The following is a 269,700-nucleotide window of genomic DNA, read 5'->3' as shown; positions in this document are numbered from 1 at the left end:
TGGCTCTGCTCGCTCCGGCCACCACTCGGTTGGGCTTTTTGTTCACTTCAGCTCAGCTCGCTTCTTTCGCTCTCTGTCGCTTGTTGCAGTCTCGTCTCTGCCACTTCCGGCTTGGTTGTGTATGTGGGATACCGAGGAATCGAACCCGGGTCTTTGTGCATGCTAGGCAAGCACTTTAACCACTAGGCCAAACTCCCGGGCCCGGACCTGAGACTCTTATCTCCAATTAAAATGGGAAGTCGGGCTTGACTCAAGGGTAGCCTAGAGCTGAAGGGCTCTGGGACAGTGCCCAGGCTGAGTACAAGCCCCATGACCCACAAAAAGAAAAAAAAAAAAAAAACACTCCCACTCTAGAGATGGGAGCCAGTGGCTGGGCACATGGTGACCTTGAAAACACACAGGGTTGACCTCTCCCCTGCCAGTCTTAGCTCTCCTCTCCCACGTTCTTTAGGGCAGTGCCAGCCCACATGCTGTCCTCCAGGATTGCTTAGGGCATTCACACCTGGGAGCACATTAGATCTCAACTGACCATGCTTACCCAGTGTCCAGCCCTCTCACCCCATAGCCTTATTGGCTGTGGTCAGCCCCCGCGTCGGCAGGGAATGGAGGAGTCTCATTTTCTTTTGGACAACATGGGGATGCCAGTGATGGAGAAAGATTAGACAGTGAGACTTTCGGGGAAAGGAATAAGTAAAAGCCTCTCGTTTTGCTTTCTGCGCCTCTACGCACTGTGAGGTGCGTGGTCTTGGAGTGCTCAAGGCCTGTGCAGAGATCTGTGTGGGGAACTGAAAGCAAGTGGAGTTAATAGCCAACACCAGCAGAACCTGGGAGGCAAGGCTGCCCTGATCCCTGAAGCCCCAGGCCTCTAGATCTGAGGCACCAGATATTCTGAAAGTACAATTCAAGAAGGGCAATGGGGAGTTCTCAGAGGACAGAATCAAGTCATGAGTGACCAGAAGTTCTTTTTGTTTTGTTTCTTTGTGCCAGTCCTGGGGTTTGGGTTCGGGGCCAGGGTGATATCCCTGAGCTTTTTCACTCAGGGCCACAGCTCTATTTCCAGCTTTCTGGCACTTAATTGGAGATCAGAGTCTCATGGACTTTCCTGTCCAAGCTAGCTTTGAACCATAATCCTTAGATCTCAGCCTCCTGAGTAGCTAGGATTATAGGTGTGAGCCTCAGGCATCTGGCAAGAAAAAGGTTTTTTGTTTTGTTTTGTTTTGTTTTTGCTAGTCCTAGGGCTTGAACTCAGGGCCTGAGCACTGTCCTTGAGCTTTGTGAAGGCTAGAGCTTTTCCACTTGAACAGTCACAGCACCATTTCTGGATTTTTCTGTTTATATGGTACCGAGGATTCGAATCCAGATCTTCATGCATGCTAGGCAAGCACTCTATCACTAGGCCACGCTCCCAGCCTCAGAAAGAGCATGTTTTTTTTTTTTTTTTTTTTGGCCAGTCCTGGGCTTGAGTGCAGGATCTGAGCACTGTCCTTGGACTTTCTCAAGGCTAGAGCTCTACCACTTGAGCCTCAACACCACTTCCAGCTTTTTTCTATGTATGTGGTACCAAGGAGTTGAACCCGGGTCTTCATGCATGCTAGGCATGCACTCTACCATTAGACCAAACTCCCGGCCAGAAAGAGCATTTTTGAAAGGAAAAAGGTAGAAGAGGTGAGCTCTGGGTGGTCTGGGAGGTGACATATTCTGCTGCTAAGGACATAAAAGTGACCTGTGGGGAGGAAGGAGGAAGAATGCCTAGGGCTTGGTGACTCTCTGAGCAGGGAGTGGGGTATATAACAAGTGAGACAGCCCATGTTTGAGTAAACAGGACAGCTGCATCGTCCTAAGTAACCAAGGTGACTGGCAGCCGCTGTGTGGCACACCCAGAGACAGGGTCTACCCTGTGAGAACCTATGAGTCAACTATGCATATGTGTCTGTGTGTGTGTCTGTGTGTGTCTCTCTGCCTGAGATTATGATGTTGTCACAAAGAAAGTAAGGACATGTGGAGGTAGAGACCAGGAAGGTTTTTTGGTTTGGTTTGGTTTTGCCTGTCCTGGGGCATGAACTCAGGGCCTAAGAACTGTTCTTGGGCTTTCCTAAAGACTATTGCTCTACTACTTGAGCCACAGTACCACATCTGGCTTTTTCTAAGTATGTGTTACCAAGGAATCGAGTCCAGATCTTCATGCATGCTAGGCAAGCACTCTACCAGTAGGCCAAACTCCAGGCCTGTTTGGTTTGTTTGTTTTTTTATTTTTTTAATGTTATTTAGTGTGTGTGTGTGTGTGTGTGTGTGTGTGTGTGTGTGTGTGTGTGTGTATGTAGGCCCTGAGACTTGAACTCAGGGCCTGGGCACTATCCTTGAACTCTTTTGCTCAAGTCAACACTATACCACTTGAAGAATAACAGCTCCACTGCTGGCTTTTTGCTGGTTAATTGCAGATAAGAGTCTCACAGGGGCTGGGAATGTGGCTTAGTGTTAGAGTACTTACCTAGCATGCATGAAACTCTGGGTTTGATTCCTCAGTACCACATAAACAGAAAAAGCTGGAAATGGCACTGTGGCTCATGTGGTAGCATGCTGGCCTTGGGGAAAAAAGAAGCTCAGGAACAAGGCTCAGGCCTGAATTCAAGCCCCAGAACTGGCAGGGAAAAAAAAGAAAAGAAAAGAAAAAGAAAGAAGAAGAAAGAAAGAAAAGAGAAAAAGAAAAAAAAAGTCTCACAGACTTTCCTGCCTAGGTTGGCTCAAACTGCAATCCTCAGATCTCAGCCTCCTGAGTAGCCAGGATTACAGGTGGGACCCGCCAGCACCCAGCTTCAGGAAAGTTTATTAGTAGGTCCAAACAAGGGAAATTACATTAGTCACACAGGGGAGAGTTTCACTGTTACATTTCCACACCAGCCACCCATCTATTTTCTATGACATGCATTTTACTTATTTTGAAAGTTTCATATAAATAGAATTTTTTTTAAATATAACATTTTCTATCTGGCTTCTTTCATTTAGAATAACATACTGTTTCTTTTTAAAACTTTCTCATTCCCTGTCTTTCCAATTAGACAGTGTGGACTCCAGGCCTCAGACAGGGCCTGGTAGAAATCATGAACTGTAGGTTGTCATGTGCTATGTGCCATGGGCTCAGAAAGTTCCTTTCCAGAAACTCAGCTCTGTCTGCAGCTCCCTAGGGAAGCTTTGGCTCTCCTCTAGCTTTTCCTCCCTGCAGGTGGTGTGCAAGAGTGGAGTGGAGTGAGGAGGGAGAAGAGTGGTTTATGCTGGAAATGTCTTCTCTTTTTACTTTTTTCTTTTGGTTGGTCCTGGGACTTGAACTGAGGGCCTGGGCAGGTTCATTGGAAATAAGAGGTTCAGGGACTTTCCTGCCCTGGCTGGCTTCAAAACGTGATTGTCAGATCTCAGCCTCCTGAGTAGCTAGGATTTATAGGAGTGAGTGTCTCTTAATCCAATAGTCAAGCTCCTCACCCCAGAAAAAGCCTCTCCCAGTACAGAGCCTTGACCAGAATGCCTGGATGCATTACCTGAATCTTATACACTCACCAGGCAGTTTTCTTACTCTTATTTCACAGAGGTGGAACAGAAGCCCAGAGACACCAAGTGAGTTGCCTGAGATCACACAGCGATCCTGGCTTTGATCTAGGGTTGGTCTGACTCCAGGTTCGTACAGTTGTAGGCTTCATCTGGGCTGTTTTTAAGCACTGATAGTCTGAGAAGTCGGTCTTATTAACTCCAGTGTGTGGGAGGGAGGCTGTGCAGATTTCCCGTGGGATGGCTAGGTGAGGGCAGATGGGCAGTGAGTGAATGAATGAATAAGTGAGTGAGAAATGAATGAATGAATGAATGAGTGAGTGAGTGAATGGTGGCCTGTTTAGAACTGTTGTCCCCAGTGCTTTTTTCCACCAAAAGCCACATTTCAGTCTGAATCTACGTCACAGGCCTGGGCGGATGAGTTCTTGCAAAGGTCAGGGACAGGAAGATGACACAGTCTCCTTATCACTGTAGGACCAAAGGAGGAGGCCTTGCACATGAAAGGGTAGGGGAAGGAGCCAGCCCTGAGCCTCACAGGAACAGTCTAGAAAGGGGAAGGGCTTGGCTTAGGAGAGAGAGGAAGCTGCCGGGTGGGCCCTGCCACGGCTGCCCTGGGGAATTTCCACTTGCCTCCCACTCTGCTGAGGCCAATGGTCCCCTCCCCAGCATAGGCCCTGCTTTTCACTGAAACGGAGGTTGGAAAAGTACAGTGAAGCCCGACACACAGCTGGAATCCTAACTACTCAGGAGCCTGAGATCTGAAGATCAGGATTCAAAGCCACACTGGGCAAGTAAGAATCTTATCTCCAGAGGCTGGGACAGTGGCTCAGTGGTAGAGTGCTTGCCTCATATGCTTGAAGCCCTGGGTTTCATTCATTAGAAGCACATATACAGAAAAAGTCAGAAGTAGCACTGTGGCTCAAAGAGTACTTGCCTTGAGCACAGAGAGGCTTCAGGACAGCACAGCTAGGATTCAAGTTCAAGTCCCAGGATTGCAAGTCCTGGGCTTGAGCTCAGGGCCTGAGCACTGTCCTTGGGCTTTCCTCAAGGCTAGTGTTCTACCCTGAGCCACCATACCACTTCTGGCTTTTTCTATGTATGTGGTACCGAGGAATCCAACCTGGGTCTTCGTGCATGCTAGGCAAGCACTCTACCACTAGGCCAAATTCCCGCTCCACGCCCCCTCCCAAAAAAAATCTTATCTCCAGTTAATTAGCAAAAAAGCCAGAAGTAGAGCTGTGACTTCAATGGTAGAACATTAGCCTGAACACAAAATCTCAGAGACAGCACCTAGGCCCTGGGTTCAGGCCTCAAGACTGGCACTAAAATAAAATAAAATTATAGTTAACAGGGACACTCACACACACACACACACACACACACACACACACACGTTTGGAGGGATAGGATCCCAGGCTAAACCTCACGATCCTTCTGCCTCAGTCTCCCAAGTAGCTGGGATTACAAGCAAATGTCACCATGCTCAGCTTGAGTGTGTGTGTGTGTGTGTGTGTGTGTGTGTGTGTGCTGGTACTTAGGCTTGAACTCAAAACCTCAGACTCTCAGCTTTTTCACTCAAGGCTAGCCCTCTATGATTTATGCCGGCTTTTTGCTGGTTAACTGAAAATAAGAGTGTCTTGGATTTGTCTTTCCAGGCTGACCTCAAATTGTGATCCTCGGATCTGAGCCTCCTGAATAGCTAGGATTGGGCATGAAACACATGTACCAGGCAAAGTTCACACTCTTGCCCAACATGCATGCCTTATCAATATTGAGCACACCAAAAAGATTAAGTTTTTGTGCCTCAGCCAGTTGAGCAAAGTGGGTTATTATTTGGCTACTTCCCTTCTTGAACCTCATGAAGGAAGGGACAGGGACAAAAGGCTGCTATAGTAAAATCAGCAAGCTTGTAGCAAAGACTTGTCACAGAATAGTGTTCTATGATGCTCTTAGATAAGTTCAAAACAGGCTAAATGACGGTGTTGGAATCCGAGGAACGGGTATCTGGAGGGTGACAGAGACAGGCAGGAAGCTTGGGGTGGGGTCTTGGTGACTTCACATGAGGGCCGCCTTTGTTGAAGGGCATGGTTCCAGCACCTCTGTGTGCACTTTTGAGGATGCTGTTACACTCCAGTAAAAGCATTTTCTCCTTAGTGTCACGCACTCTGTCACTAAGCCACCTTCCCAGCCCATTTTAAATATTTTGCATGTTCATTTATCCTTCCTTCTTCCCTTCCTTCCTTCCTTCCTTCTTTCCTTGCTCTTTCTTCTCTCTCTCTCTCTTTCTCTTTCTTTCTCCCTCTCCTTTCCCCCCCCCCTGGCTGTGGCCAGGGCCGAGGGGCCAGGCAGGGCGTCCTCCCTCCCCAGTGGCCCCAGTGTCTGCGCCTGCTCCAGTATTGGCGTCAGTGGCCCCTCCAGACACTCAGCTGTGCCCACACGGCAGCTGCTGTTGCCAGTAATGTGGCCTGAGGGCCACATCTGAGTCCAGCCTGGGGCAGCCAGGGGTGTGGGAGGGACTCACAGTAGGAGAATCGCAGTTAGTGACCTTGAGCTGTTATTAACCTTGAGTAGTCAGTCACCTCAGACCAGCCTGTGACTGAACACCCAAAGGAGAACATTCTATGAAATAACTGGGACTTGAACTCAAAGCCTGAGCACTGTTCCTGAGCTTCTTTTGCTCAAGGCCAGCATTCATTCTACCACTTGAGCCCCAGAGCCACTTCTGGCTTTTTCTGTGGATCTGGTACTGAGGAATCAAACCCAGGGCTTCATGCATGCTAGGCAAGCACTCTATCGCTAAGCCCCATCCCCAGCCTGTTCTGAATTCTTCAGAAATTCCAATGTCATAACAGGCAAAGTAGACAGGTGCAGTGGCTTGTGCCTGTAATCCCAGCATGAAGAAGGTAGAAGCAGGAAGATTCTGAGTTTGAGGCCAGCCTGGGCTACATTTAAGACCCATCACTCCCCAAATGAAACAAAACAAAAAAGAAAAGCCAAAGAATCATCCTAGATGAAAGAAAACCAAAGAGACACAAAAATGGTTCTCAAAGTGTGGTCCTAAGCCGAATACTGTCCCAAACGGAAAAATGGTGATGGTCTCTGGTCCACACACAGCAGTAGAATATAGTGGGTTAAAGTATGTGTGCAGCAACCCCGGAGAGGCTGTGTGTGTGGTCCCCAAGAGTCCATCTTCACCAAACGATGGAACCACCTGGTACACATTCCTCAGGGTTACACCCTAACCCCACAGTACAACTATGTATTATGGACATAACCTCCCCAAATTTGGTACCAGTGCTGTGCTCACAGAAAATTAACTCCTAAGGAAATGATGCTGAAATAGAAGGATAAATGGGTGTGATTTTTGCAAGTAGTACTGATTACCGGTGAAGAAAGGAAGGATAAAGCTGAGCAGCACGGGCTCATACCTATCATCCCAGCTCCTCAGGGGACTGGGATCTGAGAAGCATGGTTCTAAGCCAGCCTAACACATTACCCAGAAAGCTGGAAGTAGAGTTGTGGCTCAAGTCGTATTGCACTAGCCTTGAACAAAAGAAGCTCAGAAACAGCACCCAAGCCCTGAGTTCAAGTGTTAGGACTGGCACACACAAAATGAAAGAAAGAGGGGGGAGAGGAAGAAAGAGAGAGAGAGAGAGAGAGAGAGAGAGAGAGAGAGAGAGAGAGAGAGAGAGAAAGGGGAAGGAAGGAAGAATAGATGAACATGCAAAATCTTTAAAATGGACTGGGAATGTGGCTTAGTGACAGAGTGCGTGTCTAGCTTACATGAAGCCCTGGGTTTGATTCCTCAGCACCACAGAAATAGAAAAGGTGGGAAGTGGCATTGTGGCTCAAGTGGTAGAGTGTTAGCCTTGAGTAAAAGAAGCTCAGGGATAGTTCTTAGGCCCTGAGTTCAAGTCCCAGGACTGGCAACAAAAAAATTTTTTTTTTTTTGCCAGTCCTGGGCTTGAGCTCAGGGCCTGAGCACTGTCCTTGGACTTTCTCAAGGCTAGAGCTCTACCACTTGAGCCTCAGCACCACTTCCGGCTTTTTTCTATGTATGTGGTACCGAGGAATCAAACCCGGGTCTTCATGCATGCTAGGCAAGCACTTTAACCACTAGGCCAAACTCCCAGCCCCCCAAATTTTTTTTTAATGAGTGGCTCTGGGGCAAGGGTGCTCTGGAATTCTCTGAACTATTCTTGCAACATTTCTATACATTGAAATGATTTCCTAACCCATACTGGTTTCCTACCTGTGGTCAGGGAGGGGAAGTAGGTAGAGTAAGGAACAAGAGAATGGCTCAGCTCAAGCGAGGAAGGGAGTCTCCTTGTCATCTTCAGTCTTTTTCTTCCTCTTTTTTTTTATTTTTGTCAGTGGGGCTTGAACTCAGGGTCTCAGTGCTGTGTCTGAAGATTCTTTGTTCAACGCTAGTATTCTACCACTTTGAGCCACAGCTCCACTTCCAGTTTTCTGGTGGTTAATTGGAAATAAGGGTCTCACAGACATTCCTGCCCCAGCTGGCTCTGACCCATGATCTTCAGCTCTCAGCCTCCTGAGTAGCTAGGATTGCAGGCGTGAACCACCAGTGCAAGGCCTGACCGGATTCTTTTTATTCTGGTCATTCTGTGCCTTGTGTGCAGGAGGCATCGAGGTGTAGAGATTGGAGATCAGAGGGGATTCCCAGGGAGTGGCTTGGCCCGCCTCACATGTAAAACTCAGCTGGACAGGATCTTAGACTTGAAGGAGGGGAGGTTTCAAGAAGTCGTCTCCATTGTTGAAAGAACAAAACAAGACAAAACAAAACATTTGGCTGTGGGTTTTGGGTGTGGGTACCAGTGGGTAATGGAAGGCAAAACTGGGTTTAGACTAGAATCTGCCCTGCAACCGATACTTAATTTGTTTATTGAATCTCAAGAGGACATAAAGGTGACTGACCCTCACTGGGTGGCAGTGTTCTGGGGTGTGGGAGGGGTGGGGTGGGGAGTTTCAGCATTACACTTCTGGTAAATTGTGGCAGTGATCTCAGAGCACCTGGCCTTTGCAAGTATGTGAAAACTTGAACATAATCATGTTTCTTCTTCTTTTTTTTTGCCAGTCCTGGGCTTGGGCTCAGGGCTTGAGCACTGTCCTTGGACTTTCTCAAGGCTAGAGCTCTACCACTTGAGCCTCAGCACCACTTCCAGCTTTTTGCTATGTATGGGGTACTGAGGAATTGAACCCAGGTCTTCCTGCATGCTAGGCAAGCACTCTACCACTAGGCCAAACTCTCGGCCTCTTCTTCTTCCTCTTCTGCTTCTTCTTCTTCTTCTTCTTCTTCTTCTTCTTCTTCTTCTTCTTCTTCTTCTTCTTCTTCTTTTTGCCAGTCCTGGGCCTTGAACTCAGGGCCTGAGCACTGTCCTTGGGCTTCCTCAAGGATAGAGCTCTACCACTTGAGCCACAGCACCACTTCTGGCTTGTTTCTATGTATGTGGTACTGAGAATTGAACCCCAGTCTTCATGCATGCTAGGCAAGCACTCTACCACTAGGCCAAACTCCCAGCCTGACAATCACATTTCTTCGTCAATACATTTTTTTTTTTTTTTTGCTAGTCCTGGATTTTTTTCTATGAATGTGGGACCAAGGAATCAAACCAGGGCCTTCGTGCATGCTAGGCAAGCACTCTAGTAGTAGGCCGAACTCCGAGCCCCTCAATACATTCTTTCTTATGCGTCTCTCCCATATGGATGGTTTTCTAAAATATATGAATGTCACTACCCATAAGCCAGCAGGGCCTCCTCAGCCCAGCCAGGCTTGCTGTGGGGATTCCTTGACTAAAAGGATTTTGAGGGAGCTGAACTGGGATGACACAGAGGCTTATACAGCGAGGGGGAAAGCAGAGGTGCTGTGGGCAGTCCTTGCCCCATCATTCAGGGAGTCTCGGGACCTCTTTCTTTCTGTCTTTCTTTCTTTCTTTCTTCCCCCCGCCCTTTGTCATGGGGCTTGAATGCTGAGCTGGGCGCTGTCCCTGGAAGTTCAGATCACAGCTATTGCTCTACCACTTGAGCCACAGCACCACTTCCGGTTTTCTGGCTGTTTAATTGGAGATAAAAGTCTCACAGACTTTCGTACTCAGGCTACTCAGGCTGGCTTTGAACCAAATCCTCAGATCTTAGCTTCCTGGGTAGTAGGATTACAGGCATGAGCTAGCAGCAATTGGCCTAAGACCATTTTCTAACCCCGCCCCCACGACCCCCATCCCTGTATGAGTCTTGTCCAAAAGAGACAGAGTAGATGTTGTTAGATCGTCTGTTGAATCCATTAAAATGTGGCTCCTCTATACTAACTACCTGGCCAGGATAGGAGGCACTAATGGCTCATGCCTGTAGTCCCAGCTGTTCAGGAGGCTGAGAGCTGAGGATTATGGCCTGAAGACAGTCTGGACAGAAAAATCCATGAGACTGTTATCTCTAACTACCAAAAAGCCCAAAGTAGAGATGTGGCTCAAGTGGTAGTGTTCCAGCCTTGAGCACAAAAGTTGAGACCCTGAGTTCAAGCCCGAGTCCAGGCACGTGCACACACAGAAAACCAAATCCTGGCCAGACAATTGTCATGAGGGGCCCGTGGTTTCCAAGTTAGCCCTCCGCCTTGGGGAAATGTGGGAGATTCTGGATCAATCCTTGGGGATCAGGTGGCTTTCCAGGACCACAGCGGGACCCAAGGGTGACATCATCTGTGGACAAGTGAAGGCCACATTGGCTGACACAGAATCAGGGCCAAGCTTGAAGGACAGTGGAGAACCAACCCGCGGTGGAGTCTCGGGAGGAGGCTGGTGGAGTCGGCCCTTTGGACCCCGCCATCCTCCCGCTTTCCACACTAAGACAAGTCCTTGGCCCGAAGCATCCTTCCTGGGCCCTTTCATCTGGCAGAGCTCAGCTGACCTCTGAGCTTTCAACTTAAAGGTCAACTCTCCCAAGAGGCTTTCCGCCCCAGAGATGGAGAACAGGATCTCAATTTTCCTTTGGAGTTCAGGTATGTGCCAATAGGAAGAGTCCATTTCCTGGGCTTGATAATTGGTTCCTGGTTGGGGTGGGACTTGAGCTGCACCTATGGGCTGACTTGCCTGGCACTTGTGTGGAAGATGAGCTCTCTTTCAGTTGAAGTTGCCAGCCTACAGTTACTGCTTGGCCATTTTCATTATTTGACTGAAAGTAAATACAAAACAAAAGAAAGCTGAGAGAGAAAAGTGATGAAGACATTGTTGTTGTTGATGGTGGTGGTTTGTTTTTTACATGTATAGAGTCCTGGATCCAGCTGTGCCTGAAGCTGTGGGCTTACTTCATGATTTCTCAGGAGACTGAGATCAAGAGGATTGTAACTGAAAAGTCTGTAAGAGTCCATCTCCAAATAACCAGAAAAAAGCCAGACTGGAGGTGGGGCTCAAATGATAGAGCATTAGCTTGGTAGGAAAGCCAAGCAAGATTGGGAAACTGGAGTTTAAGTCCCAGCACTGATACAAAACAAGCAACAACAACCAAAAGATAACAGCAACTTATAAATCCTTCACTTCTGGAATTTTCTAGTTAACCACAGGCAACGATAGCTAGAGAGAGTAAACCCACAAATGAGGAAGAAAACTGCAGTTAAAAGTAAGGGTTACCTTGGTCCCCTAATAAATATTTGTTAGATGAATGGGTAAATGTCACACCTATAAATAGTTGATGAATGAATGGCTGAATAAGAAAACAGTTTGGTACAGACTTAGCTGAAGGTGACCCCCCTCCCTCCAGGAGGCCAGCTGCTTTCCCTGAAAGTCTGGGCCTTGGGCCAAGGTTTTATTTCTCTTTGGGATGGGCCATTTATCTGGAAGTCCTTTACCCACAAACCTTGCATGGTGACACACCCGGCTTTTCATGGGCAGAGTCCCTAATGAGCATGCCCCTCCTGCTCCTCAGGAGTGTGTTCAGGCTACTCCAAGGGTGACTGCCTGAGGCCTGGGGCTCTGTGTGGCCAGGCGTGCCCCGGGAAACAGTCTCTAAGCAGGCAGCCAGTCTCAAGAGTAGCAGGTGAGGGGCCGGAAGTTTGGCCTAGAGGTAGAGTGCTTGCCTAGCATGCATGAAGACCCGGGTTCGATTCCTTGGTACCACATATATAGAAAAAAGCCGGAAGTGGTGCTGTGGCTCAAGTGGTAAAGTTCTATCCTTGAGAAAGCTCAAGGAGAGTGCTCAGGCCCTGAGCTCGAGCTCAGGACTGGCAAAAAAAAAAAAAAAAAAAAAAAAAGAGTAGCAGGTGATATGAAGAGATTGCTAGCCTTGAGTGTGACTTCAAGTCTAATGCTGCCGGTGAACTTGCTGAGGGTATCCTGACTGTGACATGAAGTCCATGGAAGACACTGGGCGGGGCTACCTACTGCGCTGGGGGCTGCCAATGAAGAACCATCCTGCTCTTTTTTATTTCAGAACCCGCCAGGGAGGGCAGGCTTGGCCTGCCCTGTATCTAGTATGAGGCTGGGCTTCTCACTATCCCGTTTGTGAGCCCAAGTAGAACTACACACACACACACACACACACACTCCTATTTATTCCAAGTTGTCAATGACCACTTACCAGTTATCTGTGAAAAGGGCAGGCACGTTTGCACTTTCTTGCTTTCTCTTGTTTTATTTTTGTTTGTCTTTTTTGTTGTTGTTGTTTTGTTTTCTTTAAGAATTTGGAAGGCTTTCTTACTTGAAATTATTTTATTATATTAATTATTTTGCTTTTTGCCAGTCCTGGGGCTTGAAATCAGGGCCTAGGTGCCATTCCTGAAGTTTTCAGCTCAAGGCTATTGCTCTACCACTTGAGTGAAGGTGCCACTTCTGGCTTTTTCTGTTTATGCGTTACTGAGCAATCAAACCCAGGGCTTCATGCATGCTAGGCAAACCCTCTATCACTACGCCACATTCCCAGCCCTATTTGTCCAATACACCTGGACAAGTTATCCAACTTCTTTAAGCCTCAGTTTCTCTCTGGGTAAAATGGAGTTAAGATGGAGTTAACGTTGAAGCCGGGCACCAGTGTTATCCTAGCTACTTAAGAGGCTGAGATCTCAGGATCATGGTTCAAAGCCATCCCACACAGAAAAGTCTGTGAGACTCCAATAAGTGACTTAAAAAAGCTTGAAACAGAGCTATGGCTCACGTGGAAGAGTGCCAGCCTTGAGCAAAATAAGCTCAGGAGCAGAACTTAAGCCCTGAGTTCAAGCCCCAGGGCTGGCATAAAAAGAAAAAAAAAAAGCAGACAGATGGCCATCTTTGGAGATGTATGATAAAGCAGCTGAATGGAACATGGGGGAGGAGTGGTTTGCTCTCAGGAGACGTTTGACAATCCCTGGAGACATTGGCTTTCACAACTAGGGGATGTTGCTGTTGGCACCCAGTGGGTGGAAGTCCCTGTATTGCTAAACCCTACAGTATGCAAGGGGGCCTCTGCTTCAAAGGCCTTTATGGCTCCAGAGTTCAGCAATGCCAGGGCTGGCAATTTCTGGGTTCTATGAGTCAATCTCCCATGCTCAGCTCTTGTTGAGGCTAGGGAGCATTCTCCACAGACTTGGCACAAAGTCATCCACAACATAAAAGCTTTGTCCTGATTGGGGTGGGGGGCACGGTGTATATATGAAGGAGGAGGGGTATAGAGCTAACCTCAGAATGGGCCCAGGGACAGTGGGAGGGGAGAGTGCTGCCAGTCTCTCTGGGACACACTAGCAGAAGGCAGCTGGCTGGCAGAACTGCAGGGCCTTATTTCCATGGGATACTTGGGCAGGGAACTTGAGGTATCACACAGATGGCCAGTGTGTTTCCCCAAGTGGCTTCTTATTACAGGTTATAGAATAGAGAGAGAATCAGCTCTCTCTTAGTGGTCCCAGGGTGATAGGGGCCTCCAGGGGCACACATGGAAATGTCTGGAGACTCGGTCACAAAGGGTAAATCAGCCTCCTGGCATCTAATGGGCAGGGTGACGCACTCCCACTCCTGCTTTCTTGGTTTATCTCCCTAATAGGCCCTGGTTACAGGGTCTTCTTCTAGGGACCCCAAGCCAAAGGGTGAACCTGTCACATTGTCCAATCTCAGTTTCTAAGGCCCAAATGGGACTGAAGCCCACCCACCACTATTGACAAGGCCCCAAACAGAATTCAGCTTCATCTTCTCCGTTTCCCAGCTTTCTCCTGCCAGCCACGGTGCAGGTGCAGTTATACCATCCCAGCTGGCTAATGCCAGCTCTTCTGAGATTGCCTCTAGACAATTGAGGCCGAAGATGGTTCTCTGCCATTGGTTTGGGGGGCCATCAGGTTCCTGAGATCAGAGGATGGTCAAGCTGTCATGAGAAAGCTGCATTAGGCCTGGGGTGTAGTCACTGCATAAGTAAACGTGTGCCTTCCTTTCTGAGGTGGGGACCCGAGTTCTGCTCTCCACCACCAGGACTGCTTCCCCATGACTCCAGCCCAGACCCCAAGCCACAGGGTTTGAGTTTGGCTGAGAAGCAGTTCTTGTCAGAGTTTTCAGTTGTTTTAGCTATCCTGAGCAACCACAAGCATTCTGGAAAGAGTGGTGGCCAACATACCCTGAAGGAGAAATCACCTGCCCCGAACTTACTCAACTCCAGGTCACGAGAAGAATGTGAAATATTTCCCTTCACTAGCCTAGGAGGCTTAGGGTCAGAAAAGTCTGTTTCTCTTACACCCACCACCCCCACCCCAGGCACAGACCTTCCCCTAGGCCCAAGTCAGGGCTTCTTGAACTCCTAGGTAGGCCCCTATGGGAGCACAAATTTCAGGGATGAATACCAGAATTCGTCTCTCCCTCCCTCTCATCTTCCTCCTCCTTTCCTCAGGCTTCCCTCTCCCCTCTTCCCGCTCCCCCACCCAGTTGTGGGGCTTGATCTCAGGGCCTGGGTGCTGTCCTTGTACTTTTGTGTTCAAGGCTAGCACTCTACCGCTTTGAGCCACAGCTCCACTTCGGGTTTTCTGGTGAGAGAAGAGTCTTAAGGACTGGCTTCAGAACTTGAGCCTCAGATCTTCGCCTCCTGAGTAGCTATGCTTACAGGCATGAACTGCCAGTTTCCACTCCTCTTCTTTTTGACTGTTTCCCTGACTGGCCTGGAACTTGGGTCCTCCTGCCTCCACCTCTGAGTACTGAGATCTCAGGGGTTCAGGGGTGTTCCACCATACCTGGCTTGAGAATTTGCCCTTCAAATGCTGTTCCAAAGTTGAAAGGATTCTTGTATTTACCAATGATAGGAAACTGGGCTGGAAATTTGTTTGTACAAAGAGGCATTGGTTGGCTGAAGTCACTGAGCAGGACTGGCTCCAGGCCTGACTGTTCTGGAAGTTACCCACACAGTCGGTCTCTTCCCATGGCTGTCAGTCCCCACCTGCTAGCTCTGGCCACTGTAGTGCAAGGCTGCACCTCGCCAGGCCTTTCTGGGAAAGAGGGTCACGTCCTCAAAGCTCCCTGGCCATCTGAGCATGGGGATGGGATGGAGTGTGATATCAGGCATGTGTATCTATGAAGCAAGCACAGTTCCTCAAGAGGGTAGTGCTCAGATGGCAGGTCAAGTACAGGGCCAGCCTGACCTGGACTGCAGGGAGGCCAGAAGGGGAAACGCCCTCAAAGCAATAGGGATATAGAGGCAGACACGGGGGTGGGGGCGTAGACTAGGACAATAGGAGTTCAGCATGCATTGCTGGTCTAGATCATATGTCCCCCCATCAGGTGCTAGGTTTCTGAGCACCCCTAAGAGCCCAAGTTACTCTTGGTCCAGATCACAAAAGACTCAAGATGCCCATTCTGGACACCCTGAAAGAATTTCCTGGGTGTTCTAGTCCCTTACTCACTTCGTGGGGAGTGAGGAGTGTTGTTAGGAAAGATCAAGTAAACAAAAGGAAAGAAAGGGGACAGAGACCTCAACAGATCAGGTCAGGATCTAATCATCACTGGAGAGAGGCGCTGAGAACCACCCAGCAGAGCTGGAGATACAAAGAGCGTGGAAAGTGGGAGTCCAGGGCTTAAGTTTAGTTGAGCAGGGAAGTCAGGTCAAGCAATCGAGGTAAAAGGCCCCTGTTGGACAATGTGCATTTTTGCACAAGTGATGTTTCCAAGAATCACTCCAAGGCAGGGACTCCCAGGAATTGGGGGGGGGAGGGAGGAGGAGGGAGTCAAGCTTCAGGGGCATCCTGTCTGTTCTTTTCTGGTTACTTTCTGCAGACATGGGATCACTGTGGGGTGGGTGAGGAAAGAAAAAGGCAGGCGGTTTGGTGGATCTCCGGTTTCCGATGGGGAGGGGAATGTTCCAAACTCCTGATCTCACGCCATGAAATGTTCACCACCTGGTGACATTGCTAAGCAGGGGGAGCAATTCTGCCACTTCTGTTGGTATTGAGAGGACCCTCTCCTTTGAAGGAACGTTGTCTTAACCTGGTTGCAAGATGCTTGGGAGAAATGACAATTATCCAATCAGCCAGGAATCTCTGAGTGAGATCAATCAAACCTGGAAGGAAAGATGGCATTAGGAGGATGCTGACCACAGGGGTGAGGATGGTAGGATTGGGGCTGGCCGGATCCAGTTATCCCTTTGTTGAATGTGCTTTTATTTTTGAGGCTAAAGAAACAGCAGTGTAATAGGGCAAATATACCTCCATTAGACAGCCTTAGCATTTCTTTGTTTTTGTTTTGTTTTTTGGCCAGTCGTGGGGCTTGAGCTCAGGGCCTGAGCACTGTCCTTGGACTTTCTCAAGGCTAGAGCTCTACCACTTGAGCCTCAGCACCACTTCCAGCTTTCTTCTATGTATGTGGTACCCAGGAATCAAACCTTGGTCTTCATACATGGGGGCAAGCCCTCTACCACTAGGCCAAACTCCCAGCCTGTAGCATTTCTTATTTTTCCTTTTTTTTTTGTCCAGTCCTAGGGTTTGAACTCAGGGCCTGGGCACTGTCTTTGGACTTTCTCAAGGCTAATGCTCTACCATTTCAGCCTTTTTTGTGTATGTTGTACCAAGGAATTGAACCCAGGTAGGCAAGCACTCTACCACTAGGCCAAACTCCCATCCCCGTAGCATTTATTTAGAGCTACTATAAATACAAATAGCAGGTGACAGGCAAGGGTGTAAGTTTCTGCCCAGTGACAAGGTAAACAAACAGGTATGGGCATTAGATAGGCATGCTTATAAATTATTTTCTCTTGACCTCCCAGCTTTAGTTACTTCTGAAAGGGAAAGCATAAGTGAGTCTGTTGCTACTTTCCAGCAACATGGGAACGGGGAGGGACACCCAGGGCCAGCCTGGAGTCCCCCAGAGCCGAGTGAGATGGTAAGTATCGATGACCCAGCCCTCCCTCAATTACCGGGGAAGAAAAAACCAAACTGAGTCAGGAGCTGTGTCAACCATGAAAGCACATCAGACCTCTCTGCTGATCTCTGCTGCTCTGATCTGATCTTTCTTTATTGCGTCAGGCAATTAGTTATATACTGTTGGGGTAGAAGAAGGTGGGAACTGGGAAGCTAGCCAATAGGAAGAGGGCCACCGTGCTATCACTAAGTGTCTGGGTGGGACTTTCAGGTACTGGGCGAGACCTGTGCTGCTGTGAGAACCACGAAGCTGCGGGGGGGGGGGGGGGGGGGCGGGGGGCGGGGGGAGGGGCCTCAGTCGAGTCACATACACAAAGATGCCTTAAGAGAGGTATGCAAGGAGCAAATGCCTGGCCAAAGCCCTTCAATGGCTGCTGAGCCAGAATCAGGCCTCAGAGATGGAGGTCAGGCCCCAACATGAGTCCATGCAGGATCTGACACCATGACCTCTTATCTGAGCAGTTCTAGTCCGACTAACTCTGAGTGGTCCCATGTCACCAAGATGACATAAACTTTTTCCCAGGAGCTCTGGGAGAGCCTGCCTGGGCTAATGTCCCAGCTGGTGCTTGTGCTTGTCACTGGGATGAGTTGCTCCAGTTGGTAGAATCCCACACTGGAGGGGGTGACTGACAGGTCAGGTGAGAGTCTGTGCCAATAGACCCTTTTATTTCCAATTTAAACAAGAAGGAGATCACTAGAAATAGTTTTGAGCAGGGTTTCCCTGGAACTTATGAAGAATAGCACTTATATTCGACCAATAAATTTATCCTTCTGTGGGTCTGAGTGGAGGATCAAATCTGTGATAACAAAAGACTTAACAATGTCATTGTCAATGTTTTTACTGTGATATGTCTAGAAGTGTTTCTTCTTGGGTCCATTTTACTGGAGGTTCTATATATTTCTGTTAAGCAGGTAAAATTTTCTCTCTTAAGAGTGGAGAAGTTCTCAGTTATTATTTTACTGATTTTTTTTACTTGTTTTTGAATTATTATTTTACTGGTTTCTGATGCCTTGACTATTAAGTTCTTCCCCCTTAACGATCCCAATTATGCATAGATTTGATTTCCTAGCTGAATCTGAACTTCTCTTTGGTCGGTTCTGAGTGTTTTTCCATACTTTTGGCTTTTTACTCTAGATCCTCCTTTCCTCCTTTTTTTTTTTGGTCTTGTGTGCTTGACTCTGGGCCTGGGCATTGGCTCTACCACTTAAGCCACGGTGCCATTTCCAGTTTTCTGGTGGTTAATTGGAGATAAGAGTCTCACAGACTTTTGTTCCTGGGCTGGCTTTGAACTGAAATTCTCAGATCTTAGCCTCCTGCATAGCTAGGATTACAGGCATGAGCCACAGTGCCTGGCCTAGCCTCTGTCTTTGTCTTTCTCTTTCAAGAAGCATCATGACAAGAAACAAAAATACTTTACCACTAGGCCACACTCCTGGCCCCTGTCTCTTAACTTTTCAAGGCTAGTGCTCTACCATTTAAACCGCAGCTCTATTTCTGGCTTTCTGGTGATTACCTGGAGATGAGATTCCTACATACTTCCTTCCCCAGCCTGGCTTCAAACCATGATCCTGAATTCTTAGCCTCTTGAGTAGCTAGGACTATAGGCATGAGTCACCAGTTCCTGGAAACAACTTTTTTTAAATTATTGTATTTTATTGTCAGGTAGTGGGTATATTACTTCTTGAACACTGATACCCCTTGGAAACAACTTTTGACCGATAGAAGCCAGGACCTTGTCTTATACCCTGAGGTGTCAGAGAGCTGCTGGAGTTTGGGAAGAATTTTTCTCCATGTGAAAATGGACTTGCGGTGGCCCGGATAGAATGAAGGAATTCACTTGTCACCCAGAGAGCTTTGAAAAGTCTGGAAAAGATGTTCATGGAATCTCTGTTATAGCCATTGAAAGGCAGAAGCCATCTTTCCAATGCTCATTGCTTCAGCAAAAATCCCAGGTCAGGTGCTCATTGGCTAGGGCCAGGTCACATGCCATTCCCTGAACCAATCACGGAGGATAGGGTGGGAGAATCCAGTAGACAAGATTCAGGGTACTATACCCACTCCCAGAGATGGGCGCTGGTGGTTACCCTTGAACTGTGCGTCCATCGAGTTACCATGAGTGGGAAGAGCAGTGAAATAAGGTTCAGAGGACTTGGAAGACCAGAGGAGTAACCAACCAAATTGGAAAACCATGCACATCATCAGGCTGAAGAAAAAAATAATAATAACACCACAGCAGGGGTTCACAGTGACGTCCACGGAAACAGGTGCCTCAGAGTCTGCGGCCAAGCATCTATCTGGCCGTGGGCCTCAGCCAGCTCCTAGGAAAAGAGCTGCAAGCAGCACAACATAGAAACAGATGCAATCTACCAGGCACAAGCCAGGTGCCAGTGGCTCACACCACTAGCTACTACTCAGGAGGCTGAGATCTTGTTTATTCATGTATCTGTCTTTGGGAAGGTAAGGGGGAGGCACAGAAATAGGCAAAGAGTGAACAAATGTAGCAGCGGTACTCACAGAACACTATATTGAAAATATACTATATAATTTGCGGGTGGGGGTGGGAGGGAAAATCTGGGAGAGAATGAGGGTAGGGCTGTCATTGTGCAAAAACAGATGCACTCTGCCTGACTTATCTAAAGGTAACCCCTCTGCACATCACCTTTATAATAGCAGTTTTAGAAATGACTGTAGGTTTAGGTATCAGTTCTTACGACAATCCTGGAGGGAAGCAGGCACCGTAAGACCTCATATTATAGGGGGAACTGAGGGCCAGTCCTTACATATTTGTCCAAGGCCATGGAGCTAGGAGACCAAGTGTTTGAACCTAGTGTGATGACTGAAGAGCTTGTGTTTGGAGGAAGTCGTTTTGAAGTGGTTCTGGGAGCGCCTACATGTCTCTGATCTGCAGTAATCAGGAAAGCTGCTGGAGGGGGGCTGGAGGAGCAGAGACCCTTAGGGACTGCTCAGTGCCAACAATGAAAACCAGAGAGACTGCTTGGGCAGGACAGCCTGGAGGAATGGCAGACCCTGGGAACCCTGGCAGCATGAAGGAGCTGCACCCAGGAGACAGGAGTATCCTGTGACTCTACCCGTGCCACCACCTGACCAAGTATGACACTGGAAGATAGCCCCTCCTCCCAGAACCTCAGCTTCCTGCCTAGTAAAACAAACAAAACCATTGAGGTCTGATCGCTACTGTTTTGTGAAGACAAGAAGTACAGGCACATTTGAAGTAGATGTTCAAAAGTTCAAAGAGAGCCGGGTGCCTGGGGGTTGTAATCCTAGCTACTCAGGGGATGTAGACCTGAGGACTATTGTTCAAAACTAGCTCAGGCAGGCAAGTCTGTGAGATTCTCATCTCCAATTAACCAGCAAAAAGCCAGAGGTGGAGGAATGGCTCAGTGGGAAGAGCACTAGCTTTGAGCAAAAATGCCAAGGGACAATGCCAAGCTCTGAATTCAAACCTCAGTATCAGCACAAAAACAAAACAAGAAAAGAAAGGAAGAAGGAGGAAGAAAGAAAAGATGGGGAGAGGGCAGGAAGGAGAGAGAGAAGTGAGGGGAGTGGGAGAAAGGAAATCTGGGAGTAGAACTCAGGGGTCCTGGCTTTGTCTCAAGGCTAGGCTGGGCCGCTCTCACTGTATCTGCCTGAGACCTGCCTGGGAATGTTCCAGCCTGTGGCCTGCCTGTCGCCCTGATCCATGGAACTCATCTCACAGCCAGGAATACTACATGGTTCAAGTAAGATGGTGCCAGGTGCACCCTGTGCCAGGCTCTCTTTTTCCCAGAAGTGCATCCTGGCTGTCACAGGCTCTCTGTTGGGGAGACTGTGAGCAGCAGGATTTTCCATTCAGCAATGGTGGGGTCCCCTAGTGACATTCAATAGCTCCTTAGGAGAAGAGGCCTTCCTTTGGTTTCCAAGAAGCTCTGCCTGGCTCCAGTGTGCTTGCAATCATCCAGTCATCCCGCCTCATTCCCCACCTGGCTCCATAAGAGTAGCTCTGGCTCTCTCTTGCTCCATCTGTCTCTCAGGGCTCTGAGTGGGACTTTTAAGAAGGCTGTGATAGGATGGGCCAACCTCAAAGAAGAGTTTCCTGGAATGTGTGTCTCTTCCACTGAAGGACCTGGGGCTCAGCCCTGAAAAGAGGCCCTGGAGTACCCGCCCAGCCCTCCATGATTAGGGGCCCTGTCTATGAGGCCCCAGCAGCGGTCCCTCTGCTGGCTGGCTTGGCAGAAGCTAGGGAGTCGGGAATGGACAAGCACACTCTGGAAGCTAATGTCTGGGTTCCAAGCCTGGCACTGTCATTAGGAAGACAATTTGGGACAAATGTCTGCATTGGTTCCTATGAGACAATCTTAAGACTCCTCTTATTCAATTATCATAAGACTTAAATTGCTTGCCAAGATCTGGTGTTTGAAGGGTTACATAGTGAACCCTGTCTCAAAAACCAGGTGCTGAGGCTCATCCCTATAACCCTAGACTCTTAATCGCCAGTAAATTACCAAAAAGCCAGAAATGGAGCTGTGGCTCATGTGATAGGGCACCAGTCTTGAGCATAAAAGCTCGGGCATAGCATCGAGGTCCTGAGTTCAAGCCCTAGGACACACGGGAACACACACACGAGCGCGTGTGCACGCACACGCACACACACGCACACACGCACACACACACACACACACACACACACGAGGTAAGGAGTTGGAAAGTGGAGAGTATAAATAACTAAGGGCTGGAAGTCTAGGAGACATGGCCTCTCTGCTGTCTCCCAAAGGAGACCGCTAGGACACTGGGGTCCTGCTCTGTGGACCCCACCTGACACTCGCCGTCTCCCCCCTTCTCCCTCCTGCCAACCCCAGTGCTGAGTCCTGGAAGAACATTCCCCAAGTAAAAAGGAGAGTTCTCAATGGGAGCTCTGGCCTGCCTGTCACTGTGCCCTGGAGTCACCATCAGACAGCCTGCCCACAGCTACCTGCCCTCCATTTCTCTTTTTCCTCTCCTCCATTTGGGCCTTCCAGTAGCCACTGCTCTTACCAGCTGTGTGATGGGTGAATTTGTACCTGTTTCTTTTTCTGCATGATGAGGATACAAAATATAAGTAGGGTTGTTAAGAGATTTAACTAAGATAATGTGGTGAGTTTGACACAGGATTCATTCTCAATAAATATTATCTGCCATTATTGTTGTTCTCTCCCCCGCCTCCCCTGCCTCTCTGTCTGAGATGGGAACTAAAACACAGTATCTGACACTTTCTCTCATGGCTAATGTTACGAAAATGGAGGAGTAAGGAGGTGAGGATTGTTGGAGGGATTGGAGGTTTGCACCCAAGCTGGGATAAGACCTGAGATTTTATGGAGTCTGAGCAAGGAGGCAGAAGTTAATGCAGAAGCCATTAGGTCAAGGAAAGTGGGGGGGGGGGGCTTTCCAGTTGGGTCTACAATGGGATGTTTACAGCCAGGCTTAGGTAGATAGCACTGCTGGAGTCAGGCAGTCTGAACTTTGGTGGCTTGCTTGGCACCTGTATTTACAGGGAAACAGGGTAGGAGTCAATCCTTCTTATTCCATCTTTGGATAGATACAACAAATGGGCCTAGAGGGGAAAGGACACATAAAAAAAAAAATTGGCTGAGCTGGGTGAGGTGGCTCACGCCTGTAATCCTAGCTACTCAGGAGGCTGAGATCTGAGGATCGCTGTTCAAAGCCAGCCCCGGCACAAAACACTCTGAGACACTATCGCCAATTAATCACTAGAAAACTGGAAGTGGTGCTGTGCCTCAAGGGATAGGACAGTGTCCAGGCCCAGAGTTCAAGCCCCATGACTGACAAAAAAAATGTGAGGGGGGGCTGAGAGGAGAGCAACATGGAGTTATGAGAACAAAGCAGAGTCCCATCAACCATGACTCCAGCCCCCCTCTATTTGTGCCAGTACTGGGGCTTGAACTCAGGGCACTGAACTCTTGCTTGGCTTTTTTGGTCAAAGCTGATACTTTACCACTTGAGCAGTTCCACTTCTCTTCCTCTTCCTCATCTCTTTCTCCATTTTCCTCTTCTCAAACCCACACAGCCTTATACTGTGTTGTGTAATCCATGCTGAGTTACACCCCCGCTCTGTCACTTCTGAAATTTCTTTTCTGGTGTGTGTGTGTGTGTGTGTGTGTGTGTGTGTGTGTGTGTGTGTGTGTGTGTGTGTGTGTGTGTGTGTGTGTGTGTGTGTCTGTCTGTCTGTCTGTCTGTCTAGTCTTGAACTCTGGGCCTGGGCCCTATTCTTGAGTTTTTGTTCTCAAGGCTAGTACTCTACCTCTTGAGTGACAGCTCCACTTTCGGCTTTTTGGGGGTAGTTAATTAGAAAGAAGGGTCTCATGGAGTTTTCTTCTGGGGCTGGCTTCAAACTATGATCCTCAAATCTTAGCCTCTTGAGTAGCTAGGATTATAGGTGTGAGCCACCAGCATATGATCCTGTTGTTTTTTAAATAAATCTGAGGGCCTGGTCTCTGCTGGCAAAAATCTCTCCCACCCTTTGAAGTACAGAAGAGTAGTTCAAACAAGCTCCCACCAGGGTAACTTTCCGTTCCTTCTAAACCACGCTAGTAGCTCAAAAGGGCTAAGACTGAAAGTGGGCTCTAAGGGATTGAGGGAAGATTTCTGCGAAAACAATGATTTCAAAATGCACAAGCAACTTTGGTGATGGGTGGAGGCTGGAAGAGTTTAGAGATCCATGATATGAAAAGCTACATTGTCAAGAGCAAAACATGCAGAAAGAATATGGTGGGAGCCAGAGAGAAGAAAGGAGGAGAGCTGGGAATGGCATTCTCAAAGAACACCTGCGGGATTACTAGAGCAGCGGGGGACACATGATCAGTTGGTGTTTGCCTTGAAGCATTCAGGACTGGAAAGGAAGAAAGGCCATCCTTGCCATAAAGTGGCAATAACCCACACTGACTTATGTTCATGTACTCACATATGGCAGGAGGAAGAATGATGAGCAATACAACAAAATATTGACCTGAAGTCATTTCTGAGCAGTGTTGAAGGTGTGGTTTGTTCTCTCTGTGTGCTGTAGTAAAATTGGAGAAGAGAAATGACTAAAGTAGATAATGACTGCCAGGTGATGGTGGCTCACACCTAGAATTCCAGTTACTCAGGAGACAGAGCTGAGGATCATGGTTGAAAGTCAGCTTGGGTAAGACGTCCGTGAGACTCTGATCCTGGGGCTTGAACTCTTGGCCTAGGCACTGTCCCTGAGCCTGTTTTACTCAAGGTTACTGCCGTACCACTTTAACCATAGTGTCACTTCTGGCTTTTTATTTAGTTTTATTTATCTAGTTTATTGGAGATAAGAGTCTCAGACTTTCCTATCCAGGTTGGCTTTGAATCGTGATCCTCAGATCTAAGCCTCCTGAGTTGGATTAGATGCATGAGAGCCATTGGTGCCAGCCCCATGAAACTCTTCATCTCTAATTAAGAAAAACCAGAAGTAAAGCTATGGCTCAAGGGGTAGAGTACCAGCCTTGAGTGGAAAAAGCTAAAGATGAGCACAAAGCTTAGAGTTCAAAGCCCAAGACTGGGACAAATAGCAAGGAGTAAGAGGAGGAGGAGGATTCTCGGCTGATCCCAGCAAAGCCTGGTAGAAGGACAGGCTCACAGCTGGAGAGCAATCTCCCTGTGTGTGAGTCATGGCTCCGGCTCCCTCCCTCACGTCTGGTGTAGCACTTTGGACTTCGACTTGGATGTTACAGTACGAGTTAAGCCTTCTGTGGTTGTTGGGGTGTCAGGAAGGCATTGTATATGAGAAGTAGACATGAATTTTTTGGGAGGGGGACAGGGAAAGAATGACCTTATCAGGGTGTTTTTGTGTCTCCAAAATGCCTATGTTGAAACTGTGGAAGAAAAGGGAAATTCTCTCCAATCTCTGACATTTTCTCGGAAGAACTGACCACACACAGATTAAGTAGGAGAAATTAGCACACACAAAGTCTGGGTCTCTTCCAACAGACAGATGGTGGGGCTTAAATGACCTTCTGAGCTATTCCTTGGCACACAGTATTGAAAAGGGAGATGCTGGAGGGGGGTGGGGGGTGTGTGTGGTAGGTCCCATAGGCAGTGATGTTGAGCTATGGGAAGGGGCATCTTGGATCAAATCTTTCTGCCAGCCGGTCACGCCCATAATCCTAGCTACTCAGGAGGCTACAATCTGAGGATTATAGTTCAAAGCCAGCCCAGGCACAAAAGTCAGTGAGATTCTTATCTCCAATTAACCACCAAAAAACAGGAAGTGGTGCTCTGGCTCAAAGGGGTAGACACTTGAGCTGAAGAGCTCAGATACAGCACCTAGGCCCAGTGTTCAAGCCCAAAGACCGACCAAAAAAAAAAAAATCTTAGCCGGACACGGTGGCTCACGCCTGTAATCCTAGCTATTTAGGAGGCTGAGATCTGAGGATCATGGTTCAAAGTCAGTCTGGGAACTAAAGGGAACTAAACACCATAAGGCTCTTATTTCCAATTAATTACTAGAAAGTTGGAAGTGGGGTTATGGCGTAATGGGTAGGGTGGTAGCCTTAAGTTTTTTAACGAACTGATTTTGGTGCTAGTTCTAAAGGCTTGAACTCAGGGCTTGCGTACTGTCTCTTAGCTTTGTCTACTCAGGGCTGGTACTTTACCACTTGAACCATTGCTCCACTTCCAGCTTTTTGCCATTCCTGGAGATTGAACTCATGGCCTGGGCACTGTCTCAGAGCTTCTTTTGCTCCAGGCTAGCACTCTACCATTTGAGCCGTAGCACCACTTCCAGCTTTTTCTGAGGACTTGAACACAGGGCTTCATGCATGTTAGGCAAGCACATTCCGGGCCCTAAAGGAAGTTTTTATTAGTTCTTTGTAAGAAACTTCACAGAACAATCCCTCTTTACCCACCCTGTTTTCCTGTAACTTACTTCTTCCACTCCCATCCTACTCCTGAATCCCCTAGCCCATTTTCCTTCAGTGAGCCTCCAGTGTTAGGCCACAGGGGAAAGAAGAGGCAGCCTAAACCACTCCCTTATACAAGAATACCACCTCCTTAACCTTGGGCCCACTGATCCAGAGCTGCCTCATGCAAGAATTTCTACAAATTAATAATTCTGCTTTTACTCCAACCATAAAAGCCTTGCTGAAACCGGTCCCGGGGCAACTTCTCTGGGTTTTCCCTGGGGGTTCGCCCGGGAACATACCCCAATAAACTTTCCTCTACTTGCCTCATTTCTCCCAGTGTGCTCTTTTCTTGCCTAAAACCTTACACTTGGCAGTGTTTCAACTCAGGTTCTACTCACCTATTGGATGACTCATGACTGGGCGCTGTCCTGTGCGTGGTTCCCATGACATAGGAGATGTGACATGTTCCGGACTTCTGCTGGTTCTCTATTCAGTGGTCATTGGTCTAAGAAAGGACAGGAAAGGCCCTTCCCTTTTCCCTAGAGATCTTCTAAGGCAGTAATTACATTCATTTGTTGTCCTGTGGGCTTGATTGCTTTTTGCTGGGTTGTAGGCTATCAAGACCCTGAATTCAGATTTTTCTCTCCCTTCCTTTGGTTAACTATCACTGACCCTGGGATTCAGTTGAGGCTAAGGCTCAAAGCTCTCTCCCTAAACTTCTGGGATTCTGGGAGAAGAGAGGAAGAGAAGCTGAAACAGCTGTTCTTGCTTCCGGAGCCCAAGACAATATCACAGTGATTTCACACCTGCCTCCACAGGATATGCTTACTAATTTGCTCCCATAGTTGCCAGCATGCATACCCTTTCCTTTAATCAGTGGATGACAGTGGAGATACCCACAGCCCCTTGGCAGGGTTTGAATTTAGGACCTTGTACTTGCTCACCTTGCTTGCTAGGCTGGTGTTTCACTACTTGAGCCATGCCTCCAGCCCAGCCTTTTGCTGGTTAATTGGAGATGGAGTCTTGTGGACTTTTCTGCTTAGGCTGAGTTTGAACTTTAATCCTGAGCTCTCAGGCACTTGAGTAGCTAGGAAGATAGGTGTGAGACACTGGTACTCAACTCCAGCTCATCTTTTGAGACTCAGGGTATTTTCTGCCCCTCAGTGACTAAACTAAGCTTGGCTTGGAACATCAGTGCCTGGTTCTATAGCTGGGCAGGAGCTGGATCAGGAAGTGACTTGGGATTGGGTTCTATGGGGACTCCTAGCAGCTTCTTCCTCAGCCATTTTAGATCTCTTTGTCCTCTATTGTGATATTTAAGGCCCTTTCATGTTCTGTGACGCATAAAACCATCCCTGATCTTCCTCCTCTACATATAAATAGATGTGATCATATTTAAATTCAGAGACAAATGCCTAGTTGGTCTAGCACTACATTATTTAATTTAAAATTTTTTTAACGTAGCTTCACTCAGGGCCTCATGCTCTTGCTTAGCTATTTTTGCTCAAGGCTAGTGCTCTACCACCTGAGACACCTCCTCCCGGTTGAGATTGAGGGTAAGAATCTTAGGGATTTGTCTCCCCACGCTGCTGTCAAACGTTAATGCTCAGATCTCAGCCTCCTGAGTAGCTAGAATGACAGGTGTGAACTACTGGCACCTGGCTGACATTGCTGGATTTCAACCCTGCAGCTGACTTTTCTATTCTGGAGTCCACGCTGATTCAGGTCTCAGGTATCTTTACATGTGCTTGAAATAGGTGCAGACTCCAATTCTGACCGCCAGCTTTCCTTCAGCAGACAAAATTTGTCAGGGTTGGGTCTGCTATAGCCCACAGAACTCCTAATCCCTGACCAAGCCTCTTCCTGTGTGTGCATTCCCAGACTGCTTCTAGACCTTTCTGCTTGGTCAGCACAGTGGACATCAAGAGAGATCCTTCCTCCTCTTGGAAGAATCAAGGAGTATGCCTGCTGGATCCCTTCCTTGGGTAAAATATTTGCTTGTGTTCTGAATTCTCTTGTACCTATCCCCCCACTGCCCAAGCTAGCAGCCTGAGAATACAGTGGGTTTCTCTTGCTCATGGATTTGGAAACACACTTAGGGTGGCAGGGAAGGTGCCTGGAGATGGAGGTCTAGCAGTATTTTCTCATTGGTGCCATAGTGGATGTTGAATGGCATCTGGGACCTCAGCAAGGGCCACTGACAGTATCATCTACCCATGGCTCTCCACGTGGCCTGAGCTTCCTCAGCACAGTGGTTCAAAGTCCCAAAGGTGAGTACCCCAAACAACAGATCACAGGCTAAGTCCTTAGAAGATAAGCCAGGTCATCTCTTCTTGCTTGTATTGATTACCAGGGATTTAGAATTCCACCTAGATTCAGGGGCCTAGAGTTTGGCCTAGTGGTAGAGTGCTTGCCTAACATGCATGAAGACCTGGGTTTGAATTCACAGTATCACATACATAGAAAAAAAGCCAGAAATGGGTGCTGTAGCTCAAGTGGTAGAGCTCTAGCCTTGAGAAAGCCCAAGGACAGCGCTCAGGCCCTGAGTTCAGTCCCCAGTCCCCACAACTGGAAAAAAAAAATCCACCTAGATTCAGAGGCAGGGAAACTTCTGGAACATCAGGGGATTGGGAAATATTGTTCTCAGGAAATACATTCTCTGAGCCATTAGGTGTCGGTGGCTCATGCCTTCACCCTTCTCAGGAAGCTGAAAACTGACGATCACAGTTTAAAAGTAGACAAATCTGACAGACTCATCTCCAATTAACCAGTAAAAGCCAAAAGATGGCTGGGAATGTGGCTTAGTGGTAGAGCACAAGCCTAGCATCCATGAAACCCTGGGTTTGGCTCCTCACTGCCACATACACAGAAAAGGCTAAAAGCAGTGCTGTGGCTCAAGTGGCAGAGTGCCAGCCTTGAACAAAAGCTGAGGGACAGTACCTAGGCCCCAAGTTCAAGCTTCAGGTCTGGCAAAAAAAAAAAGTAGGGACATTGTTCAAGTCGTAGATCACCAGCCTTGAGAGGAAAAAGCCACATGAGACTGCAAGTCCCAGTTCCAGTACACACACACACACACACACACGTTCATTGTGGTAATGCTTGTCCTTTTGTCCCTGAAAGGAGCTAGGTAACCCACCACAGCATTGCTCTGGGAGTCTCAGCTTGCCAAAGTTCAGCCTCTAGGAACTTCTGGCTCTGGAGACACTTGAAGGCCTCTGAATTGGGAGTGGTTCTGAGCTTGCCTCTGCCCTTTACTTGACTGTATGATCTGGGCAATGACATTCATCATTTGTGATACTATCTTACTTCTTTCTGTTTGTAGTTTGTGTAATTGTGCAATGGCTCCCCAGCCAGGAGAGGTTTCTGGAACCTTTTGTTGTTCTTTTTTTTTTTGGCCAGTCCTGGGGCTTGGACTCAGGGCCTTGGAACTGTCCTTGGGCTTTTTCCTCAAGGTTAGCGCTTTACCACCTGAGTCACAGCAGCACTTCAGCTTTTTTTTTTCTTTCTTTGTATGTGGTACTGAGCAATCGAACCCGGGTCTTCATGCAGGCTAGGCAAGCACTCTACCACCAGGCCAAACTCCTGGCCCCTGGAACCTTCTTTAGATGCTTCTTAGGGAGTGAGCAGAGTACCATGTTGCTTTACTATTTTCCTTTAGGCTGTGGATCTTTATGAGTCTGACTTAGCCTCTTGTAGTTGAGTGTTGTCGAGAAGAAAGGCCCTAATTGTGCTTTAAGCTATTCCTTCTCTGCTCTAAAATTATCAAGGGTTCCCTATGGCTTGCAGAAAAAAGTATAAGAACACTAACCAGCGGTGAATAGCCACTATAACTATGGCTCCTTTCTAGAGGCCCTGTCCCCATCATGGTATTGTACCAGAACTTGGTCACGAGAGAAAACAGAGAAGCCACATTTTGAGAGGTCAAATTGGGAGTCTTTATTAGAGATGTGGCATCTGTGGTGGACTTCTGTTTCAAAGACCTACAGCTCAAAATAAACTTGAACAAAGCTTTTCAAAACAAAACCCACGTTTGGGGTGAGGATGAAGCCTTCTGAAAGCAGAATTTTCTATTGAAGGAAGCAGTTCAGTGGTCAGCTTAAACTTTCCATATAGGGGAATTTGACTCAAATTCTCCATACTGGGGTGGGGGTGATACTCAAACTGTTTAGGGAAGATTAAGGCAGAATCAGAGCATTCTCTGTAGCAAAGCTTTCCTGGGGCAGTTTGATGAATGGCCTCTCTCACTTCTGGGCTTTTCAGAGCTAGGTGGAAAGCCTTCTCCACCCAGCAAGGCACCGGCATGGCTGTGAGGACCAAAAACATAATTGTTTAGACCCTGACTCCTTTCTTCAGTGGCAACTGGGGTGGGGGTGGGGAGAGTTCTGTGAGCCCCTTTGTACCTTTCCAGATCTGTTTGACTCCAGAGCTCTACTGAATCACAGGAATGGGCTTGTCCTGTCTGTCTTTTTTTGTTTCCTTTGTGCTGGTACTAGGGCTTGAACTCAGGGACTCATGCTCTCACTTTTTTTTTTCCTATTCATGGCTGGTGCTCTACCACTTGAGCCACACCTCTATTTCTGACCTTTTTTTTTGCTGCTTAATTGGAGATAATAGTCTTACAGTCTGGTCCAGCTGGCTCTGAATCGTGATCCTCAGATCTCAGGGTAGGGTTAGAAGTTAGGATAACATGTGTGAGCCACCTTGCTTTTCCTTGCACAGTTTAGCTATTTACCTGGGTTGGCCAACTACTGCTCCAACAGACCTGGGTCTTCAATGCCCACTAGCATTGTGCAGCCATCCTGAGTCCCATTCTGTCACACTGTCCCCAGTTCCTTACCCAGTAGCCTCTGCCCCTGTTTCCACCAGCATGCTCAGTGTACCAGCTGCCTTTACCGCAGGCCTTCAAAGGTGACTAAGCACCTGCTGGCCCTGGACATGAACATCAGAAAAGGGAACCTATTTCTGCCCTAGTGGAGGTAACAAGCTGACCTGGGGACAAAAAAAATGAACAGTTCACCACATGCAGATAGTATGGAATGTCAGAGCTGCTAGAATAACACAGTGGGGGCAGGATGTGGGGAAGAGGAGGAAAAGGAAGCAGCTTCAGAGAAAAGGGTTTAGGAGAAGAAAAGCCTTGAGTCAGGTCATGATGCAGTGAGTTTGATTCACTGTGTTTGAAGGAGTGAATGGCCCAGTAAATGAGTGAATAAATGCTGGGGTAAGGAATCTAATTAGAGAATGAAAAAAGGAGGGAGGAGCTAGGCACTGGTGGCTGATGCCTATAATCCTAACTATTCAGGTGGCCGAGACTTGTGGTTCAAAGCCAGCTTGGGCAGGAAGGTCTGTGAGACTCTCCAATGAACCACCAAAAAGTAAGAAGTAGGGATCAGGAGTGTGGCCTAGTGGTAGAGTGCTTGCCCAGCGTACACGGAGCCCTGGGTTCGACAGCTTGGTACCACATACACAGGAAACGTCAGAAGTGGCTGGGCACAGGCTCCCGCCTGTAATCCTAGCTACTACTCAGGAGGCTGAGATCTGAGAATTTCGGCTCAAAGCCAGCCCAGGCACAAACGTCTGTGAGACTCTTATCTCCAATTAACCACCAGAAAATGGGAAGTGGGGCTGCGGCCCAAGGAGTAGGGTGGTAGCCTTGAGCTGCAGCGCTCAGGGACAGTGCCCAGGCCCAGAGTTCAAATCCCATGCCCTTCCTCCCCCTCCACAAAGTCAGAAGTAGTGCTGTGGCTCAAGAGGCAGAGTACTACTAGCCTTGCGCAAAATGTATCCAAGGACAGTGCCCAGGGCCCTGAGTTCAAGCCTGAGTGTTGGACAGTGCCCAGGGCCCTGAGTTCAAGCCCTAAACAGATCAAAAGAAGAAGGATTAATGTTATGAGCCACAGCTGCCCTGCCTGCTTGCCTTCTTTCCTGCCTCCCTTTCGTTATTCTGTCCCTCCTTCCATGTCTTCTTTCCTCTTTCTCCATTCTTCACTCCTCTCCCCACGCTCTCTCTTTCTTTTCCCAATGCTGGGGATAGAATCTAAGCACTTGTGCATGCAAGTTAGCCCCGGGTCCCAGTCTGATTAGCTTCCAGTGGAAGATACCCCGGGACACGGCGGGGAGCGGGCTGCGCGGCCCCTGGTGTGCCCAGGGCCTGCGTCGGGGTGCTGGGAGGCGGAGGGGAGGGCTCGGCCCGCCGGTCGTCCCTTCGCAGGCCTCATGCGAGTCCCCGCAGCCCCGTCGCGGTTCCGCGCTCTGCTCGGCGCGGCCCGGCTCCCTGGATCTTCTCCGCCCTGGCCGGGGACCCACCTCGGGACACAGGCCAGACCTTTGCCCGGCTCCGCGCCTCCACCCCGCCCCGGCAGTCCCGGCCGGCCTTCGCACCCTCCCGCGTGTCCGCCGTCACCTGGGTGTCACGGCCCCGTCCGCGGGGCGCGGTGGTCATTTTCCCCTCCGCGGGGTGTCATTCCAGGAGGGCGGCCGGCCGGCACCCCGAGCGGGCTCGGGAGGGCGGAGGCAGGGATGAATGAACGACTGCAGGAACCCACGAGCCTTCCAGACCCGGGGGACGCGCGGGCGGACGGCCCCTCGGCCCAGACCGCGGGGACGCCGGCCGCGCCCCCCGCACGCCTGGGCGGCGGCCGCGCCCGCCTAGGGGCCGTCGCCGTGGGACGGCCGTGCCCGAGGGCCGCCGCGCGCCGCCGCGGGGTGGGGGGGCCTAGCGGTCCGCGCGCGCGCGCGCGGGTCTTTGGCGACGGTGCCCGGGGCGCAGGCCCCGCCCCGCGCCCCGCCCGCCCCGCCCCTTCGCTGCGCCGCGCGGCCGCCGGCCCCCGCCCGCCTCATGTGGCCCGGCCGGCGGCTGGGAGCGGAGGGGCGGCGGCGTGCGGCGGCGTGCGGCGGGGCCCGGGCGGCGGCGGCGGCGGCGGCGGCGGCGGGGCGCGGGGCCCGGGCGGCGGCGGCGGCGGCCGAGTCCCAGGCGGGCGGGCTCGAGCGGCGGAGCGGCGGGAGCAGGCCCGGCCCGGCCCTCGGGGCGGCCGCCCGGCCGTAGCATGCGCGCCCGCCGGGGGCTGCGGCGGCTGCCGCGCCGCTCGCTGCTGGCCGCGCTCTTCTTCTTCTCGCTGTCGTCGTCGCTGCTCTACTTCGTCTATGTGGCGCCCGGCATAGGTAGGTCTCGGCGGGCGGCCGCGCGGGCCCGGCGGGGGGCGGCGCGCTTCCCGCCCGCGGGCCTGGAGCCCCCTCCGGGCGCCCACTCCCCGCCCGTGCTCCCTCGCTGCCCGCGCCCGGGGTCCCGCATCCTCCTCTCCCCGGCTGTCCTTTCGCTCATCCCTCCTTCTCCACCTCCATCCCTCCCGCCCGCCCCGCCGTTTCCTGCCCCGCGGGCCCCCGGGCGCGCACCCCCGTCGCCCCGACCCCGGCCCTCCCGGGCCCGGCTCCTGCCAGGGTCGGGCGCCTGGCCCGCGCAGCCCGCGCCTCCGCGCCTCCGGCCCCCGGGGCCTCCCCTGGGTCCCAGGCCACCTGCCCTGGGGACGCGGGGAAGTCCGCCGGGCCCGGGGAGGGGCCGGGCCAGGGGCCTTTGGGAAATGATGCCGGGCTTTTGGGGGGGAGGGGAGGAGGGGAAGGTGGAGGTGCGGGAAAGATGGACCTGCATAGCGTGTCTCCGGGGCCTGTCCTTTAAAGGAAAGGCGGTCTGGCATAGTGACTCTTCCCCTCACACGGCTAGTCTGGTCGCTGGAGGAAGACGGGGGCGGGGGGGGGGTCAGGGGCAGAGGTCATTGAGGTCAGTCTTGGGTTCCAATCCTTGTCCGGTATGACCTTGGGTAGGTTGCTAAGCCTCAGCTTCTCTCCTCTGTAAAATGGGGGTGGGGAGGAGTACCAATCTCCATGCTTAGGGTTTTAAAGAATGCAAGTAAGTATATGCACATGGAAGCTCATTGCTTTGGTTGATGCAGCTTCATAAATAAATACATAAATAGCATTAGCTGTTCTGTGTAACTCCCAGGAAAGGGGATGGCGGAGCATTTAAGGAATACGCATTCTTGAGTTGGTATGACTACAGATCTCTCAAAGGAAAAAAGGAAAAAAAAAAAAACTTAGTTAAGGATGAATAATGGACCTAACCATGCTGTGGGGGTAGGGGAGGATGGTCGGGACTCCACTGTAAAGTCTAGAGTATTTGGGTGTATGCAAAAGGATGTGTGAGCTATAGGGAAATGGCCTCTTGTAGAAGCCTGGTAACCAGTGCCAGTCTGTTAACCTGGCAGGATAGATGGAGTCATTTCCAGTAGCAGAGGAGACTGTGTTGATTGTTTGCCTAGTTTCACTTGATGGTTAATGTTGCTATTTGGTCTGGCAAGTTGGAGCTGAGAAGATGAAACAGGAAACTATAGATTACCCCAACTGTCTTAGGGACCCCTCCCTCTAGGTAGGTACAGAATGTGGTTCTCTGGATTTCATTCCTAGAGCAAAGAAGGATAAAAGGCTAGGAATTCTGGCAGTACAAGAATAGGTAGCTAATTACTGAAGTTAATTGAGAAAAGAACTCATTAGTGTCTTGGATATTAAAGTCTCATAAAAAGTGAGTGTCAAGTGATGGGTTTGAACTGAGAAGCATCTTTAGAGCTGTAACCCCTTTTCTTACCATTTGGAAAAGTGACAGGTTTTTCTGGTCTGTCATAAATCAGCTATATCTAAATGGAAAACCATATCACTGTTATGATAATTACCCTTTTTAGTAGAAGTCACATTGGCCAACAGAATGAAATTTGCCAGCTTAATTATGGTTCCTCAATGGTAGATCAGTGAAACCCACGTACAAAATGCTGGGGTATACCATGTTTTGAAGGTTAGAATTATCCTGGTCACTGAAAGATGTAAAGATTGTAGGTTTTATGGCTTTTTATTTTTTTCATGCTGCCACTGGGACTAAGAGCCTCCTTCTTTCCCTTGGCTTTTTTTTTTTTTTTTTTTTTCTAGTTCTGGGGTTTGAACTCAGGGCCTGGGCACTGTCCTTGGGCTTTCCCCAAGACCAGCAATCTACCATTTGAGCCACAGCACCACTTCTGGCTTTTCTATGTATGAGGTACGCGCTAGGCAAGCACTCTACCACTGGGCAAGCACTCTACCAAATTTCTAGCCCTCCCTTGGCTTTTTCACTCAGGGCTTGTACTCTACCACTTAAGCCCCACCACCACTTCTTGTTTTTTTACTTGTTAATTCAAGGTAAGTGTCTCATGGAGTTTTTGGTCTGGCTAATTTTGAACCGGGATCCTCAAATCTCAGCCTTCTGAGTAGCTAGGATTACAGGCTGAGCCACCAGTCGCCATCAGCCTTCAGTTTTCATGTTTGAAAGATCATGTCTGGAGAGGACTCAAATTGTGGCTTAGAGTTAGAGTGTTTGCCTGTAGTGTGCAAGGTTCTGGGGTTTTTGCTCTAGTGCTGCCAAAAAAAAAAGGAATGATGAAAAATGTGGTAAAGTCTTAGGGTTCACAGAACATAACCATTTAGCCATTTGGCATTTTGCTTGCTTGCTTGCTTGCTTGCTTTCTTTCTTTCTTTCTTTCTTTCTTTCTTTCTTTCTTTCTTTCTTTCTTTCTTTCTTTTTGCTATTGGTTATGGGGCTTGAACTCTGGGCCTGGGCACTGTCCCTGAGCTCTTCATCTTCAGGTCAGTGCTCTGCCACTTTGAGTCACAGTGCCACTTCCAGTTTTCTGGTGGTTAATTGGAGATGAGTCTTACAGACTTTCTTGCACAGTCTGCCTTTGAACCATGATCCTCAGATTTCAAGCCCCTTGAGTAGCTAGGATTACAGGCATGAGCCACCAGCACTCAGCTGGCATCTTGCTTTTCTGGTTAATGAACTTAATTTCTCAAATATTTAGCTTTTGGATGGTGGGGTGGCAAATCTTTTCCAAAAGTTAAGGCAGCTCAAAGAATAACAGATTTTATGTGTCTTCGACCAAGAAGATCTTGAGACAGCTACTTAGATGATGAGCTTAGAAAATAACATTAGGTCTAACCATATGAAATTCATTTTTGTAGGTCAAAAACAGTCGTGTATCAACAGTAGCTCAGTCTCCTCTTCAAGTCTGTTTTCTGGCAAATAGGAAGTGGCAGACTTTATTCCCAGATTTAACTTTTTTTTGTTTTTGCTTTTGAATTGCTTTGTAACTACATACTCAAGAGACCATCAGAGCCAAATGTATATCACAGCTCTGTTCAGAAATGAGTGGACTTAAATTTGAAACAAGGATATTCTCACATTCCTTTTAATGTGACCTAGACACATTACCTGATGATTACCTTATTATTTTTTTAATTTTTAAGTTAATTTAATTTTTCTAGTCCTGGGCTTGAACTAAGGGCCTGAGCACTGTCCTTGGACTTTCTCAAGGCTAGAGCTCTAGCTCTTGAGCCTCAGCATCACTTCCGGCTTTTTTCTATGTATGTGGTACCAAGGAATGGAATCAGTGTCTTGGTGCTAGGCAAGCACTCTACCACTAGGCCAAACTCCTGGCACCTACCTCATTATTTTTGAGACTTACTGATAGGTGGCTTTTTTTCCCCCTAATCCTGAGGCTTGAACTCAGGGCCTGAGTGCTGTCCGTGAACTTTTGTGCTTAAAGCTAGCACTCTATTAATTGAACCATAGCTCCACTCCAGCTTTTTTTTGGTGTGTGATTAATTAGAGTTAAGAGTTTCACAGACTTTCTGCCTGGGCTGGCTTCAAACTGCAATCCTCAGACCTCAGCTTCCTATGTAGCTAGAATTATGCCTGGTGGTGGCGGCGACAACAGCAGCTACTGCTGCTGCTGCTACTTCTTTGTAAACTAATGTTGTACTCTGGGCCTCTTACTTACACAGCTTGCGTATTACTCAGCTGGCACACTACTGCTTGAGGCATGCCTCCAGCCTGGGTTTTTGCTGATTATTTTGAAGGTGAGACTTGTCTTATTCATCTTTCCTTCCTTTCTTCCTCCCTCTCCCTCCCTTTCTCCCTTCCCCTTCTTTCCTCCTTCCCTCTCCCTCCCTTCCCCCTCTCCTCCTCCCCTCTCCCTCTCTTCCTCCTCCCTCCTCCTCCCCTCCTTCCTTCCCTCCCCCTCTCCCTTCACCCTTTTTCCTTCCCTTCCTTCTTCCCTCCCCTTTCCTCTCTCCCTCCTTCCTTCTATGCTCCCCTCCCCCTCTCCCTTCTTTTCCTCCTCCCCCCTCCTTCCCTCCCTCCCTCCTTTCCTTTTTTCCTTCCCCTCCTTCTTCCCTCCCCTTTTCCTCTCTCCCTCTTTCCTTCTGTCCTCCCCTCCCCCTCCCTTCTTTTCCCCCTCCCTCCCTTCCTCCCTCCCTCCCTCCCTCCCTCCCTTCCTCCCTTCCTTCCTTCTTGTTGGTCATGGGTTTTTTCTCAGTTAATTGGAGATAAGAGTCTCACAGACTTTTCTGTCTGGATTGGCTTTGACTCTCAGTCCTCAGATCTCAGCCTCCTGAGTAGTTAGGATTACAAATGTGAGCGCCTGGCTTCTGGTCTTTTCTTCCCAGACTGGTTTCAAACCACAATTCTCTGGAATGTTGCCTCCTGAGTAGCTAGGATTTCAGTCACAAATTACCGATGCCCAGCTTTGCTGCTCTTTCTTAATACTGGTGATTTATAGTCTTAAGCGCAAAGGACCATTTTCTTGGATTTGAAGGTCATTTGTGAAAGGAGAACTAAAAATTACACTGTAGGAAATATTTCTAAACATGACTGTGTGTCTACAAAGTCCTCTTAGCTACTGTTACATTTTCTCCCCAATCCAGTTATTATTTTTAAAAATATGGCTACATTGGATATCGTGTTTTGTTACTAATCCAGAAATGGCATTTTATATCAGTCACTTCAAGATAAGAGAGCAGAAGACAGGGTGGGCAGTTGGCGAGAGGGATGTGTTGTAAAAGGCTGAACAAAGCAGTAAGGTGTGGCATGAGTTCCTTTCTTGTCTTCTGCAGCCTAGGCTCATCCTCATTCTCCTGAAACTTCTTCCTTTCAGGGCTCGGAGGGAAACTTTGAACTTATTTATAAACTTTAACTCAAGAAATCTAAGAGCCAAAGGGCTTCCAATATTCCAGTCTAACTAGGTCTTTTAAAAGATAACAAGTGAACTCTTTAGCAAACCATATCTGATTGCTGATTGTGAACATACCTTGGTTAAGTCCCGTAGTGGTCAAGGTTGTACTGAGGAGACTAACTGAACTGAGATTGTTAAAATGAACCAGTTTTGGAGTGGTGCTGAGATACAGTGGAAGATAAATTTTTACTGTTTAAATTTCTGTCTGCTTAAAGGACATTTTCTCCTTTTGATTGCAGAGGAAAGGAATGGGGAATGATTTTTTTTTTCCGTTTTGTCTTGCTCAGTTCTAGGAAAAGTTTGATTTAGGGCTAGCTTTGGCAGGCAGGACACAGTTCTTTTGTGATGGTATTCTTTCTTCTCTCTCTCTCTCTCTCTCTCTCTCTCTCTCTCTCTCTCTCTCTCTCTTCTCCAGAAATGAGGACCAAACTCAGGGCCTTGCACTTGCCAGGCAAGGGCTCTTCTGCTGAGTTAAATCACACCACCCCCCCCCCCCATGTTGTTTCTTGTAAGGCCGGCTGGCTATGAACCCAGATCCCCTAAACACAGCCTTGAGAGTGCTGACTGGGAACCTGTCATTCCAATCTCGCCTGACTTTGTGAAAGTCACATGATTTTCCTCAACTTGATACTTAAAAAACAAAACAGCAAATCCTCAAAGCTGCTTTCAAAACAAGCAAGTGTCTTAAAAAGCCATACCACAAGCCTGGCACGGGTGGCTCACCCCTGTAATCCTGGCTACTCAGGAGGCTGAGATCTGAGGGTCGCTCTTCTCAAGCCAGCTGGGGCAGAAAAGTCCCAGTGAGATTCTTATCTCTAACCACTGAAAAACCAGAAGTGACAGTGTGACTCAAGTGGTAGAATGCTAGCCTTGAGCAGAAAGAATCAGGGACAGCATCCAAGCCCCGAGTTCAAGCCCTGTCACTGACAAAAACAAAACAAACTGTACCTAAATAACAGGAATGAAATGTTTTAGAAGGCTGGTAGTAAGTTATATTATATAGAATTATCAGACTTAGTTGGGCACTGGTGACTCACACCTGTAGTCCTAGCTACTCCGGAGGCTGAGATCTGAAGATTGAGGTTCAAAGCCAACTTGGGCATGGAAGTCATCGAGACTCTTATCTCTAGTTAACCACCAGAAAACAGGAAGTAGCACTGTGGCTCAAGTAGTAGAGCGCTAGCTTTGAGCTAAAGAGCTCAGGGATAGTACCCAGGCCCAGAGTTCAAGCCCCATGTCTGACGGGGGGAGGGGGGTGGAGAAGAAATATCAGACCTAACATCCTAAAGAAGATTCATGTTTTACCTGATCAGATACAGAAAGTTTCAGACTTCTCTCAGTCAAGTACAGTGTCTTTTGTTGTTACGCCTGCATCCGGACTCTTCTAGATTGAAGTATATGTGGGAAATGTAGACTATTCACCTGGCGATATTAAAAATTCTCAGCTTAGTGTATGGCTCCCAAGCGAAAGCCCTTGAGTTCATCTCTAGTGCTGTTACAGAAAAGGAAAACTCTCAGCTAGTGCTGGTGGCTCATGCCTGAATCCTAGCTTCTTAGGAGGCTGAGATCTGAGAATCCCATTCAGCCAGCAGGGCAGAAATGTCTGTTAGCCTCTTTATTTCCAATTAGCAAAAGGCTGGAAGTGGAAATGTGACTCAAGTGGTAGAGCACCAGCTTTGAGTGGGAAAAATGCAAGCAAGAACACAAGGCCCTGAGTTCAAGCCCCAGTACTGTGATGTCTTGTGAATAATACCTTTTTTTCCTGTCACCCTCACACTTCGGCTCAGATATGTATATATGTATAGTTTCTTTTTTTTTTTTTTTTAGATATGTATTGTTTCTTTTCCCTCCCTCCCTCCCTCTCTTCCTTCCTTCCTTTCTTCCTTCCTTCCTTCCTTGTTGTTCTGCCTGGTCTGGCTTTGAACCGCCATCCTTAGATCTCAGACTCATGAGTAGCTAGGATTAAAGGTGTGAACTACCAGTGCCCAGCCTATGTACTGTTTTGTTTTTTTTTTTCTTCTTCTTTTTGCCAGTCCTGGGGCTTGTCATTGTCCCTGAACTTCTTTTATTCAAGGACTACCATTTAAGCCAAGCACCACTTCTGGCATTTTCTGTTTATGTAGTACTGAGTAATCAAACCCAGTGCATGCTAGACAAGCACTCTACCACTAAGCTATATTCCCAGTTTTATGTAGTGTTTCTTAGAAATCATCTTTATTTGGAGAACCGGTTGAAGTGATAAAACTGAACAGCACCACAGTTGAACAGGACTTTGGGGATGTTTTGTGACCTCTGTTGTTCTTCCTGTCTTAGAGCTGAGGTCTTGGGTTTGGAGTTTGTTTGCTCTACTTGGGTTTGTGCTCAGAGCTGGGTTTTTTCCTAGACACTCTCCAGCCCTTTTTGCTTAAGTTAGTGTTGTGGGCGGGGGGAGGGTCTGGTCCTGGGATTTAACTTCAGGGCTCAGGTACTGTCCCTGAGCTTTTTTGCTCAAGACTTAATGATCTACCACTTGAGCCACAGCTCTATTTTTGGATTTTTGGTAATTAACTGAAGATAAAAGTCTTTTGGGGGGCCGGGAATTTGGCCTAGTGGTAGAGTGCTTGCCTAGCATGCATGAAGACCTGGGTTTGATTCCTTGGTACCACATACATAGAAAAAAGCTAGAAGTGGTTCTGTGGCTCAAGTGGTAGAGCTCTAGCCTTGAGAAAAGTCCAAGGACAGTGCTCAGACCCTGAGCTCAAGCCCCATGACTGGCAAAAAAAAAAAAAAAAAGTCTTGGGTTAGTTTGTCCAGGCTAGTTTTGAAACATGATTCTCACATTTTAGCCTCCTGAGTAGCTAGTATTATAGGCATGAATCACTGGAGGTTAGCTCTTAAGATATATTTGAGATAGGGTTTTGTTATTTGCCCAGGCCATCCTGGACCACTTTTTGTGTATGCTTCCCACTGTAGCTGGGATGTAAGGTAGGAAGGGTTTTTTTTGTTGTTGTATGTTTGTTTTATTGTGGGTCATGGGGCTTGAACTCTGGACCTGGGCACTGTCCCTGAGCAATTCAGCTCAAGGCTACCACCCTACTCCTTGAGCCACAGCCCCCCTTGCCCTTTTCTAGTGATTAATTAGGAATAAGAGTCTCAGTCTTTAGTGCCTGGCTGGCTTTGAACTGCGATCCTCAGATCTCAGCCTCCTGAGTAGCTAGGATTAACAGGCATGAGCCACCACGTCCCGCTCATTTTTAAATGTGCTCATAGTCAAATTTCTGTTTTCTCTGTTTTTCATACTCCCTCTTGGGAGTAGAATGCAAAGTAGGGTGAGCCTAGCTTCCCTCAGTATTGTTGGGCACACCCAGCCACACCAAGCAGAAGAGCTGTATTGGGAGGAGCTGAGGTCTGTGGAGGGAAGTGGAGCTCACTGTCAGGAAGATAAGGCTAATCTGAAGTCAGCAGATTAGGTGGTCCTGGAGGTCTAGGGGAGGAGGAAGGAAGAGGAGAAAGAAGGGGAGAGAGAAGAGGAGGTACTCCTGGGATGTCAGTTTTTCTTCCTGTTCTAGCACTTGCCATCTGTCTACATCATTGTAAAGGAATGAATATCTGTGGGTCAATAATCTGACATTTGAGAGTCTGTCATGTTTTAGCTATTGGAGAGCAAGTAAATCCAGGTTGAGTCATTAACTAGTTCTCTGTTAAGAATTAGTAAGATGTGTGTAAGTTACGGGCTGGAGTTGAAAACACAAGACCTGTTGCATGAGACAGAGATGACAGCCTTGTGGCCCTCAGTGGGATGGGGGTTCAGACTCAAGCTAGAGGCTGTAGAGAGGTACTTGTTTTGACACTTCATCTTGATTGAAAGTCTTTGGATGTAGGCACAGGGGTGCTGTAATCTAGAAGTCAGTAAGCATAGCCTTTCTGCTAGCCTGGCACTCATTCTGGTGGAAGGTTTTGTGTTGTTTTGTCTTTTGTTCTGGTGGTAAGACTGTAGAGGAGGTACTTATAGATGGCCTGGGAATACTGGGAGCCTTTTTGAGGAAGTTGTTGTAGGTCCAAACACCTGTGTATTTAAAGGCCCTTAGGCTGGGATGAGCTTGGGTGTTGGTTGGCTGGATTGCTGTGGGTGGGTGGGGGCCTGCAGTAGGAGCGTGTACTGAAAGGAAGAAGACCCTTCCAGCCTACAGTCAAGGTGGTAGCATCCAAGGAACATTAGATGAGAAATCAGGCAGACCTAGACTTGTCAACTCTGACTGGGGTGCAGATAGAGGAGACTGCCCTGCTCCGGGTGGTTGAGAATGGCGTAGAATGTGCATCTAAAAGGACTTAATGATAGATCATTAGTCCCTGCCTTGAGCCATGTTCTCTGGCTCTGATGCTGTGAGACTGAGTCAGGATCAGTCTGCAGGTGGACTTTGCAATAACAAGATAAAAATTCTTCTTCAGCTCTCTGTGCACGGAGACTGTAGCACACATTCTTGTCCCTTTTAGGTCTTAGTTACAGGGTCGGGAGCAGTGGGAACAGATTGGAGTGGTGACTTTTATTGTCAGGGTGATGTGTAGAGGGATTGCAATTATATTTGTAAGGATTGGTGACTTCTGTAGACCATCTGCACCCAAGTCTGACTCTGGTGGAGTCGAGTGACGGAGAGGGAAAGAAATGTGTGATCCGATCCTGCAGGCCTTAGGAGGTGCCCGGCTTTCCTTCCCTTCTCTTCAGGGCTGTTTGTGCTCATGGTAATCCTTTTAGTTTTAATCTGCAGACTTAGTCCTGTCTTCTAGTTTCACTTTTTTTTTTTTTTTTTGCCGGTCCTGGGCTTGAGCTCAGGGACTGAGCACTGTCCTTGGATCTTTCTCAAGGCTAGAGCTCTACCACTTGAGCCTCAGCACCACTTCCAGTTTTTTTCTATGTACGTGGTACTGAGGAATCGAGCCCGGGTCTTTGTGCATGCTAGGCAAGCACTCTACCATGAGGCCAAACTCCCTGCCTCTCACTTGAGCTTTTAAGTAGCAAATAGGAAGAACCCTGTCCTCTGGTAGTTGGGTGCTGAGTGCAAATGCAGATTGAATTTTGACCCAGCAGTTCTTTTCTATAGTGCCTTTGTCCGGAGGAGCATTCGGAGTCCACCCATCTGTCTAGTCAGTGTTTTCCCAAGCTTGGGCACCACACTAAATAATTCAGGGCGTCTTCTCTTCTCCAATTCTCTGCCCCCCCCCCTTCTCCTGTTCTTTGAATAAGCAGTTATTCTCCCCTAGTATTGTTCCTACTTTCCAGGTGACAGGGGTGTGTGATCATCACCAGAAGACCCTAGTCAGTGCAGGAGGGTGTGGCAGGGGTGTGGGTTGCTTAGTTGTATAAAGGGATTTCCAATCAACAAATCAGTTTGTAAGTACAGTGCATCTTGGTCAGTGTTACTCTGCACAGCTCATTTGTACACTTGTTTGAAGAAATGTCTGTTTAGGTCCTTTGACTTTTTTTTTTTTTTGGCCAGTCCCTGGGGCTTGAACTTTGGGCCCCATGTGCTGCCGTCCTTAGCTTCTTTTTGCTCAAGGTGAGTGCTCTACCATATGAGCCACAGGGCCACTTGCAGCTTTTTTGGGTAGTTTATTGGAGACAGGAGTTTCACGGAGTTTCCAGGCTGGCTTCGAACCATGATCCTCAGCTCTGTCTTGTCAGTAGCTAGGCTTATAGGAGTGAGCCACTAGCACCTGGCTTTTGGCATTTTTTGGGGGGGGGGGCAGTCCTGGGGCTTGAACTCGGCCTGAGCACTGTCCTTGGGCTTCTTCCTCAAGGCTAGGACTCTGCCACTTGAGCCATGCACCACTTCTGGCTTTTCTTTTCTTTCTTTTTTCTTTTTTTTTGGTCAGTCATGGGGCTTGAACCCTGGGCGCTGTCCTGAGCTCTTTAGCTCAAGGCTACTGTCCTACCCCTGGGCCTGGTTGTTGTCCCTGAGCTATTCCGCTCAAGGCTACAGCCCTGCTCCTTGAGCCACAGTCCCATTTCCCATTTTCTAGAGATTAATTGGAGATAAGTCTTTACAGTTTTTAGTGCCTGGGCTGGTTTTGAACCGTGATTCTCAGATCCTCAGCCTCCTGAGGATCGTAAGTGTGAGCGACCCTGCCTGGCCTGATGCTGATTCTTTGGGGGGGGGGCATTTGTGGGACTTGAACACAGGGCACTGTCCTTGGACTATTTTTCTCAAGGCTCTACCACTGGAGCCACAGCACCACTTCCATCTTGTTTCTATGTATGTGGTACCAAGGAATCAAAGCTGGGTCTTCATGCATGCTAGGCAAGCACTCTACTACCACTAGGTCAAACTCCCGGCCCCCTGATGCTGATTCTTGATTTCAGATTCTTCCTCTTTAAAGGGATTACTCTGCCAAGCTTGAAATGTTCTATAGATACATGAAGGAGTCCCAGTATTTGAAGAGTCTCCTATCTTCCTTCCCTCTCTTTTCTTCCTTTCTTTGTGAGATAATGTCTCACTCTGTAGCCCAGGCTGTCCTTAAATTCATTGTCATCCTTCCTCTCAGTCTCCCAAGTAGATTCTGTGTCTGAGTGCCGTTCCTGAGCTTTTGTGCTCAAGGCTAGGCTCTATCACTTGAGCCACAGCTCCAGTTCTGGTGTTTGGGTGGCTAATTAGAGGTAAGAGTCTCACAGACTTTTCCTGCTTGGGCTGGCTTTTAACTTGGATCGTCAAATCTCAACCTCCTGAGTAGGTAGAATTATAGAGATGAACCATCAGTGCCTGGCTATAGATAGTATTTTTTTTTTTTTTTGACAGTCCTGGGTCTTGAACCCAAGGCCTGGACACTGTCCCTGAACTTCTTTTGCATAAGACTAACACTCTACCACTTGAGCCACAGCACCACTTCGGGCTTTTCCTGTGTATGTGGTACTGAGGAATTGAGCTCAGGGCTTCATGCATGCTAGGCAAGCACTGTACCACTAACCACATTCAGGGGGCTGCTGGAATCCTATACTGCATGGCCTGTGCTGGGGGTACAAATGTAGGAGGGGAGGAAGTTGGGTGTTTGCTTTTGGTTTTGGGTTAGTTTTATTTCATTGTTAACTTGGTATGTCTGGCTTCTTTCCACTCTGGTTTAAAGCATTAGGGATCTTAAAACTTGGATTTATTTGAATTTCATTTGTTACTGCTAGTGGAAATTAACTCATGAGTAAAAAGCTTTTTTGAATTAGCTTTTGTTAAAGGGGGTTATTTCCCCCTTAATAACAATAATTTTATTACAGAATATATCAAGCATACAGAAAATTGAATGGGATAATGGACACCTATAAACAGAGAAGTAGGTTGTCAGGGAGTTTAGCCTAGCAGTGGAGTGCTTGCCTAGCATGCATGAAGATCTGGGCTTGATTCCTTGGGTAGCACATACCTAGAGAAAGCCAAAAGTGGTGCTGTGGCCCTAGTGGTAGAGTGCTAGCCTTGAGAAAGCCCAAGGACAGTGCCCAGGTGCTAAGTTCAGGCCCCAGGACTGGCAAAAAAAAAAAAAAAAAGGTTGCCCCCTGTACCTCCCATCCTGGGGCTTGAATTCAGGCCTACGTGCAGTCCCAGAGCCTCTTTGTATTCAAGGCTAGCTCTCTACCATTTGAGCCACAGCACCACTTTAGCTTTTTCTGAGTAGTTTACCATGAGGTGAGTCTCATGGACTTTTCTTCCTGAGCTGGCTCCAAACCACAATTCCTAGATTCTGGGGAGCTAGAATTATAGATACGAGCCCTGGGCAACCTGCTAGAAGTAGATGTTTGGTTGATCAGGGAGGGATTTGTCATGAAATGTAAAAGGACCAGTGGAAGAGAACAAGTAGGCCAAGTACCAGCTGGATTTTCTCCTTCCTGGGGTGGTTTGGACCTTGCTGAGCTAGGCCCTATCTGTAGGAAGATTGACAGGCAGCAGGTAAGCAAGCTCACAGGAGTACTGTGAAATCACTGTTTGCAGGGCTTAGGACCAGTTAATCAGTGCTCAACGGACAGGTGTCCCATACCTCCCAGCCACAGTGCTTAGGGACAGGACTGTAGGTACCGAGGAGGTTGCTGTCCTATTAGCACTCCAGAGAAAGCACATAGAAGACGCCTCGAAACTGCTGGTCACAGGTGAAGTTTCCAGAGCATTCCCCCCCACCCCCTTACCCTCTCCTTGGTTGGCAGTTCTCAGCAGCAAGTGAGCACAGTTGTAGGGGATGCGCCCTCCTGGTGCTGGCCTCACTGGGAAAGCGTTGCATAGCATAGAGGAAGGAGTGAGCAGGTCCCTGGGCTGCTGCTGCTGCTGCTGCTGGGGGTCCCTAGGTGCCACAGGAGCCCTCGGGGAGCACCGCTTGCTTGTCAGGACCTGTGTCCTTTGGCGCCCTGGCCTTTCGTTCCGAGAATATGTTGCTCATTTCTCCTGCTGTTTATGTCAGTTTTGATCAAAGCTGATTGGGAGCTTTCAGGGCATCTGGGCAGGAGAGCTTTGGGTAGAGGTTGTGGTTTGTGTTTAGCATCATTCTCTGGTAGCCACAAATTAAACGCTAGAGGCTTAAAATATTTAGAATTGTAGTTCTACTAATTTACTAGCTGCATAATTAAGGTAGGGAGACAATCTGCATGGATTGGAACTGTAGCTTGAGGTGGTGTTGTAAGCACGGAGAACAGAACCTTCTTGTGAGTCTGGACTTATGTAGCAGGAGATGTGTCAGCAGACATTACAGTCATATGCTGTTAGGATGTGCAGTCTCCCCAGCCTTGGTCTGGAACTTTAAGAGTGATAAAGGGAAGTGACTCTAATGTACTCATAATCACGTTTTCATTAAACTGTTCTTTTTTTTTTTTTTTCCAGGGCGGGGTCGGGGGGTTGCTTTTGGGGCTTGAACTCTGGACCTGGATGCTATCCTTGAGCTTTTTTTGCTCAAGGATAGTACTCTACCACTTGAGCCAGAGCACCACTTCCAGCCTTTTTTTTTTTTTTTTTTTTTTTTTTGGTGGATCATGGGCTTGAACTTGGCCTGGGCGCTGTCCCTGAGCTCTTCAGCTCAAGGCTACCGCCCTACCCCTGGGCCTGGGTGTTGTCCTTGAGCTCTTCAGCTCCAGGCTATCCTACTCTTGAGCCAGGCCTCACTTCTGTTTTCTAGGGGTTAATTTGAGATAAGAGTCTCAGGTTCTTTTGTGCTTGGGCTGGCTCTGAACTTTGATCCTCAGATCTCAGCCTCCTGAGTAGCTAGGCTTTTTTTTTTTTTTTTTTTTTTTTGCCAGTCCTGGGCTTAAGCTCAGGGCCTGAGCACTGTCCTTGGATTTTCTCAAGGCTAGAGCTCTACCACTTGAGCCTTAGCAACACTTTCGGCTTTTTTTCTTTGTATGTGGTACCGAGGAATCGAACCCGGGTTCTTGTGCATGCTAGGCGGCAAACACTTTACCACTAGGCCATACTCCCGGCTCTCACTTCCAGCTTTTTTTGGGTAACTTATTGGAGATAGGAGTCTCACAGACTTTCCTGCTTGGGTTGGCTTTGAACCATGATCCTCAGATCTCAGCCTTCTGAGTAGCTAGAATTACAAGTATGAGCCACCAGTGCGCAGCTCTTTTTTTCTTTTTCTTTTTCTTTTTTTTTTTTTTTTTGCCAGTCCTGGATTTGAGCTCAGGGCCTGAGCACTGTCCTTGGACTTTCTCAAGGCTGGAGCTCTACCACTTGAGCCTCAGCACCACTTCCGGCTTTTTTCTATGTATGTGGTACCGAGGAATCGAACCCGGGTCTTCATGTATGCTAGGCAAGCACTTTAACCACTAGGCCAAATTCCCGGCCCCTTTTTTTCTTTTTCTTATTTGCCAGTCCCAAGGCTTGAACTTGGGGTCTGGGTGTTGTCCCTGAGCCTTTTTTGTGTGTTCACAGATAGGATTCCACTACTTACTTGAGCCAAAGCTCCACTTCTGGGTACTTAGGGGATAATTATTTTATTTTATTTATTTATTTTTTGGTCTGTCCTGGGGCTTGAACTCTGGGCCTGGGCATTGTCCCTGAGCTCTTCAGCCTAAGGATATGGCTTTACCATGTTAAGCCACAGTGCCACTTCTGGATTTCTGTTAATTGGAAATAATATTCTTATGGTCTTCAGTGCCTGGGCTGGCTTTGAACCTCGATCCTCAGATCTCAGCCTCCTGAGTAGCTAGTATTATAGGCATGAGCCATCAGTTTCCGGCTTTAGGGCACTATTTGAAATAGTTTCATGGACTTTCCCTCTGGGCTAGCTTCAAACCACAGTCCTCAGCTCTCAGCCTCGTGAGTAGCTAGTATTAGAGGCATGAGTCACCAGTGCGTGGCTTTAAATTTTTTTTTTCCTTAATGCCAATTCTGAGGCTTGAAGTCAGAGCTTCACTTAACTTTTTCTGCCTCAAGGCTGGTGCTGTATCACCCGAGCCATATCTTCATTCATTTCTTTATGTACACACAGACACCTGAAGAGTTTGTACTTAACAATTCTAGGTTAAGACAGAATGTTAGGGTGCCATTGTCCAAAAAGAAATGTACTCATGCTGGGTGCTGGTGGCTCATGTCTGCAATCCTAGCTACTCAGGAGGCTGAGATCTGAAGATCAAGGTTCAAAGCCAGCCTAGGCAGGAAAGTCCCTGTGAGATTCTTTCTCTCCAATTGACCATCAGAAAACCGGAAGTGGTGCTGTGGCTCAAAGTGGTAGAGTGCTAGCTTTGAGAAAAAGAGCTCAGGAACAGTGTTCAGGCTGTGTTTCAGCACAGTGACCAACCGAGAGGGAGATTATATATATATATCCTACTAATGAACTGTAACCCCTCTGTATGTCACCTTTATAATAACAATTTAAAAAGCGGGGGAGGGGGGAGCAATGGTAGCAATTGAGAAAACACTGGGTTTGTGATTAGAGCAGCTGTTTTCTGGGATAATCTGTCTCTTTATTCTAAGAAGAATGTGAATTTCCCCATTATAACTAAATGTATTTTGCTGAATGTAAGATTATTTCTAGCAAGGAATTCTTTCTTTTCTACTTAAGTTTCATTCATTGATTGCGATGGTAGTGGAATTGTACTCAGGGCCTTGCTCTTGGTAGGCAGGTGTTGTACTATTGAACTATGCTTCCTGCCCTGGGGTAAGAGATTCTTGATAGGAGAGTTGTATAGAAAGCATACTTGCTGCCTGCATTGTTAAGTGTTAAACTTGAGGGGAGGTTGTTACCCCTTTGGTGATGCCTCTGTTTAGTATAAAAGTACAGTACTTGGTCTCTTCCTTTGGTTGGATTCCCCAAGATGGAGAATCTTTATGAGGACCTGTTTGGACTTGGGTCTTCCTCTGGCTTTGTCGGGAGCAAGTGAACTTGGAATGGCTGAAAAGCTGTTCAAAGATGAGCCAAATGTTCTCTGAGTTTCTGTTCCATTGGAGCAGAGGCTTGGGCTGCCTGGTCACATTGCATGCACTCTTTCCTGCTGCTGTTTCCTGTTTTCTTCATGTGCAGCCCTGTGCCCAGCTTGTCCTTGAGATCTGTAGTCAGGGCAGTTAACCTGCAGTGAGCGTTGATTCGGGCAGCCACTGGGTTGTGACCCGGGATTTCCTGGCCCTTTAGGAGATCCCACTTCAGGCTATTTCTTTGTTTCTGAGGTGTTTAAGTTGAATATCCTTTTTTTCCTCTCTCTGATTTCAGTCCTTGGGCTTGAACTCTGGGCCTGGGCACTGTTTTGCCCAGTTTTGAGTTTGCTCATCACTTGGGCCACAACTCCACTTCCAGCTCTTTGATAGTTAATTGGAGATAAGAGTCTCACAGTGTTTGCTTAGATCTCAGCCTCCTGAATAGGTAGGAATGCAGGCATCAGCCACTGGTGCCCAGCTTCTATAAACATAGTTTTGCTGTAGCACCATATAAGTATTCCTAAAAACCACTGCATAGTGGGGGAAAAGTGGGTTAGTGGAGTGGAAGCATGGTTCAGCAGTATAGCACCTGCCTAGCAAGCATGAAGCCTGGAGTTTAAACCACCAGAACTGTCCACAAGTAGAGTTAGGTATATGCTACTTGCAAACTTCATTTGTGACACATTGAGGGGAAAAAAAGAGGACCCGAACAAGAAAAGTAGCACAAATTTATATGTTGTCTTCAAAAATGCCCTAAATATAGCTATTTTGACAGAGTTCTGATTTTTGCTGCAGACGTTCATGGGAAGGGCTGTGAAGTGATGGCCAAAGGTCTGACCTGGGCGCTGTCCTTGAGCTCTTCAGCTCAAGGTTACCACCCTTCCGCTGGAGCCACAGCCCCACTTCCCGTTATCTAGCGATTAATTGGAGATAAGAGTCTCACCTACTTTAGTGCCTGGGCTGGCTTTGAACCATGATCCTCAGATCTCGGCCTCCTGAGTAGCTAGGATTACAGGCATGAACCTGGCTCAGAGGTCTTTTGATCACTGAGAGCTGCCTATTGGGTGCGTGTCTGCTTGGTGCTGAGGAGCTTCTGGGTTGTAATCCTAGCTAACAAGAGGCTGAGGATCAGGGTTCAGAGCCAGCCCAGGCAGGAGATTTGTGAGACTCTTACCTCCAATAAACAGCTGACACCTGGGAGTGGAGCAGAGGCTCAGGTGGTTGAGTGCCAGACTTGAGTGCCAAAGCTAGCCAGAGCCACAGCCCTTGAGTTGAGACTCTGGTACACACACACACACACACACACACAGGTTTGGATAGGAAACTTGTTTCTTGATGATGCATATTGACATCTATCCTCAGAATTCCTGGATTCTTGAAATGTAGAAAGCACGTCACTGTGGTCTGCCTGTGAAGGATGGAGCACTTTGCCAGCCCTGCCTGGGCTGCATACCCTCTCCAACTCAGGAGTCCATGGCCTTCCATGCAACTCTCCCAACTCTGAGCTGGCTGGCTTTGTGACTTGGGTGACCTTGTGTTCTTTCTCCCTCAGTTTCCTCAGGGGAGGGGTGAATTTTTACCTCCAGGAAGGGCATGGCCCAGTCCCTGTGATGGTACCCATTCCTGACAAATGACAGGTGTCCTGCTGCAGTACTGGGACGCTGGTCCCTGTTGCTGCCTCACAGATGCTGGTGCTAGATATGGCTTAAGATGCTGGCAGCTAGAAGTAGGTATAGCAGGGTTTGAAGTGAAGAGTACATTTAAGATTCCTGGACCCCTCTCTGTGTTTAATAGATGGGGCGGTGGATCTCCATGCTGTCACTCGCTGAACTTAGCCTTCCATGCAACACTGGACTGGACCTGGCTCCCATCTAGCTGCTAGATGAAGGAGTCTCACCAAGGACAGACATCAAGGCTTCTCAGAGAGTTGGCATTGGATGAAAGCCATGATGGTGATATGCTAAACTAGCAGTTTTGTTTGAGGGTAGGGAGCAGTGCACACAGTGTGCCTGTTCTGAAAGTACAGGTCTTACAGTGTGTCCAAGGAAGCCTGTCAGGAGACTGCACTGAAAGGAAAGTGAGAAAGTAATTGTAGCAGACATGGTTTTAAAATACATGAATGACGCCTAGCTGTGGGCTGCTGCTGTTGTTGCTACTGCTACTACTACTCTCTCTCTCTCTCTCTCTCTCTCTCGTGCGCTCACGCGCGTGCTCACACACACACACACCAGCACCAGCACCAGCAGGTGAATAATTGGTGCTGTCTTGTTTGTTGCTGGGCAACCAGTTTCTGGAGCAGTGGTGGGGATTCGTCCAGTACAAAAGGTGTTACAGCACCATAATCAGAGTGTGAAAAAAACCACTCATTACCGTAATAGTGTATAAGTTTGAGAAACAGCAAAACATAAAGAAAATAAAAAGACTGCCTGTTGGCATTTTGGTGTTTTATTCTGGTGTTTTATTTGTGCAGATGTGTATAGTTTTTCTAAGAACAGAATTGAACCTGTATGCGCAGTTTTATGAATTGTCAAAGTCATGGTCAGAGTTTCAGTCTTCAGAGGAAAGGTGACTGCCCAGTCTTCATGGAACCTGCTTTGCAGGCTGCTTTGAAAGGATCCGTGTCAAGCAGGCTGCCTGTCCTGCAGTTGACACTGTGGTGGTACAGACATAGTTCTGGGGTGTGATGTGTGTGGCACTTCAGTACATGATCACAATGTACAGATGGACATACTTGGCTTGCTGTGAGTTCAGTTGGAAGTCTTGTGTTTAACACTAAAATCATCTATGGTTTGAACTGTTCTGGTTAATTGCTGTTGGCGCCATTACTGTGCTGTGCTATGCTGTAGAACGTAGATAGAAAGTTGTGTTTCTAACTAGTGTTCCCCTGTGCCAGTTAAAACATCCTCTGCCCCTTTCCACCCTTCCTAGGCCTGCTAACCATTGCTCTGAACTCTGAACATCACAGTCCAGCTACAGCGCACACCTGCGTGGGACAGCATGTGATATTTGTCTTTCTGAGTGTGCCTTGTTCTTATCAGAAGGACTCATGGCAACACTGTAGCTTGTCTCAAATGAAAACCATCATAAATTGCTCACTAACCTTGCTCTCATGAACTTTTTGCTATGCAGATCTTATCTTCTGTCTGTTAAATCCTGTTCTCTGCTAATTTATATTCAGCTAGCAAAGGCCAGGTAATTCTCCACTGCCAAGACAATGTTTCCTTCTCTCTAAGCAGTCCATATGTGAAGAGAAAGGCATGCACTCAAGGACATACAGCAGTGGATACAGTGACATCAGGGGTGGTACTATGTGCCTCTGAGAAGGCCTAAAAACAGCACTGCGGGACTAAGGACAGGTGTTAAATAAAGGCAGTTCTGTTGCCCATTCCTGGCAGTGTGCCTTCGGGATGAATACTGTGTTAGTCTATTAATAGACACAAGAAATTAGCCATTAGACAGATAATTAAGTTGCTTGTAGGAATGTAAGGACATAACTTTTTGCTTCTTTACATGCCTAGGAACCAAATTTAGTTTTGAAATAAATGCACTTGAATTTAAAGTTATCTCTTAATGTTACTTTTCTAAGATTGATTCCACACCAGAGACTGGGCTTGTGGGACCTTGCAGGGATGATCCTGTTAGGGATTGGGGTACACAAGTGTGTGTGCATCTGTCCACACCCAGCACATGTGCTCTTGTTCTTTGTATAGCATACCGTTTTACACCAATGGGGACCAGGGAAGCGCTGATCCCTAATCAGCCTTACAAATACTTGGGTGGTGGTCAGCTTTGTAGTTTGCCTGGGAGTGAATCAGGAAGTAAGACAAGTTGATGGCTGGAATGGTGTGTGTATTTGTGATAATCTAATGGTTGGCTCAAGATGCTGATTATGGGGAGTTTATTGTAAAAGTTTCCAACTGTGGGCTAGGAGCATGGCCTAGGTAGAGTGCTTGCCTAGCATGCAGGAAGCCCTGAATTTGATTCCTCTGTACCACATACACACAAAAAGCTGGGAGTAGTGCTGTGGCTCAAGTGGCAGAGTACTAGCCTTGAGAAAGCCCAAGGATTGTGCTCAAGCCCTGAGTTCAAGCCTCAGGACTGGCAGAAGAATTTTTTTTTCCACTCTTACTGAATATTTGAAGGTTTTCATAATGAAATATTGGTCAGACATGTCACCAGTTTTGTCTGAGGTTCTTGCTACTGCAGGGTAGAACTGACCGTTGCTGTGACAGTGAGGAGTGGTGGAGAGGAAGCTCAGAGCTGTCGGCTTCTTGAAGGATCTGCCAGAGTTTTGCTCATTAAGTATCAGTTATTCTTCTGATAATGATTATACTGTCCTGGGCATGATCTTTCTTTTCTTTTTTTTTTTTCTGTTCTTTTTGAGACATGGTCTCAGTATGTAGCCCAGGCTTTCCTCAAACTGATACTTTTTCTGCTTCAGCTTGCTAGGTACTGGAATTATAGTCATGTGATGCTCACCCATTGTTTTCACCGTTAGGTTGCCTCTGAACCAGTGTGATCCTCTTGTTCATTTGTCTAGGACGATGAAGGCAGTCATCTGGTTTCTAGGTGATGGTTAGGGTTACAGCCGGTAGTGCTGGTTACAGTGGGTGGCATTTCCATAGCTTCTGCAGAGCGCATTGTGTTGCTATCATCCTGTGGCTAGCCAAACCAGCACACAGAACGTGGACCGTCATCGGGAATTCAAGGTAGGAAGGGTAGGAAGGGTCAGAATGAGGGCTAGAACTAGAAGTTGAAAAGGAAAAAAAAATGTTTTTGTACCAGTCTTGGCAAACTAATGAGAACCTGCCTCAGAAAAAGGCAGAGGGAGAGGAAGGAGAGAGAGGAAGAGGAAGGAAGAGGAAAGAAGTGAAGTTTAGAAGAAACAGGACAGTGGAGATTTCTGAATCTAAGACAAAAGGCACACGTGTGTGTGTGTGTGCGTGCGTGTGTGTGTGCGCGCGCGCATGTTTGCACGCTAGCTCTGGTGCCAGATGCTTTTGTCTTACTCTGCAGACATTTGTGCCAAAAGGTCTTCCTGGGCCTTGGAAGCCTTGGCGAGCCTTCACATGTGGAGCCGGAAGCTGCAGACAGATTCTCTGCAGCAGGGACACGGAGGGCTCTCCAGCTCTGCAGGGCCCATGTGCCATGTTTTATGTACATGTGTCTCATAACAAATTTTTTACTTTAAATAGTTTAAAACTTTGATTAGGGGGATGCTTGTTTCTTACTCCTAAAGAAGACTTTTAAAAACTATCCCAAGCAGGTGCCGGTGGCTCACGCCTATCTCAGAAGGCTGAGATCTGAGGGTTGAGGTTCAAAGCCAGCCCGGAATAAAAGTCTGTGAGACTGTTATCTCCAGTTAACCACCAGAAAAACAGAAGTGGGCCTGTGGCTCAAGTGGGCTAGCCTTGAGCTGAAGAGCTCAAGGACAGTGTCCAGGCTCAGAGTTAAAGCCCCACAGCCATGGCGGGGTGGGGAGCCGGGGAAACTATCCCAAAATATTTGTGATGACACAGGATCTGAGAGCTGTCTATGTCTGAGGGTTAGGGTGAGTTAACATTTGGCTTTTTGGTTGTGAGCTGTTGTTTTCCTATATTTTTAGCTGTATCTGATTATGTCTTCCAAGTCCTTAATTTCTGTTTTGAAAAATTAAAGAGTATTTTCATACTGCCTTTGAGATAGACAATGTAGAAGACAAAGCAGTGGGAGGTGGCAGAATGGGTTAAGGTGTGGAGTCCTAGGATCCAGGCCTAGCTGCTATGCCCTCTCTCCCTCTCCCTCCCTCTCTCTCTCTCCCTCCCTCCCTCCCAACCTGCAGGGCCCACAGCATTCTGCATGTCTCCCTAAGCTCAGCTTCTCCATGTTGCCTGCCCGTGTGGGTTTGGGATGGTGGTAGTAGCATCTGAGAGGGCATCTCTTGCCCCTGCAGAAGCTCTTGGCAAAGAAGGTGATAAGTAGAAAGAGTGATGGTCTCTGAAAACCTCCAGCTTCTTATGCACCTGCTTCTGTGGCTGCTGGGTTTGAGCACCTCTGACCAGGGCTTCATAGAGGCAGAAGTTATTAGGAAAATGAGGAGAATGGAAAAGAAATGGACAGGACTCAATTCTCAATAGGCTAGGGCTGTGATATGGGTCTTAACAAGGAAGCAGAAAATAAAAAATGGGCTGTGGTCTCTTAAGGGGCAAGGGCAGTGTCCTTGGTCTAGACAAGTGGAATGCTCCACCTGGGGTGAGGGGGTTTTCAGACCTGCCTGCAGACAATCTCGTGAGCCCCTGCTGTTGTGCAATAAGGCGGGAGTCCACCCTTCCGGAGTCACTGTTGTGGTATTAGCAGTTGACTCTTTCTCAGAAAGAGTACACACAACTTGGGTCCTCACAACTTCTCTGGAAGTCTAAATTTACTCTAAAGGAAAAGGCTTCCTGCTGGTGACTAACTGTGCCGTCACAATCTTCATTTATGAGTTAAAGGCTATCCGGGGAGGCAAGGACCTCTGGCCTCTGGCCCTGCTGAATAACAGCACTCCTATCCAATGTCACTGCTCCTCCCTGAGGAGTTGGAGTGGATCCACAGAAGTCAGGGCTCTTCTGTGTGTCTTGTAGCTCCATTTCTTCCACTTACAGAAGCACCCAAAACATTTGCCGTCCTGGTGGGTGGCCTCTCTCAGCCCAGAGGGAAGCCTCTCCCTTTTCTCAGGGCTAATGTGAGCACTAACACATCCAAGGCCTATGCTGAGAGCTCTGCTGCCACTGCAGTAGGTGTCACTTTTCTCTTATGGACAAGAAGAAACCTCACGCCTGGTTTAGGGGACTGACAAGCCTACCCACTGAGTTTGAGGAAAGCCAGACCTCTGTGTCGTCTAGATGGGTTCCTGGACACTTACCCATGAGTCTGTGCTCTCTTATTCATGCCTTTGGAGGCCCAGGTTTCCCCAGTAGACCCCAGACATCAGAGGAATCAGTTCAAAAGTTAGTAGATATAAAAGCAGCTGCTGTAGGAGAGAGACAGTGCTACCTGATGGAACAGAGTACCTGCTTTTTCCCTCTGAGGTTGGAGGGCTCAGGTCTGGAAGGCCCAGACAGCCCAGGGAGGACTCAGGGGCATCAGAAGATTAGCTGTGCTCTGCTGAGGACCCCCACATCAGAGCAGCTATCACAGATTTTTACCTTAGATTCAACAAATTTCTCACATATACTCCTTCACCTGTGCTACCCCTTGATCCACAGCGCCACTTCTCGTTTTCTAGAGATTAATTGGAGATAAGAGTCTCAGGTCCTTTTGTGCCCGGGCTAGCTTTGAACCTTGATCCTCATATCTCAGCCTCCTGAGTCGCTAGGATCACCGGCGTGAGCAACCACGCCTAGCTTCCCTCATCTCTTGAATGGAGTCATGCTGCCAGTTCCATGCCTGGCTTACTTATTTCATGTGTACTTCCAAGTGTGGCAGCATATGTCCATGGTTTTCTTGTGTTTTTAGTATGTCTTTGAATAACCTTTTACATGGTGTAATTTTTTTTTTTTTTTTTTTTTTTTTGCCAGTCCTGGGCTTGAGCTCAGGGCCTGAGCACTGTCCTTGGACTTTCTCAAGGCTAGAGCTCTACCACTTGAGCCTCAGCACCATTTCTGGCTCTTTTCTACGTATGTGGTACCGAGGAATCGTACCTTGGACTTTCTCAAGGCTAGAGCTCTACCACTTGAGCCTCAGCACCACTTCCAGCTTTTTTCTATGTATGTGGTACCAAGGAATCGAACCCAGGTCTTCATGCATGCTAGGCAAGCACTTTAACCACTAGGCCAAACTCCCGGCCCCATGCATGGAGTAATTTTTAAGGGGAATTTGTGACTATAGAGAGGCCTCTGTAACTCAGACTCCTGTTTCAAACACTCTGTGGTCAGCATGGTAGCACTTACAGCCTGTACTGCTTGTACTACTGGTAAAATAGCAGCAGTTGTGTTAAGTAGCTGGAGGATTTGCTCTCAGGCTAACATGATCAGATGATCTTCAGTATATTACGCAGATGACTTTTAAAATCAAGTGATAAATGAGTTTCATTTGAAATAGAAAACAGGAGAGAAAAGAGGTCAAGCTCAATGTAGGAAACAAGTGCTTTCTTGTAGAACTTTCAGACTATTTCCCTACGATCTACTTGCCTTTTGGAGAGTATGATTTTATAGTTTGCTCACTTGACAGGCTACTGAGCCTGGGAGGCAGTCCTGGAAAGCTTCCCTGTGGCTTTCAGGCAGGTGTGTATAGTCAGAAACAAGTTATGAGTTATTTGCTGTATCTCTTAAATTGCCCCTGCCCTCTGTCCCACAGTAGCAGTGGTGTGCCCAGGGAAACCTGGTTCTTTGGGGCTTCAGTCAGGTAGGTGAAGGAAAGCTTTGCTAACTGACCAAGAACAAGGTGTCTTTTGTTTAGCCAGTGTTCAGCCTGTAGGTGAGGCTCAGTGCTACCTTCATTGCTGGCATGAGAGAATGAGTGAGGCTAGAATGAAAATTAAATTGTAGCTTTACTTCAGATCTGGCAGTTGGAAAAACAAAACAAAAACCCTTTTCATTAAAGAGCATGTTGTTGAAACAATTAGAGGCCAGAGTTTATTTTGAAGATGGAGCTGGTGTCCAGAGACTTTTCAGATCATTTCCCACAATCCACTGCACTGTCCACACTTGTGAAAATGGGCAGCTGCAGTACAAGTAGACAGGAAATGAATGTCACACATCCCTCCCATGCCTTGTGCTAATCATCTAGTGATAATCCTGGACTTTGCTTTGGGCTCCAAAAGCCATGAAAGCTTTGCTTTCATTTTGCCACTAGTGGGAGTGACACTGGTGGGGCTTATATTGGAGTAGGTACAGAGACTACGGACCTTTCCAAGGGCTTGGTGTCTCTTTAGGGATGAATCTTTAGTCAAAACAGTGATCTCTCAGCTTCTCTGATAAAATGGGAATAATAATACCTGCCTCAACAACACTACTTAGCTCTCAGTTTTCTTCTTGATTCAGGGAGGATGGAGAAGAGAAGTCCTTGTTAAGGCCTATCACTTGTCCTCTGAGAGCCCCTGTGCTTGCTCCTAAATGTATCTGGAGACTCAGTGATCAGGCTTTACTGGACATGGATTAGCAACCACTTTCTAGATCTCTTGGCCAGCTGATTACCAGCATGTCGTTGAGACACAACTCCAGCATCTGTGGATATATCTGTTTTTGGACTTGTGTCTAGTGCCTGCCTGTGGCTACAAGAAGAACAGCATCTAGAATCTTGGGATACTTGGGAAGTAAATACAGGAAACCCCTATGATCTCTTCCACTCACACTATTTGTACGGCCTGGGTACTGTCCCTGTGCTTTTGTGCTCTACTGCTTCAGTGACAGCTCTACTTGGGGCCTTTTCGTGCTTAGTTAAAGATAAGTATCTCATGGACCCTACTGCCTGAGCTGGCTTTGAACCTAGATCCTCAGTTCTCAGCTTCCTTAGTAGATGGGATTACTGGCTAGGGGTGTGTGTGCACATGTGTGCGCGCATGTGTGTGAGTGTGCATGTGTTAGCACTTGATCTTAGGACTTCTGCTCAGCTTTATGCACGAAGCTGGCACTCTACCACTGGAGCCATAAGTACCTCTAGTCTGACATTTTGCTGGTTTATTAAAGATAAGTCTTTAATCTCCAGCTAAGGAACTTAATTGGTGCTAAGTCTCTTAGACTTTTCTGCCTGGACTGGCTTTAAGCCATGGTCATCAGACTCAACCTCCAGAGTAGCTAGGATTATAGGTATGAGTCAGTTAGGCACTGTCAAAACGTAGGTCTAGCCAAAGACCTAAGTTTCTTTTTTGGTGAGTTTGCCAATACTGGAGCTTGAACCAAGGGCCTCACATGCACTGGCTTTCTTGTTTGTGGCTGGCACTCTACCACTTGGGCCATGCCTTCATTCATCTGTTTAGTTTGAATACCAGGTTTGATTTTACTTGGCTCTTCACTTCTCTTGACCTGTGTCTGGGAATGTAGTAACTAAGTTGACTTCCATTTTTCTTTTGTTTTTTTTTTTTTCTTTTCTCTTCTCTTCTCTTTTCTCCTCCCCCTCTCTATTTCTTGCTTTCTCTTTCTTTTTTTTCCTATCTATCTATCTATCTATCTAGGAATCAACGCCAGCTTTCTGCATGCCAAGCCAGCATGCCACCACTGAGAGACCTTCATCTGCTAGCTTAGATCAGAACCTCGATGCTCTGACTGCTGGATGTAGTAGGATGGGGATGTGGTGACATCTGGGTCTTTTCTAGTGTTCTGTGAGTCTGCCTTACCACTGCTCTGAAGTGGGAAGGTTTGTTTACTCTGGATCCTAGGGTAGTAAATACCTTAATGCACTGGGTAAAGTATGATTTAAAAGATATTTTATGTAATTGTAGAGGGCACGACCCTTATGTTATATTGTTTTTAGTTGCATATAATTTTTTTCTTACCTGTCAGTTTCATAAGGAAAGAAAGCATTGTCTGCTCTCTCCAATTTGCTGATAATTCAGAAATACATGGAGCAGATTTGATAGTTTCATTTATTCACCTTTTAAAAAAAAGTGCTACTATTATTTTTTTTTTTTTAGTTTTTTTCCATGTTATAAAAATTAGCATCCGTAGCGGGGCACAGTGGCTCACACCGTAATCCTAGCTATTCAGGAGGCTGAGATCTGAGGGTTGAGTCAGCGCAGGCAGTGAAGTACCTGTGAGACTCTTATCTCCATTAATCACTAGAAAACAGGAATGGTGCTGTGGCTCAAGATGTAGGGCTGTAACCTTGAGCTGTAGAGCTCAGGAACAGCACCCAGGCCCAGAGTTCAAGCCCCATGACACATACACACGCACGCACGCATGCACGCACGGGCACGCGGGCGCACACACACACACACACACTAACATCCATTAGTTTTGCCACTTTTTTGGGGGGTGGGATCAGTAGTGGGTCTTGAACTTGGCCCGGGCACCATTCCTGAGCTCTTCAGCTCAAGGCTAGCGCTCTATCACTTTGAGCCACAGCTCAACATCTGGTTTCATGCCTGGGCTGACTTTGAACTGTGATCCTCAGATCTTAGCCTCCTGAGCAGCTAGGATTTTAGGCATGAGACACCAGCACCTGGCTTTGCCACTTACTCCTTTTTTTTTTTTTTTTTTTTTTTTTTTTTTTTTTTGCCAGTCCTGGGGCCTGAACTCAGGACCTGAGCAGTGTCTTTGGGCTTTCCTCAAGGCCAGCACTCTACTACTACTTGAGCCTCAGCACCATTTCTGGCATTTCTGGTACCAATGATTTGAACCTGGGTCTTAATGCATGCTAGGCAAGCACTCTACAACTAGGCCAAACTCACTGTCCCTGAGCTCTTCAGCTCAAGGCTATTGCCCTATCCTTGAGTCACATCCCCATTTCCTGTTCTTTTCTTTTTTCATTTTTTTGGTGGGTCATAGGACTTGAACTCTGGGCCCTGTCCCTGAGCTCTTCAGCTCAAGGCTACCACGCTACCCTTCAGCCTCAGCCTCACTTCCTATTTTCTAGTGATTGACAGGAGATAAGAGTCTCTCTTGGCTTTGTAATGCCTGCCTGGCTTTGAACCACGATCCTCAGATCTCAGCCTCCTGAGTAACTAGGATTATAGGCGTGAGCCACCCCATCTGGCTCCACTTCCCATTTTCTTTTTTTTTTTCTTTGCCAGTCCTGGGCTTGGGCTCAAGGCTTGAGCACTGTCCTTGGATTTTCTCAAGGCTAGCACTTTACCACTTGAGCCTCAGCACCACTTCCGGCTTTTTGCTATGTATGTGGAACCGAGGAATCGAACCCGGGTCTTCATGCATGCTAGGCAAGCACTCTACCACTAGGCCAAACTCCCAGCCCTCCCCATTTTCTTTTTTTTTTTTTCAGCTTATGATTTGTTTCTCTACTCTTTTTTTTTATTGTAATTAGTAAAAGGGTTACATGATATTTGCCAGATAGAAGGTGCATTAATTCACATACATTGATACCCTTTCACATGTCTTCATACCCGTTTCCCTCCCCCCCCACATCCCCTTCCCATTTTCTTATAGTTAATTGGAAATGAGTCTCAAACTTTTTCTAGGTCCCAGGCTGGCTTTAAACAGTGATTCTCAGATGTCAGCCTCCTTAGTAGCTAGGATTACAGACGAGTTCCACCAAGACCGGCTATCACCACTTATTCTTAAACCCTACTTTCAAGTCATTTCTATCAAATGTTTACATCTAACAATTGCACTCAGAGGTTGGTGTGTTGGCCATCTAGACTGTGTGAAAGGGCCTCAAAAATAAAGGGTCATTTTCTCAAATGTTAAAGAATAGTGCAGTCATGAAATGAGCTGCTCAGCAGATGCCATTGCAGACTAAGTGTTAGTGGGACATGCCTGTAGTCCCAGCACTTGGGAGTTTGAGTCAGGCTAGCCTGGGATGTATAGTGGTAAGAGCTTGCCTGTAAAGAAAAGAAAAAAGGGGTTGGAAGTATGTCCTAGTGGTAGAGTGCTTGCCTAGCATGCACAAAGCCCTGCGTTTGATTCCTTGGTAACACATACACAGAAAAAAGCTGGAAGAAGTGCTGTGGCTCCAGTGGTAGAGTGCTAACCTTGAGAAAGCCCAAGGACAGTGCCTAAGCCCTGAGTTCCAGCTCTCGGACTGACCAAAAAAAAAAAAGTTGTAGTACTCCTGAATATTCTAGATTCTTCTCTCCTCCCTGTACCCTCTCCCCCTCACTGAAATAGCAATCATGTGACTATGTTTAAAAGAGAGCACAGGGAAGGCCTGGCGGCCCTGGGCAGAGCTGACTTGGGGGAGCTGGTATGGGGAGGAAATCTTAGAAGTGGTTCTCCATGATTCAGGCTGACTTCTTTGTTACTCATCAGAAAACTGTAAGTCACCTTTGTTGCCCAGGCTGAGTGCCACTGAAGCCTGGCCTTTTGGAAAAGCTCTTGTCCTAGGGTTGTCCTTCCCACCAGATGTGCCTCCCTCTGCAGCCAGCCTTGCCATGTCTATGCCCTGTCCTGGGCAGTCCCTGCAGAGGCTCTGTGAGCAGGGAGAGAGGTCTGCTGTCAGGATCCTCTACAGCTGGGTCTCTTAGACCTTTTTGTCCTTTTAGGGGGGATGTTGGTCAATGGCTTCACTTCAGGAGCTTTTATCATTATCATTTTATCTCAGGGCCAGGCTGTTGAGACAGAGTAGATACAGTCTTCCATCCTGCTTTCTTAGAGTGCACTGCTGTAACTGCAAATTAGCAAGACCTTCTAGAAAGTCAGCCTGACTTTTAGGGATGCCTTGCAGAGGGGACTTGGGTAGTTGGTTCTGTTATTTTGTTTTGGCTTTTTTTTTAATTTGTAGGATCCTCTTCTGCCTTTTAAGTGCTGAGATTACGGGCTTGCTTCTAGGTTTTTTTGTTCGTTTTTGAGTGAATTTTTCTTTGAACCATGTAGTTAATAGCTTTTATTTTCTTTCACTTTTTTTTTTTTTTTTGTCAATCCTAGGCCTTGAACTCAGGGCCTGAGCACTGTCCTTGGATTTTTCAAGGCTAGAGCTCTACCACCTGAGCCATAGGACCACTTCCGGCTTTTTCTATGGATGTGGTACAGAGGAATCAAACTCTGGTCTTCATGCATGCTAGGCAAGCACTCTACCATTAGGCCAAACTCCCGGACCAACAGCTTTTCTATAACCATACATATAATTTTAATTCAAGTTTTCATCTGGTAATATTTCAGTGTCTTAAAATTTAACCCATCAGGGTGTGGGCAGTGACCCAGAAACCACAGAGCTTGGTATGTGGGGCTGGGTTGGTATGGGATGAGGGAGAGGATGCAGCCTCTGGGATGCCTTAATTTGGCAAGGGTGTCTGAGGGCAGTCTTAAGTGCAGCCAGTGGCTTAAAGATACAGTCACCCACCTCTTTGGAGATCAACCAGATTGCAGAAGTAACACCTAGGGCTGAAAAATTTACTTTGTGCTGACAGAGATGGAGCTGTGAAATGCACAGAGGACTGAGAGTTAAGCTTGTGCTGATTTAAAAAATAACTACAAACAGAGCAAAACAAGGTAAGAGGAGAGACTATGGATCAAAATAGCCATTCTCCTTTAATAGTGCAGGTAGTGCCCCATCCCTTGATCCCCACAGGCTCTGGGATCAAGGCCTGCGCAAGAAGCGGATTCACTGGGGCCTGGGCAAGGTAAGCACTGGAGAGGCTGCTGGCAGGCTCCTGGGGAATGCTAATTGGTCTCTGAGTGAAGGAGAGGTCCTGTAGGCTTCTTATCCCTTGATAAACCTGCTCCCTCTGGCAGGCTTGTTAATATTTAAAAATAAACCCCTGAATCTATTATGGAACACTGTAATTTAATTTTTGTTGCATCTCAGAGCTACATGGTTGCCAGCCCAGAATCCAGGTCCTCCGATCTTTGGGCTGAGTTTTAACAGATAAACACTTGAGCGTGATTATGGGGTGGGCAGGGGTGGGATTGGCTTTTTTGTCTAGGTAGCAGGAGCCTTGAGTGGGGATGGGTTGTCTGTTGTTGAGTGTATGGATGTAGCTGGGGAGAGAGCCTTAGGGGCAGGCCCCTGCAGGTCCTACGAGGGCACCAACACAGGGTTTGGTCTCCTCAGAAATCTTTCCCTCTCCTCCCTGCCACCCACCCCAAGCTCCTGCTTTGTGGTGACAGGGACATTTTTCTCTTCACCTTGGCTGTGTTTCAGGTAGCAGGAGCTGTGTTGCCTGGGGCTTGATTTGGGAGTGGCAAGAACTGAATGGCAGAGTCTGGGGGCAGGTTTCTTGGCTCTTCTAGTCCTGTCTCCTCTAAGCAGGAGATGTTTGAACTTGGCCTTGAGAGAGCAGGCAGTGGGAAGCCATCTAGAGGCTTGTGCGGAAGGAACAGTGTGGGGAGAGGGGGTTATAGATTTTTGAGCTCATCTGTGAAATTTTAGGTAAAGAACAAAGACAGTTTGGGGGTTTGAACCTTGGATTATCTAGATCTTGCCTCTATCTCCCAAGTAGCTAGGGCTGGGATTATAGTATGCGCCACCATGTCTGACCAATAAATGCAATTTTGGGGGGGCAGGGGCAGTCTTGGGGCTTGGATCAGGACCTAGGAACTGGGCTTTTTTTTTTTTTTGGTAGATCTTGAGGCTTGTACTCTGCCTAGACCTGTTCCTGAGCTCTTCAGCTCAAGGCTACCACTCTACCCTTGAGCCAAGCCCCACTTCCTGTTTTCTAGAGGCTTTTTTTGTTATTAACTGGGCACAAGAGTCTTACAAACTTTCTTACCCAGGCTAGTTTGGAACTGCAGTTCTCCAGATTTCAGTCTCCTGAATAGCTAGGATTACAGGTATGAGCCACCAGTGTCCTGGTTTCATTGGTTGTTTTTGAGATGGGCGTCTTGTTGTCCCAGCCAGCACTTAGGCTTGATCTTTCCATTTCATGCATCTACCTACAGTGGAAGCTAGATGTCAGGTGTGTGTCACCAGGCCCAGCTTCCCTTCTCTTCTTTCTGCCAGCAGTTATTCGCACAGAGTGGGTAACCCCATTAGCCTGCCACCGTCTTCTCTGCTAATATAATGTGATTACTGTGTATTATCCTCACAGGACACAGAGAGTAATCCCCTTTCCAAAAGAGGATGGGGAGCAAGACCCAAGCGGTCTGCAGAGATACATATGTTAAGGCCTCAGGCCAGGCTTAGAGGATGGTGTGGAAGCTGGAAGCAGTGGACTTTTGGGCTAGTGAGAGGTCAGGGCCTGGGCACTGGCCTTGACACTTTTTGCTCAAGGGTAGCACTCTGCCACTTGAGCCACAGCACCACTTCCAGCTTTTTCTGTGTATTTGGTTCCGGGGAATCGAACCCAGGGCTTCATGCATGCTAGGTGAGCATATTACCACTAGGCCATGCTCCTGGCGCTCGGCCATGATTCTTTGTGTGGTTCTTTCTCTAGGATGAACGCCTTGGGTTGGAGTCTGAGTGTTTTACTCTATTACTTGTCCTCTAGAGGCAGTTTCCCATTTCTGTTTCCACACAGGTTTGAGACACTGCAGCATATCCTTAGCAGTGCTTATTATAACTCAGCTTTTGTGTCACTTAGACAAGCAGCTTCTAGCTTCATCCATGTGCAAAGAAGAAACCGTTGTTGGTCGATGGTGTTCAGAGTTGAAGCACTTGAGCTCCTTTCTGTGGACTTCTGTGTTCAAGTCAGCTCTGAGCCTGGGGAAACTTAGCCAGAAATGCTCTTGGGGATTGCTTCTGGCCCAAGGTAGATCCAGAGGGCACTGACGACACAGGAAGGGTGTAAGCACCTCAAGATGTTCTGGGGACCTGAACAGCTCCAGGCTACCCATAGGTGACTGAGGCTAAAGAGGAGAACAGAACCTTGGCCAGTCACCTGCTGGTGCCTTTAGCAGCAAGGTGTCTCCCCTCACTGTCACCCCAATCCCCAGGCAGGGGGCGTAGACAGTCGTGGATGCAGGCGGGTCCTTGGGGTGGGCAGCTGAAAACAGTGCAGGTCTGCACCAGGGCTGGTTCACCTGCGGTGGTGGAAGTTTGGGCCTCTGTTGGCTGAGCCCTGTTTTGGGAGGGTGGGGCTGCCTGGAGTGAGTACTTCTGGAGATTGGTCTTTGACCCCTTGGGAATTTTTAGTTTTTAGTTGTAATTAGAGTTTATATTCCTATATTTTAAGGTTGCCAGTGGAAGCATCTGTCAGTTCCATGGTTTAATCTCATACCTAGTATACTAATGAGTCTGTACAAATGTTTACGAGGTAGTTTGTACCCTACCCCTTGAACCACAGCACCACTTCCGGTTTTCTGGTGGCTAATTAGAGGTAACAGACTCACAGACTTTAGTGCCCGGTCTGGCTTTGAACTGAGATCCTCAGATCTCAGCCTCCTGAGTAGCTAGGATTACAGGTGTGAGCCACCACGCCTGGCTTCATTTTTTTTTTTAACACTTAAAAAAAGAAAAATACGGGAATGATAGAGTAGACAGCATAACCTGTGATTGACCTTGTAGGTTTTTCTACTCAAATCAGAAGGACTAGGGAAGCAAAGGAGATACCTCAGGTCCAGTTTCCCCCACAAAATAAATATTGAGATTCTTTATTCTGTTACTGTGTGTGTTACTGGTTTTCCTTTCTCTCTCTCCCTTTTTTTGGGGGGTAAGGGTGAGGGATGCCAGTCATGTGGCTTGAACTTGGGGCCTGTGTGCTATCCTTGAGCTTTTTCACCCAAGGCCAGCACTCTGCCACCTTGAGCCACAATTCCACTTCAGTTTTCTAGTGGTTAATGAAAGTTAAGAGTCTTAACTGCTCTGGCTGTCTTTGAACTGCAGCCCCTAGATCTTAGCCTCCTGAGTAGCTAGGATTACAGGTGTGAGCCACTAGTGCCTGACTCCATGTTTTTTGTTCGTTTTGTTTTTGTTTTTGCCAATCTTGGGGCTTAAACTTGGCCTGGGTGCCGTCCTTGAGCTTCTTTTGCTCAAGACTAGCACTCTATGACTTGAGCCACACTGTCACTTCTGGTCCTTTCTGTTTATGTGGTACCCAGGAATTGTATCAGGGCTTCATGCATGCTAGGCAAGCACTAAGCCACATCCCCAGTCCTGTGGCTTGCTTGAGACACTTTTTGTGTGTGTGTGAAAATTCTCACATAGTCAATCTAAAACATTTAAATAGATGTGAGAGTGGATCCAAATTTGTTGCTAAGAAATTCTTTATATTTTAAAAACATGCAAACTTTTTTTTGTTCTTAAATATGTATTACTGTATATGTACAGTGGAGGTGTGCTGTGATCGCCTAACCTTTTTTTTTTTTTGCCAGTCCTGGGCTTGAGCTCAGGGCCTGAGCACTTTCTCAAGGCTAGAGCTCTACCACTTGAGCCTCAGCACCACTTCTGGCTTTTTTTTTTTTTCTACATATGTGGTACCGAGGAATCGAACCCGGGTCTTCATGCATGCTAGGCAAGCACTTTAACCACTAGGCCAAATTCCCGGCCCTTCGCCTAACCTTTTAAGTAGGACTGCCATGCAGAGAGATGGCGATGGCTGGCAGTAGAGCTTCGAGCATACACCGTTCCAGTTAGATGGTGTTGAGGTACATCCATCTGTGTTCTGATTCCACTCCTGATGTGTGGAGTATTGAAAGCCAGGAGTCAGGTACAGAGGGTAAGGGCTGCAGTTGCAGGAAGCAATAGGCAGAGGTCAGCATAGTGGCCGTGGGTTCTGGCCCGACTCCTGAGACATCCAGCATGTCTGGTGAAAACTCGGGCTCTAGAATGAAAGCCCTATGGGCTCTGCAGAGTCGACTACTTCTGCAGACTTGGTTTCCTCAGACATCACTCACTGTGGTCAGTGACTGTGACGTCAGTGAACCAAGAGGACACAGGTGTTTGGAAGCATAAAGAAATAAACCACAAGTGCATTCTGTTGTAGGACTCCACCTCTTTATAAGCAGAGCAAATGAACTCAGTTTGTATGTGTGCCTTCGCCTGTTCTGGGGTTTGAACTCAGGTCCTAGACACTGTCCCTGAGCTTGTGATCAAGGCTACCATTCTACTTGAATCACATCTTCACTTCTGGCTTTTTTTAGTGGTTAATTGGAGATAAGAGTCACAGACTTCACTGCCTGGGCGGGCTGAATAGCTGTGCTTACAGAATGAGCTACTGGTGCCTGGCATGAATACATTCTTTATGAAATACCAGGGCAGAGAGAAAAGCAACATTGATAATCTCTATTATTTGCATGTAGAGTTAGTTACTTTTGGGGTTCTAGGTTTTTATAGAAAATAATAGTCATGTTGGGCGCTGTGGATCAAGCCTGTAATCCTAGCTATTCAGGAGGCTGAGATCTGAGGATTACAGTTCAAAACCAGCCCAGGCACTAAAGTCAAGAAACTTTTTAGAAAACCGGAAGTGGGGCTGTGGGTCCAGGGCTAAGGTGGTAGGTAGCCTTGAGCTGAAGAGCTCAGGAACAGTACCCAGTTCAAGCCCCACAATTGACCACCCCCCCAAAAAAAATTATAAACACACACGTCATAAAAGACTATGTAGGCTGGGAGTTTGGCCTAGTGGTAGAGTGCTTGCTTAGCACGCACAAAGACCCAGGTTCAATTCCTTGATATCATTTACATAGAAAAGCCAGGAGTGGTGCTCTGGCTCAAGTGGCAGAGCGCTAGCCTTGAGGAAAAAGACCAAGGACAGTGCTCGAGCCCTGAGTTCAAGCCCCAGGACTGGCAGAAACAAAAACAAAAACGCATGCAGTATTTGTTTATTTGTTTTTTAATATAGTAAAAAAAATCAGGCGCTCTCATCGTTGTAGCATGTTTTATTCTTGGTTCTCCCTTATTCTGGTTATATCTGGTACGAGCATGTGAGAGCCAGTGACCTGTTTCCTTCTGTTCCACTTATGTTATCTTCCTATTCCCTTCCTCCTCCTTGTCCTTTATTTTGAAAGCATGGATTTATAGATGAGCTTGAGATTGCCACTGGTGTTCTTCTAGAATTCCCTTGTCCTTTGAAGGAAAGTTACGCCTGTGTGTGATCGGCATGTGGTATTGAGGCACTGGCTGTGTTGGGGTATCCTGATCTACACCAGCCTTCTCACCTGGGGTTCAGTATCTGTCTGTGCCCATGAGTGACTGTGACCAAGAGTAACCCAAAGGCCACAAACTTACCAACCAGACTCTCCAGTCCTCCCTTGTTTCCACCTTGCCTGGGCCTGCCTCCCTCCCTCTTCCTTTCCTCTCTCCCTCTCCCCTAATGTGTTCAAAGTTGAGTCTTAAGTTATTTTCTGTATGTTGTACTTCCAGTCTGATACAATTAGAATTGTTTCCGTTTGTATTTACTTGCAGAGCTTTCTGCCTGTTATCTCTGGTGTGCACTTTGTATTTTGGTAGTGCTGGGGACTAAGTCCAGGCCCTCGTATTTGCTAGGCATGTTGTGCTCTACCACCGAGTTACATCCACACCCCCCTCAATGTTTGTTAAACTGGAAATTAGTCCAGTGAGGTACCCTCGGATTTCGGTCCTTTTCCCCCTGCCTCCTCCTATCCCTGGACATAATAATTGTCACTCGTTGCTATGCTGTAGAAACACAGAAGCACATACTAGCTCTCTCCCCATCTCCTAGGCAGTCAGTACTAATCACCCCTCAGTGGGTGCTGTTTTCCCTCTAGTGAGGACTGATCATAGATCATAGTTAATGGTAGCATAGTAGACATTGAAATGTGTGTGTGAGTAAGTGACAGCTTAGTGAATTTCTATGCACTGAATTCCTAGGGTAAGGAGGTAAAGGGATAAGACAGCAGAAAGCAGAAATTTCTCCCCCCACCCCCGCCATTCCCACCCCCCCATGCCTATTCTCCCCCCCAATTCTCTGCACCCGCCTGTGGACTGGTATCCACGGCGCCCTGCTACACAAACCCTTTGTGTCTGGCTTTTCTGCACCACGTGACAAAGGGGGTCACACAGTGCAGTTTGTTATGTTGCTGTGCAGTGGCTCAGGGCCATCCATGCTTGCTGGAATGATCCTTGCCCTTCTGTGGCTCCCCTAGGCTGGACCAAAGCCTACCCAGTTCCTTTGAGTGGACATTTAGTTACAATTAATGTCATATGAACCCTTTAATAAGGCTTTGTGAGGTATGGGATTAACAGAAAATTTTGTTGGGTGCCAATGTCTCCTGCCTATAATAACCCTAACTGCTCAAGCTGAGGAGTAAAGTCCCTGAGATTCTTATCTCCACTTAACCTCCCAAAAAAGCTGGAAGTGGAGCATGGCTCAAGTAATAGAGAACTAGCCTTAAGCAAACGAGCTAAAAAGATAACACCCAGGCCCTAAGTTCAAGCATCAGGACTAGCACACACATAAAAATATGTGAGTTTAAATGTTACAAAGATAAATGAGGCTGAAGTGAGAAGCCAGAGGGTGAGCATCCACGCAGGGTGGACTGGACCCTAGCAAGGTGCTTGGCAGGGCCTGGCTGCCTGCCGTCTGCCCCATGCTTACAGACAAATAAGGATGCAAATGTTTACAATAAAAAAATCCTGTTTTTGTTTTGGTTGTTGTTAGTCCTGCGGCTGGCGGTTAATTGGAAATGAGAGTCTCATGGACTTTCCCGCCCGGGCTGGCTTTAAACTTTGATCCTCAAATCTCAGCCTCCTGCGTAGCTAGGATTTTAGGCTTGAGCCACAGCTGCCTAGCCCTAGATTCTCCATTGAGAAGACTCTTGGTTCTTTCTTAGGTTCATTGTGCCAAATTATTTTATTTGTAATTTGGAAAGTGAAATTTACTTATAGGGGGCACATTCTGTCATAATAATAGTGATTATTGGGCCGGCAGTTTGGCCTAGTGGTAGAGTGCTTGCTAGCATGCATGAAGACCCGGGTTCAATTCTGAGGTACCACATACATTGAAAAAGCTGGAAGTGGTACTGTGGCTCAAGTGGCAGAGTGCTAGCCTTGAGAAAAGTGCAAGGACAGTGCTTAGGCCCTGAGTTCAAATCCCACAACTAGCAAAATAATAATAACAATAGTGATTATTAGTGTATGTTCAGGTGAACAATTGTACTATATGGTTGAAGGCGTAGAGGCCAGCTGGAGAGTCCTGGAGAAGCCAGAGAGGAGGTCCTCTGTTAGAATTGAGGACCAAAGGAAGAAAGGACCTACCTATCTTATAGTCAGGAAGTAAGCGCAGGGCAGGAGGCAGCATCTGGATAGAGGTTCCTGCTTGTGAACCTAACTGGGCTTATTTTCCTCAGCTGCATTACCGTTATAATCCAGCTCTCAGTGTGGACACCGAGGCTATATAATAACCACAGTGCCTGGGAACACAAAGAAGATCATCAGTAAGCCTGAACTGGTGTTGAGCAATGCGCTAGCAGTTCTCTCCTGAGTTACATGGTCTTATTTTGTTTTGTCTTTTTGTTGCTTTCTTTTGTTCCAGTACTGGGGTCTGAACTCAAGGCTTCATACTCTCCCTTAGCTTTTTCTACACAAAGCTGGTGCTCTGACATTTCTGGGGTTTTGCTGGTTACTTGATGATGAAGTCTCATGGATTTTTCTGTCCAGGCTGGCTTTGAATTGAACCTTGATTCCCAGTTCTCAGTCTCATGAGCAGCCAGGATTTACAGGCCTGAGCCACTGCATTCTGTCTCACCACTCCTAGTATATTTCACACAGTCGGCTCTTAGCTCCAATTTGTTGAAACCATGGAAGATATAGCAACTGTTTATCACTTTCAAATGTATTACATTTCTTCCACCATTGGTCTGGATCCTGTTGGAACACACTAAAACAGACTGGTATGTTTATAAGTGACTTGCTGCTTCCCTGACCTCCCTGTGCTGGGGGGTGCTGGGACATTGGGGATCTTCAGAAGAGGCTAGAGTTGACAGTTACTGCTAACAGGTAGAGAGAGGGCGGCCAGTGGTTTCACTTGATCTGAGCTTGTGTAGTTGTATCTGCGCACTCAGTCAGCACAGGCAACATGCTTTATCCAGTACAGATAGCTGAGCCGGTTTACATAGACTATAATCTGCATGGGTCAGGGGCCTGTGGAAGTGGGGTCCTCGGGTGAGTGTAGAATGTTGCATGAAAAACAGTGGATAGGGGGGCCGGGAGTTTGTCCTAGTGGTAGAGTGCTTGCCTAGCATGCATGAAGACCCGGGTTCGATTCCTCGGAACCACATACATAGAAAAAAGCTGGAAGTGGTGCTGAGGCTCAAGTGGTACAGCTCTAGCCTTGAGAAAGTCCAAGGACAGCGCTCAGGCCCTGAGCTCAAGCCCAGGACTGGCAAAAAAAAACCAAAACAGTGGATAGGAAACAGGAGCAGGAAACTTTGGCCCAACCCAAAGTACTATTTTCTTTCTTGCTTGTCTGTCTCCCTTTCCTCCCTCGTACCTTTTCATTTAATAAAAGTGATAGGAAAGTTTATTAGGAAGGAAGTATGGCAGGAAAGAAGTATGGCATAGACCTGCCTACCACACAGAGATTTAAGTTTAACTTGAGCCCATCTTCCTCCTGAAATAGCGTCTTCTTAGCACATGGCAGCGAGTCCTGCAGATTGTGATCTGTGTTCGTGGAACTTGTTTCTGGGCAGTGTGGAAGCACTGGATCCCATCCAGCCTCGTCTGTGGATTTGTCATGATTTCCTCTGTTTGGCAATATTTACTTTCTCTTCCAGCATTTTAGAAACAGCATTCATGGTATGTGATCAGGTGAGTTTCTTAGCTTATACCAACTATGCCCATTGGTTGTCTGTTAGACAACACTGTCAGCAGATAGACAAAAAAACCTAAAACAGAAGCGGACTTAGCAATGACATACTGCAGGAAGGGGAAGGTGTGTGTGATTTCCTCTGAGCTGTGTGGGCTTGGATTCCAAGGACTCAGTTTGCCTGGCACAAAGGGTACAGACCACTGCTGGCCAGTGGCAGCTGGGGATAAAGACAGGAAAGGCAAAAGTGAGAGCATGCAGTCCTACGGAACCCCTCAGGGAAATATCCAGGCCTGGGAGGAAGCCCTGCCTTTGCTGTGAGGCACCGTTCATCTGTAACTATGCCTGGGGATGGCCACTCAGTACACCTGCGGATATATGATTGGTGTGGTGGTGTGTGGAGATGAAAGGGGGGGTTTCTGGGCAGGGAGAGCTTTACAACCCCCAACCATAGCTCAGCCACAGGAACAGGTGAGAAATTCTATGGGAAGTTTGAGGCTTGAGTTTAACAGATGTGTATGGGCTGTGGCCTGTCATGACTCGGCACTGTGCCATTATCTGGAAATGGAAAAGGTGATGGTCTCGTTGTTTCACGAGTACTGAGAGATTCCATCTTGTTAGGGTTGTAATCGACTCTTCTCCTACCCTCTCTAGACTAAGGTATGTCAACTCTGTTCTGTGGAGTGGGGGAAGGTGATGTGTAGGTGAGTCGTGCTTGAAAGCACTGAGGGCTCCGAGAAGAGAATTGGGACCACCTCCCTTTCCACTGCCAACCACCTGGGTCTTCAGCACTAAGAGTAGAGCCAGTTGGTTTATCCCTAAGTCCACACTCATCATCACTGCAGTACTTGACTGAAGCTGACTTCAGTACTCCACCCACCATCCACACATCTATCCAGCATCCATCTATACAGACATCCATCCATCTATCCATCATCTACCACCCCACATACGTACGTACACACGTACATACATATATACATATATATACATACACACACCCAACCATCTGTCCACTCATCCATCATCTATCCATCTATACAAATACCCATCCATCATCCACCAGCCATCCAGCCATCCATCTACCCATCCATCCATGCATCTCCCACCCCCATACACCAGCCAACCACCTGGCCCTCATTTACTGCTCATTTTGTCCAGGACTCTATTATCATAATGACTTATATCAACATGACTCATCTTGTTAAAGAGCCAGAATTGACCATCCCAGGCTGTGTGTGGAGGCGTGGCCAGGACATTGTCCCACATACCAGAAGCCAGGTTGGAGGGCAGCCAGGTGTTCACAGGAACACACACTCACTTATACTTACTCAGAGTTGTAAATGAGCCAGCCATGTAAGGCATCCTCTTGCACTTGGTGAGGGGAAATGAGTCAGTCTATGGCTTTACAATTTCTAGGAACGTTGCCGCCGCCGCCGCCGCCGCCGCCGCCGCCGCCGCCGCCGCCTCCTCCTCCTCCTCCTCCTCCTCCTCCTCCTCCTCCTCCTCCTCCTCCTCCTCCTCCTCCTCCTTCCCCTCCTTCTTCTTCTTCTTTTTGTCTGTCTGTTTGTTTTGCCATTCCTGGAGCTAGAACTCAGGGCCTGGGCACTGTCCTTGGACACATTTTGCTCAAGGCCAGCACTCTGCCACTTGAGCCACAGCACCACTTCCAGCTTTTTCTATGTATGTGGTACTGAGGAATTGAACCTAGGGCTTTGTGCATGCGAGGTGAGCACTCCACCAGCCCGTTGTCTTTTGTTTTAAGTTAGCATATACCAGTTGCAGAGGGTTTCACTGTGATGCTGCAGTATATGCACATGAGACTGTGATGGAGCTCCCAGGGGTAAATGGCAGGAGTGCTTTCTCATGTGGGGTAGTTTCTGGGGAGTGGCTGCCCGTGCGCTCCTTGTTAGTCTCTTGAACTGTGGGGCTGGTTGGGTGGGTGTGAAGACTGGCCTGCCTCCTCTCCTCTCCTTTTCTCTGAAAACTCCCAAAGGAAGTATAGGGAGCATCCTTTGCTCTGCAGAGGTCACGTCAGTGTCTTCTGTGTCTTCTCTGTGTGTACACTGAATGCAGAGAAGGTGGATTTATTTCTATAATGTTTCAGTTCACTCATAATACAGGTCTTTTTAAAATTCAATATTGGGGTTTGAAGTCAGGGCCTGGTTACTATCCCTGAACTTTTTTGTTCAAGGCTAGCACTCTTACCGCTTTGAGCCATAGTGCCACTTCCAGTTTCCTAGTACTTAATCGGAGTTAAGACTCTCATAGACTTTCCTTCCTAGGCTGGCTTTGAACCATGGTCCTCAGATCTCAGCCTCCTGAGTGGCTAGGATTTCAGGCACGAGCCACTGGTGCCCAGCTGTCAAAGATCTTCTTTTTTGGAGGGTCATGGGGCTTGAACTTGGCCTGGGTGCTGTCCCTTGGCTCTTCAGCTCAAGGCTGCCATTCTACCCCTGGGCTGGGCGTTGTTCCTTAGCTCTTCAGCCCAAGGACACCACCCTATCCCAGAGCCAAGCCCGACTTCCCATTTTCTAGAGGTTAATTGGAGATAAGAGTCTCCTTTTGTGCCCAGGCTGGCTTTGAACCTTGATCCTCAGATCTCAGCCTCCTGAGTAGCTAGGATGACAGGAGTGAGCCACTGCGCCCAGCTTCAAAGATCTTTGATCAGCCCAGTACTAGAGTCAGGTTGGGTATTTGAAGACCAGAAGGAATAAAAGTTTGAAAGTTTACCGCTTTTGTGAATGTTAGTGTCCCAGAAACAGGTTCTGAAAAGACCAGCCAGAAAAGCCCCCAAATTGTGTGCAGGTTGTTTGTGTGCTTGCATCTGAACTTGCCCTTTCACGCTCTCTGCAGTGAACACCTACCTCTTCATGGTGCAGGCCCAAGGCATTCTGCTGCGGGACAACGTGAGGACCATCGGCGCGCAGGTGTACGAGCAGGTGGTGCGCAGCGCCTACGCCAAGAGGAACAGCAGCCTCAACGACTCCGGTAGGTGGGAAGGAGGCTGTCTGCTTAGGACGTGATGGCTTAGGCCACTTTCAGAGGAGAAAAGAGACTGCAGAAGAGGAGGGAGTCCACCTCCTGGAGAGTGGCCTTGCCCTGAGTCCACACTGACTGGCTGCATCCTCAGGTCTCATTCCTGGGTCTCTGCAGGAGGCATGGAGTGTCCTCATTCCTCCTGGCAGAAGGTGTTGCAGAGGTCTCTGCACACAGTGTCCCCTGACTGGTCTGGCTCTGGCAGATAGGCAGAGTTTTCCTTCTTTTTCAGGGGTTCTGCCAGTGGAGAAAGAAGAGAGCACTACCCCAGCCCCCATGTCTTTCACAGTCACACCCCAACTTTTGTGTACATCCTTTGTCAGGGAGGGTAGATTGGTGTGGTTATGTGACTTCTGCCCCTGTTCTGTGTAGCCTTCATGCCCTTTTTCAGTTCAGGTGTTTCTATTGCTTCTCCAGGGTCAGCTGAGGCTGGTGGTCACCTGGGCATATGGCAAGATTGTCACTCTTCCAGAAGTTAGAGGCTCAAGAGCAGGAGCCCAGCCCCGCCCCACCGGGCTGTCCACAAAGGTCTCATCCTTGCTGAGAGCTTGTGTCAGCTCACTGTGAGACCTAGTTGTTAGGAAAATGGAGGAGAATGGAAAAGGAATGGACTGAACTCGATTGTCCACAAGTGAGGACTGTTCATTAAGGAATAGCCAGGGCCCAGACCTTCCCTCGGGATTGGAGTTTGTACCCAGGACTGGATTTTAGGCTAAGTTTTTATAAGGCTTAACAAGGAAGCAGAAAGTAGAAAATGGGTGATGATCTCTGGGGGCCATGGGTGATGTCCTTAGCCAGGCCCACAGTGGAATGCTCCACCTGGTTTAAGGGGCCGTTGTCCTCTGGGGACTAAGGGCTGTGTCCTTGACCTAGACCAGATTGGAACCTGCCTGCTGGCAGGCATGTGGTCAAGCCTGTTTGTGTGTGCCTGGTTTCTTGCTTGGCCTGAGGGAGTAAGGCAGGAATCAATCCTTCACCAGTGACTCCATATTCTCATTCTCAAATTATCGTACACCACAGGAATTGGCCCTAGTTTGTATAATTATTTAATTTTTTAACAATTGGTTTTGTTTTAGTTTGAACTCTGGGTCAGCTAACTGGTGCTATAGCTTGAGCCACCCCTATCCCTGTGTTTTGCTGTTGGTTGAAGGTGGGGACCCACAGAGTTTTCTACCTGGATTGATTTTCAGCTATGATTCCCTCCCCCACCCCTCTCTCTCATCGGGATTAGCTGACTGCCCTTCCATTCCCATCTTGGTACATATGAGGGAAGCATTTAGCAAATTGAATGAGTGAGTAGACTTAATAGGAAGACACGGAAGTGTGACGAGCTGGCTCATCTCCGGTGTCGCTCCACATGCGTGTTCCATGTTCCCCTCAAGGCGCTTCTCTGCCTGGCCTACTCAGATAAGACGTTGAGGACCAAGGTCTGCAGCTAGCCAAATGCCTGTGCACATTCAGAGCCATGCCCTGAGCCCCACGCCCAGAGCAACCAAGGGGAACAGAGAACTTTGGTGTGGCCTGAAGTTGTGTTTTGTTTTGGTTGGTCGTGGGACTTCAACTCTGGGCCTGGGTGCTGGCCCGGAGCTCTTCAGCTCAAGGCTACCACCCTACCCCTACCCCATGACCCACAGTGCCACTTCCGGTTTTCTACTGGTTAATTGGAGATACGAATCTTGGTGGGGTGGGGGAGGGGTGAGACTTTTTTTTTTTTGTGCCTGGGGTGACTTTGAACCACAATCCTCAGATTTCTCCTTCCTGAGTAGCTAGGATTACAGGCGTGAGCCACCACACCTAGCTAAGGCCTGTGTAATTTGAGCTTAAAAGTCCAAGTGGCAATTGTCTTCTAAGAATGTACTTTTGGAGCCAGGCAGATGGTGGCTCATGCCTGTAATCCTAGGTACTCAGGAGGCTGGGACCTGAGGATCAAGGTTCAAAGCCAGCCACACCAGGACCTGAGACTTATCTCCAGTTAACCTCTAGAAAACAGAAAGTGGGGCTTGGCTCAAGGGTAGAGTGGTAACCTTGAGCTGAAGAGCTGAGGGACAACACCCAGGCTGAGTTCAAGCCCCATGACCCTCCCCCGCCCCCCCAAGAAAAGAGAGAGGGGGGCAATGTACTCTTGGGAATCAGAACTGGGAGGCTGGAAATAAACCTGATTAGGTGACCTGGACAGACCCTGCAGTCACTGGGAGCTGCTGATGTAGGCATCATAGATCACACACAATTTGCCATTGGTGTGTGTATGGGAGGGGGGGGTCCCAAAAAACTGCTGGCATTGGAAGAGAGTTTCCTGACTTTGTCCTGTGCAGCCCAGCTTGGAGGTGAGGGGTGAGGCTGACTGGTCTGCCCTTCTCAGCAAGTCCAGGTACCCTTTACTGCCAATTTCCAACCCCCTCACACCCCTCCCCTGCTCACTACACACTAGAATACTCTGCTTCCAAGTGCATCTCCTGCCGTGACAGGTAGAGAGTGAGCGCCGGGGAATAAGTCCTTCTGCCTCACGTGCCAAGTCTGGTGTTTATGGCATGGTCATCTAAAAAGTGAAGGTGGCCCAGGCACAGGAGAGTAGAGGGTGGTGAGGATAGGGGACATGGAGCAGGCAGGGCAGGAGAGCTGCCTGCCCATGCGCACAGAAGACTGCATAGCAGTGTGGGAGCAGCTACACAGGCCTTGGGGAGGCCACAGAATCATGCTGGGGCAGCCAGCCCGAGGAGGCTGGTGTTTGGTCGGAGAAGAGTTTGCCTTCCAGTTGCAGTGCATACATAGAAGCACATGGTAAGCCAGGCGCAGTGGATCACGCTTGTAATCCTAACTACTCAGGAGGCTGGGATCTGAGGATCGAGGTTCAAGGCCAGCCCAGGCACTAAAAGTCCATGAGACTCTTGTCTCTAATTAATCACCAGAGGGGGGGGGGAAACCCAGAAGTGGCACTGTGGCTCAAGTGGCTAGCCTTGAGGTGAAGAGCTCAGGAACAGAGCCCAGGCCCAACCAAAAAAAGTACATGGTGCCAGGAGAATGGACCCGACCCCTGCCCACAGTGCCACCCTTGTCTTCTGCTCCATGGGTTCATGGCGACCCAGAGCCCGCCAGCTGGACACGGGAGGGAAGTGCTTCAGTGGGCTGGTGGGAACCAGTGGCGCCCACCCATCTGAGTTACCTGTCCTTACTTCATAGATTACCCTCTTGACTTGAACCACAGTGAGATCTCCCCACCAACCACAACCTTCCTTCCTGAGGACTTCACCTACTTTGCAAACCACCCCTGCCCCGAGAGGCTCCCTTCCATGAGTGAGTACCAGCGCAGCCCTTCGGCTCTGGAATAGGCCTGTCTGATGAAAAGAAAGGGGCCTTCTTGGAGGGTGGAAATGATTCTCTGACACTAGACACAGAGTCTGGGGAAGTCCTGCCTGCTGTTTTATACCTTCTCACTCCATCCTTTAACATGCCCCTCCTTTGTAACTTGAGCTTTGTTTCTACAAACCAACACTGATGAAAACTGCTTTGATAGGACAGAGGTTCATGTTTTTTTTAACAAAATATTTGTTTAAAAGAACAATCTTGGGGCCGGGAGTTTGACCTAGTGGTAGAGTGCTTGCCTAGCATGCATGAAGACCCAGGGTTCAATTCCTCAATACCACATACATAGAAAAAAGCCAGAAATGGTGCTGAGGCTCAAGTGATAGAGCTCAAGCCTTGAGAAAATCCAGGGCAGTGCTCAGGCCCTGAGCTCAAGCCCAGGACTGGCAAAAAAAGAAAAAAAAAAAAGAACCATCTCAACCTGGTGGCTTACGCTTGTAATCCTGGCTACTCAGGAGTCTGAGATCTGAGGGACGCAGTTCAAAGCCAGCCTGGGCACCAAAAAAAAGTCCATGAGACTCTTAACTCCCATTAACCTATAGAAAACCAGAAGTGGCAATATGGGTCAAGGGGTTGGGGGGTGGCCTTGCCCTGAAGCCTAACCAAAAAAAACAATCTCTAGATCTTCACTTTTATTTTCTGTGTTTCGAATCCCATGTGTGACCTAAAACATGATAGCAAACAGATGCTGTTTCTGTACTTCGGCCCCTCCCCTCCCCTCTCCCCTCCCCTCCCCTCCCCTCCCCTTCACTCCAATCTATGTACAGGTCCTGGGACTTGAACTCAGGGCCTGGGTGCTGGCCATTGGCCTGGGCATTCTCTCTGAGTATCTTTTGCTCAAGGCATACTTTCTGCCACTTGAGCCACAGCACCACTTCAGGATTTTTCTGGTTCTGTGGTAGTGAAGAATCAGATCCAGGGCTTCATGCATTGTAGAGCAAGCACTGCACCACTGGGCCACGTTCCCAGTCCTTGGCCCTAAGCTTTTTTTCTTGGCTAGTGGCCTCCCACTTGCCATAGTACAGCCATTTAATTGGAGATGAGAGTCTCATGGACTTTCTTTCCTGGGCTGGTTTCAGATTAAAATTCTCAAATTTTCAGCCACCTGAGTAGCTAGGATTACAGTCATGAGCCACTGACACCCAGCTTAGTTGTGCTTCTTCTTTGTTTTTTATTTTTATTGGTACTGGGGTCTGAACTGAGGGCTTTGCACTCTTGCTTTTTTTCCACTTGTAGCTGGTCCACTACCACTTGGGAGCCAGGCTAAATGGAGTCTTGAAGACTTTTCTGCCTGGGCTGGTCATGATCCTCCAGATCTAAACCTCCTGTAGCTAGTTTTATAGGCTCGATCCACTGGTGCTTGCTTACTTTTTTCCCTCCTCCTCCTCTCCCCCCCCCTTTCTTTCTTTTTCCCTCTTTTTTATTTTTTATTTTTGCCCTTACTGGGGCTTGAATTCAGGACCTGAATGCTGTCCCTGAGCCTCTTTGTGCTTAAGGCAAGAGCCCTACCATTTGAGCCACAGCACCACTTCTGTTTTGTTTTGTGTTGTTTTTATTTTTTTCTGAATAGTTAATTGGAGCTAAGAGTCTCAGGGATTTTCCTGCCCAAGTGGGTTCAAACTGTAATCCTCAGATCTCAGCCACCTGAGTAGCCAGGATTGCAGGCATGAGCCATCAGCACCCAGCTAGTTATTTCCTTTTTTGACTTTTTGGCCACAGTACATGGTATTTATTATCTGAGCGTGTGCCTGCCCCTCATGAATACCTGGAGACCAGCAGGTGCTGCTCGAAGCTTGCTGTTTCATCCCATCTCCCTGCATATGTCTGTCATCTTCCTGGAAGCCTCAGTTTTAGTTTGTTAACACTAAGGCTAGTGTTACCAAATCATTGTTCACTGTTGTGGTTCTACTTCTCGGCCTACGGCACAGACTGGCATCCTGCCATTAGACCTGGCCAAGCACAGGTGTGTGAGCCGCAGTCACGTGTCTGGCCTGACATCACGAGAAGCTAGCTGTTCAGAAGCCCAGCACATGGCCACGGTCTTAGGCCCTCCCTGTGCTTTTTTTTTTTTTTTTTTGCCAGTTTTGGGGCTTAAACTCAGGGCCTAAGCACTGTCCTTGGACTTTTCTCAAAGCTAGTGCTCTACCACTTGAGTCACAGCACCACTTCCAGCTTCTTTCTAAATATGTGGTACCGAGGAATTGGGTCTTTGTGCATGCTAGTTGACCACTCTACCACTAGGCCAAACTCCCAGCCCCCTCCCTATGCTTCTTCACCTGATGGTAATGGTACCCCAAAACCACACCCACGAAGTGGGGTGTGGCTCCAGCCCCTGGTAAAGCACCAGTGAAGAGACTCCTTAGGGACTAAGGGGGACCGAGGGAGACCTGGTCTTGTGCACCCTTTTGACCTTTTCCCCTGTGTGTTCAGAGGGCCCCATAGATGTAAACATGAGTGAAATCGGAATGGACAGCATTCATGAGCTCTTCTCCAGGGACCCCACCATCAAGCTGGGAGGCCACTGGAGGCCTTCTGACTGCGTGCCCCGGTGGAAGGTAGGTGTTGGGCCTGGCTCCTGATCAGGGCTCTTCCCTAGCCACAGAAATTTGCATTGTTTGGTGATGGGGCAGGAGTGTGAGTTTGGAGGTGTGGGTAAGGGGCAGGATGAGAGCTCTAGTGGCAGCCACACGTGTGAGCTCCATGGCCGTTTCTCCACGCCCTCTCCTTGGGTTCCTGTAAGACCCATGCAGGATCAGTGGAGGCAGTGTGTGGCTCAAGTGGTAGAGTGACTGTCTAGCTAGTACAAGGCCCTGGGTTCAAACCCTCAAACTGCAAGTACACAGGATAGGATACAGAATAGAATAGAACAGAATAGAATACAGCTTAGCCCCAGGTTGTTCAAAGCTGTTTTACTTGCCTGCAGTCAGGAAAGACCTCACAGTGTGGACTAGTTTATGTAGCCGAGCATTTACGGCCGTGTGCCAGCCTGTGTGCTGTGTGTATGCACACTGGGTGGAACAGTGTAGGTTGGCAGTGTGAAGCATACCGTGTATACTGTGCAGCAGGTACATGGGGGCGCGCTCTGTACAGCGAGGTGAGGACTTGCTGGTATAGGCCTGCAGCATGGATGTGGAAGGTGTGGCAGCCAGCCTCCCCGACTTCCCAGGGGATTCCTACCCCTTCTGCAGGGGTACCCAGCTCTCTGGGACTGGCTCAAGGGAACTGACCTGGTGGCTTCATCTTGTGATCTGCTACAGGTAGCCATCCTTATCCCCTTCCGGAACCGCCATGAGCACCTGCCGGTCCTGCTCAGACACCTGCTGCCCATGCTTCAGCGGCAGCGCCTACAGTTCGCGTTCTACGTGGTAGAACAGGTGCGCCATTGGCCCTTGCCTCTCCTGCTTTTCTAGGGAGCAGTGGGGACTGCCACAGGCTAATCTGTCCTTGATGTCGGGAGCCACCAGGCAGAAATCACAGTACCAAGCTGCTCTGACTGGAAAGGGGATTGGCAGGTTTGGCCCTTGGTGTGCAGTGTTGCCCAGCTTGGTAGATCCAACTCCAGGGTGCATCTGTCTCCTCCTGTGCCCTCCTGCCTGTGCCAGGGCTGTTTACAGGCTTCCAGCCCAGGATGTGCCTGAAGTCCACAAAAGAGGCTGCATCCAAGTCCGGAACATGGAATGGCCGTGGGGCAGACACTACCTGATGTTACGGAGCCATGAGCCTGGAGCCTTTGCAGACTCTACGTGCCTCAGGATGTAACTTTCCTTTAACATTAAGCATAGCTCCCTTCCACCACACTGTGAATTGAGAGAGGGAGAGCGACTGAGAGTGGGGTGAGGCCCCCCAAAGCTCTGTGGAAACTCCTGCTTCCCTGGGCTTGAGCTCTGTGGACCTGCCATCACTGTGCTTGTGCCTGTTTTAGGCATAACAAATGGCAGCGTCCAGATTGGCTCGGCTGTGCCTGGTGCCTGGGCTCCAGAGCTGCTGAGGTCTTGGTCTCTGTGTCTGAGCCCTGGCGAGCTCAGTGCTGTCTGTTCTCCCTCAGGGCTAAATCCCTTTTCACACCAGATTTACATTACGACGTGGAACTTATAGCTGGTCAGTGGCTGAAGGAAGTGGCTAGCAGGTGTTTCTGGGTGGCAAGACTGGAAGAAGCCACAGTGTTCATGCTCCTCCTGCTGTCCCCTTCACTTCCAGTTACCTGAGGGTTACCAGCCATGGAGAAGAGAGCTTGGGTGTGCTCCACTTTTGTATCTGAGGACATATTCGGTCAGAGTGCAGGTGACCCTGTTGGCTCCATCCCCGAAGAGGGCCTGGGTCCCTACACTGCTGCTCAGACCTTTTCCAGTTGGTCCTAATTTGGCATGGTGAGGAACAAAGGTTTTATTTAAGAATCACCTAAAGAGAGAATTTTGCCTCTTGTAGGTTGGCACCCAACCCTTTAATCGAGCCATGCTTTTCAACGTCGGTTTTCAAGAAGCAATGAAGGATTTGGAGTGGGACTGTCTGATTTTTCATGACGTGGACCACATACCAGAAAGTGATCGCAACTATTACGGGTGTGGGCAGATGCCCAGGCACTTTGCACCTAAACTGGACAAGTACATGTATCTGTGAGTATTGCGCCCTCCCTGTCAGCCAGGCACAGTAGCAGAGATAAGATGTGTGTGCGGAAAAGATGCGGGGTTCTCTTAGCCAAGAAAGGCGCGGTGTGGCACGCTGCAGTGGGTGAGCCTTGGAGACACCGCTAAGAGAAAAGCCAGCACAGAGCCATGGGCCGTGCGGCTCTGTGTGTTGGGTGGAAGCATCAAAACAGGCACATGGACAGGTGAAGACAAAGTGATTTTTTTGAGGTTCAGCTTGAGGATGGGGGTGTGGTTGAGGGGGAGAGGATCCTAATGATGATGATGACATTATACAACACCGTGAAGGAGAAACATTGAGTTATTTCCTTCCTTCCTTCCTTCCTTCCTTCCTTCCTTCCTTCCTTCCTTCCTTCCTTTCGTTTTGGTTGACTGTGGGGGCTTCAACTCTGGGCCTGGGTGCTATTCCCTGAGCCCTTCAGCTCAAGGATATCATCCTACCCTTTGAGCCACAGCACCACTTCTGCTTTTATAGTGGTTAATTGGAGGTAAGAGTCTCACAGACTTTTTAGTGCCTGGGCTGGCTTTGAACCATGATCTTTGATCTCAGCCTCCTGAGTAGCTGGGATTACAGGAGTGAACCACTGTGCCTGGCTAAGTTATATACTATCAACGAGTGTTGGTATGAAATTGCTATTATCTCAATTAACTTGTTAAAAATCACCTAGGGCTGGGTGCTGGTGGCTGATGCCTATAATCCTAGCTATTTAGAAGGCTGAGGTCTGAGGATTGCAGGGTTCAAAGACAGCCCAGGGAGAAAAGTCATTGAGACTCTTACTTCTAACTGGTTGTGTTGGTGGGAAACTCAAGTGGTAGAGCACTAACTTTGAGCAAAAGTAGCTCAGGGACAGTGTTCAGGACTAGTGAATGTGCGTTCACACACACCCCACCCCATCCCACCCCACTCACGCACACATGAAAATTATCTAGGGCCCAGAGGCCAGTGGTTCACAGCTATAATCCTAGCTGAGATCCAGAGCATGTTCTTTTTTTTTTTTTTTTTTTTTTTTTGCCAGTCCTGGGCTTGAGCTCAGGGCCTGAGCACTGTCCTTGGACTTTCTCAAGGCTAGAGCTCTACCACTTGAGCCTCAGCACCACTTCCAGCTTTTTTCTATGTATGTGGTACCGAGGAATCGAACCTGGGTCTTCATGCATGCTAGGCAAGCACTTTAACCACTTGGCCAAACTCCCGGCCCCCAGAGCATGTTCTGAGGACAGCACAGGTAATCAAAAGTCCATGAGACTCCCATCTCCAAAATAACTAGCAGAAATCCAGCTGAAGCTAAGCAAATATGAGTTCTTGAGTTCAAACCCTGGCAATCGAGCCCAAGGGTGTATCTGAACACCGAGAGTGCCTGCTTGGTACATCTAGGCCCTAAATTCCAGCCCCAGTACACTTCCCTCCAGAAAGTCAGCAGCTGAGGTGCAGCTCACTGGTGGGGCACTTACCTAGTAGGTGTGAGGCACGGGTTCCATCATTCATTTCCTGGGCAGGGCTGCCGGTTGTGATGGGGGTGTCTGGTGTGTGGTAAGGGGCATTTATGGGAGATCCACCCCTTAGCATGGAGGACCTCGCTGTCTGTCTGTCCTTCCACGGGACCTCACTGTCTTTCCTCCCAGGCTGCCTTACACGGAGTTCTTTGGTGGAGTGAGTGGTCTCACCGTGGAGCAGTTCCGGAAGATCAACGGCTTTCCCAATGCATTCTGGGGCTGGGGCGGAGAGGATGACGACCTCTGGAACAGGTTCGGCCCCCGTAGCCTATACTGGGGTGAATGCTGACCTTCCTGCAGCTTGTGTGCAGAGACGAGCCAGAACAGTGAAGCTGGGGTGTCCTCTCGGTGTCATTAACCAAAGGAAGGAGTTGGGTTTAATAATCTGACCAATAAGCTGGGCACCGTGGCTCACATCTGTAACTAACTGCTCGGGAGTCTGAGATCTGAGGATCATGGTTCAAACCCAGCCCAGGAGGAAAAACCCACCAGACTTCCCCCCTCTCCCCACCCCCTCCACACACACACACACACACACACACACCAGGTAGTGGGGCTTGAACTCTGGGCCTGAGCAGTCACTGAGCTCTTCAGCTCAAGGCTACCGCCCTACCCCTGGAGCCACAGCACCACTTCTAGTTTTCTACTGGTTAATTGGAGATAAGAGTCTCACAGACTTTCGTGCCATGGCTGGCTTTCAACTGCTATCTTCAGATGTCAGCCTCCTGAGTAGCTAGGGTTACAGGCGTCAGCCACTGAGCCCGGCTCCATGAGACTCCTTTTTTTTTTTTTTTGCCAGTCCTGGCCTTAAACTCAGGGCCTGAACACTGTCTTTGCCTGTTCTAGTCTTTCTCAAGACTAGATCTCTACTATTTGAGCCTCAGCACCACTTGTGGCTTTTTTCTGTGTACGTTGTACTGAGAAATCGAACCTGGGTCTTCGTGCATGCTAGGCAAGCACTCTACCACTAAGCCAAACTCCCGGCCCTCCATGAGACTTTTTCATCTCCAGTTAACTACCAAAAAGCCAGAGGAGGCAAATGGTTTAAAAAAAAAGAAAAAACTCAGAGAACGGGCCCAGGCCCTGAGTTCAAGTCCCAGGACTGGCATGCATGTGTATCCACAGGCACACACACGTGTGTGTTTTAACGGTGTGTCTCGGTTTCAGTGGGTGGTGCTGAACCAGTTCACATGAGACATGTCTGAGACATGATTTATATGATTTATGTATTTTAAATTGTACAACTGTAGAGCAGCCACATGTGTATTCTCCTTTGACATGCAGAAATAAAGTTAAGTAATCTGTAATCCTAGCTACTTAGGAGGCTGAGAATTGGGTTTGAAGCCAGTGGAGACAGAAAAATTTTATCTATAAAAGAACCAAAAGCAAGGCTGGGTTCCCCACCCCCCACCCCCGCCAATAGATAGCCCCCAAGGAGATGTTAACTGAGTGAAGAGTACGGGCGCTAGCGGGGCTTCTGCTGTGTAACTTTAAGTGTCTCCTAAGGGTTTCTGGTCTGTGTGTCTCACTTGTGGACAGGGTGCAGAATGCTGGCTACTCTGTGAGCCGGCCCGAAGGGGACACAGGAAAGTACAGGTCCATCCCACACCACCACCGAGGGGAAGTCCAGTTTCTTGGAAGGTTGGTACGCCCTGTTTTCCTCCCCCGTGTGCCCTGGTATGTGCCACCTTTCCAGTTGGCACAGCACTGTGGGCTCAGCTGAGTAGCTCAGCTTACCTGGGGTGGGTGCTGGGTAGATGCAGGCCGCTAGTGAGATTGGGGAAATCCCTCGATGAGCATTCCTTGAGTGTGGAGTTGGGGTCTGCACTGACCCCAGGGGCCTGGCCCACTCGCAGCCCCGTATTGGGCCTGTACCAGTGCAGGGTGGTGTCCAGAGCTCTAGTTCCTGTAGCACAGCCAAGGCCCAGAGATGGTGGACACTCCTGCCACCGCCTGCCTCTCCTGTGGCCCTGGGGAGAGGGCTGCGATCTCTAGACACCAGTCCAGTGACTCAGCTTGGCCTCCCTCCACAGGCGCCTGGGCCTTGGTGGGCGGGTTGGCTTTGGGAGTCCCTCCCCTCTGGCGTGGGCAAGTCATGCCTTTGCAACAGCCGTGGGAGGCGGGGACGGTGGCAGGAGCAGCCGCCGCAGCTGTGTGTCCTCTCCAGGTACGCACTGCTGAGGAAGTCCAAGGAGCGGCAGGGGCTGGACGGTCTCAACAACCTCAACTACTTTGCAAACGTCACGTACGACGCCTTGTATAAGAACATAACTGTCAACCTGACCCCCGAGCTGGCCCAGGTGGGTGACTACTGACACAGCCACTGGGGACGCTGCCCGAGGAGCGAGCGCCCTGATCCGTGCAGGACGAGGAATGAAGGACCAGCCGCAGCATTCCAGGAAAACTGTGACGGGCACACACATGCCTCCCTTGAGGCCTGGGGCACCCAGGCCGGCGGGGACACCCTCTGGAGCCCGCCCAGCCCGCAGACCCCGCAGAGGGCGCCTGGAGCCCAGGGGCGCCCTGTTGGGCAGCCGTTTCTTCTGTACCTCTGGCGTGCTCTGTGGTTCTCATTTTTCATTTTTAAAAAATGTCCTGCTTTGGGTGGGAACCGGGGCAGGGGAGGGCTTGGGGACACAAGTAGACACAACGATCGCTTCTTGAAGAAGTCTCAAGTGTAAATAAGCGTGTAAAATGCCTTTGTAAAATTTAACGTTATAGCTGGCTCCAACTCAAAGTGAGGATTTATACATCAGATCACTAATTTGGTTAGCAAACAGGACAGTGTTACAGTGAGTCTACAGGATGCCCGCTTTGTTCTCACTTGGAAAGAGTCTTACAGGTGAAAGACCTCCCACCCCTCCTCAGCAGCTCTGCCTCTTGCCTTCCCCATGGCTTCCTTGTTCCTGCAGCCATACCTCTCCTCCTCCTCCTCCTCCTAAAGAGGAGGCAGCTGCCGGGGATGTGGCCTAGTGGTGGAGTCCTTGCCTAGCATGCACGCAAACCCGGGGTCCATTCCTTGGTACCACGTACAGAAAAAGTCAGAAGTGGTGCTGCGGCTCAGTGGCAGTGGTTTAGTCTTGAGCAAGAAGTGTCTAAGGACAGTGCCCAGGCCCTGAGTTCGAGCCCCAGGACTGGCAAAATAATAATAATAAAAGAGGAGGCAGCTACTGAGGAGCACTGCAGTGTGCTCAGAGCAGGTCCCCAGAAGCCCCAGCACTCAGAGGCTGAGCTGGGAAGGTGGGGAACTTGAGGCCAGCCTGGGGTACGCAGACCATGTCTCAAAATCAAAACAGAACCTTTGCCATTCTCTGTGCAGACCCTGGGTCCTGGACCTCCCGCTTGTCGGGAAGAGCAGGGGTGTTTGGGGTGAATCCTCTGACCACCGCCTCAGCCATCCCTGTGTCCCCTTCAGACTTCTGGAAAAATTCATCCTCTACTCTGTCCCCCATAGACTAGCAAGCAGCTGAGGCTCAGGTGACATTGCCGAGTCAGCGGGTCCCAGTGGGACCAGGTCCCAGCCCTCCGCTTCTGAAGTCAGGTTCTGCACTGCGTTCGAACTTGTGCCTCTTCCCCCAAGCCAAAGCCCTCGGTTCCCGTCCGCCCACTTCCCGGGAGCCCAGAACATGCCCGATCCCCTCGGTAAGGTGTGTTTCTAGAGTGTGACTTGGAGTGCTTTCTGGACAGTGCTTCGCATTTTGTTTTACTTGCCTTGTTTGCCTTCGACCTCGTTGACTTTCATGGCTCACATGGGTGTGTGCAGACGTGGACGTGTGTCGTCGGGGCTTCTGGTGCGTGTGCTGTTCTATGGACGTATGACCCCCACAGAGCGGGAGGGAGCGGCCAGGCCTTGCGCCCCGCAGGAAAGCGGCCCAGCTGCAATGAGAGGGCAGCACCGCCCTTGAGGATGCTGGGAGCCTTTCATGCTTTCAGACACCTTCTGCCAGGGCCCCCCACACGCTCACTTCTTTTCCTTTGTCTTAGGGTGCACATAGCAATAAAAGTCCCCCCTCTTCACACACACCCCTGCCTGTGCCCCCGGCTCTGAGTGCCTGCAGAGCTGCGGCGTGATGGTGCCAGGAAGGCCGGGTCTGCGGCAGGGATGATGGGCTGTGGTTCAGAGCGCCGTGCCCCAGTGGACACAGCCTTTGCCCACTTCCCCCGTTCTGTGCGGGGCAAAGGCCTGGCTTTAAAAAGTGAGCACAGGAGAGGTCTCCCTGCTGCCCAGAGCCCCAAGTTCAGAGCTGTGCAGAGGCACCACAGCAGAGCACTCAGGCTGCTCGTGGAGAACGTCAGGCAGTTAAGAAAGAGTAACAAAAGCTCAAGTCCACAATTTGGGCAGTGGCTGGATGAGCCTGGGCCACCCCGTGTCCCTTTACACAGCTTCTTTTTGGGGGTGTTTACAAAATCCTCGTTTTGATAGGAGGCCTCTGCAGAGCCCTCCTCCCGGACGGGCGCCGGCAGCCCTCGCTGCGCGGCCAGCGCGTCTCCATCTCTAGTTTTTGAGCTTGCCTTTATGTTGAAAGAGGTGCCAGGGGTACATTTTTGCACTGAAATCTACCGATGTTTTAAACACTTTTCACAAGAGTAGTCCTTTGTCATTGCATTATTTACTCATGTGTTTGTACATTTTTGTATGTTAATTTATGAATGATTTTTTTCAGTAAAAACACATTCAAGAACCAAGCTTTGAAGTTGTCTCTTTGTGGGGCCTCGCCCAGGATGGGAGTGGGGGGCAGTGAGGCGGGATTAGAGGGAATTCAAGAGAGGGGGCCCTGGGCACCACCCCTTAGCTTTGCCCTCAAGGCTGGCGCTCAACACACAGCTCCACTTCCTCCTCCTCTCTGGTTAATGGAGATTGGACACTGCACTGCTCAGGCTGGCTTGGAGCCATGGTCCTTTGAGCTGCCGGGATGACAGGCATGAGCTACCAGCACCCAGCTCTGTCGTTGCTTTTGACACTTCACTTTAGATGTTTGACAGTCCAGGATGGTGGCCGTGGAGTGAAAAGCCTGTCCTCCTCGAGCTGTTTCCACAGCGGCCACCCACGGTGGAAACCAAGACACTGAGACTTGTACCCGCGCCCAGCCTCCGCCTGTGTCGACTCCTGCAAGTGCAGCTGTCAATCCGGCCCTTGGCTTATCCTCCCGTCTCCTCCTCTTCCCTCCAAAGCTGTGGCTGAGAAGGACCCTGTTTGGGGATGGAGGTGAAAATGCTGGCACATGGAGGTGGCTGGTGGTCCTCTTCCCAGGGCCCAGGACGCATCCCTCGTTTCTCTTCTCGTGGTGCAGTGCGTACCTTATTCGGAGCTAGCTCTGAAAATGCTGGAGGTTCAAAGAATTTGATTTCTGTAGTGTAGGCTGTCCAGGTAGCTTCTCGAGGAGAATAGCTGTAGCTGAAGTATATTGATGTCCATCCCCCACTAAATTATTGAGCATCTACTCTGTACCAGGTACTGAGCTGTCCTGGCTCCTGTCAGCAGTGGTGAACAGAACGGGTGTGTCTCCCCCTTCACAGACCCAGCATCCTGGGATAGGGGTAGGAGGACAGGACACTGGTCAGTAAGAGCTCCAGACTGTTGAGAATTAGGAATGAAAGAAAGCCAGGAGTGTGGCTTCCAGTCAGTGGTCAGGCCAAGAGACGGTGACTTGCTACAGACATCAAAAACAGCAAGTGCAAAGGCCCTGAGGTTTGAGCAAACTCCCTGGGTTAGAAAAAGGACAGGGAAGGAATACTGGACAGGACGGGCTGGCCAAGGTAAGAACTTGGACAGGGCAGCCAGAGGCCACTCCGGTATTGTTAGTTTGAGTTTGGGGGCTTTTTGTTTTGTTTTTAGTGGGCTCCTTACTAGACCCAAAGTGAGGCCATGCCAGTCGGTTGCAATACAAGAGTTTATCTTGGGTTGGGCTCTGGGCCTCTGCCCCACCCACAGGAACCCAGGCCCCTAGCTTATCTCTTATGTCCTGTCCTCTGGGTTGAACCCCATATCAGCAGGTAGCCCCGACCTCATGCAGCACCCAGTGAGGTGCACTGCAGACTGGAGGGCAGGGGCTTGCCTGAGGCCACACAGCAAAGGGAAGAAGGCAGCTAGGGTGGCCATTTGTCACTTGGCTCCTGTGAGACATTGACCCAGGGCAGTCAGTGAAAGGCACGGACACAGCTGGATGCGCTCAGCTGCTGGTCGCAGTATCAAGGACAGACAGACCCTGGACTGGTCGTGGATCCAGCTTCCCAGAGATACCCCTCTGCAGAGGGCCTGAAGTCCCGGTGTCCCCTGGAGGTTTCAGGTTATTTTTGTTTATTTTTTGGTCAATTCTGGAGCCTGCAGTCTGGAACTGGGCTCCGCCCCTGAATGACAGGTGCTCTACCCCTTGATCCACACCTCCCCTCCTGGCTGGAATCTCACACTTGTCTGCCCACATGAGCTTGGAACTGTGATCATATCTCAGCATCTCCAGTCACTAAGATTCTGGACGTTGACACTTGCACCATCACATGCTCATGGCTGCACTTGATTCACTATAGCCAAGTCCCCTTCGCTGAACAAATGGATCCAGAAAACGGTGGTGTACACACGGTGGAATTTTACACACCCATTAGGAAGAGTACTAGGACATCATTAGCAAAGCATTGAATGGGCCTGGGAAACAGTTTAAGACCCCGCCACTGGGCACCGGTGCCCCCTTGTGGCCACGAGAGACATTGCAGCCATCAGTAGCCTAGCTTCGCTCCCACCCCACCATGTAGTCTTCTCAGAGTCATATCCCAGGTGGCCCTCACGGTCTTCCGTGTCAGAGGGAGGGACCCTGTTGGAGTCAGCTGGTGGGGAGGGCTCCCTACTCACCCACAGCACAGCCAGACTCCAGAGAACCCTGGGGTGGGGCTCTGCCATGTAAAACCTGAGTAAAACCCTGTTGCATTCTCTCCACACACACAAAGAATCAGCATGTGGCTCATGCCTGTAATTCTAGCTACTCAGGAGGCTGAGATCATTGAATCTAGGTTCTAAGCCGGCCTGGGCAGGGAAGTCTGTGTGACTCCCCACATGGCATCTCACCTGCTGGTTCATCTGGGTGCAAGGAGCTCCCAAGGACAGTGCCCAGGCCCTGAGTTCACGCCCCAGGACTGGCGAAAACAAAAAGTTTCCACCTTGCATTCTGACAATGGATTGTGGTAAGCCCAGGCACAAGCAGGCAGGGGGCGTTCAGTAAGTGCATGTAACTGAACAGCCCCCAGGGAGGTGATCCCAGCTGCTCTGGAGACACACAGGTGCTCAATGGAGACAGTATCTTCTACCATCCTTCTCTTCCACCTTGGAAGGGCAGGGCTTGTGTCTCAGTCGGCTGCATGGTGGGAGGCACCCTGGGGAGACCAGAGGCCCAGGAGAATGAACACTGGTTCCTGGGGTTGATTGGTGTGGTGCTGTCATTCCACAGTGTGACCACAAGGGGGACAGCAAGAGCTGCTAGCTCCAGCTCCCGGGACAGGAGGCAGAGGACAGCCCAGAGCAAGGCTCTCCTGACACCCTGTGTCCAAGCACCTTTCTCGTCCTAACCTTGTGCCCAGTATCTTCCCCCACACATTGTGGGACAGGACAGCTGCCAGCCAGGGGCAGTGCTGGCTGCCAGTGCATGGCCGGGTGAGGGGCCTCAGGTGTATCTCAGCCTTTGTCACTGCTATAGGGTTTGACCTGTGGGAGGCAGGAGGAAAGGAAGGGACATTTGTCAGTGAGAGGGTACAGCAAGGTGTTTCAGTGACGTCACATTCACGACCTCTCTATTAAAGAAATGCGACTCAGAGATTTGGGGAGCTGGAGAGCCCGGAAAGGCTGTGTTAGACCTGGCCTTGGGTGTGTTGTGCCCTGGGGAAAGAAGAGGTCACTGTGGCTGGAAGCAGGGAACCAAGTATCATGCAAGCTTTCTGGGGTGGCTAAAGGAGCCTGAGGAGTGGAGGCATGGCTCATGTGGTAGAGCTCCCGCCAAGGAAAGCATAAGGCCCTGAGTTCAAGCCCCAGTGCTGGCCCAAAAGAAAAGAAAAATGTGCTGGGTACTGTGGCTCACACCTGTAATCTTAGTTACTCAGGAGGTAGAGATCTGAGGATCATGGTTCAAAGCCATCCCAGGCAGGACAGTCTGTATAACAGGTATGGCGAGCGTGCGTGTGTGTGTGTGTGTGTGTGTAAGGGGGGGCAGGCAGATACCAAGCAGCTCCAGCGTAGAGGGGCACTAAGATTCTAGAAGCAAGCTGATTTTCTCTCTGGAGTTGTCCCTATGGACACTTGGTGCTTATGTGGTCACCCCAGTCCTCGGGTGACCGTAGCTGTGGGTCCTCCATCCCAGATGGACCTTCTCGGGCCTCTGGATGCCCAGACCCGTGTCCAGGCCCAGGTGGGGTGCGGGACCCTGGGATCAAACCCCAGCTCTCCTCCCCACCCCGTGCTTCCCTCGAGGAAGGGTATCCAGCTGGCACTCGGCCAGGCTGCAGAGCCCCAGTGTCTGCGGGACGAGTTTTTTTTTAGTTCAGTTTGTTTGTAATAGCAAGATGTTCCCTCGCCATCAACTCTTTCCCTGGCAGGGTTTGGAAACCATTTCCAGATGGGAAATAATTTTAGGGAAGAGAAATGGTTGGAATTACAGGCTACTGTGCTGCCAGCTTCCCCACCCCACCCCCTGCCCGGGCCAGACAGCGTGGCCTGGAACTTTCCTGAAGCTGAGTGGGGGAGGCTGGAGGTCCCCACCGACTATGTTTGGACAGCCTTGCTTTGGTGGCTGCATTAGAAGTTATCCCCTAGGGCTGGAAGGCCCCTCACACACTTTATCTGTCTGTCTGTGTGTCTGTCTGTCTGGAGATGGAACCCAGGGTTTGGCACTCCCTAAGCTAAACCAGCTACTTTGATCAAGTCTCAGCCCACCCACAGAGGACAGTGACAGCCGTGGCTGCCCACAGGAGGGAGAGGCCGGAAGACCCCAGGAGCAGCGAGGTGGGTGGACAGGCGGGCACTGAGGAGTAGAGGCTGGAGGCTGGGTCAGGTTGGGGGTTTCAAGGTTGATGAGATTTGAACTTTGGGTAGGGAAAGGACCCAGGGGGTGAGGTGGGTGGGGAGGCTCTGGGAGGTCCCAGTCCTGGGCTTGAGCTCAGGGCCTGAGCACTGTCCTTGGGTTTTCTCAAGGCTAGAGCTCTACCACTTGAGCCACAGCACCACTTCCAGCTTTTTCTATGTATGTGGTACCGAGGAATTGAACCCGGGTCTTTGTGCACACTAGGCAAGCACGCTACCACTAGGCCAAACTCCCAGTGTGTGGCTGGATCTAGAGACAGGACTGGGGGCGCTGAGCTGGGAACCCCTGCCTTCTTGTGGGTGCCCCCATGTGCTCACCACTGTTGGAATGTGCATGTGCGTCCGTGGTACTGGGGCTTGAACTCGGGGCCTTTTGCTTTTGCTTAGATTTTTTTTCACTCATTACATTAGTAGAGTTGCTAGGCTGGTAACTCAGAGAAAGAAGACAAGGGACAGCCATGAGAGTGGCCACAGAGCTGCCACCAGTGGCCCTCTCCAGGGCATGGCCATGGCATGGACACAGCTGGCACTGCCAGCAGCAGTCAAATAATGGTGGCAGCAGAGGTGACAATAGCATGACAAAAGCAAATTTGGCCGGGTACACAGCCTTGAGCTGCGCAGTAGGCTGGAGTAAGGAGAGGAGAGCAGAGCCACGGCTGAGGGGAGTCAGGGGCTGTGGAGAGCCAGACAGGGAACACGGCGGTGGGCAGGAGCCCTGTCCAGGGTGACAAGGGCCCTGCAAGGTCCCCTGGGGTTAGGGCAGAAGGTCCATCCCCCATGCTTGCCCCAGCTTAGCGGGCACCTTGCGTCGTGAGCTTTGGGGCTCTGTCTTTGCCACGTGGAAGCAGGCGCCTCACGACAGAGCCACCTGCTCTTTTGAAGCTAAGCAGAAAGCACAGCACCTTGATGGATGGCGCATTGATCCTGTAGCCACAGCAACTGCGTGTCACCAGCCATTTCCTCCATTCGGGCAGGCCGTGTGCTCGGGCCTTGGGGCGAGACATTCTTCAGCCGTGAGGAAACCTGGGCTGGAGCCCGTCTTCAGGAGGCTCGGGTGGGAGAGGCCACCGGTGACTAATCCCCTTCCCCTGGCCACTGCCTGGGCCCCCACAGATCAGCCTGGCCCGCCGGCGCGGGGTCAGGGGATGGAGGTACACTCAGGGCCAAGCACCCCCGCAAGACCCCATGCCTCTGCTGACTGCGGCCCCACAGCTCAGGGCCTGAGGAAGCTTTGTCCACCCAGGGACAGGGGAGGGAAGGGGCCAGCAGGAGAGTGCCCATGCCAGCGTGGATGGAGGCCAAGGGCCAAGTCTTGGCTTCTGGCTCCTGGCATAGCAGCTCTCTCTGAGTCACTGTCAGACGAGAGGATGCTGGCACATCTGAGTCACTTACCTGCCACTCTCTCCTCCAGCCGCCACGCTCGTCCTCGACATGCTGTCACCAAGTGTCTACAGAGCAGCCACAGAGCCACCCACCACGCCTGGCACCGGACCTAAAACAATAAAACGCATGCCCACCCGAGCCGGTGGGAGAGGGGAGCGGGGTGTGTCCCTGCCTGCACGTGCGTGTGCGTGTTTCCCTGCGTGCATTTACACGTGTGCACGCACGGGATATGCACTGTACGTGCCTGTTTGGTATGCACACAGGCCTGTGTGCGGCTGTTTGTAGGCAGTGCACTCGTGTGGGCTGTGTGTGCATGGTGTATATGCGTATGTTTGTTCAGTAGAGTGAGGCCCCTTCCCTAGAGTGCAGTGATCCGGAGCGGGGGGCTGGGGGGCTGGGGGGCTGGGGAAGGCACGGAGCCTCCACAGAGGCTCTTGATTTCAGCCTAGAGCAACCCACGGACTTCTGGCCTGTAGAATTATGAGATAATACATTTGTGTTGCTCCCAGCTGCCAAGTGTGTGGCCATTTTTTATTACAGCAGCAGCAGGAAACATGGATCCAGGGAGGGTCTCACTGAAAAGGTGAAATTTAAGTGGAAGCCTGCAAGTGGTGAGGCCAGGAGCCATAGGCTATGTAGAAGATAGGGAAACAAGGCAGGAGGCAGCAGCAAGTGCAAAGGTCCTGGGGTGGGGATATGGCTGGCATGTTCCAGGCATGCAGGGCAGTATCATGCTGGCCAGAGTGAGTCACAGGAAATGGAGAGAGAGAGAGAGAGAGGGAGAGAGTGTGTGTGTGTGTGTCCCTGCATGAGGGTCCAGGGGGGCAGGGGCAGGAAGCTGTGGCACACAAGGTAGAGACAGTGTGTCCTCTTTCTCACCCTGCCAGGCCCTGTGGTGTCCTGAGCTTGGACATTACCTCCTCGTCCCTCCACTGGTTTGTGACTGGGGCTGGATGCTCACCCTCTCTGGGCCTCCCCCGTGTAAACTGGTTAAACAAGGGTCTTAACCAGCCAGCCTAAAACCACATCCTGCCACGATGTGTTTAAATGGTTTCACTTAGTTGTCAACACTTAAAAATAGAGAAACTTCTTGTAAATTTGAGATTTCAGGCTTGTCTTGAGAAATCAGGTCTGACAGCTTGGGGTGACCCGCTGAACCCCCGCCCAGCCACGTGGTCATTTGTGCTCTCCGCCTGGCCTTGGGGCTTGGTTTGCCACCCTGAGATCCACGCGCCGTTGACAGCTGATGTTTGGTTCAAAGTTAGTGTGTGCTGACTGTGAACTGTGTGTGTGTGTGTGTGTGTGTGTGTGGACTGTGTGTGTGTGTGTGGACTGTGTGTGTGTGTGTGTATGTGGACTGTGTGTGTGTGTGTGGACTGTGTGTGGACTGTGTGTGTGTGTGTGTGTGGACTGTGTGTGGACTGTGTGTGTGTGTGTGTGTGTGGACTGTGTGTGGACTGTGTGTGTGTGTGTGTGTGTGTGTGTGGACTGTGTGTGGACTGTGTGTGTGTGTGTGTGTGTGTGTGTGTGTGTGTGTGGACTGTGTGTGGACTGTGTGTGTGTGTGTGTGTGTGTGTGGACTGTGTGTGTGTGTGTGGACTGTGTGTGGACTGTGTGTGTGTGTGTGTGTGTGTGTGTGTGGACTGTGTGTGGACTGTGTGTGTGTGTGTGTGTGTGTGTGTGGACTGTGTGTGGACTGTGTGTGGACTGTGTGTGTGTGTGTGTGTGTGGACTGTGTGTGGACTGTGTGTGTGTGTGTGTGTGTGGACTGTGTGTGGACTGTGTGTGTGTGTGTGTGTGTGTGTGTGTGTGTGTGTGGACTGTGTGTGGCTCAGTGCCTAACCAGCTGTGAGGGTCCCGGAGTTCTCAGGAACCTGGCCTGCTCACAGGTGATCTGAAAGCATGGTGAGGAAGCCAACCTTGGGCTACAGTCCCAGTCCCCAGTCCCCTCCAAGAGGCCTGTACGCGGCCTCTGTGCGTGGCCTCTGGGGGGCTGGCTGTGGCCCCCACTCCCTGGCCCTGTTTTCCACTCACCTGGAAGTGACATGGGTCTGGGCCACTCTGCCCACCTTCTCTGCCTGCTGGCCGGCCTGCAGGACCCTCCCACTGCAGGGAGATCCTGGCCGGCTCAGGGCAGACAGGAGGTGCTCTGCCCCCTGGCTGACCCAGCCAGCCTGGGAGAGGGAGGAGGGGTAGAGACGGTGGTGCCTGGAGCCGCAGGGTCCGCCCTGCCCTCCCTGTGTGTGGGGCCAACGCCTGCGCGCAGCTCATCTGCACCTCACAGGGATACCGGGTCCCCGTATCCAGGATGCACCAGCCCTGGCAGAGCCTCTGGAGGAAGTGCAGCTGCCAGCCCCTCTCCAGGGCCAGGAGTCCAGCCCTAGCCCCGGGCGCTGGCCTCTCCCAGGAGGGGAAACTGGCCAGAGGGGCAGGGCCTGCGAGAGATGTCACTCAAGTTCTCCCTGCCCAGGCTGGCTGGGAGCCCCCAGGAGAAGAGGGTCTCCCAGCTGGGGGCAGAAAGCTGGAGGGAAGGAGGGAGGGGCTGGAGGGGCCTATCCTGTCCCCATCTGGCCTCAGCCACATGGAGCAGGCACGTTGTAGGGCTGCAATAATGTTTGTGGGGCGAGGGGAAATAACAGAGGGTGACTACATTGGTGGAGGAGGGTAGGCAAATGGGTGGACGACCAGATAGGAGAACAGACGAATGGAAGAGTGAGTAAATAGATGGCTAGATGAGAAAATGGATGGATGGATGGATGGATGGATGGATGGATGGATGGATGGATGGTGGATGGTGGATGATGGATGAGTAGATAGATAGATGGATGGATAGTGGCTGGTGGGTAGAGGAATGAGAAGATGGCTGGGTGGATGGCTAATGGATGATGGATGGATGATGGCTGGGTGGGTAGAAAATAGATGATGGATGGATGGATGCTGATGAATGGATGGAAGATGGATGGATGGATGGGCAGACGGGTGGATGGACAGACGGAGGGGAGGATGAGCACAAGTGGATGGAGTGGAGGAGCGGTGAAGTTGAAGGCTGAGCCTCCTGGCCGGGGCGGGGATGTGACCTCAGCCCTGTCTGGCAAGGAGCTTTTGGTCCGGGAAGGCGCTGGAGAAGTGTCCCAGCTCAGGGCTGACACCAGCAGGAAGGGCGGGGCTTGGCTCCCCTGCTCTTCTTGCGGTTTATGGAGGGCTGCAGCTCAGGGTGCCAGGCTCTCCCTAGGGTCAGGGGCGAGTCCGGGGTGGTGACCCTGGCCCTGCAGGACCCTGTGACTGGGAGGTCAGGACACTCAGTCACGCGTTCATGCTGTGCTGTCCACATGCGCACAGTCCTCTGACTCCCTCCCCTTCTCCCCAGCACCAGCAGCTGCCTTCCTCTCCCAATGCAGCTGACCTCCGTGGCACTGCAGACCACCCAGCCACACCCCAGCTGCCGCCACGACCCTGGAGTCCCATTCCTTCTCCTCCCTGGCCTCCCTGCCTCTGCTCACATCTCCCCTGCCTGTTTGGGGGGCTTGGATCTATATTGACAGCCTTTCTCCTCCTCCTCCTCCTCCTCCTCCTCCTCCTCCTCCTCCTCCTCCTCCTCCTCCTCCTCTTCTCCTTCTTCTTCTCCTCCTCCTCCTCCTCCTCCTCCTCCTTCCATTTTTGGTGCTGGTACTAAGACTCGAACTCAAGGCCTGGGTGCTAATCTTAACTTTTTCACTCAAGCTGGTGCTCTACTATTTGAATCACAGCTCCACCACTTCTGGCTTTTTGGTGATTAACTGGGAATAAGCATGTTCTAGACTTTCTAGCTTGGGTTGGCTTTGAACTGTGATCCTCAGATCTCAGTCTCCTGAGTAGCTGGGATTACAGGTGTAGGACAACAGTGGCCGGTCTGTTGTTCTTCTAAAACCCATCATCAGTTCTGTTTCCCTAGAAAGTGCACCCATGGCCCTTCTCCTTCCCTGTGGTTTCTAAGTGTGTCTGTTGTCTCTGCCCCTGGGCATTTGCACATGCCATACTCCCTTGCCTGGACCCCAGCAAGCCCTCCTTCTCCCTTTGCCAGGTTCTTCTTGCAGGGCTGGGTAGGGCCCCAGGTCTAGATGCAGGAGTGTGGCCTCACAGAGTTGACTTGTACCTTTGCTGTCTTAGGGCTTCTGTTTCTCCAGTCGCCACCAACCAAGCCATCTGTCTGGATGCTGGCTCTGCGCACAGGACTGTGGGGTCCGGGCCCGTTTCCTGTGCAGGGCTGCCTTCCTCTGTCCTGTGTGTGCAGCCTGTGTTCTTGGCAGGTGCTGGCCAGGCCCTAACTCATCCCGCTGCCAAGCTCTGGGGAGTAGAGCCAGGCGCCGTGGCTGACGTTTCTTGGGCCAGATCTGCATCTCCCCACCTTATCACAAACCAGCCCACTCATAATATTTAGACGCTTGGCCTCAAGCTGAGAACCGGTGACTCAGAGAACAGCTGCCGGGCTCAGAGCACAGAGCCTCCACCCTGCGCCCTTCCAGCACAGCTTTCCTTGCCGGCCCAGAGACGAGACGGCATTGCCCAAAGCCACACAGCAGCACCGCCTGTGTGCACCAAGGGAAGGCACAGGGACAACAGGAAGGAACTGAGCCCCTGGGGTTTCAGTGGTGGCCAAGACTCTGAATCGTGTTCTGCGCTGCCAAGAACAGCATGGTGGAGCTCCTAGGTTTCAGGTTGAATCCTGGCACCTCACATGGAGACCCAGGCAGGACTTGTGTCCACAGCAGGGGAGGCAGGCCACCAGGAGAGCTGGGGGAGGTGGCCCTTCAGGATCTCCCCAGGGAGTCTGCCTGCTGACAGCTTGACCCGGGCCTGGCCCAGGCAAGCTGCTGCTGACCAGAAGACTTTGCCTCTTTCAGTTGCATTTACCCTCCCGGCTGGGGAGGTAGGTTTAAAGGCAGGAGCAGAGTGACCTCATCAGCTCTGGACCAATGATGTCTGCATTGTACACCAGAGGTAAAAGTCACCTGTGAGTGTGGCAGTAATGGAGTTTGAACTCAGAGCTTAGGCACTGTCCCTTCTTCCACTTTGCCACTTGAGCCACAGCCCCACTTCTGGCTTCTTGCTGGTTATTTGGTGATTAGAAGTTCATGGACTTTCCTTCCCTGACCCTCAGATCTCAGCCTCTTGAGTGGCTAACAGGTGTGAGCCACCAGTGCCTGACTTAGAAAATCTCCCAGCCAGGCAGCCTGGTGGCTCACGCCTGTCATCCTAGCTATCAAGAGGCTGAGATCTGAGGATCAGGGTTCAAAGCCAGCCCAGGTACAAAAGGACCTGAGCCTCTTATTTCCAGTTAACCTCTAGAAAATGGGAAGTGGGGCTTGGCTCAAGGGTAGGGCCGTAGCCTTGAGCTGAAGAGCTCAGGGACAGTGCTCAGGTTAGTTCAAGCCCCATGACCCACAAAACAATGACCCATCCGCCCCCCCTCCCCCCCAAGCCAGAGCAGAGGACCAAACTCAGGGTCCTTGCCAGGCAAGTGCCCTTTCACTGAGCTAAATCCCCCAACCCCCAAAATATTGTTAAAACTTGCATTTTAGATTCGTGGTTATCTTTGTTACTGGGATGCATTTCTTGTAGGCAGAGTAAAAAAAAAAGTCTGGTCTTGTTTTTTCTAATCCACTCTGCCAGATGTGTGTGTCTTTTGATTATAGAACTGAGACGGCTCGGGACTATCAATGAAAGCTGCGTGATCATTCCTGTTTTGTCATCTTGTAGGGTGCTTGATTCCTTTCTGCTCCTTCTCTGCTTATCTCCTCGTTTAGTGAGGTTTATTCTTTCACATATTTTCATGGCGTGTTTATCTTTCTTCTCTGTGTGTGAGACCCTTTTTAGTGTCTTCTGCGGTGCTATCTTAATGATCAAGGATTATTTCAATTTTTGTTTATGATGGAAGTTTGCCATTTCTCCTTTAATTATGAAGGATAGCTGTGCTGTGTTGACAGCTGTTTTCTTTCACAGCTTAAACATGGTTCCAAATCCTTCTTGCTTTTAAGATTTCTCTTGAGAAAATCTGCCGTTTTTCTGACAGATTTTTGACTCGGAGTCCCCGCTCCACGCCACCTCTCTCTCTCTCTCTCTCTCTGTTTTTTTATGTTGCTTTGCTTTCTTCTTTTGTACACTTTATGTTTCTATGGTGATGTGTTCTGGTCTTGTCTGGTTGATGTTCTAAACACCTCTGGTACCTGGATGTCCTTCTCTTTCTCAAGACTTCAGGAACTTTCTACTATTTTATTAGCTATGTTTCCAACGCCTTTGGCTTGCACCTCTGTGCCCATGATTCTTAAGTTTGGTCTTTCAAGGATGTCCAGAGCTCTTGATCTTCCTTCTGTCTCTGTGATCAGCAAATGCATATTTTAACACATTCTGTATTCCTCAGCATCCAGGCTTGGGTCAGCCCTTCAAATACATCAGAACCCCCAGACACAGGAGGTGATCAGCTCCCCCAGCTGTGACCCCTTACCTGGGGCTATAAAAGGAGGAGCATCCCAAGATGGAGTCGTGGCAGACATACGGAACCCGTCACTAACCGCTCATCACGAGCCTCATCTAGGAAAACTACTAAAGCAAAGGACCCACGCCTCTGTCTCCAGACTCCAGCTCGGAGAGCATGCAGCTTGTGGCATGCTGTCCCTGCATCTAGGATAGCTCTCGGGGTGTAACTTACACACAGCTCTCTGCACTCTGCAGACTCCTTAGCCATTCTGTCACCTAGACGTCACCGCTGTGTGACTTGATGTCGTCTGAGACTTCACGCTGGCAACTGAAGAATCTGTGCCGCCTGTGCCTCTCAGCTAGCAAGGAAACTCAAGAGTACTCAGCAAGGGAATACTACTGACCCTATTTAGCTTGTGCCTTTCAATAAATTCCTGCCCCCAACTCCATTATCTTTCCTTAATTTTAACAGCCATTTAATTCAACATTCCAACTTTCCACCTATTTTGCAAGCATATGGCACCTAAACCACAGGCTCTGCATTCAGCCTGACATGAGCACAGCCATCTTGAATCAGAACTCCAGGCCTGCCCCAGAGTAACCTTGTTGTTTTTCCTGAATATTTCCCCAACAATCTATAAACAAACATAACCATTGAGTGGAGTATGGAGCTTACCAGGCTCTGGTGCCTGGAATGGCCTGACTCTGGGATAAGATAAACCAGGAGAGGCCAGGAGTTTGGCCTAGTGGTAGAGTGCTTGTCTAGCATGCACAAAGACCCAGGTTCAATTCCTCAGTACCACATATATAGAAAAGCTGGAAGTGGTGCTGTGGCTCAAACGGTAGAGCTCTAGCCTTGAGGAAAGCCCAAAGACAGTGCTCAGGCCCTGAGTTCAGTTCCCAGGACTGAGAAGAAAAAAAAAAGATAAACCAAGAGAATTCCAGCAAAGATAAAGTCACATTTATCCTGACCAATTTTCCCCTCACTTCTGACTTAAATTATGGGCCTTGCTTTTACCATCTACAGATTGGATAATGGTTGTATCTATTTAATAGGGTTCCTATGGGGATTTAATAACTAAGTCATTACAAAATGTTGCCAGCTCTTTTTTTTTGTTGTTGTTACCAGCTAAGATCAGAGGGAAGACTACAAAAATATGGAGAAGGCTGGGGCTAGAAGGGGAAGACTCAGTTTCTGAGTCAGTTTCTTCACTGTCATTAGGATGCAGACTTGGACCAGCCCAGGACTCCAGAAGAGAGAGAGGAGGGTGCAGGGTACAGAGCCTCTGTTCTGAGGGGGCCTGGGAAAGCAGGACCCTGGGAGAGCAGTAGCTAAGCAGGTGGACACTTGTCCAGCTGTCTGACTTCTGCTGCACAGTAGACATCTGGGCAAACCATTTCCTCCAGCCCTTATCACTGAAGGAATTTTCCTCAGAGTCCACAGGACCAGAGTGCTTCACACCCCAGGCAGGAGCTTAGACGCTGGGACTCCACCCGCAGGGCCCTGGCCCCATCCCAGGCCTGCTAGGAGTGAGAGGGCAGGGATTGAACTTGGCCCCAGGTCCTGTGCTACACCCCTTCCCCCAGGCCAGAAGGGTCAGCTCCGGGGCAGCTCTGGCTCCCTTCACACCCTGGCCCCGCCCTCCTCAGCCTCCTTCCAGGCCTCAGGACAGAGAGCTTGGATGGTTTCCTGCTCTTTCCCAAAGCCTGAAGTGTCTGCAAGATATCACAGCCCGCTGACCCTCACGCTCACCCTGGCAAACCTGCTCATGTATGCTCCCTGCCCCGCTTCCCTTCCCCTTCCTCTCCTGCTCCCCCTGCACCCTCACTCTCCCTGCTCCCCATCTTCCCTGCCCTGCTCCTGGAGAGGTGCCCTTCCTGCTGGGTGGAACTGAAGACCTGACCACGACATCTCCACACAGACAGCAGGGCATCTCCATGGTCAGGTGACTGGGTGGGGTGGCATTCCAGGGGTGCCATCTACAGCCCTGACTTCAGATACTGCCTTCCCCGCCCCCACCCATCCTCACACAGGGCCCCAAAGAAGAGCCAGCGGAAAAGGGAGGGAAGAAGCTTCTAGCAGCTCTAATGGATGTCCACCCAAAGCACTGGCCAAGAGAGACGTCCAGGCCGGCTCACAGTAGCAGGGGCTACTTCCCCCGGGTAGGCCAGGGCAGCTCCCCAGTACTGCCCCCTCCGGCTCCTCCGGGTGGCAGGGAGCCAGAGGGCCCTAGCATCATCTCTATGTGTGCAGAGCCGAGGGGTCCCTTCCCAAGATGGCTTTGAACCCAGGCTGAGGTGGGAAGAGGCATCTGGGAGTGAGTCAGCAGAGGCCACTAGGGATTATGGTTCGAAGCCAAGCTGGGCAGAAAGCCTGTAACACACACACACACACACACACACACACACACACACACACACACACACCTGAAACTCTCCATTGTCCAAAACTCCAGTCACGTCTACGCCAGCTTAGTTTCACAGATAGGTGACCCCATGTGAGAACCATCCCCCTAAACAGATTGTGAGAACCAGACTGTTCACTCTACTGAGGAGCCCTGAGGTGATGACCAGATGATACCCTGACCAAGCTAGGCCCAGGAGCATGGTTCACACGGTAAAGCACCTGCTTATGGAACACAAGGCCCTGCAAACCCTGGCACTCCAAAAATGAAAGCTCATGCCAGCGCCTGGAAGATGAACTTGGGGCCACTGGACCCCTTTACCTGTTGAATCTTTTCCTCTCTGCGTGTGTTCTTTCATAGGTGTCCTGGGAGGGGTGTGGCCTGGACTGAGTGTGGCCTTTGGGCCCCGGGGCTGGACAACACTTGGTTACAAGCCTTGCAAGGGTTGTACCTGGGCTGTGTGAGGAGGGGTCCCGGGGGGGGGTCCTAAGCAGGTGGGGAGATTGGGAGATGAGGCTGGAAGCCAGGAGGCCAGGGAGGGGCCAGGGCCCCTCCAGAGCACAGCTAGGGAGATGACGCTGGTGACGGGGGTGGGGAAGGGCGATACCAGGCAAAGGCCAGACCCTGGGGCCAGCCCTGACTCTGGCTGACTGAGGAGGCTGCACTTCACACCGGAGATGTAGCACCACTCAGCAACCTGAATTCTTGCTTCCAGCATGAGAAGAATCAGGCAAGCCGCAGAATGGAGTGCAAGCGACCTGGGATTGAATGGTGAAGACGGATGGCAGGAAAGGGAGATTCCGGGCGATGCTCCAGGAAGACCATGCCTCCTGGGCTGTCTTTTCCAGTACAGATGTGGCCTTAGCTTCAGGAGGGAGAATTGGAGTCGGGGAATGGAACCATAAGCCTAGTTAAAAGTCTCACGCCTGCGCAGGTGCAGAGGTGGCAGGTGGTGGGGCAGGCTTGGTCAGGCAGCAGTTACAAGACCTTTGACCCCAGGCCAAGGGTGGGGCCCCTTCTGGATGCCAAGATGGCCATACAGTGGAGGAGGGGCATCTGGTTCCCCTTCACCAGCCCACAGGGTATCACTTTGTCCCCCAGTCCCGGATGCTCACTGAATTTCACTGCACTCTCCAGGGGATGGATATAATGGCCTCTGTGGGTCCGTTTTAGAACTATTTTTGACCCACCTCAAGCTGGGATGAAGTCTAATCCTTAGGCGGGCAGAGTGCTCAAAATAAACCAACAAACACATCTCGTGACATTTGTGACCTTGGTGGGTGCAAGGCTGGGCATCTGTAAATTGGAAAGTCTGATTACAGCTTGTTCTTTTTATTTTATTTTATTGTTGGCTTACAGTTTGTTCTTATCTTCTGGTATAGGCACCCCTGACATCTCCCATGCCCACGACTAATAACTGCCTATCACAAAAAGCAGAGGTAAAGCTGGTATTCCCAGGCCTCCCTGGGTGGCAGGGGGAAGAGGCCTGCAGGGGCTGCTAAAGCCCAGGTTCTCTGCAGAGCCTGCAGCCAGAGGGCCGGGTTCAGGGAAGCCCTGAGTGGCTGCCATGTCTCCTGCACCCTGCTTCCTATGTGACCCACTTGCCACAGTGATCCAACTCCACAACTCACACAGTCTGCAAGGCTGAGGGGATGTCACTCAAGTCTCCTCCGGGGGTCCAGGCTGGACTAGAGTGCAAAGGGTGGTGGGAAAGCCCTCCGGTCCCCCCATCCCACTCCATAAGAGGCAATTGAAGAGATGTCCTGGCAGAGCCTGTGTATTCACTAAAAGTGGGGAACCTCACCCCACCCACCTGTGATCTGGACCCAAATCATCCTCTCCTGAACTCACTTTGCAGCCACCTTGGGCTCCAGGACAGACAAGATCGGCCAGTGAGCACCGTGACAGAAGGCAAAGTGTCTCTTACACAGGTGAAGACTTCTTTTTTAGCCGACGCACGCCTGTAATCCTAGCTACTCAGGAGGCTGAGATCTGAGGATCAAGGTTCAAAGCCAGCCCGGGCACAAAAGTCCTTGAGACTCTTATCTCTAACTAACCACCAGAAAACCAGAAGTGGGGCTGTGGCTCAAGGAGTAGGGAGGCAGCCTTGAAATGAAGAGCTCAGGGACAGCATCCAGGCCCAGGGGTAGGGTGGTAGCCTTGAGCTGAAGAGTTCAGGGACAGTGCCCAGGTGGAGATCAAGCCCCATGGCCCACCAAAAAAAAATTCTATTTAAAAGATTTTTAATGGTTATTATAAAGGCAATGCACAAAAGGGTGACAGTTACATAAGCAAGGACTTCTTACAGCATCTTGAAAAGATGAAGGAAAGCTGCAGAACTCCTACCAGGCTCCCAGACGCAGGGCCTGAGCTCATGACCAACCAAGCCACACCTGCGGCTTGGATGCTTTTACCATGGGAACCTAGCTTACCTGTAACCTCCAGTGCTCCCCATTTAAGGCCAATGTGGATACCTTAGAAGACAGCTAGAGATGGCTGAGGGTACCCAGTAATACGTCTCCTCTCTCTGCCCTGCACTGTCTCTTTTGACGTCCGGGGTGAGTGGCCAGACATGACATGATGTCAGAAGCAGTCTGAAGGATGCTTTTGCTGGACCCTGTGCATTAAGCAAAGGTCCCCGGCTGTGTCTGGGCCCCTTGACCAAAGCTGTTCCCTACTGTAGTCTCTTGGCAGTCGCCTTGGGCTCCAGGAAAGAGAAGACTCAAAGATGAGCAGCTTGTGTGGAAGGTCGACTGTCCCCTAAACAGGCAATGCTTTCTTCTCATCATTTTAAAGAAAGCAAGATTGGAGGAAGCAATAGGGACCCCGCCTGGCTCTCTCCCACGAGAAAGCAACGGAAAACCTCAGGGGATGCCCTGCCAGGCACCTTGTTCCTGGGCCACTCCGGTGATGTAAAATAATAACAGTTTTTCAAGGAACTCCTCCGAGGATAAAGTCTGAAATAATGGCCACACACCGGCCCTCTCACCTCTGGCCTGGGAGTGATCTGAACTGTGCTTACCCTTCTCACCCCCTCCAATTCTGCCTAGTTAACCTGAAGCCAATATCTGCACCCCTGAAAACGCTGCCCTCCTAGCTGCCATGTAACCAATCTCATCCTCTGCTCTTCACCACATCACTTTTCTCCGGCAGATTGGGAGCAGCAGTCTTATGCCGGGGTCTAAAAGCCCCGCCTCCCCTCTCCCTCCTCCACACTGCCCCCCTCCTAACCGCCTTCTTCCACGACGCCTGAGTTTCCCGCTTCCCAGGGCTCCCTCCCCTGTACTTGCCCTCCTCCCGCTCCTCCCCTGCAGTCTTCCAGCAGCCCCGCGTGGGGAGGGGGTCTCGGGTCAGCCTGAGCAGGGTGCGGTGGGCGGGGCCCGCTGGGCGGGGCCAAATTAAACGGAGACGGAGATTGCGTGGGGAGGGGGCTTGAGGTGATGGAGATGCCTGAGTGGGCGTGGCGAGCCCCGCGCGGGGGCGTGGCCAGGCAGGCGGGGTCTCCCATTGGTGAGTGGGTCCGGGGTGGGCGTGGCGCGGAGTGCGAACCTAGGTAAGACCCTGCGCGGCGCGCCCCGCGCCCGGAGCCCCCTTCGCCGCTGCCATGTCCTGGGCCGCGCTGCTCGGCCTCCTGGCCGCTCTGCTGCTGCTGCTGCTGCTGCTGGCCCGCCGGCGAACCCGGTGAGTGTCCCCGCCTGGCCGCACGGGGGGCGACCGCGTGCTGCGGGGCGCAGAGCCCGCGCCGGGCCCTTCGCCGGGGTCCGGTGCCCGGAGTCCGCCTCCCCCTCGCACCGCCGCCAGCGCGCCACACCGGGGTTCCGGGGCGGGGGGGGGGGGGTCGAGGCCCGGCCCGCCGGCCTGGAAGGCTGGAGGTGGAAAGGGCGGCGGGAAAGGTTGGGGCGGCGGGCTGGGTCCCCTGGACTCAACGTCACCGGGGTCGCCTGACCGACAGCCACCCACTCGGTGTCCACCCTGCCTGCCCTGGGCACCTGGGCAGCCCCAAGCCCAGCCCCGGCAGGCCGAGTCCGGTGGGAGGTGCCCCCATCCCGGCACTGCCTCCTGCAGGGCTCCCAGTCCTGGCGGAGAGGTGCTGGGGATGAGCTGTGGCCCGGTGGTGACGGGGTCCCCTCCCCGAGGCCCAGCCTGGACGCGGACGGCGGAGCCTCCCCCGCCTGCCTGCCGGGCCGGAGTCTTCGCTGTAGGCAGAAGTGGTTCCACCCCGGCCCGCAGGCCCCCGGTCCACGTCTGGGCCAGTCCGGGGCATGGCCCGTCCATCCGACGGAGAAAGGACCTCAGCAGCAGCCCCTTCCCGGGCCCTCCTGCTGCTCAGTCTCCCTAGAAGTTGCCAAAGTCTTTTTTTTTTTAAGTACATTTATTTTAAAATTCCAAGTAGTTGAGAAAAAAAGTCATAAAGATAATACAGAGTTCCCAAGCCTTCCGCCGCTGGTGGTGATTCTCAGTTATCATGGACATTTTTCACGACTGAAACCAGCACTAGTCCAGGACGGTAATCCTTAGTCCACGTTTTTCTGTCTTTCCATGACATCCGAAGTGGCTGTCTCCGTGCTTCCCAGCACCTCAGCAATTGTTCTTACATAGATATGGGTTGGTAATTCTATGGGGCAGAATGTGTGTTTACATTACAGTGTCTGAAAATTCCAGAAATGCTGTGGATTTGTTAAACAATTTGTTAGTTGAATTTTCAAACAATAGGCTCACTGTCCTCTCAATCTTGGACCACAGGTGGATTTAAAACTGTCTAACCATTTGTCTTGGGGGGGGGGAGAGAAAGAGAGAGAAAATGAATCATTTTGTCCTCTGAAGGACTGGATTGTTTCTCTAAGCCCTGGGCTTCTCTGACACTTCACAAAAGTGTTAAGATTGTACATTTGCTTGTCTCTCTCCAGATGTTAGGTTTGACGTCTGTTCACATTCCTTCGTGATCTGATTGGTTCTGATCTTCCGTAAGAATATCCCACAATTTGAATGTTTCAGATTTCTTCTTTTGCCAGTGTCAGAGTTTGAACTTAGGGCCTTCCGCTTGCAAAGCAAACATTGTACCGTGTGAGTCCCCCTACCAGTCTCCCGTTTTGTTTTTGACGCAGAGCCATCTTTGAGCTTGTGATCCTCCTATCTCTTCCACCTCCTGTGGCTGAGTTACATGTTTCTTTTTCCTTTTTTTTATGTCCCTCCAGTGGATGTTTCTGGTTGTTTCCAGTGCTTTAGATGTTCTAGTCAATGGGCCATGGTCTTCCTTCAGGGCCTAGGGGAATGGGGGTGGGGTGGGGGCCAGGAAGGGCAGCCAGAAAGTCCACAGATTCTGGAAAACATTGCATTTGGAGTTCCCAGCCTCTGGAAATATGGGTCAAGTGACTGTAGCCTGCCTCAGTTTCCTAGTTTTTACAGTGGGGATGAGGATACTGAGAGCAGGTCAGAAGGAACACCCCTTGAGCCTTATTTGGGCTAATTTTGCTAAGGTCAGTCAGAGAACCTGCTTTTCTGGGAGTGAGCCTTGGCTTTTTATCCCCGTGGTCACCTAGGAGGGCCAGCAAGGGGTGCTGAGGGAGAGAAGTGGAATGGGAGGCCCTGGCAGCCCTGGGGAGTGTTCCCAGTTTAGGCCCCAGCTTATCCGGGGAGGAAACCGGCTCTAGGAGCCAAGTCGCTTGCTCCAGATCAGCCTTAATTCCCTGTCCCCTTCCTTTCCATTGGTGATCTGAGCATGGAGGTCATAGAAGCACATGGCCCTCGGATGGCAAGGCTGTGGTACTTCTGTTTCTAGAAGGGCCAGTGTTCCAGTGTTGGGAAGCGGTGATGACCTCATGCTGTGTCGCATTTGAGTGGATGTAGGCAAGGCTCTCCCTCCCCACTGCATTCCTTTCTCCTGACCAAGACCTGGGGCCATGTTCCTTTCCCCTGCCACTCAGCTGAAGCTTGAAGATGAGAAGTGACCTTTCCAAGATCCCATAGGAAGCCGAGTCCACATGTTTAATCTCAGCATTTGCGAAGCCTTGGCTGCTAAGTGAGACCCTATCTCCAATAGAAAACAAAATCTTCCACAGCCAGCCAGCGTCAGAATCTATGCAGGTCTCAGTAAAAACCAACCAACCAACCAAAAAAAAAAAGAAAAGAAAAGACACCCCTTCAGTTGGTCAGCAAATGTGTTTTGCCTCCAGCATTAAAATAAAAAGAAGAAGAAGTTTTCAGGCCCTGGTGGCTCACACCTGTAATCTTAGCTACTCAGAAGGCTGAGATCTGAGGATCATGGTTCAAAGCCAACCTGGGCAAGGAAATTTTTGAGATCTTTATCTTCAATAAGCTACTCACTGTGGCTCAAAAATGGTAGAGTACTAGCTTTGAGCAACTGAAGCTCAGAGATAGAGCCCAGGCCCAGAGTTCAAGCCCAGGATCTGTCAGCTACTCAAGTTTGAGATCTGAGGATCACAGTTGGAAGCCAGCCCAGGCAGAAAAGTGCATAGAAATTTCCACAACACTCATCTCCAAAATAGCCTGCAAAAAGCTGGTCTCAAGTAGTGATACAAAGCCCTGAGTTCGAACCTGGCGCTATCACCCCCAATCTTTACAATTTTAGTTATGAATATTTTCAACTGTGCAAACAAATGAAAATGTAAGAACTCTCATGTGCCCTTTCCATGGTTTCAGAACTGCTAACATGGTTAAGAATGTGATGTTAAAAGATGTGGTATTTGTTCTCTGAATTATTTCAAAACTTGTATTAAAACAAAACAAAAAAAACCCTAGTGACAATTTCAGTCTCATTACCCTGCCTGATTGGGGGAAAAAAGATTCTTAATGTTAGCTTCCAGTCAAACTCAATTTTTTCTTTCTTTTTTTAAAAATTTACGCTAAAGTAGTTGTACAAAGTGGTTACAATTCCATGAGTCAGGCTGAGTACAGTGCTTCCTGGTCAATGTCACCCCAACATCATTCTCAATTTTTTTTTTTTTGGTCAGTCCTAGAGCTTGAACTCAGGGCCTTGGCACTGTCCCTTAGCTTCTTTCGCTCAAGGCTAGCACCCTGCCACTTGAACCATAGTGCTACTTTTGGCTTTTTCTGTGTATATGTTGAGGAATTGAAGCTAGGGCTTCATGCCTGCTAGGCAAGCACTCTGCCACTCTACCACTAAGCTACATTCCCAGCCTCCTTCCCACTCCTTTTTTTTTTGAGACAGGGTCTTACTGGGTAGTCTAGTCTCGTGCCTGCACCTCTTAAGTATGGAGATTATAGGTATATATCACCATATCCACCTCCTCTCTTAAACAAAAAGTCTTCATTACTTTATTTTTATTTACTTATCAATATTTTGGGGGGGCGAGGGGTTGTGGGCCTGGGTGTTGTCCTTGAGCCACAGCACCATTTCCATTTTTCTGGTGGTTAATTGGCGATAAGAGACTAACGGACTTTAGTGAGACAGGCTGGCTTTGAACTGTGATCCTTAGATCTCAGTCTCCTGATTAGCTAGGATTACAGGCTTGAGCCACCATGCCCGGCTTGATGATGTATTTATGCTGTGACTCAAACCCATGGCATTAAGCATACAAAGCAAGAGCTCTAGCATTGAGCTGCCCCCACAGCCCCTAACTTCCAATTTCTGGAGTCACAGCAGGATGTTGAAGCCCATTCAGCAGCTGTGTGTGCTTGGGCGAGCGTGGTGGGGAAATGGAGAGTCCAGAGGCTGTGGGCTGAGGCAGGAGCCTGCATTCTCGGTCCAGTGAGGCTCGTGGTTTGTTCTACGGGTACCGCCACATTCGGTTTGCTTTTCTGGCCTCAGTTCCCCAAGCGTACTCTGAAAATAGTGGTGGCAGTAGTCTTTGGATGCTGGCCATACCGAGTGCCTCCTTTTTGGGCTTGTGTGGGGCGGCAGTCTCCTGGGTAGGGACAGAGATGACAGTGACATTGAGTGAGGGTCCCCGTGTCCAGGATGGGCCCTGCTCCTGCTAGATGCAGACTGTCTAGGTCTCATTGCAACACACAGTACCTGGAAGGCACTGGCTGGTAGGAGGCAACCGGATTTAGCTACTAGGCTACACAATGCCACAGGGGTGGGGAAGGCGTGGGGGACATGGGAGGTTCCAGAGGCACCTTTGCAGCTTCCGGTGGAAAGTGGGAGCTGAGCCACGCGGGCCACACTATTGTGGGATCGGGATCTGCTCTGTGCCCCTGTCCACCCCACTCCCCACTGCCTGTTCAGCCTGCGGCTGCTCTGCCTACTCCAAGGCTCCCTCGGCTGGGTTTCCTCCTCTGGATAAGAAATTATCTCACCCTGCATCTATTTCAAAAGCAGGAAAACAAAACCAGAGTTGGAAGGCCTTGTGCTTTCCCTGAGGGTTGAGGGGTAGAAGAGCCCCTGCCCAGGGGGATCGCAACCCACTGAGAGTCTTAGGCAACTGAGACAACAGTGCAGTGCCAAGCAGAAACCAGCCACTGTGGGAGCCCCAGAGCCTGTGTGGTGCAGCTACAGAGCAGAGAGGCCACAGCACAGCGGCCTGAGCTGCTCCGCTCTCCTCTCTCCGCTCTCTGCTCCCTTGGCCTTCCAGCACCCACCATGTACACAATCCATCCTTACACGTGCACACACACGTGCACACACACATCCTTTACACATCCACTGTGTGGCCTGCACAGATCTGAGGGTTCAGAGCAAATACCAAGTCCCCTCCCTGAGGACTGTCCCTGCAGCAACAGCCGGTGTTCAGGCCCCAGGTGGCTGCCTCCGCTTCCTCCTGGGTCCTCCAGGATGAGGTGAGCCACAGGGCCGCTGGGGTCTGGGTGAGCCCCCCCCCAGGAGGAGCGGGGGAAGCTTGGGGTCTGAGCTGGCTGGAGCCTGGGTAGGAGTGGGAGGTAGGAGAGTTCAGCTTGCCACCCCCCTCTCCATTTCCTCCCCCCACCACGTCCTGGCACAGTCTCAAACAGTGAAAGTGCTGGGACCAGAGACCGCAGCCCCAAATAGAGCCTCCCTCGCCCTCTGCCTGCAGGCTGAGTCACCCTGGAATGTGTGTCCTGGCTGGCCGGGGTTGGCTTAGGGTCTGGACTGGGGGAGTCGCCAGTCACATCAAGGGTCAGGCGCCTGGGCTCCCAGCTTCCTGCCTTTGTCTGAGCCGCCTTGGCCTGTTTGAGGAGAGGAGCTGGCGGTTGCCAGAAATAACACCTGCTGGCTAGGCCCAGCGGGCAGGGAGGGGCTGTGGCATGGCCAGGGGGAAAAGGACCGACAGAGGAAGTCCCTCTGGCCCTGCTGCAGGTCCTGCTTGTGGACAGCGTCTGAAACCGCTCTGCACCTCAGTTTCCCCATCTACCTGACCTGGGACCAAGCAGTACCAAGAACTTGGGCTTTACAGAGAGCGTGCCTGCCTGGAAACCCAGCCAAGTACCTCAGCCTTCTGGGCCTGGCATCTAGCAGGCTAGATGACTCTAGCACAAAAAAAGGTGAAGGTTGTGGCTCAGTTGCAGAGCACTCGCCTGGCAAGTGTGAGGCTCTTGAGTTTAAACCCCAGGATTGCCAAATACATACATACATACATACATACATACATACATACATACATACATACATAAAAAGAAATATCAATAGGCATCGTGGTCTGGCTTCCAGGTGCTTTTTCTCAGGGCTCCACAGCCTCTTCGTCCTTGTCACAGCCTGGCAAAGGCTAAAGTGGTGTCACCCCCATTTTATAGCTCAGGCCACGGAGGCAGAGAGAAGAGGGCTCACATCCAGCAAGAGCATGGTGGGGATGGAAGCTAGACCGCGTGGCTCCATCGTACCTGTGCACGTGGATCTGGGGCCTTGGCTACTTGGACCTGGGCCTGGTCCAGCCAGAGCTGCCATGCACCCACCAGCCCAGCCCAGGACAGAAAAGTCTTCTTACCTGGGCCTGCCAAACAGACAGGGAAAGCTGAGTTATTGGTGGTTGTGACCTGTAATCCCAGCCAATCCGGAGGCTGAGATCTGAGGATCATAGTTTGAAATCAACACATACAGGAAAGTCTGTGAGATGCTTATTTCTAGTTAACCGCCAAAAAGCTGAAAATGGAGCTGTGGCTCAAGTGGTAAAAGCACCAGCCTTGAGCAAAGAGCTTAAGAGTAGTGTCCAGGCCCTGAGTTCAAGTCCCAAGATAAACACATACACACACACACACACACACACACACACACACGACACAGGGGAAAGGAGGGACCCCTGGAAACATGGCACTATAGCTTTGCCAGTCTCTGGCTGCAAATGATGGATCAGAGGTGGGGGTAAAGGGGACCTTACTTCTGTATCCCCCTTTATCTCTGGGTCTACTTCCTTCTTTCCCCAGCCCTGTCCCTCAAAACCTGGCCATTCTCTCCTTTCTCTGCTGCCCAACTTTGAGATGATGTTTGGGACTGCAGGGGAGAAGTTTCTGGGCATGAATGGAACCCCTGCTCTGGAAGTGGGGACCAGAGGCGTGGCCTGTTCCCCTGGTGGCCATGGCTGGAAGTTCCCCCGACCTCTCCCTCCTCCCCTCCCTGCCTTTAAAGGCAGCCCGGCCACCTCCCAAGCCCCCTGAAGGCACCACCAGATCCCCACCAAATTCCACAGAGTAGACAGATGCTCCCCTTGGCCCTCAGACCCCTACAGCCTTCAAGGTCCTGTGCATTTGAAAGTCGTGTCCAGTGTCCCTGCCTACATCTCTCACCTACACTCTCTGCTCTTGAAACCAACTCCCACCCTAGGGCCTTTGCACATGCGGCCGCAAACTCTCCTCCCCCATCCCTCCCCACAAAATGAAACTCTGTGCCCCTTCATGGGCAGTGGGTCTTCCCCCTCTGTCTCCTGGCCACCTGCCATCTGGACTCCACCACCTGTCCCTGTGGCTCTTTCACTGTGGACACGCCGCATGGATGGACTCGGATTTTGTGTGGCCTTTCTTGCCTGGCTTCCTTCCGTTCTCGTGTCTCGTAGATTCATCACGCTATTCCTTTTCCTGGCTAAGTAGTGCTCCCTGCCTGGATATGCTGCTGTCAGAGTCAGCGGTTTATCTCCATTAGTCATGTGTAGGAGATTTGCACACACACAGATGTTTTCAATTCCCCCGGCCAAGTCACGCAGGAACTGCATTTAACCCCTTGAGGGTCTGCTGCACTGGTTTTTGAAGCAGCTGCACCCTGGGTCATGTCACATCTCCCCATCCTGAGGACACAGAGCTTCGTGGGGGGTGCCTCTCACAGTGTTGCCCCGCTGATTAGCTGTGGACCCAGTCTTTCCGTGCGCCCTCTGGATGCCTGTTTCTTCTTGGGAGAACTGCTTGTTGAACCCTTTGTTCACTTTTCTGATTTATTTGCACTACTGGAGAAGAACCAGGGCCTCGTGCCTGCTGGACTGCACTCTTCATCTCTTCGTTTTCATCTTTTTTTTTTTTTTATGTTTATGTCAGTCCTAGGGCTTGAACTCAGGGTCTGGACACTGCCTCAGCTTTTTCCTTCAAGGCTAGCACTCTACCACGTTGGTTACCCACCTCTGCTTCTGGTTTTCTACATAACTGGAGATAAGAGACTCATGGACTTTCCTGCTCAGGCTAGCTTTGAACCATGATCCTCAGCTCTTGGCTTCCTGAGGAGCTAGGATTACAGGTGTGAGCCCGTTGTTGGCAGCCTCTCCATTCTTTGTTACCTGTCTCCATCTCATGGATTTCCTGGTCGTGTGGGAGCCGTGAGGCCAGGCGCCACCTGCTCCGTCCTGCGTCCTGTCCTGTCCTCCTGCCCTGCCCTCCCCCAGGCCATCCCCCACCCGTCCTCTGCTCAGCCTCCTCACAGCAGGCGACAATGCTGAAGCGCATAGACGGAGGGAGACCATCCCACACGGGGTGCTCTGATGCCTGGGATGTGGCAGGGTCCCAGGCTGGCTTTAGGGACCCTGAGCCCCTCCAGGGAGCACCAGCCCCCCACACACGTGAGGCTGGTTATAGGACCCTGCCTGTGACAGCCTTAGTTCCTCCCTTCCCTGGGGCACGGGACTGATGTGGGGCTGGCGAAGGCAGACCCAGGGTCCGCGCACATGGACTGTGTCTTTGCCAGGCAGATCCCTGGCACCTTTGAGCCCTGTCCCCAGTTTAGGTGAGGCCCAAAGGAGAAAGCCTGTGCCCGATGGACGTGCCCCACCCTCTCCACGGATGACACCGTGCCAGTGATGTGGGGTGGGCTTGGAGTTGGGCTCCCACTGTCAGCGGACATCTGTTCTCACACATGGTCCCCATCTGGAATGTCCCTTGCGGAGCCCCCCAGAGCTGGGCCTCCTGTCATCAAGGGGCCTCCGGTCCAGAGCTGTCAATCGGCAGACATCTTCTTCTGCCACCCAGCAGCTTTCTCATGTCCCAGAGGCCAGGACCGGGAGCATGTGACAACCAAAACCTGGGTGTGGACCGGCTCAGAGACCCATGTCCACCTTACCCCTGCAGGGACATGACCTATGGGGCCACCCGTGTGATTCTTGACTGCTTCTTTCTTGCAGCCTGTGCTCCTTATTGTGTTTAAAACACACATGGTCTGGCCGGGAGTTTGGCCTAATGGTAGAGTGCTTGCCTAGCATGCATGAAGACCTGGGTTCGATTCCTCAGTACCACATACATAGAAAAAAGCCAGAAGTGGTGCTGAGGTTCAAGTGGTAGAGCCCTAGCCTTGAAAAAGCCCAAGGACAGTGCTCAGGCCCTGAGTTCAAGCCCCAGGACAGGCAAACAAACAAACAAACAAACAAACAAACAAACCCAACCTACCCACGGTCTAAGCTCAGGGCATTCACATGTTGTGCTCTCTGCTAGGAAACTCCCGTCATCGCCCCTCCCTCCCTCCCTTCTTCCCTCCCTCCCTGCTCCGTGTCTTCTCACTGGAGTGTCCCCCCACATCCCCCACACCCCAGGCCTGCGCTGTACCCCCTCCTTTGCTTTTTCAAGTGGTGCTAAGTGTGGGGTCTTCTGCAGGCGACCCGGCGAGCCTCCCCTCGACCTGGGCAGCATCCCCTGGCTGGGCCATGCCTTGGAGTTTGGAAAAGATGCCGCCAGCTTCCTGAGCAGGATGAAGGAAAAGCATGGTGACATATTTACCGTAAGTTTTTGTCCTACCCCGGGGAGGGTGAGGAAGATCTGGGAGGTCCCCATTTCCTTCCACATCTGGCCATGTCCTGACTGCTGCCTGCCATCTGTCCTGGACTGCCAACGTCCTGTCCACCTGTGGGTCTAACCACACATTCAGTATCACTCTGACATCTAGCCTTCCAGTGACTGTGGACCTCTTCCATGGAGCTGTGTTCTTCTTCAGTGTCCATCCATCCATCCATCCATCCATCCATCATCCATCCACTGATGTATACATTTTCCCATCCATCCATTTGTCCATGCATCCATCATCATCTATCCACTCACTTACCATTCATCCATCATCCATCTACTCACCAATCATCCATCCATCCATCCATCATCCATCCATCCATCTACTCACCCACCATCCATCCACCCATCCATCATCCATCCATCCACTCACCCACCATCCATCCACCCATCCATCATCCATCCATCCACTCACCCACCATCCATCCATCCACCCATCCATCATCCATTCATCCACTCACCCACCATCCATCCACCCATCCATCCATCATCCATCTATTTACCCACCATCCATCCACCCATCCATCCATCATCCATCCATCCATCCACCCATCCATCCATCATCCATCCATCCACTCACCCACCATCCATCATCCATCCATCCACTCACCCACCATCCATCCACTCACCCACCATCCATCCACCCATTCATCATCCATCCATTATCCATCTACTCACCCACCATCCACCTATCCATCCACCCATCCATCATCCATCCATCCACTCACCCACCATCCATCCATCATCCATCCATCCACTCACCCACCATTCATCCACCCATCCATCATCCATCCATCCACTCACCCAGCATCCATCCACCCATCCATCCATCATCCATCCATCCACTCACCCACCATCCATCCACTCACCCACCATCCATCCACCCATCCATCATCCATCCATTATCCATCTACTCACTCACCATCCACCTATCCATCCACCCAACCATCATCCATCCACTCACCCACTACTCATCCATCCACTCACCCACCATCCATCCATTCACTGCTCTGTCCATCTGCCTATCCATCCACCCAGCCATCCATCCATCTACCCACTGATCTCCTCATCTTCCCAGAAGCTCACCTACCCTCCGCGATACCCATATCATGCACCTGCTGCACTGGGCAAACTCTCTTGTCTTATGGGATGCTAGAGACGTAGTGTCAACTAAGCAGAGCCATGCTCTGTGTTTGGGAGTGGGGTGCTAAAGAACACAGCCTGAGACTTAGTTCCAGCAGACCTGGCTATGCCCCCTCTCAGTGGGGGGCTTGGGCACACGGCACCCCTTCTCCAGGCCTCACTGGAGCGGCTCCCTTCCTCATGGGTGGCCATGACACTGTCGGCCTGGTGCCAGGTAGGGTGGTGCTCATGCCGTTGTCTGACCGAGGACATCGCGGCTGCTCACTGGTGGCTGCTCCCGCAGGTGCTGGTGGGCGGCAGGTACGTCACTGTGCTGCTGGACCCCCACTCCTATGACACGGTGGTGTGGGAGTCTCGCACCAGGCTGGACTTCCACGCCTACGCCGTCTTCCTCATGGAGAGGATTTTTGATGTGCAGCTTCCTCATTATAACCCCAGTGACGAGAAGGCCAAGATGAAACCGTGAGTGGCTGAGAGGGGACTGCAGGTGGGGTGGGGTGGGAGGGTGCCTCCTTCTGCCAGGAATCAAGCTCTAGGCTGCTTGTGCCTGGCTCCACAGCAGGTTTTCTCACAGGGACAATTAGGTTTAGGAAAATCAGAGCACCTACCCTGTCCATGCCTGTGGTTCTCGGTGTGACCACCGGGGGTCGCTGTGGATTGAGGGCCATGCACAGCCCTGTGGACTGGGTCACTTGCTGCCTCTGGGGACTAGATCCCTGCACAGGAGGCGAATCTCCCCGGTTGTTTGGCTATGCCCACATCCTCCAGCCCTGCTCAGGTTCTCCTGCTGGATGCATCCTCCAGCCCTGCTCAGGTTCTCCTGCTGGATGCATCCTCCAGCCCTGCTCAGGGTTCTCCTGTTGGATGCAGGCACAGTCTGGAGGGGCTTCTTGCTGCTGCCACACATTCTCCCAGAGTCTACCTTGCCTCTGGTTCTTGGGTCACCAGCCTAGACGCCTTTTCTTATGTCACCTTCCACTGGTCCTGTTTTGTTTGCAGCCCTTAGCTATCCAAAGGGTGTCCGTAACTTGGAGCTCAGGGGCAGTCAGAGCTGGCTGCCTAGCTCCTCCCCTCCTCACAGCTATGGACCCCGAGCCAGCACATGTGCTCTAGCCAGGAGAGGATGCCTTGGTCCAGAGCTCAGACTGAGGAGGGGGCCGGCTGGGCTTCCCTTGCTCCCCTCTCCCCCGCCATCCGCTGGTACTTGTGTCAGGCACTTCCTGTAATTCTCCAGTTTTCCCATCTGGGAGTGTATCCAAAGTACAGCAGTCTCTGAGTTTCTCTTGTTCAAGGCTAAAGCTCTACCACTTGAGCCACAGCTCCACTTCTGGCTTCTTAAAATGTGTGTTTAGTTAGATAAGAGTCTCATGGATGTTTCTGCCCAGGCTCCCTTCAAATGGGATCTTCAGCCCTCAGCCTCTTGAATCACTAGGATTACAGGTGTGAGCCACCATTGGCTGGCCAGAAGGAACTTTTAGTCCTGGGAAATGACATCTTTCTGCTTAGCATGTGTGCTGATGCCCGTGGCTTGTATGAGGACTTAAATTAATACCTGCTTTCTTTTCTTCCTTTCCTCTCTCTCTCTCTTTCTCTCTCTCTCCTTTTTCTTTCTCTCTCTCTCTCTCTCTCTCTCTCTCTCTCTCTCTCTCTCTCTCTCTCTCTCTCTGTCTCTCTCTCTCTCTCTGTCTCTCTCTCTCTCTCTTTCTCTCTCTCTCTCTTTCTTTTCCAGTCCTGGGACTTGAACTCAGAGCCTGGGCATTGTCCTTGGACACTTTTTGCTGAAAGCTAGCACTCTGCCACTTGAGCCACAGCAGCACTTCCAGCTTTTCTTGTATATGTGACATGGAGGAATCAAAGGCAGGGCTTCATGCATTCTAGGCTATGCTCCTGGCTCTAAAGCCATCTTCTTCTTTTTCGTTTTTCTTTTTTCTTTTTTTGGTTGGCTGCAGGGCTTGAACTCTGGGCCTGGGCACTGTCCCTGAGCTCTTTAGATTAAGGCTACCATCCTACCCCCGGAGCCACAGCGACACTTCCCATTTTCTACTGGTTAATTGGAGATAAGAGTCTCACAGGCATTAGTGCCTGGGCTGGCTTTGCACCTCAGTCTTCTGATCTCAACCTCCTGAATAGCTAAGATTACAGGCATGAGCCACTGCACCCTGGCTTAATGCTATCTTCCTGAACCCAGTCTTCATCTCAGGCCGTGTTCCCAGCGGGGAACCTGAGCTCTGGGCCCCTGAAGGTTGGTGGAGGGAAGTATTTGTGGGTGCACATTTCTCCAGGGGGCTGACCTCTGCTCTTTGTGGCTGGCCTCAGGACACTCCTCCACAGAGACCTGCAGGCCCTCACGGAAGCCATGGACACCAATCTTCGCACTGTCCTGCTGGGCGACCCTGAGGAAGCAGGCGGTGGCTGGCGGGAGACTGGCCTTCTGGATCTCTCCTACAGCTGCCTGCTCAGGTGAGCCCTGAGGTTCTGTCCCCAGGCAGGCTCAGCATTCTGCTCCTGTGCCATCCACAGGCGGTGGCCAGGGAACCCTGAGGGCTCTGAGGTGGGGACACAGATGGAGATACTGGAAGCAAAGCATGCAAGGACATTGTGTGGCTGGGTCGCTGGTCACCCGACACAGCTGAAGCAAAAGGCAGCTTCCATCTGGAAAAGGGAACTGTGGGTCACCAGAGAAAGAGAGGATCCGAAGGTGACCTTGAGAGCACCCCACCCTGGTCTCCCCGACACGGCAAGACCAACCCAGGGCCTGTGATCAGACCCTGAAAACCTGTCAAAGCAGCCTCAGCTTTCTGCAGCTGCACTGGCCCCTCTTTGGGGCCCCGGGGATGCTGAGAACAAGATGGGCGGGGCCCTTGTCTGAGAGCCATGAGTGTGATCTGTGGGAGAGACGGTGACATTCACTGGGGTGGAGCTTGCTGAGAGCCTCTCACCCCACCTAAGGGTGGTGTGCCCACCAGGCCAAGATCCTGGCTGAGGAAAAGGAAAGGCAAAGGCCCCAGGGTAGGGAAAGGCTTGGTGAGCGGGCGATGTGGCTGGAACGTGGTGTGCCACGGAACGTGGTGTGCCACGGGGCGTGTGGAGGTCTGGCACCCTCCGAGTCTCACTGAGCCTCCAGTGAGATGGGGTGACTTAGGGGCTCACACTCATGAGCCTGAAAGGCCCTCCAGGCTGTGATGGGCTGTGGTGGCCCAGACCCGGGGAGGTGTGGCCTGAGGGGAGGCTGGGGAGGTGGAGGCCCGTGGGAGCCTGGGTGAGGCCCTGCAGGAAGGGTGGGCATCCTCACCCCCTCTTAGTGGCACCCTGAGATGAGCAGTGCACACACGGAACCCTGTCTCCCCAGAGCAGAGCAACCTCTCTAGGCATCAAGGGCCACTGACGTACCGGGTGAGCACGGCACGTGTGAGGCCTGCGTGAACTGCCTCGTGTCCACAGCAGCTCCGTGAGGTGTCACCACTGGAACCTTCCAACCTGCCTCACTCAGGGCCACATTTCCTCTGTCCCCACCTTGCCATCTCCCACCCCAGCCCAGCCACACTCCCACTTGAACCTTCCCGGTGCCTGTTTCCTTGCCCAGGAATGCCATTCCCACAGGCCAGCATGCCTCCTCCTCCCTTGCCCAGTCTCTGTGGCTGCCCCCAGCACAGACATCTGTCTAGCCTGAGGCTTTCCCCTTGCCTGCTCCGTCCAGCGCTGTGGCGCCTAGCGCCACCTAGGGGCCATGTGTGTGATATCCACCTGTCCTCAGCATCGGGGACAGCAGGGCAACCACACACAGAGAGCCAGGGGTGTGTGTGTGTGTGTCCTAGGACTTGAACTCAGGGACTCAGGACCTGGACACTGTCCCTGAGGGTTTTTTTTCTCAATTCTAGCCCTCTACCACTGAGCTTTTATTGGTAATTAATTGAGCCTTCCTGCCCTGACTGGTTTTGAACCAAGACCCTAAGATCTCAACCTCTTGAGCAGCTAGATTTACAGGTGTGAGCCATCAATGCCTGACTCCACAGAGTGAATTTGGCATTTAAAAAAAATAGACATACAGGGAGACATCTCTCTGAGGAAAAATAAACAACAGCGCTGGTGGGATGGAATTGGGATGGTTAGCGTTGATCTGCAGTGTCCCTACGAGCCCAGGGCTGGAGGGCGCCCCTGGGAACCCATCTGAATGGGGGCAGCCATGGCCCAGCTCCTGCTAGGGTGGCCTGCAGGGCTGGAGCCCATGGCGTCAACTTTCTTTTCTGCCCATACATACATACATAGGTGCATCCACCCACATATCCCTCAACACGCGTTACTGCAGCCCTACAACGTGCCTGCTCCATGTGGCTGAGGCCAGATGGGGACTAGACAGGCTCCTCCAGCCCCTTCCTCCTTCCCTCCAGCTTTCTGCCCCCAGCTGGGAGATCCTTTCCTGGGGACCCCTGCGGAGGAGTGGGGGCTCCCAGTGGGCTGGGCAGGTGCTGTGGCTCCAGGCACTGCTGTCTCCTCCCCTCTTCCCTCTTCCAGCTCTCTCCTCTGTACCACCCAGGCTGCCTGGGTCAGCCAGAGGACCCCCTGTCTGTCCAGAGTGGGCCAGGGTCTCCCCTGTAGCGGGAGAGTTGTGCAGGCTGGCCAGCCCAGGGTCACAGCCCGATCAGCAGGATCGTGTCACACTGCACACACTGCGGCCTGGCCCTGCATCCCCAGAAACCTGGCAGCCCAAGCCTCATCCCTAGTGAGGCCTTTCCAACCCAGTCTGCCAGGACACCGCGGCAGGGAAGGCCCTGGTGGAGCCATGTGACAGATATGGAAACTGAGGAAGTCCCTTGTCCATGCATCCACAGAGGGTGGGCAGTGGTCAGCCTGGCCCTGACCCCATGTCACCACTGTGGGACCGGGACAGGTTCTTGTCGCGTTCATTTCCAGCTGCTAGTGGCAGAGCAGTCCCTGGCACGCAGTAGTTGCTGCAGCTGCTCCTCTGGTGATGGACAGCTGCTGTGGAGGGTTGCTGTGTCCTGACTTGTTGCTGTCACCCCCAGAGCCGGCTACCTGACTCTCTACGGAGTGGAGGCCATGCCACAAACCCAGCAGAGCCAGGCCCAGGACCGTGTCCACTCAGCCGACGTCTTCCACACCTTCCGCCAGCTCGACCTGATGCTCCCCAAACTGGCTCGTGGCTCCCTGTCTGTGGGTAAGCGCGCACACAGGAATCTCTCTGAGGGGTGCTCTATCTCTCCAGAGAGACACTCCTTACCTCGAGGAAGACATGCATTGGTCCTCCTCCTGCTGCTGCTGCAGTAACACCACCCAGAACTTGCAGCTGAGTGCACTTCCTTAAACACTGGCTTAGGACACACGACTGTACCTGCTCTTTGTTATCTCGATTTCTTTTTCTTTTTTTTTTTGCCAGTCCTAGGCTTGAACTCAGGGCCTGAGCACTGTCCTTGGGCTTTCTCAAGGCTAGAGCTCTACCACTTGAGCCTCAGCACCACTTGCAGCTTTTCCTATGTATGTGGTACTGAGGAATTGAACCTGGGTCTTCGTGCATGCTAGGCAAGCACTCTACCACTAGGCCAAACTCTCGGCCCTGGATTTCTTTTAGATCTAACACTTGCTGTGCCTTCTCCCCAGTTAGCGCAAGCATCTTTTAGAGACGTGAGCCTATGCAGTTAGACAAGAGAAATCAATTACAGTTGTGAGGGTGGGTAGACAAGAGAAATCAATTGCAAATGGCTTTGCAGGCAAACTAGGAAGAGCTCATCTGGCAGCATAAATAACACAAATTAATGTAGAAATGAAGTGTCTTTCTAGCCCTGGCATGGCTGGGCCAAATCTAGCCAGCCATTTCCCTCTGGTGAATATTTATATTGCTTCTGGTTTCTCTGATGGAACACTCCATTGAGCCTATCTTTTCTCTCTGACAGTTTCCTAGAAGTAGGTTTGCTAGGACATATACATTAAATTTTTTTTCAATGTTAAGGATGGAACCCAGGGCCTTGTATGTGCCCTTGTATGTGTGCTAGGCAAGCACTGTACCACTGAGCAAAATCTGTGTGTGTGTGTGTGTGTGTGTGTGTGTGTGTGTGTGTGTGTGTGCGCGCTGGTCTTAGGGCTTGAACTCAGGGTCTAGGTGATGTCCCTGAGCTTTCCTTCAAGGCCGGCACTCTACCACTTGAGCCAAACCTGCACTGTGGCTCTTTGCTGGTTAACTGGAATGAAAAGTCTCATGGACCTACCTGTGAGGCTGGCTCCCACCGTGCTCCTCAGATCTCAGCCTCGTGATAGCTGGGATTGCAGGTGTGAGACCCCAGCGCTTGGCAGCCTTTGTCTTTAGATTTTGTGTAGCTCTGGCTGGTGTGAAACCTACAAACATCTTTCCTCTGCCCTTTGAGTGTCAAGATTGCAGGAGTGAACTGCTGTACTCAGCCATGTTAAGACTTTTTTTTTTTTTGCCCGTCACACCCTTTCTAAAGTCCCAAAGCTCTTCATATGCTCATCTCCAGCGAAGGGGCCTGGCACCCCAGGCAGATCATATTTGTGATCTGGCAGGCTGAGTCTGGTAATTTCCCTTGCCCTCATTAGCAACCCTTAAACCCTCCCCACTTCTGTGGGCAGAACAGGACGTCTGGGTTTCTACCCACCTGCTAACCACTGCGATAAAATGCGCTTTGCCTCTCTTCTCTGTGAATGTCTCTCTGGGTCTCCTTTCTTTCTAGGGACAGTTAGAATTCTGCCATCATCGCTGGCAGGCTGGCATCACAGTGCTCACTTTGCAGATTAGGAAACTGAGGCTCAGAGCTGAGGCTGCTTCTTAAAGGCACAGCCTTAGTGACCAGAAACATGGGAACTTGGATTGATTGGAAAAGCCTGTGTGTTGTGCATTTTCAGCATCCCAGCGCCAGCTGCTTCCTTGGGAAAGATTAAGCTTCCCCACTGCCTTCCTCCAGTGTCTGGGCAGATGAAGAGAGCCCTGCTTTTATCCCAGGGCCAGGTGTTGTAGGGAGACTGCACTTCCCAGTTGGGGACAGCAGGTGGCAGTATCAGAGGACAGTTTCCCCATGTTGAAGGCAGAGATGGGGGCAAATCCTAGACTTTGATGTGGGTATGGGCAGCTGAAAAACCAAGTGGGCACAACCTACCACAAAAACCTGAGGTTCACTATGTGCTTGAGCTCCAACTCCGAGCAGAAATGCCTGCTTCCAGGTTGCAGAGGCACGAAGCTGGCAACAGCGTAAACATCCACCGTGGGGACTAATCAATAAACCATGCATCCTCTGAGAGCAGGCCACAGCTGCAAAGCACCCTTTGGCAGCGTGGGAGGAAGTGGGAGGGCAGAGCCTTCCAGATGTCGGTGCATCTAGACTCACCGGCCAGGGGTTGAGATGGGTGGAGGCAAAATGGCAGATGACAAAATGGCATTTGAGCTTATTTTTATCAAAGAATCATACTCTACTATGTTTTACAGAGAAATGATAAGACTTTAAAGGCTTAGAATCTGCAGTGGGGGCGTCTCTGCCTTGTGTTCCTGGATCTCCAGGGCCCAGATGGGTTTGCAAAGACAAGTTGTGAGGAGGGGCTGGGGGATGTACATGCCTGAGTGCTGATTCTGTGTCTTGCACCTCCACAGTGACACCCTGAAGAGTGGTGGCCTCACAGGAGGCCTGGGTGGAGCTGCCCCAGGTGGGGGTGCATGCATAACCCCTCCTCCTGTGCCCTGACCCTGCAGGGGATAAGGACCGAGTGTGCAGCGCCAAGGGCCGTCTGTGGAAGCTGCTGTCCCCAGCCCAGCTGGCCCTCCGTGCCCACAGGAGCAGCTGGCTGGAAGGCTATCTCAAGCACCTGGAGGAGATGGGAGCGTCGGAGGAGATGAAAGCGCGGGCACTGGTGCTGCAGCTCTGGGCCACACAGGTGAGCAAGGAGCATGGGGGCGCATGCTGCCTGTGTGGGGGCGTGTGTGGCATTCCTGGGCATGGGGGCAGGTAGACTGGTGGGTGAGCTTGCTTGTATGCGTCTGTGACCTGTGCTCGGGGGCCTGGGTGTGGCCTGTGCACGAAGCCCACTATCCGCCCTGCCCAGACCTCACAGGACAGGTCAGCCATTCAACTGGTACTCAAATGAATAGCCAAGTTTTATAGATAGTTGTTTTATTTGTTTGTGGGTCATGGGGCTTGAACTTGGCCTGGATGTTGCCCCCTGAGCTCTTCAGCTCAAGACTACCACCCTACCCTTGAGCCACAGCGCCACTTCCCGTTTTCTAGTGGTTAATTGGAGATAAGAGTCTCAGGTTCTTTTGTGCCTGGGCTGGCTTTGAACCTTGATCCTCAGGCTAGGATTATAGGCATGAGCCACTGCACCCAGCTTAAATAGTTTTTTGCTGCTGTTGTTGTTGTTGGTGGTGGTGGTGGTGATGGTTGTGGGGCTTGAACTCAGGGCCTAGATGCTATCCCTGAGCCTCAAGGCTAGCACTCTACCTCTTTGACACACAGCTTCACTTCTCCACTTCTGGTTTTCTGGTAGTTCATTGGTGATTAGAGTCTCATGAGGACTATTCTGCTTGGGCTGGTTTTGAACCATAATCCTCAAATCTCGGCCTTCTAGGATTACAGCTATGAGCCACCGGCGCCTGGAGTAAATAGCTCAAGGAAGTCCTGTGTATGCATTGCCTTGGTTCTCCAATTCCCAACATTATATCACATTTTCCTTTCTCCTGCTGGTGTGTATGTGTGTGTTTGCGCATGCACACGCACACACATGCTAGGGCCTTGAACTCTGGCCCTCATGCTCTCACTTGGCTTTTTTAAGAAAATCATTCTCATGCTCCTATTCTAAAACTTTCTCCCTGAACAAATTCAAGTGCTGCTGTTGCTGGCCTCCTGAGACCTGCAGCTCCCACGGGTCCTGCGGGTTCTATGGATACACACAGAACTTGGGGCCAGTGCCCTGCAGTTACTGTGCCCTGGGATTAACATCCCGGCATGCACGCAATTATGTCTGTGAGGAAATTGCTGGGTAAATGCGGCGTTTAATGAAGATTTACTATTCCATCATTATCACCGAAGGGGCTAGTCACTTATGGGAGACGGAAACCTTCCCCCAAATCGAGGCTGGCCCTTGCCTGGCTGTGCAGGCGGGCTGAGGGTGGAATGTTTATTACAAGCTTGGGGCTACTGAGGAGGCAGAGATTGAGGCTGCCAGCTCAAAGCCAGCCCGGGCGGGAATGTCTGTGGGACTCTTATTTCCAGTTAACCACCAAAAAGCCAGAAGCACTGCTGTGACTCAAGCGGTGGAATGCCAGCCTTGAACAAAAAAAAAAAAGCTCAGGGACAGTGCTCAGGCCCTGAGTTCAAGCCCCAGCTCCAGCACACACACACACACACGCACACGCGTGTCCAGTCTAAAGCCTGGGAGCAAGACATTCCATAACTGTCCTAATTGTCTATTGAGAAGTTTGAAATAACTTTGTTTTGTGTGTGTGTGGATCATGGGGCTTGAACTCCGGCCTGGCGCTGTCCCCGATCTCTTCAGCTCAAGGCTACCGCCCTATCCTTGAGCCAAGCCCCACTTCCCGTTTTCTAGAGGTTAATTGGAGATAAAAATCTTGTCTTTTTGTGCCTGGGCTGGCTTTGAACCTTGATCCTCAGATCTCAGCCTCCTAAATAGCTGGGGTACAGGCGTGAGCCACCGTGCCCGGCTTGAAATAACTTTTGTGTAAAGGACAAACAGCTGTCACTGGTGGCCGCTGTTCTGCTGGGCCTTCCTCCAGTCACTCCTGGAACGACTGATAGAGCCATGAGGAACTGTGGGCTCCCACCCTGCACTGGGGCAGCACATCAGTTCACTACTGCTGAGTAACACGCACCCAGGAAGCCAGTGGTGTTAGCTCCCAGGGCTGTGGGTACGGCTGGTCTACATGAAGCCCCACTGGGGCAGCTCAGCTCTGTCCCTGGCATCTCTTCCCTGTGGGCCCAAGGGTTTGCCAGAGGAGTGGACCAGCCTAGGCCTGCTGTCTCTTCCACTACTGCTGTGTTCATTCTATCCGAGTCTGTGGCCATTGTGTGTCCTGACAGGGCCCCCCTGGAAGGGCTGTGGGGACACTTGGCCTCCCCGGTGGGGCTGCCACCACATGACAAGGGCTGCGATCGAGAACAAGGGACAGTCATCCCCAGACTTAACTGTAGCCTGTTTGAAAAGCTCACTTTGCTGTCTCCAACAAAGCTCCAGGCAGATTGTGCCTTGGCCTGAGGTGCTTAGACAGCGGGTGGCTGCCTGGCAGGTGGAAACCCTGGGCCTCAGTGGGCTGCGACCTTGTCAGATCAGCCCGTGGGGCCCTCTGGGTGATGCAGCAGGGGCGCCTTCTCATTGCAGGGGAACATGGGTCCCGCTGCCTTCTGGCTTCTGCTGTACCTTCTCAAGAACCCCGAGGCCCTGGCCGCCGTGCGCACTGAGCTGGAGCGTGTGCTCTCGAGAGCAGAGCAGCCCGCTGGGCAGACGGCCGCCCTCCCTCAGAAGGTCTTAGACAGCATGCCTGTGCTCGGTAAGATGGCCAGACCCCCATGGCACCCCCTAATCTGTGTCCCCCCAAGCCCTCTCCTATGCTGACTTCAAACCTCATCCCTGAGATTCCTGACTTCTGAAACGTGGCACATCGCAGCTCCAACCTCGGCCTCCCTAAGTCACAGCTTAGTTCCATATGACAGAAAATCTAAACTGGTCAGTCACCAGTGGCTCACACCTCTACTCCTAGCTACTCCAGAGGCTGAGATCTGAGGATCGCAGCTCAAAGCCAGCCCAGGCAGGAGAGTCCGTGAGACTCTCATCTCCGACGAATCTCCAGAAACCCACACGTGGGGGGTTGGCTCAAAATGATCCAGTGCTAGCCTTGAGCACAAGAGCTCAGGGACAACATCTGGTCCCTGAGTCCAAGTCCCATAGCAAAGAAAAAAGAAAATATCTAAACTGGCAGAAAGGGGAAAGGCACCTGACTTGGGCCATACAACTAAAAAGTCCAGCGGTATCTATCTTTAGGCACAGGTGGATCCAGGTATTAGAATAATGGTGTCAGGACTCAGTCTCTATGTGTCAGTCCTACCTTTGGCTGGGTTGTCTCCAGCCTCCAGCTGGCAGGACAGCTGTCAGCAGTTCAAGGCAGATGCCCCGTCTGAGGGGGGGGGGCCTGTCTTTCGGCATTTCTAGTTAAAAAGTGTGCCAAGAGTGTGGCTAATGGGCCACCCAGAAACATCAGGGTCCCCAAGGGTGCTCTGATTGGCCAATCAAGGCCTACTTCCAGCAGTTAAGCACAGAATCCATAGCCTAACCCTTGAAAGTGTGGCAGCTGTGGTCCCCAGGGTAAAACCAAGGCACTGTTTCCAGGAAGAGGAGGTCTGCCGGGCAGGAGAAACGGACAGGGATGCACCTGCTCTGTCTGCATCCTGACACCTCACCGGCTCCCACCCTTCCTTGCTGCTTTCAGACCTGGATTCTTTCACTTGAAAGGGTCGCTGGAGGACCCCAGAGATCCAACCTCATCACCTGGCCTTTTCTGCCTTGTTTTGTGGCCGTGGGCGAGGCACGCACCCTCTCTGAGCTTCCCCATCCTGGTGTTAGTCCCTCCTGCGCTCACTCTTGCAGACAGCGCGATGAGCGAGAGCCTCAGGCTCACCGCCGCGCCCTTCATCACCCGGGAGGTCCTGGTGGACATGGCCCTGCCCCTGGCAGACGGACGGGAATTCTCTCTGCGCCGTGGTGACCGCCTCCTCCTCTTCCCTTTCCTGAGTCCCCAGAAGGACCCAGAAATCTACACAGACCCTGAGGTAAAGGCAGGGGGCCTGGGTTAAGGGGCAGGGAGTGCTAACAGTACCGGTCTCGGAGGGCCTGCTGGGGAGGTTACCTGAGACCAGGCAAGGAAACGGCTTCGCAGCACACCTGCAGTGCTTCCCCGGGCATAGCTGGGAGATTTTTACCTGAGTTACATCATTTTCCCAGCACTCTCCCCTCTTCCTAGATTTTGAGATGGAGCCAATGTTCACAACAGATTTGATATCACATACGAAACCTACTAAACATCCTAAATCTACTGATCCCGTGCTACACGCGTACTAACCCATTTGCTTACCTCTCCACCATCCATCTGCACGAGCACACACACGCATCCATCTATCCAACACCCACCTGTCCATCCATCCTCCTGCCCACATATCCACCCCCCCACCCATATACCCACCGGTCTGTCTAACTACCCACCATCCACCCACATATCCAACACCCACCTACCCTGTCTGTCAGTCTAACTGCTGGTCACCTCACTTGTCCTTTTGCCTAGCTTCCACTCACCTCTTCCTCTGCACCAACCCCACACTCACAGTCCTTGCCCTGTCACCATCCATTGTAACCAAAGGAAACTGGTATTGGCCTAAAAGGCAGTACAGACTTATATGATAGGAAAATAGGAATATATAAAGAAAAAAGATACTATATCCTTTCCTCTCCAGTTCTATAGTCCCCTGTCTTGTTTTCATGTCTTCCCTGTGCATGTGCCACACTCACATGCTCACACTCACACTCACACACTCACTCACACACACACTCACTCACACTCACTCACACTCAACACACTCACACACATACACACACTCACTCACACACACTCACTCACACTCACTCACACTCAACACACTCACACACATACACACACTCACATACACACACTCACACACTCACACTCACACATACACACTCACACACACGCACACACACTCTCACACACACTCTCACACTCACTCACACTCACACACCCACTCACACATACACACACTCTCACACACACTCACACATACACACACTCATACACACACATACTGACACACACTCACACATACACTCACACACTCACACACACTCACACACATACACACACACACACACACACACACACACGGTGTATAGCCTCATACAGTATGTGCTGCTTTCAGATTTTAGCTGAGCCTCTCCGGTGACCATGGGCGTGGCTGTATTGTCCATCCTCAGGTGGTTTCCTCGGGGCATGCTTGTGTGGGAGTGTGGTCAGAAATGGGCCTCGTTCCCATTTCAGGTGTTTAAATACAACCGATTCCTGAACCCGGATGGATCAGAGAAGAAAGACTTTTACAAGGATGGGAAACGGCTGAAGAATTACAACATGCCATGGGGAGCAGGGCACAATCAGTGCCTGGGGAAGAGCTATGCCATCTACAGCATCAAACAGTGAGCAGGGCCTGTGGGCGTGGCCGCGTGTGGGTGTGGCCAGGGAGTCAGGTGTGGTTATTGCATGGGTGGAGCCTGTGGGCGTGCAGCATGTGGGTGTGGCCCAGGGGCGGGGCAGCTTGCTCATCTGCTGGGCTTCTCTCTGGATGCTGAGGCCCTTGGGTAAATATTTTATTTTATTTATTTTATTTTTTGCCAGTCCTGGGCTTGAGCTCAGGGCCTGAGCCCTGTCCTTGGACTTTTTCAAGGCTAGAGCTCTACCACTTGAGCCTCAGCACCACTTCCAGCTTTTTTTCTATGCATGTGGTATGGAGGAATCGAACCCGGGTCTTCATGCATGCTAGGCAAGCACTCTACCACTAGGCCAAACTCCCGGTCCCCCTTGGGCAAATATTTTATACCATAGCTACCAAACTGGCAGATAGCTTTCTCCTAGCCACAAATCTATGTAATTTTAAAACCTGTGGTACTTGTAAAAATGAGAAGAGCTCATGTGATGAGCCAGACCAATGCTTTTTTTTTTCTTTTTGCCAGTCCTGGGGCCTGGGCACTGTCCTTGGACACATTTTTGCTCAAGGCTAGCACTGCCACTTGAGCCACAGCACCACTTACGGCTTTTTCGGTGCATGTAATACCAGGGAATCAAACCCAGGGCTTCCAGCTTGCTAGGCAGGCACTCTACCACTCTTGGCCCTTCTGTTTTCTTTTGACATAATCAGATCTGGCAGAAGATTCTTCCCTGCAGAAGTGGCGTAGAATACAAGCCCTAGACATCTGTCTACCTGGCCACAGCTCTGTACACATGGCTGCTAGCTAGCTGGTGGTCTGGCTTATTCTGGGCTGTTTTGACTCCAGGGCTGGGCTCCTCATTAATTCTGTTTCAAGAATCATAGCACCAGCTGGGCACGGTGGCTCACGCCTATAATCCTAGCTACTCAAGAGGCTGAGATCTGAGAGGTTCAAAGCCAGCCAGGGCACTAGAAAACCATGAGACTCTTATCTCCAATTAGTCATTAGAAAATGGAAAGTGTGGCTATGACTCAAGGGTAGGGTGGTAGTCTTGAGCTGGAGAGCTCAGGGACAACACCCGGCCTGGAAGGATGGTAGCCTTGAGCTGGAGAGCTCAGGGACAGTGCCCAGCTGCAGAGTTCAAGCCCCATGACCCACACACAAAAAAATAATAGCCCCAGGCTGACAGCCACACTTACCCAGGGTTAGGACACCTGCGCCAGTGCTCTGTGTGTCCCTAGGTCATGGGAAGCTGGGCGCCCCGAGCCTCTGTTTTCTCCATTGTGAGGTGATGGGGTTGATTGTAACCACACTCGAGGGGTGTCAGGATAAACAAATTGAGGCCCAGGCCGGGGACAGGTTAGACAGTGTTCTGATCGTAAAGGGAAAGTCGCGGTGCACTCAGTCCTGTGCTGAGGGTCATACATGTACCTAAAAATCATCTGGCCATGGCTGGGAGTGTGGCCGAGTAGTAATGTGCTCCACTAGGATGCACCAAGCCCTGGGTTCGATTCCCTGGTACCCCATACACAGAAAAAGCCAGAAGTGGTGCTGTGGCTTAAGTGTCAATGCTAACCTTGAGCAAAATGTGTCCAAGGACGGGGACCAGACCCTGAGTTCAAGCCCCAGGACTGGCCAAAAAAAAAATCATCTTGCAGGGGGAAACTGTGAGATGGACATCTCAGTGGGGACAAGACAGCCTTATGGAAATGATGGGTGCAGGTGCTCGTTCACTCAGTGGGGTGTTGGCACATTAGCTAGTTGGTTGTATCCGGCAGCCCCTGCCAGCCCGCCAGGTGGATGTCAGCGAGTCAGAACCAGTCTAGATGGGTTAGATCCCTTGCCAGGGTCATCATACACTCTGCTCATGGAGGCATTGGGATTCAAAACCAGGCCCACACAGGCAGAGTTGGGAGCTAGAGAGGAGCAATCTCCCTCTCCCAGATAGGGATCTGACAGGGAGAGGGAGCAAACCCCAGTGCGGGTCATGTGACAGCCACTCCAGCGTGCCCAGCTGCTGCCCTCCCTGTTTATTGAAAGAGGGAAGAGACCAAGACTGCTCTGTGCTTGTCCTGCCCCTGGCCCATGGGGGAGGGGAAGGGGGAAGGTGTTAATAATGTGACACTGAAGTAAAAGGCCCTTGGGAGCTCTGGCAGTGAGGAGTAATAAGGGGGGAGGGGAGGCAGGAGCTGTTACAGCTTGCTTGGGGACACCGATGACGTCATCTCCAGCGGTGGCAGCGCCTCTTTCTGGGATGTGTTTCCAGAAGGTGGCAGTAGAGAGCGCTAGTCTGGAGACGTAAACTGTGCAGATGGGTTTTGCTACATGAGGCTGTAAAATGCCTGTAGGAAGCCAGCGGTTCTCATCTCACAGACACTGAAGGGTGGACTGCAGCCCTGGCACAGGGACTTAGAGAAGGGGAGGAGGAGGCAGAAGAGGAGGAGGGTGGCCACTGCTCTAAGGAGTTGTAGGGCTGAGATACATGCAGGGGTGGGGGCACAGGGCTCACTCACTCTGGAGTTCCACCACCCATCCCCCAGGGAGCTGCACAGCTGTCAGGCAGACACACAAGCTGGGGGTGACACCCCTAAATGACATTTCCCCTGCTGCTCACTGACCATGAGGCTATCTGGACCTTGCTTTGCCAGGGGCTGGCAACCCAGAGATGGCATCAATGCCCTCTCTCTGCAGATTCGTGGTCCTCCTGCTGACACACTTCGATCTGGAGCTGGTCAGTGAGGACACGGAGATCCCTGAGTTTGACCTTGGCCGGTTCGGCTTTGGCCTGCTGCAGCCTGAGCAGGATGTGACCATCCGGTACCGCACCCGGCCGTGACCTGCAGGGCAGTTGCCTCACACTTGCCTCCAGCCAGCTTCTCCAGCGTCTGACGACACCAGCAACACCTCCTCCCTGCCATCCCCCAGAGCTTGGTGTCCAGATGAGGCGACAGAGGGGAGGCTGAGCATAAAAGCCATCGGAGAAGAAAAGCCTCCAGAAGCCACAACTGGGCCCTGTGAGGCTGTTTGTGCTCTGAGTCCATCTTTCTCCTCCTGCCTGGATCCAGACAGGGGAGGCCTGGAGTGCAGCCCCCCAGAGCATCATCTGCAGGGCCAGACCCCAGCCCATCCCAGCAGAGGCCCACCCCTACCTGTCCTCTGAGTACTTAGTTAAAGCTGGCCAGTGGCACATGCCTGTAATCCTAGCTCTTTCGAGACCAGCCTGGGCAGAAAAAAAAAAAAAAAAGATATGCTAGCGAGGTGGGGCGGTGTCTCATGCCTGTAATCCTAGCTACTCAGGAGATGTGAGGATCATGGTTCAAAGCCCGACGGGGGCACTAAAGTCTGTGAGACTCTTATGTCCAATTAACTACTAGAAAAGCAGAAGTGTCTGTGGCTCCAGGGATAGGCAGTAACCTTGAGCTGAAGAGCTCAGAGATAGGGCCTAGGCCTAGAGTTCAAGCCCCACAACCGACCAAAAAAAAAAGAAAAAGACAATATGCTACCCCATCTCAATAAAGAGCTGAATGTGGTGATGTACACCTGTCATCTTTGCCATCAGGAAGCCTGTCACAGGTAGATTCCCCCCCTACACACACACACACACACACACACACACACACACACACACACACACCAGGAACACACCCAGGCAGGAAGCAAAACCCTATCTCAAAAATAACCAGCGGTAATTAGGGCTAGAAGTGCAGCTCCATGGTACCAGTGCCTGCCTAGCAAGTACAACCCTGTATTGCCAAAAAATTCAGAAAGTCCAAGGATCCCTTGGGATAACATCTCTGACCCCCACCTCCTAGCGTCACTGGCAGCAGGCCCTGCGTAGCTCCCAGCGCTGAGCTCTCAGGACTACGGGCCTCCCATCAGCATCTCTGCTTGTATGTTAGTGACCCACAGATGCATAACAAGATGCCTCTCACGTTCGCTGGAGGACAGGAGCGGTCCGAAGGCATCGGATTGTTCTAGAAGCTCCTTTCTTGGAATAAATGACACTGGTGCTGGGCGGGGTGGGGGGTGGAGGGACAGGATTCCCAGACAGCAGTGATTGGCAGGAGCCTGGATATCCCCAGGGAAACCCATCTTCACGCCTGGGTGACCCTGCTGCTGCCTGCTTCTTATCTCTGCAGGAAATCAGAGCTGGCAGCCTCCTGTGGGAGGCTGGCCAGTTTCCATGGCAACACTCAGCCGCCTCCCTGTGGCTGGAAGAGAGGGCAGCCAGCCAGCAGAAATAGCTGCATGAGGTCTCTGCACAGCTCGATTGCAGGCTTTGGGCTGCAGCCCTGGTGTGCTGGGGAAGCCCTTGACTTCCCCGGTGGAGCCCAGGGGAGCAGGGGCCCTGTTCACCTGCCTTGTGGGGTGAGGGGGGCACCCCAGTTAGAGGCACCCTCCTCCTGGAGTCTGGATCATGAGGTAATTACTCATGGAATACATGGTTTCTTTCCCCTTCCAGGCAGCTCTGGCTGAGACAGGACAATGATTCAATGCAAGCCTGCCCTCTTTTTAATCTTGATGGTATCTCTTTGTTCTCTTTTTCTATTTTAATAAGCTCAGGAGGCTGAGATCTGAAGATTGTGGTTGGAAGCCTGCTCAGGCAGGAGAATCTCAGACTCTTGATCTCCAATTAAACACCAAAAAGCTAGAAATGAAGCTGTAGCTCACGTGGTAGCGTAGCAGGCTTGAGCATAAAAGCTCAGGGACAGGGCCCAAGCCCTGAGTTCAAGTCTCAAGACGGACAGACAGGGACACAGATGAACACACAGAGGCACACAGGCACACATGCTCCAGGGAAGAGAGCAGAGCTGAGTGGGCTCACCAGCTGCGAGGGAAGGTCAGGGATGCAGAGACTGGCTGCTTCCTCCTGCCCAGCCTTGAGGGATGCCAGGTGCTGGAACTTCTCAGGTTGAGATCATCAAGTGTGTGCTTGGTATTGATATCCTGTTTAAGATTCCTCCTCCTCTTCCTCCTCCTCCTCCTCCTCCTCCTCCTCCTCCTCCTCCTCCTCTTCTTTTTACTTGGTCATGGGGCTTGAACTCTGGGCCTGGGCGTTATCCCTAAGCCCTTCAGCTCAAGGCTACTGCCCTATCCCTGGAGCCACAGGGACACTTCCGCTTTTTAATTGGAAATAAGAATCTCGAGGACTTTAGTGCCCGGGCTGGCTTTGAACCATGATCCTTACATCTCAGCCTCCTGAGTACTAGGTAACAGGTGTGAGCCACCTCGCCCAGCTCTTCTATATTTTAACTGTTGCTTAAATAGCCTCCTTTAAGTAGATCCACTTTTTAAACTCCTTCATTTTTCAATTGCTGCTGTGATTGACAGCATGTTTAAGTCCAGACCTTTGAACCGTAAGCCATCTGGGCTTGGATGGTGCTGTCCGGGTGGGGATGGAAGTGGGGGTGAGGGTGGGGGAGCCTCTCCTCTCCCCTTCCCCATGAACCCAGCAAATGCTGAGCTGCCTCAGGCCTCCCAGCTTCTCCCCTCTATGTTCTCATTGGAGGATCAGCAGAGATCCAGGGTCCCTCGGAAGGGAGGAGTGAGGGGGCTCAGGCCCCTCCCCCAGGCTACTGGTGGCTACTCTGCTGTCTAGACCGGGAACTGCGAGGGTCTGGCCCAGTGCTTGATCTAGGTGTGACTGTTGTTTTTAATAAACCGTGTTTCGGGAGTAGCAGCATGATGGTACTTTGCTAGTTTCATGAGGAGTTCTATTTTCATGTAGCATTGATGGAAGCAACTGCAGTCTATTAAGACACTATTGCTGTGCAACTGCGTCTCCTCTGCTGGTGGCTCTGCTGCAGCAGGCTGAGCTGCTGGGCCTGGACAGCCAGGCTGGCATTGACAGGAGTGCTCTCCACCTCATCTGGGAAGCACTTCTTTTACCTTGGGCTGCGAGGGGTGTGGAGAGCTCTAATGCGAGAGCAGCAGGTGGGGTGGGGGGTCCCAGAGAAGGGGGTGAGGTCAGGAAGGGGTGGTAGAAAGGAGACGGTGACCTCAGGCCCCAGAGGGCCAGGGAGCTGGCCTTTGAAACATTCCCAGAGAATGTGTTCATTAGCCTTGTTTCCCTCCCTTTGCTGACTCAACTTTTATCCCTGGATCCTCAATGGCTCTGTTGGAAGGGAGGACTTCCCCTGTCCCTGCATCCTTCAGGATTTGGCCACACACACCTGCCAGTCAGTGGCTTTGATTCCTAGAAGATAGAGCTGGCTCCTGCCTCTGTGGGGACCCTCCAGTGACACCTCCACTTCCCCCGGGGAGGGCTCCCAGGAGACCCAACCAGGGCTCAGCACAACAGGGCTAGCTGGGGGGTGCAGGCAGGTAAGGATGGGTGGGCATGTGTGTGTGTGAGCACGGGGTGGGGAGATGTGTGAATATTTGGGGTGGGTGGGTGGATGGGTGAGGAGGTGGGTAATGGGGGCGTTTGAATGGGCAGATGGACGGGTGGACGCAGACAGATGGCATATGGGTAGATGTGTGAGTAGGTCAGTAGAAAGGTGGGTAGTTTGTGGAAGCTGAAGGAAGATGGATGAGTGGGTAGGCAGGGGCATGGGCACAGCCTGGGTAGATGGGTGGGCGGGTAGGTAGGCGAAGGTCTGGCACAGCCGGTGGAGAGGGGACAGGCTGAGCAATAGATGGAGAATGGGTGAAGCGCCCTCTTAGCACGTCTGATTATGAAGCAAAGCTCATCATACCACTGCTGAGACTGAGTAAAGGAGCAGACAACAAGGCTCATTCCTTTACCGTGAACAGAGGCCAAGAAATGAGGGGTGGGTAGAGACTGGGTAGCAGAGAAAAGAGCAGGCATGGGGCAGGTTCCACACTGTCGTGGTTGTCATTGGTGGAGGTGGTTTGGGTTCTGCACTGCTGTAGTCGTCATTGGTGGGGGTGGTTTGTGTCTATCCTTCTTTCAACAAGTGTTGCTAGCATCAGGAAACAGATGAAGCACCTCCCCTACTCCTACTTATGTGTGTGTGTGTGTGTGTGTGTGTATGACTGTGTGCACACACATGGGTGCCAGTCCTGGAGCTTGAACTCCAGCTTAGGCTCTGTCCCTGAGCTTTTATTTTTGCTCAAGGCTAGGGCCTTGAGCACAACTCCACTTCCTGCTTTTGGGTGGTCGGTTGGAGGGCATCTCATAGGCTTTCCTGCCTAGGCTGGCTCTGAGCTCTGAGCCTCAGATCCCGGCCTCCCTGGCAGGTAGGAAAGTAGGCAGGAGCTACCAGCACTAAGGGCGCCTGGACTAGAGAAACCCAGATGTGTGTTGCAGGGTATTTAGCCCCATCCCTGGTTTCCATGTGCTAGATGCCAGGACAGTGTGCCCATCCCTCAGCGGTGTGACAGCCAAATATGTCTGCAAACATGGTCACCTCGTTACCCATCCTCTGGGCAAACAAGGAGCTACTGGCAACTACCTGACTCTCTGTTTCATGAGGAGGAGCAATGGCTTTCAAACTGATCCTAGTTTCTTACCTAGGGGGCCTCTGTGGCCCTCAAGGTTTTTATTAGGTGGAGGGCAGAGGGACAGGAGTTGGTGACGGGATGGGGGCCAGAATCTGGAGATGAGAGGGAGGAGAGGGTAGCGTCCCCTTGATAAATAGACTAAAAGCATCATGGGGATCAGGAAAAACGCACAGGTAGCTGTGTTGGCCATAAAGCAAAAGACAAAGCTAGAACAGATCTCCCACATACCAAGCACGCCACAGAACCCTAGTCCCATGACAGGGTCCCGGAACACACAGGCCTGGGGGCAGCGGCAGCTGCGGAGAAGGGGGGCGGAGGCTTAGTACTGCCCTCCAAACTACGTATGTGTGTGTGTTATGTATGTACATACAGTTAACTAAGGACCTCGGTGAGAGGAAGAATAGAAAACTAACCATTAAAAGCCAGATGCCAGTGGCTCACACATGTAATCCAGCTACTCTAGAGGCTGAGATCTGAGGACCATATTTTGAAGCCAGGGAAGAAAAGTCCTTGTGAGACTCTTACCTCCAACTAAGCACCAGAAAACCAGAAGTGGAGCTATGGCTCTAAGTAGTAGAGAGCTAGCCTTGAGCAAAAAGAGCTCAGGGATAGAACCTAGGTCCTGAGTTCAAGCCCCATAAAAACTCACCAGTATCCGGTGCTAAAACAATTTTTTTGGGGGGGGACTTGAGCTCAGGACATGAGCACTGTCCTTGGGCTTTCGCAGGGCTAGAGCTCTACCACTTGAGCCACAGCACCATTTCTGGCTTTTTGCTTATGTATGTGGTAACAAGGAATTGAACCCGGGTCTTCGTGCATGCAAGGCAAGCACTCTACCACTAGGCCAAACTCCCAGCCTAAAATAATTTTCTTAAACAAAATACACCATAGCAAAGTCAAAAGGAGACAGGATAGAAGAAGATATATGCAATTTCTAGTGGATTAGAGAAGAAAAAGAACAATCTCACAAAACAAACAACAAGGTATTCCAGTGGCAAAACAAGCCTGTGCATGATGCTAAGCGCGGTGTCTCATGCCTGTAATCCTCGCTACTCAGGAGGCTGAGATTTGAAGATCAAGGTTCAAAGCCAGCCCAGGCAATCCATGAGATTCTCATCTCCAATTAACTACCAGAAAACCAAAAGTGGAACTGTGGCTCAAAGTGGTAGAGCACTAGCCTTGAGCTGAGGAGCTCAGGGACAGCGTCTATGCAGAGTTCAAGCCCCACAACCTACAAAAATTTTAAAAAGTGCACGTTTGTGTATACTGGGGTGTTGCTTTGTGTGCTTTACTATGGGAAAATATAGATTTCTGGGCAATCTATGAATGGCTGGGGGGCCTCAGCACGGTTGTGGGGTTGGCAGCAGGCATAGCCCTCCAGGGAAGCTCTAGGTCCATGGGTGGAAAAAGTCAGCCCATGGTCTGAGGAGCTGAGGGTCACTTCCTGTGGAGGGCTGGAGGGCATCTGAATGGCCTTGTGAAGGCATCCTAGGAAGAGAGCCATGCGTGCTCACCATGCAGTGAGCAGAGGACCCATGTAGCGCTGACGTCCGGAAGGGACAGATGTGGCCTGAGGGCCACGGTACACACATGCGTGGAAGGCGAAATCCTCCCTGAGAGAGCTCACAGAGACTACCCAGGCCCCACAGGACCTGACAAAAGCGGGGAAGGGGAAGGTGGAGACAAAGGACAAAAGGAATAAGATGTCAGAGAAGGAAAACAAGTCTCAGGGGCTCTTCCTCCTCCTGCCCTTGGCCACATGAGGGCAGGGTCCCTCCAGGGACACAGTGGATCTTAGGAAGTGCCAGGACTGCGGGGATCCATCTGTGAGTGGGCTGATGGGTGGACTGCAGGAGCTACCCTGGTGTCTCTGTGGTTGGTCAGGGGCCTTTCTACCCTGTGGTGCCCAGCCATCTCAGTTGTTCCTACCTCCACAGGACAGTGGTCTCCCGGTGCTCACCACCAGTGTTTTCCTCCCAAGAACAGTCCCATGGCTGTCTCCCGTTGTGTTCTGCGGGAGTTTACTTCCCAGCTGCCCCTAATAAAGAGGGTCAAACCTCCGTCCCCTTCCCTTTTACTCAGAGTTTGGGACCCTGTTTCCAGGTAGAAGAGTTTTCCTGGAGGGCCAAACCGTTTAGCCCTGTCAAGTTTCACCAGCAGAGGGCGAGCTCTCCAGATGCTGCCCCGCTCCCCACTTCAGCCTTCTCTTCACTGATATTCCCACCAACGTTGGTCCCTCTCTGGTTAAATCATCACTGGCTTCCATCTCCCGCCCTCAGGGTGAAAGCCAACATCTGTGGAGCCCACGCAATCGCCATGGTGGTCCTTCCTGTGTCCTCTGTTTGTAGCCACTTTCCCTTCCTCAGGTCCTGTGCACTTGCTTTTCCTCAGCTCTCTCACTCTTTTTTTTTTTTTTTGCCAGTCCTGGGCTTGAGCTCAGGGCCTGAGCACTGTCCTTGGACTTTCTCAAGGCTAGAGCTCTACCACTTGAGCCTCAGCACCACTTCCGGCTTTTTTCTATGTATGTGGTACCGAGGAATCGAACCTGGGTCTTCATGCATGCTAGGCAAACACTTTAACCACTAGGCCAAACTCCCGGCCCCTCAGCCTTTCCTTCTCAAAGTGCATCTCCTCTGAAAGCCCCTTCCTGACCACTATGGGGAATACCTGGCCTGATTTCTACCTCAGCTTGTTACTTTTATAACATTCACCACTCTAATTTTCACATGGTTGGTTTTAGTTGTCTGTCTTCCTCCACTGATGCACAGACTGAGGGGGAGGGCAGAGGTCAGGCATAAGGTCAGAGTAAGGGTTTAGTGTGAAGCAGGGGATGGAGTGTGTGTGTGTGTGGGGGGTCTGGGAAGTGGGCTTGCAGGCCCAGAGATACATGATTCATTTATGAAATGATCCTTCTGACAGACCTAGTGGGCTCTCACAGGGGAGGCACAGGTAGGCAGGAGACTGGATCACCTGACAGAAGGGACAGGTAAATGCTGTAACATTAGCAGGGCAGTGGTGGCTCACATGCACCTGTAATCTGAAGCTACTAAGGAGGCTGAGACCTGAGGATCAGTCCCAAGGAAAATGAATTGGAGACTCTTTTTTTTTTTTTGCCAGTCCTGGGCTTGAGCTCAGGGCCTGAGCACTGTCCTTGGACTTTCTCAAGGCTAGAGCTCTACCACTTGAGCCTCAGCACCACTTCTGGCTTTTTTCTATGTATGTGGTACCGAGGAATCGAACCTGGGTCTTCATGCATGCTAGGCAAGCACTTTGACCACTAGGCCAAACTCCCGGCCGAATTGGAGACTCTTATCTCCAATTAACCATCAAAAAAGCCAGAAGTGAAACCTGGAGCAGAAAAGCTAAAGGATAGCACTCAAACCCTGAGTTCAAGCCCCAGGACTAGCAAAAATAAAATAAAATAAACATGAAAGAGCTAACGTAGGGTGCCTGCCAACCGTGGCCTTGGCAGGCCTGGCACACTTCTCCAGATGTCCTTCCCAGGCACTTTTCTGAGCTAACTTGCCACGCCCCCGTAGAGCCCCGCCCACGGCACGAGCCCCGCCCACGACCACGCCCGAGCCCCGCCCTCCCCGGGCCCCGCCCACGGCCCGCCCCCAGCCCCGCCCCCAGAGCCCCGCCCTCGGGGAGCGCTGGGCAGCCCCGGCCCCTTTCTCCAGACCCAGGCTGAATAAGCTCCCGTCACCCGGCTTCTGGCTTCCCGTTGTGTATTTATCGGTGGGTGTGTTTACCGGCCACCTCCCCTACCAGAACCTAGAGTTCTGGAATGGAGGCTCGGGACAGCCAGAGCTGTTCACCCCTGCCCTCGGCCCTCCCTTCCCGCGGCTCTCCCGGCCGCGAGGGCCGGCGGGGGCGCACAGCGGAGTCCCGGGCGCCCGGACGGAGGAGGGGGCCCCGGCGGGAGGGGGGCGTCCCGCGCGCGGCCGGGCCCCGCGCCCCCGCGCCCCTCGCCGGGCCGCCCCGCCCCGCCGCGGCCGGGCCCGGGCGCGGAGGAGTTAAGCGGCGCGCGCGCTTCCGACCCGCAGGTGGCGCCGTCCCGCCTCGGAGCCGGCTCCCGGCGCGGCGAAGTGCGGGACAGAATCGCGGCGAGCGCGGAGCCGAAGCTCAGCTCGACTTGTTGATCTCGCGCAGGCCGCCGTCGCCGCCGCCGCCGCCGCGCAGGAGGAGGAGGCGGACGAGGAGGAGGCGGCGGAGGCGGAGGCGCCGCCCGACCGCCGTCCGGACCCCGCGCCCCGGCGTCTCCGGCGCCCGTCCGCCCGCGACCCCACCTCGGCGAGCGTGCGGGGCCCGCGGCGCCTGCAGCCCCGGCGCGTCGCCCGCCCGGCCGGGGTAGGCCGGGCCCAGCCCGGCCCCGGGGCCGCCGCTGCCCGCGGGCGGGGCACCCGGGCAGCCGGGGCGATGCGCGGGCCCCGGCCCCGGGAGGCGGCCGCCCTGCGGGTGAGTGTCCGGCTGACGCCCGCCGCGGAGCTCGGGGGAACGCGGGCTGGGGGTGCCTGCCGCGGCTCGGCCTGTTGGTCGGCCCGAGCTGCGGGGCTCCGAGCTGGGGCCCGGGGAAGCGCGGGACCCCCGCTGTGCGGAGGGGCCGAGGGCATGCGCCCCACGTCCCGGGGGCTCCACGGAACCCCCTCCCCCGAAAGCCCCCGTGCGCGGCGGAGGGAGGGCACGATTTGAAAGGCCAGAAAATTCGGCTGGCTTCCCCGCCTCCCACCTCCCCCACCCCTTCCCTCCTGAGCCCGGGGAAAGGCGCAGAACCCGAGTTATAAAAAGCTGCCGTGGAGAGGAGCGAGGAGGAAGGAGGGGAGGAGGAGGAGGAGGAGGGAGGGGAGGAGGAAGAGGAGGAAGGGAGGAGGGTGAGGAGGAGGAGGAAGAGGAGGGCGGAGGGGAGGAGGGAAGGGGGAGGAGAGGGAGGGGGAGGAGGAGGGGACGGGAGGAGGGGACGGGAGGATAGGATGGAGCAGGCAGGTGGGACCCCGTAGGGTAGGGGCGCGGGGGGCGGACCCGGGGCGCAGCGGGTCCGCGCGTCCTCAGGGCTCGCCCCTGCCTCGCCGCCGCAGGAGGCGCTTCCGCGGTCTTGGGGTCCCTGGGGACGTGAGCACCGCGTGCGTGGTGACCCCTGACAGGTGGGCGTCCGGAAGCCCCCCAGAATGCCCGCCCTAGTCCTTTGCGGGCGCGAGCGGGGCCTGCGCTGCCTCCCCGTCCTGGCCGTCCTGGGCTGGGCTGGGAAGAAGCGGATGTCATAAAGTTTTCCTGCCGCTCCCCGGTGCCCCGGTGTCGGGGCCGGGGCTCGGGCCGGGAGTTTCAGCACTGAAGGCGCGGACAGCGCCCCGGTCCGGGTGGGGTTTTCCCGGGCTCTCGGGGCGCCCAGAGGCGGGCGGCCCCTCCCCTGGCCCGGGTTGGGCGGACTTCAGCACCGGCGGGAGGGACAGCGAGCCCTGAGCGCCCGCGGAGCGGCTCCGGCGCGGGAAGGTCGGGGCGGAGGGGCGGCGGGGCGGGGCGCGGAGGCGGGGCGCGGGGGGGGGCCCGGGGGCCGCGGCGGGCGGGGAGGGCGGCCGGGAGGGCCGGGCGCAGCCCCGGGCGGCGCGCGCTAACCCGCGTCCGCTTTCGCTTTCTGCCCTGCAGCGGTCGGGATGGAGGTGAGACGGCGGCGGTGACGCCCGGCCGCCCGCCGCCCGCCCCGCGCCCGCGCCCCGCGCCCCCCGCAGCCCCGCGGCCCGGGCGCTCCCCGCCCCCCTCCCCCGCAGCGGCGGGCCTGGCCGTCGCCCCCGAGGCCGTCGAGCGACGGCGGCCTGGGGGGGCCGGGGGGCGGGGCGGCCGGACCAGCGATGCCGGCGGGCATGACGAAGCATGGCTCGCGCTCCACCAGCTCGCTGCCGCCGCAGCCCGTGGAGATCGTGCGCAGCAAGGCCTGCTCGCGCCGCGTGCGCCTCAACGTCGGGGGCCTGGCGCACGAGGTGCTGTGGCGCACGCTGGACCGCCTGCCCCGCACGCGGCTGGGCCGGCTCCGCGACTGCAACACGCACGACTCGCTGCTCGAGGTGTGCGACGACTACAGCCTGGACGACAACGAGTACTTCTTCGACCGCCACCCGGGCGCCTTCACGTCCATCCTCAACTTCTACCGCACGGGGCGGCTGCACATGATGGAGGAGATGTGCGCGCTCAGCTTCAGCCAGGAGCTCGACTACTGGGGCATCGACGAGATCTACCTGGAGTCCTGCTGCCAGGCGCGCTACCACCAGAAGAAGGAGCAGATGAACGAGGAGCTGAAGCGGGAGGCCGAGACCCTGCGCGAGCGCGAGGGCGAGGAGTTCGACAACACCTGCTGCGCCGAGAAGCGCAAGAAGCTCTGGGACCTGCTGGAGAAGCCCAATTCCTCAGTGGCTGCCAAGGTGAGCGTGGCCGCGGCCGCCCCGCGTGGGGCCCCGCTCGGGGTGAGCCCAGCGCGAGGCCAAGACGGTTCTGGGACCGGTGCTCTGACGGGGGTCCCTAGGGGTAAGACTTTCCTGTGTGCCCGCGCCCATCGTGGGTCCCCCCCTCCACTGGCTTTTCAATACTGCCACCCCCCACTTCGTCGGGGCAAGATATACACATAGGAACTTATGCAAAACTACAGGAAGGGCCTGGAAGCGCGAGTGAGTGGGAGGAATAGCTTTTTGCTGGCTTGGGGTGGGGAGTGATTCTCTTTTTCCCTGGAAGACCCAGGCCTGGGCTTCAGTGGGCGCCCTGCGATCTTAACACCCACCCTGTGTTCCCTGCCCTCATGACCCCACTCTCCACCAGGAAGAGAGGAGGTGCAGCCTGCGGCCCCACTTGCACAAATCCAAACCCACCCAAGTGAAAACAAATGGGGCTGAGGGACTGGGAGCACTGGAGAGGGCAGGGGCGCAGCAGGCACTTGGCTATGGATTCTCATGGATGAGAGGTCACCCTGTCTCTTATTAGATTTATCTATCTGTTGAATTTTTTTTCCCTCCCCAAGAGTGGTTTGGTGCTGCTTGTAAAGATGGGTTGCCACTGGATGTGGTAACAGGAGAAGCAAATGGGGTGATATGTGGAGCTCAGAGGAGGCAGGAGTGGGTTTGCTCACACCAGAGAAGTGGGTGCCACTAGGGCTGGGGGAGGCTTGGAATGAAGGCCGAAAGCAGAGGGAGCCAGTGCACATCTCCTCTGAGTCAGGCTTGTGAGGGGTCTGGCCTCACATGTCCTGTGCTCTAGGCCTGTAGGACAGGCCTGGCCCTTAACCGGCTTAGGATCAGCAGACTTACTTTGCTATTTCCAGGTCTGACATAGGTTCCCGCCCCACCCCACCCCCAGCTGAGTGAGGCCCTGCCATCCCCTCCCTCCTTCCTGTCCTGTCCCAGGGACACAAGAGGCAAGAAGTGAGGGGAAGTCTCCCCATGAAGCCCTAGCAGAGGGCTGTGTTTGGGTTGGCATCTGGCAGGGAGGCACAGGCTCTAGGGCTTCCAGGAGGCACTGTTTGGGAATAAACAGCTCTCCTCTCCCTTGGGTTAATCCGATTGCCCAGATGAGCTCCATGACCTCTCAGTGATCCCAGGCTGGGCTGTCAGCTCACATTCCTGCAGATGGACCAGTAGGATTTTCTGGAGCTGGAACTGGATGGGGAGGGAAGCAGGCTCATTGGCCCTCGGAGCAGAAACCCAGACACCCCCACCCCAGCACATCCTCCCCAAATAGACTCAGAGAGGGGACGCCATTTGCCCTGAGGACACAAAGTAGGCAAAGAGGAGTAGCCAGAAATGGAACCTAGTGTGACTTTGAATCCCCTGTTCTTTCCACAGCCTCCTCCCCCCTCTCTGCTTCCACTCTCGCTGCCCTCTGCCATTCACACCCCCCCATACACAGAGCCGACATGCTCTTTTCAAAATGTAAATTGGATCATGTTATTCATCTATTTGAAGTCCTCCTGGGGTTTCTCATCACACTTGGAATAAAACCTAGACTTCATCACTTTTGAGAGGCCTTATAAAACCTGACCCTCAAACCCACTCTGAAACATCTCTTCCATTCTCCCTTGGTTCAAGTAGCCCTCCCGCCCCCGTTCCCAAATAGCCCAGGCTTTATCCTACCTCAGGACCTTTGCACTTGGCTTTCCTATGGCCTGTCATGCTCTACCAGATTGGCACCTGGCTAGCCCCTTCTTCTCAGTCCCTATTTGAACAGGCACAGAATTGGCAGAGGTGTCCCTCTATGGAGAGACCTTCCTTGACTCCCACTGGGAAAGGTGCACACACTCTCACACTGTCACAGTGTGCAGTATCCCCTCTGTCCAGGCCTTGGGTGCTGTTCAAAATCATCTGCTCTTTGATGTGTCTCTGTGTTGCACCCCTAAGAATGTGAGTGCCCTGGGGCAGGCACATGGTCTCAACAGCCATGGGGGTGCTTGGCCCTAGAACCTCCCAGAAACCACTCTTGAGATGAGTAGATGGGGGGAGGGAAAGGCGAATGGTGAATCATTGTTTCAGTGAGTCCTCTCTTCCCACCCATGACTCTTCCCCTGGGCCTCTGGCCTTCTTTCGTCACCTGAACCAGGCCTTCCTCATGCTCCCAGCTGGGACACCCTGCCTGTCGGCATCCTGAAGCCTGTGAAAATGTCTCAGCCGCAGGCTGAGAAGACCAAGTGAAGGGTCATTTCTGGGTGACCACCCTTAGCAAAACCAGCATTATCTCGTTGGTTCAGGCACAGAGACAGACCAAAGTTCTAGGCTCAGTTCTGCTACTGCCATGGCCTCTGGTCTTCTGGCCACCTCTCCAAGGTCAGTCTCCCACCTGTGAAAGAGAGATCAAGGTCATCACTCCCTATGGGCAGGATACAGCATCTGTGAAAACTTAGCTCAGGGCCCAGTACCTAACAGATGGTGATAAGTAGCTGAGTCCTGTTTCTCAGCTGGGTGGGCAGAGTTGCTTCAAAACTCTTTCCTCCTGAAAGCAGCACCAGGGAGGCTGAGCTGAGGTCATTAATAATTGATGGAATGCTCTGGAAACGTAGAGACAAACCCAAGCCCAGGCCCTAGACTCCTCCATTGAAACCCATTAAGCCAATGGCAGAGTGATTGATTGCTATTGGGAAGCTGGGGTCAGTCCCCCGGGACTGGCATGAGATGGTACCGGGGCCTCTACTGGCCTTTTTTTGTTGTTTTGTTTTCTTCAAGGATGTGACAGGCATGTCTCCGTGGGAGTGTGGGAGCTGATTTGTCAGGCCTTGAGAGTCTACCCTCCCTACCATCTCAGGGTTAAAGGACTTATTTCCAAAGTAGCTGTTCTTCCATGTGTCGGCCCTTTGTATTTGCTTTGTACCCACCCAGGCAGTGCCCCTGTTAGGACTGCTGTGGGTATAAGTAAAGGAAAGAGGACTGGGCAGCTTCTGTGTCCCTCTAACCTATCAGGACAGTCCTAGGTAGTGGGATACGGTGAGGCCGGGGCTCTGGGATGGGATTCTAAATACTTTCTCCTTCTTCAGTCCCTGTGGGTGACCTGGACTCAAGCTTGAAGTTTCACCCCAGAGATGGCTGCCCAGTGACAGCTCTCCGGTGTGCTACAGCCATGTCCAGCCACAGAGACAAGAACTACTTTTTTGTTTTTAATTAGAATATTTTATTAACACTGATTTTTTTACATCATATTTCAAATGTCAAGTTTAACAAACACGTATTCAAGAATGGAATCTCTATATGCATTCACTGGCACATAAATTTAAGAACAAAATTAAAATTAAGCTGAGACTTTGTATGTCAGAGATGATAGAATATATAGCGCATCATAGCTTTCTGTGTCTACATAGTTATATTTATATCTCCAAGTTCATGTCAGTGACCTTGAGTACCGAGTATTGAGTCATTGCTCTTGTATTGTTTGGATCTAATATCCACATATCAAGAAGACCATGCGCCTTTTGTTCCTTTAGTCTTGGTTTATCTCACTCAGCATGATTTTCTCTAGTTCCATCCACTTCCCAGAGAATGCCATTATTTTATCTTGTCTGGTGGCTATGTAGATTCCATTGTATATGGGTATCACATTTTTTGTATCCATTCATCTGTGGGGCGTCTGGGTTGTTGCATCGCTTGGCTCTTGTGAATAGGGTAGCGCTGAACTTGGCTGTTCAGGTGTCCTTATCATATCCTGGGTTAGGATGCTCAGGGTAGATGCCCAGGAGTGATACGGCAGGATTGTAGGGAAGGTCAATTTTTAGTTTTTTGAGAAACCTCCAAACTGCCTTCCAGAGTAGAATCACTTTTTTTTTTTTGGCCAGTCCTGGGGCTTGAACTCAGGGCCTGAGCATTGTCTGTGGACTTCCTCAAGGCTAGAGCTCTACCACTTGAACCACAGCACCACTTCCAGCTTTTTTCTATGTCTGGGGTGCTGAGGAATCGAACCCAGGTCTTTGTGCATGCTAAGAAAGCACTCTACCACTTGGCCAAACTCCCTGCCCCTAGAACCACGTTTTTTTGGTTGTTTTTTTTTTTTTTTTTGACAATCCTATTGGTCAGAACAGATCCCATTGGCCAAGGCATGTGTGTCCCATGATTGTGCTTTTTTTTTGAGGATATCAGTCCTGTGGCTTAATTGGAGATGAAAGCCTCACAGACTTTCCTGACCTGGCTGGCTTTGAATCGCAATCCTCAGATCTCAGCCTCTGAGTAGCCAGGATTACAGGTGTGAGCCACCACACCAGCAGGACCATGCTCTTTTGACATTCCCATTGGTCAAGATAGGTCATGTGGTCATGAAGTGTCTGTGGTTCTTTAGACGGGCTCTTTTACAGAAGAAGTGGAGGCTCCTGAAGGCAAGGTCATTGCATCTCTGCTCCCACAGCTGAGCCATCAGTAGATAACATTTAGTTGGGGGGTGGAGAGTGGGAGAGCCAAGGTTTGGACTCTGTTCGTCTGGGTTTTGGTGGCATTCTGAATCCTGGATTGAGCTTCTGGAAGTTTGCTGTGATGGGGTGATACCAGGAGCTACTCCTGGGGTTTGTCTGTGAGATTTTAGGTGCAAATGCAGTTTGCAACTAGAATGTATAAGTATGAATTCTGATTATTATCACAGTATCCAGAAATGGGTGCAGTGTTGGTTATTGAGGAGGACGGGGCGCTGGCATGGAGTAGATGTGGTGAGCCTCGCTTTCCTCCCTAGGAAATAGGGATTGGATTGGGGGAGGGAGGCCAGGAGCACCCAGTCCAGCAGCTGGCATCCCTCAGAACTCCACCTTGACTGCCAGGGTCACTTGTAACCTGCTGGCAGGTCCCCCTACCCCCCCCCCCCATCTTTCAGGGCTCTGGCAGAATAAGGTTTCATCTTCCTTACAAGATCAGGGATTGTATATCATCATCATCAAGAAAAAATAGGGAACTACTCAAAGTCCAGGGTTCCTCAGTTTCTGTTGAGACTGGGGCAGACTCCGGGTCAGAAATCATCTGAGATGCCTGCTTTTTTTTTTTTTTTTTTTTGCTAGTCCTGGGAGTTGAACTCAGGGCCTGAGCACGGTCCTTTGGTTTTCTCAAGGCAAGAGCTCTGCCACATGAGCTGCAGCACCACGTCTGGCTTTTTCTGTGTATGTGGTACCAAGGAATTAAACCTGGGTCTTCGTACATGCTAGGCAAGCACTCTACCTCTAGTCCAAACTCCTGGCCCAGATGCCTGCTTTTATTGCTTGGGACAGAATCCTGGCCCTGGGGCCAGCCAGCCCTTTCCTCCTGTCCCTGCTCCTTACTGGTGACATCAGCGAGGGGTGGAAGCCCCACCCACCGGCACCACAAGCTTGGAAGCCTTGCTGGCTAAAGCAGTGTTTTCCCTTGACTCAGGGCCCAGGGCACCACTGTAGGATGTCACTCGGGGCCACCTGTAGGTCTCTGAGACCCACTGCCACCATAGAGGCTTCAGGATTTCCCCCTTTCTGACCGCCACTTGACCAGGGTCAGATATTGGCAGCTGGCCTCAAGGTTTTGAAGAGATCGTTGGGCTGGAGAATGCAAAATCACTTAGGAAGGAAGAATGCTAGCCAAGTGGGGAGTTTGGCCAGAGCTTAATTAACTGGAAGAGAACAAGCATGCATTAGGCACCAAGTCCATACCTGGCACTTTGTGTACCTCCATACTCGGTAGCTGCGTGGATGGGAGCTGGAGTCCAGAGCTGGATCATCCAGGCGCAGCGCGCCTGCCCTCCTCAGTGGTCATGAGACTTAGAGCACGCTCTTGCAGCGCTCAGGGCATGGATTCCCCAGTGGCAACAGTAGAGGAGCACAGTAGGGGGCTGTAGGGGGTCAGCAGGTGGCGTGGCCTGTGCAACTCATGTAAACATGCAAAGCCCTTAGAACTGGGCCTGCTATATGGAAGCCCTTTTGATTTGGGGAGTGGGGGCTCAGTCATGGGGCTTGAATTCAGGGCCTGGGCACTGACCCTGAGCTCTTCAGCTCAAGGCTCACTTGAGCCTCAGCACCACTTCTGGTTTTCTGATGATTAATTGGAGATAAGAGTCTCACGGATTTCCTTGCCTGCGCTGGCTTTGAACCGCAGTTCTCAGATCTCAGCCTCCTGAGTAGCTAGGATTATAGCCAGGAGCCACCAGCACCTCGCCCCGCGCCCCTCTTGATTTTTTTTTTTTGCCAGTTATGGGGCTTAAGCTCAGGGCCTGAGCACTGTCCTTGAGCTTTTTCAAGGCTAGAGCTCTGCCACTTGATCCACAGCACCACTTCCGGCCTTTTCTACATATGTGATACCAAGGAATCGAACCCTGGTCTTCGTACATGCTAGGCAAGCACTCTACCGCTAGGCCAAACTCCTGGCCCCTTGATTTTTTAAAAGAAAGTTTTATTTTTTGGTGCTGGCTCTGAAACTTGAACCCAGGGCCTGGCAGTGCGTTCCTTTGCCTTTCCATTTCAAGGCCTGTGCTCTATACTTGAACTACAACTTCACGTCTGGCCTCATGCACTTTCCTGCCCTGGCTGACTCGGAACTGCAATCTGAAATCCCAGCCTCTAGTAGTTAGGATTCCAGGTGTACCCACTGGTGCCTGGCCGAGCGTCCTCTTATGTTTAATCGTCACCTCACGTGAGCCTCCTGACAATTCTGCAAAATCAACAGAGTGCTTTTTCAAAAACGTCTCAATCTGAAAAAAATGTCACCAGCACATTGCAAGCCTCCAGGCATTCTCTGGCCTTAGAAGTCAGGGAAAGGGGTCTCGTTGTGCGAGAAGTAATGCACCCACCACCTGACGAATGTAACTGTAACCCCTCTGTACATTACTCTTCCAGATGACCCGAGCCAAAAGCCCTGGGCCGGATAGGCACAGTCACCTGGCCTCCGTCTCTTGGATGAAATCAGAACTGTAGCGATGGCAGCCATAGACGTATTCTGGGCACAGTGTGCCGGCACTCTTGGAAGGCATGGAATGCCCCATGCAATGCCATCAGATCTAACAGTTGCCACGTTGGGGAAAGGCCACTGTCCCCTTCCAGCCAGAAGACTGAGACTGGGCGAGGTGATGTGGCTGGCCCAGGACTGCACAGCACAGGGCACCCATGTCTTTGACCTTCAGGCTGTAGGAATGACCTTTAGAAACTGAGAACTGCGTCTCTGCTGTGTCTCTTCATATTAGGAAGTTCTAATCTTGGAGCCCTCTTCCCCTCATGTCCTGTCTCTTACCTCCAGTGGCCAGTTTGGATATGGTGGCATTGAGACCTTCCCAGGATGAACGTTTCCTGGGTGGAGGCCCCTCCTTCCCCTTCCCTGCAGCTGGCACCCTCTGCCCACAGGGTGGGTTTGCAACCTGGTTCCTGTGTCCCTACCGCTGCAGGGCTGAAGCAGGGCAGAAATGAGAGGCGAATCCTCTCATGGAACACACTTGTGTGTTTGTGTGTGTGCGCACGCGCCTGTGTGCCAGAAATGTCAGCCCTCGTTTATCATGACCGCCACTCCTACCATTTGTCTCCAGAGCCTGCGAGAGTCTCTGGGAGAGGATTGGAGGTTGCACCCTGTGGAGACCCGTCCCTAACCTCAGGGACCTCTGCAGAGGTGGACACCGAGGTCACGGCTGTGTGTGCAGGGTTGGTGTGGGCCACTTGAGGTCAGGACTCCAGAGATCAAGGTCAGAACCCCGAGAACTGTGACTGGACCAGAGGAGCTAGCGGCAGAGCGTTGTTCATAGCGGGCTGCAGCAGGCGGGGTCAGAGTGGGAAATCTCATGTCTCTGGACATGAAGAACGCTGCCAGGCACATGCTGGCATTGGGCTGGAGTCCTGCTTCCTGTGTGTCATGTGATGATGCTTGTCTCCTCTGTGATATTGAGGTATCCTCTACACGACCCCCTCTATGCTGTCCTGCTTTCCTGGTTTGTTTATCTCTTTATAGGCAGAGCCTGTCTCCAGTTCAGCTGAGTGTCCACGTGCTTGGACGGGGTGAGGGCCAGTCAGTGCAGACCCATTGCTCCTCACACTGTTGCTCCCAGGAGCAACATCTAAGGCCCCTTAAGAACCCCCACACTACGGGCCGGGAGTTTGGCCTAGTGGTTAAGGTGTTTGCCTAGCATGCATGAAGACCCAGGTTCAATTCCTCAGTACCACATTACATAGAAAAAAAGCTGGAAGTGGTGCTGAGGCTCAAGTGGTAGAGTTCTAGCCTTGAGGAAGTCCAAGGCCAGTGGTCAGGCCCTGAGCTCAAAAAAAAAACGAACCTCCACACTACCTTTATTTACACACCTAGCAATGTAGTGTTCCTTTTTGTCCTGTCATCCTGGGTGTCTTTATCAGTACCTCAGGACCTTTGCACATACTGTCTCTGGCTAGAACATCTGGACTCCCCGGTCTCTCGTCCTTTAAAACTCTGCCTAAATAGCCCTCTCTCACTGCCCTAACTTGTCCACCCTCCATGGTGGGCCATGGTATTTCTCCCAGTCATTCATTACTCGATTCTTTTGGTCGCTACTTTGGGGGTTCCTGAGTAATCTTCCCTGAAACAGAGTCTCCTTACAAGGAGGTAGCCTTGGTATAATTCAAAGTCTCCAAGTTCTAAACAACTTCAGTTGCCTGGCTATTTTCTTTTTGTTTTTGTCAGTTGTGGGGTTTGAACTCAGGGCCTGGGCACTGTCCCTGAACTTTTTTGCCCAAGGTTAGCATTCTACTTTGAGCCACAGTGTCACTTCCAGTTTTCTGGTGGCTAATTGAAGGTCAGAGTCTCATAGGGACTTTCCTGCCCAGGCTGGCCTTGAACTGGAACCCTCAGATCTCAGCTTCCTGAGTAGCTAGGATCACTGGCGTGACTTGGTTTTGCTTTTTTTTTTTTTTTTTTGTGCCAGTCCTGGGCTCAGCTCAGGGCCTGAGCACTGTCCTTGGGTTTTCTCAAGGCTAGAGCTCTACCACTGGAGCCACAGCACCACTTCTGACTTTTTTCTGTGTATGTGGTACAAAGGAACCAAACCTAGGTCTTTGTGCATGCTAGGCAAGCACTCTACAACTAGGCCAAACCCCCAGCCCATTAGTTTTGCATTTTTAAAGTTAGAAAAAAAAAATCACAGTCTGTAAAAGGAGAGAGAGTAAAGGGTTAGAGCTTTGCACATGCCATGCCCTCTGCCGGAGTGCTTTTCCGCTCCTCTTCACACAGTTATTAGCTGAATCTCACCCTTTGAATGTCGCCTCCTCTGGGAGGCCTGCCCTGAGCTCAGGATTGGTCACACTGCCCACTGTGGGTTTTCCATTCTGTGCTGCTCCAGAGCGGCCTTCGCTTCCCTTGGGATGTGGTGTTCCCTTCAGCTGTCACCTGATCTCTGTTCTCCTCCGGATAGCAGGACTCCCTGGGCCGAGAGCTGTGTGTCCCTGAGTGTGGGTGGAGGAGTGACTTGGGAGGTCTGTGGTAGTTTCTAGGAGTGGCTGGTAGGTGAGAATCTCAAGGGTCCCGCCCAGCTCCATACCCTTTTCCTCTAAAACGAACGGGTATCAACATTTTTCAGTCAATCAAGGGGGTCTTCCCAGAGGCGCGGCTTCAGTACTATGTCTCAGTACAGTGCCAGATTTGGAACCCAGGGCCTCCTGGCAAGCTAGAGCTGCATCCTGAGTCATCCCCAGCCCCTCTGTGAACCCCACCCACCCACTTGGATTCTGGTGACACCATCCTGTCACATTCTCCCTAAGCAAAGCCCACCTACAAGGACCAACCACAGGACAGTGAACCCAGAAGCAGGTGTTAGGTGTGGGGATCCCTGTGAATTCACAACAGTGGGGTGTGGTTGGCTCCTTTCCATGCAACACACCCTCAGGTCCACACTTGTGGTTGCTTTCCAGCCCGAAGAGCAGTGGCTGTTCAGGTCTGGAGGAGGAATGCCGGAGACAGAACTTGCTTCAGGGTCTCCTTCACTTCCTTTCTTTGGGTAACACCAAGCTGTTTTAAAAGGGAGACTGGAGCCGGGCACAGTGGCTCATGCCTGTAATTTTAGTTACTCAGGAGGCTGAGATCTGAGGATCGTGGTTCAAAGCCATCTTGGGCACTAAATTATGTGAGTCTCTTATCTCCAGTTCATTCACTAAAAAAAAAAAAAAAAAAAAAAAAAAAAAGGAAAGGGGCTGTAGCTCAAGGGGTAGGGCAGTGGCCTTGAGCTGAAGAGCTCAGGGACAATGCCCAGGCCCAGAGTTCAAGCCCTTGACCCACAAAAAAATAAAATAAAATAAAATAAAATAAATAAATAAATACAAGGGAGATTAGCTGGGAGCCAGCGCTCATACTTGTAATCCTATCTACTCAGGATCATGGTTCAAAGCCAGCGGGGCAGGAAAGTCTGGGACTCTTATTTCCAGTGAACCACCAGAAGAGGAGCTGTGGCTCAAAGTGGTAGAGCAGCTGGTCTATGATCAAAAACAAGCTCGGGGGCAGCACCTAGACCCTAAGTTCAAGCCCCAGGACTGACAAAAAAGGAGGTTGCCATCCTGAAGAATTGGCGTCATTTGTCCCGAGAGCCCCTGGGGGGACTCGGCTTCCACTGGGCTTTTCCTGAAAGAACCGGGAAGTGGCTCTGGTGGTGCTACCCTGGGCGGCTCAGCTGGTTCTCAGCTCCCTAGAGACTCTGGGGACTCTTGGGAAACCCCAGCACCAGACCGTGGAGTCTGAGCCTTTGAGGACTTTGAGGGCTCTAAGGGTTGGAGTTTCTCAAAGCTGGGGCTCAGCTGGGGCTCGGAGATGATGGAAGGGACTCTCTGGGGCTGGACTGGGCAAGGCACAGTTCTGGGCTGATCGTCTAAGTGAACACCCCCTACCCATCCCCAGTCTGGAGGGGACACTCATGACTCAGTGTGGTTATACCCCTCCATCAGTGCCCCCGCCCAGCCCTGCTGGGTGACTTGGCTTTTCTGGCCTTCACTTTCTCTCTCGCACCCTGGGATGCTTTGCTAGCTGGTAAAAGGTCGCTCCATTCTGGGGACTCAGGGACCCTGAGCAGGATGGCAGCTATCTCGATGGCAGCTATCTCTTTACCCTGGCACCTGCTTTCCTCCCCAGCCTCAGGGTCAGGTCCATAGCCATGGCCCCAGGTCTGGTTTCTTAACTAGGGCCTCAGTCTGTGCTACTGGGGGTCCCCAGAACACTCAGGGTGTGCAGTGTGTGCCTGAGGCTCCCCACCCAAGCTCCTCACACAGAAATCCAGCCACTTGGCCTCCCTCCTCCATAGCTGCTGCCTTTCCTGGGTCAGAGACAGAGATGCAGAGAGGCCCTGTCCCTTACCCAGCATGCCCCAGAGGCCCCATCCCTTACCCAGCATGCACAGGAGGCTTTGTCCTTTACCCACAATGCCCCGGAGGCCCTGTCCCTTACCCAGCATGCACAGGAGGCTTTGTCCTTTACCCACAATGCCCCGGAGGCCCTGTCCCTTACCCAGTATGCTCTGGAGGTCCCCTCCCTTACCCAGCATGCACAGGGAATCCACAGTATCAGCCTAGATCTGAGGCTGAGCTCCCAACTCTAAAGCTGGTGAACACCAATGGCACATCTCCAACTCACTGCACCCCAAACCATGCTTGGGGCTCCCCCCACACACACCTGCTCCCACCCTATCTCTGCATCGCCTGCCAAGCAGGCACAGAGGCCAAAACCTGGGAAGGTATGCACACTCATCACCTTTTCACCACTCCATTAACACTCTCTGAGCACCAGCTTTGTCTTCAAGGCCCAGGTGGTAAACAATTTAGGTTTATGGGCCAAAGTGCAAAATCTGAGCTTCACACCTCCCACCCAAAGCCTTGGGGTGGCTTCCACATCTCTTGGCATCCAAGCAAAATCCACATGAGCCCCCAGGTTCTGCCGTGCTGGTCTCTCCATGTGCCTCTGTGAATCTACAGCAGGGCCTTGGCATAAGGCTGATGTGGCTACCATCTGCATGACCTGCTTCCTGTCCTCTCAGGAGGCTGAGATCTGAGGAGCAAAAAACATCTCCAGTTAACCAGCAAAAAGCAAGAAGTGGAGGTGTGACTCCAGTGGTTAGAGTGCTAGTCTTGCACCAGAAAACGTCAAGTGAGAGTGTGAGATCCTGACTTCAAGCCTCCTTCCTCCCCCGAAAGGAACTTACGCTGCATGAGCCAAGCCTTCATCTCCTGCAGACAGCCACTCCCTGGAATCTAGCCAATGTGTGAGACGCACTTGGTGCTTTTCTAGGAAGTGGGTGCAGGGTCCCCCCCACCCCATGCCCGCTCTTGACCGCTGAGGACCAAACCCTAGGCTGAGACTGGATCTCAGAGTGGCCTGACGTGGCCAATCTCTTGTTCCCTCCGCTGCGTGGCTCGCCTTGGCCACCTCCCGCCCTGAGCAGAAAGAGAGAGCTGGGAGGCTCGAGGTTCTTGAAGCCATGCTGAGGAGGCTGGCTGCCAGCCTTCGCCAGCTTCATTAAGCCACCCAGGGTCAGCAGGAAAGGCTGCCAAGCAAAACCTCACAAACAAGCCTCCAGCAGCCAGGGCGGGTGGAAGAGGCTGGCCAGACGTGAATGAGAGCAGGCCTTGGCCGTCAGCCTCTGGGCCCGTGTCCCCACCCAGTCAGCAGAAGTGGCAAGGCCTCTCTGCTCAGCAGGGACAGGAGCCGCCCTGAAGACCAGGCTGGGGTGGCACCGAACACAAGGCCCCTTTCTCTCTGGGACTGTGTCAGGATGGCGGAGAGGCAGATCTTTGTGCAGAGGGGCGGAGGCCTGCCGGATGCTAGAGCCACCACTGTGTTGGAGAAGCAGGCATGGCTGTGACTGCTGACAGTGGGTGTAGCCAGTCAGGCCCCACCAGCACCCACCCTGTGAACTTGGAAGGAGGGGTGCCTGGTCTGAACTGGCCTCAGCCTGGGCCACCACCCTGGGTATGGCCTCAGGGCCGGGGACTGGGGTGCATGCTCCACCTGGCTGAGGGCCTGTGGACCCAGAGATGGGTCCCCAGAGAATGGGTGACAGCACAGGGGACTGGCACAGGGAGAGGGGACTTGGGAGGAGAGGGCCTGGCCTCCCTCAGCCTACCCATGCCACTCCAGTGCCGAAAGAATGAGACTCCCGGCCCTGATCAGGACCAGGGCAGTATTACCAGAACAAGCTGTAGGCGCAAGCTCATGTGTGCGTGCATGCAGGTGCGCACGCACACGTGCACACACACACACACACACACACAGAACAGTGTGGCACAGGGAGCACTGTGGTAAATACCACTACTAAATACCACTACTGTGGTATTTTCAGGTAGGTGGGGGGAGACCTTGGTTCTATACCTAGGACACAGAGGCTCTGTTAATTTAGCACCTACTGTGTCAGGACTCTTCAGTAAACAGCCCACATTTCCCTGCTTCATGGAGCAGAGACCCGGGTGTGGCAGGTACAGAGGGAGAGGAGGCAGGGTCTGCCCCATAGTCTGGCAGGGAGAGGAGTCCCTGTCTCAAACGGTGATGGCATCAGTGGCTCAGGCCTGTAATCCTAGCTGATTAGGAAGCTAAGATCTGAGGGTCCAGGCTCTAAGCCAGCCCGAACAGGGATGGCTGTGACTCTTATCTCCAGTTAACCACCAAGAGGCTAAAAGTGGATAAAGCAGATCTGTGACTCAAGTGACAGAGTGCCCGTTCAATGAAAATGCTAGGGATTAGCACAGCACCCAGGCCCTGAGTTCAAGCCCTCATACCAACACATAACAAAACAGGAACTTTTAAGATCTTAATTTATTTTGAAAAGCTTCATGGAGCAGAGTCCGGGGTAGAGTGCTGTGAACTGGCCTGCGTGATTAATTGGAGGTAATTAGCCGTTTACCATCTCCTGGTGGGGAAGAACATCCAGGGTCGTCCTTCCTGACAGTTTGCATTATGTAACACGCCGTTGCTGACCACTGACGCCCCTGGGACCCTTTCCTTATTGCTCTTCCCCAACCTCCCGGTTTCGGTGACCACGGCTCCACTCTTTCCTTCTTTGAGAACCGCTTCCTTAGTCTCCACACAGGTGAGGTTACTCAGTCTCTCTGTGCCTGTGTGGTTGCAAATGAGAGGCTTCTGTCCTTTTTATGGCTGCATAGTATTCCCCTGTGTGCACACAGCACATCTGCTTCCTTTACTGTGGATGGACACGGAGGTGGATTCCGTGTGCTGGCTGGTGGTGACCAGAGCTGCAGTGATCTGATTTGATCGCCTTTGGATTTACACCAGGGGGAACTTCTTGGGCCCTGTGCTCTTCAGTTTGAGGTTTTTCATTGAACTTCATGCAGTTTTCCCTGATGACTGCATTTGTGTGCAGTCCCCACAGTACAGCAATGGCTGTCTTTTTCTCTATACCCTAGCCACTGCTTCTTTCCTTTTGTCTTTTTTTCTTGGCAGTGCTGAAATTTGAACTCAGAGCCTTGTCCTTACTTGGCAGGTATTGTACCATGTAAGCCACACACCCAGTCCTTGTCACATTCGTTATTTTTCAGATAGGGTTTTGTGCTTTTTGCCTGGCTGGTCGTGGAATTCTATCCCTCTACGATGCCCCCCTCATGGCATGGTAGGATGATGGGCGTGGGCGCTATGCCCACCCATCTCCTTTGTCTTGCTGGTCACAGGCATTTTTTTTCTTTTCTTGGTCATGGGACTTGAATTCTGGGCCTGGGTGTTGTCTCTGAGCACGTTAGCTCAAGGCTCCTATCCCTTGAGCCACAATGCCACTTCGGTTTTCTGGTAGTTAACTGGAGATAAGAGCCTCATGGACTTTAGTGCCCGGGATGGTGTTTTGCAGTCCTCAGATCTCAGCCTCCTGAGTAGCTAGGATTACAGGCGTGAGCCACTGTGCCTAGCTTAGGTCACTGGCTTTTTTTTTTTGCCAGTCCTGGGCTTGAGCTCAGGGCCTGAGCACTGTCCTTGGACTTTCTCAAGGCTAGAGCTCTACCACTTGATCCTCAGCACCACTTCCAGCTTTTTTCTATGTATGTGGTATCAAGGAATTGAACCTCGGTCTTTGTGCATGCTAGGCAAGCACTCTACCACTAGGCCAGACTCCCGTGCCCAGTCACTGGCTTTTTAACCAGCAAGCCTCCTCTGGCTTGCTTCTAACATTTGTCAGGCACTTCTTGTTCATATTACATGTTTGTTATTACATATTACATCATTGTTATGTATTATTTTTCTTAACTCATGGACTCCCCTAGAGCTCAGACCCGAGCGCTGCTGCTTCCCAACCATGTGTCCCAGGACAGGCTGCTGGACTTGTCAGTTCCCCCTTCCCCTCCCCAGGGGGGTGATGGCCTCCCTGGCTGTGGGGCCGGGCAAGCCCTGTAGGGCTCCAGAACGTCGAGTACCTGGGCCCCCGTGAGCATTCCTTGCAGAGGAATCAGGAGAAAGTTGTTCACAGGTCCTCCCATCTTACAGAGGCGAGCTGAAGAAGGCCTGGAGGAGTCTCCTCGTGGTTCAGACCCAGGGCCAGGAGCCACCCCCGCCTCCTTCATTTGGCCATCCTGGAGAAGCCCAGTTGGGCTGTTCTGAGACCCAGGATGGCAGCTGGGTGTGGGGTGGGCATGGTGCACAGGTACCCAGGTATGCATGGCAGCTCTGCTTTGGACCCACACCAGAAGACAGGCTTCACCACCATCATCAGAAAGCACAGGCCATAAGATGTCTCCTCTGGTTGTGGCAAGGCAGAATGTCTATGCTGAGGAAAGTGAGTGCCAGCTGTTGGTCAGGGGAATGTTGCTTGGTGGCCGGGGGCTCCCTGAACCTTCATGGGGTGGGGGCCACACAGGTACCCCCATTTGCCAAAAAGCACTGCATCAAACACTGCAAACTCGAGCAGGAGCCAGGCACCAGTGGCTCGTCGCAGCTTTCCTAATGTTTTTCCTTTAACTCTCTCCTTTGCCATGTGTGCTGTCATCTTCTTGTATGTTTTCCTGCCATGACTCACGTTTTCTTCTCTCTCTCCCCCCCCCTCTCTCTCTCTCTTTCTCTCTCTCTCTCTCTCTCTCTCTCTCTCTCTCTCTCTCTCTCTCTCTCTCTCTCTCTCTCTCTCTCTCTCTCTCTCTGCTCATTCTTGGGGCCTGGGCACTGTCCTTGGACACTTTTTGGACACTCTTTGCTGCCACTTGAGCCACAGCATCACTTCGGCTATTTCTGTGTATGTGGTTGCAGAGAATCAAACCCAGGGCTTCGTGCATGCTAGGCAAGCACTAGGTCATGGTCCTGGCCCACGGCTCTCTTTTTCTTAAGGATGAAAGTTATGCTCTGATGCTTGGAAGAATCTTGATAGCCAGCTGCCCTGCCCTTTTGTCTGACACATGTTCCCAAATGGATCTTTCCATTTAAACTCAGGGTGATCCTGGTCACCCAAAACTGCAATAAATACCAGGTAAACAAACAAAATGGCCACGGTGACTCTCAGGATCGTCTCTGAGCCCCAAGCTGTTCTCTGTCTAGACTAAGCAAAGATCTGAGCTTGGAGTATCAATCTCCGGGTTCACTGATTGGCCCAAAGTGAGCCAATCCATGGGGCCAGAGGAGTGCTTAGTTCTGATTGGCCAGGCCTGGAGGTGGAGCTAGCCTTATCTCTGCCACCTGGACTGAGCACAAGACTGGGGTAGCTTCCCAAAACTATGAAAGGGTTTGTGATCAGGAGGGAAAACCCTGTAGGGCAGGCAGGCAGGCAGGCACAGGATCATGGGAGACATTTCCAGCTTCAAATCCTGGTGCTGACATTTTTCTGGCCTTGTGGTTCTGGACAAACTACCTCTCTTCTTGAGCCTGAGATTGCTTATTTCTCAAACAGGAAGAATGATGGTTACAAGGGTTACTGCGACAATGAAAATGGGCAAGATGCCTGCTTGTGGAGCACGTCTACGGGGTGTATGGGATGATAAACAGAGGCCAGAACAAACCACGCTGTTATGGATAGAGTAACTGAGCAGTCCCAGCTGATCTGGTCCTGACATGGTCACGGAGGTCCTGTGTCCCCCAAACCACCAGTGGCTTTTGCTGTAGGGCTGTCTTTCCTCCGGGGCCCCTGAAGGCCGGCCAGCTTCTCAGCATTATCAGGACAAGGCATCCTGGAGAAGCCTCAGGGGTTGGGTTTGTCAGTGGCCCCAGTCTGACTGCGTGAGCCCCGGGTTTGTCACTGGCTCACTTCCTCAGTGCTGGAGGATCCCCACAGAGCCAGAAGAGGCCACCAGTGTCACCAGACGCTTAGTGCTGGCACTCTGGTTCCCAATCACCATTTCACATCAGGGACTCCGCGGCTGAGGAGAAGGACTGAGTCCAGATGGGGTCATATAGAAGCGGGCCCTGAGACCCACCGTTCAGTCATTTGAAGACCCCAAATGGTGCTTTGCGAAGGAGGAGAAGGACTAAGATGAACGCACTACACACCTGTGACACGTGAGTGTGAGGTCACAGAGCTTGCCAGGCCCACCCCCTAGAAAGTAGTACCCGGGCCCATCAGGGGCCTGCACCGTGGCACCTTCTGTGTCCTGAGTGTTTCCTGGCTTGGACTCCTCCGTGGTCTGTGGATCGGCCTGTGGGTTGTTGGGGGAGCGTTCTTGGCCCTCAGATGGGGTCTATTATCCAAGTCCTCTCTGCCAGGTCTCTGTAATTCTTCTGCCATGTGGTCCTGTAACCTGCCTTCCCACTGCCCCACCCCCAGCTGGCCAGCCGCTCCACGCTCGGTCCCTAGAATCTGGCCCTGAGGTTTTGCCGCAGATCCCTTCCCAGCCCTGGGCTTGTGCCAGTGTTTGGGCTGCTGCAACCCTGGCCAGGCTCGAAAAAGGAATTATTTCTGTCTCCAGCATAGTTCTCAGCCCAATTCCCAAAATGGGAAAGTGGCCTGGGAGGCCTCCCTGCCCCCACCCCAGAGGGGGAGGAAGGAAGGAAGGACTGGCAGAGACAGGGCCCACACAAGGGCCTGGCCATCCCCAGACACACGCTCATACGCGCATGTACACACAGACACACACACACTCACGGCCCCATCTCTGGCCTGAGGCGCATACAGCTCGGGGATCAGGAGCCAGGCAGGGAGATGGGGTGGCTCCTGGAAGGGGGTCCTGGACTAAGGAGGTGGGGCAAAGGTGTGGGTTTCACCCCCTCTCCCGGCTACAGAAGGCTGGGTAGACAAGGGTGACAGCCACCCACATCCTCCAGAAGCTTCTCTGATGGCCTAGGGTGATAGGGCTCTAGGAGGTGGTAGCCCTGGGTTGAGACCCCAGGTTTCTGTGTGCTCAGGAGGATCTGCCCTCTCCTTCACATCCCTCCCAGTCCCAGCACCCCTGAACTGTGCGAATGTCCACTGAGATAGCAGGCGGGGCCTCGCTGGCGCAGGCTAGCTATGGGATGTCCCCTCCAAGGCTGAGTGTCTGACTGACTAGAGGCTTGGTGGTGTCTGACTGGATGCCGACCTCTGACATGGACACATAATTGGCTGACTCACTCTGTCCCTGTCTCGGCTCTGATCTTCCAAGGGAGGACTGTCTGTGCCTGGCTGCTGCAGCTGACCACACGCATGCACGCACACCTTCTGTCCATCCCCAGTCCAGCCCTACTCAACATCTGACCAGCTGATTGCCTGGGTGTCTGACCACGTGGATAAGCTTTGGCCAGCTGGCCTCCTGTCTGTCTGACTCGCCCACAGGTGACTGGCCTGGCTGTCTCCAGGTGTTTAGCTAGAGTTAGGTGAGTGGCTCTGCCTGTCTGCCCCTCTCGTCTGGCTGACTTGCTGTCTTCACAGTGGAGAAGATGGCTAGCATTCATTCGTCCCGGCTGTCTATCCTGGAGGAAGGTTTGTCTATCCTCCTCCTTTGCCTGACAAACCAACCACTCGTCTGCCTGCTGGTCTCTGTGTCTGACCAGCTCTAGGTAAGTGCTGGTGACCGGATGGTCAGTCAGCTGCGTGTCACCCACAGGTGACCTGACTACCTGGGCTGGTGCTGGGCTCCCATCCAGATCCGGGGCCTGAGTGAGACCCCTTCGGCCCAGCCTCGGCAGCTCCAAATCTTTGCCTTCCGTGAGGCACAGCTGTGTTTCTCCATCTGCCTTGGGAGTCCTGGGGGTTCCTGTCGCTCTCAAGGAGGGCACAGGATGCTACCTGGGTCCAGTCCAGCCTCGGGAGTCCTTTGGGCCCACACTCTTCTTTGTGATTGTAGGGCCAGTCACCAGGAAAGGCTGGGCAACCTGAGGGGGCAGCCAGCAGGCCGGTCCTGCCCAGCATGTGCCCCTGGTGACAGAAATGTGCTCAGCTGCCTGGCCTCCCTTGATTACATGGAGGTGTGGGTGTGCAGGGGCAGCGGACATGAGAGGGTGCCTTGTCTTTCCCAGGGTGTTCTATCTTCCCCCCACTGGCCTAGGTGGCAGGCTGGCAGAATGACTGACCTGGGCCCCGGGGGAGAGGACAAGAGGCATGCTGGGAGTTCTCCAGAGCTGGGTCAGTGGACAGCAGTGTGAGGAGGTGGCCAGGGCAGAGGCTGGCATGTGTCTGGGACTGGGGTCTGCATGGGACATGCACTAGAGTCAGGCTCTGGTCAGTTCTGTGGTCAGGGTAGGTAAACTGTCAGGGTCTGGTTGAGTAAGTGCCCAGGATCAGGGCTCAGGGAGCCCTGGAACAAGGGAGGATGGGGGCCAGGAGGGGACACGAGGGCAAGGGACCCCCGGCAACAGAAGAGGAGGGAAGGAAAGGTCCCAGGGGTGGGGAGTGAGGATGGCCACTTAATACCTGTGTGGCAATTCTCCAAGCTTCTTGTCCCTCTCTCTGGGTGTCTCTGTGACACTACCTAATGACTCTCCCCCCACACCATGCTTGGCTCTTCCCAGCTCCCTGGCACCAGCTTATTCCCTGTCCCTGCAGCACTCAGAACAGAATTAGTATCCAGCCTTGGAATCTTTGCCTCAAGAACCCGGATGTCCAAGAGCTGGAAAGCCGGGCAGGACTGCCCCTCCCTGGGGAGCATGGCCTCTGTCCACAAATAGAAAAGCACAGCCCCAGCTCCCGCACAGCTGCTCGGGTGTGGAGGGACACAGAGGGTTGTTCCCATGTTGGGGTCTGAAAAGTGGCTCCCAGGAGGCTTCGGGGGAAGCTAAGCCTTAGGAAGTCTTAAAGACCGGCAGCAGCAAGGCCTGCGTTTAACTAATAGGGAAACTGAGACCCCGAGAGGGGTCAGGGCAGGATGTGCCTCCCCAGCAAGGCGATGGCAGAGCTGAGTTTGGATCCAGCCCAGGGCCAGGAGGGGCCCTCGAGGCTCCACCCACTGGCTTTTCTCAGGCCCCAGCTAGCGCCTGGGTCTTGTCACCTGGGTCTTGTCACTTTCCCTCCTTGTGGAGGTCTGAGGGAATCCATGTCCTGGAGGGTACACACAAGCACAGATTTGGTGTCACACCAACTCAGGTTCAAACCCCACCTCTACCAGTTGCCCGCAGTGACCCCTGCTTGTCTTGGTGGTGGCGTTAGGAGAGCTCGGGCTGGGAGGTGTGCCCAGAGCAACTTGTTGAAGATTGAGTGGGACAGCATCGCACCCTGTGATGGAGGCCGGAAGAGCTGGAGGCCGTTCTGTGGGTGCTGATTCGTCTCAGGCCCCAAGCCATATCTATCATTAAACGCAGAGATGCAATCCAAAGGGTGGGCGCGGGGAGCACTGGCACTTCTGCAGGAAAGGAAGACACACACACACGTTTAGTCACATCCATCTGGTCAGAAGGTGTGCTGCCTCAGGGATCAGAGAAGCTGACCGAAGGCCTGCGCGAACACCAGGCCGGGGCCAGGGCCAGAGCCAGACAGCCCCGACGCTCTAGGATCTGAGAGGCTTCCTTCTTCCTGCTGCTCCATTCTGGGTCAGCAGCTTTGATTCTCATGGCCTCAAGTTGGCCACCCTACTTCCGGGTGTCTAGTCCATATTTCATGGAGAAGGGAAGAGGCCTTTGGGAGGATTAGAAAGGCATGCAAGGCATTCTGGGAAGATGAATCTTTATGGGGTTGTAGTGTCTTTGCCCATCCTGGGCTTGAGCTCAGGGCCTGAGCACTGTCCTTGGACTTTCTCAAGGCCAGAGCTCTACCACTTGAGCCTCAGCACCACTTCTGGCTTTTTTCTATGTATATGGTACCGAGGAATTGAACCCGGGTCTTCGTGCATGCTAGGCAAGCGCTCTACCACTAGGCCAAACTCCCGGTCCCGTTTTCTTTGGTTTTGAACTCTGGACCTTGTGCTTGCTCGTCAGGGATTCTGCCACTGAGCCATGCCCCTCCACCCCACTTTTCTCTGGCTGCTTTTGAGGTAGTCTTGCTTCCTGCCCAAACTACCCTTGGATCGTGATCTGCCTGTTTCAGACCACCACCTCTGTTCCCCACTGCCCCCTGCTCCTCTACCCCCATCTTAAGATGGAGACTTGGACATTTTTTCTGCTCGGGCTGACCTAGAATGTTGGTTTGTTTTCTGTGTCAGTTCTGGGACTTGAACTCTGAGCCAGGGTACCGCCCCTGAGCCTTTGTGCTCAAGGCGAGATCTCTGTCACTTGAGCCACAGCTCCACTTTTAGCTTTTTTGGTAGTTTAATAGAAATAAGAGTCTCACAGACTTTCGGGGCTGGCTTTGAACCTCTGTCCTTAGATCTTACCTTCCTGAGTAGCTAGGATTCTAGGCACCCAGTTGAGGAGCCTCTTAACCTTTCCTTTTTCGCTTTTTGAACAGTATGTTCGTGTTACCCTTCAGAGTGTACCACAGTCTGTGTAAAATGCAGTTTTTAGAGGCATTGCATACAAAGAGCCTGGCGCACAGCAGGACCGGGTCTCACGTTGCTTCCCGCTTCCAGTCATGTGTGGGCTAAACAGTGCCAGGCATACCCAAGGCCAGTGACCTTGGGCAGCTCTCTCTTCCTGGGAGGGTGGGGGGCCGTGGTGAGATGGAGGTAGAGGCCGTGCGGCTTGGCGGCTGGAAGAATTCCTTCCAAGCACATGGTGTTGTTGAGCACACAGGTCTCCAGGCCTCTTGAAATGGCACAGCGTGGGGTGTGGGGTAGGGGTCGAGGGTGACGCCATCCCCAAACGGAGTCCCCTCTGCAGCTTCTTAACCTCATCCCGGCTGGGCCATGGTCCGGCCGAGAGCTTCCATCCCGCCAGCAGCAGCTCCATGTGGTAAATAAAGAGGCCAGGATACTTGGATGTAAGAGACAGATGCAAAGTGGTGCCTCATACCTGTAATCCTCCCTGCTCAAGAAAACTGAGAGCTGAGGATCCTAGTTCAAAGCCAGCCTGGGCCAGAAAGCTCAGAAGACTTATCTCCAATTAGCTACTAAAAACCAGGAAGCAGAGATGTGGCTCAAGTGGTAGGGCACCACCCTTGAGAGAAAAAGTGAAGAGGCAGTGCCCAGGCCCTGAGTTCCAGCCCTAGAACAGCATTTAAACAGCAACAGAAAGAGACAGAGGAAGAGGAAGCCAGGTCTGCGCATCTGGGGCCACCAGGGGCATTTGGGGGCGGGGACCCTATGCATTGCAGGGATTCAAAGACTATTTGTCGGGTGGGCAGCCCCTGACTCCAGCTTACCTCTGCCAACCACAGGGCTGCTGTCCACCTCCTGGCTGACCACGGTCCACATCCCGTCCGCCGTGTCTACATACAGCTCACGGGGGAGCAGGGGCATCCTGGTCTCCTCCAGTGGCCTCCAGGCCTTCGGAAGACCAGAGGGAGGGGTCTGCCGTGCTGGCCACAGTCTAGCTCAGGCTCAGGACCCCAGTGCTGTAGGGCTGCTCACCCTCCCCCCTTATCACTCCAGCCTCTCCCAGGAGACAGATGACCTCCAGGCAGGGCCTCCAGAGTGGGTGGCCTCCTGCCAGGAGCTGAGCCAGGCACCATGACCTAGACATACATCGTCTCCTGGTCTGGCCCAGCACCAGCCTCAGACACCCCCAACTCTGTCCACTTCCTGATGGTATGACCTTGGACAAGGACTTTCCTGTACTGTGACTCAGTTTCCTCATCTGTCCAGTGTAAAAGATGCTGACTTGTCTTAGGATATGATGGAAATTAAAAATGGGCTGTGGTGGGTGCTTTCAACAACACCCAGGAAGTATTTGATGTATCTGGGAAAACTGGACAAGGAGGGGGGGGGAGAGGGAGAGAGAGGGGTACTGGGGTACAGCCCCTGGGAGTGATGTCTACCCTTTCAGCTGTGAGCTGACAGAGACATGAGTGTGAAAGTGTAGCCCAAGCCATGGAACCTGGCTGAACACGGGTTTATTGTCACTGTATTAAAATTCATAGCGGCTTGACCTTGGGACCCCACAGTGTATGAAGTACACTGAATTCTGCATTGATATGTCTGTCCTGTCAGACAAAGAGTAGAGAGCCCTCCCTCCCCCCCACTTTTTTTTTATTTTTTTGCTAGTCCTGGGGCTTGAACTCAGGGTCTGAGCGCTGTCTTTGGGCTTTCTCAAGGCTAACACTCTACCACTTGAGCCACAGCACCACTTCCAGCCTTTTCTGTATATGTGGTACTGAGGACTCGAACCTGGGTCTTCATGAATGGTAGGCAAGCACTCTACCACTAGGCCAAACTCCCGATCCCAGAGCCCCCCTTCTTTTGGGGGCTTGTGGCCTTGGTGGCTTCTTAAAGTTGGGATTTGTAGGCACGATTGCCCTTCCCCAAGTCCTGCTGGTTCAGGAGCCACAGGCAACAGAGAGGGCTGGGGCTCTGTGCCTAGGCATCGGGGCCTCATATCCAAATGCAGTGGGCAAAGCCATTGCACATACCTGTAATCCCAGACCTCGGGAGACAGATCTTGCCTCAAAAACCAAAGTAATAAATATAGTCTTTTTTCTTGTCAAGAATTCAGAGCCTGATGGGCCGGGAGTTTGGCCTAGTGGTAGAGTGCTTGCCTAGCATGTGCAAAGACCCAGGTTTGATTCCTTGGTTCCACATACTTAGAAAAATCCAGAAGTGGTGCTGAGGCTCAAGTGGTAGAGCTCTAGCCTTGAGAAAGTCCAAGGACAGTGCTCAGGCCCTGAGCTCAAGCCCAGGACTGGAAGAAAAAAAAAAAAAAAGAATTGGGAGGCTGAGCTTTTTGGCTCAAGGCTTGAACTCTTGAGCCACAACTCTGCTTCCAGCGTTTTGGAAGTTAATTGGAGACAAGCATCTCATAGACTTTCTTGCCTGGGCTGACTTTGAACCTAGGTCCTCAGATCTCAGCCTCCTGAGTAGCTAAGATGACAGGTGTGAGCCCCTAGCAATACGTTATTAATTAAATTCAAGGAAATATTGATGAGTAACAGCCCAAATCAACACTGTAAGCCCTGAACCACGGGCTTGAATTCTTGGTGCTACCATCAAGACCCCATCACTATCTGCCAGCCTTGCCCTGCACTCCTCTCTGTGGTGACCACCCTGCCCGAGGCCACTGGCCAGGAAGTTGGCCCTGCAGCCCTGTGGCATTCTGGATCCACCGGGCCGTGTCCTTAGTTGGGCCTGCCCTGGGGACATGTCCCTTGGCGGCCACATCTGGCCTGCAGCCAGCAGCACCAGTACCTTTTGCTGCCATTAACGTGGCTATTTACTGCAGGAAAATGACCTTAATTTACAAGGCATTAGAACTAATATCGGATGATTGCAGCATTAATATTTATGGGTGGCTCTCCCTGGAGGGGACCTGGGTGCTAATTGACATTCCTTTCAGAAACTCTTTTCTCCCAGTGAGGTTTCCGATCGCAGCTGTGGTTCTGGGCTAATTTCAAAGGAAGCGCATGAGGTCTTCCCTTGTGTCTGCCTGCATCTCTCCTTCGTGTCTTTCTGATCCTGAAGCCACGGAGAAGTAAGCCTGACTCACAGAGGGCTCCTACTGGGAAGGGCTGGGGTCCTGCTTGGGGGGGGGGGGTCGTGGCTGCAGGGGGAGAGGAGCATCCCAGGAGTCTGATGGGGCTTCTCCTGGGAAAGCCAGGGGGAAGGGAGGCTCCAGGGATGTGTACGAGCACCCCAACCGCAGCTCCGTCTCAGACACCCACGCCTTCCTCCGTTTCTAGTCAAAAATTGTTGTGGTCTTTTTATATAAGATGGGATCTAAATCAACCCCTCCCAACGCCCCAGCTCTGGGTTGTTTGAACAAATGGGGGTGTTCAGGGCCCAGATTGGTGAAGACAGATCACACTGCCCCCTCTGTGCTCTCAGGCTTTGGGGCGCCAGCAGCCCGGGGAGCCTGGCTGAGAAGAGGGGTGTGCCCGTCAGCTCCTCCCACCTGAGGTGGGAGATGGCTTACAAACACCAGCCATTGCCGAGGCAACATAGGGGCTTCCTTCCGGCCCAGGGAAGCGGGGAGCCTGGCCTCACCCCATCAGCTGGCCTGGGCCCATCTCAGGGGCTGGGCAAACGAAGGCAGGCTCTGGGAAGATGGTGCCAGACTCTGACCACAGGGGCAGCCGCTGCCTCGCTCCAGACACTTGGGTGGGCCAGTCTGCCACCATGTTTCACCACCAGCAGGTCTGGTGACTCAGGACAGTGGCCCCATTGCATGTGCTGTGGGGAGCTGCTGTGGGACTGCAGGAAGACTGCTCTGTGAGGGGATCGGGGCAGGAAGCACCCTGGTTTCCAAAGTAGACGTGGCCTGAGCTGTGGGCGTTCGCTCGCCTGGACCCCGGAGTGTAACGACTGTGGCTCCCGGGGCCGTGTTGGAAAGGAATGCGTCTGTGTGGGGGATTCCCATGGGCCGCTGGGCGAGTCCCTCCTCTTGATGGGGCCTGAGCCAGATTCTCCTCTGTTGTTTCCAGCATCTCCATCCCCAGTGGTCACTATGTGTGACACTCTCTGGGAGTCCCCAGAACTTCTTCAGTGACAGGAGGTCGAGCAACATGGTGACCGCCCCGGGTGGGGATGGGGACACAGGAGAGGTGAGGTGGGCGCTGTCTGTGCCTGTGAGGGCTCACAGCCAGCAGAGAGGCAGGAAGACACACTTCTGTTGACCCACGGTTGAATGGCAGCGCGAGCCACTGTCTGGGTCCTGTGACCAGAGCCCGCCTCTCAGGACTCAGCTGAGAGATCTGTGGACCAGAAACCCCTGCAACCAAGCCCTGCCCTGCCTGCCCCACCCCGCGCCCCACAGGGGTTGGGCTAGGGTCTCAACCCTAGTGCCATGACATTGAGTAAACCCCAGTAGCAAGGTTCTGTTCTGAGCATCGTAGCACAGATGGCAGCTTCCCTTCCCTGCCTCTCCTGGCTAACACACACACACACACACACACACACACACACACACACACACACACACACACACACACACACACACACACACACACACACACACACACACACACACACACACACACACACACACCACATCCACATACAGCACTTCTTCCATGTGCCCTGGAAGGCAAAATGTGTAGCTCCTGACATGCAAAGCATAGGGGAAGTCCGTCTTAGAAGATCTCATCCCCTTTGGTGTGGCCTCCTGTCACGCCATGGTGAAGGTGGCCTCTTTGGGTTCAGGAGATGAGCCAGCCTGGGCACCAAGCCGGGCCTCTGAGGCTGATGGTTGAACTTGGAGGCGGGGTGATAAATGTCGGGATGTTCCAGCCTTATCTGGGCAGCATCATGCACCTGAACCAAAAACCTTCCTAACAGCTCAGACCTTGATTATCCCAGATCACGAGGACACTGAATGTGGACAGCCCCGCCCCTGCCCCTCTTCCCTTCTGAGCTTCCCTTGTGGCACCCGTCCCAACTTCAGGCCTTTGTGTCTGCCAGGACTGTGAGCTCAGGAGGACAGTGACCTTGTTTTGCCTGTCTTCCACAGTGGCGAATGCACACGGGCGCAGGGGAGGCTTCCTGTAAATGCTTGTTGCAGTAATAAATGGATGGAGCAAATGGGGACATGGCTGAGTGGGGGACAGCTGAATGGTTGTGCTGGTGGTTGAGTGGATAGATGGGTAGGTAGAGGGATGGATGGATGGATGGATAGATGGATAGGTGGGTGGATGGGTGGATGGTTGGGGTGGCTGGAGAGAGGGATGGGTAGGTGATAGATGGGTGGAGAGACAAGAAGGTAGCCAAGTGGACAAATGATAGATAGCTAGATGAGTGGATGGGGGGGTGGACAGGTGGGCAGCGGGTTGATTGACAGGTGGACATCTGAGGGAGGTGGGACATAAGGCCATCCATGCTTTCAACTCTTCCCGTGCATTTTGATGGGGAATTCAAAGCTATGCCTGAAGCTTTAGAAGTGGAGACTGGGGATTTAGGTCAATGGAGGAGGACTTGCCAAGAAAGTTCAAGGCCCCCGGTTTAAAAAAATCCCCAAAACCCCAAGGCAACTGAAGCTTCAGAAGTAGAAGGAGCCCCAGAGCACCCCGTGGTGCCTGGAAAGGAGGCTCCACCCTGAGCATGGTGAGGGCTAGCTGGATTTCAGGGTACACAGGGGATGAGCAAGGCCCCTGGGGGCGGAACTTGTCCAGGGTCCTCAGAAAGGGACCTGGGTCCCACAGTGCTTTAGCCAAGCCAACCCAGAGCTGTGTGACCTTGAGCAACAAGTTTACCTCTCCGGGCCCCCATCAGCAGTGAGGGCGACACCACCACTGCCAATTCAGCAGGGCTGTTGATGGCTCCAAGCAGTCAACACACACGCAGAGGCCCGGTCCTGCTGGCTCCCCATCCTTACCATGGGGCTGGGAGGGCTGCCTGGAGGAGGCGTCCTGCGGATCAGGGAGTTCTGTGCCAAAGGCAGGCAAGCACTCCTCTCCTGCCTGTCTCCATGGCCATCTCACAAATGACGAATGCCTGACACCCGTACTTCTGACTTCTTTCCCCTTCTCGTAACTCACTCTTGATAGGGCACAGAACTGCTCCTTCTGAGGGTTAAGTAGTACCCCACTGTATGCCATTCCACATTTATTCACTCTTCATCAGCCGGTCTTCCCTTGTGCCATTTCCTCCTTGGGTCACTGGGGTGGACTAGTTTGGTGTGGACCTGGAATGGCTGTGACGTTTTGAGAACTGCCTTCTCCCTTCCCCTTCCTCTGCACTGCCCCTGGGAGCCCCGCTGCAGCCGCTTGCAGGCTGTAAGAGCTCAGGTAGCAGTGCACCTCTGTCTCCTGTTTCCATGCTGTGAAGATGAATAACAATTCTTGGCTAGCAAGATAAGATGGTCCTGGCAGGTGCAGTGAGTGTGCATTTTTTCTTTGTGTGTGTGTGTGTGTGTGTGTGTGTGTGTGTGTGTGTGTGTGTGAGATGGGGCTTGAACTTGGCCTGAGCTCTTCAGCTCAAGGCTGCTGCTCTACCCTTGAGCCCACTTCCCATTTTCTAGAGGTTAATTGGAGAGAAGAGTCTCAGGTCCTTTTGTGCCTGGGCTGGCTTTGAACCTTGATCCTCAGATCTCAGCCTCCCGAGTAGCTAGGATTACAGGCGTGAGTCACCGCACCCAGCCAGTGTGTGCATTCTTTTTTTTTTTTTTTTTTTTGCCAGTCCTGGGCTTGAGCTCAGGGCTTGAGCACTGTCCTTGGACTTTCTCAAGGCTAGAACTCTACCACTTGAGCCTCAGCACCACTTCTGGCTTTTTCTATATGTGTGGTACTGAGGAATCGAACCCGGGTCTTCGTGCATGCTAGGCAAGCACTTTAACCACTAGGCCAAACTCCCGGCCCCATGTGCGCATTCTTTAGAAGAGCAAAAACACGGCAGGCGAGGCGAGCTTGTAGCCCCCGCTCACATGTTATTTATCGTGATTGGGTTGTTTATTTTGCCCGTGTTGGGATTTGAACTCAGGGCCTCACGTTCCCTTTGTTGGCTTGCTTGCTCTACCATGTGAGCCATGCCTCCTGCTTTTTGCCGGTCCCTCTGGAGAGGGGGTCTCACAGACTTCAGAGCACGTTGGCTTTGAACGGTGCTGATCGGGATCTCAGCCTTTTGAGGAGCTCGGATGACGGGGGAGCCACAGGCGCCAGCTGCACGAGTTCACTGGGTCAGGCTCCTCACAGGAGCTCTGGGGCCTCGAGGATGGGGGAGTCGCCTCTGCCAGTTTGCTCTCAGGCCCCGGTGCTCCACGGGGCACCGTCCACGGAGGGAGGGCTGTGTGCAGGGCAGCCACACTCCCCTCAGGCCATCAGGAGAGTGGGCGCATTGCAGAACCCCCAATTCCAGTGTCTCCTCGGGGATACCGAGGCCAGCTCCTTGCTGGCTCACACAGCCAGCGTGGACGGGTCAGGCAAGCCCTGGGTCTCTCTGGAACTTTCTGCTCACGCCGCCACCCCCAGCTCCTGGCCTAGATGGCCGGGTGCCACCATGTCTGCCGGTTCTTTCCCACCATGCAGCCTGGCCTGATGGTGCAGACCAGCTCTGGGCCACCGCTGCCGGGTCCCCCGGGAGTGTGTGTTCCCCGAGAGGAACAGAGGCGTGGGCAGAGCCCAAAATACACACAGCGAGACGCTGCCCCGCTCTCCTTGCAGGGAGGGGCTGTGGCCGCCAAGCCCAGGAGCCACACTGCCAGATGCTGCTTCCTTGATGAGACAGTGGGCGGGGGGGGGGGGACCCCACCCCTCACCCCTGAGGGCCCCCTGGGGCTTGACTCCCAAACCCTGAGCCACACTCCATTTCTCTCAGTCCCTCCACACCCCTCACCTCTGGAGCTCCTGTGCTTCCCACTTTTCGGAGGCTAAAGCTGGTGTGACACGGCCAGGCACTGCGATGCCCCTGGCCAGGGCCTTCCCTCCGTAGGCACCTGGACACCCACCCTGCGTGTCCATGCTCTGTCCAGTGCTTTGCCTAGAGTGCCTGGATTAGTCCAGAAGCTCAACTCTAGCTAACTGAAGCAAAAAGGAATATAGGAAGGAAGGAATAAATAAACGGAGATGGGGACAGCTTCAGGTATGGCTGAATCCAGGTGCTCTTGCTCTGTTTTGAGGTTGCTGTTTTTCCCAATCTTGTGGCCCTTTTCTATTTATTATTATTATTATTATTATTATTATTATTATTATTATTACCAGCCCTGGGCTTGAGCTCAGGGCCTGGGCACTGTCCTTGGACTTTCTCAAGGCTAGAGCTCTACCACTTGAGCCTCAGCACCACTTCTGGCTTTTTTCTATGTATGTGGTACCCAGGAATCGAACCCAGGTCTTCGTGCAGGCGAGGCAAGCACTCTACCACTAGGCCATACTCCCGGCGCCCTTTTCTTTCCATACTGGCTTTGCTCTCGGGTGGCAAGGACAGCTCTGTCCAGCCCCAGGCAGGCACCAGCAGCTCAGGGCGCAGGGGCTGGGCTGGGCATACGAACCAGTGTCATGGGCGTGCGCGGAAGGCAGTGGTTGGGCGTCACGTGCACAGCCACAGCCCTTCCTGGGGACCCGGGAAGGCGTGTCGGGGAAGCAGCCATGAATTAAAAGTGGTGGGTGCACATGGTGCCAGTCTTCAGCAGATGTTGTTAACACATCGGTGGGGGGGTGGGCGTCGACCCTCTCGCCATAAAACAGAAAGTGTCTGGAAGCTTCTTCCCGACTCAGAAGGCCTTGAAACAGCAGCCCTGAGGGATCTGGGGCCCCGGGTGCCAGCTGGACGTGGCCACGGAAGTGAAGGGGCCTCGTGGAACCTCAGGCAGAGCGTGAGCGCATGCCCGGGCCCAGCCGGGGGCCAACCTGGAGGCGGGAAAACACAGCCCCATCTTCCAGCTCTTCAAGATAAGTCGAAATTCGTTTTTTTTTTTTAATGAAATCTTGAATTTATAAATGTCAGCAGCTAATTTAATTTCTTCGAGACACTGTTTATACCAAACAAAGACATCGTGGGCCAGATTCGAATCCCAGTCCGCCAGTTTTCAATTTTCCACAGATGGAGTGAGCTAAGTCAGAAGCACGTATGGCATGTGCCTCGGTGCTGGTTCCAATGGCATCTTAATACCCCTCTGACAAGCTGGCCTTTGGACAAGGAGTCAAACCATGACTTTCTGAGGCAAGAGCTTGCCAGGCAGATGGTGGAGCATGTGCAAAGGTCCTGGGGCAGGATGGTTGGTGTGTCGGTCCTTGAGGAGTAGCAGTGGGCTGGAATGAAGAGGATGGAGGTGGTGGAAGGAGGCAGGGATGAGAGATAAAGAAGCCGAGCTCCATACTGGGGCTGTGAGACCCTGATTTTAATTCAGAATTGGCGACAGAAAGAATCAATGGCTGAATAAGCGCCTGCCTGTGAATGAATGGACTCCAGATTGCTTTCCTAGGAATATTCACGTCTGACGGGGGGTGGGGGGAGGGGAGAGTTACACGTGCTGGGTTCTGAAGTCTTCTGGCTTCTTCTGGAAGGTGGGTGGATGTGGTCAGTCTCTGGGAGTCAGGTGGCACAGATGGAGGTGAGTCTTTGTGAGAAGACAGACACACCTGGGAGGCAGGAAGAGACAACGCCCGCCAGATTCCCATCCCCCCATCAAAAGTGCCTGTCCCAGACAGCGGGGTGCCAGCGAGACTAGGAGACTCACACCCTGACACCTATGCCGCCGTGCAGGTCACTGGTCGGCCGCCATCTCTGGCCCAAGCGCAGCCTCCAGGAATATTTCTGCCATGATTTAGGCTGTGGCCTCCCAGCTGCCAGCGAGCAGCTCGGGTGGAGTTGCCATGGCGACCCTGGGGCTCAGATTCCCAGGGAGAAGCTTTGCAGTCGCATCCTCCCGCCTCCTCCCAGCCACTGGGGGAGGGGGCTGACTCACTGTTAAATATATCACCACGTCCCGAATCAGCTGCTCCCAGCCGGATGCGGGGCCCCACGGCCTCGGGGTGCGTGGGTTGGAGGGACGGGAGGCCTGACCTTTGGCTGCCTTCCCTGTCTTAAGCTCCCATCCTCCTTCGCTGTTCCTTGCTCCAGCCGTATCCTGACAGCCTGTCGGGTGTTAGTTTGCTTGTTTGCCTTTGGTCAGTAGCCGAGGTTTGAACTCGGGGCCTGAAACCTGCCAGGCAGGTACTGTATCTCCCAGGCATGCTCCGGGGGCTGCTTTGCTTTAGAACTTTACACGTGGTGTTGGGGGTCTCACGTTTCTGCCCAGGGCTTGCTTCAGACCGCCATGCTCAGTCGCATGCCTGCTGAGCAGCCGGGTCACAGGTGTGACTTGCTTCTTGAGGTAGACCTCGCTAACGTTCTGTCTGGGCTAGCCGCAGACGTCAGCCTTTCCTAGCTCTGCTTCCTGGAAGCAGTGGGGATTACAGGTTCGAGCTACCATGGTCGCCTGGGTCTGAGATCTTTGCTGGCTGAATCTCCAGTCTTGCTGCTGGAGGAAATGAGCTTCCTGGCTCCAGCTGAGCTTCTCTGTGCCCCTGAATTCCGCAGAACGTTTCCAGGCGTCTTCTGGGGTGCAGACACTGGCTTCAGGGTAGAGGTCGTCGGGGGCAGGGCAGGAAGAGAGGAATGCGTAAAGCCCTGTCAGGTGGCAGGTGTGTGACCCCGGCTGGCCCGTGGTTCACAGAGCAGGAGAAGGGGTCTGCTGCACCTGGACTGCTTGAAGACACCTGGACAGGAAGTGGCTGTCTGAGGGCTGCTTGTCATCCACACAGGGCACTTAGCTTTGAGTCTTCTCTTCCCTCCTGGAAACAAGAAGGCTGCCAAAGCCCAAGGAGCTGCGGCAAAGAGCAGCTCAGAGCGAGGGCCCTGCGCAGACACGAGCTGGGGTTCGTTTATGGGGCCTCTTCCACCTGTGGCCTTATTCGTCGTTCCTCCCAGCTGGGATGAGAAGCCGGAGTCCCTCCTCTGAGCCCCAGCTTCCTGTCCTGCACGCAGGGCACTAAACTGTCCAGGGCTCCCGGAAGGATGGAACGAGACAGTGCTTAGGGTCCTCACCACAGCAAGGCCCCCCAGCCACAGCTGCTCGGTGGACTGAAAAAGGGTCCCGGCTTCTTTCGGCTTCCCCGGAAACCCCAAGTGTGGCGTGGCACGAGGGCTCACCCCCGGATTTTCCTGAGCTCTGGAAGCCCTCGCAGTGGGGAGTGGAATTCACGTCACAAAAGCACACTGGCTGATGGGTAATGTCACTGTGGTCATGTGATGACATACATGGTCAGCAGAGAAACGGCCCAACCCACAGGGAGATGCGGGGCTTGTATTACAGAGAAAGACAGACAGACAGGCAGACAGGATCAGGCAGCTGGGTCCACAGGTGCAGCTAAGCCGAGTCCTGAGAGGTGGCAAACCTGGAAACCATGCTTTGGTTGAACTCATTCACTCCTCCCAGCTCCCCAGATCCTTACCAGGCTTCGAGGATGGAACCCCAGGTTCAGGAGGCACCACATTGCAAAAGGGGGAGCAAGCTAGCACCCCCATGGGGCATAGTCTCGTCTCTCACACCTGGCATGCCCAGTGTGAGAACACAGCCTGGACTGGGAGTGGGGAAGGCCACTGGGAGGTCACCCGAGCAGGGACTGAGGGCACACACGTGTGTCTCGGGAGTCTGCTGGGCACAGAGACTGACAAGGGTGAAGGTCCCGAGGCTGGGGCAAGCCGGAATGCTCCAGGACAGGAAGCAGCCCGTGCGCCTGGGGCAGGGGTCCTGTTGGGCGAGGACCTGTAAGCGCGGCCCCCTTTGGACCTCCGCTTTGGACCTGAGCACCTAGAGACCCAGGCTGTCCGACATGTGTGGCTGTGTGGCAGCTGTGGAGGTGGCCGGCTTTGCTGTGGCATTGGAAGGAGGTGGGGCCAGGCAGGAGCACCGGTGGCTGTGTGCAGCCTTGAATGTGTGTGTGGGGACAGGCGGGTCTGTTACAGGGCTTGCAGTAGCATTGGGCATTCTGAGTCCATGGACTTGGGGTCACGGGAGCTGGGGCCCCTCCCCAGCTGTGTGACCCTGCAGGCCTCCCCCAAGACATGGGGCATTTGATGCCAGCCCCTGGGGGCCAGCGGCACCCAGGCCTCTGGTCTGATCCCCCAGGATGGCAGGATGGAGCCTGCAGGCCGGGGAAAGCCACGACAGCCTGACACAGTGCCATTTGAAATGGCCAAATGAGCAAGAGCTTGTCGGGCCTGCGTGTGAGGCCCACGGCTGCATTCTGTGTGCGTGTGTGTGTGTGTGTGTGTGTGTATGTGTGTGCATGCGTGTGTGCACACGCAATATACTTCTGCACTTGCCCTGAGTGAGATCCTACCACTTGAGCCACAGTCCTACCTCTGACTTCTTGTTGGTTGATTGGAGATAAGACCTTCCTAGACTTCTACCCCAGCTGCCTTCTGACCTCCCATCTCAGCCTGGTAATTAGCTAGGATTGCAGGTGGGAGCCACTGACTCTCAGTGAGAGACTCAGTTCCCTGAGGGGAGGTCGGGACAGCCTGTCATGGACAGTCTTCTCTTCCTCCCCCGTCCCTGCCCCCTCCCCAGGGACAGGCACTGTCACCCAAGTCTGCTTGCTGAGAATCGGCGTGAGTACCTGGTTGGTCTTGGTTGCTTTGATGCTGCTCCCGTTTCGCGTATTTGCTAGCAATAGAATCGCCTCCTTTCTTTTTGAGAGCAGCGTTGTGTTCCATTGTAGGCAGGATCTGGTGCAGCGTGAATCATAAACCCTCCTAAGATCGCAGGGAATCTGAGGGTCCCGTGCAAGTGTTGCAGTGCTCACTCTTGAAGCTGAGGGTGGCTGAGGGGTCAGAATGGTCACCACTGCTCGCCCCGTCCCCTTCGCAGAAGGTGGAAGCACGTTCCAGGCAGAGGGAGCCGCAGTGCCGAGGCCCTGGCTTTGTCTGGAGAGCTGGGAGCGGCTGCGGGCTCTGGTGGCAGCAGTGGGACCTGTCACCTTCTTAGGCCGCTCATTGCCAGGTGTCCACCCCTGCCCAGCTCCTGGGCCTGTGGAGCATCTGTGAAGCCTGCCACAGTGGCCCTCATCGGCTGGCCACATGACAGGAGCTCCAGGGGCTCCGGTCGCCCAGGCTGGAGTCCCGGGTTCACCCCAGACTGCAGGCAGCACCTGGAGAGGCCTCCGGAGGCCTACGCCATTGCCCATGCCAGTCCTGCTTCAGTTACGTCTCCCTTTAAACCTTTGGCTGCGTGTCCTCTCGTCTCCGCAGACCCCAGCGCAGGGAGAGGGGCTGAGATCAGGCCCCAGGTGGGATTTGAGGCCTTGAAGGAAAACGAGGGGTTTGTCCACCCTGGACCAGCCTGAGGAGGGGGTGCAGCCCGCCGCAGACGTCATCCCCGGGTCTGTACCAGTGAGAGTGGGGTCAGGTCTTGTGGAACTGGTCCGGAGGAGGCAGAGAAAAGCTGTGAAACAATGTTGCAGCCACACACCCAGGCTATTCTCTCTTAGTTTGTTTTTCCAGATAGGATATCAGGCTCTTCCCAGGGCTGGTCCTGAACTACCTCCCTCCTCCTCCTTTCCCTCTCTCCTCCTCCCTCTCCCTCCCCCTCCTCCTACCTTTCCTTTCCTCTTCCTACCTCCCATCTTTTCTTTTTTTTAGATATAATTTTATTGTTATTAAAGTGTTGTACAGAGGGGTTGCCTTTTTTTTTTCCCAGTCCTGGGCTTGAGCTCAGGGCCTGAGCACTGTCCTTGGACTTTCTCAAGGCTAGAGCTCTACCACGTGAGCCTCAGCACCACTTCGGGCTTTTTTCTAGGTATGTGGTACCAAGGAATCGAACCCGGGTCTTCGTGCATGCTAGGCAAGCGCTCCCGGCCCCTCCTCCTATCTTTTCTCTTCACCTCCCCACTCCTCCTCCTCTTCCTCTACCTCCTCCTCCTCCCCCTCCTCTCCCCCTCCTCCTCTTAGGATGTTTTAGGCTTGAACTCGAGGCCTGAACTCTGTCCCTGAGCTTTTGCTCAAGGGGAGGGCTCTACCACTTTGAACCACAGCGTCACTTCCATTTTTCTGGTGGTTCATTGGAGATGAGAGTCTCGTAGACTTTCCTGCCCAGGATGACTTTGAAATGTGATCCTCAGCTCTCAGCCTCCTGAGTAGCTGGGATTACAGGTGTGAGCCTTCAACAATACCTGGTGGCAGTGGCTGCCTCCTCCTCCTCCTCCTCCTCCTCCTCCTTTTTCTTCTTTTCCCTTTCTCTTTCCCTCCCTTCCTACCCTGTTGTCTTCTTTTCCTATCCTCTCCTCCTCCTTCCTCTCTTTCTCTCCCACCCTCCGCCTCCTTCCCGCAGAACACAATCCTAATCCATCTTCCCCTCAGGCTGGCCCTGGCGCCCTTCCTCTGGCTCGGCTCATTATTTTAATTAAACTCTGGGTTCTGTTTTACTAAGCTGACATCTTGCTTAGGGAAACCAAGCATTGTTGCCTGGGGCCAAGGCAGGGGAGCTGCCAGGGGGTGTGGGAAGGCTGGGTGCCGCTCTGCACACCTCTTCTGCTCTGAGAGACAGAGGCACGGGTGGGGAGAGGCCCTGAGCGCCGGCCTGTCTCTGAGAGCCTGCCCACGGGAGCAGAGTTCCTCCTCTGTGCACACTCCCCCTCTGCACACTGCCCCTCTGCACACTCCTCTGTTCACTTCTCCTCTGCACACTTCTCCTCTGTGCACACTGCCCCTCTGCACACTCCTCCTCTGTGCACGTTTGTCCCCTCTACACATCTCCCATCTCTCTGGGGCCTCCTCCTCTGTGCACACTCGTCCTGTGTCCCCCGCCCCCCAGCTCTCCTGTAGGGCTGGTGAGTCATAAATCTATTTAATGTTAGTAAGCCACCCGCGGCTCGCTGGGCTGTTTGGAAATGGATTTCTCACCCTGGGTTCTGGGGCTCTAATGCTCTTAGGAGAAGCACATAGTAGGTGTCCACACCGCTAGCACAACCTCAAGTAGCAAGAAGAGGCCTGCTTGTTTTCTAGCGGTGCAGATGGTTTCCTCTGTGGGGAGACTGAGGCTCAGAGTGATGACCTTGGCGACCGCTGGCCTAGGGGCAGCCACACCCCATGTGGGGACATCTGGCCACCGTGCTGTGCTGAGGACCCTGGCATCCAGGCCAGCAGGACACAGGCCAGGGTCTGGGCCTCCCTGGGCTGGGCCCTAGGACAGTACCACCACCTCCCTGGCTGGGCAGAGACCTGCTGGTGCAAAGGCCCTGAAGCTGGAACCCATTGAGAGGGAGGACAGCCAGGCCCAGAGCTCAGGGTAGACCCCAGTGGGCTGCACCTCAAAGGCCATGAGGGGCCTGGGGCTATTTGTTATTCCAGCTGCATTGGTGAGGTGGGGGGGTATCAGGGAGAAGAGACAACATGTAACAAATACCATTCTAAGTGGCGGCAAGGGAGGATACAGGGACCCTGGTGGAGGTCTGGGGGACATGTCACTGCCTGGGCCAGGTGGATAGGGGCACGGGACAGAGGTCAGACTGGGTGTATTGAAGGAGGGCCTGTGGTGTGCTGGTGGACCCAAGAGAGCAAGGGGGCTCTAGGATTTGAACCTGAAGAGTCCAGGGAGGAGCAGGGGGCTGGGCTGAGGAAACATTATTTCCCCTTGCCGTCACTGAAGAGCCCAAGAGACAATCATTGGTCAGCCCCCCCGCCCCCCCCCCCACACACCAGGCCCAGAGAGCTGACTACGGGCTCAGGAAGCTCACTGGCAGAGATGGCTCCCCTACCCCGCCCTGCTCCTTTCAGCTCCTGTCCTACTCTGCCCACCGCCCTCACAGGGGGAGATTAAAGCCTCTCTCCCTCTGTGTACCTATGAACCATCCAGGCTGTGAGCCTTCGCTTTTCCTGCCTGAGCTGCCTCCTTCCCAGCTCCTGCCTCAGGACACAGCGTCCTGTGCGTCCATCCAGAACTCCCCCGCCTTCCTGAGCAACGTGGGAACCGTGTGGCAAATGCGTGTGGTTCCTCACACTCCAGTGAAGGTCCTTCTGGTCTTGGATGGAGATTGTCATGTGCAAGTGACTGTTGAGGCTCAGCGAAGAGAGGTCGCTGTCACGGGCCTGTGAGGAAAGGATGGACATTTGATGGTTGTAGTTTTGGGCCTAGTTTTTGTTGTTGTTGTGTTTTGTTTTGTTTTGGTTGGTGCCAGTCCTGGGGCTTGAACTCGGGGCCTGGCACTGTCCCTGAGCTTTTGTGTTCAAGGCTAGCACTCTACTACTTTAGCCACAGCTCCACTTCTGAGTCTGGTCATTGGAGATAAGTCTCACAGACTTTGCTGCCTGGGCTTGCTTTGAACTGCAATCCTCACATCTCAGCCTTCTGAGCAGCCAAGATGACAGATGCGCCCACCAGTGCCCGGCTCCTGTTTCGTTTTATGAAACCCCTTAGAGTGGCTGCTCCAAAGGAAATACCGGGGGTAGAGATGGAATTTATTGTGCTGTCTGCAGCCTCATAAACACTTGCCAAGTAGATAGCCAGATGATGGCTACGTGGGTGGATAGATGGATGATAGATGAGTGGATGGTAGAGATGGAGATGGATGGATGGAATGATAGGAGCAAAGAGGAATGGATGGAAGGAGGGCTCGATGAATGATTGGGCGAGTGGCTAGATGGATGGACAGAATGAAGAAGAATGGAAGAAATGAAGGGAGGATGAAAGGATGAAGGCAGATTCGATGAGTGATAGATGGACAGGCTCCTGTAGATGAGTGGATGGCTGGTGGTGACGGTGGATAGATGGACAGCAGACGAGTAGGCAGAGGAAACGAGGAAGGAAGGGGAGATAAAAGACTCTGAAGGAGGATTTCGTCTGGGATACAGGGAAAGGAAAATAGAAGGCAGAGCCTTTCTCCTTCAAGAAAAGCCTTGCTGTCTACTTCCATCTCCCCACGTCCCATTGGCTGGCATGAGGTCACATGGCACTCCTAGCTGCAAAGGAGGCTGGGAAACACCACCCCCACCCACACACCAGCAGCCATGTGTCTCCTTAAGCCACAGTGGATGGATAGCTGTAAGAAAGGAAGGGGTGAGTAATAGGGCCATGCTCTGCCCACTGGCATTTTACTACTGCAATCTGGTATTATCTTGTTTATTTGTTGGCATTCTGTCTTCCCACCACGGAGCCTGAGTTCCATGAGGGAAGCCATGCCGACTGCCTGTCCACCTCTGGGTCCCCAGGAGCTGAGAAGATGAAGGGATGGACGCAGCCTCACTTCACACCAGTGCTGTTATGGCGTTTGTGACAGGGTCTACGCCCCAGGCCTAGCTGAACTCACGTGACCCTGCTGCCTCAGTGTTCCAGGTGCTGTGATTACAGGTGTGCCCTGCCACACCCAGCTCCCTGCTACACTAAGGTTTTCCCCTTACATTTTTTTTCTTGTCAACCTCGGAGCTACCCTTGAGGAAATGACACGCATGTGGCTGTCATCAGAGATGCCGCAGTGCTGAGAAGGTGGCAAGTCCCCATTATAGAAAAATACAGTTTAGCTGAGTGTTATTTCAGAAATGTCACGTCAAAATAACATTATAAAAATCCCCAACGTGAATGAGACAGAGAGGAGCACTGGGATCTGGGGAGGGGAAGGCCCTCGGCGAGCTGGCAGCAGGCAGCCAAGCCCCTCAGCCTGCTGTGCTGGCAGAGGGGGGCGGAGGCAGTGCAGGGCTATCTCCCCCCATGACCCACCTGGGGAAGGACACAGAAGCCAACGAGCTCAGTGGGGGGCCCCGGAGGGGCCAGTAGGCTGTGAGAAGGTTTATTTCAGGCATCTGAGCATCCGTGAACTGGGGCATAGGGGAGCTGAGGGGTGACTGTGCCCATACTTGATCGTGACCCAGTTCCACCAAGTTCAGGCCCTGTGATGGCCAGTGCCACGGAGACCTGCCAGTCTCCCGCCTTCCCCCACAGCCGTGAGCCAGCGTTTGGTGGCTCTGAGCGCGCTGTCCTGCTCTGAGCCAGGGCACAGGAGTCACCACGGGCAAACTCTGCAGCACACACGGTGCCCGCAGTCTCCCTCTGTGGGCCACTGTTGTGCTGCGTCGGGCCCCAGAGAAGGCAGGCTGCACTCAGTAAGTCCCAGTGGTGTTCTTTCTGTCACTAGGTGTGAGTGCCGCCCTATTTTATAGAAGAGGTGATGGGGGTGGGGGGGCACCTGCCTTCTGAGGGGGCAATGCTGAGCTGTTGACCCTGGGGCTCACAGCCCCTTCCCTCAACCAGTCTCGGGCCCCCTGCTGCCAAGTCCCGCCCTCCTGCCAGGGGAGAAATAGCTGTTTATCCTATTCCCCCAGAAAGCCATGAGGAGCCGGAGAGCTGGCAGCCTCGGTGCTCATTAGGGATCTGGGGCTATGGAAGTTGGGTTTGCCAGCCGCCCACCCGCCCGGCCCTAATGACTGGCCTGTCAGTCTCCTGCTTTACAAAGCACCACTGCTGGGGGTCTACGAGTTAACCAGCTTTCCAGGCCGGGCGAGCGGGTGGCACACTGGACGGACTACCCATATCTTAGCCAAGCGTGGCCGTGGGTCGCCACACTTCTTTGGCACAAAGATCCAAACAGCGGAGTTTTCTTTTGCTCTCAGATTCTAATACAGGGCCGCAGGGCGCTGTTAAGGTTCCGACTTGTTCATTGTGCTGGTCCTAGGGCTTGAACGTAGTGAGCACTGTCCCTGAGCATTTTCTCTCAAGGCTGGCACTCAGCCTCTTTGGCTATAGCTCCACTTTCAACTTTTTGCTGGTTAATTGGAGATAATAGTCTCATAGACTTTTCTGCCCAGGCTGGCTTCAAACCAAGATTCTCAGATCTTAGCCTTCTGAGCAGCTAAGATTACAGACATGAAACACTGACATTCAGCAATTTCAGTTTTGTTTTTTTTTTAAATCATGGATTGTGTGTGTGTGTGGGTGTGGGTGGGTGGGGGTGGGTGGGGGTGGGGGGGTGTGGTGCTGGAGGTCAAAGCCAGGCCCCCCATATGCAGGTTGTGTTTTCTACCACTGGAGGTGAGCCCCACACCCAGTTCATCATCATTATTTTGCATTACACTTGATTTTTTAAAAAACCACACCAGGCACAGTGAAACACACCTATAATCTCTGCACTGGAGAGGGAGGAGAAGGAATGTGCGTTCAAGGCCTGCCTGACCTACATAGTAAAACCCGTCTCAAAGAAAAACTGTATTTTTTGCATTGTAATTACAGTGTCTTGAGTGTACAGGGTGCAGTGAACACTCTGCTTGTGTAGAAGCCGGACTACCAAGTTCGAATCCTGATTTTGTTCCAGGCTAGTGATAGGTGCTGTGGTATGCTGAGCCCCTAAGACTTTGCAGATGCAGGGAGCCGCTGCACCCCGACATTGCTGGGGATCAAGCAGAGTGAGGCCATGTGCTGTCCACTGCAGGACTTGAACTCTGCTCCAAGAAGAGCCTGCACACTGAGCTTGACTCCTGGGTTTTCTAGTGCTCCTTTACATTTCGCATCTTTAGGCTTTTCCCCTCCAGCGCCCACCCCACAGCCTCTCTCCTGTGTGTCAGCTTGCCTTGAGCTGCAGTTTCCCCACCTGTGAAACAGGGGTGCTAGGAGTACCCCATGTGCCAAGCCGCTGGATCTGCAGCCCTGGTGTGCAGCCGGAACTGCAGAATGGCTGTGGCAGTGGAGAAGTGAGAAAGCCAGGGTGCGGCTGGCGCTGGGGGCAGGACAGGTCTGTATGACGCAGGGCTGTGCATGGCACAGGATGTCTCCATTCCAGGCTCCCACCCACTGAAAGCCTGTGTAATCCCAGACGTCACCATGACAACGAGAAACGCCCGCCCTCCCCCACACTTCCAAAATGCCTCCGGGGGGACCGTGCCACCACCGCTGTGCTAGATTTGTCTCTTGAGTCACCCAAACCTGGGCTCACCTCCAAGTTGTGACCTAGCTGTGCGATCTCAGGAAAATCCCTGAACGTCTCTGGGCCCTATGTCTCCTTGATAATGTCTTCCAGTGGTGACTCTGTAAGCTTTGTGTTTTCTGCGCCCCTTGGAGCCCAGCTGTGGTGGTGATTGGGGTGGTTGGGGTTTGGAAAGAGGCAATGTCCTGTGTGTGGTTTTGAACTGAGCTGCATTTGCATATTTTTAATTATGCCAACAGAAACAAATTGGGAGACTTGTGCATGCGCGCACACACACACACACACACACACACACACACAGAGTCCCCGCCTAGATTTGCTTTTGCTGAGAAGGTGGAAAATCAGGCCACTGTAGGCCACTGTCCCCTCCTGCAGCTGCTGTGGTCCTTGCAGCCTGGTTTTCTAGTGGGATGCTGCCCGGCATCCTGCAGGGCCCCTAGTGCCCTCCCAGCCCTGCAGAGAAAGACAGGCGGTGCCCACTCCTCACTCACACACTGGACAGCAGGCATGGCTGGAAAGCAGCATGAGCCAGGCTTTCTGGAAGGATCTGCTGCCTCAGAGGAATCCAGAGGACCAGGAAACTGACAGAGGGGAGGAGGAGAAGAGGCCTCTCAGTGGTTGGCAAGAACCAACAGGAGGGAGAATCTAGAGGTGGGCATTGCCTCCCTTGTCCCAGGAAAGCAAGAATGGCAAACCCCCAGAGCCCTCCGGTCCTGGCCCTGCCACTACCTCTGCAGCTACCTTTGTTGTTCATTCTCCTACCGCAAAGGCAGACAAAGAAAGAATGGAAGCAGAGGAGGGGCTTGGGCTTAAGAAGTCTTAGGTTGCCTTCTTCTCTCCTTCCAGGCTCCACTGTGCCCACACACAGTAGGTGTTCAGGCAGCACCAGCTCCTTGGCGCAGAGCTGGATGGGTTGCTCGGGGCTGGGCACGACTCTGGCAAAAACAGCAGTGTTCAGAGCAGCTCGCGCCCAGGCTGGGCTGGAATGCTGCGTGGATTGCAGCCATGGCTCACAAACAGTAGCCACAGCTGGAAAACAGCAGCCAACACCGTTTATGGACGACAGCTGGGCTCCCTCGAAGGGTTCAGGGGAGGCTGGAGGACAGGAAAGGGCAGGGAACTGGCCCTGAGCAGCCACTGCACTGGTGACTGTCTCGGGATGACAGCTGGGCTCCCTGGAGGAGTTCAGGAGAGGCCAGAGAGCAGGCAGTGGAGTGGGGTGCTGGCCCTGAACCCCCACTGCACTGGCTCAGATGTGCTCTGGATGTGGAGGTCAAGTGGTCTTTTTATCCCTGGCAGCTGGTGTAGGCCTTGTACTCTTGAGGGATCAATGAGCAATCGATGGAAAAAGCCAAATAGGAGGAGGTAGGGGAGCAAGAGGGAGGGCGGAAGGATGATGGAAGGCCGAGGGATGCTGGAGGGGGAGCAGATGAAAGCCAGGTGAATCTTCCAGTCTAAAAGAAAGAAATGGAGGGAGGGAGGGAATGATAGGAGGAAGGAGGTGGTAAATCAATGGAAAGATGAGTGGGGAGGGAGGAAAGGTAGGAGTGAGGGAAGGAGGGATGACATGTACCTGGGTGGATGGCAAGGTGGGAGATGGAAGGGAGAGGGAGGAGGAGAGGGAATGGAGGAGGAGGAGGCTCTCCTGGCAGGTATGCCACCTGCCCAGCCCCACCCAGGCACAGTGCAGACCAAAGGTGGCACTCCGCTTCCTCCTCACCAAGGCTGAGAAGCTCTGAGGTTCGGTCTTTGCCCTAGACGCTCTGGAAGGAGGTAAAATCCATCCATGCTACACAGCTGTGCTGCTCTCCTGTGGTCCTGTACCTGGAGGAGGAGGGACGAGCCCAGCCACACTGCCGGCAGGACCTGTAAAGCAGGCTCCTTAGCATGTTCTAGAGCCTTTCCACTCAGTAGCGGAGCCAAGCTAGTCACATGACCTCTCCCAGACCTGTGGACGGGTGAGGGCTGGGCTATCAGCACAGGAGAAAGGAGATCAACAAGGCCCCCGGGCCAGTGGGTGGTGTGCAGAAGCAGGACCAGCTGAAGATGGCACAGCGCCTGGCAGACACTCCAACTAATGTTTTTCTCCCTGTGCTCTGACAGTAGGGGATAACCCAGAGGCTGGAGGCCTGGGTTCAAATCCCAGTTATGCTACTTGTTCAGCGGTGTAACTGTGGGCACATACCTGTGTGTGTGGCTCAGTTTACCTGTCTGTGAATGGGATGACAAAATGGACTGTGTTTAATGCGTGTACCAGGCCCACACGTTGTGAATGCACGCGTCACAGTTGGTGTGTTTACGGTCTAGAAGGCCCCCTGGCTGGGAAGGATTTACATCTCTTCCCTCCGCCGGCTACCGAAGCTCCATCCTCTCCTGTGTGTGTCAGGTGCATCTGATCGAGTGCGTGAGCGCCAGCCATGGTGGATGGTACCACAGTGGCAGGAGTTTGAAAAGGGAGAAACAACTCTACCAGACTGGAGGCCAGAGGCTGGGGAGAGGCCAGAGCCTCCTGCTTTTAAAGTTCCCACCTCACCAAAGACTGTGCTCCCACATATCACCCTGGGACACCCCACTTCTAAACAATACACCTCTCTGAGAAGCCTCCATCCCGTGGCAGACGGCAGGCACCCCACCTATCACAGTCCATCACTCATCTTGTAGCTTGGGGAGTCGCCTGGCAATTGCCCATCACTGCAGTGTCCACCCTTGAAGACAGGGTCTGCCGTGGTCCCCACGGGTCCTCAGAGGAGGAAAAAATGCCTAGCACAGCTTGGGTTCCGTCCTATTTGTGGCTTGAGGGAGTAGAGTGAATGCTGGACACCCCTTGACCTGCTGAGGTATCTATATTGCGTACCCCATCCCCCATGGAGGAGGGCTGGGTAGAGAGCAGGAGCAAGCAGGAGACAGGTTCCTGTCCCCAGCTATGTGGAGGGTCTCTGCTCAGTAGACCCCCGGAGCAGGGGCTCCACTGAGACTTGAATCACCCAGTCAAGGTCAGGCTAAGTCCAGCAGGATGGAGCTGCTCAGATCCCAGATTACCTGCTCTGCCCCGGCACCTCCAGATGCTGAGTGGATTAACACTGCCAAGCCCAAGAGTGGGTACCAGGCCACTTCTCCCCCACCACCCCTCAGGTCCTACCTATCCTGAGTGGGCAGCAAGAAAGCGCAGGATTGTCAGGAATTCCGTTCAGATGCTTACATCTGGGCACTGGTTCACCCTATTACTGACCTTTAAGCCTTAGTCCTAGCCTTGATTGGTCAGTTGGGGCCATGCCCACCAGCACTAACCAGTCAGAGTGGCCAGTTAGAGCCACGCCCATCATCAGTCACCAATCAGAGCCACGCCCATCATCAGTCACCAATCACTGTACCAAAGCTTGCACAGGAGAGCCAGGCCTGAGTTCCAGTCCTTCTACTGGGTGGCTCTGCCCACGATTAACCACTGTAAGCCTCCAGTTCATCTTCCCACAGCAGGGTTGGGGGATGGGGGGCTGGGTAGAAGCAAAGCTTCAGGGTCTCCCAACCTCGTAGAGGAGCTCAGCACTGGAGGCCTCTCTCTTGCCCACCTTCCTGTCTCTACACCCCAGTCCCACACAAACAAGGCTAACTGCCATTCCTCACCTCTGGCCTGAGCCCAAGCTCAGCCTAGAACCCCTCTCTTAGCTTCCTGCTGACATCCATCTAGCCTCCAACTCCCACCCAAAGCTTGCCTCCTCCATGAAGCCCCCTCTTCTTGTACCCTGCTTTCCCTAACTGCAAGACAGGAATTCAGAGATAGTCTGTCTCTGGGTTGGCCTCAGGGGATGAGATCTGTCACTTACCACTGCTGGCACAGTGCCTGGCATGGTGAGAAATCAATAAATATTAGCTGTTATTATTATGTCATTAGTATCCGGCATTCAGCTGCTAATTCAAGCTTGCCTTTCCCCATAGTGCCTGATACAGCAGATGGACACAGATTTGGGATGGGTGCTGAAATGGATGGATGCTGATATAAGACACTACTCAATGGACATGGTATTTAGGTGATCCAGTTGAGCTCCTAGCTTGTAAACACACCCATCCATCTGTCTGAACAACTCACTGGGTGGCCATCCATTCATCTTCATTTTCAATTTTCTATTGCTATTCTAAAGGTGATGTACAGAGGTCATTCACGTTTTTAAATGTGTCAGTATTTATGGAAGGCCAATGCCATACATCTCAGCCGCTGTGAGGGGCCGTGGGGTCTCAGCTGGTGAAGTAACCCCAGGCTCTGCCCACACAGCACTGCCCTGAATCAAGGTGACTTCAGATTGTGCAAACCCAAGGAGGGAAATAATGTAGCCAGAGCCAGCGCTGGGAGGGCTATTTGAATCAGTGGTCACTGCTTGCTAGGCAGGCTGTCCACCACTTAAGTCATACTTCTAGTCCTTTTTGCTTTAGAGAATTTTTCAGCTCAGGGCTCACGTGTTTGTGCAGGCCAGCCTCTGACCGTGATCCCTTACATGTCTCATATCACTTACGCCACTTGTTGGAGCTAACTTTTTCCTGTGCTCTCCTGCTCTGTGACCTAAGGATTGCCGCCTCCCTAGTGGATGAGATTACAGAGGGGAGCTGCAGCATCCGGCCTCCCTCTGGGTTTTCAGTGAATACCTGAGTTCATGAGCCACACACGGCGTGCATTACCCCATCAGGCTCTTTCAGGGTGACCTGCTGAGGTAGGGAGCCAGTGTTCCCTGCAATGTTCCCACTGCATGGATGAAGAAGGGAGGCCCAGAGGGGTTGGCAAACATAGCCACAGTCTCCCAGCTAGAAACAGGAAGCAAAGATGAATAGGAGAAAACACAGGTCTAGGTTCCTCCCCAGCACCCCCGGGCCTCTTCCTACTGAATTCTGTTCCTTTTCACATTGCACGCGCTCTGTGCACAAGCCCTGCGCTCTATCCCCAGTGATGACAAACACTCTTCTCATTTCTCCTGGCTCTTGTCCTATGTTCAATGCGTGGATAAAGACAGGGTCATTGTGGATGAGGGCAGATGAAAACCCCACTGCAGTGACCCTCCATGTGGCCGCAAGCAGAGCCTCCTCCTGCTACAGAGCAACCGGGCCACTGCACCGGTGTTAATGCCATTCCGGCCAAACTCTGGTGTGTGCCAGGATCTGCTGGAGCTGCACTGGTTAAGAGCAGAGAACAGGAAGCCTGGGATGGAAACAGCTGTGACTCGAGGGCAGGAGAGTCATCAGGACTCTCCTGTACCCATCCTGGGCACATTGAGGCATACCTGTCGTCCCCGCTGCAGAAATCTGAGCTTGGGAGGAGATCACAGTTCCCAGCCCTAGGGAAGCCCTTGAGACTCCATCTCACCTGCAGAGGCGGGATTTGGCTGTGCACACCTGTCATTCCAGCTACAAGAGGTGTAAAATAAGCAGATTGACGTCCAGATGTGCACCCAAGCAGAAAGCAAGGCCCTATCTCAAAAATAACCAGGGCGGGCTGGCCGGGCACCCAGGTGGCTCACACCTATGATCCTAGCTACTCAGGAGGCTGAGATCTGAGGATTGCAGTTCAAAGCCAGCCCAGGTAGAAAAGTCACTGAGACTCTTAGCGCCAATCAGCTAATCAGAAAAAGCCAGAAGTGGCACTGGTGGCTCAAGTGGTAGAGTTCTAGCCTTGAGCACAAAAAATAAATAAATAAAAGGCTCACAGACAGGGCTCAGGCCCGGAGTTCAAGCCCCAGGACTGGCAAAAAATTAAAATAAAAAAGGTAACAGAGAAAGAGGGCTTCTAAGATACAAGTTTAATCTCTGCCTTGGTCACTTTCTTTTTTTCTTTTTTTTTTTTTTATTTGCTAGTCCTGGGCTTTCTCAGGTCTAGTCCTCTATCACTTGAGCCACAGCACCATTTCTGGCTTTTTCTGTGTGTGTGTGTGTGTATGTGTGTGTGTGGTACTGAGCAATTGAACCCAAGGATTCGTGCATGCTAGACAAGCACTTTACCACTAGGCCACACTCCCATCCCAACCCATTGGTCACTTTTATGTTAGTGTTTTGGCAGTGCTGGGATTTGAACACAAGGCCTCTCCCTTACTAGGGCACAGCCCTCTACCACTACATCCACACAACCCTTTGTGCTTTAGCAATTTTTCAGACATTTACACCCAGGCAAGCCTGGACTGCGATCCGCCCACCTCTGCTTCCCAAATAGGTTGAATAACAGGCAAGCACCAAGCTTGTTTGTTGAGAAGATATCTCTTTTTGGTCAGGTTGTCCTCAAACTGTCATCCTCCTAATTTCTGCCTCCCAAATAGCTGGCATTATAAAGCATGAGCCACCTCACTTAGCCTCTGTTAGTGTGTGGCAGGGGGTGGGTAGGTGCATGCTGGTCTTGGGGTTTGAACTCAGGGCTTGGGCCTGAGTTGTCCCTGCCCAAGTCTGGTGCTCTTCCATACCTCCACTTCTGGTTTTTTGGGTGATTAGTTAGAGAGAAAAGTCTCATAGATTTTCCTGCCCGGGCTGGCTTTGCACCTTGATCCTCAGATCTCAGTCTCCTGAGTAGCCAGGATTACAGGTGTGAGCCACCAGTGCCTGATTCTCTGCTCCTTGGTCACCATGGAGAGTGTTCCCAGCCCTCAGTTTCCCCAACTGTAAAGTGGGAAGGCACAGTACAGCCTGTGGCTCTATAACCAGGCCCCATCAACAAGAACTTTCCTTCCAGAGATGGTTATTGAACATGGTGGGGGCCTTCAAGACTGAGATAGATTGACCCGGGAGGGAAAGGATGAGTAGGAGTTAACCAGGCAAAGGGAAGGGAAACACATTTGAGCAGGAAGAACTTGAGCAAAGGCTGTGGGCCATGAGGGATCGCAGTGAGGAGCCGGGGGAATGGATTCTGTCAAGTGAGAAGGCGGAGGGCTGAGGGGGTGCAGGCCGAGGACGCTGCCAGACAGTGGTACCCCAAATAGAGACCAGGAACTGGCACTCTGGTGCACACAGCAGCTGAAGAGAAGCCGGACAGGCCATGTGCATTCTGGGTATCCTCGTGCCAGATGTGGTGTGTCCAGTCCTCTTTGCTAGGGTGGCTCTGGGAGCCTGTGGGAGGTGAGCAGTGACAGTGGGTGGACAGAAGGTGCAGATTCAGAGAGGTAAGCATAGGTGGGATGCAGACCTATGACCAGAGGTGCAAAGGGCCTGGGGCACTGGGCCCTCGGCCTGAGTGACAGTGGCTCTCTAGCACCAGCCAGTGGTGGCTGCTGGGAATCTGGGATGGTGGAGATGCAGGGAGGGGCGCGGGGGGGGGGGGGAGCAACCAAGAGAATCGGGACATCTGGATTTTTTATGTGAAACCTCCCCATTTTGAGATTTGGGCAGCTAGGAAAAAATCCTTGTCTCATACCTGGGTCATAGGGGCCAGGGTGTTTCTGTCTCCTGTGACTGCCTCTGTGGGCTTCCCCCCACCTGTGGGGGAGGGGCAAGACCCCAAGCTGCTCCCAATCCCCCTAATCCGATCTGCTCCTGTGACCCTTCTAATTAAAATTCTCCATTGTAATCCTACCACAAAGTCCGGAAGCGGAAGTGCCATATAAGGAGTTACAGGGTTGCTGGTCTGGAAGCCGCCTCGCCCTATGTCCTTGAGAAAGTCTTGGGGAGACCCAGGGACGTGAGGCTTCTGTGGGGTCCCCAGCTTGCAAGCTGTGTGACTCTGGAAAAGTGGCTTAGATTCTCCGAGCTTCGTCTATTTACTTGTTTATTCATCAGTGGCTCAGGGAAGGCCAGGTAGGCGCTGTTTCCAATCTGGGGACTCAGGAATGACCCAGCTGGACACCCCACACCCATCCGCTGGCCTTGGGGACACAGCTTTTCATGGGAATAGAAGACCTGGCACTTGGGGGGTCCCTGAGGATGGACTCACTCCAGAAGTGGGCAGTTGAATGGGCAGAAGGGCTGGGGTGGGTGCAGGAAGGGCGGAGATCTTGAGGGTGAGCAGTCACCCAGCGGGCAGTTTGTGAACGGAGAGGTTTCACCAGGACAGGGTAGGACACTGCCGAGAGAAGAAAGAGGACCTTCATATAAAATCCCTATCTCCTTGTCACCCGGCCCTGCTGCTAGCCTGACCTCCACCCCCACTCTGCCCCTCACTCGCACAACCCCAGCTGCACACAGCCCCTGAAGAAGCTCCATGTGCCACCCTTGCTAACCCAGGGCTCTGGCTCAGGCCACACCTCCTTCCTGGCATGTTAAAGGATGTCTACTGCTCAGCCTCAAGTCTCAGCAACCCAGCCTCTTCGGACACCGGGGCTGCCCCACTGCTCCTTACGCTTACACACTTCTCCAAGAGCTCTGGGCTCCCACAGCACCCGCGCCTCCTGGCAGCCCGGAATGTGAGAGCCTCCAGGCCCCAGGCTGGCTCCAGCCAGTGCACAGCAGGCTGGCACCCTGCCCAGACCCCACTGGGCTCCATCCCAGGAAAGCAGAGGCCCTGTCCGTGTCTGAGCAGGGCCAGGAGGGTGGGGGGAGGGGTCCCAGGTCAGGCCTGCCCCAGGGCCTGGGGTCCACAGGCCTGCCCCCAGCTGTGAGCCTCAGGTCTCAGGGTGCGGAATGGAGAGCACTGACTGGATATGGGGAGAGCCGCTGGGGATAAAGGCTCTCCGCTCAAGGGAGAGCGGCAGGGAGGGCACACCACCCTGACACAAAAGCACCAGGAAGCCGGGAGTTTGGCCTAGTGGTTAAAGTGCTTGCCTCGCATGCATGAAGACCCGGGTTCGATTCCTCGGTACCACATACATAGAAAAAAGCCAGAAGTGGTGCTGAGGCTCAAGTGGTAGAGCTCTAGCCTTGAAAAAGTCCAAGGACAGTGCTCAGGCCCTGAGCTCAAGCCCAGGACTGGCAAAAAAAAAAAGCACCAGGACTCGAACTCAAGTCCAAGCCCAGCTCGTAAGTCCATAGGAAGCTGTGCAGTCAGGAAAAAAAAAAAAGTTTCCGTTCCTGAGCCGCAAACAGATCCGAGAGGTGTAGGGAGGCAAGGGAAACTGAGGCACCGTGGACAGGCACTGCTGAGGACAGCCATCACCCAGCTTACAGGGGGAAACTGAGGCACCGTGGGAGGAACTCACACTCCGAGCTCTGAAGGAGAAACGATTGTGGCAGGAACGTGGTGCTTGGGTGGTGCCCACCGGTGCCATGAGCACCCCCCAGGAGGCAGTGGACCCCTTTCTTCTCTCCTAAGCATCATCTGAGGAAGGAACCTGGGTACAAAGGCACCGGAATCACAAGGTGAGGATGGTACAAAAGGGTTGAGTGCATAACTCGTGGCATCTGGTGTCCATGGGGGAATATCAGAACCTCAGCCCTGAGCCAGCCTCCTCTGCCAGCCTCCTGGCTCTTAAAGGGACAGGCAGGCCTTCCCCCCACCAGGACCAGGGATGGGAGCAGTTCCCCGCAGGACTCAGCCAGGGCTTCTTTGGCCCTGGAGGAAGGACTCGCCCTGTGTGTGACCAGGAGCAGACTAGGCCGTTATCCACCCATTTCACAGATAAGGAAACTGAGGCCTGGAGAGGTAAACAACTTCCCTCAGGGTAAGGAAGTGGTGGGCTGGGGGGGGGGGGGAGGCTCAGGAATCTGGAACAAACCAAGACCAGAGCCTGAGCTTAGATCCCCTCAGGCCTGGCTACCTCCCTCTACCTCCCCCTCTACCTCTCCCCTCCCTTGTCTGACTTTCCTAGAATGATCCAGTTTCTCTAATTTTTTTTTTATGGCCCATTTGGAACTTGAGAGAACTTGCTTAAGGCTTGGGTTTATTGTGGCACAGGTTCAACCTAGCTTCTACCTGGCTACCTGGCCATTGGGTTCAAAGGTCAGCCATTCATCTACCACCCAGAGCCCTGAGCACCAAGTGTGTTAGTGGAGCCCAGCATGCAGACTGGCTCTGCCTGGATTTGTCCCCCCAGGGGCCAGTCAGCAACATCTGGGATTAAAGGGCCTGAGCAAGGCCAGGCCACCCTGCAGGGCTGGCAGGTGGGGGGAGAGGGGAGGGCGGAGGACTCAAATAAGATGGGGGGGGGGAGAGGCCAATGTGATACCACTGAGACAGATTACCAAGCCCCGCTTTTCAGTGGTTGTTCTTAGGAATGGGCCTTGCGTCTGGGCCAGGCCTGTCTGGGGATTGTGGCCTGGATTATGCTGTTCACTTCGTGTCTACTTTCCCTTCTGTGGAGATGAAGTCTCATGGGACTGCCCAGACTGGCTTCGGTCATCCATCCTCCCCTTCCTAGCCTCCTCAGTGGCTAGGATTACGGGCATGAACTACCACGCCCAGCTGAGTAAGGATGCATCAAGCTCAGCCTGTCAAAGAATAGTGAGATTTGCAAGTGCTGAACGGTGGGGGGAAGCCTGAAGATTCAGTGTGAGGGGCCGGGCGCCAGTGCTCACACCTGTAATCCCAGCTGCTCAGGAGGCTGAGATCTGAGGAGGGCAGTTTAAAACCAGTCTGGGCAAGAAAGTCAGGGCCAGGACACTGAGTTTGAGTTTTTTTGAGCTTTTGTGCTCAAGGCAAATCACTCTACCACTTGAGCCCCAGCTCCACTTCTGGCTTTTTTTGGTGGTTGACTGGAGATAAGAGCCCCACATGGGTTGGGAGTGTGGCCTAGTGGTACAGTGCTTTCTTGGCCTTCACAAAGTCCTGAGTTCAATTCCTCTGTACCACCTACACAGAAAAAGCCAGAGATGGCCCTGTGGCTCAAGTGGCAGGGTACTATCCTTGAGTAAAAAGCATCCAAGGTGGCCGGGAATTTAGCCTAGTGGTAGAGTGCTTGCCTAGCATGCACGAATACCCGGGTTCGATTCCTCGGTGCCACATACATAGAAAAAAGCCGGGAGTGGTGCTGAGGCTCAAGTGGTAGAGCTCTAGCCTTGAGAAAGTCCAAGGACAGTGCTCAGGCCCTGAGCCCAAGCCCAAGACTGGCAAAAAAAATAAAGCATCCAAGGACAGTGCCAAGGCCCTGAGTTCAAGCCCTCCAGACTTTCCTGCCTCAGTTGGCCTTGAATCACAATCCTCAGATCTCAGCCTCCCGAGTAGCTTGGATTTAGGATTCCAGGCTTGAGCCCCATGAGGCATTCCACTTAGCCAGCAAAAAAGCCAGAAGTGGAGCTGTGGCTCAAGCGGTAGAGTGCCAGCCTTAAGCCCAAAAGCTACGGGGCAGCTCCCACGCCCTGAGCTCAAGCCCCTACAACAGTCCAGCGATGACTGATTGCCCCAGCGAGCCGACAGACGGCCGGCCGGACTTAAACAAGTAGTTGATGCCCTGTCTCCCCCTCGCAGATCCTGGCAATCATCTCCATCATGTTCATTGTCCTCTCCACCATCGCGCTGTCGCTCAACACGCTGCCCGAGCTGCAGAGCCTGGATGAGTTTGGCCAGAGCACGGACAACCCCCAGCTGGCCCATGTGGAGGCCGTGTGCATTGCCTGGTTCACGATGGAGTACCTGCTGCGCTTCCTGTCGTCGCCCAAGAAGTGGAAGTTCTTCAAGGGCCCCCTCAACGCCATCGACCTGCTGGCCATCCTGCCCTACTACGTCACCATCTTCCTCACCGAGTCCAACAAGAGCGTGCTGCAGTTCCAGAACGTGCGGCGCGTCGTGCAGATCTTCCGCATCATGCGTATCCTCCGCATCCTGAAGCTGGCGCGCCACTCCACCGGCCTGCAGTCGCTCGGCTTCACCCTGCGCCGCAGCTACAACGAGCTGGGCTTGCTCATCCTCTTCCTCGCCATGGGCATCATGATCTTCTCCAGCCTGGTCTTCTTTGCCGAGAAGGACGAGGACGACACCAAGTTCAAGAGCATCCCGGCCTCGTTCTGGTGGGCCACCATCACCATGACGACGGTGGGCTACGGGGACATCTACCCCAAGACTCTGCTGGGGAAGATCGTCGGGGGGCTGTGCTGCATCGCGGGGGTGTTGGTGATCGCGCTTCCCATCCCCATCATTGTCAACAACTTCTCCGAGTTCTACAAGGAGCAGAAGAGGCAGGAGAAAGCCATCAAGCGCAGGGAGGCCCTGGAGAGGGCCAAGAGGAACGGCAGCATCGTGTCCATGAACATGAAGGACGCCTTCGCCCGGAGCATCGAGATGATGGACATCGTGGTGGAGAAGAACGGGGAGAACGCGGGCAAGAAGGACAAAGTCCAGGACAACCACCTGTCTCCCAAGTGGAAGTGGCCCAAGCGGACGCTGTCGGAGACCAGCTCCAGTAAGTCCTTCGAGACCAAGGAGCAGGGCTCCCCCGAGAAGGCCAGGTCGTCTTCCAGCCCTCAGCACCTCAACGTCCAGCAGCTGGAGGACATGTACAGCAAGATGGCCAAGACCCAGTCCCAGCCAATCCTCAACACCAAGGAGTCGGCACCCCAGAGCAAACCGAAAGAAGAGCTGGCCATGGACAGTGTCCCCAGCGCGCCGGCCGCCCCGCTGCCCGCCGCCCGCACGGAGGGCGTCATCGACATGCGCAGCATGTCCAGCATCGACAGCTTCATCAGCTGCGCCACAGACTTCCCCGAGGCCACCCGATTCTCCCACAGCCCTCTGGTGTCTCTCCCCAGCAAGCCCGGGGCCGGGGCGGCTCCGGAGGTGGGCTGGCGGGGCGCCCTGGGGGCCAGCGGGGGGCGACTGGTGGAGTCCAATGCCACGTCCACCCCCGATGGCAGCCACAACTCCAGCTTCTTCATGGAGAGCCCCAAGAGTTCCCTGAAGACCACCAACCCCCTGAAGCTCCGATCGCTTAAAGTCAACTTCCTGGAGGGGGACCCCGGCCCGCTGCTGCCCGTGCTGGGGGTGTATGAGGACCCTCTCCGGCCCCGAGGGGTCGCTGCGGCTGCGGTGGCAGGCCTGGAGTGTGCCTCACTCTTGGACAAGCCGGTTCCAAACCCCGAATCCTCCATCTTCACCACGGCAAGTGCTAGGACTCCACCCCGGTCACCAGAGAAGCACGCAGCCATGGCGTTCAGTTTTGAGGCGGGTGTCCACCAGTTCATTGACGCGGACACGGACGACGAGGGCCAGCTGCTCTACAGCGTGGACTCCAGCCCCCCCAAGAGCCTCCACGGAAGCACCAGCCCCAAGTTCAGCGCCCCGGCCAGGTCGGAAAAGAACCACTTTGAAAGCTCCCCGCTGCCCCCCTCGCCCCCGTTCCTAAGGCAGAACTGCATCTACGCCCCGGAGGTGCTGGCCGGAAAGGGCCCTGGCGGTCAGGAAAAGGGCAAGCTGGGGAACCACGTCTCCCCCGATGTCCGCCGGCTGCCGGGAGCAGGAGCCCATGGGAGCCCTCGGGACCCCAGCATCTGAACAGCCCGCGCCCAGGGGAATTGTGGGTGAGGCCCAAGGAGGGGGGCTGGCTGTGGTCACGCAGCTCTTCTGCATGAACCCAGAAGACAGAAAGACCCCCCCACCCCAGGGAGAGGAGTTGTCCCTGAGAGGCCTCCCCGAGGCCCGCAGAGCCTTCCATCAGCCTGGAAGCAGACAGGCCATGGGAGGGGAGTGTCTCTCTCGGGAGACCTATCTCCCCCTGGCCTTTGGGGAGATGAACATGGCTCTCAGCCACCTCTACCGCCATTTAGATGTCCCTGAGGCTACCTCCTGCTCCTCTTCCAGCTCCTCATCACAGCCTCGGGGACGAGCGCTGCCCTCCATCCCTCCTCAGCTGCCAGCTTCTGGTGTTGAGAGAGTTGATCAACTTGGTAGTGGGTGTGAACCCCTGTCCATTACCACCTGGCTGGACCCCACTGTTGGGAGGCCAAGCGGGGCTCTGGTGTGGTGAGAATCTCTTCACCAACAGCCCAGCCCCTGTGCAAGGTCCTGGCATGGTTAACCTGTGGCGTCCATGGGAGCTGAGGTTTTCCTTGGGGATGGCGTCCCGTGAGGCCCCCCTGCTCCCAGATGTATGGCCCCTGGTGACCTGAGAAGGCTCAGAGGCCGCCACCACCGGGGGCCAGCACTGCGCCAGGGCAGAGACTGAAGCCCCTCGATGGACATCGCTAACACAGACCCAAACACAAGTGTCAAATATGCAAATCGCTTCATCAAGGAGACCATGCATTGCTGCAGAACGGCAGAAATCGGATGTCCTTTTTTTTTTTAATCTGCAAAAATGATAGGAAACACACACACTCTCACAGAACACCCCTCGTGGAAATGCTGGTCCAGACTTTTTGAGCAGTGGAGAACACACCTACTGTGGTAGAGAAAAAAAAAATTGTTTCTTGTGGTATTCAAGCTATAAAACGATGTTAATAAAAAGCCCTTTATGTTTTTCAAAACTAGGTTCTACCAGGGGGTGGCGTCACCACCTTGCATTTTCAAACAAGCCACCTTCCCGTGGGTTCCTCGTGGGCCCTGAGCTGTGTGGCTGCTTCAGGCCCATTTCCGGCCACAGTGGGCTGCCCTGTACCATGTCGCAGTCTAGGGGTCACCCTCCTGCCCCTCTGAAGTCTGCCCCCTCCACTCGTGAGCCCTCCAGCTGGCTCTTGCCTACGGCCACATGTCCAGGGGCCGGCGCACGCCACGAGGACACAGAGGTGGCCAGGTGGTGAGAGAGCACTGGACCCCAGCGGGCCAGGCCGTCGGTATTGTCCCTGTCACAGTGTGTCCTTGGAGCTCTGCCCTCGCCCCTGCAGCCAGGGCCGACGGTACCCACAAAAGCAATAAGTATCTGCGTTTCCTGAGCAGTTTGTGGTCCCTCGTGTCTTGGCATCGGTCTTCCTGTCGTGGCGTGATGACCTCATGTTGTCCTCCACTCCTTGTAGTCCAATGGCGCCTCGTGGCTGGCTGCGCCATGGTGACTCTGGCCAGCAGTGCCAGATGGCACGGCGCGGTGGTCATGTGTCATCCGTGACTGCCTGTTGTGGTACTGTGGAACGTCATTCTCCGGATCCAGTGTTCATGACAGTGGGTCGGGGCCACGGCATAGCCTGCCTGTCCTCAGAGAGTGACAGACACATCTTCCTGATGGAGTGGTGACCAGCGTCACTGGTCCTTACTGGAAGTCATTGCTGGTCCACCAGTACTAAGTGTCACGCACAGTCCACCCGTCAGTCCACCTGTTGGTACAGTTATCTGAGCCTTTTGCCCACCTTCCTCTTGCTGGCCTGCAGTTGGTCCGTGTCACAGGGACAAGTGACAGGAGATTGCTCCACCACCCTCAAAACCCTGTGTTCTGCCTACAAACCCAGTTCTTGTCGCCTGCCACGGCTCCAGGGATGGTGGGCTCTCCCAGGCCCCATGAGGACCTTTGCTGGGTAAACTGAGGAAACTTCAACTGGTCTCTTCAGAGGAACCTCTGGAGTTTTCCCACAGCAACTGCAAATGGACCGGGGCTGGAAGGGGGAGAGGACACCCCGTTTCAGCGGGCACCCCAGAGATGGGAAGCGGCCACGTATGTACTTCTGGGGCGCCGGCCCGTGGCGAGGGACAGTCCTCCACAGGTCACCTCCCCGTGTCTCTGTTTTCCTCCCCATTTACATCCGCCATCAGCACACATGTGAAAATTCAGGGAAAACAAGCAAACGCTTTTTGATAAAAAGTCAATAGTCATGATTTCCGATTCCGATATTTTTAGAGATGAGGCTAACGTGTAAAACTTCCTATGGATATTAATAGTCTATTTTACATATCAGGAAAGTGACCGTGTTTAAATATAGCCATATAGATTGAGAAGAATCTTCCCATTCCTTCCCAGCCAAGCAGTTTCCTTGGTGGCTTGAAGCAGATGTGTGCAGGTTAGAAGTCATCTCTCCTCCCTTCCTTCCTTCTTTCAATGAAAAAAACCAAGTGGTGCAATTCTCCTTGGAACCAAAGGCCCCCTGCCTCGTGTCCCGGGGACCCTGCCCCCCCATGTCTTGTCTGACCTTTAGTAGTATTTTATCAAGTCGCTTTTGAAGGATGAATTCAGAAGTGTCGTTAAGAGCTGATCTTTCCCGGCCCAAGAGCCAGAGTCCCATAGAGTTCTTATAGAAACAGTCATTGAAATTCAGCATAATCTATGCTTACAAAGTACGCTGTTTGGGTTTGTTGTTTGGGTTTTGTTGGGTTTTTTGCTCCCCTTTTACTTGTGTGTGTATGTATTTGGGGAATATAGCTTTTACCCTGAGATCAACTCACAATAGAGCCTTGCAAATTTTCCCAGGCTCCCTCCCACACCTGCCCCCAAAAAGAACACATCTGGATGTTTAATCTGTGCACACCCACCCTGTTCCTGTGTTCCTGTGTGCAAAGCATGGACGTGGGTCCATGGTCCTCACAGAGAAGATAAACGAGACCGACAGGAAAGTACTGGATCAGAGGCAACTGCTGCTAGAACTCCATGGCTCCACCCCTTCTGGAACCAACCGGAACAGGAAGAGACAAGTCCGCCCTGGAAGCCCTGAGAGGGCTGGGGCAGGTGGACACCTGTTGGCACAGTGAATTTAGTACAACTCATCTGAACCTGGCTGAGCTTGGAGTTCAGGCGTCTTGGGAAAGGGCCCAGGCCCAGCCACCCACAGGAAGAGTCTGCGAGGCGGGAGGAAGGCGGCCGGAGAGGCAGTGCCATGGTCACTGGCTGTCTTGGGATGTGGCAGGCTTCTCAGTGCCCTCATTAGGCATTCTGTCCTGCGTACACATGTGCAAGGGAGAAGGTGGGAATGGTATCCTTTCTCTGAAGAGATGGGAGATGGAGAAGGAAGGAGGAAGAGGAGAAGGAAGAAGGGAAACGCCCCGACTCCTGCAGAGGCAGACCCTGGGAGCGCCCAGCTCGCCCACAGCCTGCTGGAGACACCTCCATCACACCCAAGTCAGCAGCTTGGTAACCGGGTCTCTCTCCTCATGAGACCCACCCACTCTCCTGTGTATATACCGGTCCTGGGGTTTGAACTTAGCGCCTGGAGGCTGTCCCTGGGCTTCTTCCTCTCAAGGCCAGCCAGCTCCCCGAGCTATAGCTCTATGTCCAGCTCCCCGAGCTCTAGCTCTATGTCCAGCTCCCCGAGCTCTAGCTCTATGTCCAGCTCCCCGAGCTCTAGCTCTATATCCAGCTCCCCGAGCTATAGCTCTATGTCCAGCTTTTCTTTCTTTTCTTTTTTATGGTTAATTGGAGCTAAGAGTCTTAAAGATTTTTCTGCCCAGGCTGGCTTTGAACTATGATTCTCAAATCTCAGCCTCTTGAATAGCTAGAATTACAGGTGTGAGCATTGGACAAGACCCCCACACTTCTAAGAACAAACCCAACAGTATTCTCTTCCAGAAAACCATAATGCATTGTGGGTAACTGCTGTATGTTTCTGCTCATAAACAAAGGGATATTTGGAATTCTCTGCAGACAAGGCAGGGGGCTCTCACCACCACCCCATGCACTCACCACCCTCCTTTCCTTATTTCTCCACTATCCAGTCTTGTCTAACCTAAGTCTAGGTAGTCAGATCAAAGGAGGGCAAGAAAAAGCCTTCAGGACAGGACCAAATTCTTTGGGACTTTTCTCCGCCCCCCCCCCCAGGTGCCTGGCTCCACTTTCCACATCAGGACAATGGAAAGCTGCCAGCCCTCCTCTGCATATGTGACAGTTTCCTGGTTCTTTTCTATCACCTAGCCGGGAAGGGAGGGGTCCCCCCCCCACGCCAACCTGCCACACCCCAGATAACGGTTACCTCTGCAGCTTCCGTTGCCATTTTCCTGCCTCTGGAAGTACCCATGTGCGGCCATACCCAGGGTGCCCACACATCTCAGAGCAGTCTATTTTTCTGTTCAGATAATATATATATGTATTTTTAGCAAATTTATAATAGAGCAATTGAGTCTAATTTCTGCTTTTATGATACAGAGTCATAACTTAGGAGTTTTAGTGTTGGTCTTGAGGTTTTTTTTCTGGGGTTCTTTTCCTCCCATTGTCCTTCAGGCAGTGTGGGGTTTGTCTTCCCCTCTCTTCCTCCCTCCCTCCCTTCTTTCCTTCCTTTAGATTTTGATTTTCTAGAGGTTCAGGAAGACTCTGAGCTCTGACTTCCTGTCTTAGCAATTAATTGTCCCTCAGGAACCACTGAGCCCTTCCTCACCCAGCCTGAATGTTGAAGAAGCCGGAGCACAGGTCCCCAAGAGGACAGAAGCCAGGGTACTGTGTATCTCCAAATCAAGATGGCACCTTGGCTTCTGTGCAGACCGACCCTTCACCCTCCTGGGGTCTGAGGGACTGGGATTTCTCCTTCCCAAAGGAACCAGAAGGTTGGTGCAAGCAAGCTTGCCCTGGCACCTCTGAGCACCCCAGGCCTTCCTCCACGCTAAAAGTGCTGAAGAGCCGTGGCCAGGCACCCAGGTGGCCCAGGGTCTCATGAACCCCTTCCCTGTCCACCTGTCTGGGTCTACCATGTAAGAGATTTTCAGCTAAGCCAGTGGGAACGTCCTGACTTCTGCCTATGTCAGCCTTGGAGAGCTCTTGCATCACCTGGAGAACTCACTGCCGGAGGGGAGGGTGGTGGCTTTCAGTCTCTGGCAGGCAGAGACCATCTCTCACCCAGCGGCGTCCTCAACAGGAAGGATGCCATCCATCAGCTTGTGCAGGACGAGGAAGGCGGGCCAGGTTGTGTCCCACTGGCTGCCTGTCAGCTGTGGGGCTGAGTCAGAGACTTGAGCAGAACCAGGGCTCCAGACCCAGTGGCTGTCCCTGCTTGATCTGTCCCAAGAAGGTGCCAGTTTATTACTCAGGAAAATTCCTGGTAATCCGATCTGACACAACAGCGAATAAAACACAAGATTTTGTTTAACTTTTGCACAACAACAAAAACCAAACCAATTGCCACCTGAGAACGCCTCCATTTAATGCCCAGGAAGAAGATGTATACCCTACAGCGTCCAGACACATTCCTACTATTGAGTGTGTGCCAGTCCTGGGGCTTGAACTCAGGGCGTGGGTATTGTCTCTAAGCATTTAACACTTGACCACTGGAGCCACAACTCTACTTCTGGCTTTTGATGGTTACTTGGAAATAAGAGGAGTCACGGATTTTTCCTACCCTGGCTGGCTTTGAACCAAGACCTTGCATCTCAGCCTCCTGAGTAGCCAGAATTACAGGTGTGAGCCTGGGCCTGCTGCTATCTCAACCTGCCATTTCTTCCATATTTCCCCAAAGACTACTTGAAGAATAATTTGTGAGTGGTTCTGTCAGTCCTTTAGCCCCAGCTCTGTGCCTCCCTACAACAGTCTAGCAAAAATATCCTAAGGTGGCCAAGAAAAGAGACTACCCAGCCAGCTCACGGGGGGTCGGGGGAGTCGCGCATGGGTGCAGAGCTGTGACAGTTGGGAGAGGACATTTGGTTTCAGCATTTGGAGGCAGCCCCTCACTGGCTGGGTTGTCGGTGTGTGGAACCCCCTGCTGTCGTGTGCAAGGAGCTCCGTGCACTGCCCTGGCGGGCGAGGAGCTCCATTCTTGGAAGGAAGCAGGAGGGTGCTGGAGGTGGGTTGCTAAGAGCGCTGGGGTAGCAAGGAACCTGGATGTACGCACAGGCCAGGGGAGACTGTGTTGGCAGCTTATGCATCCTGACCCCAGGGCAGAGGGCAGCAAGCACAGACAGCTGGAGCTCAGAGTCCAGGGCTTGGAGCCAGAGCAGGAAGATGGCAGCAAGAACACACACTTCTGACTTTCCTCAGCTTCGGTCAAGTTAATGCCCCTGTCAGTCACCCATCCAAGCCGTCTCCGGGGGCTGAAAATCACCCTCCTGGGGTCTGAGGGACTGAGATTTCTCCTTCCCAAAGATCTTGGAACCAGAAGGTTCATGCAAGCAAGCTTGCCCTGGCACCTCAGAGCACCCCGGGCCTGCGTCCATGCTAAAAGTGCTGAAGAGCTGTGGCCAGACACCCTGGTGGCCAGTGTCAAGGGAGGGACATCTTTAAATCTGCTGTCTCGTGAACCCCTTCCCCAGGCCAGCCAAGGAGCAGTCCGCCGTCCCCACCTCTGGCTGGTCGATTCTCGGTGCTTCAGCCCTTCTGCCCAGACCCTGTGTCCTCCAGGAGGCGCAGTGCCCACCGGCTCCAGCCAGCCACTGCCCAGGCAATCACAAACGGCACTATTTCAAAAGGGCTTTTTGTTTTTATTTCTTCCAGATAAATCAACGGTATATCCTAGTCCAGATCTTTAAAAAGCTCCACCCAGGAAGGCAAAAACACAGGCAGCCGCATTCTGTTTCTTGGCAGGCTTAGGCTTGGCCCGCTGTCCCCCTGGGCCTTTGCAAACAAATCAGCTGGCAACAGGGCTTGAGAGCCATTCTCCCTCCACAGGGTATGGGGTGTTTGGGAGTAGGAGACGGCTTCTAGGTGGGCCAAGCTGAGATGGCCTCTGACTTCCTGCAAGTGAGGCAGGCAGGTATGGTGGGGCGGTGGGGTCAGCAGGTGCCCCCTTCTCCAAATGCAAACAAAACCCACGCCAGCTCCCAGATCTCTCCCACGGACGCCCTGGAAGAAGAACTCACTCCTCTGGGATGCCGCCTCCCGGGGCTCGGGGCTCTCTGAGATGGGGTTATGGGTGGGGGCAGCTGCCTTCTTTCTCTCCAAGACCCCTCTTGACCTCAGTCCAAGGTCACAGGGGGAGAGCCCCCATTTGCTGCGGCAGAAACGTGAGCTACTCTGCCCTTGGCACTGAGGAGTCCTAGGCCTGGGTCACTGGGGGTGACTGACGTGGAAGGTGGGGGATGGAGAGGGTGGTGTGCGCTCTTACCTGGCTGGGAAGGAAAACTGGGAGCCCCTCACTGGGCGCCCAGCATCATCCAGGGTCACGATGACATCTACCTGTGATGTGTGTGTCCCCACTGATTCAGACCACAATCTGCCCGAGGCTCACTTCCAGGGGGCAGGGGGAGGGGGGAGGGGCTGAGACCAGTCCTTCTGTCTATCCTCCTGCTTCAGCTACCAGGGACGCTGTGGGAGCCCCATGGCAGGTTTGCAAGTGGGTGTGGGGGATCCCCAGATCTGAGCTTCACAAGTCAGCAACACGTAGAACTAAACCTCACTCCTGAGCCTGGGGTCTAGGGGCACACGGCCTCCAGCTCTGAAAGCCAACGCTGGTTTTGTCTTATTCCCTACCCCTTTGCCCTCTCGACAGCGCGAGGCCCACGGGTGAGAACTTGGGGGTTTTGTTTAGTTTGTTTCTTTTTGTTTTGTTTTGTTTTTCCTGCCAGCAAAGCCATTCTGACCGCACCACTCTAGCAGGGAGCAAAGCCAGTCACATCAGCCATAGACGACCAGGTCCTCGGCCACTCCTCCCCAGGACGCCGGGCGACTTCGCCTCACCTCTCATCAGTTGACATCTCTAGTCCTTCCTTATGCAGGTGACACGTGCATGGGTGGGTGGGTGTGCATACACACACACACACACACACACACACACACAGGCACAGGCACAGGAGAAAACCAAGCCACAAAAATCCCAGTGTCTCTCCATGCATGTGAGATGGAGTTGGTGACTCCCGGCTGCTGTCCTGTCTTGTAAAATATGTCTAATGTTCTCGGTTCCTTAACGAAGTCCGCAGAGTTCAATAAAAGGTATGGAGAAATCAAATGCTTGGCATCTGCTTTATTTCCTGGGGGGTGGAGGGCAATGCAGGGTGGAGATCTTTAGGGGGCAGGATCCCAAAACTGGGGACCAGGAGGGTGAGGGCTGGGGCTTCCTCTCCCTGCTTCCCAAGAGTGGAGGATGTGAAAATACCCAGAATGCACAGCAGCAGCAACCCCTCCTGGGTTGTGTCCATGAACCAAAGCACTGTGCCTGGCCACATGACGCTCACACCAGCCTGGGCGCCTCGCCCTCACCACCGAAGGCCAAGGCTCAGACAGGGGACAAGGGAGAAAGCAACCTAGCTGTGAGACCCCAGGGAGTGGTGGTGAGTGTGGCAAACTGACACATACAGTGTCCAAGGGGTGAACGCATGCACACACACACACACACACACACACACACACACACACACACTGTGCTTACCACTGAGGAACAACCCCTTGGAAGCCCCATGTTGTTTTGCCAGTCCCAGGGCTTGAACTCAGGGCCTGAGCACTGTCTCTGAGCTTCTTTTGCTCAAGGCTAGAGCTCTACCACTTGAGCCACAGAGCCACTTCTGGACTTTTCTGAGGAATGGAACCCAGGGCTTCATGCATGCTAGGCAAGCACTCTACCACTAAGCCACAGTCCCAGACCAAAATGTAATTTTTTTTTTTTTTTTGCCAGTCCTGGGCTTGAGCTCAGGGCCTGAGCCCTGTCCTTGGACTTTCTCAAGGCTAGAGCTCTACCACTTGAGCCTCAGCACCACTTCCGGCTTTTTTCTGTGTATATGGTACTAAGGAATCGAACCCAGGTCTTCATGCATGCTAGGCAAGCACTTTAACCACTAGGCCAAACTCCCGGCCCCCAAAATGTAATTTTGATTACACATTTCTGATCCCAATTCTCATAGATAAATATGTCAACTGATGAAGAGAATATATATGTGTGTAGATAGATAGACAGATAGACAGACAGACAGACAGACAGACAGACAGACAGACAGATAGATGATAGACAGATAGATAGGTTGGTTGGTCCTGGGGCTTGAACTCTGGACCTGAGAGCTGTCCCTAAGCTTCTTTTGCTCAAGGCAAGTGCTCTACCATTTGATCCACAGCTTTACTTCCGGCCTTTGGGCTGTTTTTTGGTGATAAGAGTCTCACAGACTTTCCTGGCAAGGCTGGCTTTGGGCCAAAATCCTCAGATCTCAGCCTCCTGAGCAGCTAGGATGACAGGTCTGAGCCACCAGCACCCATTCCTGCCACTTGTCACACATAGCTGAGAAACGGTGGCGTGGGGACAAGTTCACCTGCGCGGCTATCTGCACGCGTCTTCGTCCCTCTCTGCACGGTCAGCAGGCCTGGTCCAGTGCACACTTAAGACTCAGGCTCAAAGAAGGCGCTGACGTCAGCGGCTGCGCAGCCACCCTCCCCGGGGACAGCAGCAGGTGCCATGCCCCAGGCCTGAGCTCAGGGCCTGTTTGGGGCCGGGCTGCCTCCGGCCAAGATCAGGAGAGCTGTGGGCACACAGGGCCAGCTGCCTGCCCGACTGGGGGTATCTGCGACTGATGGCTCTGCGAGGTCCTGCAGGGAGCAGACGCTTTTCTGGGTGTCTCCCGCTTTTCTGGGTGTCTCCCTGACACTGCAGGAGTCGGCTGGGAGCGGAGCCTGGAGTCACAAAAGCCAAACTCCCCATGAATGAACCCCGGTACAAGTGGGGTGATGGGCCCCGTGCCACAGATGGGAGCTCGACTCTGGGACTCAGCACAAGAGTTGCAGACTGCAGTTCCAGTGGACCCACACCACCTCTCTGCTTTGTGACCTGGGACACCCACTTTCCCTCCCTGGACCCCAATGTTCGGGTCTTCCAAGCAAGGAAACAGCAACATGAAACCTGGAGGTTTCCCCAGGCACAGGGTGTGAAGCCCAAGAACAGGCATTTGGTGAATGCCCGCCGCCGCACTCTTCTTTACCCCCACGGCAGCCCAGGGGCACTGCCCCAACAAGGATCTGAGCACACGCACTGTGAGGGGCCCAGAAAACAAACTCGTGCTACCCAGCATTGGTGGAGCACCTACTATGTGCTAGGCCTGCTCCAAGAATTCTACAGGCATTTGTTACCAACTTGTAGCAAATACTCCAACACGATACAACCTCGGCCACATCGCCAACCCTTGCGGGTGGCGGCTGCGTCTTACTCTGTAGCGTGGGCCGTCCTGCCTCAGCCTGTCATTTAGCTGGGATTACAGGCATGCACTATGATGCCCGGCTCCAGAACTTCTGAATCAGAAAGGTTGTGCCTGCCAGCTCGCCCTCTTCCCTCCAGGCCCTGGTTTTAGTTCATTCAACATACAACACCCTCCAGACTCCTCTTTGCCAAGGCGCGTGTGTGCGTCTCCCTTTTTAAAGGCTGAATAGTCCTCCATTGGCACATTAGCTTTCTTTTTACTGTCCAGCTGTGGAAGATGCATGCTCTGTCTTTTCTACAGCATCCCACTGGCCCCATAGGTGAACCCTTTCCAGGGTGGAGGGAACCGCACAGAGGAGCAGGGCTGGAGGTGGCTCCCTGAGGCCATCCTGGAGTTCTAGGGCCTGGCATCTGGGTCCCACAGAGAGGCCTCTGCTCCTCCAGGCAGCAGGCGCTCTGTCTGCATGGCTGGACTCAGGAACTGGACCATCCAATCTTGTGTGGCCTCCTCTGGAGGCTGACTGGAGGCCCCATTAATATAAATGAAGCCCCACACCGACTCGATTTTTCAGAGGACTCCAGACATGGCCAGCTCCATTCCAGGAAATGGGAAATTTACATAATGAAAATTAAAAGAGAAGCCATCGTGACTCCTTAAGTGCCTACTTCCCCGGGGAACCGGCGGAAGATGGATGATGGAGCTGGAAATCTGCAGGGAGTCCACAGCCAGCAAGGAGGTGGGAGCCCCTCGAGGGGACCCCAGGACCCCTGCCTCCCCTCAGAAGAGCCCCGAGAATCACAGCTCTCCATCACTGCGTCCCCGTCCCCCACCATGCTCTGAGCACATGGCTTCCAGACACCTGGCTTCACCTCATCCACCATGGGGAACACAAATGGGGAAACTGAGGCTGGCTCTGGAGAAGCACCCTGACCAGGGTGCACAGCAAGGCAGGGGCAACAGTGGTATATGAAGACGGTTGCACTGTTCTTATAGATGCCGCTGTCCTGAGCCTGGATGGCATAGGCCCAGCTTGGGAGCGGGTGTGGACCCTGGCAAAGTGCCTCTCTCCTTGGGGCATGTTCCCACACCACAGCTGCTATTGCAGTGCAGAACTGAAGGAAACACCAAGCGCAGCTGTCCTCATACTGGTTCAAAAGCACTAGGCATTTACAGAACTGGAAAGACTTGGAGTAAGTCCAGGTATGGCTGGATCCAGGTGCCTCTAAAGATGTCTTGAGGGCTAATATCTCTCTCCCCTCCTCCCCTTTATCCCCATCCCCCTCTCTCTCCCCCTCCCCCCTTGCACTAAATAGTCACTGGATTAAATCTTCCCATAGCCAGAGATATCAGTGGAAGAAGAATGGGTTTTTCCCAACAGAGCAGCAAAAGTCCCAGGACCTTCTCTGATTGGACCAATGTAAGTCGCGTATTCATCTCTTATCCAATAGGCAGAAGGATGGACTCTACTGATTGGCCCACCTGGGATCAGCTGCCCACCCCTGGAACCTGGAAAAAAGCCAGGCTGAGCTACTATGCCCTGCACAGGGTGAGAGCCCGGCCCCAAAGGAAAAGTGGGGTGCAGTTAAAGGACAGAGAATGAGTGAGCCTGGCACCCTGTAGGCCTGTGTAAACACGGGTGTCCAGGCCTGGAGGCAGTTGCAAGGATAAAGTGAAATAGTCTGCAGAGTCTAGCCTGGCGCGCCCCCAGCAATGAATAAATCTTGCCCTAAAGGAAAAAGTGTGCCCCATCTCATCTGGATTCTGGTCACATGCAGTGCGCAGTGGCCTGAAGGAGCTCAGGGCTGCCTGGGGGAGCCGAGGATGCCCAGAGGAGCCGGGGCTGGGGCTGTCTCTCTTACAAGCTGCTCGCATTCCCGCCTCCGGACCTTTGCACCCACGGCCTCCTCCACTATGGACGTTGTTGCCCAAAGTTGCCAGTGACTGGTTTCTTCAAGATGGACTGACGTGCCCATCTCATACCCACCACACACACACACACACACACACACACCACCTTCAGACTTTTCAGGCAAGCTTAAGCCATGAGAACCCTCGTCCCCCAGGATGGGTGTGGAGGCCCCCCTCCTGCCAGTCCCCCAAGGTCCTCCCCCCATCCCAGCCAAGTGCAAGCCTTTGTCCCTGGTGATGCAGGGAGTGGTAGGCTGTCCGTTGTCATGGAGACGGCACCTGCCCTGTAAACAGTCTCCCTTGGCTGCCTGGCCAGCAGATCCTCCACCCTCACAATCTGCCCCACTCGCTCCCCACTTGAGCCCTCTGGGGGCCTGGTGCTAATGGGCCCCAATCTACCCTCTCCCCACCTAGGGGCAAATAGGAGCAGAAAACAGGGGGCCTGCCCCCCCCCAGCCAACCAGAGCCCTTCCTTCTCAAGCTTTGGGTCCTGGCTGGGCAGTGCCAGGGATCAGACCAGATTAATGGGCACCCTTCTTCTCCCTCCTCCCTCCTTTCTTCCTACCCTCCCTCCCTCCCTCCCTCCCTTCCTTCCTTTCTGTCTTCCTTCTTTTGTTTTCTTCCTCTTTCCCTTCTTCCCTCTGACTTTCTCCAATAAATAACCCAGACGGCATGCCAGCCCTGGTCTGGGAGCCAGGGACACAGTGGGGGACAGAACAGACAGGGTGGGGCCTTTGGCTTCCGAGAAGGCTGTGGACAGTCAGGTTTCTGGGGTGGGCAGGAAAGGCCTCTGTGAAGAGGAGCATTTAGGCTACACAGGAATGAGGCGATGCTGCAGGCACGGACAGAAGCGTTCCAGAGAGCAGGCGTGGCTAGAGCAAAGGCCCGGGGTGAGGAGGGCGTGGACTCTGTCTAGGATGCTCTGACTGGAAACCTGAGCCTGACCCACCAGGCAGAGGGAAGGACGTGTGTCCTGATGCTCCTCTCATCACCCCATCTTCCCCCAGCATCCCGAGAGAGAGGCAGCCACGGTCACTATTTTCACATACCTAATGGCAAGAGACTGTCAACTGGGGGGGGGGGTGAGCCATCATGACAGCATCAGAAACAAGCCAGGCGTCCGTGCACACCCTCCTGATGCCAAGGCGCCAGCTGGATCGCCATGTCTCCCTGTTGTCATCCCTGACGTGCGCGACACTGGCCCCTTGCTCCAAAATGAATGCTGCCTGCCAGGCCCTGCATACTCAAAAAACAGCTCGCTGAGCGTGTGTGTGTGTGTGTGTGTGTGTGTGTGTGTGTGTGTGTGTGTACCAGAACTAGGGCTTGAGACTGGGTGCTGTTACGTGAGCTTTACTGTTCAAAGCTAGTGTTCTACCATTTGAGCCACAGCCCACATTTGGCTTTTGAGTGGCTAATGGGAAATGTGAGTTTCATAGAGGCTGGGAATTTGCCCTGGTGGTAGAGTGCTTGCCTAGCCACACATGAAACTTTAGATTCAATTCCTCAGTACCACATACACAGAAAAAGCTGGAAGTGGCATTGTGGCTTAAGTGGTAGAATACTTGAGCAAAAGAAGCTCAAGGACAGTGTCCAGGCCCTGAATTCAAGTCCCAGGACTGGCAAAAAAAAAAATCTCATGGACTTTCTTGCCCAGATTTGCTTCGAACAGCAGCTCTCACATCTGAGCTTCCTAAGTAGCTGGGATTACAGGCATGAGCCACTGTACCCGGCTTAACAGCTAGCCTTATAGCTCACCCACAGCGGGTACCCTGTGAACCTCCACCCTGGCACTGTCGCATGGTATGACCAAACTAGATGCATCTTCCAGATCATCCCTATTGATGATGGGCTTCACTCATTAACCAAGCATCTGACATAGGGGTTAGGGGGTAGACGGGGGCCCACAGAGTTCATTTTCCTGGAGTCACAGTGTACCAAGCTAGGTGGGGAGATGGAAGAGCGGGAGCAGGAGGGGACCCCCACACACACCCGGAGCCTGTTTGCCAGGCCAGACTGCACTTATCTGTCTGCCAAGACCATGTGGAATTTGGGGAGCCACCCCACCCCGGAGCAGGTCCATGGCATTTCTGATTCTCCATGGTGCCAAACACCCCAGCTTGGCTTCTCTCCGGCGATCCAATTACTAAATGTGGTCGCATGCTTTAAAAATGTCTCTGCTCTTATGTAACCCAGCAGTGACAGCAGATGGTGCTGTGACAACTTCATGAGAGCTGATGGGCGCTCACTGTCAGAATTCACCGTGGCGTGGAGACACTCTGGCCACAGACATCATCAGGGACCCAGGACGGCCAGTGGCTTTGACTCACACATGGGGATGGACTTGGAGCCCCAGTCCTGGAGAATTGACCCCCCAAGGTGGAGTCCCACTCATCTAGTCAGCAAGTGGACTTGCAAACTTTTACATCATCTTTGAGAAAGCCCAGCCCTCCTGTCCCTCCCTGCTCCCATGAAAGGACCCATTAGTGACAATGCCAGCTGCGGCCCCCAAGCTAGGCCCCCTCATCCGACCACTCCTTCCTGGCACTGAGGGATGAGGTCATTCCGGAGCCGATTATAGATGGAGACTGTGGGGGCTGCACGGGTGGCAGAGGCAGGGGCCGCACAGCAGCTGGGTCACACAGCACACAGGTGGCAGAGCCAGACAGCGGCCTCCCCTGCTCACAGGAACGTGCTTCCTGGAGCTCACCTGATGGGCCTGCTTCTGACTTTCTCTAGAGTCTTGAACTCCAGGCCTGGGAGCTGTCCTGAACTTTGTCCACTCAAGGATGGCACTCCACTATTTGAACCACAGCTCTACTTCTGGGTCTTGGGTGGTTCACTGGAGATGAGTCTCACAGACCTTCCCGCCTGGGCTAGCTTTGAACCACATCCTCAGATCTCAGCCTCCTGAGTAGCTAGGACTGAAGCCCCAGGACCAGCACCAAAAATAATTTTTAAAAAGATGAACAGAAGTCAAGCCAATGATTAGATATTATTGTCATTAGATGTTCATTATTATTTGACTAGTTATTATGATTCTGGTTTTGTCTCCTGGTCTTTAAAAGAGATCAAAACACCTTTGGGCTGGGGTAGGGGTGTGAGGTCTGGGTCAGTGTTTGATCATGACCTTGCTGGGCAATCCCAGGCCAGCTACTTACCCTTTCTGTGTGCCATTGTCCCCTGCTGTTGAGGCAGCACGGAGGAGAACTGAGGTGCAGGCCCTGAGCCCAGGGGGCCTGTGCCCTGTACCCAGGACCCATCTCCCAGTGGAATGGCACTCGCACAACTGCCTGCCTCTCCCAAGCCTCGGGGACCAGGTGGAGGAGACCCTGGAGTGTATCGCCAGCATCTCCGGTCACCCCTGTGACCTGGGGGCTCCCCCAGCCCAGCCTGGCTCCTCCTCAGGCGGCATCTCCCCTCCAAGGCCTCTGCCCACGCTGACCAGCCGCCTGGGCATGACAGAGCCTGCAAGGTCCTTCCCCGTGAGCTCAGGCCTGGCTTCGATTGCCCTGTGACCCAAGCCCAGCCCCGAGTTCAAGCCCTGGCACCAACCAGAATGAATAAAAATTAAATACATCGACCAGGTAACATGAAAGTGTTAGCTACGATTGCAGTAGTGTGTGACCCTCAAGCTGAGGCCCCCTGACCATGGGGACTGATGTGAGCCAGCTCAGGGCCAGACTCTGGGGGTGACCCTGGCTCCAACCTGCTGTGAAGGGAACCAAATCTGGCTTGTGGGGGCCATAGGGCAGTGCCTGCCCACCTGGCTGGAGAGCTCTCGAGGTGCTGGAAGCTGTGCCCAGTCCCCTGTCCTCGTGGTCCACCTAGCCTCTCACAGGCTCTACAGGACCTCGTCCCATCTGTATCTCACACTAGGAACTGTGGTCTAGAGAGGTTATGAGACTTGCCCGGGGTCACACAGCTGGCACGAAGGGCACCCAGTGTCTGGCTTGGTCAACATCTGCATCTCTCCCATGGCAGTGCAGTCTCCCGCGCCTCAGTCTCCACACTCACCTTCTGGTCCCCCATCAGCAATGGTGACACACCTAGAGTGTACCCAGCCCCATGTGAGCTGGGGTGGATACACAGACTGCACAAAGCAAGACGAGACTGCTGCTTGCCACAGATCTGAGTGTCACCACGCTGGGCAGACCCCACACCGGGCACTTTATCCAACGCCAGACACTGGGTTTCTCACGGTCCCTGCTCGGCAAGTTCACTGCACAGAGGCAAGCACTTCGTTCACTTACTCCTGTGGTCAGCACCTACCTGGCGAAGATGTGGAATAAATTGTTTTATTCAGCAGGACATGGGAACCTGGCCAGAAAGGCAGGGGTGGCCTGGCTTACAGACTCTGGAATCCAGAAACCAAAAGACCATTCAGACTCAAGAACACATGGGCGTTACATAAGAAAGCGAGTTTGTCTAAAAGGAAGCTCTTCTTTCCGGAAATTCTGCATGAAACAGCCCAAGTTGGTCACAGTACAGTGGCGGCGGCAGCAAACAGCACTCCCTGCTGGAGAGACACCGCATGGCAGAGCAGTGGCTGTGTGAGGATGCTGCCCCCTGGTGGCCACAGCACCCCTGGGTCCCCTGGCAGTGAGGCGACCTGTGAGAATGCCGCCCCCTGGCGGCTGCAGCATCCCTGTCCTCCGCAGTGCAGTGACCATGTGGAGATGCTGCCCCCTGCTGGCCACAGCCAACCAGTTCCGGGCCAAGCCAGTGAGAGCCTTCCCATCCGCCTTAGGACCCTGCTCCCTGTCAGGTCTGTGGAAGCTACACCTTCCCACACACTTCCAGAACTCTGGGGACCCTCTGAGGCTGTGTGGGGGGAGCGCCCCTCCTTCCCTGTGAAGTCTGGAAGGGGCAAAAACGTAAGAGTTCCTGGTGCTGGCTCCTCACCGGCCAGGGCTGGTTTAAAGCCCTTAAACCTCAGATCTCAGTTCCTGAGTGGCTAGGATTACAGGCATGAGTCACCAGGGCCCAGCTGTCTTATCTTGCTTTTCGGTGGTGAGAGGGACTTCCTGGACCATGAACTTGCTAGACAAACGCTCTACCACTTGAGCCCTGCCTGGAACATGTTTGTTTGCTCATTGCCTTTTTCCTCCCACTGGACTGTCCATTCAGTAGGAGAGCAGATGTGTCTAAGTGTTCTACCACAGCTGCATTCCCCAGCCAAGGGCACAGATTTCCATCTATTTTTTTCCTTTGCTGTAGCCCCAAGGCTTCCCATACTATCTGCTATGCAGTAGGCACTTAATAAATGTCTATATAATAGGCAAATAAATGACACTGAATGGACTGATTATTGACAGCTTTGACAGTCCATGCTAGGGGCCGGGAGTTTGGCCTAGTGGTAGGGTGCCTGCCAAGCATGCACAAAGACCCAGGTTCAATTCCTTGGTACCACATATACATAGAAAAAGCCAGAAATGGTGCTGTGGCTCAAGTGGTAGAGCTCTAGCCTTGAGAAAATCTAAGGACAGTGCTCAGGCCCTGAGTTCAAGCCCAGGACTGGAAAAAAAAAAAAAAAAGAGCTGTCCTTGTGGGGAATTTGACACCAGACAAAGTGACTTGCTTAGGAAAATATCAAGAAGTTTTTTTGTTTGTTTGTTTTGTTATGGGGCTTGAACTCTTGGCCTACGCACTGTCCCTGAGCTCCACAGCTCAAGGCTACCACCCTACCCCTGAACCACAGCCCCACTTTCCCTTTGAACCTCTATCCTCAGATCTCAGGCTCCTGAGTAAGAATTACAGACGTTGAGCCACCACATCGGGCTAGAGCGAGTACTTTAATTTCACCCAAGTTCTGCCAATCAGCCAGCTTTTCCAGTAATAACCATTACATTGATTCTCACTTGGGGCCAGTGGCTCAGGCTACATTGCTGTAATTAGGGAGGACTAAGAGGAGAGAGGGAGAAAGAAAAAAAAATGTAATTATTTTAAGTGGATCTAAAGGAGAGAATCAACTTTTCTACTTTTTCCACATTAAAAACAATGCCCTGGAGGCCACCTGTGGTTAAACAAAAGGAGCCCACCTCAAAGTCACCAGCTCTGCAAAGATCCTCTGTGGCTTTCAGTGTGTCTAGGTGAGTCAGGCTCTGACCATGAGCTCCTGCTGGCTCATACCTAACTTCTTGGAGGCTGAGCTCTAGAGGGTTGGGATGGGAGGCCAGCTGGGGAAGAAATCTGTGCAAATCCATCTCTGAAGTAACCAGCAAAAAGCTGGGTGCCAGTGGTTCACATCTGAGATCCTCACTTAGAAGACTGAGATCTGAGGACCATGGTTTGAAGCCAGCCCAGGCAGGTATTCCTGTGAGACTCTTCTCTCCAGATAATCCCCCCCAAAACCCAAGTGGATCTGTGACTCAAATTAGTAGAGGAATAGCTTTGAGTGAAAAAGCTCAGGGACAGTACCCGGGCCCTGAGTTCAAGCCCCACTCCACAATCAACAAAAGGCAAAGTAACCTGCAAAAAGCAGAGCTGGAGGTATGGCTCAAGTGGTAGGGCAAGTGCAACTTCAACCATCGAGTTCAATCATCAGTACTGTAAGAGGAGCCAGGCACGATGGCTCACACGTCATCCTAGCTACTCAGGAGGCTGTAGAGTTGAGGATCAAGATTGAAAGACAACTCAGGTACTGAAGTCCACGAGTCTCTTATCTCCAATTAACCACCAGAAAACCAGAGATGGCACTGTGACTCAAGTGTTAGAGCACTAGCCTTAAGCTGAAGAGCTCAGGGAAAATACCCAGGGCCCAGGGCTCAAGTCCGAAAGCCAACCAAAAAAAAAAAGAAAAAAAAAAAAAAAAAGCAGGGCACGGTGGCTCTCGGCTGTAATCTTCTCAGGATGCTGAGATCAAGGTTCAAAGCCAGCTCAGGCACTAAAGACCATGACTCTTACCTCCAATTAATCACTAGAAAACGGGAGAGGAGCTGTGGCTCAAGGTGTAGGGCAGTAGCCTTGAGCTGAAGAGCCCAGGGACAATACAGCACCCAGGCGCAGAGTTCAAGCCCCATTAACACCTCTTCCCCTGACCCCCCCCACCAAAAAGAGGGGCTTGTCATTTCCTAGAGTGTGACTCAGCCTAGTGGACAGGGTAGGCAGTTCAACTGGCCCTCTGGGAGATGCAGGAGGGAGCCGGCCCTGGCCAGAAAGCTGGCTACTCCTAATCAATGGGAAAGGCTGGGAGGCTGTTCCTGGGCAGGTGGTGGAATGCGGGAAGGGACCCAGGAGCTCAAGGGGCAGTACAGCTGAGGCAACCAAAGGAACCAGCCCCACCCCAACAGTCAGAGAGCCTGGGATTCTTTGCCTTCTGACTCTGGTGCTGGCCACTGGCCCTTGATAAGGGACCAATCACTGTCAGGGAAAACTGCTTTTGAATTGGTGGGGCAGAATTGACCTCAGCTTGCCCGCCTGTGAAATGGGCCGCAGGCTGACCTTCACTGTGCATGGTGGTCGATGGCTGCACTATCAAGTATGCTTAACTGGTAGAGCCCTAAACTTCGGACCCATACCCCCCTCATGTCCTCTGGGCTCCAGGCATTCCTTCCATGCCACCACTTGTTCCAGTGCAGAGAGGGGGGGGGATGATGTTGCTGCCCTATTGCTCAACTGTCTTGCCTGGTATTGTGCAGAGGTATGCATGTGGCCTAGTGGCAGAGCATAGTATGCATAAAGCTCTGGGTTGGATTCCTCATTACCACATCAACAGAAAAGGCTGGAAGTGGCACTGTGGCTCAAGTAGTAGAGCACTAGCTCAAAAACAGAAGCTCAAAACCTGCCGGAGCTGTGAACACTACCCTGGAATGAGTAAAGAACTATACACACAGGCAGTTACCACAATTCCATTTTTATTTCCAGTGGCAAAGCACTAAGGCAGTATATAGAGTACTTGAATTCTAACACCAGCAGTTTGAGATCTTCACGTTGAAAGCACACACTTGTGTGCAATTAGCTCAAAACAGCTGATTTCTTCATAGAAATCTTCTTAGCTGAGAAACACCTAAGGGAAAATAGATGAATCTGTTTCATTCTGCCAATAAGGGCAACCCTGTATGAAGACACATCCTCTACCTGTGTAACAGGCTTTTGTAGGTGAAGATAATCAGGAGACCCTTATTTCCACACCAGCCCACCACCAGAAGTGGTGCTGCATCTTAGTGGTAGGGCTTATGAGCCTTAAACACAGGGACAATGGTCAGGCCTTCAGTTAAGCAGAACTGACTAAAGTTGGCCTGATACTATGGCTCTAAGAACCGAAGCTGCTGGGGAGTGGTAGAGTAGGAAGTATACCTCATCTGTCTGCTGTAGGACAGGGCAAAGTCCACACAACACTGATGGTACCCAGGGCGCTGCAACTGTAGGAAGTGAACACAAGGCCAAATTAGTCAAATGCCGAACAGCGAAGCACAAAGAACCAGCTCATGACACTACTGTGACTGATGCATCAGACAAAACTGGCTTATAGTTTGCTTGGATCAACAGGGTCGATCTGATGGGGAAAAAAGTGAGGTCATCAGCTGCACCAGCCACTGGGTTGAGGCAGATTGTAGGGGAGAATGGATCAAAGGCACCCAGGTCACGCGGCAAGCACTCACCTTCACTCCCGCATGCCTGCAATCCAAGCCACGACACTCATCTCGTCAGGTTGTCATCAGCAAGCCTGGACAGTTGCAGAAAGAAACTCCTATCAGTTACATGGCCAAGAGAGGAAGGGGCAAAGCCTCTGATCAAGCTGGCATATCAGACAAAAACTGGCTTAAGATCGTTAGATCAACATGGCCGATCTGTCGGGGAAAAAATTCAGTCATCATGAGTGCCAGCAGTAAGTCCACCCGCAAGCTCCCCTGTGTCTGTCCTAGCAGGATGGACAGATTTTCTGTTCAAGTCTGTTCTATTACCACGAGAGTCATCGTAAACTACCCACTTTTCCAGAAACGTCTACCTTGGTCATTTAGACGTCCAAGGCAGCACACGAGGGGATGAACCTCGCTGGTACCGAGCTGTGGGGCAGACTGACCGAAGGGCACGTGCCTCGAAGGCACATGGCGCAAGGTTCCATTCCCAGCGTCTCCTATCGCAAACCATAGCAGAAGGAAAAGTCTGTTACCTAGGGCAGAGCGCACTGGGCAGAGGCAGGCTCGCCGCGGAGGTCAGGAAGCCGCGGGCGTGCCGAGGCGCGGCCTCCCGGGGCCCCGCAGCCATCCCGCGTCGCCGGACCGCGCTCACCTACAGCACAAAGGGCGTGGATGGGCCGCCATCTTCCCGCGCGGGAGCCAGGGCCCGGCCAGGCTCGAGGGCTGGTGCATCGGAACAAACTGGCAGACGCAGACACAGATCGGCACGGTCGATCCGATGGGGAAAAAAGGGAAGTCATCGCCACCAGCACCCGCCGAGGTCGGCCAGGCCCGCGCCCGGGCGCGGGGCCCCAGCCCGGCCCGGGGGCTCCTGCAGGGGGGCGCTGCACGACAGGCCCCGGACGCGACTGCGCACGAAAGACCAGGGGCTGCAAAGGACAGAAGCGGCCTCCACTCACCCCACGCACGAGTCGGCTCCCGAGAGGCGAAGACATCCCGCGGAGGAGCCACGGAGAGCCAAGACGCCGGAAAACCGAAAGGACGAGGGCGCCCCCGGACCTCCCTTATATAGGACGGAGCGGCTAGTGCGCCTGCGCATGGGAGCCCAAGCGCGCCCCTTCCGGCCGCGGCCGCGGTGACACCTGGGAAATGTAGTTCCTTCTGGTAGTAGTCCGGCCGCGCACCGCCCGCCCCCTCCTCTCTACCCCTCTCCCCCCGCCAGCCTCGCCGCCATGTCGCGCTTCGCATGCACCGGGCCGCCCGCCGGATCCCCCTACCTTCGGGTCCGGCGGAGGCTGGCGAGGGCTTGGGGCGCCGTTCGCCCGCCCTCCGCGGTCTCCACCCCCTGGCCGCGCCCGCCGGAGCCCTCCGCCGCCGCCGCCGCGGGGAGCTGAAGCGACGCCGCCCTTCCGCCCGCCCCGAGGGCGGGGACGCGGGCCGGCGAGTCTCGGCCCTCGCTGCGCCCGCGCCCCGCGCCACCGCCTCCGCCTGCCGCCTCCTCCTCCTCCTCCGGGCCGCCCGCCGGGCGCCTCGCCCCGCCCCGCCCCGGCCTGCGGGGAAGGGAAACCGAAAGTGCGCGGCCCGGGCGGGGCGTCGGCCTCCGGCCCGAGCCCAGCGCGGCCCAGCCGAGGCGGCGGCGGCGGAAGGACGCGCCGGAGCCGGTGAGTGGCCGCCGCCCGCCCCGCCCGAGCCTCGACGCCCCGGGCGCCCCCGAGCGCCCCGGCCTCGGCTCGGCCCGCACCCCGACCCTCTGCCCCTGCCCGAAGCCCAGGCCCCGCCCGCTGTCCCGGCATGGGCCGGGCGCCTCCGAGGGCACCCACCACCCCGTGACCGCGGCACTGTGGCCTGGGCTTTGCTGCCGGTGACCCCCCGCGACTGCCCGACCTCCGGGTCTCCGCAGTTCCCAGCCCCGCCCGCTCCCATTCCCGACCCCGCGCCCTCCCTGGGAGCCTGGAATCTTCCAACAAACCCGTCGTTGCCTCTGTTTTTCATGGCTTTTCCTTTGCCGGCGTTTTCTGTTGTTTTGTTTCGTTTTTTTCCTTCTTTAATTTCTCCTCCCCCATTTTCTGGGTTTCTGTTAGTGTTTTTCAAAAAGAGGAAGACAGACCTGACCTCTCAACAACTGAAACAAACAGCAGCAACTTAAGTTTTGAACCTGTACCATGAGAACAGGAAGAAAAGGGACTCCTTTTTCTGATGAGGATAAAGGCTATCCCATAGAATGCCAAATCTGCCCACAGTTTCCAGCTCTGAGTATTTTTAAAAGTCGGTGACAAGGACAAGCTCAGAAATCCTTTTACTGAAGACTTAGTCACCTGCTTTTCCCCTAGCCCCAACCCACATCATGTGCATGGCTTAGATTGAGATGTTGTGTTAAAGGGCTTTCTTCTTAAGAGAACTGTGTCAAAACTCATCAAGATGGCAGAAAGAAAAGACGGCTGCTTTCTGATTGCTCCTAAGGAAGGCGTTTCAGGAGCAGTCATTTGTGAGGCCTGAGGGCTTTGCTGCTCAGTTTTCAAAACATAAGAACTAGAACCTATAGAGTGCTCTGTCCTATGAACACATGACTTGGGTTAACAAAATTGTGCTTTGTTTCCCAAAGGCCTTACAGGAAACAAAACTGAAACCTAGCAACTGATTGAGTAACTTGACTGAAGGCATAAGCCAAACAGTAGTTGAGAAAAAAAATACCCAAAAGTGCTAGCGTCAGAAAAAGTGGAACCTGATCCCTGGGGGTCACTGCAGTTGTGAATCTAACATTTTATATCATAATGGGGCATTCAGAGTTGAGCACTTGTGCTCTTGGCTGAACAGCATTTAGCTCTTAGCTAATAAATCGTTAAACCGTGAAGGCATTCTTACATTTTAAAATGTAAATGGCTGAAGAGCACTGAAAATTTCTCCACTTGTGCAGTTCCAGAATTGAAGAGACTCAGACATGGAGGAGAGAAGACCTCATGTGGAGGCCAGGCCCCCAAATCCCCACACCAACCACAGAGGTGAGTCGGCCCAACTTGCACTGCCTGCATCTTTATTATTATTATTATTATTCCTCTCTCTTTCTGGGGGAGCAGTCCTGGAGCTTGACCTGAGAGCCTGGGCTCTTTCTTGAGCTTCTTTTGCTACCACTTGAGCCACAGCACCATTTCTAGCTTTTTCTGTTTATATGATACTGAGGAGTTGAACTCAGGGCTTCATACATACTAGGCAAGCACTTTACCACTAAGCCACATTCCCAGCCTGTTATTACTATTTTTTTAATGTACTGAGGAATTGAACCCAGGGCCTCATGCATGCTAGGTAAGCCAGCATCTTTAAAGTGGACACAGTTGACATATTACTCAGCCACAGCATGTGAAGGATGATGAACAAGAGCCAGCCCATCACTCCCAAGAGAGCTAATAAGTGGGGACAGTTGGCCTTAGCAAACCCTAAATGGAAATAACTCTTGATTTAGAGGAGCTATCCAGTAGAAACAAAGTACATGCCCAAAACACAACTGTTAATGTTCTAGTAGTGTCATTTAAAGTGGGGGAAAGAGAGGGTTTTGTTTTGTTTTTTGTTTTTTAGTTTAATACTAATTTAATGCCTTAATGTCCTCATATGTCTTTTTTTACTTTTGCTTTTTGCTAGTCCTGGGGCTTGAACTCCACCTGGGCACTGTTCCTGAGTCTCTTTGTGCTCAAGCTCTTTCCATTTGAGCCACAGCACTACTTCTGGCTTCTTCTTATTGGAAATCAGAGTCTCAACTTTCCTGCCTGGCATGAGCCACTGGTGCCTGGCTCTAATATATCTTTTTTTTTTTTTTTTTTGGCCAGTTTTGGGGTTGAACTTAGGGCCTGAGCACTGTCCTTGGACTTTCTCAAGGCTAGAGCTCTTACCACTTGAGCCACAATACCATTTCCAGCTTTTTCAATGTATGTGGTACTGAGAATCGAACCCGAGTCTTGGTGCATGCTAGGCAAGCACTCTACCACTAGGCCAAACTCCCAGTCCTCTAATATATCTTAATATATCCAAAATATTATTATAATTGTGTATTTGGTATGTTTTTCCCTATAACATTTTAATAACTTTAATGATGTTTTCATTTCCCTTCAAAAAACTTACCAGCTACATTTCAAATACTTTAAAACCCAGTGACTATGTATTAGATAGCTCAAGTCAAAGTTAGTTTCATCCTAATGAAAGAGAATGTTCTGTTTCCTCAGAGCTGTGTGCGTGCGTGCGTGTGTGCGCATGTGTGTAGTGCCAAGGGTGGAACCCAGGGCCTCAAACATGCTAAACAAGTATTGTATCATTAAGCTACATCCTCTGTCTTGCTCAGAACTTTTAAAAGCAGCCCAGGGATCCTGCTTTTCCTGCTTCGTTCTCATCTTAGCTGTGGAACAAAGGACTATGGAGTTTTATTTTGTGGGCTGTGGGAATATTGAAAAAAAGAGAAATTACGTCAGTTTTCAAGATAATAGAGATTTCTGGGTGTGTGTGTGTGTATGTGAGTTGTGGGGCTTGAACTCAGGGCCTGGGTATTATCCCTGAGCCCTTGTTCTCAAGATTAGCCCTCTACCCCTTTGAGCTACAGCTCCACTTCCTAGAGACTTTGTTTGTTTGCCAGTTCTGGGCTTGAGCTCAGGGCCTGAGCATTGTCCTTGGACTTTCTCAAGGCTAGAGCTCTACCACTTGAGCCTCAGCACCACTTCCAGCTTTTTTCTATGTATGTGGTTACCGAGGAATTGAATCCGGGTCTTCGTGCATGCTAGGCAAGCACTCTACCACTAGGCTAAACTGAGAAAAGTATTAAAAGTAGGGCAAAGAGTGTGGTCTAATGGTAGAGTGGTTGCCTAGCATACACAAACAAAGCCCACACATATATACATACCCAGGCCCTTGTTCAGAATTTTGTGTCCAGTTAGCCACCAAACAGCCAGAAGTGGAGCTGTGGTTCAAATGGAAGAGTACTAGCCTTGAGTAAAAAAAATTCAGGGACAACCAAGACATGTGAAAGGGTATCAATGTATGTGAATTAATGCACCTTCTATCTGGCAAATATCATGTAACCCTTTTACTAATTACAATAAAAAAAAAAAAATTCAGGGACAGTGTACCCAGTCCCTGAGTTCAAGCCCCCCACGACCAGCACATTAACTGTGGGAGTTTACAATGTAATGTGAATGTAACTATTATAAAAGTTGCACAGCATTTGCATTTTGCTAAATATTCCTTTATATTGTTAAAATTTTCTCTGGTGGTACAAGTTTTTAATCCCAGGACTTGAGGGGCTAAGGCAGGAGAGATTTCAATACCAGCCTGGGCTACCTAGTAGAGCCCTGAGCTATTTAGCAAAACACTGTAAAAATTTTCCCCTACAAGTGGAAAACAAAAAGTATGCATTGCTGGGGCTGGGAGTTTAGCCTAGTGGTAGAGTGCTTGCTTAGCAAGCACAAAGACTCAGGTTCAATTCCTCAGTACCACATACATAGAAAAACCCAGAAGTAGTGCTATAACTCAAGTGGTAGAGCACTAGCCTTGAGGAAAAAGCTCAAGGACAGTGCACAGGCCCTGAGTTCAACCCCAGGACTTGAGCAAAAACAAAACAAAAAAGTGTACATTGCTGTATTTAGCATCTGGTGTCTTGAAAGGGCGTGCTTATCTCAAACATCGTATATTCTTGAAGCTCTAGGGTGCTTTGCAGTATGGAATCAGTGTCATATACTCTTGTTTTCCATGTTCCGTGTTGTGGTGCTGATTTGCATCACTTCCAGAATGAGTGAGAGGAAAGGGAAGTGAGTGCTGGGCTCAGTGTGTCTGGCGAGGGCATGTATGGAATGAGTGGCAGATGGAGGAGGATAGATTTGGCTCCCCAGGGGGAGGAGCCATTTGTGTGCTTGCCAGTCCCCTCCCCCACTTCCTGGAAAGCTGGAGTTTTGTTTTCAGTTTCCCAAAACAAAACTTAATGTCTGTGTTTTCAATTTCCTTCTTTGTCTTTGAATTTGCTGGGAAATATCTTGGTAAGCAAGCCCTGTTTTGCTGTTTTCAAAGGGCTCTTGCGGATGCTGGCAGGTATGGTGTTAGCTTTCCTTGCTTGATGTTCTCGTCCAGTCCACTCTGTGTCCTTTAGCCTGTGATGATTATGTCACAGAAGCGCAGTGCCTGGGAAATGGCACAACACTGTTACCACTGCCTCTATGGAACAACGCTTACTGGGAGCTCTTCATGTGTCGGGGTTGTTCAAAGCATTAGAAACATTTCATCGACTATCGGCCAGGCCCTGAGACTTAGAGAAGGCCACCAAGAGGGAGTGACCTTGCCAGCCTTGGAACAAGATTTGTCCCCAAGACTTGTGTTCTGACTAGTCATTGCTGACAAGAAATTGGAACCACCGAGCTTAGCTTTTCAATCTCTGAGCCCTAACTAAATCCCAGCTATGAGGATTAAATGAGATATATTTATTCTCTAGCATGGATTAGGCACACAATAAATGATTATTCCTGACTGGGAATGTGGCTTAGTGGTAGAATGCTTGCCTAGTATGCATGAAACTCTGGGTTCAATTCCTCAGTACAACATAAACAAAAAGCTGGAAGTGGTGCTGTGGCTCAAGTGGTAGAGCACTAGTGTGGCAAGAGTTCTCCTCCTGAGCAACTCCTCCAGCTTTGTCTTATTACTGTTATTGTTTGGCGCTATCAGTTGGGTTTTTTTTGTTTGTTTTTTTTTTTTTTTTTTTTTTTTTTTTTTTTTTTGCCAGTCCTGGGCTTGAGCTCAGGGCCTGAGCACTGTCCTTGGACTTTCTCAAGGCTAGAGCTCTACCACTAGAGCCTCAGCACCACTTCCGGCTTTTCTCTATGTATGTGGTGCCGAGGAATCGAACCCGGGTCTTCATGCATGCTAGGCAAGCACTTTAACCACTAGGCCAAACTCCTGGCCCCTATCAGTTGGTTTTTATGAGACAGGGTCTTACTATGTAGCCCAGGCTGGCCTTGAATTTTCCTCCTACTTTAGCCTCAAGCTGTGGGATTACAGGCATGTTCTACCTTACTCAATTCCACAGCTCTAAGCCAGGCATAGTGGCGCATGCCTATATTCCTAACTACTCAGGAGGCTGAAATTGGAGGATCGGGGTTCAAAGCCAGCCGGGGGACTAAAGTCTCTGAGACTCTTATCTCCAATTAACCACCAACTGTGGTGCTGTGTCTCCAGGGTAGGGTGGTAGCTGAAGAGTTCAAGGACAGGGCCAGGCCCAAAGTTCAAGCCCCACAACTGACAGAAAAACAAAACAAAACAAAAAAACAACTCTGCAGCAGCTCTATCTTTTATTCACTACACAACTTGGTAGGAAACCATTTTTTCTGTCCAAGAGAAACTTGAACTCCTCAGTTGTCCTTTGTTCTGTGCTTAGTACTCAGTGTTCTCATTGTGTTTAGGGCCTTTGGATGGAGAATTAGCATCAAGAGCGGGAGATGAGGCCAGTAATTCACCAGCCAGTGCATCTGGAGGAGGAGCAGATCGTCCGGAATGGCACCCCAGGACTGCCAATCACTCTGGTCCTCACCAGCAGAGAGAAGACAGATTCAGGGCCATGGGCAGGAACCCACATCAGGGAAGAAGGAACCAGGAGCGGTATACCAGTGATGGATCGAGAGGCGAAAGACATGGCCAGGAGAATGACCCCAGGTGGAGAGACGACCCCCAGGAGGGGAGGAACCGCAGACCACCGTGGTCCAGCGACAACTTCCAGCAATGGCGGACACCCCACCAGAAGCCTGCAGAGCAGCCACAGCAGGTGAAGAAACTGGGCTACAAGTTCCTCGAGAGTCTTTTGCAGAAAGACCCCTCTGAGGTGGCCATCACACTTGCCAACAGTTTAGGACTGAAGGAACTCTTGTCTCATTCTTCCATGAAATCCAGCTTCCTGGAACTCATCTGCCAGGTTCTTCGGAAGGCTTGCAGCTCCAACATGGACCGCCAGAGCATCTTCCATATCCTGGGCATACTGAAGAACTCGAAATTCCTCAAGGTCTGCCTGCCCACTTACGTGGTGGGCATGATCACCCAGCCTGTGCCTGGCATCCGCAAGCAGTACCCGGAGCACATCAGCAACATCCTCTCCCTCCTCCAGCACCTCGTGAGCGTCTTCCCCGCCAGCTCCGTGCAGGAAACGTCCATGCTCGTGTCTCTCCTGCCCGCCTCTCTGAATGCCCTGAGAGCCTCCGGGGTTGACATAGAAGAGGAGACAGAGAGGAACCTGGAGAAGATGCAGACGATCCTGGAGCACATGCAGGAGAAGAGGCGGGAGGGCACTTTACGAGAGGACACCTACACGCTGGTGCAGCCCGAGGCCGACGGGCAAGTTGCGAGCTACCGGACCATGCCCATCTACCCTACCTACAATGAAGTGCACTTGGACGAGAGGCCCTTCCTCCGCCCCAACATCATCTCCGGAAAATACGAAAGCACCACCGTCTATCTGGACACCCACTTCCGACTCCTGCGCGAAGATTTTGTCCGACCCCTGCGGGAAGGCATTCTGGAGCTTCTCCAGAGCTTCGAGGACCAGGGCCTGAGGAAGAGGAAGTTTGACGACATCCGCATCTACTTTGATACCAGGATCATCACCCCCATGTGCTCATCATCCGGCATCGTCTACAAGGTGCAGTTTGACACGAAGCCCCTGAAGTTTGTCCGCTGGCAGAACTCCAAGCGCTTGCTCTATGGGTCTTTGGTGTGCATGTCCAAGGACAACTTTGAGACCTTTCTTTTTGCCACTGTTTCTAACCGGGAGCATGAAGATCTGTGCCGAGGGATTGTCCAGCTGTGCTTCAACGAGCAGAGCCAGCAGCTGCTCGCGGAGGTCCAGCCCTCTGACTCTTTCCTCATGGTGGAGACCACAGCCTACTTTGAGGCGTACCGGCACGTGCTAGAGGGACTGCAGGAGGTCCAGGAGGACGATGTCCCCTTCCAGAGGAACATTGTCCAGTGTGACTCCCATGTGAAGCAGCCACACTACTTGCTCATGGGGGGCAGGTATGATTTCACCCCCTTAATAGAGAATCCTTCAGCCTCCTGGGAGCCTCTGAGGAATGTGGAGGGCTGGAGACGTCCCAGAGTCGATGTCCTCGACCTTAGCCAGTGGCCCTCCAAAGAAGCCCTGAAGCTGGATGACTCCCAGATGGAAGCCTTGCAGTTCGCTCTCACGAGGGAGCTGGCAATCATTCAGGGGCCTCCTGGCACAGGTACAGTAGAGCTTTCCACAGCTAGGGCACCTCCCCTGGGAGGTGGCAAGGGAGGCAGCCTTTGCCCTAGGTTTCCCTGAATTGAGCATAAGTGTTGTTCATAAAGTTAGACACTCGGTGATTTTCCATCAGGGACTGTGGAAAATCTGTTACGTGCATACCAATGGACCAAAATCGCAAGACTAGAGAAGACTGCTAGTGATAAGAGCCAGGGGGACGCGCTAGTTCTGCTTGACCACGGGGCATACTCATTTGTTTAATACCAAGTGACAGTTTGTAGAGTCCCGGCGCCCCCCTCCCTCTGTACTTAATTCTCACAGAAGTGTTCTCCCTGCACGTTCCTCCTCGCACACTAATCCTCCACTGGGGTGCTAACTATTGCATGTGCCTTTCCTGCTGTTCTTCCAGCTAACACTGATACCTGTGTGTCTGTGTATGTTGACATATGTACACCTTTACTTCCAGTTTTGTTTTGTTTGTATGTTTTTTGTTTATTTCCTGTCAAAGGGCTTAAACTCTGGGCCTGGGTGCTGTCCCTGAGCTCTTTTGCTCCAGGTTAGTGCTCTATCACTTTGACCCACAGCTCTGCTTCTGGTTTTCTGGTGATTGATTGGAGATAAGAGTCCCGTGGGCTTTCCAGCCCCAGATAGCTTCAAACTTTGATCCTCAGATCTCAGCCAGCTGAGCAGCTGGGATGACAGGGATGAGCCATCTGTGCCTGGCTTACTTCCACATTTTAGATAACAATTAGAATTGTGCTTGTTATGTGTTGCTCTGGAGTGCTTTTACACATTCTGTGGGGTAGAGAGGGTTGTGACTAAAGGCCAGCCAGGGAAAAGATGCCATCTCAACAGAAAAAAGCTGGGTGTAGTAGCATAGGTCTGATATCCCAGTTACAGTGGGAAGTATAAACAAGATTTGGGTCCAGGCATACATCAACCAAAACGTAAGGCTATCTAAAAACAATCATGCTGGCAGAGTGATTCAAGTGGTGTGGCACCTGCTTAACAAGCACAAGGCCCTGAATTCAACATCCTGTACCACCAAAAGGAAAAAAAAAGTCAGAGGGGTCTAATTACAGGATTATAAAAATGTTACAGTGTTAGAGTGGTGGCTCACATCTGTAATCCTAGCTACTCAGGAGGCTGAGGATCAAGGTTCAAAGCCAGCCCAAGTACAAAAGGACCTGAGACTCTTATCTCCAATTAGCCTCTAAAAAAAACAGGAAATGGGGCTGTGGCTCAAGGGTAGAGCAGCAGCCTTGAGCTAAAGAGCTCAGGGACAGCACCCAAGCCGAGTTCAAGCCCCATGACCCTCCCACACACAAAAAAAGCACAGTGTTGGGAGAAAAAAGGAGGAGCATGTGGACTGGCAACAAGTGAATTGAGGTTTCCATTGCCGCACAGCACTGTTGCTATGTGCTGGAAACTAGTAACTCAGCATCTCCATGGCCTCACACTGCTGCATGTGAGCAGACTCTAGGTTTGGCTTAACCGAGACGTTAAACTTGAACTGATTATTAATTTTACTGTTGTGGTTTAATAAATAATGTTGTACATTTATTAACAAGAGTTTCCTCCCACTATCTCAGTCAGTTTCTTTGCCCAAAGCAAATAGTGTTAGCAATTTTCTGTGTGTTCTTCAGGTACGAACTGTGGCTACTCAAGCAGTGCGTCCTTGCATTCATTCTTTGTACCAGCGCACTGCGTGGGAGCCCTGTTCTGTACTCATTTTCCCCTGCCTACAGTGTGTGACACCTATTCTGTACTCACTTTTCTGCTGTGTCTGGGAGCTTCTTCAATGTTAGTAACAATGTCTGGACCACCTGTGACCCCAGCTGTCCATTGTCTAGATTCTGTGTAGAGGTTCATTATTGTTGCACTAGATCTCTGCAGAAAGCTCACTGCTGCAGGACTTCAGCAAGTAACCTTACTTGTGGGTCATTTCACACAAAAACAAACAAATTCCTAACTGGATCAAGAATAATACATGTTTGTAATGTTTAGTATTTGGTTTTAATGTAGCCAGCCCATGCCAGCATGAGCTTGTGATGCTCCTCCTTCAGTTTTCCACGTCTTGAGGCTGTAGGTTTGTAACACCATGCCTGACTTGCATTTGCAGTTCTGGGCATGTATATGTCAGTTCTGGGGCTGGGCACTGTCCCTGAGGTTTTTCTGTTTGGTTTGGTTTGGTTTTTCTCAAGGCTGTCTCTCTTAACACTGGAGCCACAGCTCCACTTCCAGTTTTTGTAGTTAATAGGAGATAAGAGTCTTACAGACTTTCTTGTCTGGGCTGGCTTTGAACAGTGATCCTCAGATCTCAACCTCCTGGGTAACCAGGATTACAGGTGTAAGCTAACAGTGCTTAGCAGCAATATTCTTCTAATGTTATCACTTGAAGTAGAACTCTTCACTTCTTTCTGGATTCAAGAATTTTTTTTTTTTTTTTGCCAGTCCTGGGCTTGAGCTCAGGGCCTGAGCACTGTCCTTGGACTTTCTCAAGGCTAGAGCTCTACCACTTGAGCCTCAGCACCACTTCCGGCTTTTTTCTATGTATGTAGTACCGAGGAATCGAACCCGGGTCTTCATGCATGCTAGGCAAGCACTTTAACCACTAGGCCAAACTCTCGGCCCCTGGATTCAAGAATTTTTAAAAATTATTTTAAAGGTGATATACAAAGAGATTACAGTTACATAAATCAGGTAAATAGTAACTTTTTCCTAGCCAGTGTCCCTCTTCCCACACTCTTTCTAGCTTTTGTGTGTCTGTTGCAGGGGTGGGGGGAGGCTAAGAGGACTGAAATTCCCTATCTGATGCTCTTTGCTCATTGGTGGGTGCTCTACCACCTGACCCCCTCTAGCCCCAGAGCTCTTCATTTCTAATAGGCCTTTTCAGGCTAGCAGAAGACATTGCACATTCGTAAGAGCCTTCTGCGTGAATGGGGGAAACGTGGGGGTTGTGGGAGGGGATGGGGATGGTGATGGTGAGGAGGAAGTGATACAGAATCACTGAGTCCTCTCCTAGCCCACCATCCAGTCCCAGTCCTGCACGCCGGACACCTAGGCATTGTCATCCCTGAGCCTTTTCTTAGGCCTTGCTCACCTAGCAGATAGCAGTGGCCTTCAGGCCAGCCTTCCCCATTCACTCGCCTGCTCTGGCTTTCTTGACCTGGCCAGAATCATGCACTGTTTGTAGGTTCCGTGGATTTCTCCTAAGCTACATTTATGATTTTATGTATGTTTGTATAATTGTCTTTTTCTTCTTCACGTCTGTGAGGTCCAGGAGGATAAGAGCCATGTTTTTCTCTGTTAGTGATGGTAGTATAGTGGTTTGAACTCAGCGCTTTGCCCTTTGCTAGGCAAGCACTCCGCCAGTTCAGCCGTGCCCCAGCCTTTTAGACTTTAGGTTTGGTCTTTTAAGGATTTTTTTTTTTGGGGGGGGGGTGCTTTTTTTGTTTGTGAGCATCGGTTTTCACCAGTGGAGAATTCTGGCGCAAATGCAGGCACTTCGTTTGTGTGTCCTGGTGATTAGGTTCCGGGTGCATCAAGGGGGGAAAGCAAACACAGATCAGTGAAAGTAGTCTGCTCAGCCTACTACTCAGGAGGCTGAGATCTAAGGATCGTAGTTCAAAGCCAGCCTGGGCACAGAGGTCTGTGAGACTCATCTCCAGTTAACCACCAGAAAACTGGAAGTGGTGCTGTACCTCAAGTGGTAGAGCACTAGCCTTGAGCTGAAGAGCTCAGGGACAGCGCCCAGGCCCAGAGTTCAAACCCCATGACAAAAAAAAAAAAGAGAGAAAAGAAAAAGAAAATAGTCTGCTCCTATTTCCACCTAAAGAAAAAAAAATAAAGGCTAGAAAAAGAAACATTTATATTTGCATAAGTGTGGCGTCTACCTCTAGAAAATTCTACAAGAAACTTTCAGTCAAACTGACTAGAAGGTTTTTACGTGTTTATTGCTGTTTAGATTTTAATAAATAAAAAGCAAAAGGAGCACCATGGTGGGTACCTGTAGTCCCAGCTACTCCAGAACTGAGGGCTACTTAAACCTAGGAGGTCAAGGCCAGCCTGGACAACATAGGGAGACCCTGTCCTGAAAGGAGAACATTTTAAACCTGCTCTAAGTATTGAATTTCTCCTTTTGAGAGCAGAATTGTGATGCTCAGTGCAAAGGCAGATCCCGTGTCTAGCCGAGCAGGAAGCTGTCACCTCTGCCCTGAGCCACTCTTGCCATGTGCGTTGTATACTGCAGAAATGAGGGGTGCCGGTGACCCAGGTCTCTAGCAAAAGAAGAGAAAGCAGACAGAGTGCACACCAGGAGTGTGGGCCCACTGAAAGAGTCGGGAAGGGGAGGGAAACAGGCTTTTATATATATACATCTATAATTCATTTTTATTGTTAAGGTATACACTGGGGTTACTATTTCCTAAGTCAGAATGAGTACGTTTCTTTTTTGGGGGCAGTGTCACCCCTTCTGTCTCCCCGCTTCCCATCTGTGCCCACAAGTTCCATAGCTCATATAGTGTCCACTGAGTACCACGACTAAACCAAGGCTGTCTTAAGATAAACAGTGAAATTAATGTCAGAAGTTTGCATCTAGGAAGTGGTGCTGTGGCTCAAGGGGCAGCGTCGTAGCCTTGAGCTGAAGAGCTCAGGAACAACACCCAGGCCCAGAGTTCAAATCCCACGATCCACCTCCCCTCCCCCCCAAAAAAGTACCTTAGAAGTTTGCATCTAGTTGGGTTTTTTTTAACTTTTGTTTTGTTGGCCAGTCCTCGGGCTTGGACTCAGGGCCTGAACACTGTCCTCGGGCTCTCCTCAAAGCAAGTGCTCTACCACTTGAGCCACAGCCCTTTTCTGGGCATATGGTACCGAGGAATCGAACCCCAGTCTTTGTGCATACTAGGCAAGCACTTCACCACTAGGCCACACTCTCGGCCCTTGAATCTAGTTTTCACGTAGAGCTTAGCTTTTTTTGTTTTGGGGAGACAGAGTCTTGCTGTATAGCCCAGGCTAGCCTTGAACTCATGAGCCTCCTGCCTCAGCTGCCTCAGTAGCTGAGCTTACAGACATGTCTCTGCACCCAACCAAGAAGAATAAACGAAAGGTGGTTTGTCCTATAAGTTTCTTGAAGTCTCATGCATTGTTTGTCCTCTCTGCAAACATTTCTGCTGATTAAGTGTAAGAAGACTTGAAATGCACATTTTTGTTCACCTTTTAAGTTCAAGGAAATAAAATAATTTTAACCAAAGTAACAAAATTTTTCATTTCATTTTTCTGTTTTCTAGGCAAAACCTATGTGGGTCTAAAAATTATTCAGGCTCTTCTGACCAACGAGGCTGTTTGGCAAATTAGCAACCAGAAGTTCCCCATCCTGGTGGTGTGCTACACCAATCATGCTTTGGACCAGTTTCTGGAAGGTAATGGCTGAATCCTCAGTGCTTGGAACAGCTGCCTGTGCAATTCGGACTCAGGGCATGGCCTCCTCACACCCGCCTCTGCCCCTGCATCCTATCTGGCGTTCCCCCAAACTCCAGCAGCACTGACCACCCTCCGTTCCCAGAGTTCCTCTCGCTTCTCCCTTGTCTCAGGCAGCTCCTCACCTGATCATCTGTCTACCCAGATGCACTTCTTCCCCTCCTCGCCCTCTCACTTTGACCTCCTCCAGCTGAGCCACTCCAGCACACTCATAGCGTCTCACCTTTATTCTCTCAGACTTTTCTCTCTGCCCCCATTCATAGCTAAGTCTTGTTTTATACTTTCTCTTTTACATTGCTTTTCATGTGTCTCGACACTATACCAGCAGTGCTGAGGGCTGGTTGGGTTTCTTACTATATTCACAGAGCCTGGTACATACATATTAAGCCCTTGAAAAATAGTAATTGCAGCTATCCTCTGATGGCTCCAGCCTGTAATCATTCTTAGTATCTTCAGAGGTTAAGATCAGAAGCTGTGGTTTAAAAAATGTACCTTCTGGGACTGAGAGTTTGGCCTAGTGGTAGAGTGCTTGCCTAGCATACACAAAGACCCGGGTTCGATTCCTCGGTACCACATACATAGAGAAAAGCCAGAAGTGGTGCTGTGGCTCAAGTGGCAGAGTGCTAGCCTTGAGTAAAAAAGTGTCCAACGACAGTGCCCAGGCCCCTGAGTTCAAGCCCCAGGACTGGCAAAAAAACAAACAAACTTGCAGTCAAATACTAATTGCATTAATAGTGAATATATAAATGATTTTATTTTTCTCAGCATATTATTTCCCATTTCTCTATATCTCCACGTGAGTATATCTTTGTACTTAGTCTCTGTATGTATAATAAATCTGTTATTCATTTTGGGAGTATCTTTTCTGCTAGAGCATGACACAGGAAAGCACATAAAACATTCATCTGAAATGTTTGCACAGAGGTCAAACAAGGCACAGAACTTCAAGTAGCTTATAGGACAGTCCACTGTTCGTTTATTTTTCTCAGCTGGGTGCAGAGGCATGCCTGTTAGCTCAGCTACTGAGGCAGCTTGAGGCAGGAGGATCATAAGTTCAAGGCCAGCCTGGGCCACACAGCAAGACTGTGTCTCCCAAAAGCAAAACAACAAAAAAATAAAAGCTAAGCTCTGCATAAAAACTAGATGCAAACTTGTGACTTTAATTTCACTGTTAATTTGTGTTTTGATTATTGCATTCTGCCCCGTTCTTCAAACATACAAGTGGTCATTAGATCCGCATAATGGTTGTATACAGTGAGTGCTTGCTTTGTGCTGAGGCTCAGCTTGGAACTACAAAGACAGGCTTGTGTTTCTCTAGCCTGTCACCTATCAGAAAGCAGTTGCTACCTGGTGTGGTGGCTCACACCTGTAATCCTAGTTACTCAGGAGGCTGAGATCTGAGGATCCCAGTTCAAAGGCAGCCCGGGCACTAAAGACCATGAGACTCTTTATCTCCAATTAACCACTATAAAACTGGAAGTGGTGCTGTGGCTCAAGGGATAGGGCATTAGCCTTGAGCTGAAGAGCTCAGAGACAACACCCAGGCCCAGAGTCCAAGCCCCAAAACTGACGAAAAGAAAAAGTAATTACTGTTCTAATCCTAGACAAACTGAGGAGGAGCTCAGTAACTTCCCCCAGTTATCTGCACTGGGTGGCGCAATTCCAGAGCCCAGCTCATGAGCACTGCGTGGACAGGGACACTTCTGGCCTTCTCGCTTGTTATGGCTAAGTTTCTGGTGGTGAGATGAGATCGCACACACATGTGGCTCTTCTCAGCCCTGTGGTACCCCATTCTGCCCCCCAGGTATCCACAGGTGTCAGAAGACCAGCATTGTCCGGGTGGGCGGAAGGAGCAGCAGTGAGGTCCTGAAGCAGTTCACGCTGCGGGAGCTGAGGAACAAGCGGGAGTTCCGCCGCAGCCTCCCCATGCACCTTCGACAGGCCTACATGAGCGTGAGTCCAAGCTTGGGGAGACGGGGCGGCCCACGGCCCCTCAGAACTCTGCTCTAGCTCTTCATTCTGCTAGTTCCTTGGTGTGACCCGTGCCCTCAGTTCATACAGAGGAAGGATGAAAGGATAGATTTCTCCCAGACCGGCCAGAAACTTAGGGCTATCACCCCCAAACCACCCACAGGACATCTGCATTCAGACCCACGGTCCTGGGTGGTAGCGCACACATATAGTACCAGACCTTTGCCAGGGTGAAATGGAAGGACTATTTAAGGCTGGACGTTTAGGGCCAGCCTAAGTAACATAGCAAGACCCTTCCTGTTTCATAGCATAGTGCTTGTAACCGAGCAACTAAGGAGGCTGAGAACTAAGGATCATGGTTCAAAGCCAGCCTAGGCAGGAAAGTCCATGAAACTCTTATCTCCAGTTAAACACCAAGTTGGAAGCAGAGCTGAGGCTCAAGATGTTGAATACTAACCTTGAGTGAAAAAAGCTCCAGGGTGGTGCGTAGGTCCTAAGTTCAAACCCCCAAACTAGCCCGTTTTTTTTTTTTGTTGTTTTTTTTTTTTGTCAGTTCTGGGCTTACACTCAGAACCTAAGCACTGTCCTTGGGCTTTCTCAAGGCTAGTGCTCTAGCATTTGAGCCACAGTACCACTTCCAGCTTTTTCTTTGTATATGGTACTATGGAGTTGAACCTGGGTCTTCTTGCATGCTAGGCAAGTCTCTACCACTAGGCCCAACTCCCGGCCCTAGTGTGTTTTCTGTCTTCTTGCTGGCCCAGGTCTTTCAGCCCTTGGGATGTTGCTTTGTCGTCTTGTCTGCTGTTCTCCCTTTATATATTTTTCTTTGCTATGTCTTCTCTCGAGGAGGGACCGAGTCTGGGGTATGGGCAGAGCTCCACTGACTCTTTCCCTCTGCTCCTGGTAGATTGTGACAGAGATGAAGGGGTCAGAGCAGGGACTTGACAAGGGCGCCAAGACCCTGGAGTGTACCATGCGCGGTGTGGTCCGGGAGCAGCACCTGGAGAAGTACATCCTCCCCCGGCACTGGGAGAGCCTGATGAACGGCCCCGTGCAGGTAGGGCTCCAGCAAGGTCCTCTGCCTCCACTTTGGTTGGCCTAGGTGCTCATGCCTGACCTCTTGTTCCTCAGGACAGTGAGTGGGGCTGCCTCCAGCCCTGGAAGCACTCCATGATGCTCGAGTGGCTGGGCCTGGGGGTTGGTGCTTTCACTCAGAATCCTGCTCCAGCAGGACCGGAGAACACAGGTGAGAATGGCACAGCTGCCTGCCTTAAGGCCAATTCTTAACTGCTGCTCAAGCTCTATCTCCAACCTTTTTTTTTTTTGCCTGTTGTAGTGCTTGAACTCGGGGCCTAGGCACTATCCCTGAGCTCTTTTTGCTCAAAGCTCTACCACTTTAAGCAAGAGTGCCACTTTTGATCTTCTGGTGGTTAGTTGGAGATAAGAGTCTCAGGGACTTTCCTGACAGGTTGGCTTTGAACTGCTAGCCTCAGATCTTGAACTCAAGGCAACTGCCCTACCCCTCGAACCACAGTGTCATGTCTGGTTTTCTGGTGATTAATTGGAGATAAAGAGTCTCACAGACTTTAGTGCCCAGGCTAGCTTTAGTGCCCAGGCTGGCTTTGAAATATTTTCCAGCTAGGATTATAGGCATGGGCTACCAACACCTGGCTTGATCTCATTTTTTTTTTCTTTTGGTCAGTCTTGGGCTTGAGCTCAGGGCCTGAGCACTGTCCTTGGGCTTTCTCAAGACTAGAGCTCTACCACTTGAGCCTCAGCACCACTTCCGGCTTTTTTCTATGTATGTGGTACCAAGGAATCGAACCCCGCTCCTCGTGCATGCTAGGCAACCACTAGGCTAAACTCCTGGCCCCTTGACCTCATAATTTTTAAGATGTAAAACAGCCAAAATAGGTAGTGCTTAATTCACCCCTCCCCCTAGATTCCTTAAGGGGGTGCATGTAAACCTCGAACCTCCCAAGCAGCTGGCGCAGGCCTTTTGCGTCCCATGGTTTCAGGACAGTCCATGTGTGTACCACTTTTATTCTTCTCCCAGCCCATGCAGAAGGGGAGGAAGAAGAGGAAGAAGAGGAGGAGGGCTCTCTGATCGAGATTGCAGAGGAGGCCGACCTGATTCAGGCTGACCGGGTGATTGAGGAAGAAGAGGTGATGAGGCCCCGGCGACGGAAGAAGGAAGAGAATGGGGCAGAGCAGGAGCTGGCCAAAATGCTTCTGGCCATGAGGCTAGACCACTATGGCTCTGGGACTGCAGGTGGCCAGGAGCAAGCTGCAGAAGAGTGGGAGGTATGTTCTTCCCTCCTTGAAGCCCCATCACTCCTGTCAGCAGGTGTGGCTGCGCTGCTAAGCTGTCCTGAGCCTGCTGACCACTCCCCTACAGTTGGCCAGTCCACCCTTTTCTTTGTTGTTGTTTGTGGGTCATAGGGCTTGAACTCTGGGCCCTGTCCCTCAGCTCTTCAGCTCAAGGCTACCACCCTACCCCTTAAGCCACAACCCCACTTCCCCTCTTCTAGTGATTAATTGGAGATAAGTCTCATGGTCATTAGTGCCCAGGCTGGCTTTGAACTGGGATCCTCAGATCTCAGCTTCCTGAGTAGCTAGGATTACAGATACGAGCCACCATGCTGGGCTCATTACACCATTTTCAACCTAACCCTGGCAGAGTCCAATTCTAAATCCCATACTAGACCTGTTCAAAGGCACTCTGGCAACCATTACCAACTTTGACAAAAAGCACAAGAACACAGCACAAATGAGCCCCAGAGAGAAGCAGGCAGAAGAGTGTGAAGCCTTCAGGGCTGGATGTGGTGGACGCCAGATTCCCTGTATACTCGCTCTCTATTCCACTTGGCTGGGTGTTTACTGTGGGATCCTGTGGGGATAGAACTCAGTACCCAAAGCACCACGTTGGTTACCCTGCCTGCAGTGTAAGGGACAGACGGGCAGACTGACATGCAGTTTTCACCTGGTCTCCTGCTTCCACTCTGCCCCTCTGCGTGTGCTGGGCATTCTGGACCCCAAGCTCTGGAAGTATGGATTAGGACTCTGCCTGGATAACTTTGGGCCTTACTCAGTGACAGAACCAGAGGGAGTACTTTCCCCAAAGCTCTGCTTTGCTCTAGGCACCAATGGCTCAGATTTTGCTCCTCTCCATGGATGAGATGCAGCCTGTGTTGAGCGCATGCTCTGTGAGGCCTGGCGCCACTCTGTCTTGGGACCTTTTGTTCATTTACTTCTTTCAATGGCAACCTGGGAGCAGCACTGTTACTCCCTCTAGTTTCTAAGAGAAGATTCTGAGGTGCATAGAACTTAAGTAGCCGCGGAAGTCCTGGCTAGGTCCTTCTGAGCCACACTGGTGGAGTAGCTGCTGGAGTGTTAGACACTAGAAGTGCGGGCTGCACCATACTGCGGGCCTAGCACCAGACCTGCCTCTGCTCCTCCTGACAGATCCAGCGCAGCCAGAAGAAGAAAATGAAGAGGAAGGTGAAGGTTGAGCTTCACAAACTGAATGCCATGACTAAAGCGGAGGCTGATGCGATCCAGGACCTCTGGCAGCTTGACCTGAATTCGCGCTGGCAGCTTTACAGGTAGAGTGCCCAGCCAGGCAATGGGCCATTTCCCAGGGCGGTCCTTTTCTGGGTACCACTTCTGAGCTGGCGCTAGGGATACAGCTATAGGGTGGGACCCACACCCTGTCTACCTTCATGGAGCTCAGAGTCTGTCTAAAGCAGCAAACTTATAAGGACATGATTCCACCATTGAAAACTAAGAGTGGTTTAAAAACAGAGGGCAGGGGCGGCCGGGAGTTTGGCCTAGTGGTAGAGTGCTTGCCTAGCATGCACAAAGACCCGGGTTCAATTCCTCAGTACCCCACATACATAGCAAAAAGCCGGAAGTGGTGCTGAGGCTCAAGTGGTAGAGTGCTAGCCTTGAGAAAGTCCAAGGACAGTGCTCAAGCCCAGGATTGGCAAAAAAAAAAAAACAACAAAAAACAGAGGGCAGGGACTGGCAGGCATAGCAGCACACACCTGTAATCCTAGCAGCTGGGAGATAAAAGCATGAGAAGTGTGTTTCAGTCCATCCTGGCAACTTACTGAATCCCTGTCTCAAGAAAAAAAAGCAGAGAATACTAAGATTATAATCTAGGACCAGCTTGTCTAAGGTGCCAGCAGGGTGCCAGTGGAACTCAGATCTAGGGAAATGCATAGGCATGACCAAGGCTAGTGAGCAAGGGGGCAGGTGAGGCTCTGGGAACCTCATAGGCATGCCAGTCAGGGGCTCAAGATAGGCAGAAACATGGAGCACTAAGACATGGAAAGAGGTGTGGCCGGGAGTTTGGCCCAGTGGTAGAGTGCTTGCCTAGCATGCACAAAGACCCGGGTTCAATTCCTCAGTACCACATACATTGAAAAAGGTGGAAGTGGTGCTATGACACAAAGGGTAGAGCTCTAGCCTTGAGCAAGCCCAAGGAGAGTGCTCAGGCCCAGAGTTCAAGCCCCAGAACTAGCACAGAATACATAACTGAAATACAAGACTAGAAACCTCAAAGCAGGAGGGTATAAGCCAGGCAGGTAAGCCAAGCAAGTATGAGTCTCAGTACTAGCAAAAGAACCGGGAAAGGCAGTCAGCACCACAGCTGTGGCGCAGGAGATGACCGGGTGATGAATGTGGTGGGCCAGGGTCAGCCAGGGCAAGGCTAGGTGAGGAGGATTTTGGGTGATCAGCAGAAAGCCCGTGCAAGGATTTGAGCAGGGGGTGTTAACCCGTCCTAGCTCCCGATTCCCTGCACATTTTCCACTGGACATTTTGGACTCCAGTTCCATCAGTGTGGGTCTCTCTTCAGGAGTCTAGAGTTCAGTCCAGGCATGGACACACAAGGTGGGGCGGGGGTCCTCTCAGATCAGATGGCTTCCTTACCGGGCTCATCTCCAGGCTGTGGCTGCAGATGTACCAGGCAGATACTCGCCGGAAGATACTCAGCTATGAATGCTGCTATCGCACCTCAGCAAAAAGAATGGCCGAACTGAGACTCCAGGAAGACCTGCTCATCCTCAAAGATGCCCAGGTCATAGGAATGACCACCACAGGTAAGAAAGTGTCTGGTCCCCGATCCTACAGATGACTGAGGTCCGGTAGAGCCTCTTCAGTGGATGGAAGGAAACCGCCCTGAAACACTATTGAAAGCAGCTTCTGGCCCTGGGAGACTGCTCGGCGTGTTGCTTCCGCTGAGCTTGAAGCCCAGTGATGATCAGCCCCAGGGGAGCATGCCGGCAAACTTGTCACCAAGTCAGGGAAGGCCCTGTGTGTGCTGTGCCTCTGTTCAGGACCCCACTCTGCTTTCCCCCCAAGGTGCTGCCAAATACCGCCAGATCCTGCAGAAGGTGGAGCCACGGATTGTCATTGTGGAAGAGGCTGCCGAAGTCCTTGAGGGCCATACCATTGCCACCCTGAGCAAAGCTTGTCAGCACCTCATTCTGATTGGGGACCACCAGCAGGTAGAACAAGAGCCCTAGGAGATGGGCAGGCTCTGGGGTGGACTGGGCAGGATCAGACGGGAGCCCCTTGGCCTCTGTTTGAGCAGCCCTCGAGTTTATCACTGCCTTTCTGATTCCTCCTTTCTTCACCTCCCCCGTTCCTTGTGTGTTTTTCTTTCTTTTTCTCTTTGCTGGGGGTTAGACCTTAGGTTTCTCTGTGTTGGGCTGCTTGTTGCTCTGCTGCTGAGCTATATCACTGGCCTCCACATGCAATTTAGAATCAGGTGCCGTTTGGTTTGGAGCATAGCATAGCAGTAGCATCACCAACTCATCCATTCCCTCTGGCTCTCCTGATCGACCATGGCCTTGAATTATAACAGTGTGCTCTCCAGTCTTCCTAGCCTCCAGTCTCTTCAGAAAGGAAAGATTTGTTTTGTTGTTGCTGTCAAAGGTCATGGGTCTTGAACTCCGGGCCTGGGCTCTATCCCTGAGCTTTTTTTGCTCCAGGCTAGTGCTCAGGCTGCAAATGTGGCTTAGTGGCAGAGTACTTGCCTGGCATGCATAAAGTCTTGGGTTTGATTCTGCAGTGCCATATAAACAAAAAACGCTGGAAGTGGCACTGTGACTCGTCTAGCCTTGAGGAAAAAAGCTCGAGACAGTGCCCAGGGAGGGTGTAGGGAAGGAAAATGGGGACAAAAACATGAGAAGGGTATCAATGTGTGAGAAGTAATGCACCTACTACTTGAGAAGTGTAACTGTAACCCCTCTATACATTATCCCAACAATTTGAAAGAGAGGAGAGAAGAGAAAGTGACAGTGTCCAGGCCCTGAGTTCAAGACCCAGGACTGGCAAAAAATAAAAGACTAGTGCTCTACCACTTTGAGGGACAGCGCCCATTTGTGGTTTTCTGGAGGTTAATTGTAGAAAAGAGTCTTGTGGGGCTCGCTTGGGACTGTGATCTGAAGATCTCATTCTCCTGACTAATTTAGGATTACAGGTGTGAGCTACCAGTTTGTTTTTTTGTTTTTCCAGTCATGGGGCTTGAACTTTGGGCCTGGGCATTGTCCCTGAGCTCAAGGCTACCTACCCCCTGCCCCTTGAGCCGTAGCACCACTGGCCTCACAGACTCTAGTGCCCGGGATGGCTTTGAACTATGATCATCAGGCATGAGCCACCGTGTCCAACTCCAAAGCAAGTTTTTTTTTTTTTTTTTTTGCCAGTCCTGGGCTTGAGCTCAGGGCCTGAGCACTGTCCTTGGACTTTCTCAAGGCTAGAGCTCTACCACTTGAGCCTCAGCACCACTTCCAGCTTTTTTCTATGTATGTGGTACCGAGGAATTGAACCTGGGTCTTCGTGCATGCTAGGCAAGCACTTTAACCACTAGGCCAAACTCCCGGCCCCTCCAAAGCAAGTTTTTAACAAACATTAAATTCGTTTGTGTCCCTTTCCAGCTTAAAGCCCTCCAGCGGTTTCTCATTGCATTTTAATATTAGAGATCCAGCTTCATAAAACGACCTTCCAAGCAGTAAGATCAGGTTGCAGCCTGTTTCTCTGGTTTTGCCTCATTTGTTCAGTGGTTCCATGGCAGCCTTTCTGGCTCCCTCTCAGGGCTTTTCAAATGACTGCCCGCCTAGCTAACCTCCATGCTGCGGTCAGATCAGATGTCACTGTGCAAAGTCCTAGCAAAGAGTTCCACCTCTGGAAGCCATCCTTGTCCCTAGCCTGCCAGCCCCTCGCATGGCGCCTGCGTGTTTCACATACAGAGTCCTCAGCCCTGTCTCCCTTTCAGCTGCGCCCCAGTGCCAATGTATATGATCTGGCCAAGAACTTCAACCTTGAGGTGTCCCTTTTTGAACGGCTTGTGAAAGTGAACATCCCCTACGTTCGTCTGAATTACCAGGTAAGTACCTGGCCCTCTGCTCTTACCTGGTGACCCAGAAGGATCCTGGGAGCCTGCCAATTGCCAGCTAGCAAGTTCTCATGAAAATAAAATCTTCTGTCCAACTTACTTGTTTTCTTGAGGTAGGGTCTCTATGTATCCCAGGTTAGCCTGGAAGTTACTATCCTATTACCTGTACCACCCCGCTGTTGGGACTATAGGCACATGCCACCACAACCAGCAGGGTTTCCTGTCACCCTGTATGCATCCCACCGTGTTGAGTTTTTGCTGGATGAAGGGGCTATTTCATTGCATTCTTTCTCCATGTCATCATATGTTACCTCTCTAGTTTTCAGCAACCTGACTTTTGAGATGATTTGTATTGATACACTCCTGTTGTTTCAGCATCGCATGTGCCCTGAAATTGCCCGCCTGCTGACGCCTCATATCTACCAGGATCTGGAGAACCATCCCTCTGTGCTGAAGTATGAGAAGATCAAGGTGAGCAACCTAGGGGCTGACCGTGCCTTAGGCTGAAAGAAGGGAAAAGAACCAATTTTTGTTGTTGCTCTTGCTCTGTTGTTCTAGGGCTCTAACTCGGGTCCTGACCTCTCTATGCTCAACCACTTGAGCCATAGCACCACTTCTAGCTTTTTCTGTTTATGTGGTGCTGAGGAATGGAACCCAGGGCCTCATGCATCCTAGGCAAGCACTCTACCAGTAAGCCACACTCCCAGTCCAAGAGGCAACTTTTAAAGTTCAGACATGAGCCCACGTCTAGTCCCAGAAAATCTGACGATCATAACTCAAAGGTAGCAGCAATCAAGTCTGTGAGACTCTTATCTCTTGTTAACTACCAAAGTCAGAAGCAGAGCTCTGGCTCAACTGTCTTGAGTGCTAGTCTTAAAAAAGCTAAGGGACAGTGCCCGGGTCCTGAATTTAAACCCCAGGACCATCACACTCCGCCCTCCCCACCAAAACAGAAGTAGTCTTGGGATGTGGGAGCGTAGCTCAGTAGTAGAGTGCGTTCCCAAATGCACGAGACCCTGGATTCCTGATGCACTGCTTTTGCGTCTCAGGGTGTGGCCTCCAATCTCTTCTTCGTGGAGCACAACTTCCCGGAGCAGGAGATCCAGGAAGGCAAAAGCCACCAGAACCAGCACGAGGCTCACTTTGTGGTGGAGCTCTGCAAATACTTCCTGTGCCAGGAGTACCTGCCATCCCAGATCACCATCCTCACCACCTACACTGGGCAGCTCTTCTGCCTGCGCAGACTCATGCCCGCCAAGACGTTTTCTGGCGTCAAGGTCCACGTGGTGGACAAGTACCAGGGGGAGGAGAACGACATCATCCTCCTCTCGCTGGTGCGGAGCAACCAGGATGGCAAGGTGGGCTTCCTCCAGATCCCCAACCGCATCTGCGTAGCCCTGTCCCGGGCCAAGAAGGGGATGTACTGCATCGGGAACATGCAGATGCTAGCACGGGTGCCCCTGTGGAGCAGGATCATCCACACCCTCCGCGAGAACCATCAGATAGGCCCCGCGCTGCGGCTCTGCTGCCAGAACCACCCCGACACCCACACCTCCGTGGCCAGAGCCTCTGACTTCCAGAAAGTCCCCGAAGGAGGCTGCAGCCTGCCCTGTGAGTTCCGGCTGAGCTGCGGGCACGTCTGTACCCGGGCCTGCCACCCCTACGACTCTGCGCACAAGGAGTTCCAGTGCATGAAACCATGCCAGAAGGTCATCTGTCCAGACGGGCACCGCTGCCCCCAGGTATGTTTCCAAGAGTGTCAGCCTTGCCAGGTGAAAGTGCCCAAAACCATTCCCCAATGTGGCCACGAACAGATGGTCCCTTGTTCACTGCCTGCATTGGCCTTCTGCTGCCAGGAGCCTTGCCCCAAGGTCCTGAGATGTGGCCACAAGTGTACCCACCCGTGTGGGGAAGACTGTGTGCGTCTGTGCTCAGAGATGGTCACCGTGAAACTCAAGTGTGGGCACAGCCAGCAGGTGAAGTGTGGCCATGTGGAAGACCTCAAGTACGACCTGCCCGTCAAGTGTACCGTCAAATGTGGCACCGTCCTCGACTGCGGCCATCCCTGCCAGGGCTCTTGCCACAGCTGCTTCGAAGGGCGCTTCCACGAGCACTGCCAGCAGCCCTGCAAGCGCCTGCTCATCTGCTCACACAAGTGCCAGGAGCCATGCACCACCGAGTGCCCACCCTGCCAGCAGACATGCCAGAACCGCTGCGTGCACAGCCAGTGCAGGAGGAAGTGTGGCGAGCTGTGCAGCCCCTGCGTGGAGCCCTGCGTCTGGAGCTGCCAGCACTACCAGTGCACTAAACTCTGCTCTGAGCCCTGCAACCGCCCCCCATGCTACGTGCCTTGTACCAAGCTCCTGGCTTGCGGCCACCCTTGCATCGGCCTGTGCGGGGAGCCGTGCCCTAAGAAGTGCCGCGTCTGCCACCTGGAGGAGGTCACCCAGATCTTCTTTGGCTACGAGGACGAGCCCGATGCCCGCTTTGTGCAGCTGGAAGACTGCAATCACATCTTCGAGGTGCAGGCGCTCGACCGCTACATGAACGAGCAGAAGGATGACGACGTGGCCATCAGGTTGAAAGTCTGTCCTGTCTGTCAGGTGCCCATCCGCAAAAACCTGAGGTATGGAGCCAGCATCAAGCAGCGACTGGAGGAGATCGAAGTGGTCAAGGAGAAGATCCAGGGCTCTGCCAGGGAGATTGCAGCCAGCCAGGAGCAGCTGAAGGCCCTGCTGGAGCGGAAGAGCCTCCTCCAGCAGCAGCTTCCTAAAGACTTCCTGAGGCTCAGCAACCAGCTGGCCCAGAAGAACCTGTCCGTGAAAGACCTGAGCCTGGTGGAGAATTACATCAACTTCTACGACCACTTGGCCAAGCTGTGGGATTCTCTGAAAAAGATACAAGTGTTCGAACAAAACAAAGTGAGGACTCGGCTAGAACAGGTCTACGAGTGGCTAGCCAAGAAGCGCTTGAGCTTCACCAGCCAGGAGCTGCATGACCTCCAGAGGGAGATCCAGAGGCTCACCTACCTGTTGGACCTCCTGACCCGCTGCAAGATGGCAGAGGGAAGGGTGAAAGGTGACGTGGCCTTGGAGGTCCTCAGCATCCGGGACATCCTGGAGAGAACATGTAAATTCACCCAGAAGGATGAGGAGCTCGTGCAGGAGAAGATGGGTGCCCTGAAAGCCGCCCTCCCCTGCTCTGGCCTGGGCATCTCCGAGGAAGAGCGAGTGCAGATCGTCACCGCCATGGGCTACCCGCCTGGCCACTGGTTCAAGTGCCCCAATGGCCACATCTACTTGATCAGCAGGTGTGGGGGGGCCATGCAGCGCAGCACCTGTCCCGAGTGTCAGGAGGTGATTGGCGGCGAGCGCCACACTCTGGAAAGGAGCAACCAGCTTGCCTCTGAGATGGACGGAGCCCAGCACGCGGCTTGGTCGGACACGGCCAACAACCTGATGAACTTTGAGGACATATGGAGGATGATCTAGGACGACGCCCAGCGCTGCCTTCTGCCAGGCGCCGAGGGCGTGGGTGGGCTCCCTTCTGAAGGTGAGGAATCCAGTTTAATCACGTCCTTTCGTCTTTGCACTTATGTCAGGATCCACTTCTATGGCTTGCCCACTGTTGATTCTCAATGTACCCCTGCGCTAGAGTAAGCACTTTACCTCCAACCGAGGGCGGTGAGTAGATGACCCTCTCGTCCCGCAGCAGGTTAGTGGGCAAGCGCCCTGGAGCATCTGAGGCTTTCACCGAAGAGCCTTGAGGTCCTGAGCTGCTCCAGTGTTCGCTGCAGTGTGCCAGGGTAGTCTAAGCTCAGCAAAACCATCTGATTCCAGTTGCCAGGCCGTGCCTGGCAGACTCCCTCCCACCCGATGACCAGAATTACACTGCTTAGATCTCCAAGGAGCACAAAAGTCCCAGCTGCCCTGCGTGGGCACCCACCCTTCCAGAGACAGAGGCACGTATGGAGGGGCAGTGCCCACAAGGGCTTCCACAGCAGGCCCAGGTGGCGTGACGCCAGCACCCCCTGCTATGACATGCATATGCAGTGGCTTCTGTACACCAGAAGGGTTTGCCCCGTGCTGCTGGCAGTGCCAGCAGCCCCTCCCCAGGTGTGACTTGGATCCCAGCACCTCCCCTGCAGCTTTTACCTGGGCAGGGGCAGCATGCCAGCCGCTTCTGCAAGCCCCAACCATAGGCCAGAAGCCAGCCCCAGGGTTCGCTAGAACACTTAGGCAACTCAGGTCCTTTCTAATGTTGGCCAGGAACAAACCCTTTCCTATGTATGCATTCCCTTTTTTGTCTTTACTATGCACTTTAACCTATAAAGCCAATTAATAAAAACGATGATTGACAACCTCACTGGTTGGTCCATGTCTGCGTGCATTGCTGGAGCACTTGCTTCATAAGCTGGGTGTGAGGCACAAGTGCCCAGAGATCACCCTGAGTATGAGCCAGCCTGCCTACAGGGTGCCCCGCAGCTCCCTTCCCAGAGGGCAGAGGCAGGCTCTCACAAGGGGCCTGTGCATGCCCCTCAGGCACCTGCTGGCTTGCAGCTTCACCTCAGCCACTCTTCCACAGCAGGATTAGCAGAGCATGTCCGGGCACATGCAGCAGCGCCAAATGTTTGGCCTGTGGTTTCTGCTCAGTGCCTCCAGATCCAATAAGCTTCTCATTGGCTTGCCCAATGTCTCGGCCAGCACAACAGTTGCCAAAGTTGGAGGTGGAGGGGAAGAGCCACGCTAGTAAGTTTGAGACATCCTTACCGTTTCTTACCCTACCAAAACCTTTACGTGTTTGTTCTTTGACAGTCAAGCAGTGCTATGGCTATGCTCAGGAAATGTAGACATACTATCCCCTCGACAGCTTTTTTCCTTATAATCAGTGCAAGGACTTGAATTTTTTTTTTTTTTTTTTTGGTGGGTCATGGGGCTTGAACTTTGCCCAGGGGCTGTCCCTCACCTCTTCAGCTCAAGGCTACCACCCTACCCTAGAGCCAAACCCCACTTCCCATTTTGTAGAGGTTAATTGGAAATCAGAGTCTCAGGTCCTTTTGTGCCCGGGCTGGCTTTGAACCTTGATCCTCAGATCTCAGCCTCCTAAGTAGCTAGGATTATAGGCGTGAGCCACAGTGCCCAGCTTTGAAGTCTTCTTAAAATCAGCTCGAGCTTGAAATTATGGTTGTTCACTTAATAGTCAGGCCCTCTACCACCCTTTTTATTTTCAATAATTGCGTTTATGCTAAGGTCAGCTTGGATTGTTATCTGTACCATTACACCCAACTTTTTGTGGGTGTACCAGGCTTGAACTCAGGGCTGGGTTCAAGTTGATCCTCAGTTCTCAGCTTCCTATGACAGGTAGGAACTACCAGAACCTGGTGACAGTATTCAGTTGTGTGCTCTACATGGCACAAGCTTGGGGCCAGTTAGCCCTGAGGTTTTGTGCTCCAGGTTAGCAACACTTCTACCGCTTTAGTCACAGCTCCACTTTCAGGTTTTGGTTGCTAACTGGAGGTAAGTCTGACTTTTCTGCCTGGGCTGGCTAAGAATTACTTTCCTCAGGTCCCAAGACTCCTAATCAGGTAGGATTACAGGTGAGGGACCAATACTTGGCTGTACCCAGCCATTTTTATTTTTTTGTTAGTTGGGGGGCTTAGACTCTGGGCCTGGGTGTTGTTCTTGAGCTCTTCAGATCAAGGCTACTGCCCTACCCATTGAGCCACAGCACCACTTCCCGTTTTCTAGAGGTTGATTGGAGATGAGTCTCACAGTCTTTAGCGTCCAAGCTGGCTTTGAACTGAGATCCTCAGATGTCAGCCTCCTGAGTAGCTAGGATTACAGGAATGAGCCACTGTACTCTGGCCCACCCAAATTTTATTTTATTATTTTTTTTTGCCAGTCCTGGGCTTGAGCTCAGGGCCTGAGCACTGTCCTTGGACTTTCTCAAGGCTAGAGCTCTACCACTTGAGCCTCAGCACCACTGCCAGCTTTTTTCTATGTATGTGGTACCGAGGAATCGAACTCGGGTCTTCATGCATGCTAGGCAAGCACTTTAACCACTAGGCCAAACTCCCGGCCCCCCACCCAAATTTTAATTAACATGAGGTCTCACAAAGTTCAATTCTCCTAATCTTTCTCCTCCTGAGTAAATGGAATTATAAGCTAAGTTACTTTCCCCAGCCTTTTTTTTTTTTTTTTTAATGCTAAATATTCCTGTGCCTTAAGTTTTTGTTTCTTCTGGAATACATTTTTCTCCTGTACAAACTCTTGTTCTGGCTTAGAATAATTTGCTCCTTTTCAATAAGGATCCTCTCATGAGTTCAAGCCCCAGAACTGGCCAAAAGAGACGGGGATTTTCCTGCCCAGACTGGCTTTGAACCATGATTGCCAGATCTCAACTTGAGTAGCTAGGTAGCTACAATTATAGGTATGAGCCACTAGCACCCAGCTGCAGATATTTTATACCCTTGATGGACTGGATGGTTTCTCTAGTGTTCTCTCTTGAACTCTGGGCCTGGGTGCTGTCCCTGAGCTTGCCAGCTCAAGGCTACTGCTCTACCACTTGAGCCACAGTGCCACCTTCCAATTTTCTGGTGGCTAATTGGAGATGAGAGTCTCAAGGACTTTTCTGCCCAGGCTGGCTTTGACTGTGATCCTCAGATCTCAGCCTCCTGAGTAGCTAGGATAACAGGCGTGAGCCACCAGTGCCTGACTGGGAAACCATTTCTACCTCAGGCCGCTTACAGGAAGAGAAAGAACCTTTTTTTTTTTTTTTTTTTTTGGCCAGTCCTGGGCTTGAGCTCAGGGCCTGAGCACTGTCCTTGGACTTTCTCAAGGCTAGAGCTCTACCACTTGAGCCTCAGCACCACTTCCAGCTTTTTTCTATATATGTGGTACCGAGGAATCAAACCCAGGTCTTTGTGCATGCTAGGCAAGCACTCTACCACTAGGCAAAACTCCCGACCCCCCTTTTTTTCTTTTTTTTTTTTTAATACACAAAAACTTTCAGGAACTTTTTACAAATGGAGGAAAAAAATAAATCAAGACATCTTCCCAAGTGCAACTTCAGGCAGCAACAGTTACCTCTTCCTCTTATATCTGTGAAGAAGAGCAGACGTTAAGATCAAAAAAGAGGAAGCAGCAGTTCTTTCTTGCCATGCAAATGCTCTGCCAGGAGCCCCATCCTCCACCCAGGCAGTCATAAAGGTGGACAGCTCTTCTCCAGCCCCACACGTGCAACCCCTGCTCTCCAACCTCCTCACCGGGACTTAGATTTGAAGTTTCCTCCTCTCCTCTGGTGGGGCAGTCCCAACTGTTTCCTTTCTTCAAAGGAAGGGCTAAGAGAACATGGCAGGCTTAGGACAGGTGCCAGCCCCACCTGACCCCGCCCTGCCCAGCCCCCAGCACTGGGAGGGCCCAGGGCGGGTGCTTCCAGGAGAGACTGCCATTCTGGAAGCCAGGCCCGCCCTTCCGTTGGGAAAGGCCAGGAAGCAAATGGTTTGTCAAAAGCTCAATGACAGCCCTACCCAGCTCGATACTGTTTCAGGGCCTTCTTGCTGGTGTTGGTGAGCTCTTCGTCAAACACCGAGATCTTCTTCTGCTTTTTAGCTGTGCACAGGAAGAATGCATCACACGCAGTCCTCAACAGTCTCCACTCCCACCTCCCCAGCCAGCCCCTGCTCCCAGCATCCAATAATGAAGGACTTGGCCTCCAAACTCCACCCTTCAGGGCAATACACCAATACACCCCCTTACTCAAAAAATGTGGATCACTGTCATTACCCCTCAAATTCCCCCTGCGTATAGCACAGATTTGAGGGAAGGCTCCCTGCTCTCCTACCAGGGCCTCTGGCTGGCTCCTCCTCAGGCATTGCCCTGGCACGCTTGGCTCTGCGGTTCCTCTTGGCCAAGCGCTCAGCAAACATCTGTGACTTGAGGATTTCAAACTGGGACCTTTCCTCTGCCTGGGGAGAAAGGAGCGCTGAGTGCCCAACGCAGCACGTGGCTCCGACTCAGCGCAAGGGGACAAGATCCTAAAGTGGGGCTACTCACTGTCATCTCCCCCTTTTTCTTTACATCCTTCATGAACTTCTTCCTTTTCTTCTTTCCTCTTAAAGCCAAGTCAAACTCCTGCAGGGCCTTGGCAACTGGGATGAGAGGCAAGAGAGGGATTGCAGGGGGCGTGCGGTGCCTTGTCTGATACTACAGAACAGTGTGAAATGACAAGCAGCAGCCACTGCCGCTGGCCACGGCCTGCAGCCCACTATAAACATGCCCGCCCGACACGCTGAGAAGATGAAGACGTGGCCTACTCCTATACCCACTCCCTCCCGCCTAGGTAGTTACAAATCACTTGCTTGTGTATACATGTGTGCCCACATGAACATCTCTACTAAAGCTTGACGTCTTCCCACTTGAGCCACAGCTCCACTTGCAGCTTTTCGTGGATAACGGGAGGAGAGTCTCAGACTTCCCTGCCTAACCTGGCTTCAACGCTCAATCCTCCAATCTCAGCCTCCTTAGTAACTAGGATTATAGATGTGAGAGACTGGCACCTGGCTACAACTTCGTTTAATGTAGAAATAATGTATATATGCCCTTATTTTATTGCCATCAAACAGAGGCATTACTGGTAGAAACTGTACAGAGGGTAGTTCTGAAATCTCTGTGCACAGTTCCTCCCTTAGGGATTACCAAGTGCGTCCACGCTTGTTTCACTGAGACGAGCATCTGTACGAGCCTGTAACAACCCATCAGTACCCTTCAATGGGAGACATGTCACGCAAACAACCATCTGCTCCTACATAACTGTCAGCGTGGCTGTCCTGACTGGATACTGTCCTCTCCAAGCCTGCAGCTGGCTGGTTGCTTTGGAGCTCGGACAGCCATTTCTGTGCAGGCTGTGTTCCACCTGATCGTCCAGGTCTCAGCCTCCCGAGTAGCCAGTATGATAGGCGTGAGCCACTGGCACCCAGCTTCCACCATCTTTCCATGGACACTGTGGTGACAAGTACCTGCTGGAGGCCCTGGTTTAGTTCTTTTGGATGTAGACCTGGGAATAGAACTGCTGAATCTTTGGTAATTCTAGGTTTGGTTGGGTTTTTTTTTTTTTTTTTTTGGAGTCATGGTCTTACTATGTAGCTCAGGCTGGCCTTGAACTTGAGATCATCACACCTTAGCTTCCTAAAAGCTGGATTACAGGTGGGTACCACCAAGCTCAACGCTAATGTGGAGTTTTTCTAAGGAACAACTCTTACATACTTTTTTCTTTCTTCCTCTCTTCTTTGGTCTGGAACCAGCTCCTCTCCGGCTCCTGTTCTTTCGCCTCCTGCCCTTTCTCCAACAGCCGCTTTGCAGTGTTGATCTGTGGGGACAGAGCGAGGATGCCTGCTAATCCCCAGAGCTGCCCCCACTGCCCACAGCGCTGCTGCTAGGAGAGCAGCTCTGAAGGCGGGTGTTGGCCCCTGCTGCACACCTGGGCCTCTGACTGCTGCAGCTCCTTCTCCTCCGCCTCCAGCTGCAGCACTGCATATATATCTTTTTCCATCTTCTCAATCTTGTCCCGGAACTTAAGGATCACATCTGAAGAGAAGAAAATAAGTAGGATTTTGCTGGGCACCAGTGGCTCATGCTTGTAATCCTAGCCACTCAGTAGTTCAAAGTCAGCCTGAAGGAAAGTCCCCATGAGACCCCGATCTCCAATTAACCGGAAGCAGTGCTAGGGCTCAAGTGAACAACTAGCACTGAGCAAAATAAAGAGCTCAGGGACAATACCCAGGTTCTGAGTTTAAGCCCCATAACTGTCCAAAAAAAAGAAAAGTAGTAGGGGGGAGGGAGAGGGAGCAGGCGCTGGCGGCTCATGCCTGTAATCCTAGCTCTCAGGAGGCTGGGCTCTAAGGATTGCTGTTCAAAGCCAGCCCAGGCACTAAAGTCCGTGAGAAAACTGGAAATGGTGCTGTGGCTCAAGGGGTAGGGCACTAGACTTGAGTAGCAGAGAACTCAGGGAAAGTGCCCGGTAAAATTAAGGTGGATGTTTACTGGTATAGGAAGTTATAGTTTTAAGTGGCTCTTCTGTGACATGTCTCCTAAGATCAGAGCATGCAAATAGCTGGAGTTTCAGCTCTTCTGACTCTGAGGCAGGAGGAATGCTCCAGCCTGGGAGTTTGGGAACAGCATGAACATGGCCAGACTCTGCCTCACCATCATCACCATCATCACCATCATCACCATCATCACCAGCACCACCAGCACCACCACCAAAACCACTGTAAGGCTTCCTACTGCGCTGAGTCTTAGTCCAAACTCCTCTAAGAATGGCACTGTCCCCTGTCTACTTTTGAGTTCCAGTCCCCTAGCTCTGGGCCCCCTAGTTGTCCTTCCCAGCTGCTCATACACCAAGCTTGATCCTGCCCCAGATTCAGGGCACACTGCCCGGTCAGTCATGGCTGCCTCACTGACCAGCCTTGGCTCATGCAGCTGCCGAGACCTGTCCCGGGCAGCGTGCTCACGTGCCCACATGCTCTCTGGAGAGGACCCTACGTACCCTGAGGAAGGATCCGGGCCTTCACCGGGGCCTTGGCGGCCTTCACGATCTCCTTCAGCATCTTCCGCTCTTCCTCCCCCACCAGAGACACGGAACGCCCCGCTCTGCCCGCGCGGGCTGTCCGCCCCACGCGGTGCACGTAGTGCTTGATGGTGTTGGGCATCGTGAAGTTGATGACCTGGAAGGTGGGAAAGGAGCTCCCATCACACCAGCCGGGTGACCAGAGGGTGACGGGCAGCCCAGGACGAAAGAGCGACGCAGGAGGATCAGCTCACCGTCTTAACCCCCTCGATGTCAAGTCCACGGGCTGCCACATCCGTGGCCACAAGGACGTCAATCTGTTCATCTTTAAAGCGCCTAGAAAGAACCACAGAGGGCCTGGCTCAGGCCTGAGCCAGCAGCACCGCGGGACAGTCGCCACACACCACGTGGGGGACAGTGTTGTGTTGTCTTCTATAGCCCGGTGGGTACAGGAGAGAGGACTCGGCTCCAGCCCACCCAGTGAAGACGGGCTCTACATGCTCGCCCAGTCACCAGTTACTCCTCATCTGGGACCCACGCCTTTCTGGGAAGGTGGCCCTGGTGCCGCAGGACCGTCATCTAGAGCGGGAGCTGCACACACCACACGCAGCCTTCCCTCGCTCAGGTGTGGCACTGCTCAGGGACAGCCGTGGCCCTCCCCTTCCCCTACCCCCTCCCCTGGCCCAAGAGCATCCTGGGCCATCTCCCACACGTGGAAGGTGGAGTTCTACATGAGTCTAGGATCCCAGCTTACGGTGCTCAGGGCCTCACCACACAGCCCATGTGAGTCTCCTGCCTAAGCCCCTGAGTGCAGGGATTATAGTTGGGCACTACTACAGCCAACCAAAAAAGATTTCTTTTTATTGGGGGGGAGGGGGTCCAGTCCTTGAACTCAGGGCATGGGCTCTGTCCCTGAACTTCTTTTGTACATGGCTAGCCACTCTGCCACTGGAGCCACTTCTGGCTATTTCTATATACGTGGTACTGAGGGACTGGACCCAGGGCTTCGTGCATGCTAGGCACGTGCTGTAACACTGAGCCACAATCCAACCCCACTCTCCTCCAAAAAAATTTTTGTTTGTGACAGGCTCTTGCCTCGTGAGCCTCCTGCCTCAGCTGCTAGTACTGAGAGGCAGCAGCCTCACCAGCCTCAGCTCAACTATTTAAGGGAGGGTATCGAGCTAGCTACACTCCGGCTATACCTCTAGCCTAACGCCTAGGCCCCTATTTTCCCACGATGAGGTGAGGAAGCCATCTAGGGGCCTAACAGGGAAGCGGGGAGCTGCAGTCCCACCCCACAGTACCGGAGCGCCTCCAGCCGCTGCGTCTGCGACAAATTGCCATGGAGCTCGCCCACCTGCAGGCCCAGGAGCCCAAGCAGGATGTGCATGCGGTGTGCCTGCTTCTTGGTCTGGGTGAACAGCATCACGTGGTCAGGGAAGGTTCTCGTCAGCAGAGCTGATGGGGAGAAAAGTGAGCCAGCACGGGGCAGAGAGGCCTGGGCCCTGCTCCCACAGAGCTCCCACGCCAGGGCAAAGAGAGAAAAAAAAGAAAGCCAGTCCCCAAGGTGGCGAATGTCTTAACAAGTGAAATGGCAAGAGCAAGGAGCTGAGTGAGGCAACAGTCCAGGCAACACACCACAGCACCTGCAGGGACAGGCATGCGCAGTGTGGGGGCTTCAGGAGGACAGCGGCAGAGTAGGAGAGGCAAGGCTGGATGAGCAAGGACTGAAGGACAGCATCGAGTGGCTGCATGAGGACACAAGCCAAGCGCCCTCTTGGGTGTTGACACCCATGAGATCCAGGGTTCAGGCCTGCCCTGGGACTCACCAGCCACAATGGCTTCCCGGTCCCCTTCTCGGTTAGGCCGGATCCGTACAAATTCCTGCCGCAGGAATGGAGCCACGTCCGTGTTGCTGTTCACAAATATCCGGACGGGATTCTTCAAGGAGACAGAAGCCAGATCTTTCACCTGCAGAGCACAAAGCCCCTGATGTCAGCTCTGTGCGAGAAATGGGGAAGGAGGCCAGGCAAGGGGGCCTCGTCAGACCCGCGTGCACATCTGACCCACAGCCACCCTGTGGCCCACCTCGTCCGTCATGGTGGCTGAGAAGAGCATGGTCTGGCGGTGATGGGAACACAGGCGGATAATCTCCTTCATCTGCTCCTCGAAGTACTCGTCCAGCATCCTGCAGCACACGGGCAGGGTGTGGTGAGCACCAGGGACCTACACTGACCCACAGGGGCTGACATGGCTGCCCTGTACTGAACACTCTTCTACTTATTTATGATGGTGCTTACTGTGGTTCTACCCTCTCCCCAAGTTTCATCAAGAACTAGGCCACGGGCCGGGAGTTTGGCCTAGTGGTTAAAGTGCTTGCCTAGCATGCATGAAGACCCGGGTTCGATTCCGCGGTACCACATACACAGAAAAAAGCCGGAAGTGGTGCTGAGGCTCAAGTGGTAGAGCTCTAGCCTTGAAAGGACAGTGCTCAGGCCCTGAGCTCAAGCCCAGGACTGGCAAAAAAAAAAAAAAAAAAAAGAACTAGGCCACATCCTCTGTCTCTTTGTGAGTGCTGAGCCATCCGTAAGTAGGGAAGATGTGAGATGCCTCACCCCAAATGTCTCCCCACACACTGGAGGACAAGGACCTTCTGTGTGCCAGTGTCATCACACCTGAAGACACTTCAGTGTCAGAGCAGGCCATGCCCAAACTTCTTGAACCTAGAAAATGAAATGTAATGGCCGTAGCCTGAGAACTACAACTCCCGAGCAGGAAGTAGCGCATCGAGAAGAGGCTCCTTGGCCTTGTTCATACCCTGGCTCTTGTCTCGTGCCCTGGGACTGGATTCTGATAAACTGCCAGGGTGACAAGGCTGTCCCATGCAGAGGGAGCAGCCACAACAGGCACAGAGCAAAAATGAAGGTGAATAGAGACGCAGATGGCTCTAACAGCTGGGCCTGAACAAGTGGGCAGAGCAAGCCTCAAAAAGAGGCAGTGACGCCAGGTTTTAGTGGCTCACACCTATAATGCTAGAGGTCAGAGGATCATGGTTTGAAGCCAACCCAGACAGGAGAGTCCATGAGACTCTAAGTCCAGTGAAGTAACAGATAACCAGAAGTGGCGTTGTGGCTCAAAAAGTGGCAGAGTGCTGGGCTGGGAGCATAGCTTAGTGGTAGAGTGATTGCCTAGCATGTACGAAGCCCTTGATTCGATGCCTGAGTATCACATACTCAGAAAAGGCTGGAAGTGGTGCTGCTGCTGAAGTGGCAGAGTGCTAGCACTGAACAAAAAGTGTCCAAGGACAGTGCCCTGAGTTCAAGCCCTAGGACTGGCAAAAAAAAAAGTGGTAGAGTACCAGCCTTGAGCATAAACGCTCAGGGGACAGCACTCAGGCCTCCAGAGTTTAAGCACTATGACTGGAGAAAAAAAAAAAAAGTAGACAGTGAAGGCATGAGGGGTAGAGGCTTATGAAGGCCTGTCTGGTCTTTAAGTTCCTTTCACGTGACACCCAGTCTACTCTGTGCTCACTGCACTCACCCCAACCCCATACCCAGCGTGAGTCGCTTATCCAGATCAGACATGGAAGGAAGAGGTAAGTACAAGGCACCTGACTTGTCTTAACTGTCTTTTGCAGAAAGACAGAAAACAGGCCAGAAAATGGGGCTAAACCTGCCCAGAGGCCCACGTGGGTGCTGAGGTGCATCATACACCCATGCCTGAGAGCCCCACGCGCCAAGGGCGGTTCCCAGTCCCCACTCCAGGTGCACCTGTCCGCCTCGTCCAGGATGAGCACCTCGATGCTGCTGAGGTGGAAGGAAGGGCAGTTGTGGAGGTGATCGATGAGCCGGCCGGGGGTGGCGATGAGGACGTCGGGGGCTGCCCGCAGTGCTGCTTCCTGAGACTTCACATCCAGGCCTCCTGCAAAGGGAGCAAGAGTCCAGGCAGCCGTCAGAGCGGCCCAAACACGCACCACCTGTCTTGGGCTCGTGCCACATGCATGATAACGGGACTGACTGGCCTATGTGGGCTTAAAACATATTCAGGTTCCAGAAGAGAGTGACCAGTAACATCCAGGATTGGAAGCGGCAGCTGTGAGAATTGAACACACAATGCCTCTGCACATGGCAAGTCACCTTCCACTCCCAATGGCACAGGAGGGTGAACCGCAAGAGAGACAAGGCTAAATTTAACCCTGCGAAATTCTGCCCCAAATCATAGCTGACTCATTCTTCATGTCAAGAAGAAATGTGACCCTGAGTGGGTTCAGTATCAGGAAAACTTTCCTTCATAGTTTTTAAGTTTCATTCTTCAAGACTATCTCACTGAAATCTACACACACATACAATGCCCCTTGCCTGCACCCTCTCGTCTTGTGCAGAAATGACAACCCATTTCTAAGTGGATTCAATCGACACCAGGCCTCTCCGGGTACCCACCAGCATCAAGTCTCATGTCCTGGGGGCCAGGAACTCACCCACAGTCAGGCAGGTGGTGATGTTGCAGAACTGAGCCAGCTGCCTGGTGACCGAGTGTACCTGGATGCCCAGCTCACGGGTGGGCACCAGCACCAGCACCCGGGTGACCGGGGCCTGGCGGGGCTTGTAGATGAGACGCTCCAAGATGGGGAGGGCAAAGGCTGCGGTTTTACCTGGAGGGAGGCAGAGGATGATGGGGAGGGTGAGACTCTCTCCTACTGAGCATGGAAAACCCTCAAGTCTACCCATGAGAAAGAGGGACAACTCAGTGTGCCATTTTTAACACAGTGTCCGGTAAGGATGTTGTTGGCATTTGTTCCCTCTTTGTCCCTCTATCTCTGTGCTTCCCCTTACACCCTTCACCCTTACACTTTTTATACAGTTCAAGAAGCCACGCGTTAGGAAGGTGGATTAGTAGTAGAGTGCTTACCTTGCCTGTATGAAACCCTGGGTTTGATTCCTCAGTACCACATATGCAGAAAAAGCCGAAAGTGGTGCTGTGCGGCTCAAGTGGCAAAGCACTAGCCTTGAGCAAAAGAAGCTCAGGGACAGTGCTCGGGCCCTGAGTTTAAGACCCAAGACTGGCAGGGGGGAAAAAAAGCCAGCCCTATTTAGCACACTGCCCTTTGTGAAGTCCACCTGGAGCCCTTCTGAGGGCATGCCACCTCTGCACTCAGCCTGGACCGCATGCTCTCACCTGTCCCCGTGGCTGCACAGGCACAGATGTCCTTCCCCAAAAGACCTATGGGAATGCAGGCTTTCTGGATCGGGGTGGGCTGCTTGAAGCCCATGGCTGTAATGGCCTAAGGAGAGAAGAAAAGTGAACGTAAGCAGGCAGCAAGGCACTGAACAGGAGGAGATAACCCAAGGATGGCCAGGTGGGTGGTAACCTCAGTCCTCACTTGCCCACTTGGACTGCGGGCCCCCAGCACAAGGCACTGATCAAGCACTCAGAGGAGGAAGCAGAAGAAAATCCCTGCCTCTCACAGGAATCTCATGGTCTAGTAGAAAGAAACAGACTGAAGGCCAGGTACAGCGGTTCATGACTATACTCCCAGCTACAGAGGAGGCAGAGGTCAAGAGCACCTCAGTGTGTGGCCAGCCTTAGAAAACTGCTCACCATCGTGTCTACCAAGCTTCTATCACTAAAGCTACACAGCAACACAGGTAGGAGAACCCAGGTCTAAGCTGGACCAGAGAGGGAAAATAATAACTAAAGCAAAAAGGACTACAGGCATGGCTCAAGTGGTAGACCCTGCTGGCAAGTGCAAGGCCCTCAATTCAAAACCCTCCATATTGCAAAAAAAAACCCAAAACACCACAGATCAGAGCCGGGAATTTGGCCTAGTGGTAGAGCACACACAAAGTCCTGGGTTCAAATCCTCGGTATCACATACATAGAAATATCCAGGAGTGGTGCTGTGCCTCAACTGGTAGAGCTCTAGTCTTGAGAAAGCCCAAGGACAGTGCTCAGGCTCTGAGTTTAAGCCCAGGACTGGGGGAGGGGGAGGCAAACATCTGTCACATGGGATAAATGCTAGCAACAAGTGCAGGAGTGAAGGTGGCCAGAAATGGGGAAGGTACCTCAGGACCCTGGAGCACACCAAGACTCCTGGAAGAGAAGGCTTCCAGAGGCAACAGCAAGGACAGGGTGGGCAGGGCAGAACGAGAGGGAAGGGATGTCACTGGCCGGGCCAGGAGGAGCACAGCGCTGAAAGTGTAAGGACTCCACTTTCCACCCAGGGGAGGTGGAGCTATGGGGGCTGTGGCAGCTGAGCAGAGAGCAGAGGTGAAAGAGGCTTAAGGGGGAGCAGGAGTCCAGGGGGGCCACTACCTTCAGAAGAGGCCGAGACAGGTTCATGTCCTGGAAGGAGAGGCTCTCGTCATACTGAGAGGCATCCTCAAAGAATCCCCCCGCTTCCTGCACAAGAGGTCAGAAAACACACAAGAAAAATTCATGAAGCAAATCAATCACCTCATTAATTAGCTTTCGTTACCGAAAAGGTTCACAAACCCACACGCACCTGTCCCTTCTTCTTCCTCTTCCGCTCCTTCACTTTGAGTGTATCTACCAAGAAAAACACAGTAAGAATGGTGGCTCACTCTGCAGGACACCTGTTTGAAGGCCTCCAAGGGGCTTCCGACAGTCTTCCGTTCAGTGAGGACTCTATGGCCCCCAGGTGAAAGGTTGGACAGGAAGCAATTGGCAGGTATGTTACGGAGACGAGGCTCTTAAGCCTGGGTTATGTTACCACGTAACACTTCACCATGACTTCTTCCAGAAAGGAAAAAAACACTGAAACCCAATGCCAGCGACTCACCCCTGACATCCTAGCATCAGGAGGCTGAGCTCTAAGGATTGTGGTTCAAAACCAACCTGGGCAAGAAAGTCTATGAGACATCTCCAATTAACCCCCATACGAAACCCCAGAAGTGGAGTTGTAGCTCAAGTGGTCCAGTGCCAGATTTGAATAAAAAACAGAGGGAGGGGACTGGGAGTTTGGCCTAGTGGTAGACTGCTTGCCTAGCATGCATGAAGACCCGGGTTCGATTCCTGGTACCACATACATAGAAAAAAGCCAGAAGTGGTGCTGAGGCTCAAGTGGTAGAGCTCTAGCCTTGAGAAAGTCCAAGGACAGTGCTCAGGCCCTGAGCTCAAGCCCAGGGAGGAGCATGAGCTCCTGAGCTCAAGCCCCAGTACCGCCACACACAAACAAAAATACTGAGCGACCACTCCATAGTTGCACAGATGAACCTGGCTCCTGAGTGCACTGCCCGCAAAGGGTGACAACCTGACACCATCCCTAAGAGAAGGGGAAGCCAACGCAGAAAGCAGTCAAGGCATAGCAGGGAGACACTCCAGCAGAGGAGGCAGCAGCAGTCACAATGTGAAGACACAGATTTCACCCCTTCCTGGCCCCACGTCTGACCCGCTTTGGTGAGGACTTTCTCGTCAGCTGAAGAGTAGTCGCTCTCTGGCTCTTCATCGGCAGAGTCTTCATCCTTGCCTCCGCCGTCCTCCGGCTCCTCAGGACCACCACCCACACTAGCTTCTTTCTCCTCCGACTTCCCAGACTTGACTTCTTTCTCCTAGAGATGAATGTAAATAAAGACTGGATAGCTAGGCAATGGTACCTCACATCTGCAAGCCTAGTTACTTCATCCAGAGGCTGAGATCTGAAGAGCACAGTTCAAAGCCAGCCCAGGCAGAAAAGTCTGTGAGACCATGAACTCCAATTAATCAGCAAAAAGCTAGAAATGGAGCTGTGGCTCAAGAGGTAGAGTTTAAAAAGAGAAAAAAAAGCTAAGGGAGAGGAGAACAAGGCCCTAAGTTCAAGCCCCAGTACTAGCACCAAATAATAAATGTGGAAGGAAGGAAGGAAGGAAGGAAGGAAGGAAGGAAGGAAGGAAGGAAGGGGAAGAGAAGAGAAGGGAAGGGGAAGAGAAGGGAAGGGAAGGGGAAAGGGAAGAGGAGAAGGGAATGGGAAGGGAAGGGAAAGGGAAAGAAGGAAAAGGGAAGGAAAGGGAAGGGAAGGAAAGGGGAGGGAAGGCAAGGGGAAGGAAAGGGGGGAAGGAAAGGGGAGGGAAGGCAAGGGGAAGGAAAGGGGAGGGAAGGCAAGGGGAAGGAAAGGGGAGGGAAGGCAAGGGGAAGGAAAGGGGAGGGAAAGAAAGGGGAGGGGAGGAGGAAGGAAGGCAGGCAGGCACTAGGCAGGTGGGCAGGCTAAAGATTTCAGACAGTATGCTCCCAGAGAGAAGACCCAGCTGTGCCAACCCCCATCTGGGCTTAAAGGAAACTAACTAGCAGGGGCAGCTCAGGTCCCAACCTGGAGCAGATGCTGCCTTTCTCACCTCTGCTTTCCTTTTCTTCCGCACCTTCTCAATCTTCTCATCTAATGTAGTGGCTGCTCTCTGCATATAAAAACAGAGCAAAAAGAAATACACAATCAAGAGTTGGGCACTGGTACGGAGGGAAATGGGGACAAAAACATGAGAAGGGGTATCAATGTGTGGTATGAAGGAATGCACCTGCTATCTGGCGAATATAACTGTAGCCCTTTTATTAATTACAATTTTTTAAAAAGCAAAAAAAAAAAAAAGAAGTTGGGCACTGCCTATAACCCTAGCTACTCAGAAGGCTAGATCTGAGAATCACAGTTCAAAGTCAGTGCAAGCAAGAAAGTCATGAGTCTTATTACCAATTAACCACCAGAAAACTGGAAGTGTCACTGTGGCTCTAAATATAGAGTTACTGGCCTTGAGCACAGAAGAGCTCAGGGGACAGCACCCAGCACTGAGATAAAGTCCATGACCAACAAAAACAAAAAGTTTAAGATTGGGCCAGGAGTTTGGCCTAGTAGTAGAGTGCCTGCCTAGCAAGTACGAAGACCCACGTTCAATTTCTCAGTACCACATACATAGAAAAAGCCAAAAATGGTGCTGTGGCTCAAGTGGTAGAGCTCTAGCCTTGAGAAAGTTCAAGGACAGTGCTCAGACCTGAGCTCAAGCCCCAGAACTGGCAAAAAACAACCTTTAAGATTGCCAAGAATCAATTTAGAATAGAAGGCAGTTACTATTTAAAACTATATCAAAAGATATAACCACCAAGGCACCAGTGACTCATACCCAAAGTCTAGCTACTCAGGAGACTAATATCTGAAGATCACAATTCAAATCCGGCCCAGGCAGAAAAGTCCCTGTGAGACTTTTATCTCCAATTAACCATTCAAAAACTAGAAATGGCACTGTGACTCAAGTGGTAAAGCACTAGCCTTGAACACAAAGAGGCTCAGGAACAGCACTCAGGCTCTGAGTTCAAACCCTACAACTGATCAGAAAAAAAATATATATATATAATATTATACTATATATAATATTGTAAATATATATATATATGTATATATATCAACAGCCAGTCACCAGTAATTATAGCTATTCAAGTCAGCCAGAGAATGAAGTCTGGGCCATCCTATTGGATTCTTATTTCCAATTAACCACCAAAAAATCAGAAGTGGAGCTGTGGCTCAAGTACTAGAGCACAAGCCTTGAATTAAAAAAAGCTAAGCTATTCAGGAAGCTAAGATTGGAGTATCCTGGTTCAAGGCAGCTGGGACAGAAAACAGAACAGGAAAGTCCATAAGCCTATTATCTCAATTAAACTACCAAAAAACAAAAAGAAAAACAAAAACCCAAGTAGAGCCATAGGATAGTGGCCAGGCCCTGAGCTTCTTGGGCCACAGCTCCACTTCCAGCCCTTTCTGTTTATGTAGCACTAAGGAATAGAACCCAGGGCTTCATGCATGCTGGGCAAGTACTCTACCACTAAGCCACATTCCCAGCCCTAAAATATTTTTTATACTTCTACATGTCACTTGAGACTAATGACTAATGTTTGTGACTAAAGTCGGCAATATCCACTTCACAGCATTTTATCCTTTAGCATTAAACAGGACAATGGGTTCTCTTTGACCTCCTCTCCCAGGATTAGGTCTTGAGCCCCACTGTCCAACATCAACAGGCCACAGCCTGGCACTGTCCATCACTGCCTCACCTTCTTCTTGAGCTGGCTCATGACATCAGCCAGGGCCCAGCTATCATCGTACATGCCTTCCTTCTCAGTGAAAACAAAGTCAGGGTTGAAATCAGCACTGCGATTCTTCTGCAGGGCCTTCTGCTTCCTGCCCAGCACAATGGGCCCCTGGAAGGTGAGAGGCAAGTGAATATGGGACACAGTTGGAAGACCAGCAGAATAGGAAGAAGGAAAGAGGGGGTTCCCAAAAGACAAGAGAAATACCCACAGCTGGGCATCAGTGGCTCATGCCTATAATCCTATCTACTCAGGAGGCAAAGATCTGAGGATTACAATTCAAAGCCAGGAAAGTCCATGAGATAAAAACCTCGAATTAACTATCAAAAAGCTAGAAATGAGGGGTAACGTTGTCCAAAAGGAAATGTACTCTTGGGGCCGGGAGTTTGGCCTAGTGGTTAAAGTGCTTGCCTAGCATGCACAAAGACCCGGGTTCGATTCCTCGGTACCACGTACCTAGAAAAAAGCCGGAAGTGGTGCTGAGGCTCAAGTGGTAGAGCTCTAACCTAGAGAAAGTCCAAGGACAGTGCTCAGGCCCTGAGCTCAAGCCCAGGACTGGCAAAAAAAAAAAAAAAAAAAAAAGAAATGTACTCTTTACCTGACTTATGTAACTGTAACCCCTCAGTACATTGGCATTATAATAACAATAAGAAAAATTAAGCCAGAAATGGTGCTGTGACCCAAAGTGGTAGAGCAACTAGTCTTGAGCACAAAAGCTCAGGGATCGTGCCAAGGCCAAGTTCAAGCCCCAGGACCAGAACAAAACAAAACAAAAAAAAAAAAAAAAAAGGAGGGGATGGAGGGGAAGAAATACATAAGGCAAAAGTGGAAGAAACAGGTAACAACAAGAAAATGACTCATCTACAGTTGTCCTGGGAGATTTTTAACACACTCCTACCAGTAAGTAAATGCTCAAAAAGACCCCAAATTAGTCAAGTCTGTGGAGATTCTAACGGATATAACTCTGATAAACACACAGAGAACACTTCACCTGCCACTAGAAAATGCATGAGCACCTAAAAAAGCCAACCTCACAAGAACACAGACAACAGCGGTGTCCAGAAGCTGGGTATGGGGAAATGGGGAGCTGTTAAGTCACAACAGTACAAACTTTCAGTTAAAGGAGACTATGTTCCAGAAATCTAGCATACAACACAGTGACTACAGTTACAATGTATTATGAACCTGATTTGAAATATTCTCATGTCAAAAAAAAAAAAAAGCCAAAGCTAGGTGAGGCGACAGTTGTGTCGACTAAGCTGACTGTAGAGATCATTTCACAAAGCACACGCACGCCTGCCCTGGATTTATGGAAGAGGACTCGTCAATCTCACCTCATTAAAACTACACAAGGCCTGCGGCTGAAGTGAAAGACACTGGGAGGAGTCCGGACGGAGGACTGGAGGGGGGGGAGTGTGGAAGGCAGAGGCCTGGCAAAGGCTCAGCGGGGCTCGCGGAGCCCCGGGTGGGTGAGGAGGACAAAGCTGTCAAGACGACGCCGGGCTCGGGTTTGGACGGGAAGGGGAGGTGAGGGCTGCGCTCTGCAGAGCCCGGGGGCCACGGCAGGCGGCCCATCACCCGGCGTCACGTCGGTGGCACCGCACTCCCGGGGGAGCTTCAGGCGCAGGGCGCCCCGGGCTGTCCCCCGGACACACCGGCCGGAAGAGCACACGCGTGGACCTCCACAGCCAGGCCGAGCGCGGGCCCAGGCAGGGCCGGGCGGGCTCGGGGGAGAGCCGGGGGTCCCGGAAGGCCCTGCCCAAAGGACACCAAACATCCGTCCCCGCCCGGCCCACACCTCCTCCTCGTCGTCTCCGGAGTCGGACTCGGACTCCACCGGCACCTCTTCATCCTCGGCGATGGTCCCAATCAGACCTAAGTCGGCCAGCATGCTGACCAGCCGCCGCTTCCGGAAGTGAGGGCGGCGCGCCGAGCGGACCGCCCCTTCACGTCCCGCTACCTCCTCAGTGCGCACGCGTCACGCCTCACTTCCGCTCGAGGAAGAACGGCCCACACACCGCCACCACAGCTCCAGAGTGCGCATGCGGACAGGGGCGTGGTTTCCGCGGTGACGTCAAAGGGGCGGGGCTGTAGCCCAGAAGGAAACTCCATTGTCTTCGAAAGCAGTAGTTACAAGTCTAAAACGCGGGCGTCCGCGGCTCACGCCCGGCATCCCAGCTACTCAGGAGGCTGAGAGCTGAGGATCGTGGTTCAAAGCCAGCCTGGGCTTATCTTCAATAAACTAGTCAGAAAAGACCCGAAGTGGAGCTGTGGCTCAAGTGGTGGCAGCGCTAGCCTTGACCGAAGGGCTCAGGGACACTGCAGGGCCCTGAGTTCAGGCTCAAGACAGACCAAAAAAAGGGAGTCTGAAGCCCCGGGTTCGATTCCTCGGTATCCCATCAACAGAAAAAGCTGGCTTGAGCAAAAGCGGCTCAAGGACAGCGCCCAGGCCCAGAGTTCAAGCCCCAGGACTGGCACCGAAAAAGTCTAAACAGGTGCTTTGATGATAACTGAAAAATACATATTTGTGAACAAAAAAAATTTGACAGGATACCTGGGTGGCAGAAAGAAAAATGAGCACTTATTTAACCCGGTGTCAATAATGATCAAGTCACTAATTCAACCCTTACAGTCCCAGTTTGGAGGTAACATTACTTTTGTCATTTTAGAGATAAGGAGACTGAGATTGAAAGAAGGAAGTTCCCAAGTGGGATTGTGGCTTAGAGGTAGGGCAGTAGCTTTGAGCTGAAGAGGCCAGAGTTCAAGCCCCACAACCAACCAAAAAAAAAAAAATTGCATGGGGAGTTTGGCCTAGTGGGTGCTTAGCTAGCATGCATTAAGATCTGGGTTCAATTCCTCAGTACCACATACACAGAAAAAGCCAGAAGTGGTACTGTGGCCCAAGTGTAGCGCTCTAGCCTTGAGAAAGCCCAACAACAGTGTTCAGGCCCTGAGTTCAAACCCTATGGCTGGCAATTAAAAAAAAGAAAAGGATGGAGGAGGAGTAAGGAAGGAAGGAAGGAATGAAGGAAGGTAGGAAGGAAGGAGTTCCTAAGTCACCCAGCTGTTTAATAACAGCCAAGAGTGTAATCCAGGCAGAGGCTTCAGGTTCTCAGGAAAGGCCAGTCTACCTCTCATTTGTTTGTAGACATCTTAGACTACCTACTGTAGTCACCTACTCCCTACCCTTCCCTTTCAAATGAGCATTTTTCTGCTTGCCAAAGTCATGTATGTATCATGAAGTGAGTTTCCTTGTTTTTTTAATTCTATTCATCTTAAGGTACATATGTACAACCATTAATTATATTCAAAATACACAAACTTCACCAGTGTTTCCAAAACTGACCAATCACCCAAACAGAAAGCTTGCAACCCTTAAGCAACAGCTCTAATCAATTTCCCATGTCTATAAATGAATATTTCTTTTAAGATCTCAATATTTATCCTTTGGG

At 52.1% G+C, this 269,700-nt stretch overlaps 5 protein-coding genes, 1 long non-coding RNA gene and 3 other non-coding genes across 12 annotated transcripts; 4 read left to right on the top strand and 5 right to left on the bottom strand.

Moving 5' to 3' along the window:
* The first annotated feature begins 32,767 nt into the window (after positions 1-32,767).
* On the top strand, positions 32,768-88,621 carry B4galt5 (beta-1,4-galactosyltransferase 5). Of its 2 annotated transcripts, XM_090352504.1 has the most exons (9): positions 32,775-32,956; positions 75,295-75,429; positions 78,655-78,768; positions 81,268-81,396; positions 82,099-82,211; positions 83,263-83,450; positions 85,101-85,223; positions 86,511-86,612; positions 87,139-88,621. In XM_090352504.1, the coding sequence occupies exons 1-9, from the start codon at positions 32,842-32,844 to the stop codon at positions 87,284-87,286; spliced, it is 1,167 nt and encodes a 388-aa protein (XP_090208630.1). In that variant the 5' UTR covers positions 32,775-32,841; the 3' UTR covers positions 87,287-88,621. The 2 variants fall into 2 exon arrangements, with proteins under 2 accessions (XP_090208631.1, XP_090208630.1); XM_090352505.1 differs by lacking the exon at positions 82,099-82,211 and having other exon boundaries at positions 32,768-32,956; positions 81,268-81,392.
* A 19,221-nt stretch (positions 88,622-107,842) lies between these two features.
* Positions 107,843-134,975, top strand: Ptgis (prostaglandin I2 synthase). The gene is made up of 10 exons (XM_090352503.1): positions 107,843-107,951; positions 117,225-117,348; positions 118,837-119,015; positions 120,870-121,013; positions 123,578-123,729; positions 126,265-126,446; positions 128,904-129,072; positions 130,167-130,348; positions 131,626-131,777; positions 134,478-134,975. Exons 1-10 carry the CDS (start codon positions 107,875-107,877, stop codon positions 134,620-134,622), a joined length of 1,506 nt encoding a protein of 501 aa, XP_090208629.1. The 5' UTR covers positions 107,843-107,874; the 3' UTR covers positions 134,623-134,975.
* Positions 134,976-145,096: 10,121 nt separating this feature from the next.
* Kcnb1 (potassium voltage-gated channel subfamily B member 1) lies at positions 145,097-208,872 on the top strand. The gene is made up of 2 exons (XM_090352502.1): positions 145,097-145,663; positions 198,646-208,872. The coding sequence occupies exons 1-2, from the start codon at positions 145,097-145,099 to the stop codon at positions 200,662-200,664; spliced, it is 2,586 nt and encodes an 861-aa protein (XP_090208628.1). The 3' UTR covers positions 200,665-208,872.
* An 11,945-nt stretch (positions 208,873-220,817) lies between these two features.
* On the bottom strand, positions 220,818-222,418 carry LOC150050586 (uncharacterized). Of its 3 annotated transcripts, none has more exons than XR_016538678.1 (4): positions 222,074-222,418; positions 221,562-221,626; positions 221,257-221,321; positions 220,818-220,966 (listed from the first exon to the last, which is right to left on the bottom strand). It is a non-coding gene; the product is annotated as an uncharacterized LOC150050586 (long non-coding RNA). The 3 variants fall into 3 exon arrangements; XR_016538679.1 differs by having other exon boundaries at positions 222,193-222,418; XR_016538677.1 differs by lacking the exon at positions 222,074-222,418 and having other exon boundaries at positions 221,562-222,060.
* On the bottom strand, positions 221,402-221,493 carry LOC150050589 (small nucleolar SNORD12/SNORD106). Its single transcript, XR_016538760.1, has one exon. It is a non-coding gene; the product is annotated as a small nucleolar SNORD12/SNORD106 (small nucleolar RNA).
* On the bottom strand, positions 221,698-221,787 carry LOC150050588 (small nucleolar SNORD12/SNORD106). Its single transcript, XR_016538761.1, has one exon. It is a non-coding gene; the product is annotated as a small nucleolar SNORD12/SNORD106 (small nucleolar RNA).
* Positions 222,263-222,350, bottom strand: LOC150050587 (small nucleolar SNORD12/SNORD106). Its single transcript, XR_016538762.1, has one exon. It is a non-coding gene; the product is annotated as a small nucleolar SNORD12/SNORD106 (small nucleolar RNA).
* Positions 222,419-222,994: 576 nt separating the features above from the next.
* On the top strand, positions 222,995-249,985 carry Znfx1 (zinc finger NFX1-type containing 1). Its single transcript, XM_090352501.1, has 14 exons — positions 222,995-223,201; positions 224,455-224,539; positions 228,962-230,770; positions 236,058-236,189; positions 238,052-238,200; positions 239,126-239,275; positions 239,350-239,464; positions 240,275-240,522; positions 241,684-241,823; positions 243,169-243,323; positions 243,586-243,731; positions 245,501-245,611; positions 245,996-246,091; positions 246,670-249,985. The coding sequence occupies exons 2-14, from the start codon at positions 224,479-224,481 to the stop codon at positions 249,109-249,111; spliced, it is 5,754 nt and encodes a 1,917-aa protein (XP_090208627.1). The 5' UTR covers positions 222,995-223,201; positions 224,455-224,478; the 3' UTR covers positions 249,112-249,985.
* Positions 249,986-251,469: 1,484 nt separating this feature from the next.
* Positions 251,470-268,171, bottom strand: Ddx27 (DEAD-box helicase 27). Its single transcript, XM_090352500.1, has 21 exons — positions 268,047-268,171; positions 266,213-266,359; positions 264,514-264,573; positions 263,595-263,754; positions 262,689-262,732; positions 262,499-262,585; positions 261,362-261,467; positions 260,664-260,837; positions 259,957-260,107; positions 258,275-258,374; positions 258,016-258,157; positions 257,491-257,644; positions 256,441-256,522; positions 256,166-256,343; positions 255,098-255,204; positions 254,884-254,986; positions 253,675-253,769; positions 253,463-253,586; positions 253,149-253,230; positions 252,885-252,959; positions 251,470-252,720 (listed from the first exon to the last, which is right to left on the bottom strand). The coding sequence occupies exons 1-21, from the start codon at positions 268,137-268,139 to the stop codon at positions 252,702-252,704; spliced, it is 2,283 nt and encodes a 760-aa protein (XP_090208626.1). The 5' UTR covers positions 268,140-268,171; the 3' UTR covers positions 251,470-252,701.
* Between the last annotated feature and the right edge of the window lie 1,529 nt (positions 268,172-269,700).

The sequence above is a fragment of the Megascapheus bottae genome, chromosome 18 (assembly GCF_031878675.1).
Source record: "Megascapheus bottae isolate mThoBot1 chromosome 18, mThoBot2.hap1, whole genome shotgun sequence".
In the NCBI taxonomy this organism is placed as follows: domain Eukaryota; kingdom Metazoa; phylum Chordata; class Mammalia; order Rodentia; family Geomyidae; genus Megascapheus; species Megascapheus bottae.
The sequence above is the reverse complement of the archived record's forward strand: the minus strand, read 5'-3'. Positions and strand labels throughout refer to the sequence as shown.

Coding starts and splice junctions, on each gene's coding strand:
- B4galt5 (XM_090352504.1), top strand. CDS start 32,842: ATGCGCGCCCGCCGGGGGCTGCGGCGGCTGCCGCGCCGCTCGCTGCTG. Junction 32,957..75,294: donor CTATGTGGCGCCCGGCATAG/GTAGGTCTCGGC, acceptor CGCTCTCTGCAG/TGAACACCTACCTCTTCATG. Junction 85,224..86,510: donor GATGACGACCTCTGGAACAG/GTTCGGCCCCCG, acceptor ACTTGTGGACAG/GGTGCAGAATGCTGGCTACT.
- Ptgis (XM_090352503.1), top strand. CDS start 107,875: ATGTCCTGGGCCGCGCTGCTCGGCCTCCTGGCCGCTCTGCTGCTGCTG. Junction 117,349..118,836: donor AGCATGGTGACATATTTACC/GTAAGTTTTTGT, acceptor CTGCTCCCGCAG/GTGCTGGTGGGCGGCAGGTA. Junction 126,447..128,903: donor TGCAGCTCTGGGCCACACAG/GTGAGCAAGGAG, acceptor TTCTCATTGCAG/GGGAACATGGGTCCCGCTGC.
- Kcnb1 (XM_090352502.1), top strand. CDS start 145,097: ATGCCGGCGGGCATGACGAAGCATGGCTCGCGCTCCACCAGCTCGCTG. Junction 145,664..198,645: donor ATTCCTCAGTGGCTGCCAAG/GTGAGCGTGGCC, acceptor TCCCCCTCGCAG/ATCCTGGCAATCATCTCCAT.
- Znfx1 (XM_090352501.1), top strand. CDS start 224,479: ATGGAGGAGAGAAGACCTCATGTGGAGGCCAGGCCCCCAAATCCCCAC. Junction 230,771..236,057: donor TCAGGGGCCTCCTGGCACAG/GTACAGTAGAGC, acceptor TCTGTTTTCTAG/GCAAAACCTATGTGGGTCTA. Junction 239,465..240,274: donor AGCAGGACCGGAGAACACAG/GTGAGAATGGCA, acceptor TTCTTCTCCCAG/CCCATGCAGAAGGGGAGGAA.
- Ddx27 (XM_090352500.1), bottom strand. CDS start 268,139: ATGCTGGCCGACTTAGGTCTGATTGGGACCATCGCCGAGGATGAAGAG. Junction 260,108..260,663: donor CACCACCTGCCTGACTGTGG/GTGAGTTCCTGG, acceptor CTCCCTTTGCAG/GAGGCCTGGATGTGAAGTCT. Junction 254,987..255,097: donor TGCAGCAGTCAGAGGCCCAG/GTGTGCAGCAGG, acceptor CTGTCCCCACAG/ATCAACACTGCAAAGCGGCT.